At 44.5% G+C, this 288358-nt stretch overlaps 4 protein-coding genes across 5 annotated transcripts; 2 read left to right on the top strand and 2 right to left on the bottom strand.

The window, feature by feature from the left end:
* Positions 1 to 32749: 32749 nt before the first annotated feature.
* On the bottom strand, positions 32750 to 33781 carry LOC136611366 (trace amine-associated receptor 4-like). Its single transcript, XM_066590911.1, has one exon. It carries the CDS (start codon positions 33779 to 33781, stop codon positions 32750 to 32752), a length of 1032 nt encoding a protein of 343 aa, XP_066447008.1.
* Positions 33782 to 86343: 52562 nt separating this feature from the next.
* On the bottom strand, positions 86344 to 87258 carry LOC136578331 (trace amine-associated receptor 3-like). Its single transcript, XM_066578362.1, has one exon. It carries the CDS (start codon positions 87256 to 87258, stop codon positions 86344 to 86346), a length of 915 nt encoding a protein of 304 aa, XP_066434459.1.
* Positions 87259 to 147524: 60266 nt separating this feature from the next.
* On the top strand, positions 147525 to 226552 carry MOXD1 (monooxygenase DBH like 1). Of its 2 annotated transcripts, none has more exons than XM_066605568.1 (12): positions 147525 to 148068; positions 166954 to 167100; positions 169891 to 170054; positions 170858 to 170945; positions 195329 to 195508; positions 196945 to 197047; positions 199461 to 199627; positions 207942 to 208133; positions 210716 to 210775; positions 212953 to 213095; positions 221314 to 221482; positions 226301 to 226552. In XM_066605568.1, exons 1-12 carry the CDS (start codon positions 147811 to 147813, stop codon positions 226454 to 226456), a joined length of 1827 nt encoding a protein of 608 aa, XP_066461665.1. In that variant the 5' UTR covers positions 147525 to 147810; the 3' UTR covers positions 226457 to 226552. The 2 variants fall into 2 exon arrangements, with proteins under 2 accessions (XP_066461665.1, XP_066461666.1); XM_066605569.1 differs by having other exon boundaries at positions 169891 to 170058; positions 170862 to 170945.
* Positions 226553 to 244594: 18042 nt separating this feature from the next.
* On the top strand, positions 244595 to 250916 carry NDUFA6 (NADH:ubiquinone oxidoreductase subunit A6). The gene is made up of 3 exons (XM_066605566.1): positions 244595 to 244796; positions 247305 to 247420; positions 250681 to 250916. Exons 1-3 carry the CDS (start codon positions 244667 to 244669, stop codon positions 250810 to 250812), a joined length of 378 nt encoding a protein of 125 aa, XP_066461663.1. The 5' UTR covers positions 244595 to 244666; the 3' UTR covers positions 250813 to 250916.
* Positions 250917 to 288358: the final 37442 nt, after the last annotated feature.

The raw sequence follows: 288358 nt of genomic DNA, 5'->3' as shown, positions 1-288358 counted from the left end.
GCGTGTTTTGGTGGATACTTAGATGCGTACATACATCCGCACCTAGGTACGAGCAAAAACACGCGTGAACACAGCTGTGTGCTTGTTGTCAATGGAGCCGTGGCTGCTGCCGGCGGCTCCATTGCAAACAATGCTCTACCGGCCCCCTGCATTCTTTTTTCAGGGAAGGGCTTTACATATAAGCCCTTTCCTGAAAAAGAAACATTTTAGTGCAAAACTAAAAAAACTTACCCCTCCGCCACTGCTGTGACCCCCACGGGCATGAAGAACACATCTGCCGCATGCGGCAGATGTCTCCTTCACCCCCGCTAGTTAAAATAATTCCCTGCTGCTACATCTACCACATCTTTGGCAGATGCAGCAAAGGGAATTCTTCAATTCTCCACCGCAGCTGTCACATATGACAGCCGCGATAGAGGATCCTGCTGCCGGCACCCTGTCCATGGCTTTTCAGGGAAGGGCTTCATAAGCCCTTCCCTAAAAAGCCATTTAAAATAGTGCAAAAATTTTTTTAAAAACAATACTCACCTCCCTTCAGCTGCCAGGGCTCAGCCGCGACTTCTGGCGCTGTCCCCGACTCTGTAGTTCTAAACTATCAGCAGCCGGGGATTTAAAATCCCTGCCTGCTGGTAGCTCTGATTGTGGTTGGCTGAAGTGCTTCAGCCAATCACAAGCAGAGCTACCAGCAGGCAGGGATTTTTAAATCCCCAGCTGCTGATAGCTCAGCAGCGCTACAGAGCCGGGGACAGCGGCAGAAGTCCCGCTGAGCCCCGGCAGCTGTCAGTGGCTTTGCAGGGAAGGGCTTCATAAGCCCTTCCCTGAAAAGCCTTTTAAAATAGTAAAAAAAATAAATGCCTGCTGGGGCTCAGCGTTGACTTCTGCCGCTGTCCCCGACTCTGTATCTCTCAGCTATCAGCAGCTGGGGATTTAAAATCCCCGCCTGCTGATAGCTCTAATTGTGATTAGCTGAAGTGCAGGAAGCCTGTATCTGGCGTCCTGTTGCCATGGCAATCGATCAGGCTCTCCACGATTATATCACGAGAGTCTGGTGACGTCACAGAGGGAGCGTTGTGATATGTAGTGTGAAACTGTGATATGTGATCGGTTAGAATCTGCCGCTCGGTATGCCTGCTGATCAGCTGATTGAAGAGCCTGCAACATGCCTGAGAGGACTGTAGCCTCTTCAGTGTTTACATAATGGCGTATTATTTATAGCAGCCTTTCTGAGTACTACACGTTTGTTCCATTGAAATGAACGGCCGCTGTAAATTATAGGGTGTCCTGAGCATGAATGCGATCATACTCATATGTAAACATTGAAGAGGCTTCGGTACTCACAGGAGTGCTGCGGCTGAGTCAATCAGCTGAACAATGAGGATCCCAAGGAATGGAAACCAACTGATTACATAATGTTGATTTATCCTGAGGATATATTGTGCCCATCTATATATATATAAAGCCGAAAGCCCTCACTGACTCACTGACTGACTCACTCACTCACTCACTGACTGACTCGCCAAAAGTTCTCCAACTTCCCGATGTCATAGAAACATGAAATTTGGCAGAAGGATAGATTATCTCCAAAATAGGAAAAGTAATTGGGTCCCAATTATTCAATTCTAGCGCAAAAGAATTGGCGTCGAAATTTAACGTACATAATCTAAATCTCTCTCAATGTCATAGAAACGTGAAATTTGGCACGAGCATTGATTATGTCATAAATAGGAAACGTTAATGGGTCCCAACTCGATCATTCAATTCTATGCGCAAAAGAATTAGCGTCCAAATTTTACATGCGGAATGTATTTTTCTCACTTTCCGGTGTCATAAAAACGTGAAATTTGGCACAAGCATTCATTATGTCATAAATAGGAAAAGCTAATGGGTCCCAACTCGATTGTTCAATTCTATGCGCAAAAGAATTAGCGTCCAAGTTTTACGTACGGAATGTAATTTTCTCACTTTCTGGTGTCATAGAAACGTGAAATTTGGCACAAGCATTGATTATGTCATAAATAGGAATAGCGAATGGGTCCCAATTCCATTATTCAATTCTAGCGCAAAAGAATTAGCGTCCAAATTTTACGTGCGGAATGTAATTTTCTCACTTTCCGGTGTCATAGAAACGTGAAATTTGGCACGAGCATTGACTATGTCATAAATAGGAAAAGCGAATGGGTCCCAACTCCATTATTCAATTCTATGCGCAAAAGAATTAGCGTCCAAATGTTACGTACGGAATGTAATTTTCTCACTTTCCGGTGTCATACAAACGTGAAATTTGGCACGAGTATTGATTATGATATAAGTAGGAAAAGCTAATGGGTCCCAACTCGATTATTCAATTCTAGCGTAAAAGAATTGGCATCGAAATTTTACGTGCGGAATGTAATTTTTTCACTTTCTGGTGTCATAGAAACGGGAAATTTGGCACGAGCATTCATTATGTCATAAATAGGAAAATCTAATGGGTCCCAACTCCATTATTCAATTCTATGCGCAAAAGAATTAGCGTCCAAATGTTACGTGCGGAATGTAATTTCTTCACTTTCCGGTGCCCTAGCAACAGGAAATTTGGCACGAGCATTGATTATGTCATAAATAGTAAAAGCTAATGGGTCCCAACCCCATTATTCAATTCTATGCGCAAAAGAATTAGCGTCCAAATTTACGTACGGAATCTAATTTTCTCACTTTCCGGTGTCATAGAAACTTGAAATTTGGCACGAGCATTGATTATGTCATAAATAGGAAAAGCTAATGGGTCCCAACTCCATTATTCAATTCTATGCGCAGAAGAATTAGCGTCCAAGTTTTACGTGCGGAATGTAATTTTCTCACTTTCCGGTGTCATAGAAATGGGAAATTTGGCACAAGCATTCATTATGTCATAAATAGGAAAAACTAATGGGTCCCAACTCGATTATTCAATTCTATGCGCAAAAGAATTAGCGTCCAAATTTTACGTGCGGAATGTAATTTTCTCACTTTCCGGTGCCATAGAAACGGGAAATTTGGCACGAGCATTGACTATGTCATAAATAGGAAAAGCGAATGGGTCCCAACTCCATTATTCAATTCTATGCGCAAAAGAATTAACGTCAAAATGTTACGTACGGAATGTAATTTTCTCACTTTCCGGTGTCATAGAAACGTGAAATTTGGCACGAGTATTGATTATGTCATAAGTGGGAAAAGCTAATGGGTCCCAACTCGATTATTCAATTCTAGCGCAAAAGAATTGGCATCGAAATTTTACGTGCGGAATGTAATTTTTTCACTTTCTGGTGTCATAGAAACGGGAAATTTGGCACGAGCATTCATTATGTCATAAATAGGGAAATCTAATGGGTCCCAACTCCATTATTTAATTCTATGCGCAAAAGAATTAGCGTCCAAATGTTACATGCGGAATGTAATTTCTTCACTTTCCGGTGTCCTAGCAACAGGAAATTTGGCACGAGCATTGATTATGTCATAAATAGTAAAAGTTAATGGGTCCCAACCCCATTATTCAATTCTATGCGCAAAAGAATTAGCGTCCAAATTTACGTACGGAATCTAATTTTCTCACTTTCCGGTGTCATAGAAATGTGAAATTTGGCACGAGCATTGATTATGTCATAAATAGGAAAAGCTAATGGGTCCCAACTCCATTATTCAATTCTATGCGCAGAAGAATTAGCGTCCAAGTTTTACGTGCGGAATGTAATTTTCTCACTTTCCGGTGTCATAGAAATGGGAAATTTGGCACAAGCATTCATTATGTCATAAATAGGAAAAGCTAATGGGTCCCAACTCGATTATTCAATTCTATGCGCAAAAGAATTAGCGTTCAAATTTACGTACGGAATCTAATTTTCTCACTTTCCGGTGTCATAGAAATGTGAAATTTGGCACGAGCATTGATTATGTCATAAATAGGAAAAGCTAATGGGTCCCAACTCCATTATTCAATTCTATGCGCAGAAGAATTAGCGTCCAAGTTTTACGTGCGGAATGTAATTTTCTCACTTTCCGGTGTCATAGAAATGGGAAATTTGGCACAAGCATTCATTATATCATAAATAGGAAAAGCTAATGGGTCCCAACTCGATTATTCAATTCTATGCGCAAAAGAATTAGCGTCCAAATTTTACGTGCGGAATGTAATTTTCTCACTTTCCGGTGTCATAGAAACGGGAAATTTGGCACGAGCATTGACTATGTCATAAATAGGAAAAGCTAATGGGTCCCAACTCGATTATTCAATTCTATGCGCAAAAGAATTAGCGTCCAAATTTTACGTACATAATCTAAATCTCTCACTTCCCAATGTCATAGAAACATGAAATTTGGCACGAACATTGATTATGTCATAAATTGGAAAAGCTAATGGGTCCCAACTCGATTATTCAATTCTAAGCGCAAAAGAATTAGAGTCCAAATTTTATGTACATAATCTAATTCTCTCACTTCCTGATGTCATTTTATATAAAGGAAACGTCGCATGGTTGCCTCCACGTGGTGTTTCCTGGGTAACGCAGAGAACTATGCAAAATGGTGAACATATTTTTTTCCTCGGTATCTCTAAAGTAACCACGACTTCATAAGATTTTCCGTGTGAACACCAGATAAACACCAGTACCAAATTAACTCGGGCGAAGACGGGTATATCAGCTAGTATTATATATGGCTAAGTCATGTGATGAAGGCATCCAATTAAACTGCTGCCCATATGTAAGATGGAGGGCACACTTGATGACATCAGCCAGGCACCCTGGCTGCTTATCGGCTGAACGCTGACCTCTGCAGCAGGCATTATAGGAAATTAGATTTTCTAGCGATCTTTGCCAAAAAGCTGAAATATTTTATCGCCTGGACGATCAAGATGAGCAACACTATCTATGAGGTCCTAAACCACCGTAAATCCAAATGCCCTTGACCATCTGTCCCTATAGCCATATGCGACCAGTGTAGACCCTCCACTGATGCAAAAAGGTTTTCAATGCATTCTTGTATTCCCTGAGTACACAGAAGAAAGTCTGTACACCAAATTTCTATCGCTCACCACAATATTCCTAATACTCAATACAAACTTTCCCACTGTTTTATACAGTTTTGGCCTAGCTCTTTTGAGGGCTTGCACCTCCACATAACTGTGACCAGGCACACAGTAATATTACCCTTCACTAACCCATTCCACATGCAATATATTTATTGTTCTAAGCTCATGTTAAGCTCAGGAGGGGGTGGCTGTGTGAGAGACACCACAGTGTTTACTGAACACAATCTTGTTCTCCATTCCATTTTGTGACTTACTTGACACATGTATTCAGATATTTTGGCATATCAACAGAACAATCAAGAGTTTACAAAGCCTGAAGTAGAAAAGCTGTGATTGACCTTCACTCACACAAGTGTCTGCTTAGGGGAAGAAGGCTGATTAAAGATGGACTTTGTTTTAGAAATGTATTCTTCTTAGCAAATAGTAAAATACATGATAAAGAATTCTTCATGTGATCTCCTATACATATATTTAACTATATAAGCCTCACCTAAACTAGGAATGCCTATAGATTAACCAATTTATGATCCCAGAAAAAGCAAACAGTGACTAAAGAGTTTTGAGCTTTGCCCAGAGACCAACGTCACTAAATGTGCTAAGTTTTAATAACCAATAATAAATGAATCATAATAAGTTATGCATATGTATAAGTCAGATGTAGAGATGAGCGAGCACCAAAATGCTCGGGTGCTCGTTATTCGAGCCAAGTTTTTTGTAATGTTCAAGAGCTCTGTTTGAGTAACTCTCTCTCTCCCCAGACACTGCTGTAGATGTGCATACGCTTGGCACGTCACAGCGGGAAGGGCCATAAAATTTTCTCGAACACGGCGTGGTGCTCGCTCGAGTAACGAGCACCACCGAGTATACTACTACTCGAATGAGCATCAAGCTCGGACGAGCACGTTCGCTCATCTCTAGTCAGATGCCCTCTAGCCTCATCTTCAATGTATTTGTCTAAAAGGACTATAAATACTTTGGCTCGTTAACAAATAAACGGAATCATTTGTGATTTACACAAATGCTGTGTGACATGTCAGTGATTCTCCTAGCAGCTCGTACTTAACCCTGATTTGAAACACGAGATTATACCTGTATCGCTCCATTGAACTGATAGCTGTGTTTGGGAACATGTAGACAAAAAGTCCATTAAACCGCTGTGCTAAATTTCAGTACCCATAAATTACAAATACATATTTTTTAATTAGTGTAGTCAATACTGTGGTTGATTGGATGGAAGTTAGTTTCATAATAGTTTTTTTTCATATTTGATTTTGAGAATGTTCTCACTAATAACTGTGCTCTTGCGATTCTATTCCCTGTGATCATCAGCTTGAATAGTCTGTGGGCAAATGTTCATATCAAAAGGAGGTGGAAACATTTGTATCTCCCATCATTATATCTCTTGGCATCCCAATCTGTGATATAAAAGGATGACATAGGAGCTCATGCTGTTTATTTTACACAGCTGCATAACATGTCACTGTCAAGTAGATTTACTTTATAACTGCTAGTTGTTTACGTTTTTTATTTCAGTGGATTTATAAGGCAAACCATGCACTAGAGATTGTTTTACACAGTGGGTCTGTGGAGGTTGCGGTTCTGGTTGACAATGTCACCAGTTAAAAAGACAACTTCCCCATCAAAGTCTATTGATCTGTCACCTCGGCTTTGTTTCTGCCTTGATCTATATAATCTGGGCTTCTTTTGATGAAGTGCACAACTATCATTTGATACAAGCAACTTCCTGAATATTTCCAACAGCACCTGATAATGTTAGAAACTATTTCAAATGATTGATTTTTCCACAGATATCTTCAGTCAGCATCTGTTTTGCTCATTCATTTCAAGCAGCAACAGTTGGCAAAAAATGGTCAATCTGTGTTTTTTCAATAAGTGAAAACTCTAGTGTAGAATGTTATTGTTCTCAGTAAGAGAAAGTAAATCTTGTAGACGTGATACACTTCAATGGCTAACAAAAAGAGAAGATGTGAACATTCATTTAATTTTCAGTTTTTCCTCTCTACTTTGAAAAAATCATAGCTCTTTTATTTATCCATCAACATAGAGCTTTATGTGGCACAGAGTGTTAAGGCAGCAGAATTGTAGTCCTAAACTCTCACTCCCAACCTGATAGGTGCAAGTTCAATGCCCAAATGGTTCAGGCGGCTGGCTCAAGTTTGACTCAGTTTTCATCCTTCCGAGGTCAGTAAAATGAGTACCCAGCTTGGTGAGGGATAATAAATTACCTGAAAGCGCTGCGGAATAAGTTGGTGCTATACAAATAACAAGATTTAAATTTTATGTCTGAAGGCTTATTTTGCCGGACAAGTTATATTTTTCAATAGTACTATTTAATGTACTAGATAATGAACTAAAAAAAAACATTTTATAAATGGAGTGAAATGGGAAAAAAATGAAATTCTACCTTCACTGCAGAAAAAAATGACATGATAACTTTACTCTATGTGTCAGTACGATTACTGCAGATTATTATAGTGCGTGGGTGCCGTTCGGGATCCCCAAACTCCAATTTGGGCATTTAAATGCCATGTTAGAATTGACAGTGGGAATTCAAGGGTTATCAGCTGCGATCAGCAGCTGTGCTGATCGGAGCTGTTGCGAGTGGGTGTTGGCTGTAAGAACCAGCTGGAACCTGCATTGTATGGAGTGGGATCAATCTCCTATCTCCATCCATACAAACCCCAAACCTCCATGACGTAACTGTACATCCTGGAGCATTAAGGGGTTAAAACGTATCACACCTAAAAAAATTATTTTGTTTCTCCTACTGAGAGCGTGGACATTCTTTTCCACTGGCTACAGCAGTACCAAACTTTTTTATTTTTAGATAGGCCCAATGTACACAGACGCCGACACAAATTCCGCAGCAATGTCCGTCTATAGCATGCAATGTAAAATGATTCTTCCACACACACGAGCGGAAATCACTTGTGACTTCCACTCAAGGAGGAAGAATCGCTGCATGCTCTTTTTTTGCGCGAGATTCGCATGGAGGGCTTTTTTTATTGCAGTCAATAGAAGCCATTCGTCCCAAGGCGATTCCCAAAGTCAATTTTGAAATTGCCGTGTCATTCTCGGTACTGTGCATGTGCGGCAGTGTGCCAGCCGACACATTCGCAGTGCGTCCGGGGGTCACTGGCTGGCACAGGGTCAGATTTCGCTGTGCGATCTCGCAGCTGGAATCCGACTGACCATATGCATGCGGCCATATAGATGCAAATATTGTGATATTGTGACGTTGTTGTTTAACTGTTTTCTCACTGCATGGGAGATTTTAGAATGAGATTTACCTTCAATGCTATAAAAATTGCGATCTTACAAAATCATAGCACATTGTGCTAATCTATGCTATATTGACAAACGCAGCTCTGCTGTATATGTCTTTACAACTACAATTATCCAAAATTTTAACAAGATCACAACCTCAGGGCCCATTTACATGGCCGTAGGTGTTTTAGGTGTGCCCGTAAGCGCTGTAAAAATGCCTGAACGGCAAAGGGCCCGGCACATATGTCACGTCCCGTTAGAGACACAAACTCTTGCAACACCCATGCATGAGTTACTGCAAGGAATGACTCGCTACCCCTGTGTACGGCTGGAGTTGGGAGGGTGTAGTGCATGGATCTGTCACTTACCAACTCCTGGTCCCGGAGGGAGTTACCGCAGCAGAGGATAGAGCCAGTAGTCCTCAGGATGAGGGGAGTAGTAGTTGTCAAGTTTGTGATACAATCATTCCACTCACCGTAACTCATAAACACTGGACAAGTGTATCATACCCTGGGTCCTCAGGAACAGTTGAGACCCGGTAAAACTTTACTTAGATAAACTTTGCAAAACAGGTAATTACAGCTATCATTCACAGTTACAGGCAGAAGCTCAGAGGTTGGGGAGGAAAAACACACAGGAACAATATGGCCCTATACTCCAGGTTATCTATATGTCACCGGTCCTGGTAATTAGGTATACTCCAGAGGAGATAAGACAGGAATCTCTCCACATACTCTCTGGCAAGCAATTGCTGAAGAAAGGCTTAGCCTAGATGCACTCTCTGCATGGATGTCACAATCATGTACCTCTGTGTGGTGTTCCTGATAGCAGACGGCCACACAGGAAAAATAATACCTGCAATGTGAATGGTTACCCGTTTTAGTGAAATGGGGTTTGTTGCGCTCTATCTGGCTGGGACTCACTTCTCTCACATCTACTCTCCGTGTGATATGGGATGTTGTTCCTCTTCTTCCATCTTCACCAACATGGAAGCTAATGGTGCTTCCATGCGGCTCTGTGTTAATACTCGCAGCAGGCAAGTTGGAACCCTGCTCCAACACAGATTGAAGAACTCTCTCTCGCTCTCAGACACTCACATTTATAACCTTAGTTGTACCACATGACACAGTAGGATAGATACATTTGGCAGCAGAGCTGACAGGCAATGATTTTAAGGGAGTTAACCCTTCAGATGCTGCAGCTGTGCAACACACATGCAGAGAATTAACATGACAGTTTTGCACAGTACACCCACATAAGACAATACATGTATAACAATTACGGAAGGGACCAGGATGCTGCAATGCCCTGGGGAAACATTCCCCCTTCCCCCCACCCCCTCGCTAGCTCACCTCCTCTCTCCTCCCCTCTGGCCGTTGGCAATGGGAGTGGGTGGGACAGGGTAGAGCTAAGCTTTCACCCCCTCCTTGCCCCTTGTCCATAGCCAGCAAGGGGAGTGTGCGGAGCTTAGATCCCCCCATCGTCCCACGCCTTTCCATTGCAAACAGCAGCAAGGGGCAGAGAGGACAAGCAAAGAAATCTATGCAGCTGCTGTCACCGGCGTGAAAGCACCCGGTCAGGCGCTTTTACGCCGCGAAAATACGCCTCTGTGCACTGATGCATTGTAAGCCAATGCTTTAGAGGGGCAGCATACATCGGCCAGGCATGAAAACCTGGCCAATATACGCCCGTGTGAATAAGCCCTTAGGGCTCATGTCCACGGGGAAAAGAAGAATTAAAATCCGCAGCGGATTTTAACTCTTCTCCCGCGCGCGGATCCGCACCCCATAGGGATGCATTGACCACCCGCGGGTAGATAAATACCCGCGGATCGTCAATAAAAGTGATTTAAAAAAAAATGGAGCATGAAAAAATCTGGACCATGCTCCATTTTCATGCGGGTCTCCCGCGGGGACGGCTCCCGCGGGCTTCTATTGAAGCCTATGGAAGCCGTCCGGATCCGCGGGACACAAAAATCACATTTTACTTACCCGCTCCGGTTCTTCTCTTCGGCGCCGCGCCATCCTCTCTCAGCCGCGGCCGGATCATTTTGCTTCGGCCCGGCGCATGCGCGGGGCACGTCACCGACGTCATCGTGCACATCCGCCGAGCCGAAGAATGAAGATCCGGCCGCGACGAGAGAAGATGACGCCGCCGCGAAGAGAAGAAACGGAGCGGATGGGAGGTGAGTTTATTGTCATTTATTTGTATTTTCAGCGCTCATGTCCGCGGGGCAGGAGGGACCCGCTGCAGATTCTACATGTAGAATCCGTAGCGGGCCCGATTTTCCCCGTGGACATGAGGCCTTAGGTCTATCCATATTCACAAAACACATTAATACCTCTTAACTGAAAGTCAAAACTGACTTTCACCTAGATTTGTACACATGGCACATAAATCAAATAATTCATCTTAGTAAAACAGTACACTTTTCTGTGTGCACAGTTACAATGAAAAAATATAATTCTCTCAATTCAGTTAAAATGTAAAGCAAGATTGAAACAGCTATACTATGAATAAACCTGAACAAACGAAAACTTTGATGCCAATAAACTATAATATTAGTTCTTGTACATACGTATTATTATACACAAAATACGCAGTATACATTTACTATGGGCCTATGGCTATCAATTGACTACATTTACTGTCCCTTTTTTCTCTTTACATCAGTAATTGCATATGCGTAACTTTAGGCTTTTGAGTCCCAATACAAAATCTGTAATAGATCATCACTATCTGCTATGTTCCATTTATAATACTGGAGTCTTCTTATGTGGCAGAGAGACCATTGGGCACACTATGTAACCAGGGCTAAGGAGCAACTGGTACCCCTGCAACCCTTACATTCAGACCTAGTTATGTCTAATTAAAGTATAGTAATAATGTATTATTTAACCTATCATCATTTTTATATTAGCTATTCTATGAAAAAGCTTTGCTTTGTATGGCTTTCTCTATTCATGGTTTAGAAAAGCTTTGATGCATAATGTTTGTGGAAGAATTTTAGTTACTCAGTCTCAGACAAATCTGTTTCCTGGTGAGTAGTATAAATGTTCTTGTATTTTAACTTTCAATATGTTGTGTGTTCTGCTTATAGAATAATGGAAAAGTTATTAAAAGTGTGTCCATCAGACATATGCTCAATTTAATGAATTTAACTTTAAAGAGTTCCTAAACTTTTTCAGAGAGGGGATTTGACCTGGATATATGATTGTAAGATTCTCTGTGATATATTTAATAACTAAGTGATATACCAGTGCTTTGCATGGTACTATAAGCGCAGGGATTGCTTATTGAAAATTGTTTTACTGACAAGACTATTAAAATATAACTTTTATTAATATCTATTAAAAAAACATATGTAAGGCATCACCAAAACAAACACCTAACCATTACTCTATAGAGTTAGAATAAAAATTCGTCCCATAGGGGAGAATGGCCACTGGTACCATGGGAAAAAGTGTGATAAGGATAAAGATAATTCCCAATCCCAAAGTTCCCTCAGAGTGGCCAATGAAGCCATGGAAAAATGTGAAAATGACTAATGGTCACTTCCCAATCACATAATTCATTTGGATCATAATATAGTTATTGAAATAATGTTGTTTCAGATAAGTGTCAAACAAAATAATTTGTATCTTTGTAGCCAGAGGCTGGTAAAGTCAGTCACTGTCCAAGGTGTAAAATGGGGCAGGGGAGCTTAGCCAACCTCTAATCACCCCCTCTGAGAAGGTGGTTGAAAAAAGTGGTCCCAATTAGTTCTGGTCCAACGTGTTTCGCTCAAGGCAAGCTCCTGAGGAACCCACAATAAGCCTCTAATTTAGTTTATGTGTTCACTCAGGTACTTTAACCTTTGATTTTGACACCGTATCAGCTATCTCTTCAATGAAGTATAATGACCCAATGCGCGATCAATTCATTGATACAGAGATTCAATCCTCTCTATTTTCCAATAGGTATTGCAGTCATCTGTCTCTTAAGAATGTCCTTGATTTTCTTATTGCAGTTGGATTTCCCTGCTTTCCATATAATCTTCTCATTTTTATTCTACCACTGCCATATTGCAGTAGGATTATTCTGCAGCAAGATGTTTCTGCACTTTCCTGTCTATCTTGTCTTGAATTCTCACTCTATCTAAAAGGAACTAACCTCCTTGTTGTAGCCTTTACTAGCCAATGTTCTATCCTCACTAGTAGTTCATATATTAATCTCTCTATTCTCGAATGTGCCCAATATAGGCTTAACTTGTGCACCAGCAGCCTACCATCCGGGCTGTTGGTTGATAGGTTTATCATTTTTTGTTTCTATCTTTTAACTTTCATTTTGAGAATGAGAGAGACAAGCCTAGGTTAAGCCTATATCTGTATATCTAAGAATAGAGAGAATAGATATTAATAAAAGTTATATTTTAATAGTCTTGTCAGTGAAAGGGTTTGTGGTCATTTGAGACTATTATTATGAATTAGCTTATTGAAAATTGGGCTTTCAAAGTCATTTCCTTCTTTACATAATCACTGATGTGCTGCACACAGAAACATCAAACCTTGAAGTGGATGAGCTATAGCTGCAAAAGTTCACAATGGACGTAATTGATGTCATTTACCAAAATTCTGGAAACCTTTTAATTGCAACCTTTTAAAGTGCATTTTGAGTGTGATGGGTCATAGCACCCAATTTATTTTGTAATAATAACATCAAGTTATATATTATTGGAAAAATAATTTAGTGTAGAATGTAATGTGTTAAGTTTTGTTGAATTATCTGAATTCTATCAAACGTTTTAGCTAAATAACAAGACTAAGGAAGCACAACATCGTCAGCTTGATATGATCTGGCTTTCCTTGACTGGAATATAACCAATAAACATAACTGTTTAGAGAGCTAATCAGGTGTTATTGTCATTTGGCAAGGAGATGATGAGGTCACAGTAGCGGTCAGCTTCCTCGGTCCTGTGCTAGAGTTGACAGCAGAACATCTGCCTTTGCATTGTGCGATTGTTATCAAGTTGGATGCTTTTTTTGTTTTCCTTAGTATAAAGTGCTTGTAGAAAACAAAAAAACACATAAAATAGTGTAAAGGGTTAAATAGCCACCCAGAAAGCAATGTAAAATTGTAATTTTGCATCAACAAGGTTACACTTTAGGTTGAAATTTGAAGAAAAAATGCTGGAAACGTCACCAAAGGAGTTGTTTCAAAACTTTTGGAGAAGTCTCAAAAGACTCAGTCAGGAAAAGGTGCACAGCATCAGGTGGCGATAGAGAAATTAAAAGATTGTCTAAATAATAGAAGAAAATCACCTACAGTCTATAGAAAGTGAACTGTCTCAATGTGATGTGATTGAGTCCAAGGACTGTTCAGTGCAGACTGAAAGAATTTGGTCCAAATACTAGAATTCGGGCAAACAAAAACTGAAAATATTACTGTGGAGTAAACCCTTATTACCTGTATAGAGGAACAAAGGAGCTAACACTGCGGATGGGTTGCAGATTCTGCAGGAAAGCAGGAGTTTTAAAAAAAATGCACATGTGCACCGGCCGGCTCTTCTGCACGCATCCGCAGTACAGGAAAAAAGACAGGTAAGCAGGGTCCTCAGCCATGGGCAGGGTCAGATTCCGCTGCGTGCTCCCACATTTGGAATCTGACCCACTCGTGTTGTAAGGCCATAATTAAAGGGGTTTTGTCATTACAAAAAAAAAAATCAGTACTTACCTATTCCTCTGCAGGCAGTCTTCTTACTGGATCTTCTCCCCGATCTTCTCCAATCCCCCTAGTCACCTCACTGCAAGCCGGCTGGATCCTCTTCTTCATGTTATGGAGCGTCTATTTTCAGCGTTCTTCTTCCTGCCGGGCAATGTAGATTACGTCACTAGTTACCTAGTATTCACTGCCTAGCACGTAATGCCGATCTATTACTGAGACTGCACATGTGCGCTATCTCACCACAAGTGTTCATATATTACTGCAGAGAGACAGCGTGCATGCGCAGTCTCGGCAATAGCTCAGCACTCCCTGTTAGGCTATGAACGCTACGTCACTAGTGACGTAGTGTACATTGCCCTGCAGGAAAAAAAATACCTGTGAATGGACGATTCATCACCAGAAGAAGAAGAATCGGCTGGCTTTAGGTGAGGTGCCCTGGGGGTCTGCAGGAGACAGGAGAAGATCAGCGGGGAGAAGATGCAGTAAGAAGACTGACGGAGGAGGAATAGGTAAGTATAGATTTTTTTTTCTAATGAAAAATCCCTTTTATGTTTTTGAAAGGTTTCCTCAATTTTGGCCACTACTGTAGAACAGGAACCTGATGCTACAGTGGGGAAAGTTGAATGTAGTTAGAACATCTGCTTCTAAATCTCAATATCTACTAAACCATTCAAATGGTAGAACCAGAATTTGATGTGAAGCGCATTCCTACATGTATTCTGCCTTGTAGGAGAGGTACAGGATGCTGTTGGTGGCTTAATGCTGTAAGGAATATTTTCTTGGAACACACTGCTCTTTCCATATTAAAATAGTAAGTTCCTGGAGGATTATGCACCATGTCACAAATCACGTAATTTCAAACTGGTCTCACTAACATGAGGGTGAGTTCAGTTTAGTCCAATCTCCTGCACAGTTGCTGTGGTAAAGAGGGAAATTTCAAGAAAGAATGTGCACTAAGCAAAGCTGTTTGATAGTGTCCATCAACATGGACCAGGATTATTGTTAATGCTTCCAGGACTTTGTTGACTCCATAATACATAGTAAAGAGATTTTCCCACAACTTAAATTTACTTCACAGCCACTCTGTCCTTCCAGGTTGTGGTTGACCAGGAGCTGTGACTGCTGCAGCTAATCCCTGGATATACGGTAGAACGTCACTGCTGCAATTAGGAAGGACAGGGTGGTCGAGAAGCAATTTATACTAGTGGAAAACCCCTTAAAAGACTTTGGTTTTACAGTATGCAAATAAAGCCACTTTTAAGGGGATTTCCAGCCATTTAATTTTTTTTAAACCACTCAGAATGCTTTAAATAACAAAATAAGTAATATTTCCTTATTGATCCCCCATTGCTCTCATTTTGACTGCACGGGTTCACCACTGGTCTTTCTACCCTACGTCCTGGTCCCTGTGACAGGCAGCAGTGACCCAACTGGGAACAGCACAGCTAGTGAATGGCTGCAACAGTCACATGTCCACTTTAACCCCTTCATGACGCGGCTTTTTTTTTTTTCATTTTCGTTTTTTTCCTCCCCCCCTTAAAAAAATCATAACTCCTTTATTTATCCAACGACATTGCTGTATGAGGGCTTGTTTTTTGCGGGACGAGTTGTATTTTTCAATGTGCTATTTTGTGTACCATATAATGTACTGAAAAACTTTAAAAAAAAGTGGAGTAAAAGTACCAATTTGGAATACATACGACTTTTTGATCGCTTTTTATTATTTAAGTGGAGTAAAAAACGACATTCCCCCATTTTTCAGTGCGTCTTGTTTCTACGGCGCACAAACTGCAACAAAAACATGATAACTTTATTCAATGGGTCAGTAGGATTGCTTTAATACCAAACTTGTAAAGTTTTTTTTACTATACTACTCTTTTTTTCAAAGACATTTAATTTTTTTCAATTATTTTGATGCGCGCAATAACTTTTTTATTTTTCCGTCGACGTAGTTCAGCGATGGCTCATTTTTTGCAGGATGTCCTGTAGTTTCTGTTAGTACTAATTCGAAATACGTATGACTTTTTGATCGCTTTTTATTGCGTTTTTTCTGGGAGACACGGTGACTGAAAAAGTGCATTTCTGGCGTTCTTTTTTTTTTTTTCGGACGACGTTCACTATGTGGGGTAAATAATGTGCTATTTTGATAGATCGGACTTTCACGGACGTGGCGATACCAAATATGTATTTTTATTATATTATTTAGAATTTTTAATTATAGATATGGCAAAAGCAGGGTGATTTAAACCTTTACTTTTTTTTTTTTACCATTAAAAAAACTTTATTCCTCTTTTTTTACTTTACTTTTAAGTAATACAATATGCAATACTTTGATTGCTCCTGCAGTATGACGTAATGCTACAGCATTATGTCATACTGCATTCTGACAGGCAGCCTATCAAGCCACCCCACGGGGATGGCTTGATAGGCAGTCTCTCAAGGCAGCCCTGGGGCCTTTCAGAAGGCCCCCAGCAGCCATGACACCTGCACAGCTACCCCTATCTCACCGCGGGGGGGCCGTACGGGACCCCCGAACATTGTTAAATGCCGCTGTCAGAATTGTCTATTGCCCGCGGGTGTCAGCTGTAATAAACAGCTGAAGCCCCGCAACCTCTTTGCATACATACCCCAACACTCCAGGACGTAAATGTACGTCCTGGAGTGGGAAGGGGTTAACAGGGACCCATAAGTACAGAGACTGATGGGTTACCCAGGAAGCATTGGGACCTGAGCAGTGGGGATCAGTAAGGTGATTTATTTCAAAGTAGTCTGAATGGTTTTGAAAAAAAATAAGGAGCTAGAAAAACCCTTTAACTAAGTATTAAGTTTGTCATGTTCATTATGTCAAAATTATCTGGTGGCTCCTTAAAGGGGTATTCACATTTCATAAAGTGACAGCATATTGCTAGGATATGGCATTATGTTTAATGCTTGGTGGGTGACCGACCCCTGGGACACGAACCAATCTTAAAGGGGTTGTCTCGCGCCGAAACGTTTTGTTTTTTTTCCATAGGCCCCCCGTTCGGCGCAGGACAACCCCAAAGGATGTGTTAAAAAAAAAAAATGTTTTATTACTTACCCGAATCCATGCTCTGCGACGTCTTCCTTCTTCTTCCTTCACCAAGATGGCCGCCGGGATCTTCACCCACGATGCACCGCGGGTCTTCTCCCATGGTGCACCGTGGGCTCTGTGCGGTCCATTGCCGATTCAAGCCTCCTGATTGGCTGGAATCGGCACACGTGACGGGGCGGAGCTACGAGGACCAGCTCTCCGGCACGAGCGGCCCCATTCACCAGGAAGAAGACCGCACAGCGCAAGCGCGTCTAAAAAAGCAAGAAGACATCAGAATTAGACGGATCCATGGCGACGGGGACGCTAGCAACGTAGCACGTAAGTGAATAACTTCTGTATGGCTCATATTTAATGCACGATGTACATTACAAAGTGCATTAATATGGCCATACAGAAGTGTATAACCCCACTTGCTGCCGCGAGACAACCCCTTTAAGAATACAATATGCAATACTTTGATTGCTCCTGCAGTATGACGTAATGCTACATCATTACGTCATACTGCATTCTGACAGGCAGTCTATCAAGCCACCCCACGGGGATGGCTTGATAGGCAGTCTCTCAAGGCAGCCCTGGGGCCTTTCAGAAGGCCCCCTGCAGCCATGACACCTGCATGGCTCCCCCATTCTCAGCGCAGGGGTGGTACGGGACCCCCGAACATTGTTAAATGTCGCTGTCAGAATTGACAGCAGCATTTAAGGGGTTAATAGCCGCGATCGGCCAAACAGCCAATCGCGTCTATTGCCCGCGGGTGTCAGCTGTAATAAACAGCTGACACCCCGCGTCCTCTTTGCATACATACCCCGACGCTCCAGGACGTAAATGTACGTCCTGGAGCGGGAAGGGGTTAACAGGGAGCCATAAGTACAGAGACTGATGGGTTACCCAGGAAACATTGGGACCTGAGCAGTGGGGATCAGTAAGGTGTTTTACTTCAAAGTAGTCTGAATGGTTTTGAAAAAAATAAGGAGCTAGACAACCCCTTTAACTGAGTATTAAGTTTGTCATGTTCATTATGTCAAAATTATATGGTGGCTCCTTAAAGGGGTATTCACATTTCATAAAGTGACAACATATTGCTAGGATATGGCATTATTTTTAATGCTTGGTGGGTGTCCGACCCCTGGGACACAAAGCAATCTTAAGAATAAAGGGTCTGCAGGCTAATCTTTCACAATTTTTTTTCAGCACATCGATACTCTTGGCCAATCAACTCTTGGCCCCTCCATAATGTTTTTTGTCTGTCACAGGTCAGCATCTTATGTGTAGTATGCATTAGATTTATGTGTATTGCACTTCTGCAGTACTGAATGGGTTAATTTCTGGGTCATGTCCGGAAAATATATTGCTTTGTGAGTCATGTGCTGTTGCTTATTATTTGTGTTTGTAAGAATGCAATGCGGGGGAGTAGAAGTCTGACAGACAGAGGGAGAAGTTGAGTTGGTTAGCGAGTGAGCATCAGAGACTTCAGAGATCAGTCCATTTGTGGAGAATGGAGGAGGCTGAGCAATGATCTAATGCTTAGCCTTGGCCATCCTGCCTTGGAAGCCTCGGTACAATTTATGTGTATTGTCATGTATTATAAAGTTGGAGTTTTCATGTTACTATGATGTTGTTTCATGCCTCAGTGTATGATATTTACTGGTAATGTTCTCCAGCCCCTAGTTAGTATATGTCACCTAGCAACAACCGGAGGAGTGGTTAGCTAGGCTTAGCAAGAGAAGAGGGCCTGTGGTTAGTAGATTTAAATACCCTTTACAGGCTGAGCTAGTTTGGCAGTATAAAAGTGAGGGGTGGGCGGAGCTAACTCACTCTAGCCAGATCAGAGCAGTCTGAAGTAGACTGGGGAGAAGGAGAAAGTCTCTGCCAAGTCATCGCAGAGCCAGCCAGTGTAGTGATAAGGAAACAACATCACAAGTATGAATACTCAAGAGCAAAAACTAAATAGTTGAGACCATCAGAGGGAAAAGGAAAGCAGGAGAAATAAAAACTAAGAAGAAGAAGGAAACTAAGTCAGACAGTCATAGGCGCAGTCAGGGAGAAAAGCTGGAAGGAAAAGCGAAGTGTACATATTTAGTTTCTTGTACCAATTCCCTGAGGAAAATGCAGAAGTGATTAATGCCTGCAAAAGTAACTGTTTCATCTCATGTGAACAGTATGAAGCACGTCACTCTGAACTCTCATCTGCTCTTGGGAAAAATAGTCTTTGGTTTACTTTAAAACTTGACTCCTGGAGTCTCTTTCCACCAACTTAACACCTGCACTGAGGAACCACACTACGTGCTCCAGGGGAATAGAGATTCAACTCCCTGTTATATTTTTGTAATGATTATTTTGTTCAGAACGGGTCCCTACCTGTACATGGACTGGCATCACTGGGGTAGCACTATCTTACCCTGCATAACCCCGCGGGCAGCATGCCATAACAACCGCCAATTTACCACTGTGCATCGCTGAGCCAGGCTACGATTTTCATTGGAGCAGCCATGCCATCATGACTACCACAATTTCATTGCCCTCCTCCTCGGCCTGGCCGGCTGCAGACGTTTTGGCAACATGAACAGGATGAGACTGTATTGCCAGCACCCTATCGCCAGTATTCACACAGGATGCATTTTATCGAACTTTAGAAACAAGGGACAAGATTCTGAGAAACCCTGAGCCTGAATCGAAGACAAGATCCATATCAGCTCTCTGACCATTATAGAGGAAAGGACATGGTTGCAGACCTTCTGAGCTTAAATAGAAGTGCAGTAATGTTTTCCTGGGAGTAAAAATGTGTTTCAGCACCTTAAGAAGTGACTTTAAATTCTTGTTACACGTGAAGAGTTAGTCAGCCATCTTTAAAATCTGGATATAAATGTCTTAGAGAATGAAAGAAAGAAATGTAACTTTATTTAAAGAAAAGACAGTCAAGAGAGTATGTGAAGTGGTGTTCCATACTGTGAGAAAGAAATGTTTAAAATTGTACTGCCGCAATATAAATCTCCAAAATTGGTGGCCAGAAGTTGAAAAAATGTACTGCACCACAGATCTATAAAATGGCGCCAAAGCACGGGGAATTTACTGCTTCATAATCCCCTTACAGAAGCCCACAAAATATACAGCAGAGAGAAAAGCCTGTCAAAACCAGAGTCAAAGTAGGGGGGCAGCCATTCCCTGCAGTGGAAGGCAGAGTGCAGCTAGCTAAGCCCCGCCCCTAGGCGGGACTGTATTTCACTGGAAACAAAATCCCGATTGGCAAGCTCAATCTTGTCCCAGAAAGAGAAGAGAAAAGATCAGTGTTATTTGTTATTCAGCAAAGCAAGGCCAAGATATACCTGAAGCCAATCTGCAGGATGTCTTACAGAGGAGTTCCAGGAGGCTATCCACCCACAAGAACAGGATGGATGTTCGGTGATGAACCAGAGGTTCTCTTACTGCTGCCGGAGAAGCAGGCACCCTTCATGGATCTCAGGAAGCTCTCAGCTAAAGGCCCAGATGGTTCCCTTTCACACTGCGACAGTCTTCTCGCTGAGGCCTGTGGTTCCCTCGCTGCTGGCTGCAATGCTCTTGCTAATAGCAGACTGTCCTTCCAACAGCTGTAGGCACCTTAGCCCCTGAGTAATCCCTGAGCTCCACCTCTGCCACAAACTCTGTTTCCTCTGCCGGCACCACTGTTGCTGCGGAAACCCTAGGACCTGCAGATTTTGCCAGTCCCGTGGATCTCACTAACCTAATAATCCTGCAGGAAGAAGCGCTTATCTCCCCTACTGAGCTAGAGGACTATCCAATGTGCACTCAGGCTTTAGCTGGATGGAGAGCCTCCATCGCGGATTGAAAAGCCGCAAGGACCAAGAGACTTGCTCTTCTAGCAGACAGAGAATTCTTGGTTTTCTTGGAGTTTCCGCTGTGGACTCTAGTCCAGAAAGTTGATTTTTTTGGATGGACCGGCACGTTCACAGTATCCATGGCCCCAAATAATAGTGCACCCCTTTTATGGACTGTACCAAAGGTGCCCAATGTTCCCGTTCAGTAAACCACCACCTAAAGGCAGACTATCCACTCCAGCTGGAGCCGTAGTCCCAGCAGTCTGGGAGTCCCCTTCAATGTCAGAGCCTGCACCAGAATCTTTGCTGTCTTCATTGTGCCATTTGCAGAGAGCCCTGTGCTGTGGCCAATTACCAAGGCAAAGCCCCAAGATGCACAGCAGGCTCTGCAACCCAAAGGTTTCTGCCTGCGCCACCACCTGCACTACATGCCAATTTTTTCCCTTTCACGGTGTGTGGACACTTTATTAACTCCTGTTTTATCTATGCATGCATGAGGTTCTGAGTGCTGTTTCCTTCTGTCTTTGAGGTGTGCAGATTTCGGTGTGAACAAACACTTGTTCAGTGTATGTCTAAAGGTGTGGACTGCACTTGGTCAAACAAGGTCCTTCTCAGTGTGTATATTGTATTTTCCTTCTCTGGTGTTTCTGTCTGTTACCATCTAGAGGGATCCAGACCCCTAGGTTGCAGCATGGGGTCGTTCCTATTAGGACGATCACTCAGCTTGTAGGCAGGGTTCCCTTTTTGTGGTTTTAGTTGTCTTGTTACAGTAGGACTCACAAGACAATGAGGACCCTTGACATGAGTTTGTGAGCTTACTTATTCTGGTCAAAATACAAATCAACCTTCTACTTACTTATAGATATCTCCACCTGTCATTTTGTTAAGTACATTGGTAAGTATTTTGGCATCTGTTGTCTTTGTTTGTTTGTATGTACATCCTAATCCCACTTTATACTTTCCAGCTCTTAGTTAGGTTGCGTTCATGTCAAGTCATTGTTCCCACAGCCTCCATGAACGTAACATGATGTTTGTCATTTGTCCCCTGATAAGACTTCCCCTGGAATTGAGATTAATGAATGATATGATGTCAGGGCAGAATATTGCTATTTATTCCTAATGTCATATGTACACTCATTCCAACAACTAAGAATACCAGATATGAGTGACAAATTATGATGTCGTGCTCCCAAAACCACATCCTTTTAAACCCTGGATGATATTCTTTCATGAACGAAGCAAAATAGAATGACTCCATAACGATTTGTGCAGGATTCAGAATCACTTTGCTGTCTCCATGATCTTTAGGAACACTAGCGCTGTCATAAACTGTTCCAGGAACTCACCATTTCTCAGCAAGATCCTGACAGAGAGGGGCTAAGCTAGCTCTAAGTACAACCTGTCTACTGGGGGTGGTTAGGGGATTAAATCCTGCATCATTTTGTCTTTGTAACAATGCACCCCCTTACAGCCTAATAATAAGGGGGGGGGGGGGGAAAGTTAAGCATGCATTTTGCAATTGCAGTAAAAGTTGCTTGCCCCCGATAGCAGGCATATTTGTAATAGAGACCCACACCTAGAGAAGAGTTGGGGGACAGCATGTCCTCGATTGCTATTTGACTGTGTGTAATAGAAACTATAAGGTCTTTATTTAAAAAATGTCTCTGCTCTCCTTAGGCCTCATGTCCACAGGGAAAATCAGGCCCGCTACGGATTCTCCATGGAGAATCCGTAGCGGGTCCCTCCTGCCCCGCGGACATGAGGCATTAAAATAAGAATTGCGTGAAAAACGCAATTCTTTTAAAATGCCATCCGCGGGTGCAAAAATCAATTTAATGGACCTGCGGATGGCCAATGATTCCCTACAGGCAAAATCCGCTGTGGAATCCGCAATTCCATTTAGCTAGTGGACATGAGGCCTTAAGGATGTAATTTTTCCCTGCAGGCGCGGGTCCCGCGTGCAGGAAAAAATCCGGACATGCTCCGTGAAGAAGGGAAGACCTGCACCGTCAGCAGCAGGTGAGTTTATTCTTATTTTAATGCCTCATGTCCGCTGGACAGGAGGGACCCGCTGCGGGATTCTCCATGGAGAATCCGTAGCGGGCCTGATTTTCCCCGTGGACATGAGGCCTAAGAGCAATCAAAATTTTCCTTAAGCAGTTTGTATTCTGTAAATCAGATATACACTTCAATCAACTTAACCCACAGGAGCAAAAACACATTTTTTTCACTTTTATCTATATTCCCAGCTGAAATGGGAAAACATTTAAAAGGAAAAACAGCTGTCTGATCCATTACCTTATGTTGTAGGGATTAATTATCTTCAGCAAATGGCTGGACAAGTATGTTTAGCTGTGCAGTTACCTTAGTTTGAAAAAAAATAGATTTCTGAAAAATGGCCCATAGGGCAGATATGATTAGGGATGAGTGAACGTGCTCGTTTAGGACAATTACTCGATCGAGCATCGCTTTTTTTGAGTAACTGCCTAATCGGGCGAAAAGATTCAGGGGGCGCCAGGGGTGAGCTGGGGGTTGCGGCCCCCGAATCTTTTCGCCCGAGTAGGCAGTTACTCAAAAAAAGCGATGCTCGATCGAGTAATTGTCCTAAACGAGCATGTTTACTCATCTCTAGATATGATGCTTCTGTATTAAAATGTATGCACTAGAAATAAAATACCCCAGTCGACTGCACACATTTTATTAGCTTTCGTATAATGCAAAGATACAAATATAAATAAGCCCTTTTAGTGATTGTTACTATTTTAGAAGACACTTTAATTTTACACAATTCTCCATTAAGTTGTATGCTACAGTGTTTATGACTGGACAAGCTCTGGACATACTATATATTAAAGTTAAACTTTTCATAATAAAAATATATGCTACTTTTCCAATTTAAGTTGTAATTTAATTCCTCACTATATGACGGGCCTCACGCAACTGGATAGGAATTGCAGATTCCACGAGCGTTTGATCTGCGGTAATATACGCATTGGGTTACACAGTTCCGCTCACATTAGCAGGTCGGAAATGCATAATCCGCTGCTGGAAAATAGAATTCAGCATGTTGTATTTTACTGCAGATATCCGCGACATAGCCCAGTGTCTCTGGATATACCCGCAGTATACCATTACGTATAAGATGCCGGTATCTGCGTCATCACTATGTGACAGTGTGGGAAATATAAACAAGAAAAAAAAAGCTATACTGTGCATGACCGCCTGCGTGACTAAGTGGTCATATGCAGTACATTATGTGGCCGTACGCAGTATTAAGGTTTACCTGTGAGGCCGGCCTATTAAAGATCTCTACCTGTTGTAAAAACTATGTGAACACTGTTGTGTTTTGGGGAAGGCTCTTGAAATTCTTGCTCTAGGTTCTTGGTATTTCTTGAAATACCATTAAATTGCTTCGCTGTCAATCTTTGGCAGCCAATTCTGCTGTAGAAAATCTTCAGCATTTCTGCGATGTGTAAACACATCCTTACACAATTTGTACACAGCTTAGATTTAGTTTCAGGTCATCAGTTTAAGGGCTTCTTCAGATGGCCGTATGCGCAACTACGCTCGCTGTTACGGAGGGTAGTTGCGCATGATTTTTTTTTTCCCCCAGCTGTTCAAACTCCATAGCACAGAAGTTTGAAAAAAAACGTAGGAAGACAGGTCCTGCCCTATCCTTCCCGCACATAGTATTAACTAGTGAAAATGAAACCATTGAAGTGGTATGGTTCTGTGCCGTTTTGGGTCCATGATCTTCATGGCCGCATAATGGGACTCAAACACACTAATCTGTTTAAGCCCAAAGGGCAGGCTTACACAAGCCTATTTTAACAGCCCATTACCTGTGTGATGTACGTGCATATAATGTGTGGTGAATGGATCAATGAAAGCACATTGATTTTGATTGACTGTGTATATAGTTTTCGATTAATACGTGCTTAAAAAAGAACACAGCATGTTCTATTTATCGCATATTACTTGCAATAGAGCCCTATTATTTTCAATGGGCGAGTAATAAAGGCTGCACTTATGCAATTGCATTGCGTATATGTGGCGTTTATGAGCAACATCGCTAAGCGACAGAGCAGGAATTTTTTTTTTTTTAAAAAGAAACAAGTCAGACTGTGTATGACAGCATGCGTGAGATATGCTGTCATGCACAGTCATAAATCGCTGCCATACATGGCTATACCCCAGCTCACACAGGAGTAAAACGCTGTGTCTGGCCTCTTTCACACGGGAAGCTAGGCGCACAAAAATCATGCGTGTAAAAGCACATGGCTATTAGAACCAATGGTTTCTTATGAGTGCATTCAGATGAAGGAATCTGAACGTTCCCATAGGAAACCATTGGTTCTAATAGCCATGTATTTTTTAAGCTCATTCATAGGGGATTGTCTAGACATCTTCAGATGTGGAGCAATTCATGAAAGGATTGAAGACAGTAGCAAGTAAGGGTCAGTTCACACTGGCCATTTTGTTCTCTGTCTGGCTGTTCCATCGTGGGAACAGCAAAATGGAAAGAACACATTTCAGTTTTTCTGCCCATAGAAATACATTACCCTTTCCAATCCAATTTTGGATTCAGGGTTTCCTAAAAGGCTTTCTCTTTTTGCTGTTATACAACGGTGCCATCTGCTGGCTGAAGCTAGTGTATGTGCACCAGAGAGGCTCCGACAGCAGAGGAGCTGGCAATAGACAGTAAGAATACCCTGTCGGACATCTTCTAACATTGGAGCTGTACATTGAATTCAATGGAGCCGGCAATACAGCAGGTTCCACTGAAAGCAATGGGCTGCCGGCGTGCGCGGGATGAATTGTCGGGAAGGGCTTAAATATATAAGCCCTTCCCTGCAATTCATCCAGAAATGTGTTACAATAAAAATATATACCGTATATACCGCCGTATAAGGCGACGGGGCGTATAAGACGACCCCCCAACTGTCACCTTATACGCCAGGAATACAGCGGAGCAAAGAATAAAAATCATTACTTACTTTCCCCGGCGTTCTGCAGCGTTCTGCGGCGCTGCTGCAGGCTGTCGCTCCCTCCTGGTCCCCGGCAGAGCATTGCTTTCTGGACGCAGGGCTTGAAATCCCCGCCTCCAGAAAACACACGTGCCTTCAGCCAATCACAGCCATTCAATGACATCATTGTCATTGGCTGTGATTGGCTGAAGGCACGTGGCTTATATATTTAAGCCCTTCCCGACAATTCATCCTGCGATCGCCGGCAGCCCATTGCTTTCAGTGGAACCTGCTGTATTGCCGGCTCCATTGAATTCAATGGGCAAACATCGTTCTTCTCTGCCACAGCTGTTACAGCTGTGGCAGAGAAGAATGATTTGTCTTCTATATGTTCTCAATGGGGTCGGCGCTGCTGCCGCCGGCCCCATTGAGCGCATATAGAGAAGAGAACAGGAATTGCAGATCGCACATAGGTGCGATCTGCGATTTCTATGGCCTAAGAAGGACCGTTGGGGTTCTTGAAGCCTAAAATCACTCCTAACGCTCTCCCTATAGCAGCTCCGGCATCAACAGCACTTTCCCTGAACTATGTCAGAATGCATCTGTGGCGAGCCGCGGGCGGGCAGATTTTAATACTCGGGTGACACCTAATCTCGCCAGCCACTCACTGCAGGGGGGTGGTATAGGGCTTGAACGTCGCAGGGGGAAGTTGTAATGCCTTCCCTGTCTTTCTATTGGCCAGAAAAGCACGCAAATTTCTCAGGGAAGAAAATGAAAGTGACTCGAACATCGCGTGGTACTCGTCTCGAGTAACGAGCATCTCGAACATCGCGTGGTACTCGTCTCGAGTAACGAGCATCTCGAACACCCTAATACTCGAACGAGTATCAAGCTTGGACGAGTATGCTCGCTCATCTCTAGTCCTAAACAATCTCCAAAATGTCTGCCATGTCTTCCCTACAACTACCTGCAAACTTTATAGCATTCTAACAGGTGGCTGCGAAATTTCCCCATTATTCACGCATGTTCGTGCGTAGATCATACGTATTTGGACACCATCATAGACTCCTATAGGGACACTTGGTGAACAAATGCACACAAAAATAGAGGATGTCGCCTATTTTTTCCCTGACAGAAATGTGCGTGCAAAAACTAGTAATGTTAGTGAACCCATAACAATCAATGGGTTCTATCCTCTGCGGTTTGTGCAAGTGCATTTCCGCACGTAAAAACACGTGCAAATACACCTGTGTGAAGGAGTTCTATGGACGGCTTCATACAAGGCTAAGCGCAAAATGCTCACTGCAGCGCAGCATATTTGTAAGAGGTACATAATCTGTGTGTTGTGCCCGTGTCTGCACGTAGTACTGGACATTTTGTGCAGGCAAGGCTAGTTCATATGTGTGGGTGACACACCTTTTCCTTGGACTTAATGGCTGGACACGCCCTTTCTATGGATTTAATGGCTATTTAAAGCCTAATGAGCTTCAGGTGTGTTCTTTTCCCTAAGTTTTGCCTAATGTCATACCCTTCTCCTTCCATGGGACTTTTGCCGTGCAAAACACAGGAAAATGGTAGCGGATCCTATTTTTTTCTGCTTGTGAGGGCGAAGTCAGTGGGTTCTATTCTCTGTGTTTAGCGTGCACAGATTTTCGTGTGTACATACATGCGCAAACAAGGTTGTGTGAAGAGGCCCTAAAACCGAAGACTTTCAGCTTCAATCTGCTTCTGAATTTTCCATCTTTACTCCATTTTTTACACTGAAGTAAATGCACAGACTGCTCTGCCTTTGTTTCCAGTTCAAGAAACGGAATAAAACTGGATCAATTTTTCTACATGGTAGTCAGTGGGAGACTGAAAAAAACAGACAGCAGTCCGATTTATTCTGTTTTTCCTTTTTGTTTTCATATTACATTTTATTTGCGAGCATGCACAGAGGGCACAAGATCTCTTTCACTCTCCCCCCCCCCCGCCGCCCCCCCCACCCCGCAAATCTGCTGGAACCAGTATGCAGTTACTGCCTTAACCGATCGTGCTCGCTCATCTCTAGTTGGCATCCTTTTTGAGTACACATAATGTATAACTTTTTAAAATTTTGGGTGGGATTGGGAAAGAAAGAAATTACATCATTGTTTTTTATTCCATATTTACAGCATTCAGCATGCAGAATAAATAATGTGATAATTTTATTCTTGGGGTCAACACGATTCTGGAAATACCAAGTTTATACAGTTTTTTTATGTTTTGCTATTTTTGTTCACTAAAAACACTTGTTTTGTGTAGCTGTATTCCAAAAGCCATAACATTTTTATTTTTCTGCGGATCTCTATGAGGGCTTATTTTTTGCAGGATGAGCTCTAGTCTTCACTAATCCCATTTTTGTGAACATATAACATTTTGACCACTTTTTATTCATTTTTTTTCCAGAGACAATATTAAGAAACTCTGCAATTCTGGACAGTTTTTTTAATTTTTACTTTTCAGGGTGTGCGATATAAATAATATGATAAATACATTAGGTGATCAGTATGATTATCCCGATACAAAATTTATATAGTTTTTTAAATATCTTTAAATTTTATTTAGGAATCTAGTTTGGGAGGAATTTGGAGAGTATCTATTCACTAAAGTAATTGGTATGCTGTTTAAAAATAATGAATCTACCCCAAATAACTTCTCAGAGAGATCAAATTTAACCTTGTTACCAAGCGCTATTAGGACTCCAGCCTGTTTTTCTATTTGAGCATGCCAACTAAGGATCTATAAAATTGAGTATTAAGCCTTTTTGAATTCAGAAAAAAGAATTTTAAGTGACATAGTATTTATGTGAGAAAAGACAAGAGTGATAAAACCTTAAAAGTCTGTTAATTAAAAGAAAAAAGTAACATAAAAATATATGAGCAATAGAAAATAATTGAGCCTTGTGTGGCACAAGTGTTAAGGCAGCATAAATGCAGTCCTAAGTTCTCGCTTACGATCTGAAGGTTACAAACTCAATCCCCGCTTGGTTCAGGTAGCTGGCTCAAGGTTGACTCAGCCTTCCTTCCTTCTGAGGTCAGTAAAAGGAGCTTGCTGGGGGGTAATAAATAAATTACCTGAAAGTGCTGCAGAATAAGATTTTTTTTAAGGTCCCCCTGTCTTGGTGGAAGGCAAGCTAGACATAGCTCCCAGGGACACACCAGAAGATGGATAATTGATAAAGGGACATAGGTTCTGTCAGAAAACAACACCTGCATAGTATGAGAGGTTAAAAAAAAAGTTTGTCTGACGGAAAGGGTTCCTCCTTGAAATGTGCAAATATTGGATAATACCTCAATGGGACGAAGTCTTTTGGGAACACTCCTAAGCTAGTTTGGTGGATCTTTTCGCAGAGGAGCTTTGTTGATGTTCAGGTACATGGATGTCCCAGGACTCCAGCAATTTTCGACCAGCTTCAGGCTTCTATAAGACATGAGAGAGTATATCCTTTTGGATTGGGAGCCTGATGGGAAAACTCCATTCATATGAGATTTTAGCTTGTCGTAAGGTAGGGGTGATGTTGATAAAAGGCCCTTGTTGCTTGGATTGTTGCAAGTGAAAGAACAGTGAAGAGATAGATGTTCATGATAGAGCTTGGAAGGGAGATATCTTTGTGGGCAGCAAACATTAAGTCTTCTTTAATCCCTTCCGGCTCCATGACGTATGGGTACGTCATGGAGCGGCGGTGTATGTATGCAGAGAGGTCGCGGGACGACCTCTCTGCATACAGTGCGGGCGTCAGCTGTTTAATACAGCTGACACCCGCGGGCAATAGCCGCGATCGGCCGATCGTGGCTATTAGCCATTTAAATGTCGCTGTCAATTCTGACAGTGGCATTTAAATCCCCCGAACGATGTTCGGGGGTCCAGCACGCCCCCCCCCCCCCCGCAGTGAGATCGGGGGAGCCGTGCAGGTGTCATGGCAGCCGGGGGCCTTCAGAAAGGCCCCAGGGCTGCCTTAGCAGACTGCCTATCAAGCCATCTCTGTGGGGTGGATTGATAGACTGCCTGTCAGAATGCAGTATGACGTAATGCTATAGCATTACGTCATACTGCAGGAGCGATCAAAGCTCCTGCTTGTAGTCCCCCAGGGGAACTTTAAAGTAAAGTTAAAAAAAAAAAAAGTTATAAAAGTTTAAATCACCCCCCTTTTTTGCCATATCTATTATTACAAAATCTAAATCATAAAATCAAAATATGTATTTGGTATCGCCACGTCCGTAAAAGTCTGATCTATCAAAGTAGTGAATTACTTTTCTCGCACGGTGAACGTCGTCCGGAAAAAAAAAAAAAGAACGCCAGAAATGCATTTTTTTAGCTACCCTGTATCCCATAAAAAGCGCAATAAAAAGCGATCAAAAAGTCGTATGTATTCCAAATTGGTACTTTTAGAAACTACAGGACATCGTGCAAAAATGAGCCCTTGCTAAACTACGTTGACAGAAAAATAAAAAAGTTATCGTGCTCACAAAATGACCGCAGAAAATAATTGAAAAAAATTAAATGTCTTTGAAAAAAAAAACAGTAGTATAGTAAAAAAAAAAACATACAAGTTTGGTATCATAGTAATCATACTGACCCATAGAATAAAGTTATCATGTCGCTTTTGTTGCCGTTTTTTGCGCAGTAGAAACAAGACGCACTGAAAGATGGCGGAATCATGTTTTTTTTCATTTTACTCCACTTTTTTTTTTTAAGTTTTTCAGTACATTATATGGTACTTTAAATAGCACCAATGAAAAATACAACTCGTCCCGCAAAAAACAAGCCCTCATACAGCGACGTCGATGGATAAATAAAGGAGTTACAATTTTTTTGAAGGGGGGAGGAAAAAACGAAAATGAAAAAAAGAAAAATGGGCCGTGTCATTAAGCGGTTAATATAAAAAAAACTCCTATCCTTGTGATCCACCATTTTACTTTTGATGAAATCAATATCTTCAACTAATGAATATTGAGCATCAATTAAATCATTCTAGAATTTTGTCAGTTTGTCTATTCTACTTTCAGTATGGCTAATTCTGTCTCCCAACTAATTTATAGAAGAGTTAAAGGTGGTAGATAAGCATGATAAGTCATTTTAAATAGGCCACTCAGCGTCATTAGCATCTCCTTAATAAAAGTTTCTGTAGCAGGCTGGTGACACCTCTTGGTATTGCCAGCCAGAATCAGTCGATGCTGTAGCTCCCACCAACAAGGTGCAAGTGAGGCCCCCAACATTAGGTGTGAATACTATTAAGAACTGGTTAGAAGGTCAGCAGGCCTACTGCCTGGTTAGCAAGGAAGTGAACATTAATCATTTGGACAGTAGTGAGTTAATGGAGGCTAGGACTGTAAATAACATATTGGGACCGGGATCGAGCTTGGACATTTATGGACAATATTAGTAAAGTTTGCACACACTGGTTCCGAAATTCACAAGCACCAGAGGGTTATTTCTGTGTATTAAACAGTGACTTGCTAATCTATCACCCTGTGTTATTATTTAAATTGTGTTTTGGATATGGTATGTTGCCGGCATTGTGATTCTTCTGTACCAGATGTACATTACAAGTCTTTTAAACCCATCCTTTCTTCATTTTTAATCAAGGTATTTAATGCTGTATCACCATCTAGTCCTTTTGCTTCTCGATCTCTGTAAGCTCATTTATCAGTATTACCAAAACCATGAAAGAATCTGACTCTGTGCCCCAACTTTAGACCTATCTTGTTAATTAATTTTGATGTTAAGTTCTATGCTAAAATTATTGCTCAGAGATTGTCTCCAGTGGTCCCCTCTTTGGTAGATGATGATTAAGTGTTTTTTTTTTGAGTAAAAGAGAGGCGAGGGACAACATCATATTTGAGCCCCATAAACTGCATTATGCGTATACTCTTGTCATGGAGCATTTAGCAGTTGCTCCGAGGATGAACTCTGATATTCATGACATAAAACTGGGTGACCGTCTGCACTAGTTGTCTTTTTATGTTGAAGACTTGCTCATATTTGTGACCTCACCTCATATCTCTCTTCCTTTCATAATTTAGGAATTTGAGAGATATGAACTGGTACCGTATATACTCGAGTATTAGCTGACCCAAGTATAAGCCAAGTCCATAAGTATACTCGATTATATACTAGGTAAAGAAAAAATGCAATACTCAACTCCCAGCTGGCATCTGTGTTCCCGGAGCGATGGTATCCCCGGCAGTGTGGCAAGCTGCTTGAGAATTCTCCCCGCTGTCATCTCCCTGCTCGGTTTTGAATTTCCCCGCCGTCAGCGCTGTGTAAGTAAGCGCTGTGATTGGATCGAGTGCCAGCCATTCACAGCTGGTGCTCAATAAACCAATCACAGCCATTCAGTGATGTCATCCAATCACAGCGCTTATCTACACAGCGCTGACAGCGGGGGAATTCAAAGCTGAGCAGGGAGATGACAGTGAGGAAAATTCTCAAGCAGCTTGCTGCACCGTCAGGGAGACCATTGCACTGCGGACACAGACGGCGGCTGGGAGGTGAGTATTGCGGGTTTTTTGTTGTTTTTTTTTTACCTCACTCGAGTATAAGCCAAGGGGGGCTTTTTCAGCATAAGTATATATGGTAAGTAATTTCAAACTAAATTGAGCAGTCATGCTTTCTTGTGTACCTGGAAACCCAGATCTCCACTCAGTTTTCAGAGCTTTTGTCTTTAAAGTATTCTTCCCACTTACAATCTATGTATATGAAATAATCTATGCATATTTATTTAAAATGGCAGCACTTTCATCAAAATTAAGAAGAGAGATAAATTATTAAAGTCGGTTATATTACTTTATGTAATGCACATTTCTATCCTTTTTTATGCTGCTTAAAAGAAAAAGTTACATTACATGTCATTCAGTATATTAGAAGAAGCAGAACCCGATTGCCATATTTTACCAGTAAGTATTAAAACAAAAGATTTTTTAAACCAAGGATAAAATAAGCCATAGATAATAGGATTACATGCAGAATTAAAATATCCAAGCCATAGAACAGTATTGTATATATCATCAGATATTGAAAAATTAAGATATGGATCAGCTACAGTAAGAACAAAAAAGGGCAACCAGCAAAGAATGAACACCCCCATAACCAGACTCAATGTTCTGGCTGCTTTGTTTTCAGCATTTACAAAAACTTTCTTCTTATTGTTTTTTCTCTGATTGGGAATGTTATTAATCAACTTGACTTGTTTCCTTGCAACCGAAAAAATATGTATATAAATTCCAATCATGAGGGTCCCTGGAATAAAGAAACATATCAATGAAGTGATTATACTTGAGATTTTGTTAAACACAAGAGAACAAGACCCAATACAAGGTACAAGTATCTCCTGATCCTCTAGACCTGCTATATTCACATTTGATAAAACAAGACCAAATGCATATAAGCATGGAATAGACCAGCTGACAAATATGTAGACCTCTATGACAGGAATTGTTATTTTCCTGCTGTAATGAAGAGGATGACATATTGCAAAGTAACGGTCAACAGCAATGAAGAATAGATGAAATATTGAGGATGTGCACAATGTCATATCAATGCAGCTGTGTAGTCTACAGAACAGGTCTCCATAAAACCAGCATGCAGTTATGGACCTCACCATACTGTATGGCATAACCGTGAGTCCAAGAAGGAAATCTGCAGTGGCTAGTGACAAAATGAGAAAGTTGGTTGGTGTGTGAAGCTTTCTGAAATGAGAAACTGAGATGATCACCATTATGTTTCCGACAATTGTAAGGAGGATAGCTCCACATATGATAGTATACATAGATATATTAATCAGCATGGGTCTGATAGTTATGGGGCAGGATATATTGAAACCATCAAAACATACTTTTCTAGGTTGTGTACTATGGAAATCAAGATTACTCATGATGTTATTCTATGATTGTTTCATTAAATTACCTGTAAAGAGAAATAAGACAATGATAAGCAATGTTTTGGAACTCTAGTACTTGTAAATTATGTCAGTTGACAACATATGATTATTTTTGCTCTAAAGGACTACTGAACGTTGGCATAAGGAATTGAGAAAATATGCTCGAAACCTCATGAAAAAACACCACTAAACCAAAAAATGCATCAAAAGTAAGGAAAAATGGTAGAGAAAATTTGTAATATTTGTAGCATGTTCTATATTTCAATATTGGCTTTAACCTATTTTTAAAGCATAATTAGTCTACAACTAAAACAAGAATTGCATATATGACAGATAGGAATTGTGTAATTTTGATGTACAGTTTAAGAGGGAAAATACCTGTTGAATTTTACAATCAGCCCCAGTCAGATTGCTTTGGGAACCAGTTAGCTGTTGCCTAGGATCTGGGAGGATGAGTAAGGGTTTATATAGCCAGTCTTTTTCCCATTAGACCACACACTGAGGTCATGAGGGAAATTTTTTTCAGCACTTTAAACTGTTTTGAAAGAAAGATAAATCAAAGCGAGTTGTTATTGAACTAAAAACAATTTCTAAAACATTTTCCCTGTAAATCAGCAATGCCATACAAGGTATTAGATGTCCTAAAGCAGAAGGACAACTCAAAAGTAGCGGGCTCAAGACTCACTTAGGTTACACATTAACAAGTATTCCAGAGGCAATAAACCCTAAAGTGGGACCTTAAAATATATTTTTTATTATTACATACTAAAAGAGATCACACTGCATGCATTTTAAAACTCCATATCGACCACTGTTGATAATATGGATGGTATATGGCAAACATTTGCCTGCACGTGTCCACAAATCAATAAGGACAATTGTAAGGCCTCCTGCACACGGGTGGAAACTCTGCCCCGGGATTTCCCGCAGAATTTCTGCCCGTGGAAGCTGCTATGGGATTGCGTTAGCAAACGCAATCCTAGGTAGACAGCCGCGATTTGTCCGCGCAAAATCTCGCACGGCAAACAAATCGCGGCATGCTCTTTTTCTGTGTGGGGCTCGCCCCCGCACAGAAATCTCACTCCCCGGCCCCCGGCTCCAGTCTGCGCATGCACCTCCGCTATCAACAAGTCTATGTGCGTGGTGAATTCAGGCCCAGTTGTCAGTGCTGTACAGTGGGGTAATTTATTTGGCCCCTACTCTATTCTTAACCCGCCATGATGAGGAGTAGGGATAAGGGTCGAGGACATGGACGTGGACGCGGACGAGGACGCGGACGTCCAAGCGAGGGTGTGGGCACAGGCCGAGTTCCTGGTCTAGGTGATTCATAGTCAGCTGCTGCGAGATTAGGAGAGAGGCAAGTTTCTGGGGTCCCCAGCTTTATATCCCAATTTATGGGTCCGCGTGGTAGACCTTTATTACAAACAGAGCAGTGTGAGCAGGTCCTGTCGTGGATGGCAGAAAATGCATCCAGCAATGTATCGACCACCCAGTCTTCTACGCAGTCCACTACTCCCGGACTAGGGACTTCAACTCTGAATCCTCTGGCTGCTGCTCCTCCTTCCTCGCAGCCTCCTCACTCCATGAAAATGACATATTCTGATGAGCAGGCAGACTCTCAGGAACTGTTCTCGGGTCCCTGCCATGAGTGGGAAAAAATAGTTCCCTGCCACGAATTTGTCATGACCGATGCCCAACCTTTGGAAAGTTCCTGGAGTCCGGGTGATGAGGCTGGGGACATCCAGCAACTGTCTCAAGAGCTTTTTGTGCGTGAGGAGGATGATGATGATGAGACACAGTTGTCTGTCAGTGAGGTAGTAGTAAGGGCACTAAGTCTAAAGGGAGGTGCGCATAGAGGATTCGGAGGAAGAGCTGTTGGACGATGAGGTGACTGACCCCACCTGGTTTGCTAAGCCTACTGAGGACAGGGCTTCAGAGGGGGAGGCAAGTGTAGCTGCAGGACAGGTTGGAAGAGGCAGTGGGGTGGCCAGGGGGAGAGGCAGGGCCAGAGCGAAGAATCCCCCAACTGTTTCCCAAAGCACCACCTCACGGCAAGCCTCCGTGCAGAGGGCTAGGTGTTCAAAGGTGTGGATGTTTTTCAGTGAGAGCGTGGATGAACAACAAACAGTGGTGTGCAACCTGTGTTGCACCAAGATCAGCCGGGGAGCCACCACCACCAGCCTCACCACCACCAGCATGCGCAGGCATATGATGGCCAAGCACCGCACAAGGTGGGACGAAGGCCGTTCACCGCCTCCGGTTTGCACCGCTGCCTCTTCCCCTGTGCCCCCACCTGCCACACAGATCCAATCCCCCTCCCAGGACACAGGCACGAGCGCCTCCCGGCCTGCACCCACACCCTCACCTCCACTGTCTTCCACTCCATCCAGCAATGTCTCTCAGTGCAGCGTTCAGTTGTTGTTAACAGAAGCGTTGGAGCGAAAGCGCAAATATGGTGCCACGCACCCGTATGCACAAGCTTTAAACATGCACATTGCCAAATTAATCAGCCTGGAGATGCTGCCATACAGGCTTGTGGAAACGGAGGCTTTCAATAACATGACGGCTGCGGCGGTCCCGCGCAACTCGGTCCCCAGTCGCCACTATTTTTCCCGGTGTGCCGTCCCAGCCCTACACCAGCACGTCTCCCACAACATAAATCGTGCCCTCACAATAGTTATGTGAGTAACCAGACTATTTATATCTGTATGTATACATTGTTTTATGTAAGCTTGATAAAGACACAACTGTGTGGAAACGCATTGCTGAATCAAGAATAAAAAGAGATTAGTTTCTTCTACGGCGCGGGATCTGTTTTATCCTTCCGTACATCTGCTACAGAAATGTTACTGGGGTCCGTCTATACTTTTACTACAGAAATGTTACTTGGGTCTGCCTATACCTTTGCTACAGAAATGTTACTGGGGTCCACCAATACCTTTGCTACAGAAATGTTACTGGGGTCTGCCTATACTTTTACTACAGGAATGTTACAGGGGTCTGTCTATTCTTCTGCTACAGAAATGTTACTTGGGTTTGCCTATACCTTTGCTACAGAAATGTTACTGAGGTCCGCCTATACCTTTGCTACAGAAATGTTACTGGGGTCCGTCTATACTTTTACTACATGAATGTTACAGGGGTCTGCCTATAATTCTGCTACAGAAATGTTACTGGGGTCCGCCTATATCTTTGCTACAGAAATGTTACTGGGGGCTGCCGATACTATGGGCAACATGTTACTTGGGTCTGCCTATTCTTCTGCTACAGAAATGTTACTGGGGTCTGCCTATACTTTTGCTACAGGAATGTTACTGGGGTCCGTCTATACTTTTATTACAGGAATGTTACAGGGGTCTGTCTATTCTTCTGCTACAGAAAGTTACTTGGGTTTGCCTATACCTTTGCTACAGAAATGTTACTGGGGTCCCCCTATATCTTTGCTACAGAAATGTTACTGGGGTCCATCTATACTTTCACTACATGAATGTTACAGGGATATGCCTATACTTCTGCTCCAGAAATGTTACTGGGGTCCGCCAATACCTTTGCTACAGTAATTGTGTAATACCATCATAGTGCACCGACAGCATTGGCAAGCCCAAGGAACTCAAAGACTTTCCATTGCGGTGTTGAGCTATCTAACACCTACACAGAATGAATTGTGTGCCGACACATGGATTTCCCATTGCTGTGCAACTCGCGGCACCTTGGGTCACACAAGATGGAGCCTGAGACCTCACGTGCTTCCCACACAGAGTATTGCTGCATTGTGGAGATATGTAGAAGTGCTGGCACCTGAGTCCCCTTTATGCCCACGTTTGCGGCTCCTGACAATTTTGCGACGGAGGTGGCACGGGATTGGAATGATGATTGAACGTCAATTAATCGTCAATTCTCAACAGCATTGTGGGCTATCGCCCACACTTTCAAAGAGCCTCGCTGCCTGGCCCTGCCAACCTTCTGCAGTGTGTGCCTCCGGTACCTCCTCATCCAGTACGCACTTATAAATAGACATGAGGGTGGTGTGGCTATGAAGCGAGTGTGTGGCATGAGGGCAGCTGGACGCTGCGCAGGGACACTTTTGTGTGCGCTGTGGACGCAAGGTCGTGCAGGGGGGTTGGACAGCAATGCCAGCATGTAACCCAGGGGAAGAGGCAGCTGTGTCACCCGCAGGCAGTGATTGTCCTTGGTTGCAGGTAGTGTGGTGCTTAGCTAAGGTGTGCCTTGCTAATGAGGGTTTGTCCCAAGTAAAAATTGTTAGGGGGGTGACGCCAGACTCTTGCCCCCATTTTGGCTTAATAGTGGGACCGGGAGCCTCAGATGCAGCCATGCATGCTGCCCCTGCTCTTCCCTATCCGGTTCTGTGGTGTTTCCATGACTTTCTGAGGTTTTCCAGAGTTTCACAAGTCATGAACTATACCGAGCATTGGTCCCATACAAAAATGATTGAGTCGTCCATTGACTTCAATGGGGTTCATTACTCGAAATGAGCTCTCGAGCATCGCGGAAAGTTCGACTGGAGCAACGAGCACCCGAGCATTTTGGTGCTCGCTCATCTCTAGTGCGCACCCCTGTACTCGCAAAAACATGCGTCTATGCAGGTGCACATTGCCTTCAATGGAGCCACGGCTGCTGCCGGAAGTTCCATTGCAGGCAATGGTCTGCCGGCACCCTTTAATTGTTTCTCAGGGAAGAGCTTTAAATATAATCTCTTCCCTGAAAAACAACCATTTTAGTGTAAAAATCACTCTCTCTCTCTCTCTCTCTCTCTCTCTCTCTCTCTCTCTCTCTCTCTCTCTCTCTCTCTCTCTCTCTCTCTCTATATATATATATATATATATATATATATATATGCTGCCGTGTCCTCCGCGAGGATGAAGAGTTCCCTGCTGCACTTGACAGATGCACAGCAAAGGAATTCTTCATCCCTGTGGGGAATAAAGAATTCCCTACTACAGCTGTCACACATGACAGCTGCGGTGGGGGATCCAGCTGCCGACACACCGTAATTGTTTTTCAGGGGAAAAAAAAACAACATACTCACCTTTCTTCAGCTGCTGGGGCTCAGCCGCATCCTCTCTGCACTGTCTCCAGCTCTGCAATGCAGTTCTTTGAGCAGACGGGGATTTAAAATCCCCGCCTGCTGAAAGAGCTGCTTGTGATTGGCTTAGGCGCTTATATTTAAAGCCCTTCCCTGAAAAACAATTACGGGTGCCGGCAACAGGATCCTCTATCGCGGCTGTCATGTGTGACAGCTGGTAAGGAATTCTTCATTCCCTGCAGGGATGAAGAATTCCTTCACTGCATCTGTCACATCTGTGACAGGTGCAGCAGGGAATTCTTTATTCCCCACGGGGATGAAGAAAACACCTGCCACATGCGGCAGATGTGTTCTTCATCACCGTGGGAGACACAGCAGCAGTGGACAGGTAAGTATATATATATATATATATATATATATATATATATATTTATTTATTTATTTATTTTTTTTTTTACACTAAGGCCTCGGTCACACGGGTGTTTTTTCGTGCGATTTGCGGATCGCATGACAGATGCCCATGCGCAAATCGCGTGACCGGGGCCGAAAAATCGCCGGAAAAATCTGCACCTAGCCGCGTTTATCGTCGCAGCAAAACGGCCGTCTGACCTGAGTAAAATCGCAGTGCGCATCAAAATGCGCATGAATCTTAGAATGGCCGGAACTTTTTTTTTTCTGAACTTTGTTGCACCTTTTTCGCCGTACACATCAAAATGCGCATGAATCTTAGAATGGGCGGAACTTTTTCGTACCTTTTTCGCCGTACAAGTAATCATGCTGCAGCCTACTACCAGGTGTTATAAATAGCTGCTAATGAGGCCTGTTCTTCATTCTGCTTCTGGTTCTTCCTGGGTGTGTGACATTACTGGAGTTGGAGAGATGTCGTCGCCAGATGATATTTTCTTTACCTGGTCTATCTAGGCTTTCTGCTGGTCTACCAGAGGATGTGTCTGGCTACCTTGCTAGTGACCAAACTAGGGCTAGCGATAGTCCTGGGCTGGTCAGGAGGAGGAGGAGGACTAGGAGGTACTGGGTGCATCCGCTGGTGGAGCTTCGGGAACGTATTGGGATGTATCACTCCCTGTACGCGGACCTGAGGCAGTACCCGGACAGGTTCAATGCCTTTTGTCGTTTGTCGGTCAGCATGTTCGATGAACTTCTGGAGGTGGTGCGTGCCGGGATTATGCACAGAGATACCAACATGCGTGACACTATCTCTGCTGAGGAATGACTCCTGGTCACTCTGCGATAAGTTCTCATCTGTCTTGAGGTCACATCATCTGTCGTTATCTTTCATCCCTTCCCTGTGTAGCCTTTGTACCTTTGTCTAGACATGTTAGGGCTTATTCTGACGACCGTATATCGCCTCGTGTTTTAACGCCAAGCCGATATACGTTGTCCTTGTCTGCAGGTGGAGGATGATGGAAGAGGGATAGTGGACATCCCTGGAGCACTGAGCTCATGCCCTTTCAACGCCCCTGACCACTATTAGCAATGGAAAGGGCGGCACGGGGGCAGAGCTAAGCAGCGGTACTTTGAGAGCAAATAGTGGGGAGGGGTGGGGAAGGGGCAGGAGCTCAGTTCCTCATCCTGGCTCTTTCATCCTCCTCCCCCTGCAGACAAGGACAACGTATATCGGACGCACACCTTCCTGATCCATTTTTAATTATTGCTGTCCTTTGTTTTTCCACATCTTGCTGCGGTGTGTTTGACAGCACTTGAGTAGTCTGTATCAAGGGAGCGTTGATGCAGCAGAATAATTAGTCTCACCTGTGTTCCACGGTGAGCTTCTCAGAAAGTGATGGTGGATCAATCACCATTCTTCAAATCTTAGTAGTGCTTTGACGGCTTAGAAATAATTGCACGATCTTAAAGGGGTTGTCTCACGCCAAAATGTTTTTTGTTTTTTTTCAATAGGCCCCCCGTTCGGCGCGAGACAAACCCAATGCATGTGTTAAAAAAAAAAAAAAGTTTAGTACTTACCCGAATCCCCGCGCTTCGGCGACTTCTTCCTTCTTCTTCCTTACCTTACTAAGATGGCCGCCGGGATCTTCACCCACGATGCACCGCGGGTCTTCTCCCATGGTACCGTGGGCTCTGTGCGGTCCATTGCCGATTCCAGCCTCCTGATTGGCTGGAATCGGCACACGTGACGGGGCGGAGCTACGAGGACCAGCTCTCCGGCACGAGCGGCCCCATGCAACACGGAGAAGACCGCACAGCGCAAGCGCATCTAAAATCGCCAGAAGAGGCGATTTTAGACGGATCCATGGAGATGGGGACGCTAGCAACGGAACAGGTAAGTGAATAACTTCTGTATGGCTCATAAATTCATAATTAATGCACGATGTACATTACAAAGTGCATTAATATGGCCATACAGAAGTGCTTAACCCCACTTGTTTTCATGAGACAACCCCTTTAAAGCAGTAATACAGGCGTGTATTTTTTCCTTATTTTGGCCTTTTTTTCCCAACCCTTGTTCTGTTGCCTTTTGTTGGGTGTTTGGGGGGGGGGGGGGCAAGGCTCCTTGTGTTGTGTAAATACTTTATGTAGCGCTTATGTTGTTTGGCCCGAGCATGAGCTTACATTTTGCAGATGGTTACTATAGCTAACATGTTTTTTGAACAAGCAAAGAGCTAGACGAAAAGCCAGCGCGCCAATGTACTATCTTTGTTATTGGTCTGAGTATTAGGCCTCCTTCATACGGGCGACACCGCATGGCTGTGAGAAAATAGCAGCAATATTGCATCGCTGCACTGTATGATAGCGCTGTGATTTTCTCGCTGCAATACAGCGATTTTGTAGTGCTACAAAGTCACAAGTGACGCAACAAATTCACGTGACTTTGTAGCATTTGCTACTGTCAAAGCTGCATCGCATGCAAAACACATTTTTGTGCAATGCGATGCCACAGAGGAAGGCTCCATAGAGAAACATGGGCTAACAAACGTAGCGTGTCGCTGGCATATTGCCGGACCTGCGAGGTTTGTGTGTCGTTTTGTAGTATGCTACAAAACATCTCATGTGTGTAGGAACCCATAGGAAACCATGGGCTTCTAATATATGCATTTTGTAGCATCGTAGCAATGCTCCAAAATCACGCCACTTTGTCGCCCGTGTGAAGGAGGCCTTATGTTTGATTTTTTTGGGGGAAAATGATGCTTTTCTATATATAGAAAGTGCATGTCATGTAGCAAAGTTCTAACCTTTTTTTATTTCCTCTTCTCCCACAGATTTCTGGCTACTGGGCATTCCTATGCTTCGCAGCATTCGCAGTTCTTGATTGGCCGCTCTACCATTGGGGGAATCGTCAGGGAGACCTGTGACGTCCTTTGGCAGTGTTTTGTACCTTTGGTGATGGCTCCTCCCTCTCATCAAGATTGGCTGGACGTCGCCGAGGGATTTATGAGCGCTTCCCAGTTCCCAAACTGCATTGGGGCATTGAACGGGAAGCACATTCGTGTCCTGAAGCCACCTAACTCGGGGTCTCAATATTTCAACTATCGGCAGTTCTTTTCGGTGGTCCTCCTTGCTGTTGCTGACAGTAAATATCGATTCCTGCTGGTTGATATTGGGGCCTTTGGAAGTGCTGGTGATGCTCGCATTTTCAGCACGTCCAGAATGGGTAGGCGGATGAGGGAAGAGCAGCTTTCTATTCCTGCGCCTCAGGCCCTTCCTGGCTCATCAGGTACAGCAGCCCCATTTGTCTTTGTGGCGGATGAGGCATTTGGCCTATCTAATAATGTCATGCGGCCCTTTGCTCACAGGAACATTGACACCAGAAGGCAGGTCTTTAATTACCGCCTCACACATGCCCGGCGTTATGTGGAGTGTGCATTTGGTATTCTCGCTAATCGTTGGCGAGTCTTACTAAGTACCATTCAGCTGGCTCCTGAGAACGTGTCAGCGGTAATTAGGGCCTGTGTGGTTCTACATAATTTCTGCCGGCGACATGATACAGATGGGGGCGCTTTTGGGGGCGAAGTTTTGGAGGAGGCTGTGCAGCATGGTAGGCCAGCACAATCTGCTGTCCTCGTCAGGGACCTCTTCACTCAGTATTTCCTATCTCCACAGGGAGCACTTCCGTGGCAGTTGGAACATGCTCGAGGAAGCCGATGAGCTGGTTTCTCAAGATTTTTTTATTTTTTTTTTAAGCTGGCTGTGCCCCATTTTTTTTAGTTAGGTGATTATTGGCACATTCTCTTAGTTAGGGACTCGCAAGTAACGAGGATCCTTGCTGTGGATTGCGAGCTTGGACTAACTTGCCCACCTTCAGCTCCATATAGGAAACGGACTTTCAAAATCAGGCACTCTTTTAAAACGGTTAGCTGAAATAGGGCAATGTAGTAAACTAATACCTCATTTGGGGCCCTTAGCCAAGGGAACCCCTAACCTTTTTTTTTTTCCCTTTGTTGAGGGGGGGGGGGGGCTTAAGGCTGCAAATGTGTTCCTGTACAGATAAGAGACTACAAACACCTAAGGGCTCAGTCACAGGGGTGCATCGGGACCCGCACGCCGGCGCCAATGCGCTCGTGTGACTGAGAAGACTTACCTGAAGATGGACGTCTCTCTCTCCAGCGCTGATGAAACAACACATGACTGGCAATGAAGCCGGTCACAGGTTCTTTCTCTCTGCGCTGCAGAGAGACGTCCGTGTTCAGGTACGGCCGTCTACTAGCTGCAGTAACACAGGCGCCGATGCACCCGTGTGACTGAGCCCGTTAACTGTGTGTTTTCTCAAACTATTGTCGCATGTCCCACTGTGTGAAATGTGTTAGAAATGAGTATTGAGGGTTTAAATGCTGTCCGTGACATGCAAGAAAAACCACTCAATGCAGCCTGTAACCATGGATCTCTGCTGGACCCTTTGTACCGTCCAAAAGAAGTGATAAAAGCTCCCGCAAGAGTTCCAAGTTAGAGCCATGAGTTGCCTACAAGCATACTATGTGTGTTTACTAGTCTTAAGTCTTGATTACCTTGTGCATGTGACAACTAAGATTTATTATTAAAGAAATTAAAACATGTTTGTTTGTATTTTTTTTAAAACAATTTTACTTTGTAAAAACTTTCTGTGAGCCAACATGGCTTAAATTTTTATTAAACTATTGGCACTGAGCCAACATGGCTCAAAAATGTCTGTTCTGGGACATCGCGAAACACGGCTGTTCAGATGATGGACCAGCTGGCACGATGGGCAACCACGGACCCTTCGGCACACCCACAAAGATGTTCAGTTTTGGGAAAGGTCCAAGGGCGATGGTGGGGATTGGGACTGTGGGGAGCTTGCTTGACGGGGGAGCGACCTCATTTCCATTGTCGGGAAGTGATGCACTCCCCACTGATGGAGGTTGGCCAGCCTTTCCCGAACTCCGTCTAAGCCACGCTGCAGAAAATCAATCTGCAGGTGACAGAGACGGATTTCCTGGAAGTACCATGCCACCCTCTCATCAGGCGGGACATCTCTCCACATTGTGACAAAAGAGAAAGACAAGCGATCAGGCATGTGTAAATGTGTTGCTTTGTCTCCTAGTGTGTGTTCAAATTTATGTAGCCTACTCTGGAGAATGTGTGCACTACCAAAAATGTGAGAAAAATGTTATCATGATGTTAGTGTGTGTAGGCCCAAGTGTGTCGTCCTTACCTGTCACAGGGCGGCCAGGGTCCATGCTGGGTCTCTCCACCTCCACCAGTGGCTGTGGCGACATCAGGGAAGGCAGGCTCCATGGGGACCCCTCTGCTGACGTTGTTGCTGATGCAGGGGGGGTCTGGAGCTGACAAGGAAAAAATGGATTGTTAGTAAATTTGGAGGGTACCTCAAAGGGTGACTATCACCGACCTTTTTTTTCATTCACTACCAAAGTACCACAATTTTGTCATCGGCAGGGGTCTATGGGACTTGTAATGTTAAAATGGAGTTAGCGCAAATTTGCAATGTAGCGCGATCTTGAGATTTCGCGCCCTTGCGATTTTAATATGACAAGTCCCATAGCCCCCTGCTGAAAAAAACCTGGTGAATTTAGCAGTTTAAAAAAAAAGGAGTGGGTATTCACCCAAAAGCTTAGTTAGGTCTCCCACACACTTGAGATGTAGTTTTTGATTAACCAGATTGACAATGTGACTTTTCATGTTACAAAAATGGAACGGACGCCACAGTGTTGTTGGTGCATTGCGTTTTTAACATTAGAAAGTCCCATTGACAATCGCGTGAGGGCTTGGTCACACAAGTGTTTTTGTGTCCGATCTGCACACGCGCTTGCGATCTGCAGATCTATACACCCAATGCATCCCAATGGGAGCGGGCACATGTCCGTTTTTTATGCGGATGTGCGATAAATTAGAGGACACAACGATTGGCAGAACGCGGCTATCTGCGTTCTGCAAAGCGTTGTGTTCTATATATGCGCTCAATGGTGCCGGCGGCAGCAGCGCCAACCACATTGAGAACATATACTAATGATCGTTCTCCTCTGCCACAGCTGTAACAGCTGTGGCAGAGAAGAACGATGTTTGGCCATTCAATTCAATGGAGCAGGCAATGAAAGCAATGGGCTGCCGGCAAGCGCTGTATCAATTTTTGGGGAAAGGGTGTAAAATAAAAGCCCTTCCCTGAAAAGCATGCTGCAAATGTGTGGAAATTTGGGAAAAAAGGATACTCTCCTTTTTCATGCAGCCAGAGTTCAGCCGCCAGCCCATTGCTTTCAATGGAGGCGACTCCATTGAATTCAATGGGCGAACGTCGATCTTCTCTGCCACAGCTGTTACAGCTGTGGCAGCGGATAGCGGGAATCTCTCCGTAGATTGGGGGCCTTTTGCTGAAAACACTGCTAGGTGCAGATATCTCAGCAAATCGTCGACCCCTCACGCGATTTGCGGCTACGCATCCGTTATGCGAACCGCAAATCGCATCAAAAAAACCCTAAATGCAATTGCAAGTGTATGGGAGCCCTATTTGGGTTTTCAATTGAGAGCTGCTAAAAGTTGCACAGACTATTTTTTTCACTTACCGACTGCCTCCTCCTGAGTGGCTTCTGGTGGAGGTGTAGCCTCCCGTGCTGGAGAGGGATGTTGTTCCTCTGCCGAATCCACCCTGTGACCTTGTGTTGCATCTGTGGGGACAGTAACACGAACACTTGTTAATGTTGAAAACAAGTTTTTGCAACTCGTATGCAAATAACTACATAACATTTATATCACCTTTAAAGTCGTTCTTGAGCAATAAGCAACGGCTCCTTAACCCCTTTCCTCCCCATGACGTAACGGTACCACATGGAAGCGGGGTACGTCCCGCAACATGACGTACCGCTACGTCATCGGGATAGTGCGAGATCATGACTGAACTAGCGCTATCCCGCATCGGGAGCCGGCTGTCAGTCACAGCCGGCGTCCCACTGCAACAGCGGGGGGGGCATTTGAGATGCGCCCCACCGCTGTGAACCCCTTCCCTGCCGCAATCCTAGTAGATCACGCCAGGGAATGAGTTCACAGGCGTCCTGTACTGCCAGAGCCTATGACCGCTATAGTAAGCGATAAGGCATGGCAAGCCAGTAGCTCTGCCATGCCATATCACAGCGATAATAAGTGCTGTGCTGCAAGTCCCTTTCAGAGGGACACAAGTAGTTTTTTTTTTAAATCAAAAACCTTATTTTAAATATTAGCATCAACAAATGAAAAAAAAATTACTAAAAGCAAATGGTAGTGACGCGTCCGTGACAACGTGCCCCAAAACGTGAAAACACTCTTTTTATTTGGACCGTCTAAAAACGTGAAAAAGACCCATAAACTACTGAGGAACAATGCTAATGTTTAGCATTTTGCCTCCCAACCAAAATAAAAAATAAAGTCATCCAAAAAGCTGTACATTCCACAAAATGGTAAAAATCTAAACTACAGCTCTTGTTGGAAAAAAATAGGCCTCATAGAGCTCTGTACATAGAAAATGCGAAAAGGTATGGCTTTTCAAAAATGGAGATTGAAAAAGACCAAACATTGCTTGCTCCTGTACGCCAAAATAGGCCATTTCATTTCAGCGGTTAAAAACACTGCCAGCAGGTTAAATTGTTGACAAGTTCTGAGCACAACACCACACAGTGTGCTTACCTCCTTCCCGACAACGGAGGCGCCGCCTGATGGCCTCAAGCCGCTCAGGGTCTTTCAACTTCCTCACTGTCCCAAAATCACGCACCATCGCCCTTCGGACCTTGCGCATTATTCGCTGCTGGGGGTGCTGGTAGGGGCCATGGTGCCCATCATAATCTAGCTGGTCCATCATCCGGACCAGCAGCCGTGTCTCAAGACGTCCCAGAGGTGAACTTCTGCCAGACATGTTTCATCCACAAAGTGTGGCCACAAAATGGCGCCACACAGCGAGTGCCGTGTGTAACGCTCAGGCGCGGGGTGGGGCACGCACAGATAACGCCAGACGCACACTTTCGCCCGCCTTGACAATACTCGGGCGATTTTTTGCCAAAAATTCGCACCAACATAATAATGTCGTTTGTTCGTCCTAGAGCGAACAAAAGGGGAACGACAAATTCAAAAACAATTACCCACCCCCACCACACACACACACATATATAACAGGGTATTCGGCCATGGCCAAACATACAGAACTATAAAGTCCAAAAAGCTGGGTGGTAGTGTTCACCTGAGCTATTGGTGTTACATGATTCTGTATGTATTAGTGCAGTTGCTTGTGATGGCCAACTGGTGGAAGGAGTTTATAAATAAACACCTTGTTTGAAGTCGGCCTTCATCACTTCACAGCATTCTGGATGCATCTGCTACCAAATGCACTGATACCTTTTGGAAAGCAAAGTTTGCATAGCGTGGAGTATAGTCTGGAGCTACCAAGCGCTTTCAGAGTGATGTAACATACATTTTCCAGCAGACCTGGTACCTCTTTATTGTACTATGCTTAAACTATGGATATTAACCCCTTAGTGACGAAGCCTGTTTGCGCCTTAGTGACGGAGCCAAATTTTGGAAATCTGACATGCGTCGTTCAACGTAGCATAACTCCATAAAGGCTTTACATATCCAAGTGATTCTGACATTGTTTTTTCGCCACATGTTGTACTTCATTTAGGTTGTAAAAAGAGACCGATATAATGTGTGTATATTTATTAAAAGTACCAATATTGGAAAAATTTTGAAAAAATTGTCATTTTTTCACATTTTCAACCGTAATAGCTCAAATATGTCCAAACATACTGTACAAATTTTTGATAAGATATATATTTCCATCTGTTTACTTTATTCTGAATGCACACTTGAAAAACGTTTGTGTTTTTTTTAACCATTTAGAGGACATACAAATTTAACATTACTTTTCAGCATTTTGAGGAACACTTTGCTTTCCTGCACCAAACCAAGTTTGCAAAGGCTCATAAGTGTCAGAATAATAGATACCCCCTCAAATGACCCCATTTAAAAAACTACACCCCTTAATGTATTCACTGAGGGGTGTCATGAGTATTTTGACCCCACCAGTTTTTTTCAGGAATTAATTCAATTTAGAGGAGAAAAAATAAAATTTCATATTTTTGCAAATATGTCATTTTAAAGACATATTTTTTTCCTATAGAGCCCATGAAAATGAGGATTTACACACCAAAATGGATACCCCCGTTTCTCCCGTGTTCAGAAATATACCCATTGTGGCCCTAATCTTATGTCTGGATGCACAACGGGACCCAAAATGAAAGGAGTAGTCGGTGTCTTTCAGAACATAAATTTTGCTTGAAGGCGTTTTAGGCCCCATAGCACTTTTGTAGAGCTCTTGAGCGGCCAAAACCAAAGAGAACCCCCACCAGTGACCCCATTTTGAAAACTAGACCCCTTAACGAATTTATCTAGGGGTGTACTGCCCATTTTGACCCCACAGTTTTTGAATGAATTCAAGCCAAGCAAAAGGAAAAAATTGTGATTTTCGTTTTTTTGTCAATTCTGTCATTTTAAAAACAGCTTTTTTTGTACAGCACACACATGAATGGAGCCTTGCACCCCAAAATGGATACCCCTGTTTCTCCCGTGTTCAGAGACATACCCATTGTGGCCCTAATCTTATGTCTGGATGCACAACGGGGACCAAAACCAAAGGAGTAGTCGGTGGTTTTCAGAACATAAATTTTCCTTGAAGGCGTTTTAGGCCCCATAGCACATTTGTAGAGCTCTTGAGCGGCCCAAATCAAAGAGAACCCCCACAAGTAACCCCATTTTGAAAACTAGACCCCTTAACGAATTTATCTAGGGGTGTACTGCCCATTTTGACCCTACAGTTTTTGAATGAATTCAAGCAAAAGCAAAAGGAAAAAATTGTGATTTTCGTTTTTTTGTCAATTCTGTCATTTTAAAAACAGTTTTTTTTGTACAGCACACACATGAATGAAGACTTGCACCCCAAAATAGATACCCCAGTTTGTCCCGTGTTCAGAAACATACCTATTGTGGCCCTAATCTTTTGTCTGGATGCACAACGGGGCCCAAAATGAAAGGAGTAATCGGTGGCTTTCAGAACAGAAATTTAGCATGAAGGTGATTTAGGCCCCATTGCCTACTTGTAGAGCCCTTGAGCGGCCAAAACGACAGAGAGCCCCCACAAATGACCCCATTTTGAAAACTAGACCCCCTAACGAATTTATCTAGGGGTGTACTGTGTATTTTTACACTACAATTTTTGAATAAATCTAAGCAAAGCAGTAGGAGAAAAATTACAATTTTCATTATTTCGGCAGTTGTATCAATTTAAAAACAGTTTTTTTTGTACAGCACACATAGGAATGAAGACTTTCACCCCAAAATGGATACCCCCGTTTGTCCCGTGTTCAGAACCATAACCCTTGTAACCCTAATCTACTTAAAGGACACATGGCTAGGCCTATAATGGATGGAGCACCCGTTGGATTTCAGGGTACAACGGTATAAATTACAGGCCCCATTGCCCACTTATAGAGCCATTGAGCGTCCAAAACGATAAAACCTCCCCACAAATGACCCCATTTTAAAAACTAGACCCCTTAATGAATTCATCTAGGGGTGTATTGCGTATTTTGACCCCACAGTATTTGAATAAATCTAAGCAAAGCGGAAGGAAAAAATTACGATTTTCATTTTTTTGGCAATTTTGTCAATTTAAAAACAGTTTTTTTTGTACAGTGTACATAGGAATGAAGACGTTCACCCCAAAATGGATCCCCCCGTTTGTCCCGTGTTCAGAAACCTACCCATTGTGGCCCTAATCTACTTACAGGAAACATGGCAAGGCCTATAATGGAGGGAACACCCGTTGGATTGCAGGGCACAACTGAATACATTCCAGGCCCCATTGCCCACTTGTACGGAATAAAAATTGACACCTTAAAAAAATATCCCCCCCCCCCCACACACACACCCACCCCTACCGCTCCGCCCTTTTCGGCGTTACCCAAATCTTAGATAAAAGTAATAATGTGAACTGTGTAATATTTCCAAAGACAAGGGTAATTACGGAGGCTGGTTGGGATGGGTACATGGGGCTATAAAACTGGGTATGCCCCCTCCTCTCATGCTTTTTGGGGGTATTTTTTGACCTCAGTAGCGGGTATGGGGTGTAAAAAGTGGCGCTCTGTGAGTCTCCGTAAGCTTAATGAGATGCGGCGGTCTCACACAGAAGGCGCTCAACAAGCTGCTCCTGGAACTGCAGGAAGGCGAACGTTCCCGGGGCTTCTTGTAAATTGCGTATTACAGGTAGCGGTCTGAATAACGCTGGGCTCACATGGCTGTAGGTGGAATCTGCTTGCGGAGGCCCGCAGAGGATCCCATCTGTGAGCCCGGCTGTGACCCTGCGTACGGCCGCGTAATGTACTGCGCATAACTGCCTACTCACACAGGCGGTCATACGCAGTATATATATATTTTTTTGTTTGTATTTTCCGCACCGTCGCTTAGCGATGACGCGGGTACCCGCAGCCCGTATACAAGGTAGTTGCGTATGGGCAGCGGGTATATCCGCGACCATGGAGCACAATAGGCTCTATGTTGCAGATATCCGCGGTAAAATAGAACCTGCTGCGTTCTCTTTTCTGCGAGTGGATTACGCAATTCCGACCCACTGTGAGCGGAATTGGGTAATCCAATGCGATTGATCTGCGTATTACCGCGGATCAGACACATGCGGAATCCGTAATTCCTATCCGGTCATGTGAGACCGACCTAAGGTAGATCGCTACCTTTTTTTCACGTGACCGGGGACCGCCCAACGAGGCCACCCGTCACTGCTCCGGCTCTCGGTGACCGTTGGTCGCTGGGAGCAAGGAGATTTTAAATTTCCTGGGCTCCCCGACTCCTACGCATGTGTCCGATGTTTTGCCGGCGGTCGCATGCGCAGAATCCGGGAAAGTTCACGGAAGAAGATTGTGTCGGGGCGCAAATACGGAGGCCTCCGGCAAAAAGTTTCATCTCCTCTCACCGATCGCATCAGTGAGGGGAGATGAACCTTCACCTTTTTTTTACTTTTACGTGATCGCCATTATCCATTGGATAACGGCGAACACGTGATCAGGAACCGCTCACCGCGGCCCCCCGTGAAATCTACAGGCTCTCGGCTAAGTTTTGTAGCCAAGAGCAGGGAGATTTTAAATTACCACGGCTTTTGCGCATGCACCTGCCATATCGGCGACGGGCGCGTGCGCAGAAGCTGGGGTAAGGTCCGCGGATAAATCCGCGGGCCTTAGGTACGTCATTTCATCCTCCCTCACGGATATGATCCGTGGGGAAAGATGAAACGCAAGTTTTTTCAACTTTTTTAAACTTTTTTTATTTAACTTTTTGCACTTTTTTTTTTTACTTTTTACCCCTTTTTTTATTTTTATTTTTTAACTTTTTGCACTTTTTTTTTTACTTTACATGATCACTGTCATCCATTGGATGACAGTGATCATGTCCCCAGTGACATCCCTCTGCTCTTGGCTACACATGGCAGCCAAGAGCAGAGGGATTTTGAATTCCCCGGGGCTCGAGCCCCTCTGTGCACGCGCCCGATGTCAATCATCGGGCGCGCATGCGCAGACCGGGATTTCGGGTCCCGGGACATCGGGACATCGCAGAGGACCGGGGGTGAGTATTTTCACCTCCCCTCATGGATCCGATCCATGAGGGGAGGTGAAACCTTACGTTTTTTTTACTTTTTCAACTTTTTCGCGATCGCCGCTATCTAATCGATAGCGGCGATCGCGGGCCGGTCCCCGGTAACACCTCCTGGCTCCCGGCTACCTTCAGGAGCCGGGAGCCAGGAGATTTTAAATTTGCCGGGGGCTCCCGGGCTTCTGCGCATGCGCGTGACGTCATCGCCTGGCGCGCATGCGCAGAAGGCCGCCGGCGGGTCCGGGAGGACGAGATCTCCGTGGGACACCGCCGACAAGCCGGGTAAGTAATTTCAGCTGCCCTGGTGGAGCCGATCCAGCAGGGCAGCTGAAGAACTAACTTTTTTGACAGTTTTCTTTACTTTTTTGCGATCGGCGCTAGCCATTGGCTAGCGCCGATCGCAATGCCGGGGGGGACTGCCCGCATCCTGGGATGACAGCTCCATGCTGTCGGCTACCTGCGGGCACCGACAGCATGGAGCTGTCACGTCCTCAGGCAAGTGGGCATCAATCCAAAGAGGATGCATAAAATTACGTCCTCTAGGATTAAGGCCCACTTTCTGAGGACGTAGTTTCCCGATGGGGCAGTCGTTAAGGGGTTAATACAAGATGAGCAGACCTGAAGCTTATTTAGAAATGTCAACAATATGAAACCCCACCCAAAAAAGGGACTCACTGAAAACACCCCCGCATTAAATATGACTTAAAGGGGGCGGAGACAGATAAGGACAACAACAGCTCCACACAAATACAGAGCCAAGTTCCGGACTATGGGCAGATGTCAGTTGAAAGATATTTGGCAAAATAAAGGAAATAAGTGTCAGCAGAGGATGATGCAAGTGACCCAACTTCTTTAGTGAAAGGAACATTTGTCTTGTTTCATAGTTACAAAGGCAACGTTTCAAGCTCAATGAGGTCTTTATCAAGCAGCGGAACATGGACAGCACACCTTGTTTGGTCGGTTATTTGGCTTGAGAAAGACCTCATGGAGGTTGAAATGTTGCCTTTGTAACTATGAAACAAGACAAATGTTCCTTTCACTAAAGAAGTTTGGTCACTTGCATCATCCTATGCTGCCACTTATCTCCTTTATTTTCCACCTTAGAAATGCCTACAGAGAGCTTGCGTGACTAGAGAACTGCCGTTTACCATTGAAACACAGGAGTTTGTGCCTCAATTCACTGTTTTAGGGCCTCCTTCACATGGGGGACAAACTCACACGATTTTTTTGCATCGCTACGATGCTACAAATCGCATGTATGAGAAGCCCATGGTTTCCTATGGGTTCCTTCACACATGAGATGTTTTGTAGCATGCAACAAAACGACACACAAACCTCGCATGTCCGGCGATATGCCCGCGACACGCCCGGTCTTGTAGCCCATGTTTCTCTATTGACCTTTCCTCTCTGTGCCATCGCATTGCACGAAAACGTGGTTTGCATGCGATGCGATGCAACTTTGACAGTAGCAGATACAAAAAAGGTTGCCTAATTTTTGGGCATCACATGCGACTTTGTAGCGCTCCTATATCCCAGTATTGCTGCGAGAAAATCGCAGCAAAATCGTACGGTGCAGCGCTGCGGCATCGCTGCGATTTTCTCTCAGCGATGCGTTTTGGCACGTGTGAATCAGGCCTTATTATATTAAAAAAGGAGTGAAAAAACAAAACACAATGTTTTTTTTTTGTTTTTCTAATGTAAAGAAAACCAAAAAAAAAGGTTTTCTTCACCCAAATTATAACATAAACAATGAACGTATTTATAACGGCCTCTCTTCGGCTTGCCTCGGGAGGTTGCCCTCCCAGACCGTGGAGGCCGTCCCCACCACCTGGGGGTCCCGGCAGATGAGACTGTAAGCTCCTCTTCGGAGGGGCAGGCTGTTGGAGTCCTGCTGTGGCTTGGGGGGGGGGGGGGGGGGCAGGTGGCCCGACTTCCTCAGCCGGTGGCCCGAGATCCTCAGCCGGTGGTGGGGACGGAGGTGGCCGGGATGGGCCCTCACCAGGTGAGACATCATCCTCAGGGAGCAAAACAGGCTCTTGTAGGGGCGGAGAACACTGTGGCTGAGAGGCAGGATCAGTGGGTGGGACTTATGGGGGAGGCTGCAAATGTGGCCCTCCCATCCTTGCAGGCGAGCCCTGCTCAGGGGAACTTCCCTCCCTACTGTCTCCAACTGGTGGTGGCGTAAAATAGTCACCTTGCGCTGCCCGCAGAACACGGGACATGCCTCTCGTATGTTGAAGCCGATGCTCAAACACAGCATGTTCTGGGTGCCTCCCCCTACCATGGAGACGCCAGTGGTCCAAAAACCAAAAAACTTCCATATCTGGACTCTCCAAGAGAGTGGCCTCAAACACCGTCTCCATGGCAGCCCTCACCATGCCGGGGAGTCCTGCTTCATCTCCGTGTAAATGTGTTGCTTTGTCTCCTAGTGTGTGTTCAAATTTATGTAGCCTACTCTGGAGAATGTGTGCACTACCAAAAATGTGAGAAAAATGTTATCATGATGTTAGTGTGTGTAGGCCCAAGTGTGTCGTCCTTACCTGTCACAGGGCGGCCAGGGTCCATGCTGGGTCTCTCCACCTCCACCAGTGGCTGTGGCGACATCAGGGAAGGCAGGCTCCATGGGGACCCCTCTGCTGACGTTGTTGCTGATGCAGGGGGGGGGTCTGGAGCTGACAAGGAAAAAATGGATTGTTAGTAAATTTGGAGGGTACCTCAAAGGGTGACTATCACCGACCTTTTTTTTCGTTCACTACCAAAGTACCACAATTAGAGATGAGCGAGCACCAAAATGCTCGGGTGCTCGTTACTCGGGACGAAATTTTCGCAATGCTCGAGGGTTCGTTTCGAGTAACGAACCCCATTGAAGTCAATGGGCGACCCGAGCATTTTTGTATTTCGCCGATGCTCGCTAAGGTTTCCATGTGTGAAAATCTGGGCAATTCAAGAAAGTGATGGGAACGACACAGCAACGGATAGGGCAGGCGAGGGGCTACATGTTAGGCTGCATCTCAAGTTCACAGGTCCCACTATTAAGCCACAATACCGGCAAGAGAGCGGTCCCCCCCCTCCCAACAACTTTTACTTCTGAAAAGCCCTCATTAGCATGGCATACCTTAGCTAAGCACCACACTACCTACAACAAAGCACAATCACTGCCTGCATGACACTCTGCTGCCACTTCTTCTGGGTTACATGCTGCCCAACCCCCTGCACGACGCAGTGTCCACAGCGCACACCAAACTGTCCCTGCGCAGCCTTCAGCTGCCCTCATGCCACACCACCCTCATGTCTATTTATAAGTGCGTCTGCCATGAGGAGGAACTGCAGGCACACACTGCAGAGGGTTGGCACGGCTAGGCAGCGACCCTCTTTAAAAGTGGTGGGGCGATAGCCCACAATGCTGTACAGAAGCAATGAGAAATATAATCCTGTGCCACCGCCATTAGGAGCTGCACACGTGGGCATAGCAATGGGGAACCTATGTGCCACACACTATTCATTCTGTCAAGGTGTCTGCATGCCCCAGTCAGACTGGTAATATGTACCTTAACAGTAACCGCGTTGGTGGTAATGTGGTGGTGACTGCGGACCTAGTAGCGCGGTTGTATTTTGTTGGTTTTCGGAATGTGGCCAGGATTAAGTTGGCCGTGGCGGGGGATGTTTTTGAGGAACTACGTGTCCTCTCCACGTGTCCGTGGTTATATGCACCTTAACAGTAACCGCGTTGGTGGTAATGTGGTGGTGACTGCAGACCTAGTAGCGCGGTTTTATTGTGTTGGTTTTCAGAATGTGGCCAGGATTAAGTGGGCCGTGGCGGGGGGATGGTGGGGGGGCTCTCTTGTTGTGTCGGTAAAGGTGAAATTCTTGGACTGCCACCAGACGAACCAATGCAAAGGCATTTGCCAAGAATGTTTTCATTGTTGGAGGAGGAGGGGGATGTTTTTGAGGCACTACGTGTTCTCTCCACGTGTCCGTGGTTATATGCACCTTAACAGTAACCGCGTTGGTGGGAAATGGCCTCGCCGCTATCATGTCTTTGGGAAGCCTCTGTTTCCACACCCCAGAGACATACCATTAGCAGCGGTATAGGCAGAGCCCATAATTTGTAACATTTCAGCCGTAGCATTAGGACAGGCCCCACTAACATATCACTAGCAGCATTATAGGGGGAGCACAGTATTAGTTCCATTTCAGTAATAGTAGCACTCAAGACAGGCCCCAGTAACAATTCCGAAGCAGCAGTATAGGAGGAGCATAGTCTAAGTTCCATTTAAGTAATAGTAGCAGCCTACACAGGCCCCAGGAACAATTCCGAAGCAGCAGTATAGTGGGAGCGCAGTCTTAGTTCCATTTCAGTAGCTGCAGTATAGCCAAGGCCCAAGTTATATTTATGTAGCTAAAGTGTAGGCCAACCCCACACACCTTTCTGTACCATGAGTGCAGGCGAAGAACATAGAAATTGCTATGATTACACTGTAGGTGAGGGCCCAAAAAAATTGGTGTACCAACAGTACTAATGTACCTCAGTAAAAATTGGCCATGCCCAACCAAGATGGCATGTGAAACCCATTAATCGCTTTGGTTAATGTGGCTTAAGTGGTAACTAGGCCTGGAGGCAGCCCAGTTTAACGAAAAATTGTTTCAAGTTAAAGTTCCAACGCTTTTAAGAGCATTGAAACGTATAAAAAAAATTTAGAAAAATTATATGAGTGAGCCTTGTGGCCCTAAGAAAAATTGCCCGTTCAGCGTGATTACGTGAGGTTTCAGGAGGAGGAGCAGGAGGAGGAGGAGGAATATTATACACAGATTGATGAAGCAGAAATGTCCCCGTTTTGGATGGTGAGAGAGAACGATGCTTCCATCCGCGGGTGCAGCCTACGTATTGCTTAGGTATCGCTGCTGTCCGCTGGTGGAGAAGAGAAGTCTGGGGAAATCCAGGCTTTGTTCATCTTGATGAGTGTTAGCCTGTCGGCACTGTCGGTTGACAGGTGGGTACGCTTATCCGTGATGATTCCCCCAGCCGCACTAAACACCCTCTCCGACAAGACGCTAGCCGCAGGACAAGCAAGCACCTCCAGGGCATACAGCGCTAGTTCAGGCCACGTGTCCAGCTTCGACACCCAGTAGTTGTAGGTGGCAGAGGCGTCACGGAGGACGGTCGTGCGATCGGCTAGGTACTCCCTCACCATCCTTTTACAGTGCTCCCGCCTACTCAGCCTTGACTGGGGAGCGGTGACACAGTCTTGCTGGGGAGCCATAAAGCTGTCCAGGCCCTTAAAGACTGTTGCACTGCCTTGGCTGTACATGCTGCTCGATCTCCGCACCTCCCCTGCTACCTGGCCCTCGGAACTGCGCCTTCTGCCACTAGCGCTGTTGGATGGGAATTTTACCATCAGCTTGTCCACCAGGGTCCTGTGGTATAGCAACACTCTCGAACCCCTTTCCTCTTCGGGAATGAGACTGGGAAGGTTCTCCTTATAGCGTGGGTCGAGCAGTGTGTACACCCAGTAATCCGTAGTGGCCAGAATGCGTGTAACGTGAGGGTCACGAGAAAGGCATCCTAACATGAAGTCAGCCATGTGTGCCAGGGTACCTGTACGCAACACATGGCTGTCCGCACTAGGAAGATCACTTTCAGGATCCTCCTCCTCCTCCTCCTCAGGCCATACACGCTGAAAGGATGACAGGCAAGCAGCATGGGTACCGTCAGCAGTGGGCCAAGTTGTCTCTTCCCCCTCCTCCTCATCCTCCTCATGCTCCTCCTCCTCCTACTGAACGCGCTGAGATATAGACAGGAGGGTGCTCTGACTATCCAGCGACATACTGTCTTCCCCCGGCTCTGTTTCCGAGCGCAAAGCGGCTGCCTTTATGGTTTGCAGGGAACTTCTCAAGATGCATAGCAGAGGAATGGTGACGCTAATGATTGCAGCATCGCCGCTCACCACCTGGGTAGACTGCTCAAAGTTTCGAAGGACCTGGCAGATGTCTGCCAACCAGGCCCACTCTTCTGAAAATAATTGAGGAGGCTGACTCCCACTGCGCCGCCCATGTTGGAGTTGGTATTCCACTATAGCTCTACGCTGCTCATAGAGCCTGGCCAAAATGTGGAGCGTAGAGTTCCACCGTGTGGGCACGTCGCACAGCAGTCGGTGCACTGGCAGATTAAACTGATGTTGCAGTGTCCGCAGGGTGGCAGCGTCCGTGTGGGACTTGCGGAAATGTGCGCAGAGCCGGCGCACCTTTACGAGCAGGTCTGACAAGCGTGGGTAGCTTTTCAGAAAGCGCTGAACCACCAAATTAAAGATGTGGGCCAGGCATGGCACGTGCGTGAGGCTGCCGAGCTGCAGAGCCGCCACCAGGTTACGGCCGTTGTCACACACGACCATGCCCGGTTGGAGGCGCAAGCCAGCGGTCGGTCTGCTCTGTCAGACCCTGCAGCAGTTCGTGGGCCGTGTGCCTCTTCTCTCCTAAGCTGAGTAGTTTCAGCACGGCCTGCTGACGCTTGCCCACCGCTGTGCTGCCACGCCGTGCGACACCGACTGCTGGCGACGTGCTGCTGCTGCTGACACATCTTGATTGCGAGACAGAGGTTGCGGAGGAGGAGGAGGGTGCTTTAGTGGAGGAAGCATACACCGCCGCAGATACCAGCACCGAGCTGGGGCCCGCAATTCTGGGGGTGGGTAGGACGTGAGCGGTCCCAGGCTCTGACTCTGTCCCAGCCTCCACTAAATTCACCCAATGTGCCGTCAGGGAGATGTAGTGGCCCTGGTCGCCTGTGCTTGTCCACGTGTCCGTTGTTAAGTGGACCTTGGCAGTAACCGCATTGGTAAGGGCGCGTACAATGTTGCGGGAGACGTGGTCGTGCAGGGCTGGGACGGCACATCGGGAAAAGTAGTGGCGACTGGGAACTGAGTAGCGCGGGGCCGCCGCCTCCATCATACTTTTGAAAGCCTCCGTTTCCACAACCCTATACGGCAGCATCTCAAGGCTGATAAATTTGGCTATGTGGACGGTTAACGCTTGAGCGTGCGGGTGCGTGGCGGCGTACTTGCGCTTGCGCTCAAACACTTGCGCTAGCGACGGCTGGACGGTGCGGTGCGAGACATTGGTGGATGGGGCCGAGGACAGCGGAGGTGAGGGTGTGGGTGCAGGCCAGGAGACGGTAGTGCCTGTGTCCTCAGAGCGGGGTTGGATCTCAGTGGCAGGTTGGGGCACAGGGGGAGAGGCAGCGGTGCAAACCGGAGGCGGTGAACGGCCTTCGTCCCACCTTGTGGGGTGCTTGGCCATCATATGTCTGCGCATGCTGGTGGTGGTGAGGCTGTCGGTGGTGGCTCCCCGGCTGATATTGGCGCGACAAAGGTTGCACACCACTGTTCGTCGGTCGTCAGGCGTCTCTGTGAAAAACTGCCAGACCTTAGAGCACCTCGGCCTCTGCAGGGTGGCATGGCGCGAGGGTGTGCTTTGGGAAACAGTTGGTGGATTATTTGGTCTGGCCCTGCCTCTACCCCTGGACACCGCACTGCCTCTTGCAACCTGCCCTGCTGCTGCCCTTGCCTCCCCCTCTGAAGACCTGTCCTGTGTAGGCGTTGCACACCAGGTGGGGTCAGTCACCTCATCGTCCTGCTGCTCTTCCTCCGAATCCTCTGTGCGCTCCTCCCTCGGACTTACTGCCCTTACTACTACCTCACTGCAAGACAACTGTGTCTCATCGTCATCGTCCTCCTCACCCACTGAAAGGTCTTGAGACAGTTGCCGGAAGTCCCCAGCCTCATCCCCCGGACCCCGGGAACTTTCCAATGGTTGGGCATCAATGACGATAAACTCCTCTGGTGGGAGAGGAACCACTGCTGCCCAATCTGAGCAGGGGCCCGAGAACAGTTCCTGGGAGTCTGCCCGCTCCTGAGCATGTGTCATTGTAGTGGAGTGAGGAGGCTGGGAGGAAGGAGGAGTAGCAGCCAGAGGATTTGGATTTGCAGCACTGGATGGAGCAGAACTGTGGGTGGATGATAGCTTGCTCGAAGCACTTTCTGCCATCCACGACAGGACCTGCTCACACTGCTCATTTTCTAATAAAGGTCTCCCGCGTGGATCCATTAATTGGGCGATGAATGTGGGGACGCCAGAAACGTGCCTCTCTCCTAATCGCGCAGCAGTCGGCTGTGATACACTTTGATCGGGAGCTCGCCCTGTGCCCACACCCTCACTTGGGCCTACGCGTCCTCGGCCACGTCCACGTCCACGTCCTCTAGGTTTACCCCTACCCCTCAGCATGCTGTATTACCAGTGATTTCCCAGGCAGGAAATAAATTGGCGCAAGCCTGCAGGACAAATAGAATGTTTCCCTTTTTGGGAAACGGAGGGCCCACTGACTATATTCAATCAGATAAGATATGTGTTGCACAGAAATGTAGTTATATGAAGTGCAGCACAGCGGTTACTTTTCCCAGGCAGGAAATAAATTGGCGCAAGACTGCAGGACAAATACAATTTTTCCCTTTTTGGGAAACGGAGGGCCCACTGACTATATTTAATCAATAATATATGTCTTCTGGCCCTGCCTACACAATTCTCTCTCTGTAGTATTACTGCAAGGCGCAATGCTCTGCAGACAGCCGATTTTGAAAAGAAAAAAATATGCAACACTGCTAACAGCAGCCTGCACAGTACTGCACACGGATAGATGTGGCCCTAAGAAGGACCGTTGGGGTTCTTGAAGCCTACACTCACTCCTAACACTCTCCCTACCTAAGCACCACTTCTGTCCCTGTAGTATTACTGCAAGGCGCAATGCTCTGCAGACTGCCGATTTTGAAAAAAAAAAATTTGTGCAACACTGCTAACAGCACCCTCCACAGTACTGCACACGGATAGATGTGGCCCTGAGAAGGACCGTTGGGGTTCTTGAAGCCTACACTCACTACTAACACTCTCCCTACAGCAGCTCCGGCACCAGCAGCACTTTCCCTCAGCTAACTCACAAGACATCTGAGGCGAGCCGCGGGAGGGGCCGACTTTTATACTCGGGTGACATCTGATCGCCCCAGCCACTCACAGCAGGGGGGTGGTATAGGGCTTGAACGTCACAGGGGGAAGTTGTAATGCCTTCCCTGTCTTTCAATTGGCCAGAAAAGCGCGCTAACGTCTCAGAGAGGAAACTGAAAGTAACCGGAACACCGCGTGGTGCTCGTTAAGAGTAACGAGCATCCTGAATACCCTAATATTCGCACGAATATCAAGCTCGGATGAGTACGTTCGCTCATCTCTAACCACAATTTTGTCATCGGCAGGGGTCTATGGGACTTGTAATGTTAAAATGGAGTTAGCGCAAATTTGCAATGTAGCGCGATCTTGAGATTTCGCGCCCTTGCGATTTTAATATGACAAGTCCCATAGCCCCCTGCTGAAAAAAACCTGGTGAATTTATCAGTTTAAAAAAAAAGGAGTGGGTATTCATCCAAAAGCTTAGTTAGGTCTCCCACACACTTGAGATGTAGTTTTTGATTAACCAGATTGACAATGTGACTTTTCATGTTACAAAAATGGAACGGACGCCACAGTGTTGTTGGTGCATTGCGTTTTTAACATTAGAAAGTCCCATTGACAATCGCGTGAGGGTTTGGTCACACAAGTGTTTTTGTGTCCGATCTGCACACGCGCTTGCGATCTGCAGATCTATACACCCAATGCATCCCAATGGGAGCGGGCACATGTCCGTTTTTTATGCGGATGTGCGATAAATTAGAGGACACAACGATTGGCAGAACGCGGCTATCTGCGTTCTGCAAAGCGTTGTGTTCTATATATGCGCTCAATGGTGCCGGCGGCAGCAGCGCCAACCACATTGAGAACATATACTAATGATCGTTCTCCTCTGCCACAGCTGTAACAGCTGTGGCAGAGAAGAATGATGTTCGGCCATTCAATTCAATGGAGCAGGCAATGAAAGCAATGGGCTGCCGGCAAGCGCTGTATCAATTTTCGGGGAAAGGGTGTAAAATAAAAGCCCTTCCCTGAAAAGCATGCTGCAAATGTGTGGAAATTTGGGAAAAAAGGATACTCTCCTTTTTCATGCAGCCAGAGTTCAGCCGCCAGCCCATTGCGGCCAGCTGTTACAGCTGTGGCAGCGGATAGCGGGAATCGCTCTGTAGATTGGGGGCCTTTTGCTGAAAACACTGCTAGGTGCAGATATCTCAGCAAATCGTCGACCCCTCACGCGATTTGCGGCTACGCATCCGTTATGCGAACCGCAAATCACATCAAAAAAACCCTAAATGCAATTGCAAGTGTATGGGAGCCCTATTTGGGTTTTCAATTGAGAGCTGCTAAAAGTTGCACAGACTATTTTTTTCACTTACCGACTGCCTCCTCCTGAGTGGCTTCTGGTGAAGGTGTAGCCTCGTGTGCTGGAGAGGGATGTTGTTCCTCTGCCGAATCCGCCCTGTGACCTTGTGTTGCATCTGTGGGGACAGTAACACGAACACTTGTTAATGTTGAAAACAAGTTTTTGCAACTCGTATGCAAATAACTACATAACATTTATATCACCTTTAAAGTCGTTCTTGAGCAATAAGCAACGGCTCCTTAACCCCTTTCCTCCCCATGACGTAACGGTACCACATGGAAGCGGGGTACGTCCCGCAACATGACGTACCACTACGTCATCGGGATAGTGCGAGATCATGACTGAACTAGCGCTATCCCGCATCGGGAGCCGGCTGTCAGTCACAGCCGGCGTCCCACTGCAACAGCGGGGGGGGGGGGCATTTCAGATGCGCCCCACCGCTGTGAACCCCTTCCCTGCCACAATCCTAGTAGATCACGCCAGGGAAAGAGTTCACAGGCGTCCTGTACTGCCAGAGCCTATGACCGCTATAGTAAGCGATAAGGCATGGCAAGCCAGTAGCTCTGCCATGCCTTATCACAGCGATAATAAGTGCTGTGCTGCAAGTCCCTTTCAGAGGGACACAAGTAGTTTTTTTTTTTAATCAAAAACCTTATTTTAAATATTAGCATCAACAAATGAAAAAAAAATTACTAAAAGCAAATGGTAGTGACGCGTCCGTGACAACGTGCCCCAAAACGTGAAAACACTCTTTTTATTTGGACCGTCTAAAAACGTGAAAAAGACCCATAAACTACTGAGGAACAATGCTAATGTTTAGCATTTTGCCTCCCAACCAAAATAAAAAATAAAGTCATCCAAAAAGCTGTACATTCCACAAAATGGTAAAAATCTAAACTACAGCTCTTGTTGGAAAAAAATAGGCCTCATAGAGCTCTGTACATAGAAAATGCGAAAAGGTATGGCTTTTCAAAAATGGAGATTGAAAAAGACCAAACATTGCTTGCTCCTGTACGCCAAAATAGGCCATTTCATTTCAGGGGTTAAAAACACTGCCAGCAGGTTAAATTGTTGACAAGTTCTGAGCACAACACCACACAGTGTGCTTACCTCCTTCCCGACAACGGAGGCGCCGCCTGATGGCCTCAAGCCGCTCAGGGTCTTTCAACTTCCTCACTGTCCCAAAATCACGCACCATCGCCCTTCGGACCTTGCGCATTATTCGCTGTTTGCGCTGCTGGGGGTGCTGGTAGGGGCCATGGTGCCCATCATAATCTAGCTGGTCCATCATCCGGACCAGCAGCCGTGTCTCACGACGTCCCAGAGGTGAACTTCTGCCAGACATGTTTCATCCAGAAAGTGTGGCCACAAAATGGCGCCACACAGCGAGTGCCGTGCGTAACGCTCAGGCGCGGGGCGGGGCACGCACATATGACGCCAGACGCACACTTTCGCCCGCCTTGACAATACTCGGGCGATTTTTTGCCAAAAATTCGCACCAACATAATAGTGTCGTTTGTTCGTCCTAGAGCGAACAACAGGGGAACGACAAATTCAAAAACAATTACCCACCCCCACCACACACACACACATATATAACAGAGTATTCGGCCATGGCCAAACATACAGAACTATAAAGTCCAAAAAGCTGGGTGGTAGTGTTCACCTGAGCTATTGGTGTTACATGATTCTGTATGTATTAGTGCAGTTGCTTGTGATGGCCAACTGGTGGAAGGAGTTTATAAATAAACACCTTGTTTGAAGTCGGCCTTCATCACTTCACAGCATTCTGGATGCATCTGCTACCAAATGCACTGATACCTTTTGGAAAGCAAAGTTTGCATAGCGTGGAGTATAGTCTGGAGCTACCAAGCGCTTTCAGAGTGATGTAACATACATTTTCCAGCAGACCTGGTACCTCTTTATTGTACTATGCTTAAACTATGGATATTAATACAAGATGAGCAGACCTGAAGCTTATTTAGAAATGTCAACAATATGAAACCCCACCCAAAAAAGGGACTCACTGAAAACACCCCTGCATTAAATATGACTTAAAGGGGGCGGAGACAGATAAGGACAACAACAGCTCCACACAAATACAGAGCCAAGTTCCGGACTATGGGCAGATGCCAGTTGAAAGATATTTGGCAACATAAAGGAAATAAGTGTCAGCAGAGGATGATGCAAGTGACCCAACTTCTTTAGTGAAAGGAACATTTGTCTTGTTTCATAGTTACAAAGGCAACGTTTCAAGCTCAATGAGGTCTTTATCAAGCAGCGGAACATGGACAGCACACCTTGTTTGGTCGGTTATTTGGCTTGAGAAAGACCTCATGGAGGTTGAAATGTTGCCTTTGTAACTATGAAACAAGACAAATGTTCCTTTCACTAAAGAAGTTTGGTCACTTGCATCATCCTATGCTGCCACTTATCTCCTTTATTTTCCACCTTAGAAATGCCTACAGAGAGCTTGCGTGACTAGAGAACTGCCGTTTACCATTGAAACACAGGAGTTTGTGCCTCAATTCACTGTTTTAGGGCCTCCTTCACATGGGGGACAAACTCACACGATTTTGTTGCATCGCTACGATGCTACAAATCGCATGTATGAGAAGCCCATGGTTTCCTATGGGTTCCTTCACACATGAGATGTTTTGTAGCATGCAACAAAACGACACACAAACCTCGCATGTCCGGCAATATGCCCGCGACACGCCCGGTCTTGTAGCCCATGTTTCTCTATTGACCTTTCCTCTCTGTGCCATCGCATTGCACGAAAACGTGGTTTGCATGCGATGCGATGCAACTTTGACAGTAGCAGATACAAAAAAGGTTGCCTAATTTTTGGGCATCACATGCGACTTTGTAGCGCTCCTAGATCCCAGTATTGCTGCGAGAAAATCGCAGCGAAATCGTACGGTGCAGCGCTGCGGTATCGCTGCGATTTTCTCTCAGCGATGCGTTTTGGCACGTGTGAATCAGGCCTTATTATATTAAAAAAGGAATGAAAAAACAAAACACAATGTTTTTTTTTTGTTTTTTTTAATGTAAAGAAAACCAAAAAAAAAGGGTTTCTTCACCCAAATTATAACATAAACAATAAACTTATTTATAACGGCCTCTCTTCGGCCTGCCTCGGGAGGTTGCCCTCCCAGACCGTGGAGGCCGTCCCCACCACCTGGGGGTCCCGGCAGATGAGACTGTAAGCTCCTCTTCGGAGGGGCAGGCTGTTGGAGTCCTGCTGTGGCTTGGGGGGGGGGGGGGGGCAGGTGGCCCGACTTCCTCAGCCGGTGGCCCGAGATCCTCAGCCGGTGGTGGGGACGGAGGTGGCCGGGATGGGCCCTCACCAGGTGAGACATCATCCTCAGGGAGCAAAACAGGCTCTTGTAGGGGCGGAGAACACTGTGGCTGAGAGGCAGGATCAGTGGGTGGGACTTATGGGGGAGGCTGCAAATGTGGCCCTCCCATCCTTGCAGGCGAGCCCTGCTCAGGGGAACTTCCCTCCCTACTGTCTCCAACTGGTGGTGGCGTAAAATAGTCACCTTGCGCTGCCCGCAGAACACGGGACATGCCTCTCGTATGTTGAAGCCGATGCTCAAACACAGCACATTCTGGGTGCCTCCCCCTACCATGGAGATGCCAGTGGTCCAAAAACCAAAAAACTTCCATATCTGGACTCTCCAAGAGAGTGGCCTCAAGCACCGTCTCCATGGCAGCCCTCACCATGCCCTGTAGCCGCGTGGGCACCTGACGCAAGCGCCAGGCGATCGAACGACCAAATGCATCAGCCCCATCCTCATTTGCCCGGGATCTCAAATACTGCAATGCAGCACGCTCAATGTCACCGGGGAGAAAAGGAGGGGGCTGTTGCGATCACCGATGCTCAGGGGTAGCCGGAGGGGGATTCCTTTGGCCCCTTCTAGGGGTCCGCCTAGGGGGATTCTGTCGAGAGCGATGACCAGAATCCCAACGTGGTGACTTAACAGTATTCCGACTTGAAGTTCGGGATTGACGCCTAGGCGGAGCTGTAGGAGGATGGCCAGAGGAATCCCGAGGGGGACTCAAAACAGGAGACCTAAGGGGGGGTCTCCTGTTTGGACTCCTTTGGAGAGGCCGACGGGGCCTGTCAGAGTCATCCCCACGGGGAGGCGAAACAGAAAACCGCCGGGGAGTCCTGCTTCATCTCCGTGGGGGATGCCTCCTGGGGCTCCGTCATGGAGAATCAGATCCAAGATTACCGGGTAGATAGATAGATAGATAGATAGAGAGATAGATATATATGAGATAGACAGATAGATAGATTGATAGGAGATAGATATGAGATAGATAGATAGATATGAGATAGATAGATAGATAGATAGATAGATATGAAATAGATAGATAGATAGAGGAGACAGGAAACAGAGGGCAGCACATGATCACAGTGCCGGCCCATGTGACTTCCTCCCTCCTCCTCCTCCCCTCTGCTCTGCTGGGCTACACTCAGGCTGGCCATTCTGTGTGCAGCATGATTGGAATCATGCTGCACACAGAACAGCCACCCATTAATGCATGTAGGTATGGCGGAGGGCGGCCTCGAGGCCCCCTGAACGCAGGGGCTGGGTCGCCATGGCGACCCCAGCAACCCCTGATGCTACGCCTATGCACCAGGGATATCACCTGCATGCATGGTCTCCTTGTATTAGCGTGGAAAAGAAAAGATTGTGAGACACGGATTCGCATGTGCACAGTATAATTTGCTTCTTATGTTATTTAGTAGATAATTTTAATAAACCAGAAAAAGATCATATAGTCAAAAGAAAATTAATAGAGATGAGCGAACGTACTCGTCCGAGCTTGATATTCGTGCGAATATTAGGGTGTTCGGGATGCTCGTTACTCGTAACGAGTACCACGCGGTGTTCCGGTTACTTTCAGTTTCCTCTCTGAGACGTTAGCGCGCTTTTCTGGCCAATTGAAAGACAGGGAAGGCATTACAACTTCCCCCTGTGACGTTCAAGCCCTATACAACCCCCCTGCTGTGAGTGGCTGGGGCGATCAGATGTCACCCGAGTATAAAAGTCGGCCCCTCCCGCGGCTCGGCTCAGATGCCGTGTGAGTTAGTGAGGGAAAGTGCTGTTCTATTGGAGTTGCTGTAGGGAGAGTGTTTGTAGTGAGTGTAGGCTTCAAGAACCCCAACTTCTTAGGGCCACATCTACGTGTGTGCAGGCTGCTGTTAGCAGTGGAAATTTTTTTTTTTTCTCAAAATCGGCAGTGCAGAGCATTGCACCCGGTATTAGGGACAGAAGTGGTGCCTAGGCAGGGAGAGTGTTAGGAGTGAGTGTAGCCTTCAAGAACCTCAACGGTCCTTTCTAGGGCCAAATTTAACCGTGTGCAGTACTGTGCTGGCTGCTGTTAGCAGTGTTGCATTTATTTATTTTTTCAAAAAATCGTCTGTGCAGAGCATTGCACCCTCCATTGATACTACAGGGACAGAATTGTGTAGGCAGGGCCACAACACAGTTATTGTTCATTGAATATCCGCAGTGGGGCCCTCCCTTTGCAAATTTGCGAAAAAATTATATTTGGCCTGCCTGTGTCTGTCCTAAGGTCTCCGTGTACGTGTGTGCTGCGTGGAGAACGTACAAAAATCAAACGCAACCAGCTACGGTTTACTGCAGGCTTGCGCCATTGTCTTTCCTGACTGGCAAATACCTGCTCTGCCAGAGTTAATAACTCTGCTACACTAAAGTTGTGTGACACTTTTTCAGGGCCACACCACAGTTATTAAACGTATTGTTCATTGAATATCCGCAGTGGGGCCCTCCCTTTGCAAATTTGCGAAAAAATTATATTTGGCCTGCCTGTGTCAGTCCTAAGGTCTCCGTGTACGTGTGTGCTGCGTGGAGAACGTACAAAAATCAAACGCAACCAGCTACGGTTTACTGCAGGCTTGCGCCATTGTCTTTCCTGACTGGCAAATACCTGCTCTGCCAGAGTTAATAACTCTGCTACACTAAAGTTGTGTGACACTTTTTCAGGGCCACACCACAGTTATTAAACGTATTGTTCATTGAATATCCGCAGTGGGGCCCTCCCTTTGCAAATTTGCGAAAAAATTATATTTGGCCTGCCTGTGTCAGTCCTAAGGTCTCCGTGTACGTGTGTGTTGCGTGGAGAACGTACAAAAATCAAACGCAACCAGCTACGGTTTACTGCAGGCTTGCGCCATTGTCTTTCCTGACTGGCAAATACCTGCTCTGCCAGAGTTAATAACTCTGCTACACTAAAGTTGTGTGACACTTTTTCAGGGCCACACCACAGTTATTAAACGTATTGTTCATTGAATATCCGCAGTGGGGCCCTCCCTTTGCAAATTTGCGAAAAAATTATATTTGGCCTGCCTGTGTCAGTCCTAAGGTCTCCGTGTACGTGTGTGCTGCGTGGAGAACGTACAAAAATCAAACGCAACCAGCTACGGTTTACTGCAGGCTTGCCCCATTGTCTTTCCTGACTGGCAAATACCTGCTCTGCCAGAGTTAATAACTCTGCTACACTAAAGTTGTGTGACACTTTTTCAGGGCCACACCACAGTTATTAAACGTATTGTTCATTGAATATCCGCAGTGGGGCCCTCCCTTTGCAAATTTGCGAAAAAATTATATTTGGCCTGCCTGTGTCAGTCCTAAGGTCTCCGTGTACGTGTGTGCTGCGTGGAGAACGTACAAAAATCAAACGCAACCAGCTACGGTTTACTGCAGGCTTGCGCCATTGTCTTTCCTGACTGGCAAATACCTGCTCTGCCAGAGTTAATAACTCTGCTACACTAAAGTTGTGTGACACTTTTTCAGGGCCACACCACAGTTATTAAACGTATTGTTCATTGAATATCCGCAGTGGGGCCTTCCCTTTGCAAAAAAGCGAAAAAATTATATTTGGCCTGCAGGCTTGCGCCAATTTATTTCCTGCCTGGGAAATCAAATCACTGGCAATACAGCATGCTGAGGGGTAGGGGTAGGCCTAGAGGACGTGGACGCGGCCGAGGACGCGGAGGGCCAAGTGAGGGTGTGGGCACAGGCCGAGCTCCTGATCCAGGTGTGTCGCAGCCGACTGCTGCGCGATTAGGAGAGAGGCACGTTTCTGGCGTCCCCACATTCATCGCCCAATTAATGGGTCCACGCGGGAGACCTTTATTAGAAAATGAGCAGTGTGAGCAGGTCCTGTCCTGGATGGCAGAAAGTGCTTCGAGCAAGCTATCATCCACCCAGAGTTCTGCGCCGTCCAGTGCTGCAAATCCGAATCCTCTGTCTGCTGCTCCTCCTTCCTCCCAGCCTCCTCACTCCACTACAATGACACATGCTCAGGAGCGGGAACACTCCCAGGAACTTTTCTCGGGCCCCTGCTCAGATTGGGCAGCAGTGGTTCCTCTACCACCAGAGGAGTTTATCGTCACTGATGCCCAACCATTGGAAAGTTCCCGGGGTCCGGGGGATGAGGCTGGGGACTTCCGGCAACTGTCTCAAGACCTTTCAGTGGGTGAGGAGGACGATGACGATGAGACACAGTTGTCTTGCAGTGAGGTAGTAGTAAGGGCAGTAAGTCCGAGGGAGCAGCGCACAGAGGATTAGGAGGAAGAGCAGCAGGACGATGAGGTGACTGACCCCACCTGGTGTGCAACGCCTACACAGGACAGGTCTTCAGAGGGGGAGGCACGGGCAGCAGCAGGGCAGGTTGCAAGAGGCAGTGCGGTGGCCAGGGGTAGAGGCAGGGCCAGACCGAATAATCCACCAAGTGTTTCCCAAAGCGCCCCCTCGCGCCATGCCACCCTGCAGAGGCCGAGGTGCTCTAAGGTCTGGCAGTTTTTCACAGAGACGCCTGACGACCGACGAACAGTGGTGTGCAACCATCCTCGGTGACGCCTCTGTCCCCTACAACTACTGGGTGTCGAAGCTGGACACGTGGCCTGAACTAGCGCTGTATGCCCTGGAGGTGCTTGCTTGTCCTGCGGCTAGCGTCTTGTCAGAGAGGGTGTTTAGTGCGGCTGGGGGAATCATCACAGATAAGCGTACCCGCCTGTCAACCAACAGTGCCGACAGGCTAACACTCATCAAGATGAACAAAGCCTGGATTTCCCCAGACTTCTCTTCTCCACCAGCGGACAGCAGCGATACGTAAGCAATACGTAGGCTGCACCCGCGGATGGAAGCTACGTTCTCTCTCACCATCCAAAACGGGGACATTTCTGCTACATCAATCTGTGTCTAATATTCCTCCTCCTCCTCCTGCTCCTCCTCCTGAAACCTCACGTAATCACGCTGAACGGGCAATTTTTCTTAGGGCCACAAGGCTCACTCATCTAATTTTTCTAAACCATTTTTATATGTTTCAATGCTCTTAAAAGCGTTGAAACTTTAACTTGAACCAATTTTTCGTTAAACTGGGCTGCCTCCAGGCCTAGTTACCACTTAAGCCACATTAACCAAAGCGATTAATGGGTTTCACCTGCCATCTTGGTTGGGCATGGACAATTTTTACTGAGGTACATTAGTACTGTTGGTACACCAATTTTTTGGGGCCCTCACCTACAGTGTAATCATAGCAATTTGTATGTTCTTCGCCTGCACTCATGGTACAGAAGTGTGTGTGGGGTTGGCCTACACTTTAGCTACATAAATGTAACTTGGGCCTTGGCTATACTGCAGCTACTGAAATGGAACTAAGACTGCGCTCCCACTATACTGCTGCTTCAGAATTGTTACTGGGGCCTGTCTTGAGTGCTACTATTGCTGACATGGAACGAAGACTGCGCTCCCGCTATACTGCTGCTTCGGAATTGTTACTGGGGCCTGTCTTGAGTGCTACTATTGCTGATATGAAACGAAGACTGCGCTCCCGCTATACTGCTGCTTCGGAATTGTTACTGGGGCCTGTCTTGAGTGCTACTATTGCTGACATGGAACGAAGACTGCGCTCCCGCTATAATGCTGCTAGTGATATGTTAGTGGGGCCTGTCCTAATGCTACGGCTGAAATGTTACGAATTCTGGGCTCTGCCTATACCGCTGCTAATGGTATGTCTCTGGGGTGTGGAAACAGAGGCTTCCCAAAGACATGATGGCGACGAGGCCATTTCCCACCAACGCGGTTACTGTTAAGGTGCATATAACCACGGACACGTGGAGAGGACACGTAGTGCCTCAAAAACATCCACCTCCTCCTCCAACAGGGAAAACATTCTTGGCAAATGCCTTTGCATTGGTTCGTCTGGTGGCAGTCCAAGAATTTCACCTTTACCGACACTACAAGAGAGCCCCCCCACCATCCCCCCGCCACGGCCCACTTAATCCTGGCCACATTCCGAAAACCAACAAAATAAAACCGCGCTACTAGGTCCGCAGTCACCACCACATTACCACCAACGCGGTTACTGTTAAGGTGCATATAACCATGGACACGTGGAGAGGACACGTAGTGCCTCAAAAACATCCCCCTCCTCCTCCAACAGGGAAAACATTCTTGGAAAATGCCTTTGCATTGGTTCGTCTGGTGGCAGTCCAAGAATTTCACCTTTACCGACACTACAAGAGAGCCCCCCCACCATCCCCCCGCCACGGCCCACTTAATCCTGGCCACATTCCGAAAACCAACAAAATAAAACCGCGCTACTAGGTCCGCAGTCACCACCACATTACCACCAACTCGGTTACTGTTAAGGTGCATATAACCACGGACACGTGGAGAGGACACGTAGTGCCTCAAAAACACCCCCCCGCCACGGCCCACTTAATCCTGGCCACATTCCGAAAACCAACAAAATAAAACCGCGCTACTAGGTCCGCAGTCACCACCACATTACCACCAACGCGGTTACTGTTAAGGTACATATTACCAGTCTGACTGGGGCATGCAGACACCTTGACAGAATGAATAGTTTGTGGCACATAGGTTCCCCATTGCTATGCCCACGTGTGCAGCTCCTGATGGCGGTGGCACAGGATTGGATTTCTCATTGCTTCTGTACAGCATTGTGGGCTATCGCCCCGCCCCTTTTAAAGAGGGTCGCTGCCTAGCCGTGCCAACCCCTCTGCAGTGTGTGCCTGCGGTTCCTCCTCATGGCAGACGCACTTCTAAATAGACATGAGGGTGGTGTGGCATGAGGGCAGCTGAAGGCTGCGCAGGGACAGTTTGTTGTGCGCTGTGGACACTGCGTCGTGCGGGGGGGGGGGGGTTGGGCAGCATGTAACCCAGGAGAAGTGTCAGTGGAGTGTCATCCAGGCAGTGATTGTGCTTTGTTGTAGGTAGTGTGGTGCTTTGCTAAGGTATGCCATGCTAATGAGGGCTTTTCAGAAGTAAAAGTTTTTGGGAGGGGGGGGGGGCCACTCTTGCCGCTATTGTGGCTTAATAGTGGGACCTGTGAACTTGAGATGCAGCCCAACACGTAGCCCCTCACCTGCCCTATCCGTTGCTGTGTCGTTCCCATCACTTTCTTGAATTGCCCAGATTTTCACACATGAAAACCTTAGCGAGCATCGGCGAAATACAAAAATGCTCGGGTCGCCCATTGACTTCAATGGGGTTCGTTATTCGAAACGAACCCTCGAGCATCGCGAAAAGTTCGTTCCGAGTAACGAGCACCCGAGCATTTTGGTGCTCGCTCATCTCTAAAAATTAACTCTTGCTGTCAGTAGTGGAAAATAAAAATTTGTGAAGTATAACCCCTTAGTGACCAAGCTTGTTTGCATCTTAATGACAGGCCACATTTTGGAAATCTGACGTGTCACTTTAACATGGAATAACTCTATAAAGGTTTTGCATGTCCAAGTGATTCTGACATTGTTTTTTCGCCACATATTGTGCTTCATTTATGTGGTAAAAATAGACCGATAGAATTTGTGTATATTTATTAAAAGCACCAAAATTGGGAATATTTTGAAAAAAATATAATTTTTTCACATTTTTAACTGCAATATCTCAAGAATGTGCAAACATAATATAGGAATTTTTGATCATATATATATTTCCATCTGTTTACTTTATTCTAGGCACACATTAGAAAAACAAGTTTTTTTTTAACCATTTAGGAGACGTACAAATTTAACATTACTTAGTAACTTAGAACACTTTGTTTTCCTACACGAAGCATTTTAAAAAAACACACATCTTCTTCATGTATTCACTGAGAGGTGCCATGAGTATTTTGACCCCACAGTTTCTTTTCAGGAATTAATGCAATTTAGAGGAAAAAAAAATAAAATTTCATATTTTGCAAATATGTCATTTTAAAGGCAAGTTTTTTTTTCTAGCGCGCACATGAATATGAGAATTTACACCCCAAAATGGACACCCGTTTGTCCCATGCTCAGAAACATACCCACTGTGGCACTAATCTTATGACTACATGCACAACAGGGCCCAAACCAAAAGGTGCCACCGGTGGCTTTCAGAACAGAGATTTTGCTTGAAGATGTTTCAGGCCCCATAGCAGCCAAAACTATGAGTATTTTGACCCCACAGTTTGTTTCAGGAGTTAATGCAATTTTGAGTAGAAAAAATAAAATTTTAAAGGCAGTTTTTTTCTTATAGTGCACATGAAAATGAGGATTTACACCCCAAAATGGATAACCCTGTTTCTCTCATGTTCAGTGACATACCAATTATGGCCCTAATATTATGTCAGTAAGCACAAGGGGACCCAAAATGAAAAGAGCAGCCAGTGGCTTTCAGAACAGACATTTTGCTTGAAGGTGATTTAGGCCCCATTGCCCACTTGTAGAGCCCTTGAGCGGCCAAAATGATAGAGACTCCCACAAATGATCCCATTTTGAAAACTAGACCCCTTATCGAATTCATCTAAGGGTGTATTGCGTCTTTTGACCCACAATGTTTGAATGAATCTAAGCAAAGCAGAAGGAAAAAAACTACGATTTTCATTTTTTTTGGCAATTGTGTCATTTCATAAACTGTTTTTTTGTACAACACACATATGAATAAAGACTTGCACCCCAAAATGAATACACCTATTTGTCCTGTTTTCAGAAACATACCCATTGTGGCCCTAATTTTATGTCTGCATGCACAACAGGGCCCAAAATGAAAGGAGCACCCGGTGACTTTCAGAACAGACATTTTGCTTGCAGGTGATTTAGGCCCCATAACATACTTGTAGATCCCGTGAGTGGCCAAAACGATAGAGAACCCCCACAAATGACCCCAACAGTGATCTCCCTGTTTGTCCCGTGTTCATAAACATACCCACTGTGGCCCTAATCTACTTATAGGACACATGGCTAGGCCTATAATGGAGGGAACACCTGTTGGATTTCAGGGCACAACTGAATAAATTCCAGGCCCCATTGCCTATTAAAAAAATTGGCTCCCTGAAAATAATCCCCCCCATCCCCATTTTTGCCATTTGCTAAAAGTAATAAAATAAACTGTGTGGTATGTCCGAATACAGGGGTAATTATGGAGGCTGGTTGGGTTGGGCACATGGGGCAATAAAACTGGTTATCCCTCCTCTTTCTATGCTTTTTGGGGGGTATTTCTTGACCTCATTGGCAGGGATGAGGTGTAAAAAGTGGTGCTCTGTGAGGCTTCGTAAGCTTGCTGAGGTGCGGCAGTCTCAAACAGAAGGTCAGATATTTACATGCACAAAAAAGGGGGACACTTCCTAATCGCCTCATGTGAGCAGTTCATTCCCTTTAAAAATAAAAGAAACTCAGCTAAAAGGAAACCAATGTGGCTCGACAAGACGGTACGAGGGGCAATAAACGAAAAGAAGAAAGCGTTCAAACTACTAAAGCAACAAGGCAGCGAAGAAGCGCTAAAATCATACAGGGAAAAAAACAAAATATGCAAAGATACGATTAAAACTGCCAAGGAGGAAGCAGAAAGACGGATCGCAAAAGAGAGCAGAAACAACCCGAAGCTATTTTTCAACTACATAAACAGCAAAAGGATTTGCAGGGAGAGCGCTGGCCCTTTAAAAAACAATGCAGGAGAAATCATTGATGATGACGAAGGGAAAGCAAATCTAATAAACAGTTTCTTCTCAAGTGTGTTCACCAAAGAAAAGGAAATGCCACACGAGGTGCAGGGGAATAAAACGAACCCCTCACAAAATATCTCATACCTAACGCAGGAGGAGGTGCGGAAGCGTCTAAAGAAAACTAAAATTGATAAATCACCGGGCCCTGATGGATTACACCCAAGGATACTAAAGGAACTAAGTGACGAGATAGCTAGGCCGCTATACCTTATATTTCTAGACACTATCAAGACCGGAGTAGTACCATTGGACTGGCGCATTGCCAACGTGGTTCCAATTTACAAAAAAGGGAGCAAAAGTGAGCCTGGTAACTACAGGCCAGTAAGTCTCACTTCAGTAACGGGAAAAATTTTCGAGGGGATTCTGAGAGACGCCATCAATGAGTACCTCAAGGAGATTAAGGGAATAACTCCTCACCAGCATGGATTCATGAAGGGTCGCTCATGTCAGACAAATCTGATCAGTTTCTACGATGAAGTAAGCTCTAAGCTGGACCAGGGAGAATCTATTGATCTTGTATATCTGGACTTCTCTAAAGCCTTTGACACCGTGCCACATAATAGGCTAATATACAAAATGAGGCAGCTCGGACTGGGCGAAAACGTGTGTAAGTGGGTAAAAAATTGGCTCAACGATAGAAAGCAGAGGGTGGTAATAAATGGTTCGTACTCTGATTGGACCACAGTCGCTAGCGGGGTGCCACAGGGTTCAGTATTAGGCCCCACTCTGTTCAACATATTTATTAATGACCTGATAGAGGGGCTGCACAGCAAAATATCAATATTTGCAGATGACACAAAATTATACAATGTAATTAATGCAACGGAGGACAATGTGCGGCTACAAACGGACCTGGATAAGCTGGGGGCTTGGGCAGAAAAATGGCAAATGAAGTTCAATGTTGAAAAATGTAAGACTATGCACATGGGCAAGAGGAACGGATGTCACAAATATTCACTTAATGGGGTACCACTAGGGAAAAGTGATATGGAAAAGGATCTGGGGGTATTAGTGGATAATAGACTAAACTGGAGTAACCAATGCCAGTCAGCTGCTGCAAAGGCAAATAAAGTCTTGGGGTGCATCAAAAGAGGTATAGGGGCGAAGGACGAGAACATTATCCTTCCATTATATAAGGCACTTGTCAGACCTCACATGGAATACTGCGTACAATTCTGGACACCGGTGCTCAGGAAAGATGTCACAGTGCTTGAGGGGGTTCAAAGAAGAGCGACTAAACTAATACATGGAATGACGGGACTGGAATACCCAGAGAGGCTGTCCAAATTGGGACTATTTACTCTAGAAAAAAGAAGGTTAAGAGGCGACCAAATAACCATGTATAAGTACATGAGGGGACAACACATGGATCTCTCCCGCGATCTGTTTACACCCAGGACCACGACGGTAACAAGAGGACATCCGCTACGATTAGAGGAAAGTAGGTTTCATCACCAACACAGAAAGGGGTTCTTTACTGTAAGAGCAGTTAGACTGTGGAACTCTCTACCGGAGGAAGTGGTGATGGCAAAATCCATAGAGGAGTTTAAAAGGGGACTTGATGTCTTTCTGGAGAAGAAGGATATTACAGGATATAAATATTAGGTTAAGTGTCAATCCTGGTATATAGGCAGGTAGGAACTATTAGGGGTTGATCCAGGGAACAGTCTGATTGCCATTAGGGAGTCGGGAAGGAATTTTTTCCCCAAAAGGGCTAATTGACTTCTGGCCTTGGGGTTTTTTGCCTTCCTCTGGATCAACACAGTAGGATAGACAGGCTGGACTAGATGGACAATGTCTTCATTCGGCCTTACATACTATGTTACTATGTTACTATGTTACTTACTTCTTTAGGAGGTCTCCTCCTGGAGACCCCCCAATCCCGGATAATCAGCCTACAGAGGTATGATTTTTAGGTTGTTTATCAGGTTTTATATCTATTATAGATAAACTGAGATACTGTATATTGATGAATTGATTTTATTCACAGGGAAAAATCATGATAGAGTATTGAATTGCCAACTGTAATGAGATGTTTATTTTTATAGTAATGTTATTGTATATTTTTATTATGTTTTATGAACATTAGCAAGATTGTCCTACTCTTCTTGCTGTTGATGGCCCTTTACCCCTCTGACAGCGAGAGGATATAGATTCTGTTCCTTTGTGGTGTTGAACCGCAACGTTACCTGTTTGGAACGCAAGACACTGACATAGTCATGCTGCGCATCATCGCGTCATGACGTATTGACATCATTTACAGCGGAGGTCACTCTGGCTATTTAAGGAGCGCACTCCACATCAGAAGGGATGCTTAAAAAAGGGTTGCTGGGGCCCTGAAACGTGTTGCACTTTATCCACCTGAAGGTTTTCTATGTTGTTTGTTTATTTGTATGTCTAAATAAAAATATTCACCAGTACCTTAAAGGAGATGTCCCGCGCCGAAACGGGTTTTTTTTTTTTAAAACCCCCCCCCCCCCGTTCGGCGCGAGACAACCCCGATGCAGGGGTTAAAAAAACCACCCGCACAGCGCTTACCTGAATCCCGGCGGTCCGGCGTCTTCATACTCACCTGCTGAAGATGGCCGCCGGGATCCTCTGTCTTCATGGACCGCAGGGCTTCTGTGCGGTCCATTGCCGATTCCAGCCTCCTGATTGGCTGGAATCGGCACGTGACGGGGCGGAGCTACACGGAGCTACACGGAGCCCCATAGAGAAGAGGAGAAGACCCGGACTGCGCAAGCGCGGCTAATTTGGCCATCGGAGGGTGAAAATTAGTCGGCACCATGGAGACGAGGACGCCAGCAACGGAGCAGGTAAGTATAAAACTTTTTATAACTTCTGTATGGCTCATAATTAATGCACAATGTACATTACAAAGTGCATTATTATGGCCATACAGAAGTGTATAGACCCACTTGCTGCCTCGGGACATCTCCTTTAAAAATTCTAGATTCTACTACACCGCTGCAGTGACCTGATAGGCTGATTATTCGGGATTGGGGGGTCTCCGGGGAGGAGAACTCCTAAAGAAGTAAGTGTCCCCCTTTTTGTGGATGTAAATATCTGGTGCTCTATCCTTGTAAGGAGCGCGGGATCCATTGCTTTTTGTCTTCTTCCTATGTATTATTGGGTGTTTGAGATCCTGATGCTCACCAGCGATCCTTTCTGGTTAAAGGGAGTGAGCTTGTATATAGGCGTTTGGAGGGTCGATTCCAGAGGTGCAGCGGCCTGTCTCCTCGCATAGGGGCAGGGAACGCGAACACCAGGTAAGTCCCATCCTTTCTTTATATACATCAAATTTGTTTAAATTTTTTTTTTTACCTTGAGCGCTGTTCCTGATTAAGAAAGTTTCAAACAGAAGGTGCAGGTAGGCGAGCGTTCCCAGGGCTTCTTGTAAATTACGTATTACAGGTAGCAATCTGAATATTGCCAGCCTCACACGGCCGGATGTAGAATCAGCTTGTCTCACACCATTAAATATACCAAGAATGTACAAAACAGCAGTCCTAACACAATCCCAAGTGCAATAAAAATCTTTGTTTTTGTTTTGTTTGTTTTTCTAATTTTTTTTTTCTATTCGTAAGCAGTGATAACTGCACAGGTTACTAACTGCGGGCTACAGGGTAATTGTGTACTTTCTGTGAAAACAATCACTCTGTTTCTTAGTCTTAAAGGGGTTGTCCCGCGCCGAAACGGGTTTTTTTTTTTTTCAACCCCCCCCCCCCCCGTTTGGCGCGAGACAACCCCGATGCAGGGACGTAAAAAAAAAAACGCTCAGCGCTTACCTTAATCCCCGCGCTCCGGTGACTTCTATACTTACCGGTGAAGATGGCCGCCGGGATCCTCTTCCTCCGTGGACCGCAGCTCTTCTGTGCGGTCCATTGCCGATTCCAGCCTCCTGATTGGCTGGAATCGGCACGTGACGGGGCGGAGCTACACGGAGCCGGCATTCTGCACGAGCGGCCCCATTGAAGACAGGAGAAGACCCGGACTGCGCAAGCGCGGCTAATTTGGCCATCGGAGGCCGAAAATTAGTCGGCACCATGGAGACGAGGACGCCAGCAACGGAGCAGGTAAGTATAAAACTTTTGATAACTTCTGTATGGCTCATAATTAATGCACAATGTACATTACAAAGTGCATTAATATGGCCATACAGAAGTGTATAGACCCACTTGCTGCCGCGGGACAACCCCTTTAAGGAATCACTTACATAGTCAGAACATCCATTCACTATTTCAGAGCCAACATAGAAAACCATATCTGCTGCATCATAGTTCTTTTGAGATCGACTAATATTTCAAATCACCCGGATGCGGCGCTGTTCATTCCAGAGAGGGACAGATGACATAGGGGTGAGAATAAAGCTTCTTACCTTGTTGAAGCTCCTTATAATCTGTCCATCTCTAAATAGAAGTACCTCCAAGGTCTGGAAAAGGTAAAAATGGCATCTGGATCCGAGGTTTCTCGCACTTATTTCTGTTAGCACAATCATGCTCTTAAATATAGTGTGGGTGCCATATTAGATGTGGTTAGTACGAGCTCGGAGAGAACAACAAAGGCTACATATCATGACAAGGTGCTACAAGGTGCTACAAGAAGCCCCAGGAATGCTCGCCTTCCTGCAGTTTCGGGGACCAATTTATTGAGTGCCTTCTGTGTGAGACTGCCACACCTCAGCAAACTTACGAAGCCACACAAAGCGCCACCTTTTACACCCTATCCCTGCCGCTAAGGTCAAGAAATACCCCCCCCCCCCCCAAAAAAAAAAAGCATGGGAGGAGGGATACCCGATTTTATTGCCCCATGTGCCCATCCCAACCAGGCCCCGGTACTTACTCCTGTTTTCCGACATATCACATAGTTTACATTATTACTTTTATCTAAGATTTAGGGAATGCCAAAAGAGGCGCGGAAGGTGGGATTATTTTTAGGGATTCATTTTTTTCTGCACAAATGAGCAATGGGGCCTGGAATTTATTCAGTTGTACCCTGAATTCCAACAGGTGTTCCCTTCATTATAGGCCTAGTCATGTGTCCTATAAGCAGATTAGAACCACAACGGGTATGTTTCTGACACGGAAAAAACAGGGGGATCCATTTGGGGGTGAAAGTCTTCATTCCTATGTATGCTGTATAAAAAAAAACACAATTGCCAAAAAAATAAAAATAGTAATTTTTTTCCTTCTGCTTTGCCTACATTCATTCAAAAACTGTTGGGTCAAAATAAATGAATTCATTAAGGGGTCTAGTTTTCAAAATCGGGGCATTAGTGGGGGTTCTCTATCGTTTTAACCAGTCAAGAGCTCTACAAGTGTGCAAAGGGGCCTAAAATGCCTTAAAGCAAAATGTCTGTTCTGAAAGTCACCGGCTGCTCCTTTCGGTTTGCGTGTCCTTGTGTGTTTAGGGCCACAATTGGTATGTTTCTGAACATGGGACAAACAGGGGTATCCATTTTGGGGTGTAAATCCTCATTTTCATGTGCTATATAGAAAAAAACTGCCTTTAAAATGCCATATTTGTAAAAATATCATTTTTTTCCCCACTAAATTGCATTAATTCCTGAGAAAAAAATGTGGGGTAAAAATACTCCTGACCCCCCTCAGTGAATACATTAAGGAGTGTATTTTTTAAAATGGGGTCATTTGCGAGGATATCTGTCATTCTGACACCTATGAGCCTTTGCAATCTTGGCTTGGTGCAGGAAAACAAAAGGTTCCTCAAAATGTTGATAATCAATGTTAAATTTGTACGTCTCCTAAATGGTTAAAAAAATGAAAGATTTTCAAATGTGCATCCAGAAAAAAGTAAACAGATGGAAATGCATATTTTAATGAAAAATGTGTACAGTATGTTTGCACATATCTGAGATATTGCAATTGAAAATTTGAAAAAAATGACATTTTTTTCAAAATTTCCCCAATTTTGGTACTTTTAATAATTATATATCAATTCTATCGGTCTATTTTAACCACCTAGATGAAGTACAATATGTGGTGAAAAAACATTGTCAGAATCACTTGGATATGAGAAACCTTTACGGAGTTATGCTATGTTAGGCCTTAGTCACACGGGCGTTTTTTCACGCGATTTGCGGATCGCATGACGGATGCGCATCTGCAAATCGCGTGACCGGGGCCAAAAAATCGCCTGAAAAATCTGCTCCTAGCTGCGTTTCATTAGAAACGGGCCGGAGCAGTCTAGTGCATTGAATTCAATGGAGCCGGCAATACAGCTGGCTCCATTGAAAGCAATGCGCTGCGAGCGAGCGAGGGATGAATTGTCAGTAAGGGCTTAAATATATAAGCCCTTCCCTGCAATTCATCCAGAAATGTGTAAAAAAAAAAAAAAAATGTATACTCACCTTTCCGCTGCAGCCGGAGTTCAGCGGCGGCCGCCGGCAGTTCTCCTGAACTGTTTCTCTATAGTATTCAGCAGCCGGGGCTTTAAAATCCCCGCCTGCTAAATGAGCTGCCTCTAATTGGTCACAGCCTGACCAATCAGAGGCAGGTCTCACTCACACACCCATTCCTGAATTTATGAATGGGTGAGTGACTGCTGCCTCTCATTGGCTCAGCGGGACCAATCAGATTGGTTCCTGCGCTGCTGCCGCCGGCCCCATTGATCGCATATAGAGAAGAGAACAGGAATCGCAGATAGGTGCGATCTGCGATTTCTGTTCTATAATTTATCGGACGAGCGCATAAAAAGCGCTCATGTGTCCGATACCATTGTAAAGCAATGGTTGTATAAAATCGCTGGACGCATGCGCATATCGCGCGAAAAAATGCCCGTCTGACTAAGGCCTTAAAGTGACACATGTCAGATTTCCAACATTTGGCTCCGTAACTAAGGCGCAAACGGGCTTCGTCACTAAGGGGGTTAAACAAACAAGTCGCGCACAATATTGTAGAAAGAATTCTGTGTTTTATTGGTTTGAGCACAACATTACTATTTCTATGAACAAGTTTACCGGAGACATCTAGCAATCATTATCTTTGGTCATACACTTACTTACAGTGCAGTAATTTTTACTTCTATACAGTATATAATAAAGTTTTCTGTACATACGGCTAGGGGCTCAGTCACACGGGCGCATCGGCGCCCGTGTTACTGCATGTAGCAGACAGCCGTACCTGAAGACGGACGTCTCTCTGCAACGCCGGAGGAAAGAACATGTGACTGGCTTCATTGCTCGTCATGTGTTCTTTCATCAGCTTCTTCCTGCAGTAACGGCATCGGCGCTGGTGTACGGGTGCCGATGCGCCCGTGTGACTGAGCCCTTAGAAAGAGTCTGTAAATAACAATATCCAAATAATTACTAAAACCAACAAGCCTATGGACTACTAACTACTAATATCTGAATCCAAAGGGGCAAATCACCTTTTATGTTAGTTATCTATAGTATTTCAACTGTTGCTATGCCATGAAGTCACCCTCTTTCTAGGTATTATATATTAGTTAGTCCTTTAGTTGGTACTTTTTCATAGCTTTTTTAAAGATTTTTTTTTTGATAATTTAATGCCATGGTCAACTTCCAAATTGATGTTGGATCTGTCATGAAATAACCTAGTGTATATACAGTAGCATGGATATATGCCTCTACTTTGTGGTGTTTCACTGCAATAAATAATGATAAATGTACCCGTGGCCAGTAAGGACTGGGATGTATCAATAAAGTAAAATATTTCAATGCTCAGATGATCTAAAGAATGCGAAATCTGTTAATAAATATTTACAAAATTTAAAATTGTGCCCACCCATGGTTAATCCCACAGCAGGCTACAATCCAGTAGGAAAGAACTGATCCAGAAGAGCTGCATTACAGGAGCAACTCACATACAGTTACTGTCTGTTATATACCAATATATTAATACAAATTGTATAGTGTTGTTCTTCATAATCGCCCGGGGGAAAGACTCCATACAAATGCTGTTCTGGGTTAGATTTAACCCCTTAATGACGCGGCCCTTGTTTTTTCCATTTTCGTTTTTTTCTCCCCCCTTTAAAAAAATCATAACTCTTTTATTTATCCATCAACGTCGCTATATGAAGGCTTGTACTTTTTAATGCACTATTTAAAGTACCATATAATGTACTGAAAAACTTTTAAAAAATTCTAAGTGGAGTAAAATGAAAAAATAAAACAACATTCCGCCTCTTTCAGTGCGTTTTGTTTCTACGGCGCACAAACTGCAACAAAAACGACATGATAACTTTATTCTATGGGTCAGTGTGATTACTACGATACCAAACTTGTATAGTTTTTTTACTATACTACTCTTTTTTTTTTTTTCAAAGACATTACATTTTTTGAATTATTTTCTGCGGTCATCTTCTGCGCGCAATAACTTTTTTATTTTTCCGTCGACGTAGTTCAGCGAGGGCTCGTTTTTTGCGGGATGTCCTGTATTTTCCGTTAGTACTAATACGGAATACATATGACTTTTTGATCGCTTTTTATTGCGTTTTTTTCTGGGAGACAGGGTGACTGAAAAAGTGCATTTCTGGCGTTCTTTTTTTCTTTTTGGACGACGTTTACCATGCGTGGTAAATAATGTGCTACTTTGATAGATCGCACTTTTACAGATGCAGCGATACCAAATATGTATTTTTATTTTATGATTTAGATTTTTTAATTACAGATATCGCAAAAGGGGGTGATTTAAACTTGTATTCCTTTTTACAGTTAAAAAACTTTATTGATGTAGCATTACGTCATATTGCATTCTGACAGTCAGCCTATCACGGGGATGGCTTGATAGGCAGTCTCCCAAGGCAGCACTGGGGCCTTTCAGAAGGCCCCTGGCTGCCATGACTCCTGCACAGCTTCCCTGATCTTACCACGGGGGGCGTACGATGTTCAGGGGGTTTAAATGCCACTGGGAGAATCGACAGCGGCATTTAAAGGGTTAATAGCGGCTATTGCCCACTGGTGTCAGCTGTAGTAAACAGTTGACGCCCATGCTGTATGCACAGAAATCGCACCGCAACCTCTCTGCATTCATACCCTGACACTCCGGAATGCTAAAAGTACATCCTGGAGCAGGAAGGGGATAAACCTAGAACTCCAGCACTGCAAGGCAGCATTGCTAACAACTCAGCCACCACACTTGCTATTTCTTCTCTAAAGGAGGAAAAGGAGAAAAGAATAAACACAAAGAGAACAAAAAACTTTATACAGATGTTGTACTTGGTTAAATTTGAACCTAAAACTATAGTGCTGCAAGGCAGCAGTGTTAACAACTAAGTCTTGCTTCTCCAGAGAAGAATAAACACAAAAACTCCATAAGATATTGCCCTTTGTCAGGTTTGAACATAGAACTCCAGTGTTTCAAGGCAATTCTAGTTTATCGTCTGACTTTGGACAACATTTGCATGGAGTTGGTGTGTTTTCCTAAAGTTTATTCTTATTTTTCTTTTCCTTAGGCTCCCCTTTGAAGAATGAAGTAGAAGTCTGGTGGATCAGTTGTTAGCATTGCTGCCAAGGCCATATCTGTATGAAGTTTTCCTGTTCTCTTTGTCTTTATTTTTATCTTTCTCCTCTGGGGAAATAAGAGCAATTATGGTGGCTCAGCTGTTAGCACTACTGCCTTGCAGTTTGGAGTTCTAGATTCAAATCTCACCAAGGTCAACTACTGTATGGAGTTTTTGCAAATCACCTCCTTGATGAGATTTGACCCAAGGACCCTAGAACTGCAAGGCAAGAGTACTAATCACTTGAATACCGTATTCCTAATCAATTTGGGGGCATCTGGTTGCATCATGCAACTTTTGAAGGCCAAAATAATGAGTGCAATTGCCTTTAATGGGAATTAGGATTGAGTCATCCAGATTCCCAATTTTTTTTTGAAAATCAGTCTGATCACTCCTAACCTGATTATTCCAATAATCACTCATTACTAGTTATTACTTAAAGGGGTTGTCCCGCGCCAAAACGTTTTTTTTTTTTTCAACCCCCCCCCCCCCCCGTTCGGCGCGAGACAACCCCGATGCAGGGACCTAAAGAAAAATCCGCACAGCGCTTACCTGAATCCCCGCGCTCCGGTGACTTCTTACTTACCGGCTGAAGATGGCTGCCGGCATCTTCTCCCTCCGTGGACCGCAGGGCTTCTGTGCGGTCCATTGCCGATTACAGCCTCCTGATTGGCTGGAATCGGCACGTGACGGGGCGGAGCTACACGGAGCTACACGGAGCCCCATTGAGAACAGAAGAAGACCCGGACTGCGCAAGCGCGGCTAATTTGGCCATTAGACGGCGAAAATTAGTCAGCTCCATGGGAACGAGGACGCTAGCAACGGAGCAGGTAAGTGAAAAACTTCTTATAACTTCTGTATGGCTCATAATTAATGCACAATGTACATTACAAAGTGCATTAATATGGCCATACAGAAGTGTATAGACCCACTTGCTGCCGCGGGACAACCCCTTTAATCCATTCTGCATTTGCAGCATATGATCAAACCTGGTATTCATTAGCTCCCCTTCGGTTTCTCTGTTTTGGTTCACTTTAACCTTCTGATTTTTCTGTCTCTGTGTTGCAGTTGAAGTGATATTTTTTACTTTTTTTACGTTTTTTGTAAAATATTAGGTAAATTAATAACATAAGGGCGCCCACCCACTGGCGATTTTTTTTTTCTTTGCGTTTTGCGTTTTTTCTCAAGAGCAATTAGAATTGAATGTACTCCTGTCCACTGGCGTTTTTTTTTGCGTTGCGTTGCGTTTTTTAACATAGGAACTGTCAGCTGCATATGTGTCCTTATTTTTCTCCTAATGCACCCATGAAAGTCAATGGAAATTCATGGAAAAGCCGCGAAAACGCTGCGAAAACGCGGCAAAAAACGCCGTGAAAAACGCGCGGAAAACGCTGCGTTTTCACGCACGAAAATCGCAAACGCCAGTGGGTGGGCGCCCTAAAGGTAAAAGACCCACAAAGTAAACATTGTTTTACCAATATAACACTATTTTAAGATAATTCAGTTATGCAACATTTTTTTCTTATTTTTATTTGCTTAGCTTAATTTTGCTAAACAAGAATCAGTTTCAAATATTTTACCAAAAATAATGTATCTTAATGCTTTTCGAAACCATGGATAGAAGAATCCATATATTAATGGATTACATGTGGAATTAATATATCCAAGCCAGTTGAGGGCATCAAACAACACTTCAGGAGTAGAAAAGTTGAGAAATGGGTCTACCAAAATAGTAATAAAGACAGGTAACCAACAGGCGATGAAGACCCCCATTACAATGCCCAATGTCTTTGCAGCCTTTCGGTCTTTCTGCTTGGAGAGAGTGGAGATTTCCGTCATGTTTTCTGATGTGCGTTTCACAATTTTTGCATGCCTTTGAGATACTATAAATATCTTAATATAAATACCAACCATAACCGAACCAGGAGCAAAAAAACAGGTGAAAAACATAACCAATGACCACAATTTGTTGAATGTAATTGGGCATAAATTAAAACATTCCACTAACATCTCATATCCAGTAATTCCAGATACATGAGAGTTTGTTATGACAACACCAAATGCAAATATAGCTGGTATAGTCCAGCAGATGAATACCATGTACTTTATGACAGAGATTGTCATTTTAATGGGGTAATGGAGAGGATCGCAGACGGCATAAAACCTATCAATGGCAATACAACAGAGATGGAAAATAGAAATTACACTCAGCATTAAATCAAAACTATAATGGATTTTGCAAAATAATTTTCCGAAAAGCCAGCATCTTTCCACAGATCGTACCATACTGTAAGGCATTATTATTAGGCCAAGCGAAAAATCTGTGGCAGCCATTGAAAGAATAAGAAAATTGGTTGGTGAATGAAGTTCCTTAAAATGACTGATGGAAATGATAATACTGAGATTACCAAAGATCGTGATAGTAATTGAAACAACAAGGAAAACGTACATCCCAATACGTACTGTAGCGTGCCTGTCATTGGGGCAAAAAAATGATGTGTTTTCATATTGCAAACACTCAGGGTTAATAATAGATTTATCCATATAATTAATCTTCTGTAAAACTGACCAGGCTCTAAATAGAGAAAATAGAACAATATTACACTTTACTTACATGAAATATTTAGAAAATGTAAAGTATGATTTTAAAAAAGTTCAGGGGCAGACAACAGTGATATTATGTATAAATATACACACTGGGTGAGGCAAAAGACAAACCTGTTTAACTGGTGTAGTAATGAGAAAATTGAAAGTATTAATTGGGAATTTTTTGGTAGAGGAGACATTTTTAGTGCCCATTTTGAACTCTGTCATATTAAATTCAGGTCAGGGAAAAGAATCATGTGATATATCAGTCTTGGTTAGAATTCACTCAGAAACATACTGGAAGTATTAGTTTTACTCTATATTTACCTGATTAGGAGTTGAGTAAGAGCAAAGTTGGTAAATTGTGTCTGACATTGTGATCTTACAGGATATCATATTTCCATCAGTGCTCACTGAGAACAGTGAGTTCCGACTTTACTTTCAACAAGATGGTACATCTCCACACTTTGCTGTGGCTGTATGCAGATGGCTGAATGTGCAGCTCCCTGGTACTAAATTGGGCATAGAGAACCTTTGCACTTTTATCTCTAAGGCCATTTAAAGTTTCTTGTGCAGCTAGAAAAAATATGCAATAGGGTTTAACTAAATCGACGAATCCTACAATGCTGTGAAGAAATATCACCTGTGTTTCTACAGCATGTTCTCAAAGATTGAATTAAATATTTAACCATGTGTATCTGGCAGAATGGTGGACACATCAAACATATCATGTAAAACACTTTGTTAAATTTTGCCCTCACTTAACTGTAAAACAAGTAAAGATAAAGGGAAACTGACACTTCCAGTGTGTTTCTGAGTAAATTCTTGCCAAAACTGAAATATCTAATGATCTCCTTTCCATTTGAAAAGCCTGAGCTGAATTCAATAAGTTAAAGTTCAAAATGGCCACCAAAAAATACAGGATCCCTCCCAATTAATACTTTCACACATTGGAAGTCAATTTTCTCACCAGTTAAACAGTTGTGTCCAGACTTTTGCCTCATCATAAATCTTAAAATGTAATAGATCTATTGAATGGAATTCTTAGTCATTTATTCTATAAACATCATTATAGTAAAAAAGTACTCGTTGATTGTTGAATTAAGCAAAAGTATTCACCAACTTTATAATTTAAATGAAAGTCAAGTTTTGCACTAAGAGTTTCATTCAAATCAGTGAAAAATAATTACAAAAAGCTTGCATACAATTAGAAATGAGTAAAATATAGAAAAAATACATACCTGTTCCAGCAACTCACCGTCCAGCGTTGGACCCTTTCTGTCCACCACTCAGAACCCGGAAGAAGTCTGCTAGCAGTTATGTGCAATTCGTTGTGCATGTAACCTCTCAGCCAATTACAGGCTTCAACAGCCTGGTCCTTCCTCAGATGGAAGACTTGTTAAGATTTTAATCGACTATACATTTTAGGAAGTCTTTTTTTTTCAGATTACCTTTAGAATTAGTCCTGAAATGCATAGCCAATATAGATCTTCTTATCAACAGGACAAGCCTCTTGTTCCTTTTTTGGAGCACTCAAATTCTGCTATTGTTGTATTCATATGTGCATTTGTACTCTTCGTGGATCTAGGAGTTTAAAGAGATAATGCTATGCCTACAGTATTTCAGCAGAAACAAAGAAGGTGAACAAAATACTTTATATTGAAACATTGACTCCTTGTTATCATTTATTAGCATTATTTCATCAGCAGAACTGATGGTTGAAAATCCGGATAAGTAATACAAAGACACCCAAACTGATTCAGCCTACTAAAAAGAACCTAACGCTAAAGCTAAATAGATGATGAAGTGGCATGTTACAGAAACAACAAATCCCCATAACAATCCAGTCATAATCATAATATTATTTTATTGTCTGTGGTCCATTTTGAAATTTATGGACTTTGACTTACTTAAAAGAAGATATAGAACTTTTTTCTATTGTACAATTCCGGGAGAATTGGTTGTGTTGTGTGAATATTTGGCTTTCCCTTATTTTTTAAAATCTTCCCTTTTAAAATCTGAATGAAAAAAGGTAAAAGAAAAACATTTCAATTTATAGTTTTTATAAATGCAGGCATATATCACATACATGCAAACTTAATGAATATGTGGCTAAATACTGACTAATGTAAATTATGCATTATTACTATTTTAATGATGAGTAGAATCTTACCTATAATACTTATTGTGTTACAGCCATGCAATCACTGAATGCATAATGATTAAGACATACTCAACATGATACTTACTGTGCCTTATTCATCAAGATGTTTGGAAGAGCCACATAGGGCATACAAGTGTTGATTAAGCATTACTTTTATTATATCAGGTAGACACCCATGGGAACTCTCCCTTGGGATAATAGCAAATCTCTCAAGACAAATGCCTTTTGTAATGATGTCTCATCGGGATGGTCAGTAGATACTATACATTGAAAAGTAAAATACACGCAAACCTGTTATGGGGTTTTATTGGGGAAGAAAATAATCGATACATACAATGAACAGGGGAACCAAACTAGGATAACTAGTCAAATACACTATTTTTATTTTAACTTGTGAAGTTGAGTTCCCTTGAGTTTATGACCTTAGCAAGATTGGTTGAAAAAATGTCAAGCCAACTGTATGACACTATAATAGTCTTGTGCACTATTATTTAACTAGAAGAGGACTTGATATGAGATACTTTAAGTGTTGTATTGTTGATTTCACAACTCCATGGCCCACCATGCCCCATGTGTCTCTATATACCCAATATTATGTTGAAGAGGAGAACAAAATCGTTCTGAAGACTATGAATACCCCATAGCACCATGGTTTCCATATCAAAAATATTGTATAAGCAATGTGTCACTTAGAAAAAAAAGGTTTTGTAGAGAACTCTGTAAGGGCTCCTTCACACTGGTGATAAAATCATGCGAGATTTGTGTGTTGCAAGACATTCTTTTGAATGAGTTAATTCACATTAGCAATGTATTCCTGCCTAGCACCGCAATGCAATGCTATGCAGAAAACAAATCACACGTTCTTTCTTTCAGCGATATCACCCATTGCTTTCAATGGGAGAACATCGCAAAGGAATCCCCCATAGTGAGGAGATCAGGGCCGGGGCTAGAGGGCTTCCCCGAGAGCAGGGGTGAGGCTAGAGTGGGTTTTCATAGTGATTCCTCTCCAGCCGAGAGGGGGGGGGGCAGAGCTAGGCGGATCCACCCTCTAGCCCCGCTCCCTCTCTTGGCTAGAGAGGAATCACTATAAGTACCCCCTCTAGCCATGCCCCCTCCCCCCCACTCTCAGGGAAGCCCTCTAGCCCTGCCCCTATCTCTCCAAATATGAGAGATCCCCTATAGCCCTCCTCCCTTTCTCCTTACTATGGGGCAATCGTTTAGCCCTGCAAGGATGCAAAGCTATTTCCATGTGAAAACACCTTGCATCCAGGGGTTTTCAGAAGAATTGCGAGGGCGATATCGGGCCATGAATCACAGCCCAATATCGCTCTCGCCAGTGTGCGGGAGCCCTTACACAACTAGTTTATAATGCCATATTACATAACCAAATTTTAAATCATGTAGCATACTCATAATTGACATAAGGCCAATAATATTTATAGCCATCCTGTGCATTGTATGTCTTAAACATGTCACACTTATATTGTTAGTAAACTAATGTGATGTAATGATTATTATTGCAAAATCCAGTATATTATCATTTTAAAAATATACACAATACAAAGTTAGAAATAATAGATTCATCTGTAATTAATTGGGCTTTCTGACTCCAAAACAATTTTGTTAAAGTGCTCATATATTTAAAAATGTTTCCAACAATTGCCCCAAGTAGCCTTCAGTGGATCTGAGCTTACCTCCATGTAGTTCCCAATGCTACTATATTATGCCCTGTTCATTTACCTTCTGAACTTCCAAGTGTATTTTTTTCCACTTCCACTGAAGTTCATTACCCAAGTGTCCTAGCTAGCTTCTCGCCTAGCACTAGGGTCTGCCCTGCACACCTCCCTCGCATTTCTCGAAGAACACACAATATTCCTAAAATTATAAACAGTGCAAAACACAATCAGTAAATGGGGGCCACTCAGTGGACGTTGATGGTAGCAAGATCAAGCTGACATCACAAAAGGCAATTTTTATATATCCCTGAAGAAGGTCTCAATCCAGTGTGAAAGTGTGTTACCTATGTTATGAAATAAAGATCACCATTTGTGACATCAGCTCGATATTGCAAGTGTCAATGCCCACTGAGAAGTCCCAATCTATTGGTTATGTTTTGCACTGCTTATGGTATTAGCTCACTGTGAGTTCCAAGGGAAGCACACCACCCCTGGCAAGACCAGAATAAGGCTTGAAGCTCTACCACTGAGTTTACACCTCCCATTGTAAAGTTATGTTATGTGGTTGTGCTCACTTACAGCACAACTGAATCAGATGAGAGCATTACTCATTTAATGTTTCACCCCCCCCCCCCATATTTTTGATGTGCCTCACTTTCTGTCTTTATCAATATTTATCTGATTACACCTAAAGCTGCCTTATTGAGACACCCGTTGTCTCTGTTACTGTGTGCCTAGTAACATCTGTGATGACACTTCATTTGTAGCTGGAGCCAGAGGTGAAAGTGTCTGAATGGAATGGTTTGTCATCAAACGTAACAAAGTAAAAACAAGGCACAATCACAAGACCAGCCTTAGAATAGGCCAACATCATTTTCCAAAATGGAAGTATATTACAATGTGACTTGCATGGACAGCCTAAGGGCAGTAGTCATTTAAAGTTTATTTAATCTTTGGCTAGCTGTGATCAAGAAGGCAGTGGCTTTCAAAACACGTGTGTAAGGATGATATAGTATCACATAGTACCGATTATTCATATTTTTATGTATTTTTTGTAATTAAAGAAGAATAAAAGAAGTGTTATTAACCCCTTAACGCCACAGGGCGTAATTGTAAGTCCTGGCAAAGGGGTACTTAACACAACAGGGCGTACACTTACGCCCTGTGGATAGCACAAGATCAGAAGAGATCCTGCACTATCCGGCAGTGGAAGCTGACTGTCACCAATAGCCAGCCTCCCACTTCAACAGCGGTGGTGCATTAAGACATTGACCCTCGCTGTTAACCCCTTACACGGCGTTCCCTCTGTGACACCATCAGACCCCCGCAATTTAATTGAGGAGGGCCGCAAGTTGCCATGGCAACAGGATGCTAGTTACAGGCATTACGCTATTACTGGCAATAAGGCATTGCAGGGCAGAAGTCCTGCAATGTTTTATCATAGCGATAATAGGTGTTGTGGTACAAGTCCCCTAAAAAAAAAAAATAATAATTTTGGTATTGTTGTAACCGTACCGACCCGCAGAAAAATGTATTGTGTCATTTATGCTGCATGATAAACGCTGTAAAAAAAACAAAAAAACAATGGCACAATTGATGCATTTTCTCTCCCTGCTATCATAAAAAAATTAATAAAATATAGTCTATGTACCAAAAATGGCATCAATAAAAACTACTTTTCGCCACACAAAAAAACAAGCCCTCATGCGGCTGCGTCAACAGAAAAAGAATAAAGTTTTGGCTTTTGAAAAGTGGAGATGAAAATCCCCCATAAGTCGTTGCTTCCTTAAGCCCAAATTAGGCCATGTCTTTAAGGGGTTAAGGAGCTGGCTTTTCTCCTTTTGTTGTTGCTATTCAAGCCATTTGACTCTAGGTCAGCCTGACCACCTGAAAACCTTCAAACCAAACTGGGGTAAATATTACCTACTAACCAGATGAAGATAATGTGTTATGTGTTGTGGAATCTCTAATCTTTGAGTGTTTTATCTTTAGACATTTTGTGGATTTAAAGGGGAATAAATGAAAAAACCCTCTAAGGTAAACACTAGAGATGAGCGAACGTACTCGTCCGAGCTTGATACTCGTTCGAGTATTAGCGTGTTCGAGATGCTCGTTACTCGAGACGAGTACCACGCGATGTTCGAGTTACTTTCACTTTCATCTCTGAGACGTTAGTGCGCTTTTCTGGCCAATAGAAAGACAGGGAAGGCATTACAACTTCCCCCTGCGACGTTCAAGCCCTATACCACCCCCCTGCAGTGAGTGGCTGGCGAGATCAGGTGTCACCCGAGTATATAAATCGGCCCCTCCCGCGGCTCGCCACAGATGCATTCTGACAGAGATCAGGGACAGTGCTGCTGGTGCCGGAGCTGCTATAGGGAGAGCGTTAGGAGTTATTTTAGGCTTCAAGAACCCCAACGGTCCTTCTTAGGGCCACATCTAACCGTGTGCAGTAGTGTGGAGGCTGCTTTTTGCAGTGTTGCACTTTTTTTTTTTTTATTGTATATCGGCCGTGCAGAGCATTGCGTCCTGCAGTAATTTTACATTGTCCAGGGCCAGTAGTGGTGAGGCAGGGACAGAAGACATATTTAGTGTATATGGGCAGTGGGCCTTTCCAAAAACATTTGGGAAAAAAAATCTATTTGGGCTGCCTGTGACCGTCCTCAGTGTACTGGGTCTCTGCTGGGGGGTAGTTGTCCTAATTCATACGCAGCCAGCTAAGTGTTACAGCAGGCTTGCGCAAAATTCTTTCCTGCCTCTGTGTTGCCTCTTACATCACCGCTGTATTCCTGTCCACAAGTGTACTGAGTCTCTGCTGGGGGTAGTTGTCCTAATTCATACGCAGCCAGCTAAGTGTTACAGCAGGCTTGCGCAAAATTCTTTCCTGCCTCTGTGTTGCCTCTTACATCACCGCTGTATTCCTGTCCACAAGTGTACTGGGTCTCTGCTGGGGGTAGTTGTCCTAATTCATACGCAGCCAGCTAAGTGTTACAGCAGGCTTGCACAAAATTCTTTCCTGCCTCTGTGTTGCCTCTTACATCACCGCTGTATTCCTGTCCACAAGTGTACTGGGTCTCTGCTGGGGGTAGTTGTCCTAATTCATACGCAGCCAGCTAAGTGTTACAGCAGGCTTGCGCAAAATTCTTTCCTGTCTCTGTGTTGCCTCTTACATCACCGCTGTATTCCTGTCCACAAGTGTACTGGGTCTCTGCTGGGGGTAGTTGTCCTAATTCATACGCAGCCAGCTAAGTGTTACAGCAGGCTTGCGCAAACTTCTTTCCTGCCTCTGTGTTGCCTCTTACATCACCGCTGTACTCCTGTCCACAAGTGTACTGGGTTTCTGCTGGGGGTAGCTGTCCTAATTCATACGCAGCCAGCTAAGTGTTACAGCAGGCTTGCGCAAAATTCTTTCCTGCCTCTGTGTTGCCTCTTACATCACCGCTGTATTCCTGTCTACAAGTGTACTGGGTCTCCGCTGGGGGTAGTTGTCTTTCCTGCCTCTGCTGTGCGTTCTGTAAGCGAAGTCAGCCTCCAACCACAGGCCAATAAGCGGCACATTTAATTACAGCGTTCTGTTTCTGCACTACTGGTAATACACCATGCTGAGGGGTAGGGGTAGGACGTGGACGTGGACGCGGGCGAGGACGCGGAGGCCCAAGTCAGGGTGTGGGCACAGGCCGAGCTCCTGATCCAGGTGTATCGCAGCCGACTGCTGCGGGATTAGGAGAGAGGCACGTTTCTGGCGTCCCCACATTCATCTTACAATTAATGGGTCCACGCGGTAGACCTTTATTAGAAAATGAGCAGTGTGAGCAGGTCCTGTCGTGGATGGCAGAAAGTGCATCCAGCAATCTATCGACCACCCAGAGTTCTGCGCCGTCCACTGCTGCAACTCTAAATCCTCTGGCTGCTGCTCCTCCTTCCTCCCAGCCTCCTCACTCCATTACAATGACACATTCTGAGGAGCAGGCAGACTCCCAGGAACTGTTCCCGGGCCCCTGCCCAGAATGGCCAGCAATGGTTCCTCTCCCACCGGAGGAGTTTGTCGTGACCGATGCCCAACCTTTGGAAAGTTCCCGGGGTCCGGGGCATGAGGCTGGGGACTTCCGGCAACTGTCTCAAGAGCTTTCAGTGGATGAGGAGGACGATGACGATGAGACACAGTTGTCTATCACTCAGGTAGTAGTAATTGGAGTAAGTCCGAGGGAGGAGCGCACAGAGGATTCGGAGGAAGAGCAGCAGGACGATGAGGTGACTGACCCCACCTGGTTTGCTACGCCTACTGAGGACAGGTCTTCAGAGGGGGAGGCAAGTGCAGCAGCAGGGCAGGTTGGAAGAGGCAGTGCGGTGGCCAGGGGTAGAGGCAGGGCCAGACCGAATAATCCACCAACTGTTTCCAAAAGCGCCCCCTCGCGCCATGCCACCCTGCAGAGGCCGAGGTGCTCAAAGGTCTGGGAGTTTTTCACTGAGAGTGCAGACGACCGACGGACAGTGGTGTGCAAACTTTGTCGCGCCAAGATCAGCTGGGGAGCCACCACCACCAGACTCACCACCACCAGCATGCGCAGACATATGATGGCCAAGCACCCCACAAGGTGGGACGACGGCCGTTCACCGCCTCCGGTTTGCACCGCTGCCTCTCCCCCTGTGCCCCAACCTGCCACTGAGATCCAACCCCCCTCTGAGGACACAGGCACGACCGTCTCCTGGCCTGCACCCACACCCTCATCTCCGCTGTGCTCGGCCCCATCCACCAATGTCTCTCAGCGCACCGTCCAGCCGTCGCTAGCACAAGTGTTGGAGCGCAAGCGCAAGTACGCCACCACGCACCCGCACGCTCAAGCGTTAAACGTGCACATAGCCAAATTTATCAGCCTGGAGATGCTGCCGTATAGGGTTGTGGAAACGGAGGCTTTCAAAGGTATGATGGCGGCGGCGGCCCCGCGCTACTCAGTTCCCAGTCGCCACTACTTTTCCCGATGTGCTGTCCCAGCCCTGCACGACCACGTCTCCCGCAACATTGTACGCGCCCTCACCAACGCGGTTACTGGCAAGGTCCACTTAACAACGGACACGTGGACAAGCACAGGCGGGCAGGGCCACTATATCTCCCTGACGGCACATTGGGTGAATTTAATGGAGGCTGGGACAGAGTCAGAGCCTGGGACCGCTCACGTCCTACCCACCCCCAGAATTGCGGGCCCCAGCTCGGTGGTGGTATCTGCGGCGGTGGATGCTTCCTCCACTAAACCACCCTCCTCCTCCTCCTCCTACGCAACCTCTGTCTCGCAATCAAGATGTGTCAGCAGCAGCACGTCGCCAGCAGTCGGTGTCACGCGGCATGGCAGCACAGCGGTGGGCAAGCGTCAGCAGGCCGTGCTGAAACTACTCAGCTTAGGAGATAGGAGGCCCACGGCCCACGAACTGCTGCAGGGTCTGACAGAGCAGACCGACCGCTGGCTTGCGCCGCTGAGCCTCCAACCGGGCATGGTCGTGTGTGACAACGGCCGTAACCTGGTGGCGGCTCTGCAGCTCGGCAGCCTCACGCACGTGCCATGCCTGGCCCACGTCTTTAATTTGGTGGTTCAGCGCTTTCTGAAAAGCTACCCACACTTGTCAGACCTGCTTGGAAAGGTGCGCCGGCTCTGCGCACATTTCCGCAAGTCCCACACAGACGCTGCCACCCTGCGCACCCTGCAACATCGGTTTCATCTGCCAGTGCACCGACTGCTGTGCGACGTGCCAACACGGTGGAACTCTACGCTCCACATGTTGGCCAGGCTCTATGAGCAGCGTAGAGCTATAGTGGAATACCAACTCCAACATGGGCGGCGCAGTGGGAGTCAGCCTCCTCAATTCTTTACAGAAGAGTGGGCCTGGTTGGCAGACATCTGCCAGGTCCTTGGAAACTTTGAGGAGTCTACCCAGATGGTGAGCGGCGATGCTGCAATCATTAGCGTCACCATTCCTCTGCTATGCCTCTTGAGAAGTTCCCTGCAAAGCAAAAAGGCAGACGCTTTGCGCTCGGAAACAGAGGCGGGGGAAGACAGTATGTCGCTGGATAGTCAGAGCACCCTCCTGTCTATATCTCAGCGCGTTGAGGAGGAGGAGGAGGAGGAGCATGGGGAGGATGAGGAGGAGGGGGAAGAGACAGTTTGGCCCACTGCTGAGGGTACCCATGCTGCTTGCCTGTCATCCTTTCAGCGTGTATGGCCTGAGGAGGAGGAGGAGGAGGATCCTGAAAGTGATACACAGACAGCTGTTTGGGGGTGTTTGCCCCTCATCAGTGTGCCTTGATAAAGGCTGATGTTTCAGCCGAAACGCGTTGCACCCTGTGAATAAAGAACCTTTATAACGTCATAACTTGGACAAGATTCATTTCTACAAGCTGACCTGGATTTTCAGGAGTGTCATTTGCACTGACACCCCTGCTAAGTAAGTTCCTTCTGCCTTCTCATTTCACCTATCCGATTACTGGATCATGGGTTTTTTTTCTAATTTGTTGTCTACTGCCTTTGCTGCCTCTGGTATACATTCTACCTAGAGTCACCCTGCGATGCTCTCCCCCATTGGGATGTCATTTTGACCAGCGATCAGGATCCCTTGATGACACCATATATCTGACCGTGGATATTATTGCTTTCCAGGATCATTAGACGCACCGTGACCTTACACAGGGTCCAGTACGTCTGGGGTGAGTCCAATTGGATTTCCCTTTCCTCCTCTTTCTACTTCTCTTCACCCTGCCATTTTCTCCACCTCACATTGGAGCGCTAATCTCATTCTTCTACTTATGACCCATGGTGAGACTATGGGCAGAGATGTCAAACGCCAATGAAGGGCAGACTAGTTTATTGTCCTTACATGCTTGAGAGGTGAGGTATACAGCAGGTCATGGAAGGCATTTTTTACAAATTCTTGTAAATAAGGGAGCTGGAACAGTACCTCTACAGCACCACCTATTGGAAGGCAGCATTCCTGCAAGTCAATGTTAGACTCTTTATACAAGGCTTGTAACAATGACTGGGAATTGAAAGCCAAGTCTGAATCCATACACAGACAGCTGTTTGGGGGTGTTTGCCCCTCATCAGTGTGCCGTAGGTTTTCTGCTTTGGCAGGCGAGAGGCCTCTGATCTGGGTCAGGAACTCTATCTTTTCTCCTTAGAGAGAGCATCTAGAAGGTGGGTGAGGAGTCTTATAAGGCCATTCATACTCCTCTGGCTAATACGCAAATAAGGGAGATGGAACAATACCTCTGCAGCGCCAGCTATAGGAAGGCAGCATTCCATTTCAGGTGTTAAATGTAGTCTTCCACTCCAAACTGAACGATCCTGTATGAAAATTAATAAAATTATCTATCTTAATGTTTAAACTGACCTCCCGAGCAAACAAGCAAACTGACATCGTTTGCTCATTTACTCAGGTGACCAATTATCTGTACATGTAGAAGTACCATTAGCCAGGTGGGCAGTGGCGGCATGCCATAACAAAACCACTAAAAGACCAAAAAACTCTTAGTTCCTAACCTGCAAATATAAAATTCTCTTTCTCTTGCAGCCTCAATATGAGATAAATCAACTATTCTTTATCTTACTAACGTGAGGCAATGATTTTAGCATATTGCTTTCAGATGGCTCTAATGCACTGTATAAATATTTTTTAAAGGTTCACTTATATTCTGGCATTATATTATACATTAAGCCTTTGATTGATGCAGGTCACAACAATGTTTTATTTTTCGGCCCGCATATCTATATGAATGCTTGTTTTTTGCAGAACGAGTTGTATTTGTAAATAGTACATTTAACATACCATATACACTAAAAGGGGTACTGCTAGAGAAAAGTAATATGGGAAAGGACCTGGGGGTACTAGAGGACTGTAGATTTAACTGGAGCAACCAATGCCAGTCAGCTGCTGCAAAAGCAAATAAAGTCTTGGGATGCATTAAAAGAGGTATAGGGGCGAAGGATGAGAACATTATCCTCCCACTATATAAGGCACTTGTCAGGCCTCACATGGAATACTGTGTACAGTTCTGGACACCAGTGCTCAGGAAAGATGTTTCACTGCTCGAGGGGGTTCAAAGAAGGGCACCCTAACTAATGAATAGAATGAGAGGACTGGAATACCCAGAGAGGCTATCAAAATTGGGATTATTTACCCTGGAAAAAAAGATGGTTAAGGGGTAGAGTTGAGCGAACATACTCTGCCGAGCTTGATGCTCGTTTGAGTATTAGCGTACTCGATGAGAGAGAGAAACCTAGAAGAAGAAAAAAAAACGTTAGGCACCCGGCGTCCCACATACAAAAATGCTTGTGTTTCTCATTGTAGTCAATGGGGTTCGTTACTCGAGTAGAGCTCTCAAATTTTACGAAAAGCGCGACTCGAATAACGCGGACCTGAGCATTTGGGTGCTCGCTCATCTCTATTAACCCTTTCCAATCCACTGTCTGACGTCTAAAGAGATTCTGATTGAAGGCTGCACAGCTTCCAATGTCGGAAGACATCCGGCAGGGTATTCTTACTGTATATTAATGGCCGCTCTGTTGTCGGGGCCCCTCCAGCATGTCCAATACTGCAGTACTGGCTCTAGCTAGTAGCTGGCGCCATTGTATAATGGGAGAAAGAGAAAAACCCCTAGGAAACCCTGAATCCAAAATTGGATTGCACCGGGTTAAGGGGTGATCAAATAACTATGTATAAATATATTAGGGGACAATATAAAGATCTCTCTCATAATCTATTTATACCCAGGGCTGCGGTAGTAACAAGAGGGCATCCGCTATGTCTAGAAGAAAGCAGGTTTCATCACCAACACAGCAGGGGGCTCTTTACTGTAAGAGCAGTGAGATGGTTGGACGGAGGCAGAGCTAAGCTCCCACCCCCACCCCTGGTCCTGCCCCCTGTCTGCAGCCAGCAATAGGAGGTCGTAGGACAGAGCTTAGCTCTGCCACCATCTCACCCCCTCCCATTGTAAACATCTGGAGGGCAGCAGAGAGACGGTGAGGGAGAGGGAAAGGGAAAGACAGCTCAGATGGTAGCATATATCAGCCAGCTGTGAAAATGGCGGCTGATATACGCTTGTGTAAATAAGACCTTATTCTTTGGGTCAATACGTAGACATTTTGATAGCTTTTTATTCAATTTTTTTTTGCAGGCGTGACCAACAATGTGCAATTCTGCCATTATGTTTTTTTTCTGATAAATGATAAAGTTAATCATGAAAGATTAATAATGTGATATTTTAATAATTTGGACTTTTACAGATGCGGCAATACCAATTTTTAGAGTTTTTTAGAATTATTTTTAGATCCGACAACTGGGAAAAGTTTTTCCTAATTTTAATATCTTTTATTTTCATGATCAATGAAAAAATCTTTATTTTAATTATTTTTACTAGTCCCCATAGGAGACTTGAACTTTTTATTGTTCGATCGCTTATACAGTATAATGCAATACTATGGCATTGTATTATACTGTATTTTAACAGGCTGCCTACTGAAGACATGCCACAGGCACGTCTTTCATAGACAAACAATCATGGCAATCCTGGGGCCTTCAGAAGACCCCAGACTGCCATGAAACCAGGGTGGCACACCCATGATCTTATCATGGCAGGGCCATTCATGACATTTAAATACCAATCGATCGGGACATTTAAATGCCACTGTCAAAACTGACAACGGCATTTAACAGCTGTGATCATAGTTATCTGATTGTGAATGTTATGGGCGGGTGTCAGCTGTGAAAGATATCTGATACTCATCTTCCATATGCTATGGATGGCTATATACATCCTAACTGCATACGGACAGGGTTAAAAGCATAGTATTTCACTCTGATATTTCTGTTTGAATGAAATGTGCAGACCTGTTATATCTACTGAAAAATATAACTGATCGCTGAAAAAGTTCCAAAAAGAATAAAACCAAAGATATTCTTTCTTTTAGCTACATTCTAACCAGTTCACCCCTCATGTTTTTTTTGATTAACATGGGCCTGAACAAAGATGAAATATAGGCATATTACGCTATTATCTGTGGAGAATTTTAATTACACTAATGAGCTGTTTTAGAGAGTAGACACCTTACACCGATGCAGCTATTAACACATCAGTTTAATACGTCCACAACAAGTAGAATTCTAATCTAGTAACCCACAATAATAATCCACAGAGTAAATGTTCACAGTTTATTTCACAGCATCAAATAGTTGATGGTAAATTGACACCTTTGGGTCTCATTACTACTTATGATGCAAGATGAAGACTTGTACATGATGGTTTATATTGTTCTAGTGATAATTAGTTTGATCTCATAATGCTTGCACTCATAAACTGTTAACAAACAGATGCTGATAAGGGATCATGTGCAATTAAACGTGCTTATTTCAGTATGTACTAGAGGTCATTGCCATTCCCACTATATGATCAAACGATATTTTAGTGAACAGCCAGATGCACATGCTTTTTATAATTGTTCCCAATCATGTACCTTTATTTGTCTCTTTACCCTATTATAAAGAAAAAACTAACACGAAGCCTTGAGGTCTGTCTCCCACGTGCGCATGTAAGGCGACGGCGCTTTTATGTTTTCACGCCTGCTATGCATAAGCGGCTGAATGGGCATTTTTCTGCAATCATGGACAGCGTTTTCTCGTCCATTCACACGACCGTGAGCGTAGTTTCTAACGAAAAAATACGCCGCACCCCGGAAAACCTCCGCTCTGCCACAAATCCTCGGGACGCCTTCCAGTGTGTATATAGAGGCACCTGTAGGACACTGCAAAAATGCCTCCCCCTCCCTTCTCTTTCCCTGATCCCATAGGAGTCTATAGGACCCACTGGCGTATATTGGCCAAAACATAGTTCCAGCACTATCTATACTATATATGCCAGACGTATTTCGGTTGCTTATGTTCCATCTTTCACGGTGGTGACGTATTTATGTGCCATATAATTGCCCATGTGAATGACTGCATTGGGAACCAATGCTTCACATGAGTAGCGTATATACGCCCGGGTGTATATGTGCTCGTGGGAATGAAGCTTAAAAGAGTATTCCTATCTCAGCGACAAGGGGTGGAGAGGGGGTGGGGGCTTAGCACACTAGCTCCCGCCCTGTCGCCCCTCATCCCCTTGCAAAAAGACAGCAAGGGGGAGGAAAGGGGGAGACAGGGCCATGTATGTTGAGGCATTGTGGCCAGGGTAATCTGAATGGGCTCACAAACGTTAGATTTGTGCACCCATTCACGTTTTTTAAAGTCGCCAGTGGGCTAACGAAAAACACTGAAGCCCGTGTGAATCCAGCTTCAGTCTTTGAAATGTACTTTTCCTTCTTGTTATGTGAAGGAAGTAAAACCTGGGTATGTCTCAAGGTGGCTAACAGTCTTTTCATCCACACTACTGCAGTAATGCAAAGGCACATTTTAGTCTGTGCCCAAGAATTAAGCCAAAAAAGTGGTGCAGAGAACACTATGAACTCTAACATTACAGTGATTCTTTGGTTTACTGTATTGGGAGAATTAGATGGACTAATGGTCGATCAGTTAGGACTAGTGTTGAGCGAACCAAAAACATTGAACCCTGTTTTGGTTCAAACTTTAATTCCTTAGTGACCAAGCCTGTTTGAGCCTTAATGACCAGGCCAAATTTTGGAAATCTGACATGTGTACTTTAACATAGAATAGCTCCGTAAAGGTTTTGCATATCCAAGTGATTCTGACACTGTTTTTTCGCCACATGTTGTACTTCATTTAGGTGGCGAAAATAGTCCGATATAATTTGTGTATATTTATTAAAAGTGCCAATATTGGGAAAATTTTGAAAAAAAAATATCGTTTTTTCACATTTTCAATTGTAATATATCAAATATGTGCAAACATACTGTACAAATTTTTGCTAAGGTATAGATTTCCATCTATTTACTTTATTCTAAATGCACATTTGAAAAACTTTTATGTTTTTTTAACCATTTAGGAGACATACAAATTTAACATTACTTTTCAGCATTTTGAGGAACACTTTATTTTCCTGCACCAAGCCAAGATAGCAAAGGCTCATAGGTGTCAGAATAATAGATACCCCCACAAATGACCCTATTTTAAAAAATACACCCCTTAATGTATTCACTGAGGGGTGTCATGAGTATTTTGACCCCACAGTTTTTTTTCAGGAATTAATTCAATTTAGAGGAGAAAAATTAAAATTTCATGTTTTTGCAAATATGCCATTTTAAAGACATATTTTTTCCTATAGTTTACATGAAAATGAGGATTTACACCCCAAAATGGATCCTCCCTGTTTGTCCTGTGTTCAAAAATATACCCAATGTGGCCCTAATCTTATATCTGAGTGCACAGCGGGGCCCAAAATGAATGGAGTAATCGGTGGCTTTCAGAACATAGATTTTGCTTGAAGGCGTTTTAGGCCCCATAGCACACATGTAGAGTTCTTGAGCGCCCAAAACCATAGAAAACCCCCAGAAATGACCCAATTTTGAAAACTAGACCCCTTAATGAATTTATCTAGGGGTGTACTGCCCATTTTGACCCCACGGTTTTTGAATGAATTCAAGCAAAGCAAAAGGAAAAAATTGGGATTTTCGTTTTTTTGGCAATTCTGTCATTTTAAAAACAGCTTTTTTTTGTACAGCACACATATAAATGGAGACTTGCACCCCAAAATGGATACCCCTGTTTATGCTGTTTTCAGAAATATACCCATTGTGGCTGTAATCTTATGTCCACATGCACAACAGGTCCCAAAATGAAAGGAGTAATCCATGGCTTTCAGAACATAGATTTTGCTTGAAGTCCTTTTAGGCCCCATAGTACACATGTAGAGTTCTTGAGCGCCCAAAACCATAGAGAACCCCCACAAATGACCCCATTTTGAAAACTAGACCCCTTAACAAATTTATCTAGGGGTGTACTACCCATTTTGACCCCACGGTTTTTGAATGAATTCAAGCAAAGCAAAAGGAAAAAATTGTGATTTTCATTGTTTTTGGCAATTCTGTCATTTTAAAAACAGCTTTTTTTGTACAGCACACATATAAATGAAGACTTGCACCCCAAAATGGATACCCCTGTTTGTGCTGTTTTCAGAAATATACCCATTGTGGCCCTAATCTTATGTCTGGATGCACAACAGGGCCCAAAATGAAAGGAGCAGTCGGTGGCTTCTAGAACATAAATTTTGCTTGAAGGCCTTTTTTGCTCCATATCACACTTGTAGAGTTCTTGAGCACCCAAAACCATAGAGAACCCCCACCAATGACCTCATTTTGAAAACTAGACCCCTTAACGCGTTCATCTAGGGGAGTACTGTGTATTTTAACTGTACAATTTTTGAATAGATCTAAGCAAAGTAGTAGGAAAAAAATACGATTTTCATTTTTTGGGCAATTGCGTCAATTTAAAAACAGCTTTTTTTGTACAGCACATGTATAAATGAAGACTTTCACCCCAAAATGGATACCCCTGTTTGTCCCATGTTCAGAAACATACCCATTGTGGCCCTAATCTACTTACAGGACACATGGCTAGGCCTATAATGAAAGGAACACCTGTTGGATTTCAGGGTACAACTGAATAAATTCCAGGCCCCATCGCCCACTTATAGAGTTATTGGGCTGCCAAAACGATAAGCAACCCCCTCAAATGACCCCATTTTGAAAACTAGAACCCTCAGCGAATTCATCTGGCGGTGTACTGCGTATTTTGACCCCACAGTATTTGAATGAATCTAAGCAGAAGGAAAAAATTACAATTTTCAATTTGTTTGGCAATTTTTTGAATTTAAAAACAGTTTTTTTTGTACAGCATACATAGGAATGAAGACGTGCACCCCAAAATGGATACCCCCATTTTCCCTAGTTCAGAAACATACCCATTGTGGCCCTAATCTAGTTACAGGGCCCATGGCAAGGCCTATAATGGAGGTAACACTCGTTGGATTGCAGGGCACAACTGAATAAATTCAAGGCCCCATTGCTCATTTGTATGGAATAAAAATTGACTCCCTAAAAATATCCCCCCCCATGTGAACTGTGTGGTATTTCCGAAGACAGGGGTAATTACGGAGGCTGGTTGGAATGGGCTCATGGGGCAATAAAACCGGTATCCCGCCTCCTCTCATGCTTTTTGGGGGTCATTTCTTGACCTCAGTGGCGGGTATGGGGTGTAAAAAGTAGCGTTTCGTGAGTCTTCGTAAGCTTGCGGAGGTGCGGCGGTCTCGCACAGAAGGCGCTTAACAAGCTGCTCCTGGAACTGCAGGAAGGCAAGCGTTCCCGGGGCTTCTTGTAAAATACGTATTACAGGTAGCGGTCTGAATAACGCCAGGCTCACGCAGCTGTAGGTGGAATCCACTTGAGGAGGCCCGCAGCAGATCCCATCTGTGAGCCCGGGTGTGACCCTGCGTACGGCCGTGTAATGTACTGCGCATAACTGCCTACTCACACAGGCGGTCATTCGCAGTACAAATTTTTTTTTTTGTTTGTATTTCCCGCACTGTCACTTAGCAATGATGCGGGTACCCGCAGCCCGTACACAACGTAGTTGCGTATGGGCAGTGGGTATATTCACGACCATGGAGCACAATAGGCTCTATGCTACGGATAGCCACGGTAAAATAGAACCTGCTGCGTTCTCTTTTCTGCAAGTGGATTACAGAATTCCAACCCACTAATGTGAGTCGAATCGTGTAATCCAGTGCGATTGATCTGCGTATTACTGCGGATCAGACGCATGCGGAATCCGTAATTCCTATCCGGTCATATGAGACCGGCCAAAGGTAGATCGCTACCTTTTTATCACATGACCGGGGACCGCTCAACGAGGCGACCCGTCACTGCTCCAGGCTCTCGGCGACCGTTGGTTGCTGGGAGCAAGGAGATTTTAAGTTTCCTGGGCACCCCGACTCCTGCGCATGTGTCCGGCATTTTGCCGGCGGTCGCAAGTGCAGAACCCGGGTAAGTTCACGGAGGAGGATCGCGTCGAGGTGCAAATATGGAGGCCTGCGGTAAAAAGTCTCATTTCACCGATCGCATCGGTGAGGGGAGATGAAATTACCTTTTTTTTTAACTTTTACGTGATCGCCATTATCCATTGGATAACGGCGAACACGTGACCAGGAACCGCTCACCGCGGCCCCCCGTTAAATTTCCAGGCTCTTGGCTAAGTTTTGTAGCCAAGAGCAGGGAGATTTTAAATTGCCCTGGCAATCCACGGCTTTTGCGCATGCGTCTGCCGCTTTGGCGACGGCCGCGTGCGCAGAAGCAGTGGTAAGGTCCGCGGATAAATCCGGGGGCCTTAAGTACGTAATTTCATCCTCCCTCACAGATATGATCCGTGAGGGGAGATGAAATGTAAGCTTTTTAAACTTTTTTTTTTTACTTTTTCAACCTTTTTTTTAAACTTTTTTTCACTTTTTTTAAATTACTTTTTTACACTTTTTTTTACTTTAAATGATCACTGTTATCCATTGGATAACATTGATCATCTCTGCAGTGACATCCCTCTGCTCCTGGCTACACATGGCAGCCAGGAGCAGAGGGATTTTAAATTTCCCGGGTCCTGAGCCCCTCTGTGCACCGATGTCAATCATCGGGCGCGCATGCGCAGAAGGGGACTCAGGTCCCAGAAGACCGCGACACTGCTGAGGACTGGGGGTGAGTATTTTCACCTCCCCTCATGGATCCGATCCATGAGGGGAGGTGAAATTAACGTTATTTTCACTTTTTTTAAAACTTTTTTGCGATCGCCGCTATCCACTGGATAGCGGCGATCATGGGCCTGGGGACCGCTCGCCGTGGTCCCCGGGGACATCTTCTGGTTCCCGGCTACCTTCAGGAGCCGGGAACCAGGAGATTTTAAACTCCCGGGGTTCCCAGTCTTCTGCGCATACGCGTGACGTCATTCGTCTGGCGCACATGCGCAGAAGAGCCGTGTCGGGTCCCGGAGGACCCTTTCATCGCGGCAGACATCGGGAAAGCCGGGTGAGTAATTTCAGCTGCCCTGATGGATCCACTTTTTAAACTTTTTTTTCCCCTTTATTGCGATCGGCGCTATCCATTGGATAGCGCCGATCGCAATGCCGGGGGGGACTGCCCGCAACCCAGGATGACAGCTCCATGCTGTCGGCTACCTGGGGGCACCGAAAGCAAGGAGCTGTCACGTCCATAGCCCACGGGGCTTTATTCTCTGTAGGACGCATGTTTTTACGTCCTCAGAGAATAAAGCCCACTTGGGCAGGACGTAAAAAGGCAATGGGCTGGTCGTTAAGGGGTTAATAAAAGTTTGAAGCAAGCCTGAACCTTGGGCAGTTCATCCCACTAAAGCAACTTCTGCTTCTGTTCCTTACTTAATAAATGTATGTGCTATATAAATAAAGGTGACTATTATTATGAAGGAGAAACCCACTCAAACACAGCGAAAACATAATGAACTTCAAGCAGCTATTGTCCATGGTCAGATTTAAACCCAAAATTTCAGCATTGCGAGATAACAGTGCTAACCTCTAAGGAGAAAGCATAGTGGCTCAGTGGTTAGCACTATTGTCCTGGGGTCCCAGGTTCAAATCTGACCAAGGACAATATCTGCATGGAGTTTCTTTGTTCTGTTTGTGTGGGTTTCTTCTTCATTATAATCACTTTTGTTTATATAGCGCATACATTTAGAAAAGTAGGAGCAAAAGAAAAAGAAGAGGTACTTTTATGTCTCATAGACAGTGTTATTCACCATCTTTAGAGGTCTTCATGACACTCTAATTCATTTCAAACTAATTTAGACTTAACCAAACTTTTTGTTAAAATTCGACAAATCTGATGAACTGAACTTTTTAAAAGTTCACCTAGCACTAGTTTGAACCTAAGCACTGGAAGCATGTCCTAACTCACAACCCCCCACAGATAATATTACATTGATTCCTAAAGCAGGTTGTATTCACAAGGTAATCCTAAACTTGCCTGGGAGAGCAAGTTATGTAAGAATGCCTCCTTCAGACTACTAAGGCTCTGGATCGCCAACCAAGCATTAAGATTAGAGATGAGCGAACGTACTCGTCCGAGCTTGATATTCGTGCGAATATTAGGGTGTTCGGGATGCTCGTTACTCGTAACGAGTACCACGCGGTGTTCTGGTTACTTTCAGTTTCCTCTCTGAGACGTTAGCGCGCTTTTCTGGCCAATTGAAAGACAGGGAAGGCATTACAACTTCCCCCTGTGACGTTCAAGCCCTATACCACCCCCCTGCAGTGAGTGGCTGGGAAGATCAGATGTCACCCGAGTATAAAAGTCGGCCCCTCCCGCGGCTCGCCACAGATGTCTTGTGAGTTAGCTGAGGGAAAGTGCTGCTGCTGGTGCTGCTGTAGGGAGAGCGTTAGGAGTCAGTGTAGGCTTCAAGAACCCCAAAGGGACTTCCGCCAACTGTCTCAAGAAGTTTCTGTGGGTGAGGAGGACGATGACGATGAGACACAGTTGTCTTGCAGTGAGGTAGTAGTAAGGGCAGTAAGTCCAAGGGAGCAGCGCACAGAGGATTCGGAGGAAGAGCAGCAGGACGATGAGGTGACTGACCCCACCTGGTGTGCAACTCCTACTCAGGACAGGTCTTCAGAGGGGGAGGCAAGGGCATCAGCAGGGCAGGTTGCAAGAGGCAGTGCGGTGGCCAGGGGTAGAGGCAGGGCCAGACCGAATAATCCACCAAGTGTTTCCCAAAGCACACCCTCGCGCCATGCCACCCTGCAGAGGCCGAGGTGCTCTAAGGTCTGGCAGTTTTTCACAGAGACGCCTGACGACCGACGAACAGTGGTGTGCAACCTTTGTCGCGCCAAGATCAGCCGGGGAGCCACCACCAACAGCCTCACCACCACCAGCATGCGCAGACATATGATGGCCAAGCACCCCACAAGGTGGGACGAAGGCCGTTCACCGCCTCCGGTTTGCACCGCTGCCTCTCCCCCTGTGCCCCAACCTGCCACTGAGATCCAACCCCCCTCTGAGGACACAGGCACGACCGTCTCATGGCCTGCACCCACACCCTCACCTCCGCTGTCCTCGGCCCCATCCAGCAATGTCTCGCACCGCACAGTCCAGCCGTCGCTAGCGCAAGTGTTGGAGCGCAAGCGCAAGTACGCCGCCACGCACCCGCACGCTCAATCGTTAACCGTCCACATAGCCAAATTTATCAGCCTTGAGATGCTGCCGTATAGGGTTGTGGAAACGGAGTCCTTCAAAGCTATGATGGCGGCGGCGGCCCCGCGCTACTCAGTTCCCAGTCACCACTACTTTTCCCGATGTGCCGTCCCAGCCCTGCACGACCACGTCTCCCGCAACATTGTACGCGCCCTCACCAATGCGGTTAGTGGCAAGGTCCACTTAACTACGGACACGTGGACAAGCACAGGCGGGCAGGGCCACTACATCTCCCTGACGGCACATTGGGTGAATTTAGTGGAGGCTGGGACAGAGTCAGAGCCTGGGACCGCTCACGTCCTACCCACCCCCAGAATTGCGGGCCCCAGCTCGGTGGTGGTATGTTCGGCGGTGTATGCTTCCTCCACTAAAGCACCCTCCTCCTCCTCCTCAACCTCTGTCTCGCAATCTAGATGTGTCAGCAGCAGCAGGACGTCGCCAGCAGTCGGTGTCGCGCGGCGTGGCAGCACAGCGGTGGGCAAGCGTCAGCAAGCCGTGCTGAAACTACTCAGCTTAGGAGATAGGAGGCACACGGCCCACGAACTGCTGCAGGGTCTGACAGAGCAGACCGACTGCTGGCTTGCACCGCTGAGCCTCCAACCGGGCATGGTCGTGTGTGACAACGGCCGTAACCTGGTGGCGGCTCTGCAGCTCGGCAGCCTCACGCACGTGCCATGCCTGGCCCACGTCTTTAATTTGGTGGTTCAGCGCTTTCTAAAAAGCTACCCACGCTTGTCAGACCTGCTCGTAAAGGTGCGCCGGCTCTGCGCACATTTCCGCAAGTCTCACACGGACGCTGCCACCCTGCGCACCCTGCAACATCGCTTTAATCTGCCAGTGCACCGACTGCTGTGCGACGTGCCCACACGGTGGAACTCTACGCTCCACATGTTGGCTAGGCTCTATGAGCAGCGTAGAGCTATAGTGGAATACCAACTCCAACATGGGCGGCGCAGTGGGAGTCAGCCTCCTCAATTCTTTTCAGAAGAGTGGGCCTGGTTGGCAGACATCTGCCAGGTCCTTCGAAACTTTGATCAGTCTACCCAGGTGGTGAGCGGCGATGCTGCAATCATTAACGTCACCATTCCTGTGCTATGCATCTTGAGAAGTTCCCTGCAAAGCATAAAGGCAGACGCTTTGCGCTCGGAAACAGAGCCGGGGGAAGACAGTATGTCGCTGGATAGTCAGAGCACCCTCCTGTCTATATCTCAGCGCGTTCAGGAGGAGGAGGAGGAGGAGGATGAGGAGGATGAGGAGGAGGGGGAAGAGACAGCTTGGCCCACTGCTGACGGTACCCATGCTGCTTGACTGTCATCATTTCAGCGTGTATGGCCTGAGGAGGAGGAGGAGGATCCTGAAAGTGATCTTCCTAGTGCGGACAGCCATGTGTTGCGTACAGGTACCCTGGCACACATGGCTGACTTCATGTTAGAATGCCTTTCTCGTGACCCTCGCATTCAACGCATTCTGGCCACTACGGATTACTGGGTGTACACACTGCTCAACCCACGCTATAAGGAGAACCTTCCCAGTCTCATTCCCGAAGAGGAAAGGGGTTCGAGAGTGTTGCTATACCACAGGACCCTGGCGGACAAGCTGATGGTAAAATTCCCATCCGACAGCGCTAGTGGCAGAAGGCGCAGTTCCGAGGGCCAGGTAGCAGGGGAGGTGCGTAGATCGAGCAGCATGTACAGCCCAGACAGTGCAACAGTCTTTAAGGGCCTGGCCAGCTTTATGGCTCCCCAGCAAGACTGTGTCACCGCTCCCCAGTCAAGGCTGAGTCGGCGGGAGCACTGTAAAAGGATGGTGAGGGAGTACGTAGCCGATCGCACGACCATCCTCGGTGACGCCTCTGCCCCCTACAACTACTGGGTGCCGAAGCTGGACACGTGGCCTGAACTCGCGCTGTATGCCCTGGAGGTGCTTGCTTGTCCTGCGGCTAGCGTCTTGTCGGAGAGGGTGTTTAGTGCGGCTGGGGGAATCATCACAGATAAGCGTACCCACCTGTCAAACGACAGTGCCGACAGGCTAACACTCATCAAGATGAACAAAGCCTGGATTTCCCCAGACTTCTCTTCTCCACCAGCGGACAGCAGCGATACCTAAGCAATACGTAGGCTGCACCCGCGGATGGAAGCTACGTTCTCTCTCACCATCCAAAACGGGGACATTTCTGCTTCATCAATCTGTGTATAATATTCCTCCTCCTCCTCCTGCTCCTCCTCCTGAAACCTCACGTAATCACGCTGAACGGGCAATTTTTCTTAGGGCCACAAGGCTCACTCATATAATTTTTCTAAACAATTTTTATACGTTTCAATGCTCTTAAAAGCGTTGAATGTTTAACTTGAACCAATTTTTCATTAAACTGGGCTGCCTCCAGGCCTAGTTACCACTTAAGCCACATTAACCAAAGCGATTAATGGGTTTCACCTGCCATCTTGGTTGGGCATGGCCAATTTTTACTGAGGTACATTAGTACTGTTGGTACACCAATTTTTTGGGGCCCTCACCTACAGTGTAATCATAGCAATTTGTATGTTCTTCGCCTGCACTCATGGTACAGAAGTGTGTGTGGGGTTGGCCTACACTTTAGCTACATAAATGTAACTTGGGCCTTGGCTATACTGCAGCTACTGAAATGGAACTAAGACTGCGCTCCCACTATACTGCTGCTTCGGAATTGTTACTGGGGCCTGTCTTGAGTGCTACTATTGCTGACATGGAACGAAGACTGCGCTCCCACTATACTGCTGCTTCGGAATTGTTACTGGGGCCTGTCTTGAGTGCTACTATTGCTGACATGGAACGAAGACTGCGCTCCCGCTATACTGCTGCTTCGGAATTGTTACTGGGGCCTGTCTTGAGTGCTACTATTGCTGACATGGAACGAAGACTGCGCTCCCGCTATACTGCTGCTTCGGAATTGTTACTGGGGCCTGTCTTGAGTGCTACTATTGCTGACATGGAACGAAGACTGCGCTCCCGCTATAATGCTGCTTCGGAATTGTTACTGGGGCCTGTCTTGAGTGCTACTATTGCTGACATGGAACGAAGACTGCGCTCCCACTATAATGCTGCTAGTGATATGTTAGTGGGGCCTGTCCTAATGCTACGGCTGAAATGTTACGAATTCTGGGCTCTGCCTATACCGCTGCTAATGGTATGTCTCTGGGGTGTGGAAACAGAGGCTTCCCAAAGACATGATGGCGGCGAGGCCATTTCCCACCAACGCGGTTACTGTTAAGGTGCATATAACCACGGACACGTGGAGAGGACACGTAGTGCCTCAAAAACATCCCCCTCCTCCTCCAACAGGGAAAACATTCTTGGCAAATGCCTTTGCATTGGTTCGTCTGGTGGCAGTCCAAGAATTTCACCTTTACCGACACTACAAGAGAGCCCCCCCACCATCCCCCCGCCACGGCCCACTTAATCCTGGCCACATTCCGAAAACCAACAAAATAAAACCGCGCTACTAGGTCCGCAGTCACCACCACATTACCACCAACGCGGTTACTGTTAAGGTACATATTACCAGTCTGACTGGGGCATGCAGAGACACCTTGACAGAATGAATAGTGTGTGGCACATAGGTTCCCCATTGCTATGCCCACGTGTGCAGCTCCTGATGGCGGTGGCACAGGATTCTATTTCTCATTGCTTCTGTACAGCATTGTGGGCTATTGCCCCACCACTTTTAAAGAGGGTCGCTGCCTAGCCGTGCCAACCCCTCTGCAGTGTGTGCCTGCGGTTCCTCCTCATGGCAGACGCACTTCTAAATAGACATGAGGGTGGTGTGGCATGAGGGCAGCTGAAGACTGCGCAGGGACACTTTGGTGTGCGCTGTGGGGGGGAGGGGGGGCGGTTGGTCAGCATGTAACCCAGGAGAAGTGGCAGTGGAGTGTCATGCAGGCAGTGATTGTGCTTTGTTGGAGGTAGTGTGGTGCTTAGCTAAGGTATGCCATGCTAATGAGGGCTTTTCAGAAGTAAAAGTTGTTGGGAGGGGGGGGGGCACTCTTGCCGCTATTGTGGCTTAATAGTGGGACCTGTGAACTTGAGATGCAGCCCAACACGTAGCCCCTCGCCTGCCCTATCCGTTGCTGTGTCGTTCCCATCACTTTCTTGAATTGCCCAGATTTTCACACATGAAAACCTTAGCGAGCATCGGCGAAATACAAAAATGCTCGGGTCGCCCATTGACTTCAATGGGGTTCGTTATTCGAAACGAACCCTCGAGCATCGCGAAAAGTTCGTTCCGAGTAACGAGTACCCGAGCATTTTGGTGCTCGCTCATCTCTAATTAAGATGTGCAACTGTTTTGATTGAACCAGAACTGCAAAGAGAAAATATATCTATAGTCAAAACCTTGTGCACTGTGCAGGCTAGACAGGTGCTATTGGGATGGTGAATGTCCCAAGGAATGGTGTGACTCTTCCCACCAGGAGCTCATGGCAGAACTGTTTCCTATCATAAAAAGACTAACTTGTAAAAGAATCATAGATTGAGCTGCAGATCACATGCACTGTTACTCAAAAGGTGTACCAAGTCAGTTCTAGGGCAATAAGGGAAATATCTCCTGAAGCTAAAGGAGGTCAAAAGTTTCTGATGGCGAACTTAGTGAGGTGGCTGAACTCCTAGGAGCACATCTTTATGCTTTCTCTCAAAGTGAGATAGAGTTTGGGTTGACCAAGACCCTAGAACACAACATTCCAACTGGGGATGCTAAGTGTCATTCCCACTAGGGATTTATTAAGAGGCCAAGGCACAATTGAAATTAATCCTATACAGCCATGTCATCAGGCAAAGCAAGAGTCCCTGAGCATCCCTCATTGTGTTGATAAAGAAGAAGAATAAGAGCTTACAGTTCTATGTAGATTATATATTATAGGTGCGTGAATGTATACATGGTATGGAATGCTTACCCGCACTCCCATGAATAAAGAACTCATCTGCAGCCCTGAGACATGCAAAGTACCTGTGTACTCTGGACTTAGCCAGAGGATACTGACAGGTACTCCTTGCTGAAAAATACAGAAAGAAGATTTGGACAAATAAAATCAAGTGCAAGTATAAAACTAAGCTGCCACTCCCTCCTATATATGATAGGTGTGTGATTGGGTTGTTCTTCAGTATCTTGTGCTTTTGCGATGCTCCTCCGTGTAGCAATCTGCCTCTCTGCATTCTGTTTGGAAGTGCTGTTTGTACCTATCTTCGTGTATCTTTGTATAAGTATATAGGTACATGTGGCCACTTGCAGTTATAGTTGAGTTGATTTTTACCTTTGCAGTGATATGTTTGTAAATATTAGTGTAGGAACTCACAAGGTAATGAGAACACTTTTTGTGGCATGCAAGCTAACATATTTTGGCCAAAATATTAACTAAGTCCTCATATTTTTCGATATTTATTGTTGTTTTTGCAGTAAGCAGTCTAGCTTAAATGTTGGGGGAGCCCAGTATATCGATCCATTGCAGTTGTCTTTGTGGTGGAGGACAACCTACCAGGCTGAATTGTATGTGGCATCATTCATAGGTTGTAAGCCTGCATGGTGCACTACACATATCAGTGGGTAATCACTGGGTCGGACCCCTTAAAATATAACTTTTATTATAGATTTAATTAAAATTCTATTATTGAATTAACATAAAAGGACCAAGAAACCAACAAAAAAAAAAAACGGTGACAATAGAGGTAGATTTTGACAAAATGTCAAAAAGTGCAAGAAAGAATAAAACAGAGGAGGAAGGATGGGAGCCCTGTCAATATTGCTGGGACCCTAATCTCTATTCACTAATACTCTGACTATAAGTGGCAAAGAGCTAATTAACATAAACAATAGTTCCCCATATGCAGCACATCAGTGGAATGATAAACAGCCACTGCATGTCCATAGGACAAAAGCAATCAGGTGAGTTATGCAGCTCTCTTGCTTATTGAATTTAGGTTCATATATCGTCTAGCTATTGCTATGTTTGTTTTTGTCCAACAGTAGCTTCCTGAAAAATACACACGGCTGTGGAATGATAAATATCCACTGCCTGTAGTTGAGGCGGAAGCAATAGCTCTCTTACATGTCATTCTCATTTCGTGTATATATAGTTCTGTTTAGTATATCGTTCAGTTCTCTTTATTAGGTTGTTCAACATGTTTCGTCACGAGGACTCATCAGGAACCATAAATGGTGTTTGGATACAGAACTAAACGTATGAAACCGGTGTTAGCATGATGTAGATATAAGAAGCCAAGATGGATATAGGACCCCTATATGTGGCTTCTTCAATTATTAGATGCCAAATAGCATATGTGATAGATTGCCTATGCTGCTCTGTCCTATCTTCAATAGTCTCGGCTGGGTTAGATCTAGCTGCATAAGCTAACTATGATGCATATAGCGCCTCACAGTGTAGCTAAATACTTTTCAGTGGGAATTTACACTATTCGTATGCCTTATCTATGTGCAAGTATAATACTAAGCAGCCACTCTCTCCGATATATGGTAGGTGTGTGAATGGGTTGTAAATATGGCTGCTGGCAGTGATATTTGAGTTTGTTTCTCCCTATGCAGTAATATGTTCCCATGCTCTTAGAATCAAGAGCTACCCTGACAAGTAGGAGACTGAGTGATAGTGCAGTTGAAATTGGAACCCCCTATGAAATTGTACGGCATCCCAATTCTCATGTACCAGGTGAAGCCTGAAGGCACCTAAGGACCTTTGTGAACAATACACAGAAAAATGCTGAGACCTTGTTCATGGTTCATGTTACTTCTCCATTAGAGATGAGCGAGCACCAAAATGCTCGGGTGCTCGTTACTCGGGACGAAATTATCGCGATGCTCGAGGGTTCGTTTCGAGTAACGAACCCCATTGAAGTCAATGGGCGACCCGAGCATTTTTGTATATCGCCGATGCTCGCTAAGGTTTTCATTTGTGAAAATCGGGGCAACTCAAGAAAGTGATGGGAACGACACAGCAACGGATAGGGCAGGCGAGGGGCTACATGTTGGGCTGCATCTCAAGTTCCCAGGTCCCACTATTAAGCCACAATACCGGCAAGAGTGCCCCCCCCCCAACAACTTTTACTTCTGAAAAGCCCTCATTAGCAATGCATACCTTAGCTAAGCACTACACTACCTCCAACAAAGCACAATCACTGCCTGCATGACACTCCTCCTGGGTTACATGCTGCCCAACCCCCCCCCCCCCCCCCCGCACGACCCAGTGTCCACAGCGCACACCAAACTGTCCCTGCGCAGCCTTCAGCTGCCCTCATGCCACACCACCCTCATGTCTATTTATGAGTGCGTCTGCCATGAGGAGGAACCGCAGGCACACACTGCAGAGGGTTGGCATGGCTAGGCAGCGACCCTCTTTAAAAGGGGCGGGGCGATAGCCCACAATGCTGTACAGAAGCAATGAGAAATCCAATCCTGTGCCACCTCCATCTTGAGCTGCACACGTGGGCATAGCAATGGGAAACCTATGTGCCACACACTACTCATTCTGTCAAGGTGTCTGCATGCCCCAGTCAGACCGCGGTTTTTTATAAATAGTCACAGGCAGGTACAACTCCGCAATGGGAATTCCGTGTGCACCCACAGCATGGGTGGCTCCCTGGAACCCACCGGCTGTACATAAATGTATCCCATTGCAGTACCCATCACAGCTGAGGTAACGTCCGATTAAATGCAGGTGGGCTTCGGCCCACACTGCATGCCCCAGTCAGACTGGGGTTCTTTAGAAGTGGACACATGCAGTTACAACTCCGTGTGGGCCGACAGCATGGGTGGGTGCCAGGAAGCCATCGGCGGTACATAAATATATCCCATTGCATTGCCCATCACAGCTGAGGTAATGTCGTGCTTAATGCAGGTGGGCTTCGGCCCACACTGCATGCCCCAGTCAGACTGGGGTTCTTTAGAAGTGGACACATGCAGTTACAACTCCGTGTGGACCCACGGCATGGGTGGCTCCCCGGAACCCACCGGCGGTACATAAATATATCCCATTGCAGTGCCCAACACAGCTGATATAACGTCAGCTGTAATGCAGGTGGGCTAAAAATTAATTGGATTACACTGTAGGCGAGGGCCCCAAAAAATTGGTGTACCAACAGTACTAATGTACCTCAGAAAAATTGCCTATGCCCAACCAAGAGGGCAGGTGAAACCCATTAATCGCTTTGGTTAATGTGGCTTAATTGGTAACTAGGCCTGGAGGCAGCCCAGTTAAAATAAAAATTGGTTGAGGTGAAAGTTTCAACGCTTTAATGAGCATTGAAACTTATAAAAATTGTTTAGAAAAATTATATGACTGAGCCTTGTCGGCCTAAGAAAAATTGCCCGTTCGGCGTGATTATGTGAGGTTTCAGGAGGAGGAGCAGGAGGAGGAGGAGGAATATTATACACAGATTGATGAAGCAAAAAGGTCCCCGTTTTTGATGGTGATAGAGAACGATGCTTCCATCCGTGGGTGCAGCCTACGTATTGCTTAGGTATCGCTGCTGTCCGCTCGTGAAGAAGAGAAGTCTGGGGAAATCCAGGCTTTGTTCATCTTGATGGGTGTAAGCCTGTCGGCACTGTCGGTTGACAGGTGGGTACGCTTATCCGTGATGATTCCCCCAGCCGCACTAAACACCCTCTCTGACAAGACGCTAGCCGCAGGACAAGCAAGCACCTCCAGGGCATACAGCGCGAGTTCAGGCCACGTGTCCAGCTTCGACACCCAGTAGTTGTAGGGGGCAGAGGCGTCACCGAGGACGGTCGTGCGATCGGCTACGTACTCCCTCACCATCCTTTTACAGTGCTCCCGCCAACTCAGCCTTGACTAGGGACCGGTGACACAGTCTTGCTGGGGAGCCAGAAAGCTGGCAAAGGCCTTGGATAATGGTCCCCTGCCTGTGCTGTACATGCTGCCTGATCTCTGCGCCTCCCCAGCTACCTGGCCCTCAGAACTGCGCCTTCGGCCACTAGCACTGTCGGATGGGAAGTTTACTATCAGTTTGTCCACCAGCGCCCTGTGGTATAACATCATTCTGGAACCCCTTTCCTCTTCGGGAATAAGAGTGGAAAGGTTCTCCTTATACCGTGGGTCGAGCAGTGTGTACACCCAGTAATCCGTAGTGGCCAGAATGCGTGAAACGCGAGGGTCACGAGAAAGGCATCCTAACATGAAGTCAGCCATGTGTGCCAAGGTACCTGTACGCAACACATGGCTGTCCTCACTAGGAAGATCACTTTCAGGATCCTCCTCCTCCTCCTCCTCCTCCTCCTCCTCCTCCTCTGGCCATACACGCTGAAAGGATGACAGGCAAGCAGCATGTGTACCCTCAGCAGTGGGCCAAGCTGTCTCTTCCCCCTCCTCCTCATGCTCCTCCCCCTCCTCCTCCTCCTCAACGCGCTGAGATATAGACATGACGGTGCTCTGACTATCCAGCGACATACTCTCTTCCCCCGCCTCCGTTTCCGAGTGCAAAGCGTCTGCCTTTATGCTTTGCAGGGAACTTCTCAAGAGGCATAGCAGAGGAATGGCGACGCTAATGATTGCAGCATCGCCGCTCAGCATCTGGGTAGACTCCTCAAAGTTTCCAAGGACCTGGCAGATGTCTGCCAACCAGGCCCACTCTTCTGTAAAGAATTGAGGAGGCTGACTCCCACTACGCCGCCCATGTTGGAGTTGGTATTCCACAATAGCTCTACGCTGCTCATAGAGCCTGGCCAACATGTGGAGCGTAGAGTTCCACCGTGTGGGCACGTCACACGGCAATCGGTGCACTGGCAGATTAAACCGATGTTGCAGGGTCCGCAGGGTGGCAGCGTCCGTCTTGGAGTTGCGGAAATGTGCGCTGACCCGGCGCACCTTTCCGAGCAGGTATGACAAGTGTGGGTAGCTTTTCAGAAAGCGCTGAACCACCAAATTAAAGACATGGGCCAGGCATGGCACGTGCGTGAGGCTGCCGAGCTGCAGAGCCTCCACCAGATTACGGCCGTTGTCACACACGACCATGCCCGGTTGGAGGCTCAGCGGCGCAAGCCAGCGGTCGGTCTGCTCTGTCAGACCCTGCAGCAGTTCGTGGGCCGTCTGCCTCTTCTCTCCTAAGCTGAGTAGTTTCAGTACGGCCTGCTGACGCTTGCCCACCGCTGTGCTGCCGTGCCGCGCGACACCGACTGCTGGCGACGTGCTGCTGCTGACACATCTTGATTGCGAGACAGAGGTTGCGTAGGAGGAGGAGGGTGGTTTAGTGGAGGAAGCATACACCGCCGCAGATACCACCACCGAGCTGGGGCACGCAATTCGGGGGGTGGGTAGGACGTGAGCGGTCCCAGGCTCTGACTCTGTCCCAGCCTCCACTAAATTCACCCAATGTGCCGTCAGGGAGATATAGTGGCCCTGCCCGCCTGTGCTTGTCCACGTGTCTGTTGTTAAGTGGACCTTGGCAGTAACCGCGTTGGTGAGGGCGCGTACAATGTTGCGGGAGACGTGGTCGTGCAGGGCTGGGACGGCACATCGGGAAAAGTAGTGGCAACTGGGAACCGAGTAGCGCGGGGCCACCGCCGCCATCATGCTTTTGAAAGCCTCCGTTTCCACAAGCCTATACGGCAGCATCTCCAGGCTGATTAATTTGGCAATGTGCACGTTTAACGCTTGAGTGTGCGGGTGCGTGGCGGCGTACTTGCGCTTGCGCTCAAACAGTGGGTCTAGCGACGTCTGGACGCTGCGCTGAGAGACATTGCTGGATGGGGCCGAGGACAGCGGAGGTGAGGGTGTGGGTGCAGGCCAGGAGACGGTAGTGCCTGTGTCCTCAGAGGGGGGTGGGATCTCAGTGGCAGGTTGGGGCACAGGGGGAGAGGCAGTGGTGCAAACTGGAGGCGGTGAACGGCCTTCGTCCCACCTTGTGGGGTGCTTGGCCATCATATGCCTGCGCATGCTGGTGGTGGTGGCTCCCCAGCTGATCTTGGCGCGACTAAGGTTGCACACCACTGTTCGTCGGTCGTCAGGCGTCTCTGTGAAAAACTGCCAGACCTTTGAGCACCTTGACCTCTGCAGGGTGGCATGGCGCGAGAGGGCGCTTTGGGAAACAGTTGGTGGATTATTCTGTCTGGCCCTGCCTCTACCCCTGGCCACCGCACTGGCTCGGCCTGTGCCCACACCCTGACTTGGGCCTCCGCGTTTTCGCCCGCGTCCACGTCCTATAGGCCTACCCCTACCTTTCAGCATGGTGTATTACCAGTAGTGCAGAAACAGAACGCTGTAATTAAATGTGCCGCTTATTGGCCTGTGGTTGGAGGCTGACTTCGCTTACGGAACGCCAGGAAATAATTTTGCGCAAGCCTGCTGTAACACTTAGCTGGCTGCGTATGAATTAGGAGGACAACTACACCCAGCGCAGACCCAATACACTGAGGACAGTCACAGGCAGCCCAAATAGATTTTTTTCCCCAAATGTTTTTGGAAAGGCCCACTGCCTATATACGCTGTATATGTCTTCTCTCTCTGCGTCACCACTACTGGCCCTGGAGTATGTCAAATAACTGCAGACTGTTGCACTGTGGACTGGAATACAGCGGTGATTTAACAGCCAACACAGAGCCAGGAAATAATTTTGCGCAAGCCTGCTGTAACACTTAGCTGGCTGCGTATGAATTAGGAGGACAACTACACCCAGCACAGACCCAGAACACTGAGGACAATCACAGGCAGCCCAAATAGATTTTTTTCCCCAAATGTTTTTGCTAAGGCCCACTGCCTATATTCAATAAATATGTCTTCTGTCCCTGCCTCACAATATATGTCTTCTGTCCCTGCCTCACAATATATGTCTTCTGTCCCTGCCTAACCACCACTTTTGGCCCTGGAGTATGAATAATTACTGCAGGGCGCAATGCTCTGCACGGCCGATATACAAAAAAAAAAAAATGTGCAACACTGCAAAAAGCAGCCTCCACAGTACTGCACACGGTTAGATGTGGCCCTAAGAAGGACCGTTGGGGTTCTTGAAGCCTAAAATACTCCTAACACTCTCCCTATAGCAGCTCCGGCACCAACAGCACTTTCCCTCCTCTATGTCAGAACGCATCTGTGGCGAGCCGCGGGAGGGGCCGATTTTTATACTCGGGTGACACCTGATCTCGCCAGCCACTCACTGCAGGGGGGTGGTATAGGGCTTGAACGTCGCAGGGGGATGTTGTAATGCCTTCCCTGTCTTTCTATTGGCCAGAAAAGCGCGCTAACGTCTCAGAGATGAAAGTGAAAGTAACTCGAACATCACGTGGTACTCGTCACGAGTAACGAGCATCTCGAACACGCTAATACTCGAACGAGTATCAAGCTCGGACGAGTACGTTCGCTCATCTCTATTCTCCATAGTAGTATAAAACCGCCAGCTTTATTAAACATGTATTACAAGAAATACATTCTAAAAAGTCCATGTAGTAGTTCTTACACATATTGGACATATTTGTCTTAAATGCGTAGGTCTTTGAACACCCTGACATCAGTCAAACATCAGGTATCAGTGCAGTGCTCAGGGCCATAGTGAGGTCTGAAGCATAGTGCTGGCTGCATTGTAGATTGGCCTAAAGCAGTCACCCATACAGAAAAGAGTATCTGCTATTCGGGAAGCATAATACAAAGTGAGGTGAAAGGAACAGCACCCCAAATTATTATTATGAACCCTTTTGGACCATTCAGATATTATCTTTACTTTAATTGATAGCGACAGTTCTATTACATAGATAGACTACCTCAAGCATTACAGTATCTTGGTTGTCATTGTTGCTAGGCATATTGCACATATATATCCAAAGGGAATAAACAAGAGAGAAATGTAAATCAAATCAATATTTTGTGTAAGCACTCTTTGCCTTCAAAACAGCATCAGTTATTCTAGGTACACTTGCACAAAATCTGGGATTTTTGTAGGATTATAGTAAGGTGTATGATTAAGCAGTTATACCAAACAGGGGTTAATGATCATCATTTTCATATGTAGGTTGAAATACAGTCATTAACTGAAAAAGAAAAAGCTGCGTTGGAGACTTAAAAATGGGTGAGGAACAGCTAAATTCTGCAACAAAGGTGAGGTTGTGAGAGACAGTTTCATGTCACAGGTCATATACTGTGGCAAGACTGAACACAGCAACAAGGTAGTTATACCTTGGGGGTCTTTACAGTAAGAGCAGTGAGACTGTGGAACTATCTGCTTGAGGACGTGGTGATGGCAAAATCCATAGAGGAGTTTAAGAGGGGACTAGACGTCTTTCTAGAGCGCTATAATATTACAGGATATAGACATTAGGTGACCATCAGGTTGTTGATCTCGAATGTTGATCCAGGGATTACTCTAGCTGCCATTATGGAGTCAGGAAATAATTTTTTTCCCTCCAAATGAGCTAAATTAGCTCATTGTTTTTTTCCCCTTCCTCTGGACCAACAAGGGCTGGGGGGAAGGGTTTAAACAGGCTGAACTAGATGGACAGTGTCTTCATTCAGCCTAACATACTATGTAAACTATGTATACTTCATCAGCAAGGACTTTCCCAGGCAAAGATTTCAAAGCAGGCTGAAGTTTCCAGAAATGCTGTTCAAGCTCTTTTGAAGAAGCCAAAGAAACGGGTTAAGTTGAGGACTGTAGACACAGTGTTTAGCCAAGGAGACTTAATGTAGCAAATGAAAGACACATTATGCTTACTTCGCTTTGAAATCGGAAGAAGCCCAGCAGTGCCATCTGCTGAGAACTGGCATTAATGAGTGAGACCCAGGTACACCCATTTACTGTTCAGAGACGTCTGGCCAGAAGTGTTCATACACAGAAAATCTGTAGATTGTTCTCCAAAATGGTTGGAGCAATCTCCCTGCTGAGTTCCTTCAAAAACAGTGTGCAAGTCTTGAAGGCAGAGGGTGGTAGCACCAAATATTGATTTGATTTAGAGTTCTCTTCTGTTTAGTAGATGCATGTTTTTGAAGCAGTGGTTCCCAAACTTTTTCAGCCATGGAGCCCTTTTTGAAGCAAAAGTTTCTCTTGGAGCCCCAAGCGGGACAGCGGGTGTGGGCAGGGGAGGGGCTAGGGGCGTGGTTTATTACAACAAGATTTTTATCACCATCCTTATAAAAAGGACAGGGCTGTATAAAAAAAACAGAGGGGAATGTTGGAGCACTGGATAGGCTATTGATATACATTGTATTTTAAATTAACATGCTCCGGAACTAAATCCCGCAGCACATGTCAATATCCACATGGGTCTTATGCAGATTTTCTCCACAATGTGTGGATGAGATTTTCAAAATCTCATCCACTTGCTGCTACTGCTACTGTAAATTCTGCAGCAAATCTGCCCTGTGTAGAAATAATGACCTATATTGGTGGCCCCAGTAGTAGTAGCATCCCCTATATTGGCTACGCATAGTAATAGCGACCCCTATTGTGGCCCCAGTAGTAATATTAACTCCACAATAGCCACAGTAATAATATTAACCCCTTCAGTAATATTACTCCACAGTAGCCCCATTAGTAATAATAACCCCACAGTGACCCCAGTAATAATATTAACCCCTCACTAATATTAATCCCACAGTAGGTAGCCCCAGTACTATTAACCCCACAGTAGCTATCCCCAGTAATATTAACCCCACAGCAGCCTCAGGAATATTAACCTTACAGTAGGTAACCCCGGTAATATTAACCCCACAGTAGCTCCAGTATTATTAACCCCACAGTAGATAGCCCAAGTAATATTAACCCCACAGTAGCCTCAGTAATATTAACCCCACAGTAGGTAGCCCTAGTAATATTAACCCCAGTAGCCTCAGTAATATTAACCCCATAGTAGGTAGCCTCAGTAACATTAACCACACAGTAGCTAGCCCCAGTAATCTTAACCCCACAGTAGCCACAGTGGTCATAATACCCCACAGTAGCTCCAGCAATATTATTAACCCCCTCAGTAATATTAACCCCACAGTAGGTATCCCCAGTAATATTAATCCACAATAGCCACAGTAATATTAACCCTACAGTAGGTATCCCCAGTGCTATTAACCACAGGATAGCCCCAGTAATATTAACCCCACAGTAGCTTGCCCTAGTAATATTAACCCCACAGTAGCCTCAGTAATATTAACCCCACAGTAGGTAGCCCTAGTAATATTAACCCCACAGTAGCCTCAGTAATATTAACCCCATAGTAGGTAGCCTCAGTAACATTAACCACACAGTAGCTAGCCCCAGTAATCTTAACCCCACAGTAGCCACAGTGGTCATAATACCCCACAGTAGCTCCAGCAATATTATTAACCCCCTCAGTAATATTAACCCCACAGTAGGTATCCCCAGTAATATTAATCCACAATAGCCACAGTAATATTAACCCCACAGTAGGTATCCTGAGTAATATTAACCCACAATAGCCACAGTAATATTAACCCCACAGTAGCCCAGTAGTAATAGCCCCCCAACCCATATACTTACCTGCTCCTTCATTGTTCTGTGGAGTCTTCTAAAGGCCCATTTAGATGGGACGAATGCTGGGCAAACAATGCCCAACACTCATCCCCGCACATACTTGCTCTCGTGCTGCTGCACAGGAGCTAGTATCGCTGGCTCACAGCGGGTTGGCTAAAGGAGATTTCTCTTACCCCCCACCGCCCCTTTCCATTCACTTAACATAGCGGGCGTTGAGTGCTGCTATTTACACTGAACACTCATCATTCAGTTCATCATCCAGTGTTTAGGCTGCATAAAATTCTTAATGCTGATCGCTCAGTGTAAATAGCAGCTGTTCAGTACTGAACGGCTGCTGTGTTAAGTTAATGGAGTGGGGCAGGGAAGAGCAAGGAGAGAAATCTCCTCCAGTCGCCCCATTTCCCTGCTGGCTGCTCTGTGAGCGAGCCAGTGATACTAGCTCCCTAGCACGGGAGCAAGTGTATGCGGGGACGAGTGTCGGGCATCATTTGCCTGGTGCCCGTTAGAGGAGTATATTTGAGCCTGGAGGGGTATAGTCTGGCCTAGGCTATTTTACACCGCCGGGTATAGTTTGGCCTAGGCTATATTATACCCGGGGTATAATCTAGCCTAGGCCCATTTAACCCCGGATATATTCAGAACAGGGGTTAAATTGTCCTATTACACCAGAATCAGTGCCGAGAAGAGGAGAAGTGGCGCTGACTTGTCCTCTCCTTGCCCTCTCCTGTGGAACTAAGGAGGAGAGGACTCAGGGGAGGAGGATCTCGGGTGCACACTGATGTCAAAGTGTGCACCGGGATCAGTGTTGCTGCATGGTTACTGGCCCAGGGAACTGCAGCACCCTAGCCAGTAATCACTACCATGATGAGCAGCCATTGGCACATGTTCTAGCAGAGAGGGCTCTGTGTGCCCCCTCTGGCACGGGTGCCAAAGGTTCGCCACCATGGCTTGGTCGGAGCCTTTGACTGTCGGGCATGGAGCCCCAAGGCTCTGTTGTTTTAAAGTATTTCTCCTCTAATTCTCTTTTCCCCACTAGCAGTTCATAAAAGAAACACCTCCCTAGCTTAAAGGGAGGGGGTTTAAATAGGAAGTTGTAGAGATATACAGGGAGCAAGAGTCACAGTGGATAATGTTTTTTACTTTGGAGGTAGTTCAAGAAATTCAGCCCTGGTAGAGAGTATTTTTCTCTTAATGTTTCTAGTGAAATTAGCTTAGTATCTGCCATTATATCTGCAACCCTTTTCAACCCTTCTTCCCTTCCATTTGTCTACTTTTAATTTGGGGATAAAGAAGCCCAGGGTTTCAATAAGTAGGGGAAATCCCTTTCTAGGTGAGTGCAACCTGGAGAATTGTATGAGGTACAACCATACTTTTGCTGTAGCCTCTATGGAGGGGTACTTTGGAATAACTAGTCAATGGTCGCAGGAAATAGCCAACAGATAGGGATGAGGGTTTTGCTATCTCAGCAGCTGACCTTCTTTGGTGAAACCCCAGGGGTTTCACATACACAGAACATCGGTTTGCCGCAGAATGCAGTTACATGCATTCTGCAAACTGGTGTCCTATAATTTTCACTGCATGCATTTGTGCGCATGTAAAATTCACACATGTGCCCGTTCCCATTGAAAAGCATTGGTTCTATTTAGATGCGGCCGGCAAACGCAACTGACAGACGCACGTACAAACGCCTGTGTGACTGAACCCTTACAGTGATCAAAAGAGCCGTATGTACCCCAAAATTCTAACAATAAAAACTACAGCTTATCACATAAAAAGCAAGCTCTCACAGATCTCTGTCTATGGAAAGTTATGTAAAAAAATACGAATTTCCAAAAAAAGGATTTCTATTGTGCAAAATTTGAAAAACCTAAAATAATAATAATTTTGGTATCATCATAATCATATCAGCCCACAGAAAAAATGTATCATGACATTTACGCTGCATGATTAACACTAAAAAAAACAAAACAAAAAAAACAATGGCATGACTGATGTTTTTCCTACCTGCCCTCCCAAAAAATGTATAAAATATTTCAGTTAGAGATGAGTGAACGTACTCATCCGAGCTTGATCCTCATTCGAGTATTAGGGTACTCGAGATGCTCATTACTCGAGGTGAGCACCACGAGGTGTTCGAGTCAATTTCATTTTCTTCCCTGAATTTTTTGCGCCATTTTCTGGCCAATAGACATGCAGGGAAGGCATTACAACTTCCTCCTGTGACATTCCAGCCCTATCCCACTCCCCTGCAGTGAGTGGCTGGCGAGATCAAGTGACCCCCGGGTATTTAAAGTGGGGCCGCCCACGGCTCGCCTCAGACACACACTAGGAGAGATCAGGGAGAGTGCTGCTGCTTATTTAGGGATAGTGTCAATGTAGGATCCTGTGTACAAGAACCCCAACGGTCCTTCTTAGGGCCACATCTGACCGTGTGCATTACTGTTGTGGCTGCTGGTAGCAGTTTTGCACAATTTTGTTTTTTTTTTATATCGGGCTCTGCAGGCCATTACAGCTATAGCGTTCTCAGGCTGCAGTCTGTACTACATAGTATAAGGAAAGTGCTGCTGAGATAGGGACAGTGTTAGTGTAATGCAGGATCCACATCTGACCAGTTGTAGTGCATCACTATTGCACAGCTAGGCTTGTTTGCAGCCTTCCGTATAATTTTTTTCTCCCTGGAATTTGGTTTACAATACCGCTCTCAGCAACAAAGTGTACGCAAACAATTCCATAATTATTTACACCGGGCTGCGTCTGCAGTGAATTTGACGCACAGCGTACGGCCACAGTGAGTGATAGAGGGGAAGTGATATACACACTATATAGCCTGTATTCTTTTACCAAAAAAAACAAAAAGCTCCTTCTTAGGGCTACCGCTGACCGTTTAAATTTTACTGGGTGTCTGGTGGGAGTTTTAGTCAATCACTATTGCACTTAGGCCTGTTTGCGACCTTCCTGACTATTTTTTTCTGCCTGGAGTTTGCCTTACTATACCGCTCTCAGCGACAAAGTCTACACACATAATTCCAAGATTATTTACACCGGCCTGTGTCTGCAGTGAATTTGACGCTCAGCGTACGGCCAACACAGGTACTTATAGAGGGAAAGTGATATACACAGTATATAGCCTGTGTTCTTTTTTTAAAAAAAAAAAAAAAAAGCTCCTTCGTTTGGCTACCTCTGACCGTCTGCATTTTACTGGGTGCCTGGTGGGAGTTTTGGTGCATCACTATTGCATTGCTAGGCCTGTTTGTGGCCTTCCTTCCATTTTTTTCTGCGTGGAGTTAGCGTTACAATTCCGCTCTCTGAGTGAAAGTATACGCATATAATTCCATAATTATTTACAGCGGTCTGCATCTGCTCTATTCGTAATCCACCATGCTGAGGGGTAAGGGGAGGGGTCGAGGACGTGGACCCGGGCGAGGATGCGGAGTTCCAAGTGAGGGTGTGGGCACAGGCCGAGTTTCTGGTCCAGGTGAATCCCAGCCAGCTGCTGCGGGATTAGGAGAGAGGCAAGTTTCTGGGGTCCCCAGCTTCATATCACAATTTATGGCTCCACGTGGTAGACCTTTATTGCAAACAGAGCAGTGTGAACATGTCCTGTCGTGGATGGCAGAAAATGCATCCAGCAATGCATCAGGCACCCAGTCTTCTACGCAGTCCACTGCTGAAACTCTGAATCCTCTGGCTGCTGCTGCTCCTTCCTCACAGCCTATACTGCTGCTACAAAAATGGTACTGGGGTCTGCATATGCTTCTGCTACATAAATGTTACAGGGGTCTGCTGATACTGCTGCTACAGAAATGTTACAGGGGTCTGCGTATACTGCTGCTAGAGAAATGTTACTGGGATCTGCCTATACTTCCACTACAGAAATGTTACAGGGGTCTGCCTATATTGCTGCTACAGAAATGGTACTGGGGGTCTGACTATACTTCCACTACAGAAATGGTACTGGGGTCTGCCTATACTGCTGCTACAAAAATGGTACTGGGTCGGTCTATACTATTGCTTCATAAATGTTACAGGAGTCTGCCTATACTGCTGCTAGAGAAATGTTACTGGGGTCTGCGTATATTGCTGCTAGAGAAATGTTACTGGGGTCTGCCAATACCTCTACTACAGAAATGGTACTGGGGTTTGCCTATACTGCAGCTGCAAAAATGTTACAGGGGTCTGCCTATACTGCTGCTACAAAAATGTTCCTGGGGTCTGTTTATACCTTTGCTACAGGAATGTTACAGGGTTCTGTCTATACAATGGGTGCACTAAGTCTTCCCATCGTGGTGTTTTACTTATGTGGCACAAATAATACAGTGACTGACTAGGCCAGAATTGCTGGACGAGGCCAAGTTGCTTGGTAGGGCGAAACTCTCCCATGGTTGGGCACTCCGATTTCTTCCTGTGTAATACCATCTTTGTGCACTTACAGCATAGGCTAGGCCAAGGAACTCAAAGACTGCTCCTTCCAGTGTTGAGCTATCTATGTTGCGACACATGGATTTCCCATTGCTATGTAACTCAGGGCACCTTGGGTCACAAAGGTGGAGGCTTGGAACTGAGCCTGACCCTGGGCCCGCTAACGTGCTTCCCACACAGACTATAGCGGGTCCTGGTCATGGTGTCTTGGGCTTGTAATGCCACGTCCTCCTCCTGCTTGGGGTCAGGGGATCAGCACTGGGCATCATGTATTTTCTCCCGTGTTACCACAGTTATCTGAGACACTGGTTTGGGCCAAAGAAGAGGAGAGTTATTGCATTGATGAGACCTTCACAGCTGTACTAGCATCGGAGTCTGCTCTATGCCCACGATTGCTGAGGATGTATGCAGAGGCCTATGTCCTCGGCACAGTGAAAGTCTGGCATGTTTGGGCACTATCAATTCTTCATGTTTATTACTGTCTTTGGGTTCCTTCGACTCGCCTATGCTGTGGGTGCACACAGACTTCCCATAGCGGTGATTTCCCTGTCCGGCACAAAGTGACTGACTGACTTGGGTAGGGTGCATAGTGCAGATGCCTTTCCCCTTGCGGTGTCGCTAGAGCTATCCGACACCTAAACAGAATGAATACTGTGTGGGCAAATGGACTGCCCATTGCTATGTCAGTCGCAGGTCTCACAAGGTATCTGTTGGGACCAAGCCTGGCCAAGGGCCCGCTCACATCCTTTTAACACAGGCTACAGCGGGTCCTGGTCATGGTTTCTTGGCCTTGTAAAGCCACCTCCTCCTCCTGCTTGGGGTCAGGGGATCAGCAATGTGCATCATGTATTTTCTCTCGTGTTACCACAGTTATCTGAGAAACTTGTTTGGGCCAAAGGAGAGGAGCGTAACTGCATTAATGTTACAGGGGTCTGCCTATACTTCAGCTGCAGAAATGTTACAGGGGTCTGCCTATACTGCTGCTACATAAATGTTACTGGGGTCTGCCTATACTGTTACTACAGAAATGTTACTAGGGTCTGCCTATACTGTTACTACAGAAATGTTACTGGGGTCTGCCTATACTGTTACTACAGAAATGTTACTAATACTGGGCTCTGCCTATACTGCTGCTACTGAAATGTTACAGGGGTCTGCCTATACTGCTGCTACACAAATGTTACAGGGGTCTGCCTATAGTGCTGCTACACAAATGTTACTGGGGTCTGCCTATACTGTTACTACAGAAATGTTACTGGGGTCTGCCTATACTGTTACTACAGAAATGTTACTAATACTGGGCTCTGCCTATACTGCTGCTACTGAAATGTTACAGGGGTCTGCCTATACTGCTGCTACACAAATGTTACAGGGGTCTGCCTATAGTGCTGCTACACAAATGTTACTGGGGTCTGCCTATACTGTTACTACAGAAATGTTACTGGGGTCTGCCTATACTGTTACTACAGAAATGTTACTAATACTGGGCTCTGCCTATACTGCTGCTACTGAAATGTTACAGGGGTCTGCCTATACTGCTGCTACACAAATGTTACAGGGGTCTGCCTATAGTGCTGCTACACAAATGTTACTGGGGTCTGCCTATACTGTTACTACAGAAATGTTACTGGGGTCTGCCTATACTGTTACTACAGAAATGTTACTAATACTGGGCTCTGCCTATACTGCTGCTACTGACATGTTACAGGGGTCTGCCTATACTGCTGCTACTGAAATGTTACAGGGGTCTGCCTATACTGTTGCTACACAAATGTTACAGGGGTCTGCCTATACTGCTGCTACACAAATGTTACTGGGGTCTGCTTATACTGTTACTACAGAAATGTTACTGGGGTCTGTCTATACTGTTACTACTGAAATGTTACTGGGGTCTCCCTAGACTTCTGCAACATAACTGTTACTGGGGTCAGATTATACCTTTGCTACAGGAAGATTACAGGGGTCTGTGCATACTATGGATGCACTATGTTTTTCCATCGCGGTGTTCTACCTATCTGCTCCCCCCAAAAAAACCCAGACTGACTAGAGCATGGAGTATGGGCCAAAGCCAACATGTATTTTCTCTCACGTTACCACAGCTATCCGGGGCACTGCAATGGGATTTCTTTATGCACCTTCTCTGGGTTCCTGGGACCCACCCCTGCTGTGGGTAAACACAGACTTCCCATAGCTGAGTTGTACCTGCCTGGCACTTTAAAAAAAACCCAGACTGACTAGGGCATGGAGTGTGGGCCGAAGCCAACATGTATTTTCTCTCACATTACCACAGCTATCCGGGGCACTGCAATGGGATTTCTTTATGTGGCGTCTGTGGGTTCCTGGGACCCACCCATGCTGTGGGTGCACACAGACTTCCTATAGCGGTGTACCTGCCTGGCACTATAAAAAAACCCAGACTGACTAGGGCATGGAGTGTGGGCCAAAGCTAACATGTATTTTCTCTCACATTACCACAGCTGTCCAGGGCACTGCAATGAGATTTCTTTATGTGGCGTCTGTGGGTTCCTGGGACCCACCCATGCTGTGGGTGCACACATACTTCCCATAGTGGTGTTGTACCTGCCTGGCACTATGAAAAAAACCCAGACTGACTAGGGCATGGAGTGTGGGCCGAAGCCAACATGTATTTTCTCTCATGTTACCCCAGCTATCCGGGGCACTGCAATGGGATTTCTTTATTTACCATCTGTGGGTTCCTGGGACCCACCCATGTTGTGGGTGCACACAGACTTCCCATAGCGGAGTCGTACCTGCCTGCAATGCAGGAGAAGAGGCAGCGGTGTGTCCCGCAGGCAGTGATTGTGCTTTGTTGGAGGTAGTGTGGTGCTTAGCTAAGGTGTGCCTTGCTAATGAGGGTTTGTCCGAAGTAAAAATTGTTAGGGGGGGGGGCACACTCTTGCCGCTATTGTGGCTTAATAGTGAGACCTGGGAGCCTGAGATGCAGCCCTGCTTGTTGCCCCTCGCCTGCCCTATCCGTTTCTGTGTCGTTTCCATCACTTTCATAGGTTTTCCAGATTTTCACAAATGAAAGCCTTAGCGGAGCATGGGTCATATACAAAAATGCTCAAATTGCCCATTGACTTCAATGGGGTTCGTTACTCGAAACAAATTCTCGAGCATCGCGGAAAGTTCGACTCGAGCAACGAGCACCCGAGCATTTTGGTGCTCGCTCATCTCTAATTTCTGTACATTATATGTACCTAAAAATGGTAGCAATAAAACTACAGTTTGTCACCTAAAAAAACGAGACCTCTTATGGCTATGTCAATGGATTTTGAAAAGTAGAGATGAAAATGCCACAAAAATCATTCTGTCCTTTATGCCAAAATAGCCCGTGTCCTTAATGGGTCAAAAGTGATCAAAACGTTGATTACTCTAGATCTGTAGCAACAACTTATCCTATAGGAAAACTAGACCTCGTACAACTCTGTTGTTGGATAAATAAAAATTTTATGGTTCTTGGAATACAGCAATAAAAATACAAGAAGAATTACGTTGCTATTATGTAATGGGGTACATGAAGTAACGTAGCACCGCTGTGTGCTGTTAATAATTATATGTTAGTCAATAATCTGTGTAATGGTTCATCACATGGTAGTAGGGCAACCTCTGCTGGTCATTTTCTCCTATTACAGTTGTTATATTTTAATGCTGCTTTCAAAGCAGTGATTGCCATTGGCTGCAGGGAGATGCATGGGGTGTCAGGATGCTTTGGACACATGTACATGACATAAAAGGTCACGTCTGCATGACCACCACGTCTTCCATCTTGGGAAGAGCTTTCTTTATGCACGGCTTCCTGACAGGTGCTGTATCAGACCTGCAAGTTTGGTCTGAAGTATTGCAGCCTACGGCTCAGGCACTTCTATCTTCCATAAGACATCAGTGCTATTGGGGTATCCCTACAAACCTATCAGTTGACAGTTACTCAAAAGCCCCGGACTCTTTATATGCCTCCCTCTTCCACTGGGACGAATCTACCAATGGCGATACTCCGCTGTCTACTGTGACCAGCCTCCCAGATGTGTGATTATTTGAAAACGGACTACTTTATATGAAGCCTTTTATGGAGTGCTGCATTGTCAGTTGCAGTTAGGTCACTCCTATTATTGATATCAGGCTTATTCCTGACACCCCTTAGGATGATGGAACGAGAGAAAACTGTCTACGGACTTTCTTTCCATTGCTAATATTGTCATCTAGTTGAGGGTGAGACATTGCCATATAATGGCTTTGTTGTTTAATTCCGCAAAGATTGTGTCAAGAACCAAACTTTCAAAACCTTGGATGACAGTTTGTTTCATTATTGATTGACCCCTTAATGATCACCCCATAATGTTTTTATGTCCTGCCTAAGTGAGCTTTATTCCCTGAGGATGTATAAACATACTTCTTCTGGGGGTTAAAGCCCTGTGGGCTCTGGACATAACCGCTGCAGGCTGCCGGCTCCTGGAGGTAGTTGACAACCTGGAGCTGACATGGGGAACTGCAGGAAGCCCCCAAGGTCACGCGATCGCCGGTATCCAATGGATAACAGCGATCATGTAGAAGTTTAAAAAAGTGTAAAGAAAAAAAGTTTGTTTCATCTCACCTCATGTATCATATCCGTGAGGGGAGATGAAATTACGTCCCTAAGGCCCCCCGGATTTATCCGCAGACCTTACCCTAGCTTCTGTGCATGCACCCGTCGCCAAAATGGCAGACGCATGCGCAAAATCCATGGATTGCCGAGATAATATAAAAACTCCCCGCTCTTGACTACCAAATTTAGCCGAGAGCCTGGAGATTTCACAGGGGACTGTGGTACGCAGTTCTTGGTCAGGTGATCACCGCTTTCCAATGGATAACCTAAAAGTAAAAAAAAAGCTACACTTTCATCTGCCATCATAGACCCGATCCATGAGGGGAGGTGAAATTACTTACCTAAGTCTTACGACGATGTCCCGCGACAGGATCTTTATCCGCGGACCTTTATCCATCTTTGCCGCATGCACCCATCACCAAAATGGCGGACGCAAGCACAGAAGCTGGGAAGGGCCCGAGAAATTTAAAATCGCCTTGATCCTGACTACTAAAGGTAGCCAAGAGCCTGGAGCAGTGACCGAGGGCCGTGGTGAGCGGTCCCCGGTCACGTGATCGCTGTTAACTAGAGATGAGCGAACACCAAAATGTTCGGGTGTTCGTTATTCGTAACGAACTTCCCGTGATGCTCGAGGGTTCGTTTCGAACAACGAACCCCATTGAAGTCAATGGGCGACCGGAACATTTTTGTATTTCGCCGATGCTCGCTAAGGTTTTCATGTGTGAAAATCTGGGCAATTCAGGAAAGTGATGGGAATGACACAGTGACGGATAGGGCAGGCGAGGGGCTACATGGTGGGCTGCATCTCAAGTTCACAGGTCCCACTATTAAGCCACAATAGCGGCAAGAGTGCCCCCCCCCCCCCCCCACTGTCAGCATAAAGATCGTCCTCCTCTGGCACAGCTGTAACAGCTGTAGCAGAGAAGAACGATGTTTGCCCATTGAATTCAATGGAACCGGCAATACAGCCGACTCCACTGAATGCAATGGGCTGCCGGCGATCGCAGGATGAATGGTCGGAAAGGGGTTAAATATATAACCCCTTTCCTGCAATTCATCCAGAAATGTGTTACACTAAAAATATATACCGGCGTATAAGGCGACCGGGCGTATAAGACGACCCCCCAACTGTCACCTTATACGCCGGCAATACAGTGGAGCAAAGAATAAAAAGCATTACTTACGTTTTTAGATGATCTGCGGCGCTCCTGCAGGCTGTCACTCCCTCCTGGTCCACGGCAGACAAGCTTTCTCCACGAAAGACTTTAAATCCCTGCCTCCAGAAGCACATGTGCCTTCAGCCAATCACAGCCAATGACAATGATGTCATTGAATGGCTGTGATTGGCTGTGTTTCTGGAGGCGGGGATTTCAAGCCTTGAAATCCCCGCCTCCAGAAACACAGCCAATCACAGCCATTCAATGACATCATTGTCATTGGCTGTGATTGGCTGAAGGCACATGTGCTTCTGGAGGCAGGGATTTAAAGTCTTTCGTGGAGAAAGCTTGTCTGCCGTGGACCAGGAGGGAGTGACAGCCTGCAGGAGCGCCGCAGATCATCTAAAAACGTAAGTAATGCTTTTTATTCTTTGCTCCACTGTATTACCGGCGTATAAGGTGACAGTTGGGGGGTCGTCTTATACGCCCGGTCGCCTTATACGCCGGTATATATTTTTAGTGTAACACATTTCTGGATGAATTGCAGGAAAGGGGTTATATATTTAACCCCTTTCCGACCATTCATCCTGCGATCGCCGGCAGCCCATTGCATTCAGTGGAGTCGGCTGTATTGCCGGTTCCATTGAATTCAATGGGCAAACATCGTTCTTCTCTGCTACAGCTGTTACAGCTGTGCCAGAGAAGAAGGATTTGTCTTCTATATGTTCTCAATGGGGTCAGCGCTGCTGCCGCTGGCCCCATTGAGCGCATATAGAATGCATCCATAGCGAGCAGCGGGAGGGGCAGACTTTCATATCAGGCGGACACCTTATCTCCCCAGCCACTCACAGCAGGGGGGTGGTATAGGGCTTAAACGTTGCAGGGGGAAGTTGTAATGCCTTCCCTGTCTTTATATTGGCCAAAAAAAAGCGCTAACGTCTCAGGGAAGAAAGTTTAATTTACCAGAACACCGCATGGTGTTCGTTACGAATAACGAACATCCCGAACACCCTAATATTCGCACGAATAGCAAGCTCGGACGAACGCGTTCGCTCATCTCTACTGTTAACCAATAAATAAAGGCAATCACGTAAAATTTAAAAGACAGTTGAAGTTTGAGGCTCCATTCGGTTTGGGCCCTGTTGTGTATACAGACATAATAGTAGAGCCACAATGGGTATATTTCTAAACACAGGACAAACAGGGGGATCCATTTTGGGGTGAAAGTCTGCATTCAGATGTGTGCTGTACAAAAAAATTGTTTTTAAAATGACATACTTGCCAAAAAAACGAAAATCGTAATTCTTTCCTTCTGCTTTGCTTCTGCTTTACATTCATAAAAAAAACCTGCGTGGTCAAAATACGCAGTGTACCCCTAGATGAATTCCTTTAGGGGTCTAGTTTTCAAAATGGGTTCATTTGTGGGGGTTCCCTTTTATTTTGGATGCTCAAGGGCTCTATAAGTGGGCAATGGGGCCTAAAACATCTTCAAGCAATAGGACTGTTCTGAAAGTCACCAGCTGCTCCTTTCGGTTTGGGCCCTGTTGTACATATGTACATAATATTACGGCCACAATGGGTATGTTTCTGAACACAGGACAAACAGGGGTATCCATTGTGGAGTGAAAATCCTAATTTTCATGTGCACTTTAGAAAAAAAATGTCTTTGAAATGACATATTTTTAAAAATATGAAATTTTATTTTTCTACTCTAAATTGCATTAATTCCTGAAAAGAAACTGTGGGGTCAAAATACTCCTGACCCCCCTCAGTGAATATATTAAGGGTTTTAGTTTCTAAAATGGTGTCATTTGTGGGGGTATCTATTATTCTGACACCTGTGATTCTTTACAATCTTGGCTAGGTGCAGGAAAACAAAATGTTCCTCAAAATGTTAAGATTTAATGTTAAATTTGTACGTCTCCTAAATGATTAAAAAAATGAAAGTTTTTCCAATGTGCATCCAGAATAAAGTAAACAGATGGAAATATATATCTTATAAAAAATTTGCATAGTATGTTTCCACATACCGTATTTTTCGCTTTATAAGATGCACTTTTCTTCCCCCCAAAGTGGGGTAGAAAAGTCAGTGCCTCTTATAGAGCAAACGTGCCGCTTGTTCGCGCGATCGCGAGTTTATCACACGATTGCGAAAAGACGCGCGATCGCGAACATTCGGCCAAAGAAACTCAAAATCAGTTCTCTCTCCTTTGCACTGCTGCCTGCTGATTGGTGGTGAGTGCCGGCGGGAACAACTGTTGCTCCCCTTCCTCCACCAATCAGCTTGACCCCTTCCTCCTATGAGGAAGTGCTTACAGTTCTTTCATTATTGCATGACAAAGCTACCTTAGTCTCCTGCTGCATCCATCCAATTTTAGAAAGATGTCAAAGCAGAAACGACTAGCATATAAAATCCCTTATAAACTGGAGGTAGTGAAATACGCCAAAGAACATGGGAACAGAGCAGCTGAGAGAAATTTTGGTCCGCCTCCAACAGAAAAAATGATACGTGAATGGAAGAAACTGGAGGGGGAGCTGCAAAAAGCAGATAAAAGTAAGCACACTTTTCGTAGGCGTACTGCAAAATGGCCACAGATAGACGTGGAAATGAAGGAGTGGATAATACGTCACAGGAACAACGGATTTTCAGTCTCTACAAAAATGATCATCTTTGAAGCAAAGCGTCTTGCTGCAGAGAAAGGCATTGAGGACTTCACTGGATCTGCATCGTGGTGCTACAGGTTCATGAGGAGATGTGGCCTTGCTATGCTCACCAAAACTAGGATTGCGCAAAAAATGCCTAAAGAATATGAAGCCAAGATTGTGTCTTTTCATAAATTTGTAATTGATGCAAGAAAGAAAAATGGCTTTGAAATAGGCCAGATTGGGAATATGGATGAAGTCCCGTTAACTTTTGATGTTCCATTAAACAGGACTGTTGATTTGAAAGGTGCAAAATCCATAACTGTGAAAACCTCAGGACATGAGAAAACGCATTACACGGTTGTGTTGTCCTGCTGTGCAGATGGCACCCAACTTCCATCAATGCTAATCTTCAAAAGAAAAAGCATGCCAAAAGAGGCAATCCCACGAGGGGTTATTGTCCATTTTCATGAGAAAGGATGGATGGATGAAGGTGAAATGAAAAGATGGATCGAAAAAGTGTGGTCCAGACGCCCTGGAGGGCTTCTGAAGAAACCTGCCCTGCTAGTACTTGACCAGTTTAGGGCACATATCAGTGAAAACACACAAAAAATATTTAAATAAGCAAAGACCCATCTAGCTGTAATTCCTGGGGGGCTTACCAGCCAGTTGCAGCCTCTGGATGTTTCTATTAACAAGCCATTTAAAGTTTTCATGTGAGAGGAGTGGAACAAGTGGATGGCTGCTGGAAATCATGACCTGACACCCACTAGATGCATGAAAAGGCCCACTATCACTCAGGTTTGTGAGTGGGTGAAAACATCGTGGCTGGCTGTGACGGAGGAAATTGTTGTAGGATCCTTCAAAAAATGTGGCATCAGTAATGCCTTGGACGGTTCTGAGGATGGAAACCTTTATGAAGATGCTGACACCAGTGATAGTGAGTTACTGAGCTTGATAAGTTCGGACAGCAGTGAGGAATTTTGGGGGTTTCCTGATGACTAGAGGTGTATTGTTCTAAAATAAAAATCTCTGCTCATCTGTTCATTACAGTAATAATAGTTCTTAATGCGGCTGCTGACTGACTGCTGTTCATGTTTACATATTCTGTTATTTTATTAAATACTAGCGTACCCGTCGCGCGTTGCTGCGAAGACAGACATACATACATACTTCGTTTTTATATATCTAGATGACGGCAGCAGCGACCACTGAGGTTTTGTAGGCCGCTGCTTCCCCCTTGCAGGCTGAATAAAATAGCCGTTGTGTGGAACATCCAATTTATCCGGCTGCTGTGGCTTCTTGGGAAGATAGCCTAGTACATGTTTGCCCACTTCCAACTCCAATGGAGACTGACTGTAAATGGCTGGCGTGCTCTAGTATTTATGGTTCCAAGCTGTACGTGTCATTGCATACAGTCTGTCTATCTATCTATCTATCTATCTATCTATCTATCTATCTATCTATCTATCTATCTATCTATCTATCTGGGTTATTGCATACAGTCTATCTATCTATCTATCTATCTATCTATCTATCTATCTATCTATCTATCTATGACATCAGGAAATGAGAGAATTAGATTCCGTACGTAAAATTTGAACGCTAATTCTTTGGCGCTTTGAATTGAATAATCGAGTTGGGACCCATTAACTTTTCCTATTTATGACATAATCAATGCTCGAGCCAAATTTCAAGTTTCTATGACATTGGGAAAAGAGAGAATTAAATTCCGTACATAAAATTTGGAGGCTAATTCTTTTGCGCTTAGAATTGAATAATCGAGTTGGGATGAGACATAAGGCCTTGCCCATAAGCATTCCCCAACCTCCAAGAACTGAACCTACCTACCTGAATGAGATTTTGTAGGCCGCTGCTTCCCCCTTGCGGGCTAAATAAAATAGCCGTTGGGTGGAACATACAATTTATCCGGCTGCTGTGGCTTCTTAGGAAGATATCCTAGTACTTGTTTACCCACTTCCAACTCCAATGGTAATTGGCTGGCGTGCTCTAGTGGTTCCAAGCTGTACGTGTCATAATAGAGCCTTAATGACATCACAATGCAGCTTATGAGAACATGTTGGGGCATGTTCGCGCGTTGCTGCGAAGACAGACATACATACATACTACGTTTTTATATATCTAGATGACGGCAGCAGCGACCACTGAGGTTTACCGCTGGGGTATGTCACTCTTATTACTAATGGGGGGAGTGTCACTATTATTACTGCTGTGGGATGTCACTATTATCGCTGGGGTGAAGGTGTCACTATTACCGCTGGGGTATGTGTACATGTGGCAGAAATGGGCAGGGCTCTTTCAGAATAGACCGGGTGCAGATTTTGACTGCTTTTTAGATGCGGAAATGCTGCAGAATTTTCCACAGAAATCTCCGCTGAGCACATTCTGCAGTATTTCCGCGTCCAAAAAGCAGTCAGAATCTGCACCCGGTCTATTCTGAAACAGCCTTGTCCTTTTTAGAACGACGGGGGTAAAATCATACGTTGTGATAAGCCCCGCCCCCTGACGTGTTGGCACTTTGCGATACATAAGTGGGTTTTGGGTTGTAGTTTGGGCACTCGGTCCCTAAAAGGTTCGCCATCACTGGCCTAGTACATGTTTGCCCACTTCCAACTTCAATGGAGACTGACTGTAAATGGCTGGCGTGCTCTAGTATTTATGGTTTCAAGCTGTACGTGTCATTGCATACAGTCTATCTATCTATCTATCTATCTATCTGGGTTATTGCATACAGTCTATCTATCTATCTATGACATCAGGAAATGAGAGAATTAGATTTTGTAGGCCGCTGCTTCCCCCTTGCGGGCTGAATAAAATAGCCGTTGGGTGGAACATACAATTTATCCGGCTGCTGTGGCTTCTTAGGAAGATATCCTAGTACTTGTTTACCCACTTCCAACTCCAATGGTAATTGGCTGGCGTGCTCTAGTGGTTCCAAGCTGTACGTGTCATAATACAGCCTTAATGACATCACAATGCAGCTTTATAGAACATGTTGGGGCATGTTCAAGGGCGTCCGATGTTGATGACATCAGTGATGACATCACAATAGCAGGTGGCTTACTTATTCGATCTACGTGGGGGGGGGGCGTAACTTTCGACGACGCTCGCGCGCCATTTATCGTAGGATATTTGTACTATGCCTATAATCTTCCCAGGAGTGTACTTAACAACTTCCCAAAGTTTCATGGCGATCGGATGAATGGTGTAGTAGCGCATAAAGGACAAACACGCACGCACGCACGCACGCACGCAGACAGACATACATTCAATTTTATATATATATAGATTTAAGCCCACTTTTTGGTTCAAAATGTTTTTTTCCTACTTTCCTCTCTCTAAAACCTAGGTGCGTCTTATCATCAGGTGCGTCTTATAAAGCGAAAAATACGGTATTTGAGATATTGCAATTGAAAATGTGAAAAAATGACAAAATTTTCCTAATTTTGGCGCTTTTAATAAATAAACACAAATTTTATCAGTCTATTTTTACCACCTAAATGAAGTACAATATGTGGCGAAAAAACAATATCAGAATCACTTGGATGTGCAAAAGCTTAACTGAGTTATTCTATGTTAAAATGACCGTCAGATTTTCAAAATTTGGCCTGGTCATTAAAGGGGTTGTCCCGCGGCGAAATCCAAATTTTTTTTTAAACTTACCCCCGCACTTACCTGCATCCCCATTTGCGCAGCATCTTCTTTTCTTCTTTTAAAGATGGCCGCCGGTCCTTTCCCATGGTGCACCGCAGTTTTCTCCCATGGTGCACCGCGGGTCTTCTCCCATGGTGCACCATGGATTGTCTTCTCCTTCCTTGCTTTCCACTGCCGATTACAGCCACCTAATTGGCTGATCGGCACCACGTGACGGGGTGGAGCTACGATGACGGCGCGCAGACCAGCTCTCCGGCGCGAGCACACAGCAGAAGACCGGACTGCGCAAGCGCGTCTAAAGAAGCAAGAAGACACCGAAATTAGACGGCTCCATGGAGACGGGGACGCCAGCAACGGAGTGGGTAAGTGAATAACTTCTGTATGGCTCATATTTAATGCACGATGTATATTACAAAGTGCATTAATATGGCCATACAGAAGTGCATAACCCCACTTGCTTTCGCGGGACAACCCCTTTAAGGCACAAACAGGCTTGGTCACTAAGGGGTTAATAAAACCTTTTAGTGCAGCATTAAAGATGACATTAGTATGTTCAGATACAAGACCCTCTTCGCTGTGATGCAAGTGTCCCACACCGGATTCCGGGTCGCGCCATTTGTTTGTCACCGAGGTCCAAATTGAAGTCCAAATTGCTGCAAAGGAATAAAGGCCCATATGTCTATCAGGTGCACCTATCACCTACAATAAGTGTACGCGGACACATAGATTGTGGTGAAGAAAGTAGACTGAGAGCCCCAGCGGTACTGACAACCTGCTTGCGGTCAGTCTAATCTGAGCTCTGTTTATTGAACATTTCCAATACATTCTTAGAGCATATAGAAAAGACAGAGTCACTTATACATCAGATATTTTGCTGTTTATATTGCTTTCAACTTTAAACAGTTTCATTTGTAACATCTGCTGAATAAGATAACCTTTTCCATAGAAGTAGGTATTTTCCAGTTTTAAGCAAGTCCTTGTAACTTTGTGGTTAGTGCATTATAGTAATGAGCTTCACTATAAATTTCCAATCCTACTTAAACATCTGCAGACTATCTGTAGTATATTACTCTAAGCTAAGTACACATCGTACAGATACATATGGATAATATGGTTTATCAATACATTGATTATTATTCCACTGTACAGCGCTTACTTCTAGGCTGATGGCCCTATCGCAGAGCTACGTGTTAAGATTCCAGACCTGACTCCATGGGATGAAGATGCAGTCATTATCCCACTGGCAGCATCCACCAGGGTCTGACTGAGGTCAATCCCCTATCATGGAGAAGATCTGGGAGTATCAAAAGAATGTGTATATGTGTTTCATCGACTACAGCAAAGCATTTGATTGTGTTGAACTTGACAAGCTTTGGAAGTGTCTGAAGCAAATGGGCATCCCAGAACATATTGAACAGCTTATAAGGTCGCTTTACAACAAGCAAGAAGCAACAGTCAGGACAGCTTATGGAAACACGGATTGGTGCGGAATCGAGAAAGACATACGGCAAGGCTGCATTCTATCACCAGTCCTTTTCAATCTGTACGCAGAAAGAATCATGAGGTGATGCAATCTGGATGAATCAGAAATCGAAGTCAGAATAGGTGGCAGGAATGTCAACAGCCTTCGATATGCAGATGACACCACCCTGCTTGCAGAAAGTGAAAGGGACCTGAAATACCTTATCCAATAAGTAAAAAAGGAAGCAAATGCATGGGACTGTATCTCAACTGCAAGAAAACGAAAGTCATGACCCAGGTAGGCAACGGTACAGTGAACATAAAAATTAATAACAAAGAAGTCGAGAAGGACCAAGATTTCATATTTCTTGGATCCAAAATCAATTGCAGCAGGCAATGTAGACCTGAGATCAAGAGGCAGATTACACTTGGTAGGATTGCAAAGCAAGGAATAGAAATGTTCTGGAAAAGCAAGGGCATTAGCATTGCAAAAAAAACCTGACTAGTCATTGCAATCGTCTTTCCTATTATGACGCATGGTTGCGAAAGTTGGAGGCTCAGGAAAACATACAGAAGAAGAATTGATGCGCTCAAACTATGGTGCTCAAGGAGTATGCTACAGATACCTTGGACTACCATGACACCGAACAAGGCAGTGTTAGATCATGCCAAACCAAAGATATCACCATTCTGACCAGACTGTTAGGAGGTGTTGGGGGCAGTGGATGCATTAGGGCATATACACACAAGGCAAGTGGGTTCAGGTTGCCCTCGACAGACAACCAATAGAGGAGTCATCTGATTGTCCTACTTTGCTGAAAGACATTTGGTCTCATGGTGCCTATTATGTGTACTGCCTTTGACACAGCTATTGTTGCCTCTGTTTGCAGTGGTGGCGTGAATGACAAAAATGGACTGGAACAGGGTGGAACCGAGTTGTCTTCAGCAAAGAATCCAGGTTTAGTTTGGGCACTGAAGATTGCTGAGTTCATTTCTGGAGACCTAAGAGTGGGCACCTCAATTCTCCCTTTGCTTTGAAGTGGCACACTGCTCCCACTGTTGGTGTGATGGCCTGGGGGGCATTGCATATGACAGTCAGTCACTCTTAGTAGTGGTTCGAGGGACAATGACAGTTCAGCAATATATTCAGGACACCCTGCAGCCACATGTGTTGCCTCTCAGGGCAGGGCTTCCAGGAGGCATTCTTCAGCAGAATAATGTTCGGCCACACACAGCGACAGTTGCACAGGAATGCCTTTACAACATTGACACACTTTCGTGGCCTGTCTGGTCTCCAGATGTAGCGTCTTACCGACACTGGGTATGACCCTTGGGTGTAGTGAGAAAGACGGAGGGCATCAGCAGGTAGTGATGTTTGCAGTACAAATGGAAAAGGGAGAAAGTGTAGTCAGATGAAAAGCCTGGAGTCATTATCAGAAAGTTTCAGTTGCAGTACAAATGGATGAGGCAAAAAGCGTAGTGGGGAGGAGAGCCAGGAGTCATCAGCAGGTAGTCACAGTTTACAGGAGAGGAGCAGGTTTGGAGATGCAGCTTGATAAAGGCAATGGAGCACATTAATCAGGCGCTGGTGCCGTGGCAGGGTCAGGCTTTGATAATGAGCCTAATCTGGAAATAGAGGCAAGGTCAGGACCAGGAGGCAGAGACTAGATTCCTGGGATTGGGGAAAAAGGCTGAGAGTTATAAAAGTTAACCGTCTACAGGGCAGATGGCTCAATAAGAAGGGCTATTGCTTGGAGTGCAGGAGGTTCTCAGTTTAAGTCCTGACACCAGATTTATCATTAATAGAACATGTATAGGACTATTTGGGATGCCAACTTCAATAGCCTACAGATTTGCATGACCTAAAGGAAAAAAACAGGGCTCATTAGGCTTGTCTCGCAGATAGCCTCTTGGCAGTATGGAGAAATTCTTATGGTTAGTAAGGACCGTTACAGAATGATGGGCTCCTTCCAAGAGGTGCCTCGATTTGCTGAACCCTACCTTAATGGCTGGAGGTTCCTTGTTCCCAACATCATAGTATTTTTCCATGGGTAAAAAGGTGTAGGACAGAAATTCACATAGATGTAATTGCATATTATCTCCGACTCATTGTGATAGGATAGTTCCCACAGTGGAGTCAGAGGCATCCACCTGCATGACAAAAGGCAATTCTGGTCTTGGGTAGATTAGCACGGTTGCTGAAGTAAACAAAGTCTTTAGTTTCTCTAAAGCAACTTGTGCCTCCGGGAACCAGGAAATCGTGTGTGTTTTCTTTGTTAGAAACATGCCTGTGATGTTCCCTGAAATTGTCAGAGATGAGGATGTCATTGACATATGCCACTACGAATTGATCCAGAAGGTCTTGAAATACATCATTGATATAATGCTATAGGGGGAGCATTGCAGAAACCAAATGGCATCACTAGAGATTCAAAGTGTCCATATATAGTTCTGAAAGCCGTCTTCCATTTATCTCCAGGGCGGATGCATACCAGACTATATGCCCTTCTGATGTCCAGTTTAGTAAAGACTTTGGCTGCCCAAAGACTCTCTAAGAGTTCTGGGATTAACAGGAGAAGATAATGATTCTTAATAGTAATCTTGTTTAGTTCCTGGTACAATGCACGGTTGCAGAGTAGAATTCTTCTTTTCAACAAAGAAAACAGGTGCTTCTGCCAGTGCGAAAGAAGGCCGGATGAAACCCTTTTTTAGATTTTCATCCAAATGTTCCCAAAGGTTATTTAACTCTGGTTCTGAGTGTTTGCTGGCATCCCCTTGTTTCATGATGGCTGGATTGCTCTTGGTAGGAGGCTCAAAATTCCTGGAGCTCTGTAACTTGCTTCTGCATGGGGTCCCTGTTTGGGGATGATTATTTTGAAGCATTTTACCAGCACTAGGTAGGACCTGCAGGTATAGTAGCCATGCAAAACTGGAGAGTAGACAGAAGGAAGCCGAAGATTGTCAGCAAACGGTACAAATGGATAAGGCGGAAAGCACAGTCAGATAGAAAGCCAGGAGTCATTATCGGGAAGTCTTGCCTGCAGTGCAAATAGATGAGGCAAAAAGCATAGTCGGGAGGAAAGCCAGGAGTCGTTAGCAGGTAGTCACAGTTCACAGGAGAGGAGCAGGTTAGGACATGCAGCTTGATAAAGGCAATGGAGCACAATAATCATGCAGTGGTGCAGTGGCAGTGGCAAGCTTTTACAGAGCAAACAGAGGTAGTGTCAGGATCAAGAGGCAGAGACTAGATTACTGGGATCAGGGAAAAATGCTGAAAATCATGCAAGGGAACTGTCCACAGGGCTGATGGCTCAATAAGAAGGGCTACTGCTTGGAGGAGGTTTTCGGTTCCAGTTCTGACACCAGATTTATCACTAGTAGAACATTTAGGGGACTATTGGGATGCCAACTTTGACAGCCTACAGATTTGCATGATCTAGAGGCTCAGTTACAGTAAATGTAGACCGATAAGCTGCAGGGTACCATACGGAACCTGTATGCCTGTCAATATCACATTACGAATTCAAGCTAGAGTTGGCCCAACAGGGTACTAGAGCCTCCCTTCAAGTGTTCAGTTTTCTGGAATAAATGATCCTTTTGCTCTGATATTATAATTACTTACTTAAAGCAACATTACAATCACACAGAAAGTTTCATTCAATTCTGACAACTCCTTCTAGGTGCTTGATTTTTTTGACAATAGATGTATTTTAGTAATATTTGTTTAGTAGAGGTGAGCGAGCGTACTCGCTAAGGCCAATTACTTGAGCGAGTATTGCCATTTTCGAGTACATGCCTGCTCGTCTCAAAAGATTCGGCGGCTGGCGGGGGAGAGCGGTGAGTTGCTGGAGTGAGCATGGGGGAGCGCGGGGAGGTGGGGGGGGAGAGATAGAGAGAGATCCCCCGTTCCTCCCCGCCGCCCCCTGCCCCCCAGCGGCCCCCGAATCTTTTGAGACGAGCAGGCATGTACTCGAAAATGGCAATACTCGCTCGAGTAATTTGCCTTAGTGAGTATGCTTGCTCATCTCTATTGTTTAGTATAGAAAAACATACTCTATAGTCATTTATTATATTATCTAGTTTTACAAATCTTAGCAGGATTATTGTAAAAGTTATTTGGCTGCTGTGGATCCACATGCTCTACAACTATTTTCGCCAGCCTTACCTTGGGCTTCGAATGAGCTTGTTCAAATACTTCACTTTAATCATGGCAAGTACACTAAGCAAGACCTAACTGTGCTCATAGCTCTGTAAAATATTTTTTATGTCTTTATTTCACAAGTTCCCCCTTCTGGAAGACAGTAAATGCAGACTAATTGCAACCTTTTTAGAGAAGACGAGAAAGAAAAGACTTTTGAATGAAATCTGTCCATTGTAGAAACGCATTAGCCCAGTTTTTCTAGCATTTTGTTGAGTTTTTTGTATGAAAGCATGGTTTTAATATTATTATTTTAGTGATTTATGTTTATTTTCTCAAGCAGAAGATGGGGAATACTTAGAAAAATAAAAGCTATTATCACAGTGAAATCCCTCTTACAGACCTTCACCACGAGAGGGGGTTAAAAGTAGAATGCACACACATAAAAAGAACCTGATGTTTGTGCATTTGCAGTGGTCTGAGCACTTTATTTTTGGCACACAGGATTAATACAAAAGGAAACATCCCTTACACACAAAGACAAGTACCCACTTGTATCGGCATGCCCACTTCACTGTACATCAAGGCAGTCTTGCCTAAGGCTAGTGTGAAGCCTAGTTAACTAAGTCTGAAGCCATGCTTTTTGCTTCCTGAAAGGGACAAGCAGCACAAGCCCACTGCATCATCCCCCTCCTCCGATCACCAGAGTACACACGCTCTAAGGCTACAGCAATCAGTCTTAAGTAGTTTGTTGAATAGGAAAGAGCTGAATTAAAGTATATTTCAACTATTTTACTTAACTGTACACTGGAAAGGATAACGTAGATGAAGATGCTGGTATACATGTTTCTGCTACCTCTTTTTACGGCGTCAGCAAACTTGGATCTGCAGAGTTATCACAATGCTGTTCTGGATTCTCAAGGAAAATATAAACTGTACTGGATGCACAAGGAAAACAAAATCACATTTGTTGTACAGGTGGAGACCCTGGGCTATGTCGGATTGGGTTTTTCTCCAAATGGAGCCATGGCATCTTCTGATATAGTTATTGGAGGCGTTGAAAAGGGCAAGCCTTATCTCCAGGTGTGTATAATGGCTATAAAACATTAATCAAAATAAGATAATATGTTAGATTGTATACTTACCCCTGAAAAAGACCATTTTAGAGGTGCTAAATTGTGCCGGTTGCAATTTGTTTAGTTATTTGTAATTCTGAAAAGTTTAATAGAGTTAAATTAGTTAGTTTTAAATTGGTTGCATGGTTTTAGTAAGTAAGGCTGATTACATAAAACATACATAGTGCTGTGATTGATGTAAATGTTGTTTTAGAATTAGGAGACCTTGGGGACAAGTACTTGTAGACAACATATATCTGCCTACATATATTTCATGGATCACTGTAAATCACATCATACATTGATTGATTGTGCCATAAGCCCACATTATTAAAACAATCAAAGCTATTTACGTAGCAAGCAAATGATGAAATGATATGTTTGCATGTACTTCCCAAAGATAATGGATAGTCATTTACGTTAAAGATGGATAATGAAGTACCTTAAGAACAGATGCTTATCAAACCACACTGGGTGTCAAGTAGAAATGGAAAGTGGTGGAAAAGGCCCATAAATATGTCATACATGGCACAACTCTGAAGGCTCACTTGAACACATAAATATGGACTAAAGAAAACTGCAGTAGATACTGTACATTTACTGCCCTAGATTTGTACCATAATTTTGAAAATCGTGAAATGATATAAAATTTCCCATCTGTGGGAAAAATTATGTTTTCCCCCTAAAATAAGGATTATTGGTTCTACTTCATGTTTGTTTTGCCTTTCTCTGGATTAACACTGTAGGATAATAGGCTGAACCTTATAGACATACAAAAGGGTTCTTCTTTAATCTTTTGTGTGCTGCTGTTTACTTGGCATACTGCGCTTTATGCTATTTGCATAGCCCATTGTAGTCTATTGACAGGTGGGGATAGGTATGGTACAATAGGGTTGGGACATCGACACAAAAATATCAATAGTATCGACTATCGCTGAACAAACTATCGATTATTGTAAAATATTGGGGGTAAACTATCGATATTTCAATATGACTTTTTAAAATCTATATATATATAAAATTGAATGTATGTCTGTCTGTGTGTGTGTCTGTCTGCGTGCGTGTCTGTCTGTTTGTCCTTTATGCGCTACTACACCATTCATCCGATCGCTATCAGGAGGCTGGAATCGGCACACTAATGGGGCGGAGCTACGCGATGACGCGTAGAAGGGGGCAGAGCCAGAACGCCTCTACTGCCGGGCAGACCCGAAGGCAGAAGACTCTTCTGCGCAAGCGCGTCTAATCGGGCGATTAGACGCTGAAGTTAGACGGAACCATGGAGACGGGGACGCCAGCGCAGGGAAGGTAAGTGAATAACTTCTGTATGGCTCATATTTAATGCACGATGTACATTACAAAGTGCATTAATATGGCCATACAGAAGTGCTGAACCCCACTTGCTTTCGCGAGACAACCCCTTTAATGGGTCCCAAGTCGATTATTCAATTCTAAGCACAAAACAATTAGCGTCCAAATTTTACGTACGTAATCTAATTCTCTCACTTCCTGATATATATAAATGAATGTCTGTCTGTCTGTCTGTCCTTTATGCATTACTACACCATTCATCCAATTGCCATGAGACTTTGGGAAGTTGCTGAGTACACTCCTGGGAAGATTACTGGCATAGTACATCTATCCTATGATAGGTGGCGCGCGTGCGAGCATCGTCGACAGTTATGCCCCCCAGACAAAGATCGTTTGATTTCCATCTCAAGCACGAAAGCAAAAGGCATTACGACCAACGGGATGCGTGTTCAACCAGAAAATGATGCATCCGCCGAACGTTTCGCAAGACAATTGCTGGATATTGAGAATGCTGAGGTAAAATGAAAGCTGTGCTGTGATTGGTTGCTATTTCTTATACTGCTGAGGTAACATGAAAGCTGTGCTGTGATTGGTGGCTACTTCTTATACTACTGAGGTTGCATGAAAGCTGTGCTGCGATTCGTTGTTATATATTATACCACTGAGGTAACATGAAAGCTGCGCTGTGATTGGTTGCTATTTTTTATATTGCTGAGGCAGAATAAAAGTTGCGCTGTGATTGGTTGTTATTTCTCTTACTGCTGAGGTAACATGAAAGCTGCGCTGTGATTGGTTGTTATATTTTATACTGCTAAGGTAACATGAAAGCTGCGCTGTGATTGGTTGTTATATACTATACCACTGAGGTAACATGAAAGCTGCGCTGTGATTGGTTGTTATCTAGATATATAAAAACGAATGAATGTATGTCTGTCTGTCTTCGCAGCAACGCGCGACGGGTAAGCTAGTACTGTATAAAAATAAAGCAGGTCTAGGGTTAATAAAGCAACACATTCAACAAAAAAAATTGTAGTTTTCTTTTAAAACTTTAAACTGTTGAATTTATTATTAACTTCTAACTATTAATAACATGAAAATATATTAAAGTTACAAATGAAAATAAACAATTACAGATGAACAGAGAATTAAAATGAGGTATGTGAGAAGTTTTTGATCATTGGCCCCAATAATCGTTATCTAATGAGCCAAGAAATATTAGTTTGCTTGCATGCTCTCCCTTCACAATGCTCCTTCGAGCAGACAGAATTTCACCAGCTTTTGAAAACATTCTTTCTGCAGGAACCGAAGTAGCAACTACAGAAAGATATTTTCTACCAAGCTGGTGCAAATTGGAGTAGGGTTGACATATTTTCCTCCATATTTTAAAAGGATTGTCTCCTAAACGACCTGGGGGTGGCATTTTTAAGTACAAAGAAAGTCCTGACAGGATGTGAGGATGATCTGTGTGTGTGTGTGTTTTTCAAGTTGCCACTGAGGAACCAACGGTCTCCATGGAAACTTGTAAACAATGCAGGGCCTAGTAATGCAAACGCCCCGAACGCAATTGTAATTGCATTAGATGGGTCTCCTATCTTTTCTATGGCCACTGCGTTCATGTTAGACGCTAAACGCATGACATGTTGCGTCTCCTTTTCTGGACGCGACCTTCGTGCGTTCAGCGCAGCCCTCCATCTGCATGTGGAAATGCTTTCATTTAGAAAGCATTGCCCACAGCCATCACGTTAGACACAAGCATTCAGAGCCTGCGTCTAACGCGATGAGCGTGCGGAAAAGGGGCCTAAGACCCCACTTCTTCTGAGAGTCGTGGAGCAAACCTTATTGGTGACAAAGAGTCGCCTCACACTTTCCAAAAGTTTCTAGAACTTGTTTATAAGTTCATTAGTGCCTAGAGCAAAACTACATCCTGTACAACACAAAGGAAAGGGCGGAATGTAAAGAAAGAAGATCTGGTCACTAGACCGCAGGACGCGTTTCTTCTTTACAAAAATCAATATTATATCGCCTTAAACTATTGATGTTATCGGCATATCAGACAAAACAATATCGATGAAAAGTATCACCAAAGCATTAGCGATATGTCGATATTTCGATATATCACTTTTCGATGTCCCAACCTCATGGTACAATAACGGTATAGTACGCTGCGCCACTCAATTTAACTGTAAATACATCAGTGCTTATTTTTTCAGCCTTTCATACTATGTTACTATTTACTGTGAAAGATCTCATGTTTGATAGTTGGATGAAAATTTCAAACATAGCAGGTTTCTTCTGATGCGATGACAGTCTGTCATCAGTCAGCTAAAATGATTGTTCATTGTTATATTTTACCTAATAAATGATTGTTTTGGTGGAAATCTTTCAATAAAATCAACTTTAGTCTAATGTGTATGGGGACCTTTAGGGACCTTAGCCACACCACTTCAGAAAATATTAATGCTTATCCCTGTGTCATCAACAATTGTAGTGCAATTGAACGTCAAAGCATAATACTTTATCATATGTATATCAGTATCCTTATAAGATTTCGCCCATTTGAAATAGGATTTTTATACCCCATTGTATAGTCTATGCTCTTTTGTGATACATTTTCCAATTTACTTGACATGTACTTTACTTTTTCTGATTGTATGTTTTTTTTCTGTTTATTCATGTATTGATTCTTATTAATGTATTTCCCTTTTAGAGAACTTCTTAAAACTGTTTTTCTATGTGTAATTGATATTATAAGGGCCTGTATACATCACTTTTTTTTGTTTGCATTTAGTATGTACAATGGCAAAGCTAGTGACATACACATTAAATGTATCCATAAGGTTCCATTGGTTAGAAGTGTCCTCTTGGCCTCCATTTATATACCAAAAATAAAGGTATGGAATAGCATGGTAAACTACACTATTCCATCCCTTGGAGTCCTGCATACGTTTTTAACATAATAGCCTGTGGCTGACAAATGTCAATGTATGGTATCCTTCACAGGTATCCATAAACATATATGTCATGAGCTTTTTAATAGCTTTTCTTGATATGTGTGATGCCGATACAGCCTACGAGTGATGGGTATGTTAAGCAAATGCCCTACAGTGACATCCATCACCCATAGGCTATATTGGCATCTATTTAATTGATACTGAAAAGCTATTGAGAAGCTCTAGATGTATATGTTGCATGATGTATCATCATTTTCCCATCTACATAGCCCCCATTGGACAAACTACCAGCAGAATTGGCATTCAATGCTGTCTCTATACTAATGACATAGTTCCTGTAAGAACTATGTCATTAGCACTACAGCACTACTGCAAAACACAAGTGATTGTTTCTAGCATCATGTCTTTGTTGTAGGTGAGTGGGCAGGGAAGATGTGAACGTTCCAGCACCTCAGAGAGTGGGAACCAGAGTGTCTTGGCATTCCATCCCACAGCCTCATTCTTGTTTGAACAAAATAATTTCTATTAAGGGATCCTGTCCACGGACGGATTTGCATTGTGGATTATGAAGTAGGATTCCGCCTCCAGACTCCGCAAGCAAATCCAGTCAATGGTTTTCAATGTAAAAACACGATTTCCTACCCACGAGCGGAAATTGATTGTGATTTTCTCCTCGCGGTAAAGAAATCCCAGCTTGCTGCAATTTTGTGCGGGCTATCTATGGCCGGCCTCCATTGAAGTCAATGGAAACCGTCCATCCCACAGCCATTTTGCAATCATCATTGCAGAATCACCGCGGGGGCCGCGTCATCACCATAGTGACGGCGCGGTGTCCTCTGTACTGCGCATGCATACTGGAGCGCAGGCCGGCACATCCGCAGTACAGAGAAGACACTGGACAGGTATGCAGGGGTCACAGGCTGGGCAGCAGGACGAACTCTGCTGCGGGATTCTGCATGCGGGGTCCGTCCCGCCCCTGGACAAGCGGCTTAACAGAGAAACTTATAGTCTTTTGACTGCAGCAAACCATAAGGCAAGAGGAGATTCAGACTGGAAGCAATAGGCTGGTCGCGGGATCACAAATGGGCTGCCCGGAGAACCGATCTGTCTACTACAGAGTTGGAGACAACAACACTGGCCCATAGGGCTTCTTTAGTACGATCCCAGGACATACTCCAAAGTACTTTGCTTTAGTTCCTGTGAAAGGAATCACAGAAGGCAGAAAAATTCCTAATAACCTCAAAAATGTCTTCACAGATAGGATTAAAAAATATCCTTTATTGACTTGGATTGAAACCAGAGCAATTCGGCAATTATTGCCAGATAAAGATACAACATTGACAAGAGGGGAGTGCAGGTATGGACTCGTCCCTCCGATATCTCCTTATAAGAGGGATTCTTAGTTACTGTAAAACACCTAAAGAGTTTGCAGATTTTGTAAATGCTGTTTTGAAAACTTTGTAAGGAGTAATTTATGGGAGTTTCTGATATATGTAGGCCTCTCAATGTCACTTCAGAACTTAATTGATGCCTTAAAAAATAGATGTGTAATTTTTTCTTCTAAATTAGTAAAAGTGCCCTCATACTTACACACTTTCTCATGTCCAAAGTAAATAAAAGGACGTTTTGAAAATGGTACCAACACACAATGCACATGGTAAATGTTATTTATTAGTCATTTGCATAGTGTCTTTTATATGCAGGAAAATTCTAAGTTTAAAAACGACAAATTTTTTAACATTTTCTGTAAATTTAGGTTTTTTTAAAATAAATAAATGCAAAACTTATCAATCAAAATTTACCACTTACATAAAGAACAATGTGTCATTAAAAAAAACAGTCTCAGGATCACATATATATGGTCTGCCGCTGCATCATTCTGTGTAAACAGGTCGTCGTTCATCCTTCTCTAGCCCGCTTTGCCTCCAGTCAATGAGCAATGGGGCTTAACCCTGGAATTTCTAAGGTTTTTGACTCACATGGACACCCAACATGAGTCTGTTGGACTCACCGTTTAATTCCAAATTGGTGTACTCAACAATTTTTTTCAATAATATCACTCGTAATTAGAGATGAGCGAGCGTACTCGGCCACGCCCCTTTTTCGCCCGAGCGCCGCGATTTTCGAGTATTTCCGTACTCGGGCGAAAAGATTCGGGGGGCGCCATGGGTGAGTGGGGGGTTGCAGCGGGGAGTGGGGGGGAGAAGTAGAGAGAGAGGGCTCCTCCCTGTTCCCTGCTGCTACCCCCCGCTCCGCCACACCTCCCCCTGCCCCCCGGCACCCCCCGAATCTTTTCGCCCGAATACGGAAGTACTCGAAACGAGTAGGTTCGCTCATCTCTACTCGTAATGTACAAATCAAAAGCACCCACTGGGCTCTCCAATATATTCAAAGTGGCAGCTTTACCACATTTGTTCGTGACTTGATAATATTGTATCTTCTCACTCTGCATGGCGTCAGTGCATTTGTCCTCCACAGAAAGCCATCTTTCCCTACATACAGGGATTTTTGCAGCCAGCGCTGCAGTGCTGTTACCTTCCAAATCGTAATCAATATTTTCAGCACTTTGCACATCTGGGACATCAATGACAACACTCACGTTATCCTCTTCATTGTCATGTGGCTTGGGATCTAATTTATTGTCGCTGAACTGTATGTCACTATTGTCATCTTCCGTAAGCAAACAAATTATTTTCGCGTCACTCAGTTTTAAACACTAGCAGCAGGAGAAAAATTATGAACATTATGAATTTGGTCTCCGAATACTATTACCTGATGACTGCTGCTCAACATATCTCTCACAACTGCGGTGGGATCAAAACCACTGCGATACATTATCTGCTGTCAACTGCAAGGCACGAAAGTGGGAAGAACAAGTGACCCGGAAAATAGCTCATGAGTCTATCAGACTCATGTTAAGTGTCTACGTAACAAATGTATTTGGTTCATACATAATGTTAAAAGAAAGTGCAAAATCATGTTATACATGGAAAAACATGATGGCAGAATAGTGAAGGAAATGTTACATAAAGCTAAAAGGAAATACCGTACATTCTCAAAAACATTATGAGTCCAAAAGACTCACCCTAGGTGTCCCAGGGTTAACAGTCAAGCTGCCCACTGCCCTTTCTCATCTGATTTGAGATTTTGTAATACATACCTGACCTAGCCGAAAAATAATCTCTTCAAAAAATAGAGATTGGATATATATTAGATTTAATTCCACATCCATGCCTTAGTAACTCAACCAACCCAGGCATATTTTTAACACTGGTAAGACATGGGATAATTTGACTATAGTGCTTCCCAATAATTTGAATCAATACCTGCGGCAACACTTACAAAATATTTATATAACAAAGGGTAATTTGTCAAAATAAGACCAGAGAGGTGGCTGAGGACTATTTATTCTATTTTTTGATAGAGATTTTGAGCACATCGACCAAAATAGAGAGTACATATACATACATAGACGCTCTCATTCTAGCCTCCCCTTGCTCACTGCTCAGGTATACAAAGTAGGTAACATAAGGCCCCTGCTTTATCATTGGTTTAGGTCTGATTACTGGGATATGCCATAAATATTAATAATAGGAAACATTTCAGTTTCTTTCCCTACCTGTATTGACTGACAGTGTACTAGAGATGAAGCTGGACATGCTATGTGCTACTTCTACAGAGCTTTGGTAAAATATATAAGGGATTACAATAAAAATGTTTAAAGATGACAGGTTCTCTTTAAAATATATACTAGTAATTATTAGGAAACTATAGTACCAGTGTTTCTGGTGGCACAATGCGCCACACAGCTCTGCTACATGCATGTCACACACAAAAAGCACTGCTACGTGTACATCACACACAGCTCTGCTACATATATTCCACATCCCATACAACAGGGATTACAAGCAGCACAGCACTCAGGATGAAGGACCTGTGATGACGTCACTATCATGTTCCATCCCTGATCAGGTCCTTCATCCAGAATGAATGAGTTACATGCTCCGCCCCTGATCATATGATGGTGATGTTATCACAGGATCTTCATCCCTGTGCTGATTACGGGTGAACTGCATCCCCTACAAACCCCATGCAGCCTCAGTTGCTATGGAATACTAACAACCACCTAGCCTGACAGCAGCAGTGTGCTTACAAAACCTGTGATGACACCACAGTCATGTGATCAGGGGTGGAGCATGTAACTAACTCAGTCAGGATTAAAGACCTGCGATGACATCACCATCACGTAACTCACTCATGGACAGACAGGTGGTCATTAGTATTTTGACTAGCTACGTACATATGTCGTTTGCTTTATTAGCAGCAATGTAAGTTCAGTTCTTATTCAATAAAAATGATCAAATTGTCTAGTGGAGAACTTTTCTCCAAATTTCCCAAATTCTCATTATATTACTGTCATAGTGCATGATTTAATAGTTTTACATGACACCCAAATAGAAAAGTTCATATTGTGTCCATAATGTGTCCATAATTCATAATGTACACACACCGGTCCCAGGTAATTAGATTCATAGGGTTTCCAGGTGCAACAAATCATCCAGCTGAATTGTGCCCTGGTAATAGAATGAGTGGAGCAGCAACCATAACGTTCTCGTGGACCCCTTGTCTCCATGTATTTTATATAAAAGGTTTTAGTCAGCTGATTAATTCTCTTGATATATGATGCTCTTATCTCTACCTTAATTTTCATTCAGCACAACATCATTACAGTATTCACTTCTTCCTCAACTCACTACATCAAAAAGTACTAGGTATGCTACGATCACTAGCTGGACTTTTGGGACATTCTCCTTTACGGCCTATTGCTAGTCAATTATCATCACTGTTGTTCCACTTAGAGGTGTAACTTGAAACTCCTATCACAATGCAAAATATATGGTAGATAATAGAGATGAGCGAGCATACTCGTCCGAGCTTGATACTCGTTCGAGTATTAGGGTGTTGGAGATGCTCGTTACTCGTAACGAGTACCACGCGGTGTTCGGGTTACTTTCATTTTCTTCCCTGTGAAATTTGCGCGCTTTTCTGGCCAATAGAAAGACAGGGAAGGCATTACAACTTCCCCCTGCAACGTTCAAGCCCTATACCACCCCCCTGCAGTGAGTGGCTGGCGAGATTAGGTGTCACCCGAGTATTAAAATCTGCCCCTCCCGCGGCTCGCCACAGATGCATTCTGACATTAGTTCAGGGAAAGTGGTATCTTGGTGGAGCTGCTATAGGGAGAGTGTTAGGAGTATTTTAGGTTTCAAGAACCCCAACGGTCCTTCTTAAGGCCATAGAAATCGCAGATCGCACCTATGTGCGATCTGCGATTTCTGTTCTCTTCTCTATATGCGCTCAATGGGGCCGGCGGCAGCAGCGCCGACCCCATTGAGAACATATAGAAGACACATCATTTTTCTCTGCCACAGCTGTAACAGCTGTGGAAGAGAAGAACGATGTTCGCCCATTGAATTCAATGGAGCCAGCAATACAGCAGGTTCCACTGAAAGCAATGGGCTGCCGGCGTGCGCGGGGATGAATTGTTGGGAAGGGCTTAAATATATAAGCCCTTCCCTGCCATTCATCCAGAAATGTGTTACAATAAAAATATATACCGGCGTATAAGGCGACGGGGCGTATAAGGCGACCCCCCAACTGTCACCTTATACGCCGGCAATACAGTGGAGCAAAGAATAAAAATCATTACTCACTTCTTCTGACGTTCTGCGGTGCTGCTGCAGGCTGTCGCTCCCTCCTGGTTCCCGGCAGAGCATTGCTTTCTCTACGAAGGGCTTTAAATCCCCGCCTCCAGAAACACACGTGCCTTCAGCCAATCACAGCCAATGACAATGATGTCATTGAATGGCTGTGATTGGCTGTGTTTCTGGAGGCGGGGATTTCAGGCCCTGCGTCCAGAAAGCAATGCTCTGCCGTGGACCAGGAGGGAGCGACAGCCTGCAGGAGCACCGCAGAACGTCAGAAGAAGTGAGTAATGATTTTTATTCTTTGCTCCACTGTATTGCCAGCGTATAAGGTGACAGTTGGGGGGTCGCCTTATACGCCCCGTCGCCTTATACGCCGGTATATATTTTTATTGTAACACATTTCTGGATGAATTGCAGGGAAGGGCTTATATATTTAAGCCCTTCCCGACAATTCATCCTGCGATCGCCGGCAGCCCATTGCTTTCAGTGGAACCTGCTGTATTGCTGGCTCCATTGAATTCAATGGGCAAACACCGTTCTTCTCTGCCACAGCTGTTACAGCTATGGCAGAGGAGAACGATCATTACGCTGACAGTGCGGGGGGGGGGGGTCACTCTTGCCGCTATTGTGGCTTAATAGTGGGACCTGGGAACTTGAGATGCAGCCCAACATGTAGCCCCTCGCCTGCCCTATCCGTTGCTGTGTCGTTCCCATCACTTTCTTGAATTGCCCAGATTTTCACAAACGAAAACCTTAGCGAGCATCGGCGATATACAAAAATGCTCGGGTCGCCCATTGACTTCAATGGGGTTCGTTACTCGAAACGAACCCTCGAGCATTGCGAAAATTTCGTCCCGAGTAACGAGCACCCGAGCATTTTGGTGCTCGCTCATCTCTAGTAGATAACTTAGGATCCACCGTTTGCAATCAGTGAAGGTCAGTACTCATCTCCTTGCCTGCTCCACATGTCACAGAGTATGCCTAGAAAACTCTTCCACAGAAGTCAATGGATCCTCCCCTGTCTATTCTGTCTATGCTCCATATGGCTACTATACACAACAGGTAGTGGTCAGCCTATTATTAGGCTTAGGGATCAGAGTAAATAGATTTTTTTTTAAATATACAGTGACATGAAAAACTAAAAAAAATGACCAAGAATAAAAAATATGTTTAATATAAAACTTGATTTACATAGTAGGACATTTTTTGATGACACATCCCCTTTAAACTCTAGGAATGCAATTGACCACACGTTTCCAATTCTTTTCCTATTGACAGTGGACTCCGCTAGGGATAGTTAAGTTGAGTCCAATGGCAGAAAAGATCTCTATGATGTCCTAATAGGCTAAAAGATTGATTCTTATTTATATTTACACTGTACAGTGGCCAGATGCACGTCACAATTTATAATACCATGTAGCACTATTTAGCATGATTGTACTACAGTATCCAACTTCATATCAGTGCAGAACTAGAACAATTCATTGGCAAACAATTCTCAAACTGTTAAAACATTTCTAAAATAAGTAAAGTATTGTGTATATAGTGTAAATGTAAAAGAAGGCAAATATAAAACATGCTGATATAGTAAATAAAATATACATCAGTGAAGCAAAAGGAATGGAATGTTGGGGTTTTCAGACAGAAATTTTGTAATTTTTTTAAAGTTGATTTGTAAAGCAAATCTTTAAGAAAACACAGGCATTCAATTATCTCTGATCAGACCACGGTGCTCTACATTAATGAAAGGCACAGACAGAGTGCTTGACTCCCATGTAAGAAAATAATTGGAAATGTAATGCCTGAAGGATCAGTGTTTAATTAGAAAACAAAAGATACATACATGGTCTATGGGATGAAAGACTTTGCAAATTCAAAAGAAGTTTGAAAGCCAAGAGCGATTGAAGTTACTGAGATGTCAATTGAACCTTTTATCATTTTACAAAAATTGAAATTATGGAGTGCCTGAGCATTTATTTTCTATTCTCGACTGGTCAATAGAAAATCATAAAGCAGATAAAATTTAGGAAGGGAGACAATGGGTTGAGATAAAAGGAGAACTGGATAATGTATTCTTTGTTATTTTATCCAATAAGTGCAAAGCAATAGATCTAATACTGGAGATCTAATCTTAATGCCTGTGCCAAGAAAAACTTGATCCAAGTCTCTTATCCAAAAATAGTTCATTGATATTTCGTTATGTTAAACATCCACCTTATGGCGTTGACTTTGTGGAATTGCTGCAGATTTGTGGGCTGGATTCCACATCACAAATATGCAGCTGTTTGCAGTATAATGCATGTAGTATGGGTTTTGAAAATCCTATTCTCACCTAGCAGAAATAAGCTATGCAGAAATATGACTATAGTGAGAATTTTCAAATCTGCATCATGTTCGGTCTTTTGTAGAAATCCTATGGATTTCACGCTTTTTAATGTACAATGTTAAATATTTAGCAGCGCAACCACACTCCATTTCCCTTTTCATTTATTTTTCTATTTTCCATAGTCTCACTGCTCTTACAGTAAAGAACCCCCTTCTATGTCGGTGTAGACGTAGAGGATGCCTCTTTGTTACAGTCACAGTTCTGGGTATAAATAGATGATGGGAGAGATCTCTGTATTGTCCCCTGATATATTTATACATAGTTATTAGGTCACCCCTTAACGTAATTTTGCTGTTAATTTAAATTGTAGGCACAGTGACAGGATCTCACAGCTAACATAAGAAAGCAGGTGGAGGAGATGTAAATAGTAAGTTTTTTGTGCTTCGGGGTATTGTAGTACCTGGTCAGAAGTGTTAGGATATTCCTACCCAACTGTTCCTTTGTGGCTATCCCAGATGGGCAAGAAAGAGTGACCCTGCTGCAACCAGAACAGATACTGGATAGAACTCTGGGACCCTGTTGTGCTGTGCAGTTATGCTGCGTCAAGCACACATGGTGACCCATTACTTGGGAGATATCCACGACTCTGTGCTGCGCCACCCACCTGGATATGGCCAAAATGCAGTAATAACACGACATAGTAACATAGTATGTAAGGCCGAATGAAGAAAATGTCCATATAGTTCAGCCTATTAATCCTTCCATGTTGTTGATCCAGAGGAAGGCAATAATAAGACTAAGTTTAGTTCCATGGCAAAGTGTCTTTGCTGATTATGTGGCCTCACCCAATTTGCCCCATGATGACTCCCCTGCTTGTGCTCTAGTTGGTGGGGGAGAACCAATATGCCCCCGGCCAAGCTTAGCAGCAACTGTGAATGCATCCAGTTCCAGGGGTGAGCTGCCACTATGTCTGCTGTCTCTATCATCACCTACTCACTGTCAGGCAATTGCCCACCAACCTTCAAATACGCAGTTAAATCCACAGTAAAATCTGCTTTAAAATCCGTATGCAACATTTGCAAATTTTTCTGCATGAAATTGCTGTGGATTAGAGCCAAAATCCACAGCAGAAAAATGTTTGCCATATGTATATTTAATCTGAGGTCTGAATATCGATACTTTTTTAGGGCTAGTGCACATAACCACTCATGAAGGTTTAGGTTGGGATTTTGAGACAATATTGTGACCTTGCGATGTATTTGAAATAGTAAGGTATTGTGTGAAGTTATATGGTGATATAATGCTATAAATGTATTATTAATATCTACTAGGGTAAAATGTAAAATTCTAGGGCTACATGACTATGGACATTGAGGCTAAATTGTTATGATGCCGTTTAGGATTTTGATTCACTATATGATTAAACTTTGGAGTTATGTGCCTGAATATGTATAAGTTATATATGATATATTAGCATGAATATGACGACGAAGTTAGTGTAAAAATAAATGTTAGATTGAATAGGACATATTAATGGTTCTGGTAGAGTAACATTAGCAATTATAGTACAGCACAGATTGTTGCCCATGCATCTCTATATACAGTATCACGTGGAAATTTTGAAGTACAAACTTTTCCTGAACATTCTTGTATTCCTGGGAACAAAACCATCAAAATGATTTCTTCTCTGTAGAAAAACAGAGCAACAGGAGTTTAGACTGGGATGACAAATAACATTATTTGTTCCATTGAAACTTTCCCTAAGATCTTTTTAGATAAAAGAAAACATGCAGTAACTTGAAAGAAAATTCATATGAAGCGAGAGATTTTTAGTGTGAGAGTGTTAGGACAGCTGTTTCACGAAAGGAAGGAAATTGCCCCATGGGGAGCAAGTTAATTGAACGTGAAATTCTAGGGCACATTTGAATCTTTAGGAGACAGAAAAGGTTTCTTTTTTAGTACTGATAAGTATATTTTGGAAAATAGCAATATATACTGTGGAAGATTAACATCAAGGGAGGTAAGCACTAGTGTTCCTCATCTTAATCAGTAGGGCAATAAAACCATCCCAATTTTTGCAAAATCAAATCGGGTTAGTCCAAACTGATTTTTGGTGAAAGTTGCAGGAAAATCAAATTTCCCATAATGCCTGACGCAAAGGTCAGCATTCAGCCAATCAGCTGCCAGGGTGCCTTGCTTGCATTACCAAATGTGTCCTCCGTCTTGCATATAGACAACAGTTTCATTAGACCCCTGCATCATTTAACGTAGCCATATATAACATAGGTACAGTGTAACCAGCTGCCATTTTACAGTTGAGCACAGGACAGAGAAGCTATATCATGTTTGTATACCTATATAACATGTGATTTGTTGTTAGGGCCAGATATTCTGCAGAAGATATATTGCTGTTGTTGTGATGCTTGTATACCAGCAGAGAACTTAAACTGAGTTCTATTAGAGGGAGCAAGGAAAGTTCCTGCAACACGTTTAGAGGGTATATTTCTGCTGCTGTCAATGGATATAGCAGCAAAGCAGACAAACTAAATATACTTTGTCGTGTGAAATATTACAGTTGTCTGCGGTCTCAGATGTCGTTCAATGCCAAGCCTCTACAAATTATTTGCGGACCATACGCAGATAGCAGTGAGGGAAATTCAATTACGTTGTGTCAAACAGAGACAGCCCACAAAGATACAAGTTATACATTGTAGCCTTACATTCTCCTATATCTTGCGTCTTATTTAGTTGGCGGTGTATTTTTTGTTACTATAAAAAAAAAAAGCAAGTACAAAGCAAATACACAGTGTGTTTCAGCAGCCTCAAACATTGTTCAAAGTCGTCAATCTGACCACTACGAAGGCCTTACGCAGCTAGCAGTGTTTTTTTGCAAACTGCAAAGTTACCGAATAAGTTACATAAAACTACACTAAAAAATGAACAGAAAATAAAATAAAAAGGAAGCATGAAGAAAGCAAGGAGTAATGTAAAAGTTGTTGTTGGTGGAGGTGGTAGAGGATGGGCCAATTTGGCGCGTTAAGCAACACTCCACCTTCTGCAGGGGGTGAGACAAGCCCACTGCCATTACTTTAAAATAGTTCTGCCCATGCATTACTTCTGTAGCATGCAAAACAGATCATAACCCCAGCTATTCTATGTGGATGTGGAGGACAATCTTAGGCCTGAGCCCGAGGAATGTGGGCTATCATCCTTTGCCAGTTTGAGGCATATGAGTATTTTTATGCTGCACTGCTTACAGAAGGACGTTTGCATTTCCCTATTGCTGTGGCATGCATCCGCAATTGATGGCAGCTCTGTGACACATGGCAGACGAGCAGGAAGCCACAGCAGCAGCACCACTACCAGTGGTAGGGGAAGTCTAAGAGAAGTGTAGCAGAGTTTTTTTTAGCCCATCACAGTCTGCAGAAACAGCACAGGGTATGACTGACAGTCCCAGGCAGTGCTTATCCATCATGGTCCAAGAGTATGTCAACTTCTGTGTGGATGTCCTAAGACATGGTATTGACCCCTTTGACTTCTGGGTGTCACAACATGCTTTAGAGATGCTTCCCTGCCCATATTAGTGATGAGCAATTAGTGGAATAAACGATTTGTGTCTGTATTGGGATGATTTCCCAAAAATTACCATAAATTTAGTGGGCCCCTGATTTTCCCTCCAGAAGGTCCCTGATGCAGCCAAAGCCATCCTCCTCCCCATATTGCATCGGTATACAGCCATACATCTGGCAAACACTCTGCTCCTCCCACAAATTAGTAAAAAATATTGTGTGGTGGTGTAGGGGTCAATCATAGCACTGGGGTGACGCTGAAAATAAAAGAAGGCCCACATAAGGTCTCCCAAACATTGCACCAAGGAAGGCAGCAGGTGAGCTGTTTTTTTTTAAAGCAATATTATAAAGTTTGCAAAAGACAAATTCTACCTGGTGAACTGAACAGCCAAGCACGGGCCTTCTCCAAGGAAAAGTTGTAGAGGTACAACTGTTTCTTCTGCTTTAGAAAATTTTCATTTTGGGAGAAGGAGGAAAAAACACAGAGGAAGGAGGAGAAAGAGAACAGCAGCAGTTCCACTAACACCAACAACAACAGCACCTTGAGGCCAGAGTGTGCTTTTCATAGAAACATGAAAGCTGTAGCTCCATATTTCCATATTGACATATTTTTAATTTGGGAGAGAGTAGGAGGAGGAAACATGGCGGAAGCAGGAGAAAGATAGCAGCTGCACTTTGAGGGCACAGTGTGGTTTTTGATATAAATCTAGGCTCAGTCATATGTGATTAAAAATTGCCAGTATGCATTGCTAACTAATCAGTGGACTTTGCCGTGGGGTGTAGAAGTCAGGAGAACACCTTGCCTGGGTCCTTTTTATTAAACGTCAGGCATTCCACATTGCTTGTGGACAGGTGGACACCTCCAGCTGAACACCCTTTCTGATAGCACACTGACATCTGGCACAGTAGATGCAGAACAGATAGAGGCCGAGCCACAATGCATACAGTTTTAAAACAGGGCTTACTGTCCAGAAACAATTAATAGCATTTGATACTTAGGGCAAAACTAAAACAAATCCTGCTGATATGAGTTATGTTTATTCAAAATAATGGTCCCACCTATACCAGGGTCATCCTAAATAGCACTAGGCACACAACCTCATTCTACTTAATATCTTACTTATTTTACCCTTCACTTTAATGGTAGCTGTGCCTACAATACCATGATGGGCCACTGAACAATGTACGGAGTTATCCGTTTTTTGCTGTATGCACTGTGACAATGACCTAGCAAACAGCTGATGGTTCTGCAGCCATCAAGCTTACGGTGATACTCTATGTGTTTACAATTGTCAAGCTTTCTATGCCTTGTTGTGAAGAAGTAAAGACTACTGTTGTTCACTACATCTTTAACAATTCTTCAAAGGAAACTCTATAACAACCTCTTACAGTTCTCTGGCTAGTTGAGAATGGCTACTGGTATTTCCATCCTGTGTGTCCTTTAAAAAGGTTTATTATGGTCTCAAATAATATATGAGTATCAATTGCATAACCATAGGAGTTGTAGAGGTTATAGCCACACTGGGACCATGGCGTTTGAGAAAACCAGTAGTAAAAATGACACATAATAATTGGTGGGCCATGTTACATATTTTTCATTTGAACCCAGAAGTATAAAGTTAGGGTTCTTATGGATATGTTGACATATACTTGTGGAATCCATAGCTTGGGTCTACCTCTAGTGCTCCAATGAAATTACAGTTTTTAAAGGGGTGGGGTAAAGCTTGAGAATTTTGTGTTTAGTGGTAGGACGAGCTCTGGGGTTTCCCCTTCTGATTCTCATGTAGCCAATAACGCATGGCTGATGTGGTGTTTCTGATGTGGTTGGACACATGGAGCAACACCCTAGGATTCTGGTGACCTATAGTACAAAAATCTTTACTCTATCTGATTTGGGGTCTGGAATGACTTTTTTTTGCTTAAGATGAATAAAATTGGCTTTTACTTCATAGGGGGTTTTGCCTTCCTCGGAATCAACATTGCAGGATATTACTTTGGATGAACTTATGTCTTTCTTCGTGTTACAAACTGATCTATTTGCAAATTACTTCTAAGCTGAACATGGTTTGGACAGATATCACATAGCTGATGACAGATGACTTATTATAATGCCATTTGTTATCTCAGTTGTTTGATTATTACAAGCTAGCTGCCAAACGTGTTTTCACATGCCTTATCAGTCCATGTCCTGCAATATTATAGTAGATTACTTTATGGAAGAATGGTAAGCTAATTGATTACTTTGGGATGCTGCATGTTAACACTTTGCAAATAAACAGGCATGCCATGGATTTATTTATCAATTCCCTTCTTACACTGTAGTTACACAAGCGAGAGTGTAGTATTAACTACGTGCGGAAAGACAGGGCAAGTCCTATCTTTTTTTAGGCGCACTATTAATGGACAAAAATACCGCTATTGAAAACGAAACCATTCAAATCAATGGCTTTGTTTCGTCCTGTTATGTGGCCATGATTATCACGGCCACATAATGGGTCAAAATCATCCTCATGTGAAGAAGCCCTCATGAAGATAATGTGAACAGGATTTAAACAAGCAGAGTTCTCGAAAATGGAGAGGATTTGAAACATACAATATATTAGAAATTTGCATGGCTTTTAATTGTATAATAAATAAGCTAATATAAGCGTATAATCCCTTAAAAGAAAATTAGTCACATGATAAAAATGAAAGTGTTGTGTATATCTGTGCAGTTTGTGTAATTTATAGCTAACCATATAATAGTTTATGCTGGTTCTCATATTTTCACGTTTTTCTCCAGTACTCCAAAAACACATTGATTGGTGTCATTGGTTTCCTCTGAAATTGGTCCGTGTGTGCTTCTGAAATTAGATTGTCAGCCCTTATAGCAATATTGATTGATGTGAATGATGATAAGATCTGTACAGTGCTATGGAATACATTGGCACTATATAGTCAGGAAATAATTTTTTTTGTATCAATATATTTACCTGGTTTTTTTTGGAATAGGATTACTTTACCGATGAGACCAGAGGCCTTCACAGAGACCCTCAACAAAACTATAAGCTTGAATATGCAATGGAAAATGAAACACATACGATACTTAAATTTAGCAGACCTCTCCAAACATGTGACCCACATGATAAAAATATAACGGTAAGTTATGTCAACACCAAACTATAACTTCATTGTCCAAAAGATACTTCATTGCTCAATTCTGCGATATAATGTCACAGTATAAGCTGCCACTGATAGAAGTAATCCTTGGATTACTTGGAGAAAGATGAATGGAAGCCGGTCCAAACTGTACAGTTCTGCATCCAACCTCTGTGTGGGAGTTGATGAAATAAGCAAATAAGGAAAATGGAACGATACCTCTGCAGCGCCACCAATTGGATAGCAGCATTCCTTCAAATCAATGCTTGACCCATTGTACAGGTCTGTAGAGCAATGATTGGGAATTAAAAACCAAGCCAGAATCCATACACAGACAGCTGTTTCGGGGTTTTTTGCTCCTCATCAGTGTGCAGTAATATACTGGCTTGGCTAGTGAGAGGCCTATGACATGGGTCAGGAAGGGTAACGTCTCTCCTTAGGGAGAGTACCTAGAAGGTGAGTGAGGAGACTTATAAAGCCATGCATATTCCTCTAGGTAATATGCAAATAAGAAAGATGGAACAATACCTCTGCAACGTCACCTATTGGATGACAGCATTCCTTCAAATCAATGCTTGACTCTTTATAGAGGTCTTTTCAACAATGAATGGGAATTGGAAACCGAGCCAGAATCCATACACAGACAGCTGTTTCGGGGTGTTTGCCCCTCATCAGTGTGTAGTAGGATCCTGGCTTGGTTAGTGAGAGGCCTATGACGTGGGTCAGGAGGGGTAACATCTCTCCTTAGGGAGAGCATCAAGAAGGTGAGTGAGGAGACTTATAAGACCATTCATGCGCCTCTGGGTGATATGCAAATAAGGAAGATGGAACAATACCTTAATGAAATAAAGCACCCAAATGTCTCCACTTGTACTGACACTACAGGTAGAGATGAGCGAACGTGTTCTTAACGAACACTTACGCACCCGAACACCGGCTTTTCCGAGGACTTCCGTGTTCGCGCGTAAGTATTCGGGGGGCGCCGGGGGGCGGGGAGAGGCGCGGTGGCGCGGTGGCGCGGGCGGCAGCAGCGGGGAACAGGGGGGAGCCCTCTCTCTCTTCCTCTCCCCCCCACTCCCCGCCGCAACCCCCCGCGCTGCCACGGCGACCCCCGAACTTTTTTCGCCCGAACACGGAATTCCTCGCGAAGTTCGGTGTCCGGGCGAAAAGGGGCGGAGCCGAACACGTTCGCTCATCTCTAACTACAGGACATCAATGCCACAAAAATGTTGCAACCTGTTTTTAGTAAAGGTAGAACAAAAGTCTACCTTTAACAAAAATGGACTGAGCAATTTTTGTGGCATAGATCTCTTGCAGTGTCAGTACAAGTGGAGATATTTGGGTGCTTTATTTCATCAAATCCCACACAGAGGGTGGATGCAATACTGTGCAGTGTGAATACACTTCTATTCATCATCCTCATCTTCACAGGAGATTGGAGGATTACTTCTGTCAGTATTGACTTATACTCTGAAGTTACATCACAGCATTGAGTAGTGAAGTATCTTTTGGACATTGTTTCTTATATGGACTGTGGTGGACTGCTGCCACACCTTGTGAGCTCTGCTGTGTCTGTTCTTCTCCTATGCTGCACTATCTATATACAGAGATATTTCAGGCAACACTTACAGTTGACACCAGAGGGCATAAAGTGATGCTAGGGTTTTTAATGTTTTTTATTGTTTAATACCTTAGTGTGCTACATACAATTAATCAATATAAAAAGTTGGGTACTTATCTTGTACTAATCCTGGGTTACTGTATTCAGGGCCATATTTAGAGTTTATGGTGCCATAGGCACTATTAGTGCTAATACCCTCTTGCACAGAATCACACATGGCATCAACACTAGGGTAGAAAAGTAAATTAGGGAAGCTGTACAGTACATTTGAAGCAAAAAGCGGGTACGGTGACCATCATCAGTTCTGTCTACTTCTGCTCCCATTTTGACAAATACGAAAAATTATTTCAAATTTGAAGGTGGAAGGGAGGCAGTGGCACTTTAAGTCAACTAGCATTTTATCTAGTTGTGAGATTGACATATTGCAGATTTTTAGTTGTTATTTTTCGGCCACTCACACAGGCATCTTTTACAGTGTTTAGCGAGGGTTTGAAACACTCCCGCTAAAAACGTTGAGCTGAGCCTCCATTGATGTCAATGGGGCTTCTCAGACGAGCATTTTAACGCAGTGTTTCTAACATGCACTAAATCGAACACTGTATGTTTTATTTTAGTGCGTTGCAGCGCTTTTTAACCACCACATCACCTATTATAATGATAGGGTGTGTTAAAAACGCTGTTGAAAGCGTTTAAAAATGGTGTTCTAAAATGCGGTAAAACGTCATCTTTTAAAACGTGGCGTTTTTACAAACACTTGTATGAGCCTGACCTTAAGTGCATCAGAGGGGCATGACTAAAGAAATCTCAGTAGTTGAGGCATATTCTAATGCCATACATTACGTTATACCATCCCTGATTGGTGGAGGTCTAATTATCGGAACCCCCCACCAATCTTTAGAATGAAAAGCATGCAGTGCTTGGTGCTCCTTCACTTTATATTGTCACATAAGAACACTCCCTGTCACGTTTTGTGCATTTTCTTCAATGGAACTGAGTAGAAATTGGCAAGCCCAGCACAGAAACCAGAAAAGTTGAAAAGGTTTTGCCCAAGCGGGGTTTGCACCAAAATTTGTGACTGTTCTACAACAGATTTTTAGCTTAAATGTCGCCCAAAGTGCCATATTTGTAAAGTGAATTAGAAAATTAATTTCACATTTCTGCTGTTACAGGAAAGCACAGTACGAGTAATTTGGGCATACCATGCTAATGACATTGAAGGTACTGGTCCAGTTTACCATGGATTAAATCGTGGTCAGAAGAGTTTGCGATTGTTAAATCCAGAAATTAAAAATGATATTCCTGATGAAACTCCATCTTTCAATTTCACAAATCAGTACGTAAGTTTTAGTGAACAATCCAATAATATATTTTACATAATTCCTTACTTCGACAATGATCTCCCTTTTTGGTTTTTATTAGCTAATGTTATTGCTCTTTTAAAAATGCCTCTACTTACAGATTTATTAGGGTGTTAGATTCACTTAATGCTATATGCACATGGTAGAATTCACAGAGCATCTGCAGAGCCACATGGAGTCTCGGTAACTCCATCCTTTTCATACTATGAAGTCTTGGCAAGCTAAAAGCAATCCATGTGCTTCCAGGGGAGAATAGTTCCAGAGTTAGGTGTCTGATAAATCATAGCATTCTTTTTTTTCTGTCTGATTCATATAGAATGCTACAGAAAGAAGGTTTCATGTGCCACGGTATGAACAGAAAGGCATGAGAAGGTACAATGCCTCCATGCAACTCAGACTTTATTCATAAGGCCAGGTCACACTGATACTTTTGATGCAGGGTTTTTTTTTATTTGCTTTGGGGTTTTTCTAAAGCAAGATCTAGGATGATTCTGTGAAAATTGTTTCTGGTTGTAGTTTAATAAGGAGAAATACAACTCCTCACAAAAAGCAATTTTTGATGCTTTTTCACCCAGGTGAAAACCAGATTGGAACAGAGAAGTAGAAGTCTTCCATTACTACTTTTTCTCTCTTTAGGATCTACTTCATGTTTTTGCTGCTAATTTTTTTTTCAAATTTCACCAAATTGTATCTGTACAAAAAAAAATGTTTTCATACTTTCTCTGACAGCCTTGTAACTTGTAAAGGAAACAAATTTGAAGCTATCTATATTTTTAAGACAGGTTCCTATTCCAGATAAAGACACAACATACTGGTGCCAGATGTTTAAGATGCCAATACTGACCAAGAAGCATCACATTATTAAGGTACTGTATTGGCTTCTTCCTGTACATTTTTACTATTGCGATTTGTTCACACAGTGTAACTGAATAAATTTCTATTTAGTTTTTCACTTTCTTCTTTAAAAGTTTTTTAAAACAGGAATTGGATCCTAAAAAGCAGGATATTATAAATCTTCTGATGTATAAAATTTATAGAATTTCAGTCATCCATTCTTTTTCTCCTGTTAATAAGACCTAATTATATCTTGACATAGATATATCTTTCTTATTTATTTTGTTTTCTTAATGTGTAACTGTGAATAATACTATTTCTTATGAGTTAGCCTATACGTCTTTAGAACTAAACCATTTAAGGGGTGTCCACCCCTAAATTATTGATGGCCAATCCTCAGGATATGTTATCTATAGTTGATCAGCAGGGGGTCATTGCTTCAGACTCCAGATGATCAGCTGTTGTCCTGGACGCTAAAGGTGTGTACGGAGCAAGAAACAGCTCTGTACAGATTGTAACAGGCATAGGTCCAATAGAGTTTAATTTACCCAATTTATATTCCACTTCCTATTCTATCAGCAGATCTTTTACTCTACAAAACTTTGAATTTAATTAAAAATTCTTAATAAGCATTGTCAGCATCGAAAATTAGAACCATTTAATAGTCAGACCATGCTCCAATCTCCCTATAATTCTCCATATATATATGAAAAGTTTCTAAAAAATAACTTTACCCTGTGAGCAAGTGCTTTTATTATAGCACATGCTGATCATGCCAAAACAATTAAAATTGCCATAAAAAAATATTTCAAAATTAACGTTGCTCCTGAGATTAATACATTCACTTTATGGAATGCACATAAAGCATTTATGAGGTGAGTTTATCAAACTTGGTAATAAAATTAAAAATAGATTGTAATGCACAGATACACAAAACCATGGCCAGAATACATGATTTGGAAACCCCAAATAAAAAGCATACTTTTTTTGCCATAACAACATAACTTAGGGGAAACACAAAATTTACTATCAATCAAGTGCTTCTTCATTTACTAAAAGAAAATATTCCTACGAGCACAATATGGGGCCCTGAATATTGCCCCCTTATCGCGCTTCATACCATGTGAAAGCTCCGTGGATGGGAGGCATTTTTATGTGAAAACAGTCTTGCATCACAGCAGAGATTAAGAAAATTGCCTGCAGTGGCTGTCACGGCCACAGCAGAGGATCACAGAGTTCGCTCATTGCTTTCAATGGGGCCGGAGCTGCTGCCATCGAGTCTGTTGAAAACAATGGGGCTGTGATGTGAGATTTCGCAGCTAGATAGGACACACTGTGATTTGTTTTCTTCACAGCATTGTGGTACAGTGCCATGCAGGAAAACATCACTAATGTGCATGAACCCATTGAAAAGATCTCATGCCAGTGTGAAGGCACACTGAACCTAGCCTAAGCATCGGGAGAGAAAATGGAATAACTTCATTTTATGACTTACTGAATCCAGAAGGAACTTTACCTTACCTTATACAAAAATACCATATTCTCCATCAAGGCTTCTTTGAATTCTTGAAAATCCATACTTTTTATGGCAGACAAACCTCAAAGACATTAATATAAACACATCTTATTCTACTTGGATCAAGCTATTCCTAAAAGTAAAAGTATCTCTGCCTTCTACAATGGCTTGACCTCTAAAACTCCCCCATCTCACTATTTCCCCATGCTGAAAGACTTAAGTGGGAAAATAAACCTATGACAATGTATCTCCCTAACCAAATGGCATGCCTCATTCACATTTATATATAATCATTTCAGTGTTCTAATCATCAAGAGGCAATGGTCAAAATTTGAGATGATATTACACACCAAGCCAACTACATCAGATCTTTGAAACATGTCCAGCAACTTGCAGAGAAACTGCGACGAAACAAGAATCCTACTCCATATTTTATGGTACTAGAGCCTTATTCAACCACTATGTTAAGAAACCAACTCCATCATACATAATATCATCAAATAATACTAATGCTGTAAGCAAGCCTAGCTCTACTTTTCAATAAACTAGATACTTTGCCTTTGAGATATAGAATGGTGTTGGTATCCCACCTTCTACTTTCAACTTAAATATCAGAACAACTGCATGTTAATGAAGTAAAATCTCCAGTCAATAATACTTGCATATACAAAAAGAATGTTGGCTATATGACAACACTCTACAGTACCTGGGAGATTTGGATCGACAGTCCATACTACTCCACCTAAGTATATGTATTAATGTTAGACCATTACAGTCACTTCTTAACCCTCTTCATCTCCCTCTTCCTTATCTTTTCATTATGCAACCCGAGTACTTAACTGTAATATAAAAATTGTACTGTCCAGAGATGTCCTCTATAAAAACTACATTTGATTTAACTCTGTGTTCCATTGATTACCTGGACTCAGTGCACACTATTCAATTTACATACCTGTGCTTCTATGTTACCCTCTATTAAAAAAATAATGTAAAAAAATTGAATTATAAAAGAATTATAAAAGTCATATATGTGTTTGTTTAAGCCGCTACTGTCCGAATGGGATGTATGGCTCTTTGATGAAGATAATGGCCATATTTGAGGCCCATCACTGGTCTGGACTTCCCAATTTATTCCTAGCTCTAATGTACAATTAATGTTGTGTCATTGTCTGGCTATGCAAAGCAATGGTAAAACCGGAAATATGTAGTATCCTAGGGAGATACTGAGTATTAGTAAAGAATGTATCAGTATTTCACAAGACAAATAGGCCACAGTCTCAGAGAATTATTGGTACAAGAGACAGCATTTGACCTTCAGCACCTAAAAAAGGTCAATAGTTGACAGGAAACAATGTATGCTTTTATCCTATGTCATTGACTGGCTCATTTATTCTGAGCTAATTGCATCAAATGCAAGGCAGCAGATAAAAGACCATGTGTCACTACATATCTATGAACATAATGGAATAATTTGATGCATCCAAACATTACTTTCCATCTTCCTATCATTATAATTTGTGTTTTATATTGATATACGAGAATTATTTTCTATCTTCCAGATGTCATTTATTATTGCATATTTGTCACAGTGAATGGTTTCTAAAACTTAAAGAAAAATATTAGAGAAAGGGGACCCAAATAAGTGTATAAGACAGTTTTTATATTATTTATCCAAATCCCGTGTCAACCACATGTTTCTCCTAATTTATTATCAGTCTTTCACAGCATTGGTGAATAATTTTTGGCCCTACTTATTTTAGCTAGGTTTTCATACATCAACTGCTTAGATTTTTATACAAAACGTATTTTCTTTCCTCAGCGGCATGGACTTTACATTTTACTTGGTTTTACAGTTTAGATCAGTCAGAAGTATAGGTACAAGCACCACTCTTTTTAAGCTTCCATAAAGCGCGACTGGATTTACTATGCATGCCACAAGAAAGGGAATTTGGATAAAGAAAATCCAAATAATCCCAGAAAGAAAAGTTCGTGGCAGCATGCAAGGATGTAATAAAATATATCCTTTATTCTTCCTCCATTGTAAAAGCTGCAACGTTTCAATCTTATACAAAAGATCTTTGTCAAGCATAATGAGACACTCACTACACCTCCCATATATAGCAGCAACAATAAAATCAAACAAACAGCTGTATACAAACATGTAAACGAACATACCATTGGTTCAGTCCTACCGTGACCTCACTCTCCATTACATCAATGCGGTGTCCTCAATAGCGAACAGCGCATGCGCAGAGATCTTACATCTCGCGAGATCATAATGGTGTAACTACCAGGCCATAGACGTCCTTAATAGCGAACCGCGTATACGCGAGAATCTAACATCGCGCGAGAACATGATGACGCGGCTGCCAAATCCCAGACATCGCCGCCCTCCAATTACGCGTGCGCAGGAATTCCACACATCGCGAGACATAGCTACCAGGTGACTCAAGTACAGACACAGTCACCCTCCATTTTATTAATGCAGCGCATGCGCAGGAATCTAACATCAAGCGGGATTAAATTGACGTGACTACCGAGTCCAAAACGCCATTGGTTTTCAGTCAGCTGCGCATGCACGGAAATCTCATATAAACAATATCATTCTCAATTATATCAAAGCGACTCCCATATTGACGATCTGCGCATGCGTAATAATCCACATCACACAGAGCAAAATCACAAGTCCCAACTGCGCATCTGCAGATGAATAAGGGGAGCTACACGTATATAAAAGCTTATAGAGCTAGCAGGGGAATATAAAGGGATAGCTAAAATAATACATCATGCATGTATAGAAATACTGCTTTATTCACAGAGTTTAGATCAGTGGTGGCGAACCAATGGCACGTGTGCCAGAGGCGGCACACAGAGCCCTCCCTACTGGCACGCGCCGCCATCGGCCGCTCACCACTAGTGAACACCGGCAGGGGCCGTGGCTCCCCTGGCAGCGTTCACTCAGCTGTGCTGCTAGCAACGCCAATCCCGGCGCACACTGTGATGTCAGTGTGCGGTCAGGATCCTCCTCCCCCTCCCCCGACGTCTCCTCTTAGGTTCTGCGAGAGCATATATCTATATTCCACAACACTTCTGCTCGATTCACAACCTGATTGGTTGTTTGGGTTGGCTGATTCACAGTGATTGGTTGTTTAGGTTGGCTGATTCACAGTGATTGGTTGTTTGGGTTGAATTGAGCAGAAGTGTTGTGGAATATAAATATATGCTTAGGGGGAGGAGGAGTCCGGCAGCACACTGACATCACAGTGTGTTCCAGGATCATCGCCGAGCAGAAGAGAAGCTGAGCTTGTAGGAGGAGGAGGAAGAGGAGGGGGTAAGTATGTGGGTCTCGGGGGAGGGGGCTGATGTGGGGTGTCACTACTGCACTGGGGGCCGCTGTGGGGTGTCACTACTGCACTGGGGGCCGCTGTGGGGTGTTACTACTGCACTGCGGCCGCTGTGGGGTGTCACTATTATACCGGGGTGGTGTCACTATTATCACTGGGGCTGCTGGAGGGGGGGGCACTATTACCGTCTGGGGGGTCACTATTACCGCTGGAGCCGCTGTGGGGTGGGGGTCACTATTATCGCTTGGGCTGCTGGGGGGGTCACTATTATCACTGGGGCTGCTGGGGGGTCACCATTACTGCTGGGGCTGCTGGGGGGGTCACTATTACCGCTGGGATATGTTTACATGTGGCAGAAATGGGCAGGGCTGTTTCAAAATAGACCAGGTGCAGATTTTGACAGCTTTTTGGATGCGGAAATGCTGCACAATTTGCCACATAAATTTCCACTGAGGACCTTCTGCAGCATTTCCGCATCCAAAAAGCAGTCAAAATCTGCACGCTGTCTATTTTGAAGCGGCCCTGTCCTTTTAGAACGATGGGGGTAAAATCATACGTCGTGATAAGCCCTGCGGCCTGACATGTTGGCACTTTGCGATAAATAAGTGGGTTTTGGTTTGTAGTTTGAGCACTCGGTCTCTAAAAGGTTCGCCATCACTGGTTTAGATCCTCATTTACACATAGTCCATCAACCCTTCAGATGTAACAAGCCCCATTCCTTATGCACGTCGACTGGCACTTGTTTCATTTTTTTTTACACAAGTAGAGAATCGGCTAATGCAATAGTTTGTCCCCAGAGAACAGTTGTACATCTTCCTGTTCACATGAGAAGTACTAGCAATCAGCTAGCATTTGTATGCTTGCATAAATGAGGGAATCAGCTGAGGAATGAGTGTTTGCTCATTTGTTGGCTGATAATTTATCACTTTATATGGCCTGATTTGGGGGCAATCAAGCATTTGAAGAACGTTTGAGCCCAATAATTGACCTGAGCACAAAGACCATAACTTATGAAGTATTGTGTGTTTTTTGTTCTTCTCTATTGGATTTTCATGTGACTGTGTTTGACTACTGAGCACTGAGCATCACTCAGGGAATCTGTCATCACCTCGAGCACCATAAACTAAGTATGGTGCTCATAGGTCAGATCCTGAAGAGTTTGGACATGTGCTTTGCATACCTACCTGACTTTCAGTTTCTGCACTGTCACCCATGAAAGCCAGTGTGCAGACTTCTCTACAGGCTGTGGTTGCACAGACCTATGGAGAACAGTGTGTGTGCAGACTGACTGCTGAGATAATTCTGCTGCATTGTGCATGCGCCAACTTCCATGGGTGACAGCGCGAGAGCAGTGAGTTGGGTAAGTATACAAAGCACATCCTTGGTCTCCTTGTCTTATGAGTACCATAGCTTAGTTTCTGGTGCTCATAGCTAATGACAGGTTCCCTTTAAAACCAAATACAAAGAGACCTGGGTGAGATTTAAATCTCCTAAGATATCTGGTGTGTTATTTGGCAATGCTAGCCCATTTCTACTATTGTATTGCAGCTCAAGGATAATGTCAAGAGAAGTTTTCAGTTCTTTGGTTGGTCAGTGTCTTGGATTTGGTCGAAGCCTTTACTTAGTGGAATCATGCCTGATCCTAAAGTTGAATGCTATTGGCACTACTGCATCACATTTCCGTGCTTCAAGTCATAAAGTTGTGAACTTATGAGTCAATTAGTAACCATAAGATATTGCCCAATTCTCGAAACTTAGCATTATTAGCTACTTCTATGTGCTTTGGCAACTGTCTAGGTCATATGATGACCAATTGGGGGTCAGGCAGTCACAGAAGCATTTTATGGATCTGACATGAAGAAGGAGGAAATACAAAGGACACTTCCACTCCCATTCATATCCCAAGCATATACTTTTCCTAATTTCCAGCTGAGAACAGGGATTTAGGATCCTTTATTCTTAACAACAGTGGTGAAAACATTAATGTAATGCCAACCTAATTTAAAGCCCTTTTACATGGAACGATTATTCTTCAAAAAATGGTTCAAACAAGCGAAAGTGAATTTATCATTCAGTCTAAACGCAGCCAGCGTTCGAACGACAAGCGATAATTTGTTCAGTTTTTGTTTGTCATTCATTTTATGCAGGCATAAAAATCATCACTGGCTCATTCACTTATCATTTAATTTAAATAGCGCTCGTTCAGTCGTTCTCATTCAGTGCATATGAATGCCTGAACATTTTCTTGTTTAAAGGAGCCAACGATGTATCTGCCTGTATAAACAGGCTGCCGAAGCAAACGAGCTAACTCTGACATCATTCACTAATTCAAATGATATATTGTTTAGTATAAACAGAGCCTTACTTTAACAACTATCTGTAGTATTAGATTTAGAGCAGAAAACAAAAAAAGGATGTATTCAAGTACCGTATATACCGGCGTATAAGGCGACGGGGCGTATAAGACGACCCCCCAACTGTCACCTTATACGCCGGTATACAGTGGAGAAAAATAAATAAATTTATTACTCACCTCCCACGGCGTTCTGTCGCGCTCCGGCAGGATGTCGCTCGCTCCGGCAGGCTGTCGCTCGCTCCTCGTCCCCGGCGCAGCATAGCTTTCTGAATGCGGGGCTTGAAATCCCCGCTTCCAGAAAGCTAATACACACGCCGGCAGCCATGACATCATTGAATGGCTGTGATTGGCTAAAGCACACGTGGCTTCAGCCAATCACACTATTCAATGACATCATTGAATGGGTGTGATTGCTAACACGTGCGCCTTCAGCCAATCACAGCCATTCAATGATGTCATGGCTGCCGGCGTGTGTATTAGCTTTCTGGAAGCGGGGATTTCAAGCCCCGCATTCAGAAAGCTATGCTGCGTCGGGGACGAGGAGCGAGCGACAGCCTGCCGGGGCGAGCGACATCCTGCCGGAGCACCGCAGAACGCCGTGGGAGGTGAGTAATAAATTTTTTTTTTTTACACTTTTTTTTTTTTTTGTATTACCGGCGCATAAGACGACCCCCGACTGCAGAGCAGATTTTTCGGGGTTCAAAAGTCGTCTTATACGCCGGTATATACGGTATATTTTTTGTTTTATGTAGAAATACTCTAAGTTGAAACAGATATTTAACTCAGAACATCATGCATTGCAAATTGTCCACATATTTCCGTGTCTAAATGCAGGATGTTATTATGAAGTACAAGTCTCATCATGAGCTTCTGCATGGCTTTTTCCAAGGTGGGGCAAACATAGATTCTTGTATTATTTTGCAAGCAACTTGGAAATCGAAGCTCTTGTCCCTTTTAGCCTAAACTCTCCAGGCTCAAGGTGGTGCATTAGCATATTGGGCATGCTGGATATAGAGTAGGATTTTGACTTAATGTTACTTGCATCTTTTAAAGGTACAAATATGTTTGTAACATTGTTCAGATGTTGTGGTAACAGATACTAGTTTCCTGGTGACAGGTTCCCTTTAAAATCACTTATGGGAAATGGAGCTGTCCATGTCATGTACTGAAATCAATCATAGGCAAGAAAACAGATGTTGATTGACTGAGTGAAGTAAAGGACAGGAGGAAAACATTATGTTAAACTCAAAAGATAAATAATAGAATGACTCAACAACCCATGCATCTTCTGTTTTATATCGTAATGAATACACAGCTATTAAAAAGAAGGGCCTGACTCCTAGGCTGTGGTCACATGGGGGCAGAAATCCCACTGAAATCTCAGGGAATGCGGCGTGGGTTTCAAAGCAGCCTGTCTGCCTGTATTCCACTGTGGCCATCTCTCCCCATAGAGAGGAGAGAGCCTGCAGCAGAAACGGTGATACAATTGACATGTCGCGGCTTTGAATTCTGTGTGGCATGTCAGTTTCATCACGGCTTGGCCGCAACAAACTGTTCACAGTGTGTGAATGTGATTTTTGCAAATCTTGTCCACTTTGCTGCAATTCCGCTCCATGTGAACCCAGCCTTAGGGTGCTATTACATGAGCACTAGTGACTGCTACTAACTCATGTTTTCCCAATAAATGCTGGGCAGCACCTGTAAGCTCAGGTGCTGCCTGGCAATTAACAGTATTAACAAGCTGTAATAGCACTAATTGCTGTAGTTGCCAATAGCACCATGTTCCTGGTTGCTTTTAGTGACAGCCTGCACTCTTTTCTCTTCCCTTATTTCTCTCAAGGTAGCACAGTGTTAGAAATACCAGAAGGAAGGGAAGGAAGTTATATAGATCAAGCTGAATCAGGGTATAGACAGGGAGGACAGCACCCAAGACAGAGTAAAGGGGAGTGAAATTAGAGAGAGAAAGAGAAGCTGCAGTAGAATCTGCAAGGGGAGGTATCAGGCATATCTAGTGTCAATGTACAGTGGGTCTGGGGGGGGGGGGGGGGGGGGTCTTCAGACACTTTCACTTTTTTACATTTTGTTGTGGCCTTGTGAAAATGAAAAGAAAATTTAAAGTTTTTCCCCATCATTCTGCACTCAACACCCCATAATGACAAAGTGAAAACAGAATGTTAGAAATCTTTGTACTTTTTTAAAAATTAAAAAATAACATTTTGCATTGACATAAGTATTCACACCCTGTACGTTGTAGTTTGTTGAAGCACCTTTGGCAGTGATTACAGCCTCCAGTCTTCTTGGATATGATGCCACTAGGATTGCACACCTGGATTTGGGGAGTGTCTGCCATTCCTTTCTGCAGATCTTCTCAAGCTCTGCCAGGTTGGATGGGGACTGTCTAGGGACACCCATTTCCAGGTCTCTCCAGAGATTTTTGATTGGTTCAAGTCAGAACTCTGGCTGGGCAACTCAAGGACACGCACAGAGATGTCCCTAATCCACTCCTGTGTTGTCTTGGATGTGTGTTTAGGGTCTTGTCTTGTTGGAAGATGAAGCTCCTGCCCAGTCTGAGGTCCCTTGCACTCTGGATGAGATCTTCATTAAGAATATATCTGTACAGTTCCGGTACTTCTTAACAAGATGTTTCTGTTCGCATCCTCTTTTGGAGGTGTGGATTACAACCGTGCACTACTTCTCACATCTGGTGGAGTTGTCCACTGATACAATCATTTTGGCAGGCTATCTTTAGACTTCATAACCGAGTCTCAGGTAGAGTGGTTGATCATGGCCTTGCCACAATTTGCATTACTGTCTGCCATTCCAGGTCTAACAGTGGTGGCAAAAACGGCATTTAAAACATTTTTTGAGTGTAGCTCGCTCAGTCATTCCTAGATATTGGAAGACTTTGCAGACCGCTCTGACATGTGACTTGGTTTCTGAGCTCAACTACTTGATGTTAATGGAAGAGATGGTAGAGGAAGACCACAACAGGAATGATCAGTTTTATTAACGCCTGGGCATCAGGGCTAGCCTTTGGTGCTAATGTAGTGTTGGACCCATACCTTGTTTAATTCAGCTCTCTATAAATCCTGACCAGTCTTGCCCTAGATGCTGAAAAACACAGCATGATGCTGCCACTTCGCTGCTTTATAGTAGGGATGGTATTGGGCAGGTGATGAGCAGTGACTGTTTACTCCAGACATTACGCTTAGAACTGAAGCCAAAAGGTTAAATTTTGGTTTCATCAGACTGGAGAATCTTGTTTTTCACAGTCTGAAAGTTCTTTAGGTGCTTTTTTGCAAACTCCAGGCAGGCTTTCATGTGTGTTTTACTGAGGAGAGGCTTATTTCTGGGCATTCTGTTATAAAGCCCAGATTGGTGCAGTGCTGCAGTGATAGTTGACCTTCAGGAAGTTTTTCCCATCTGCACACAGGATCTTTGGAGCCCAGCCAGACTGACCATTGGGTTCTTGGTCATCTTTCTTACCCTTACCAAGGTACTTGCCCCCCCCCCCCCCTCCATTAGTCAGTTTGGTGGGTCAGCCAGCTCTAGGAAGGGTCCTTGTTGCTTCACATTTCTACCATTTAAGAATTAAGGAGGTTACTGTGCTCTTGGGAACTTTCTGCACAATAGAATTTTTTGTAGCTGTCTTCAGCTCTTTGCCTCTAGACAATCCTGTCTCTGAGCTCTACAGTCTACACGCAATTCTTTCCTTCTCATAGCTAGGTTTTGGCTCTGATATGCATTGTAAACTGTAAGATTATATATAGACACTTAATAAAATTAACTGAATTTACCATAGGTAGACTTCAAACACGGTGTGGAAACATCTCAAATATGATCAAGAGAAATGGGAGGCCCCCAGAGCTAAATTTAAAGCCTCATTCCAAAGGGTCTGAATACATATGCCAATGTAAAATGTTAGTTTTACCATGAAAAAAAAATTGAAAAGATTTCGAACATTGTGTTTTCACTTTGTCAATATGGGGTATTGAGTGCAGAATGATAGAGAAAACTTGCATTTTTCTTTTAATTTGCACAAGGCCACAACATCACAAAATGAAAAAAAAGTGAAAGGGTCTGAAGACTTTCCATACCCACTGTATGCACAGGGGAGTGAAAATCACACATGGACTGTATTATGTTGGTAAAGCAGTGCAGGAATAAAGTTCATGAAAGCTGATGAAGACAGCAGGGTTCTGGATCCACATAACTAACATCCAGCATCTATTGGGAGGCATGAGTCCATGTGAGCCAAGTCTGAAAGTAGGAGCAGACTGCAAACTGAATATGAAGGCGTCTGAAAATGAATTATGGAATGGAGATTGCAGCCTGAAATGCAGTGCAATATTTTTTTTTTTAATTTTAACTCAAAATAACCATTATATTTTCTAAAAAATCAGTGTTTGCCATAGCCCTTAGATGTTGTGAACAAAATCAGAATAATAAGGTCCTGATTAAACTGTATGCTTCGTTAAACCTTCATGCTTAGTTTATGTCCTGTTAGTCCCATTTTTTAATGCAGGGTATTTAAAGGGGTTGTTCCATAAATAAATATTAATTTACTCAAACAAAACACATCTTTTCATTTGGAAACATTTACAAAAAATGTTCCCACACCTAGATATTGCTGTTACGTAGTTTTTAATAGCCCCCGCAGTGTGTTTTTTTATTCCCTCTTACAAGATCCACATAATGTGTCCCATACAGGTGGTTACACATGCTGCTTAGCAATACAGTCAGATCATCCTCTTGTACATAGGCAGTGGAATGAGTCTCGCTGTGAGAGTATTTTTATTAGAAGTAAATTCTTCTCAGCCCTATTTCTCCCCTTTTTTTTTCACCACAGCAGCTACTTTATTGACTTAAATTACAAATATTTTTAGAAAAAACCTGTCGCCCAATCGAGGTCCCAATCTTCATTCCATAAAAGCAATATATCTAAACATTCCCACTCTGATTTACGGCTACAAGCTCCAAAGACCTCCGAGTCTCCAAGGAATGTCTTCAACGTTCAAGGAAAGAACAATGGAAAAGTAATTGGAGAATTCCACCTTCTCCACCATCGGGGCAGTAAAGCTGCAGGTCCATCTATCCTAAATCTGCATTGCTCTTTAATATATGTGAACCCCTGGATGGCCTTACATGAATATTTTCTCCAGGCATGCCTCCATAATTATAGTATTCAGTGCTATGCTAGCATAGGCCAATAGGTATTTGGCAGATGCCCAGCCTTGTGGTCTTCACACGACTGTATATATGCAGCTATCTAGCAGCGTTTACAAATCGGGCAAAAATCGCCACCATCTGAACCACTGGATTCCAATGTATTCATTCAGATGAGCGATTTTTAGCCATGTAAAAAAATTGCGCCAGCAAAAATAGAACATCAGTGGCTGATTTTATACGCTGCGTCCATAGATAGATCTTGCCCAATCTTAGGCTGAGATACACTGGCAGCACCCATAGACTCCTATTGGAGGTGAAAAAAAAGGTAGGGGGAAGGAATTTTCCTGCGTCCAACACAGGGAAAAGAAGACAGCTGGCTTTATTTAAGCATTAGCAGTCATTCAGAGGATTTCTGCCGATCGAGGATTTCTGTGCTGCAGCGTATTTTTTTGCCAATACGCTGCGCTGCCAGTGTGAACGGCAGAAAATACGCAGCTAATGATCGGGTCTTGATCGCGACTATTCTTCATTCATGCGATTTTTCAGCACCAATGGCCAAACATAGAAACACATACTATCATATGAAAGAGGCCTAAATCTTCATAGAAAGGTGTTACTGGTCTCAGGGGATTGAGGACTATACACATTTAACCCTATACACTGCCTTTTCATAAAAATGTCTGAGGGTCCTTTTAGGTAGGGCAATTGTTCAGTAATTAAATGGCCAGCAGTCATCCCAGAAAATAGCACTCCTGTACTTTCATGTAGGAGCAATAATAATTCATTGAATAGAGGTGAAAAGACTGGTGATTATTTTAGTAGCCCACCTCCATTCACAATAAGCAGGCAGCTCATAGATGAAGGACTGGTGTTTACACAGACTAATCGTTGTTTGTTTTTTATGCCTAAACTAAATGACTAATAAGAAGCTAACTAATTTATCATTCACGTTCAATTGTTTATACTGAATGATTCTTTTAGATTCAAATGATCCAGCAGTAAGCTGAATGATAATCATTCCTTGTAAAAGGGACTTAAGATATTTGCCACAAAATCTGGCAGGTGTATCTCTTGCAAAAAATAAAATATCAGCTTCAACACTACCGAAAAATCATAAAGGTCATAAAGCTAGCTGTAACTGGCTTGATGTTACTGTGGTTTCCTGAAAATAAGACTTGGGCCGCCTGCACACGAGCGTTCCGGATTCCGCTAGCGGATTTTCACGCGCGTATGGTACCTAAATGTGCTTGCGGATAGGTGCGGATGCGTGAAAAATCACGCGCGGATATACGCGGATGTGTTGCGGAAAAAAACGTGCAGAAAAACCAGCAGACACCCCTTATTGTAAACCCAACCCCTAGAGAACTGCCCATTCCTTGGAAAACAGCTTAAAAACCAACACCCAGACTCCGTTTTGTCCCTCTTGCTTGTGCGAGCACCGTTAAATTATTCTGGCAACATGCTTTCACCCAGTGAGCAGATGTCTTTGGCCGCCTGCACACGGGCGGAAATCCCGCGGCAGTTTTTCCTGCGGGATTTCCGCCACTGAAAGTTTGCATAGGAGTGCATTACAATACGCACTCCTATGCAGACGGCCGCGGTTTGGCCGCGCGAAATCTCGCGCGGCAAACAAACCGTGGCATGTCCTATTTTTGTGCGGGGCTCGCACTCACCCGGCCGCCGGCTCCGGTCTGCGCATGCGCCGGCTGCGCGGCAGCCGGCACATGAAAGAGCCGGGGCCGCCAGGCGCGGGTGAGTACGCGCTCGTCTCTGCAGGCTCTCGGGTCGGGTCCCGCGGCGAGAATTCTCGCTGCCGGATCCGACCCGCTCGTCTGCAGGTGGCCTTTGTGGGCATGGTTGATCCATGTAACTTTTTTCAGGCGCTTCTCCAGCGTGACTTTATTTCAGTCACTGCAAAAAAATTCACAAGAGGAATTCGTTACTACAGATTTTGCATTCTTACATCCTGCAGTGGCAAGAAATACTACCTATCTCCCTCTACAAATTTGCCTGTGAAGCTCTGCTGTGTGTTGGGACGCCTCCTACCATGCCTACTTCCTGAAGTCATAGCAACCAGTGACTCCATCTGCAGCTGCACTGCGGATGTACTGCGTGAAAAAACGCACCCATTCACTTGTATTGGAGGCTTCACGCGCAGAATCCGACCCAAATTAGAACAGGTCGCAGATTTTTTCACGCGCGTGAAAAAACGCGATACAAATCCGTCCGTCTGGGGACAACTGCGGATCCTCATAGGAGTATATTGGCTGCGGTCTGGGGCAGATAATGTGCCTAAAATAACGCGCTGGAAATTCCGTTCGTGTGCAGGCACCCTTAGGCCGCCTGCACACGAGCGTTCCGGATTCCACTAGCGGATTTTCACGCGCGTATGGTACCTAAATGTGCTTGCGGATAGGTGCGGATGCGTGAAAAATCACGCGCGGATATACGCGGATGTGTTGCGGAAAAAAACGCGCAGAAAAATCCGGAAGACACCCTTATTGTAAACCCAACCCCTAGAGAACTGCCCATTCCCTGGAAAACAGCTTAAAAACCAACACCCAGACTCCGTTTTGTCCCTCTTGCTTGTGCGAGCACCGTTAAATTATTCTGGCAACATGCTTTCACCCGGTGAGCAGATGTCTTTGTGGGCATGGTTGATCCATGTAACTTTTTTCGGACGTACTATAAAAATACTATATAAGTGTGGTAACGTAGTAATCGTACTGACCCATAGAATAAAAATATCGGGTCGTTTTTGTTGCACTTTGCGCGCTGCAGAAACAGGACGCACCGAAAGATGGTGGAAAGTCTTTTTTTTTCTCTCCGATTACAATTTTTAAAGGTTTTTCAGTAAATTATATGGTACAATAAATAGTGCCATTGCAAAATACAACTCGTCCTGCAAAAAAATAACAAGCCCTTATACAGCGACGTCGATGGATAAATAAAGGAACTACGATTTTTTAGGGAGTAGGGGGAAAAAAAGGAAAAAAGCAAAAAAGCTCCGTCACTAAGGGGTTAAAAGTGGGGATGGAAAAAAGCACAATAAAAACAAAAGTAAAACCTGTGCGGACAGTAGACGCCAGGATTGTTCCTTTCTGTTCTTGTCGAGGTATTCTGGGGAGTTACTGTCCCATAGGCTGGGGAAGTCCTGCATGATTGCCACAAGTTTCCCCATGTCGATCATTATGGCTTGTGGCAGGCTGGTGTCTGCTGGCTGCTCTCTGGTAGATGAGGGGACTGAAAGGACAGATCTGCAGTTGAAATGTGCCTGTGAAGCTCTGTGCTGTGTGTTAGGACGCCTCCTACCATGCCTACTTCCTGTAGTCATAGCAACCAGTGACTCCATCCGCAGCTGCACTGCGGATGTACTGCGTGAAAAAACGCACCCATTCACTTGTATTGGAGGCTTCACGCGCATGATCCGACCAAAATTAGAACAGGTCGCAGATTTTTTCACGCGCGTGAAAAAACGCGATACACATCCGTCCGTCTGGGGACAACTGCGGATCCTCATAGGAGTATATTGGCTGCGGTCTGGGGCGGATTATGTGCCTAAAATCACGCGCTTGAAATTCTGCTCGTGTGCAGGCACCCTTACCGTGATAATAAGCCCTACCATGATTTTTAGGGGGCTTGAAATATAAGCCCTACCCCTAAAATAAGCCCTAGCTACACTACAAGGGGAAGAAAAGCAATACTCACCTAGCAGGCACCGTCCGGGTCCCTCCCGCTGGCCAACGGCGCTCTGGCAGGCTTCTGCATAGTCCTCAGCGCTGACAGAACAACTCTTGCTCTGATTGGTTTGTGAGCGCCGCCTCAGCCAATCAGAGCCGGCGCTCGTAAAACCAAGTAGAGCAATCTCTTGCTGGAAGCAAGGTATTCAAGCCTCATTACCAGCAAGAGTTGTTCTGTCTGCGCTGAGGACTACATGGAAGCCTGCCAGTGCACTGGAGACCAGTGGGAGCGACCTGGACGGCACCTGCTAGGTGAGTATAGGACACCCTCTGAAAATAAGACCCTGTGTCTTTTTTGGGGCAAAAATTAATATAAGGCAGGGTCTTATTTTTGGGGAAACACGGTAACAACATTAAAGGGATTGACCTATTGCTAATTGTTTTGCTGCAGGAAGCAGACAGCTTCGTATATTGGGCAGTGGCCCAGATTGGAACTGCAAGCTGAGTCCTTTTGAAGTCATCTTCATGATCAAGGGTGATGGCTTTTTCTTGCTTATCCCTCCCTCCTCATCAGCAGATGCACCTAGTTTTTTGGATGCCATAGTATCCATTTCCTTCCATGATCCATCTACATCAGCCAGACTCTGATACACTTTGCTCCACAGACTCAGTCTTCTCAGATTCCATAGACTGTGCGTCCCAGTCTAATGGATCACTATAGACTCGTTTAGCATGTACAATGAGAGCTATCCCAAAGTACACACTAAACATAAGCAAAAAATGTAATGTGAATGGGACCTAACCTACTTCGATGACTCTTTTTTGTTGACAACATATTTGTAGATATACTATATAGTCTTTTTATAATTATAATAATTTGTAATAAATGACTTTTTATAGTCTTTAGTGTGGTACTCCACAAGAATGTGAATTTTTCCAAGTAAATGTGATTCATTCGGTATTTGCACATGTTATTTGTTTGTGAATACTAACATATGATTGTGTTTAAATTGTTTCTAGATCTAGCTTATTTTCATTGATGGATCTTTATGGTGACTAAATTTTCTCTATAGAAAAAATTACTTATTTTCCTTCTATTACATTAGAATATAGAAAGCTGGAAATCAAAATGTTAGTCTGAAATTGTTCTTATTAATCCCCTCAGCGGTTATAGTGCAAAATTACCATTTAAGATTAATCTGATTCATTTATCATCTATCTGATAAAACATCTGGGCTATTAGAGATAACACAGATATTTCTGCTTTTACATATTCTTTAGCATGACACACAGGATGCACACAGCTAAGACATATGTTCTCTGCTAAATAGAATGGGGTGGGAAAAACAGTTTTACATGCATTTGAGTATAGTCTAGCAAAGCTGTTGAATAGTTTTTTCTCCAGTGTATTCACTCAGGAAAATCAAATGTCTGGTGAAATGTAGAGTGGAAAAGTAAACTCTCCATTAAATGTCACCAGTCTAACACAGAAAAAAGTGCAGAGCCGCTTTGAAAAGATTAAATTAAGCAAATCACCTGGCATTGAAATCCAGGTTCTAAGGGAATCATATAATGTGATAGGTAAACAATTGTTTCTTATATTTAAGGAACAGGGTCTATTCCATTGGATTTGTGCATAGCAAATATGGTGCCAATATTCAAAAAGGGGTCAAAAAGTGAATCTGCAAACTACAAGCCAGTAAGCCTTACTTCTATTGTGGGTTTGAGGGGTTTCTAAGAGAAAAATACAATCGTAGAGTACCTCAATTAAATTAGCTTAATAGCTTTATATCAGCATGGATTTATGAGAGCTCACTGCTGTCAAACCAATCTGATCAGCTTCTATGAGGAAGTTTGTTCTAATCTGGACCAAGAAGAGTCATTGGGTCTTGCATATCTTGATTTTTCCAAAGCGTTTGATACTGTGCCGCATAAGAGGTTGTTATATAAAATGGGAATGCTTGGTCTGGGTGACAATGTGTGTAAGTGGGTAAGTAACTGGCTCAGTGATAGAAAGCAGAGGGGGGTTAAATGGTACATACTCTGATTGGATCACTGTTACTAATGGGATACCACAGGGGGCAGTACTGGGCCCTATTCTTTTTATTATATTTATTAATGACATTATGGAGATATTTTACAGTAAAATATCACCATCTGCAGATGATACAAAACCATGTAAGGGTTCCTTCACACTGGCGAGGACAATATCGGGCCGTGATTCATAGCCCGGTATTGCCCTCGCTATTCTTTTGAAAACCCCTGGATGTGAGGAGTTTTCACATGGAAACAGCCTTGCATCCCTGCGGGGGTTCCCTTCACCCCCACACAGCTGTCACAGCCACGGCAGGAGATCGCAATGATGTCCTCTCACTATTTTCAGCCGAGCTGGCGCTGCTGCCGCCGGCCCCATTGAAAACATGTGGAAACCCCTGGATACAACAGCCTCGCATCACTGCAGGGCTGAAGGTATCCTGCACCACAGCTGTCACAGCTGTGACAGGGGATTGTGATGTTCTCCCATTGTTTTCAATGAGGCTGGTGCTGCTGCGGCTAGCACCATTAACAACAATGGGCGATATCGCAAAAAGAAAGGACATACTGCAATATGTTTTCCACATAGCATTGCATCACGGTGCCATGCAGCAAAACATCAGAAATGTGAATGAACCCATTCAAAAGAAAAGGGTTCATATTTATGCAAGATTTATGCGTCTCGCTACCCACAAATCTCGCACGATTTTCTCGCCAGTGTGAAGGCGCTGTAAAGGAGGAAAATGAGCAGGTTATTCCCCTCCAAGATGTCCATATGATTTAATTAGCCATAGGCACAGGGTTTGTAATCATAAGGTAGTGCTTTTAACAAGTCACTACTGCAACTGACAAATCATACTATACACTTATTATCAGACATAACATTAAAACCACAGAATTCTGTGCCCTCTCATGACTCCAAATCAGCTTTGACCCTTCCAGGCATGGACTCCATGTCTGAAAATGCCCTGTGATATTTCAACCCAGATGATAGCAGCAGATATTTTAAAGGGGTTTTCCACTACTAAAAAAAAACATTTTAGAGACAGGGAATACTGTAAAATAGAGAATTAAGGTATACTCATCTCCCTCAGTGCCCCTTCCATCAGCCTTCCAGAGCAGAAGCCACAGTCCCTGCTGCTCCGATCTTGGAAGAAGCTTCAGAGGTCATATGCCATTCATGGCAGAGTCACCACTGAAGCCTATGATTGGCTGAGTAATCACGCGCACAATGTATAACACTTGACTCTGTGAGCAAAGTCCTGCCCGGTTTTATCCATTTTTTAATCTTATTAGAAAAACATTTCTCATCAGAAAATAAACAGTTGTGCTAAATATTTTTAATAATACTTGAGGCTTCACAGATAAACATTATACTATTTGTCATAGCAGAACATGCAAAAAATAGCTCAAAACTATTTTTGGTATTTGATCTGACTGCTTTCCAATGTAAAAAGTTCATTCAGTACTATTTCACATATGCAAAGAAAGGGTTAAAGTGCAGAAAGAAAAGTGAAATACTTTGTTAGAACATCAATTGACTAGCTGAGATCTGGAAGACTTGGGAAAAGGACATCAATAGATTTCAAACAAAGATATGTCTGTTTTGGGCAGCTGATTGTTGTTGCAAGCACCAGTATTAAAGGATTTAGATTTTAACTTTGGCAGTGTCCTACTGATTTCGAAAAGATGTCTTTGGATAAATATGTACAGTTCACAAAGAGGGCATAGTTTAGTGTAGAAGCACTTCAAATACTGTAACTCTTTAAGAACATTTTTTTTCATACGCCAGGTAACATTTGCTAGAGGAAGCCGTAGTAGTGACATTCTAAGTGAATTTGAATAGCGTCATGCAGAACCCCGTAGTGGGTCCCTTCTTTCCTGCGGACATGAGACTAAAAAGAAGATTAAACTTACCTGTCCGGACGCTGCGGATCTTCCCTCTGTCGCGGCCAGATCTTCTTTCTTCGGGCCGGCGGATGTGCTCGGCACGTCAGCAGCATACCGCGCGCATGCGTCGGGCACTCCATTTTTTTTTTTGAACTCCTGCTCCCCCGTGCTCCCGTGCCGGAGAGCAGGAATTCAGGTGTGGGTGTGCCGCGGATCCGGACGGCTTCCATAGGCTTCAATAGAAGCCTGCGGGAGCCGTCCCAGTGGGAGACTCGCACTAAAAATGGAGCATTCCGCGGGTGTTTTCCCGTACACGCAATCCGCACCTCAGGGGAAAATGACATCCGCAGGTATTTAACTACCTGCGGGTGTCCAATGCATCCCTATGGGGCGCAGATCATGCTGCGGATTCTTAATTTTATTTTAGCAGTGGACATGAGGCCTTAGGCTAAATTCAAGAAATGCAGCCTGATATCATGCTTGTCAAAGCGCGTTTTACCTGCGGATGCGAGGCGTTTTTCATTCAAAACACCTCGTATCACTTCTGTGAAATTTCAATTCCCTCTTGTGTATTTCATGCGCAATAGAGGATCACAAGTATTTCCCATTGATTTCAATGGGAAACATTGCATCGCACTTGTGGTTTATGGCACAGCATGCAATGTGTTTGACTGTCCCATTAAAAACAATGGGCGATGTGTTCTGAAGCAAGCGAAAAAATAGGACATGCAGCGATTTTTTTACCTTGCAGCATCGCTGTGAGGGAAAAGATCACTAATGTGTATGACTCCATACAAAAGAATGGAGTTCATATTCGTACCTTCTCACAACGCAAAAAAATCAAGCTAGTTTTGCCCCCGTGAACATGAAGCCTTAGGCTGTTTTCACACCTGTGTTATGGTTGAGTTCAGGTTCTCTTAGCTCTATTTTTGGAGGACAGAAACTGAAATAATTGAAAAAAAGGAACCATTTTTTTCCCTGTTGATTTCAATGGAGTTTCAAAAAACATGGAAAGCAAACGGAAGGCTTTTTTAAGACTGAAAAATAACACTGCAGACTGAGCTATTTTCCCATCCAAAAAAAAAACTGGAAACCTAACTGAACCGAAGCAACCTGAAGGCATTCAGCTTTTCTTTTTTTCTTTTTTTGAAACCCCATTAAAATCAATAGGGAAAAAAATGACCCATTTTTATCTGTTTTTTTTCCAGTATCTCCCCCGTAAATGGAGCAGAGAGACGGAAGCCCTGAGCTGACCCTAACACAGCTGTGAAAGCAGCCTTAACACTTTAAATTCTCACACTCAGCATTATAAATGTACAGTGGTACCTTGGTTTACGAGTGATTCAGCTTGCAAGCTTCTTGACTTGCGAGCAGGCTCTCTTCCGAATTTTTGCTCTGATTTAAGAGCAAAGAATCGGGTTACGAGCCTGTTCACAAGTCAAGTGGGGTAGTGTCTAATACTCACCTACCATCGGCGTTCTGGTCCTCGCGATGGTCTTCGGCTGATTGGTTAAACCAGCACCAGCTTTCATTGGCTGATGCGGCACTAGATTAACCAATCAGAGCATTAGCTAGCTGAAGGCGGGGTATTCAAGCAATGCTCTGTCAGCGTGAAGAAGAGACTCGGCAGGCTGCAGCAGCGATGGAGACCCACGTGAGGACCAGGACGCCAGCAGTAGGTGAGTATCGATGCTTGGTTTTTTCTACATGTAATGTACAATTTTCCCCATTGAAATGAACTGGAACGCATTAATGGCATTTCAGTTCATTTCAATGGGGAAAATTGATTTGACTTACGAGTGTTTTGGGTTAAGAGATTCGTTACGGAACAAATTAAACTCTTAACCCAAGGCACCACTATATTTAGAGATTTATTGTAAAAATGTGTCCACTCTGAGCCACTGCAACTGTGTTGAAGTAACAATTGGATCATTCCATTTCATGAATTCCTGCTGTATTTTTTCTTTTTTTGGTTTATTTGTTGTTATTGAAAACCTCCCACTTCTAAAGGAAACATTTGGATTAAAGTCATTGTACCAGAATCATACATTATCCCGCATCTACAGTATAGGGAATAACTTGTTAATCAGAGGAGGTTCGACTGCTGAGACCCCATTGATCCTGAGAAAAGGGGTTCCATGTTCCCCATCCTCCACACTGTAGGCTTACAGCACTCCCCACAGTGAAGAGGAGACTGAATGGAGAGCTGGTCATGGTACTCCATTCATTTTCATTGGGACTGCAGGAGATAGCCGAATCTCAAGTGCTGGGTTATTTCCGTCGCTGCCATTGAAATGAATGAAGCAGCGGCTGTGCATGCTCAACCAGCACTCCATGTATTCTCACATCACTGTACATGTGGGACATGGGGGCACATGGAACCCCCCTTCTCTGGATTGGTAGGGGATCAGCAGTAAGACCGCCACCAATCAGAAAGTTGTCCCCTATCCTGTGCATAGGAGATAATTTATGATTCTGGTACAACCCCTATAATATTATATGATTAAACTGCATTTCATGTCATTTCCTAATATGTACAGATGTGTCCTTCCTTACCTTTCGTCTTGGCTCAGCATATCCTGAGAGGAGTAGTGAGATGACCAACTTTGGATAAAAGCATGATTGTGTGTTACTGTGACGGGAGGTGTATATGCTGTATATTTCTATATGTGACCACTAGGTCTTTGTGATGTTAATTGCAGTCTGTAAAAAGTCTTCTTAGCATGATAATATATTGAGAAGTTGGAGTCCTTAATAATATTCATGCACACATCTGTAAATTCTTTCATAAACTTCTAAAGATAGAGCTTGACTTTCATTCTACATTACAACAGACTTGGATACGGTTATGCATATTTTAAGAAGAATCTGCCCTATTTAAGAACAGCATATTTCAGAGACAGATGTACTGTGCTGTTAGTCCAAAGAGCACTAAAATGTTGGTCTGTTTGACTAATGAAGCTACTCACAGAATAATAAACACTACGAATCAATTAGCCAAATGGCACCATTTTTTGTGCCGTTTGGACTAATAGTACAACAGACCTATGCCTGAAATATGTTGTCCTTAAATAGGGTAGCATATTCAGATGACAGATCCACTTCAATTATAAATATACTATTTGGAATGGCAAGAGACAAAGGTGTATTCTGTGCCTATAGGAAAGCAATTTGTATTTGCCTACAGTATGTGATATACTGTGTAATCATTATTTTGTGCGTCATTGGGTCTTTTACAGAAAAACCTGTTCACTTACAATTTTAGTGGTGTCTTCTTTGTAATTACTGAAAGTAAGCCAAAAATGATTCATCTTTCTCAATAGGCGAGGCTAAAAAAGAACATTACCAGAATTATATGCTGATTGCAGAATACAAGCAGAGCAGGCAGTCTCTGAAATGAAGCTCCAACAAAAGGCAGCAGAATGCTGATTGATATCACAAGCGCTGTTTTGGCAATTTCTGCCAGTAAAAGGCCGGGTCCACATGACCATTAGTGCCGGCGTGCTGTGCAGAAATGTTTTGCGTGCCAGCACACGACAAGTAAGCATAGACATGCATATTTGCTGCATGCCACCAATCCCTGTGCACTTACTCGGCATGTGTGTGTGCGTAATATGCGCCAAGATAGTGCATGCTGCAATTTTTTCACACGGTAATATGCTGTGAGTGGCCAGATATAAGTCAATGGGCTATTTTAAATGGGTGTCCTACACGGGAAAAATGCACGTGCGATGCGCAATGACAATGCGCCCATGTGAGAGTGCCCATGGGCAGCAGTAGTTCTTATTGCCAGTGATGTCAAAGACCTAAAAGTGTACATAGCATTTTGGAAAATTGTATTTGGGGACCAAAGTGAAAGAATGAACTGCCTTGATATGTCACATATGAGATCTGTTTTTCTAATTATGAAAATGTGCCTGGAATTTCACTTTAGTGAAAAAACATAATTATTACACCATCGTGATCGATGCCTTATTCATTCAACACTCTTAAGTAGATTCATTCATTTATACTATGGGCAGGTGGAGTCAATCATTCATTCTTCTTTACATACACACAGTTTTGCAGTTTACTTAACGCAACCTTTGCTGTTTTGTTTAGGATGTCTGCAAATAGTAATCTTCATTTCATTACTGGTTTTCATTTTTCCCATCTGCTTCTCTTTGGACAAAGTCAATGCGGATTTCATTTCTATAATGATGTGCCAAAAACTCATTTATTCCAGTTAGCGCATTTCAAATTGCAAACAACCAAATGCAACTATAATGAAAAGTCCCATGTCAACATTGCACTTGATTAAAGTCAGTCTGTTGTTACAAGTTAAGCTTTTCATCTTGATCCATGGTGTGTGCTGTTTGAAAATAACGTAAATGAAAATGAATGCTGCTGTATGTTCACCCATTCACACTCAATGTGCCTTTTCTAGGTTGAACCACTAATACAGAAAGGTCATGAGGGCTTTGTACATCATATATTGCTGTATCAATGTGAAAGGGAAGCTGGTGACACAGTACTTGAATATGGACATGAATGCTATCATCCCAATATGCCTGATGTTTTCCTTACATGTGAAACAGTCCTTTTTGCTTGGGCAATAGGTGGTGAGGTGAGTGCCACAGTTACATATTTAATATTTCTATTCTTTTTTCTGTTTGTTCCCCATAACAGCCACCTTAACGGGGTAATAGGCAAATTGTTCATAATGTTTGTACAACCGAATATAAGTATAGGAGCCACATGCACTATATTTTCAAACTCAGGGGCGTAACTAAAGGCTCAGGGGCCCTGATGCCAAACGTGAGTTGCCCCCCCCCCCCCCTCTGTTTGTATCTGTACCCATACCCATACCTAAACCATGCTGCACAGAGACATAACTTGAAGCTTCTGGGCCCCAATGCAAAACCTGTAACAGGGCCCCCAACTATAATGCTTTATTCATAGTACTGGGTTCCCTATATGGTGAAGAGAGGCCTTATGGGCCCCCTAAGGCTCCTGGGCCCGGGTGCAACCGCATCCCCTGCACCCTCTATAGTTACGTCCCTGTTCAACCTTATTACTATGGTGAGACCCTTGACAATCTTTGATGACTCATAGGAAAGTACTACTCCCATTCTTATGGCAATGGAATCTGGAATAGAGGCTTGTGGAGTAGTCTGTAATTCTTGGCTAGCACTATACTCTGGCTTTGATGTACTCGTTGTTTTGCCAATCATCTGTGAGCAAGCTTAAATCAATTTGCCATTTTTAGTGTAAAAGTTCAAGGAACCTGTTAGGTCTGGCAGACGTGGGCATCATTCTCTGAATCTGTGATTGCCTTTTTTCCAGAACTGCCATTGTTAAATTGGTTCTGCCCATTCCACCCATCTGCAAATTTTTGGTCATTTCTTCACCACTATATAGAGGCCTCAGGCCTCACAGCCCCTGCTGCAGTGTTGATGTATGAGACTTCATATATGCACGTGTCGCAGCTGCTCCTGTTTTTTCCTGTATTTCCAGTTTATGCTTGGTCTACTGTTTGCTCCAGTACTTCCAGCTTGGTCCTAAACTTGTTCCCTCCTTGGTTCTGCAAACGGCGTTGTCTTATCCAACTTACTGATAATCAGTCCTGACAGGCTTAATCAGCGCCTAGGTTCCTGTGCAGGGCCGCCCTTGTCAGGGTGAATTCTCTGTTGTTGATAGTCAGGGACTTTCCATCTCCTGCTTCCAGCATAGGGTTAGATCCCCCTGGTCACCTTGCATTCCAAGTCACACCGTCCAGCAGTGAGCATCCAGGTTTCCAGAGTCGGCTGTCTGCCCTGCCGGTCTGTTTCATCTACTGGATGGGTGACACAGTGGATTCACATCAAATCCTAACTGAACCCTGGTTGGAAAAACTGCACTGCACAACCCCTTTACCTTTTGGTATATCATTAGTTAGATATATGCCTATGTCTTGTAGTTCAGTTTGATTTAAATTATTCTTCATTAATGATGACAATTATTCTTTCACAGCTAAGTACTACTTTTAGTTTTTTTAATTACCTTGTTTTCACTTCTTCACAGGGATTTACATATCCACCTCATGCTGGCCTATCCATTGGAACTTCAACAGATCCAACATATGTTCTTATGGAAGTCCATTATGACAATCCACTCCAACAGGAAGGTAACACAAAATATTAAACAGATATTGCAATTTATTATTTCCCAATCATTCATTTTTTCATCATTTATATATTTGAGATCTGAACTACAATACAGGGAATGGAAATGGGCAAGAGGGCAAATGAAATTTCATTAGTAAAAAAGTGTTTTATGTTTTGAGATGGAGGTAAATAATTTTTCATAAACTTTGCAAATAAGTCTCATTTTTGGCTACACTAAAGAGAAGCCTCTCATTAGAAAGAAGAAAATGTTTACCATTTACAAACTCTTTCACTCTTGAGAAGAATCCAGACTGCTTGCGATATTTTAGAATCGTATGATGTTTTGTGTTCCATTGGGTGAGAGTTTACTTTGACCACTGATTCCTGTAGATGGAATTCTATTATGACCACTGATTCCTTTGTTCTATTATAATAATTTCCCAACTACCAATATATGTTTTACTTATCTACAAATGTATTTTCTGCTTTCATGCCATGGGCCCCTACAAACTAAGTTTTTCTTAGTTTACAAATAATGTAGCCAAAGCAAGTCATAAAAGACAAGAAATTCATGTGGCTCTGTGGTCCTGAAGAAAAATCAAACTCTTTTAGGGTATGTTAACATGTAGCAGATATGCTGTGGACTTTCTATGTAGATTTGAGGTCAGAGAATTAATAACCGATATTTTCTTTATATGTGTAGATGTCCCTTTACAGTACGTTAAAATTTTCTTTGTTGTAAACTACCAGAAAAACAAGGGGTAACTGAAATATCATTGAATATCCATTGTTTTCAATGAATGTTTTGCTATCTACCAAAGTGGGGGATCCTTAGCTATATAACTTTATGGAGCCTGAAAACAGGTTGACTAAAGCAGTCAACCCTTTAACCCTTTAAGGACCAAGCACTGTACATGGCTTGGGGCGCTAGGTCCCAGGTTTAAAGCCCAGCGGTATGTAAAATTATGGCGAGGATTAAAGCTTCCTGCTTCTGCAATCAATCAGAGACTGGATGGGTTGTCAGCTGTCAGTCACAGCTGATAACCCAGAGGAGGAGGGAGAAGTGGGTTTTAATCTGCTGCAGAATGTAACCTTTCAAGGGTTGAAATCTGCAGCATAAATAGGCATGCAAATTTGTGTAAGAATTTTGTGCTCCATCAGCAGGAGATGTTAAAAATCTCCACATGGCTTGTACTGTAAACGCTGTGAATTTCTACAGCAAAATTGCTGCAGAAATTGCTCATTATTTACGTTGTGTGTGAACCTGCTCTATAAGCCCATTCATACATCTCTTGCCTGAAATGATGCTCCAACACAGTTTTACCTGGTTACCATATGATGGGGGGTGGTCTCCAAAAAAATGTGCACAAGGTGCCATCTAATGCAGGGTCGGCACTGCTAAAAGCAATAAATTTCTACCGTATGAAATAGTGAAGAACATGGTATGAAGTGAAAATGCATGTATTGCTATAAAAAAAACATCCATGTAAACAAATCCTACACTTAGGGTGCCTGCACACGGACAGATTTGCATTGCAGAATCCGGAGTGGGTGTCTGCCTCCGCATTCCGCAGCAAATGCCACCCACAGCATCCTATGGCAAAATGCGATTTCCTGCTCATGAGTGGAAATCGATTGCAATTTTCCACTCGCGAAGAAAAAATCGTAGCATTCTGTGATTCTGTGCAGACAACTTTCATTGAAGTCAATGGAAGCTGTTTGCCCCTGCGACCCGTTTGCAATCATCATAGTGGAACGGTTGCAGGATCCGTACCACTGCCTAGCGACAGCGCAGCATAATCTGTACTGCGCATGTGCGCCGTCCGGCACATTCGCAGCACAGATATGAAGACGGCGGACAGGTACGCTGGTGTCACAGGCTGGGCACAGGGTTGGATTCTGCTGCGGGATCCCGCATGCAGAATCCGACCCAGCCATGTGCAGGCAGCCTTACTCTAGGTCCTCTTATGGGAAAATATTTGATGTTAAGAAATAATGCACTAACAATGCTGATTACAGATCGCGTATAAAACTTTCAGGTGTTCACACCAAAGTTTTGCAATTATTCCTTTGTCGAATGCCTACAGTACTTTTGAAACTGTTATTCTGTCTGCCATTACTAGTCCCCATTGATTCAATTTGTTGAGTAGGTTGCAGTAATGCTTCATCTATAGTGATTGACACAGTCACATAACATATAAGATCACCATAGCCTAAAAAACTCATGGGTCTAGCTATTGGGATTGCCTATTTATATGGTGATGAAAACTTCCTCTATATAATCCAATAGTTCTATAGCATTTACCCTGTCTGTATTTCATTTTATTGGTATATGAAAACTATATATATATTCGTGGTTTATTACTTTAGGATGCTGTATATGACCTACCAGTGGATTTGCATTGCTCAAACATGTATTTCTATTCGTTGTAGGGTTAATAGACAATTCAGGAATTAAGCTATATTACACCCCACAGACAAGAAAATATGATGCTGGTGTTTTAGAGGCAGGCATTTGGGTCAGCCTATATCACATGATCCCACCAGGTATGCCTGCATTCAGCTCCGAAGGACACTGCACTATGGAATGTTTGAAAGAGGTGTGTGTAGTGATTGGCATTTTATTCCTCACAGCATGCCAGGAAGTCTGCAAAACATGATGCATTCTATGTGTTGCATAAATAACTTGATATCTGGTTTTGACCTGTCAAATTTACTTAAATAGGATTTCCTACAAAAGACATTTATCCACAATCTACAGGATTTAGGATAAATGTCTAATAGCTGAAAGTGTGACTGCTGGGACCATCAGCGATCCCAAGAACTGTGTACTCCGAATATACATTGTGAATAGCGTAGAGGTGCACATGCTCACGTTATTCATTTCAATGTAATGAAGGCCGATCAATGAGTTCAGCTACCTCCTTCTGTCCCATAGAAGTGAAAGGAGTGGTGGTTACGCATGTGCACCACTGCTTCATTCACATGGGGCATTTGGGATGAGCCATTCTTGAGATTCGTGTGGGTCCCAGGGGTTGGACGCCAGTATGTAGACTTTTATTCCCTATTCTGTGGCTAGGGATTCAATGTCTTTATTGGAATACCCCTTTAGTGGACTAGTATGAGAGGTAGAGCATATACAAATGGTAAAATACCAGATGATGTCCGCAAAACTGACATAAAAACATAACTATTCCATTACCAATAAACGTGTTGGTAGACCAAAAGCCAAGCCTTGCTCTACTGTATTTCTCACATGAAGATTGGCTGTATTCCAAAGGGCATTTTGTAATTAGCACAGTGCTGTACAAAGAAGGGAAGGAGCCTTATAACAAAGAATAAAACATGCTATGTTCCACAGAATATGAGATATCGAGTTAGTAATAGAATGCCGGACCCCTGCTGCAAATCTGGCACTCAGACATGCGTTCAACACCAAACCCAACTGAACAAAATATCTTAACAGACTCAGCACTAAAGAGAATGATGCAGACAAGATGATAATAGCCTGAACTATCGACATTATCGCAACTAAAATGTATCATCCTGCCTGGTTATTTTCCAAGCTAGTTTACCATCAAATGCATAGTCTACATTGCCCAATGTCAATCAAATTAAAATTAATCCATTGACTTGGGGTGGTGTAGACTGCCCACTTGAAATTAGACTAGTTCAGGCTTGGAAGGTAACTAAAGACTATGGGAGAGCAGGGTGGGGGATATTTAAAAAATAAAACCACCGGAGGAATCTGCAGTAAAGGTGTGCAGCCTAGCCCGGTGGTCAGAAGATGTGGTAGGTCCTCTTTAATATCACTGTATATGCTACATTTACTTTGGCAATACCAGTCAAATAACAAACAAAGGTTATTAATGAAATATATAATCAAAGGAAGCATTGTATAGTGTTGTATATAATAGTCCTCACCACAACATCCTCAGTTTATTCACTGTAGGGAATTTCAAACAATGAAATGAAAAGGACTTTTTTGTGGACTAACGAGGAAGTCTTCCTCAAGTAGACCAGATGTGAGATCAATGAGTTGAAAGTATTTCTTCTTAATAATAGGGCATGTGTTCTTTCAATGATAAATACCAGTTAAATATTTGGAGAATCTGTCATTATAAAACTTTACTCAAAAGTGTCCACTCCAATCTTTGTATTGACTGCCTTTAATGTAGAAAAATGTAAATATAGAGAAATACAATAAATATATCTAATAATAATTAGAGATGAGCGAACACCAAAATGTTCGGGTGTTCGTTATTCGGAACGAACTTCCCGCGATGCTCGAGGGTTCGTTTCGAACAACGAACCCCATTGAAGTCAATGGGCGACCAGAGCATTTTTGTATTTCGCCGATGCTCGCTAAGGTTTTCATGTGTGAAAATCTGGGCAATTCAAGAAAGTGATGGGAATGAAACAGAAACGGATAGGGCAGGCGAGGGGCTACATGTTGGGCTGCATCTCAAGTTCACAGGTCCCACTATTAAGCCACAATACCGGCAAGAGTGGGCCTCCCCCCCCTCCCAACAACTTTTACTTCTGAAAAGCCCTCATTAGCATGGCATACCTTTGCTAAGCACCACACTAGCTACAACAAAGCACAATCACTGCCTGGATGACACTCCGCTGCCACTTCTCCTGGGTTACATGCTGACCAACCGCCCCCCCTCCCCCCCCACAGCACACACCAAAGTGTCCCTGCGCAGCCTTCAGCTGCCCTCATGCCACACCACCCTCATGTCTATTTAGAAGTGCGTCTGCCATGAGGAGGAACCGCAGGCACACACTGCAGAGGGTTGGCACGGCTAGGCAGCGACCCTCTTTAAAAGTGGCGGGGCGATAGCCCACAATGCTGTACAGAAGCAATGAGAAATAGAATCCTGTGCCACCGCCATCAGGAGCTGCACACGTAGGCATAGCAATGGGGAACCTATGTGCCACACACTATTCATTCTGTCAAGGTGTCTGCATGCCCCAGTTAGACCGGGCTTTTTAATTCATAGACACAGGCAGGTACAACTCCCTATTGTGAAGTCCCTGTGGACCGACAGCATGGGTGGGTGCCAGGAAGCCACCGGCGGTACATAGAAATATCCCATTGCATTGCCCAACACAGCTGAGGTAGTAATGTCGTGCGTAATACAGGTGGGCTTCGGCCCACACTGCATGCCCCAGTCAGACTGGGGTTCTTTACAAGTGTACAGATGTGTTAAAAACTCCGTGTGCACCTACAGCATGGGTGGCTCCCTGGAACCCACCGGCGGTACATAAAAATATCCCATTGCATTGCCCAACACAGCTGAGGTAACGTCAGCTGTAATGCAGGTGGGCTAAAAATTAATTTGATTACACTGTAGGCGAGGGCCCACAAAAATTGCTGTATCAACAGTACTAATGTACATCCCAAAAATTGGCCATGGCCAGCCAAGAGGGCAGGTGAAACCCATTAATCGCTTTGGTTAATGTGGCTTAAGTGGTAACTAGGCCTGGAGGCAGCCCAGTGTAACGAAAAATTGGTTCAAGTTAAAGTTCCAACGCTTTTAAGCGCATTGAAACTTATAAAAATTGTTCAGAAAAATTATTTGAGTGAGCCTTGTGGCCCTAAGAAAAATTGCCCGTTCAGCGTGATTACGTGAGGTTTCAGGAGGAGGAGCAGGAGGAGGAGGAGGAATATTAGACACAGATTTATGAAGCAGAAATGTCCCCGTTTTGGATGGTGAGAGAGAACGTAGCTTCCATCCGCGGGTGCAGCCTACGTATTGCTTACGTATCGCTGCTGTCCGCTGGTGGAGAACAGAAGTCTGGCGAAATCCAGCCTTTGTTCATCTTGATGAGTGTTAGCCTGTCGGCACTGTCGGTTGACAAGCGGCTACGCTTATCTGTGATGATTCCCCCAGCCGCACTAAACACCCTCTCCGACAAGACGCTAGCCGCAGGACAAGCAAGCACCTCCAGGGCATACAGCGCTAGTTCAGGCCACGTGTCCAGCTTCGACACCCAGTAGTTGTAGGGGGCAGAGGCGTCACCAAGGATGGTCGTGCGATCCGCTACGTACTCCCTCACCATCCTTTTACAGTGCTCCCGCCGACTCAGCCGTGACTGGGGAGCGGTGACACAGTCTTGGTGGGGAGCCATAAAGCTGGCCAGGCCCTTAAAGACTGTTGCACTGCCTGGGATGTACATGCTGCTCGATCTACGCACATCCCCTGCTACCTTGCCCTCGGTACTGCGCCTTCTGCCACTAGCGCTGTCAGCTGGGAATTTTACCATCAGCTTGTCCGCAAGGGTCCTGTGGTATAGCAACACTCTCGAACCCCTTTCCTCTTCGGGAATCAGAGTGGGCAGGTTCTCCTTATACCGTGGATCGAGCAGTGTGTACACCCAGTAATCCGTCGTGGCCAGAATGCGTGTAACGCGAGGGTCACAAGAAAGGCATCCTAACATGAAGTCAGCCATGTGTGCCAGGGTACCTGTACGCAACACATGGCTGTCTTCACTAGGAAGATCACTTTCAGGATCCTCCTCCTCCTCCTCCTCAGGCCATACACGCTGAAAGGATGACAGGCAATCAGCCGGTGTACCGTCAGCAGCGGCCCAAGCTGTCTCTTCCCCCTCCTCCTCATCCTCCTCATGCTCCTCCTCCTCCTCCTGTACGCGCTGAGAAATAGACAGGAGGGTGCCCTGACTATCCAGCGGCATACTGTCTTCCCCCGCCCCCGTTTCCGAGCGCAAAGCAGCTGCCTTTATGGTTTGCAGGGAATTTCTCAAGATGCATAGCAGAGGAATGGTGACGCTAATGATTGTAGCATCGCCGCTCACCACCTGGGTAGACTCCTCAAAATTACCAAGGACATGGCAGATGTCTGCCAACCAGGCCCACTCTTCTGAAAGGAATTGAGGAGGCTGACTCCCACTGCGCCGCCCATGTTGGAGTTGGTATTCGACTATAGCTCTACGTTGTTCATAGAGCCTGGCCAACATGTGGAGCGTAGAGTTCCACCGTGTGGGCACGTCGCACAGCAGTCGGTGCACTGGCAGCTTAAAGTGATGTTGCAGGGTGCGCAGGGTGGCAGCGTCCGTGTGGGACTTGCGAAAATGTGCGCAGAGCCGGCGCGCCTTTACGAGCAGGTCTGACAAGCGTGGGTAGCTTTTCAGAAACCGCTGAACCACCAAATTAAAGACGTGGGCCAGGCATGGCACGTGCGTGAGGCTGCCGAGCTGCAGAGCCACCACCAGGTTTCGGCCGTTGTCACACACGACCATGCCCGGTTGGAGGCTCAGCGGCGCAAGCCAGCGGTCGGTCTGCTGTGTCAGACCCTGCAGCAGTTCGTGGGCCGTGTGCCTCTTATCGCCTAAGCTGAGTAGTTTCAGCACGGCCTGCTGACGCTTGCCCACCGCTGTGCTGCCACACCGTGCGACACCGACTGCTGGCGACATGCTGCTGCTAACACATCTTGATTGCGAGACAGAGGAGGAGGAGGAGGAGGAGGAGGGTGCTTTAGTGGAGGAAGCATACACCTCCGCAGATACCACCACCGAGCTGGGGCCCGCAATTCTGGGGGTGGGTAGGACATGAGCGGTCCCAGGCTCTGACTCTGTCCCAGCCTCCACTAAATTCACCCAATGTGCCGTCAGGGAGATGTAGTGGCCCTGCCCGCCTGTGCTTGTCCACGTGTCCGTAGTTAAGTGGACCGTGGCAGTAACCGCGTTGGTGAGGGCGCGTACAATGTTGCGGGAGACGTGGTCGTGCAGGGCTGGGACGGCACATCGGGAAAAGTAGTGGCGACTGGGAACTGAGTAGCGCGGGGCCGCCGCCTCCATGATACTTTTGAAGGACTCCGTTTCCACAACCCTATACGGCAGCATCTCAAGGCTGATGAATTTTGCTATGCGGACGGTTAACGTTTGAGCGTGCGGGTGCGTGGCGGCGTACTTGCGCTTGCGCTCCAACAGTTGCGCAAGCGACGGCTGGACGGTGCGCTGAACTACACTGCTGGATGGGGCCGAGGACAGCGGAGGTGAGGGTGTGGGTGCAGGCCAGGAGACGGTAGTGCCTGTGTCCTGAGAGGGGGGTTGCATCTCAGTGGCAGGTTGGGGCACAGGGGGAGAGGCAGGGGTGCAAACCGGAGGCGCTGAACGGCCTTCGTCCCACCTTGCGGGGTGCTTGGCCATCATATGTCTGCGCATGGTGGTGGTGGTGAGGCTGTTGGTGTTGGCTCCCCGGCTGAGCTTTGCGCGACAAAGGTTGCACACCACTGTTCGTCGGGCGTCAGGCGTCTCTGTGAAAAACTGCCAGACCTTAGAGCACCTCGGCCTCTGCAGGGTGGCATGGCGCGAGGGGGCGCTTTGGGAAACACTTGGTGGATTATTCGGTCTGGCCCTGCCTCTACCCCTGGCCACCGCACTGCCTCTTGCAACCTGCCCTGCTGATGCCCTTGACTCCCCCTCTGAAGACCTGTCCTCCTGAGTAAGCGTTGCACACCAGGTGGGGTCAGTCACCTCATCGTCCTGCTGCTCTTCCTCCGAATCCTCTGTGCGCTGCTCCCTCGGACTTACTGCCCTTACTACTACCTCACTGCAAGACAACTGTGTCTGATCGTCATCGTCCTCCTCACCCACAGAAAGTTGTTGAGACAGTTGGCGGAAGTCCCCAGCCTCTTCCCCCGGACCCCGGGAACTTTCGAATGGTTGGGCATCAGTGACGATAAACTCCTCTGGTGGGAGAGGAACCGCTGCTGCCCAATCTAAGCAGGGGCCCGAGAACAGTTCCTGGGAGTGTTCCCGCTCCTGAGCAGGTGTTATTGTAGTGGAGTGAGGAGGCTGGGAGGAAGGAGGAGCAGCAGACAGAGGATTCGGATTGGCAGCAGTGGACGGCGCAGAACTGCGGGTAGACGATAGGTTGCTCGAAGCACTTTCTGCCATCCAGGACAGGACCTGCTCACACTGCTCATTTTCTAATAACCGTCTCCCGCGTGGACCCATTAATTGGGCGATGAATGTGGGGACACCAGAAACGTGCCTCTCTCCTAATCGCGCAGCAGTCGGCTGCGACACACCTGGATCAGGAGCTTGGCCTGTGCCCACACCCTGACTTGGCCCTCCGCGTCCTCGGCCGCGTCCACGTCCTCTAGGCCTACCCCTACCCCTCAGCATGCTGTATTACCAGTGATTTGATTTCACAGGCAGCTAATAAATTGGCGCAAGACTGCAGGCCAAATATAATTTTTTCCCTTTTTTGAAAACGAAAGGCCCCACTGCCTCTAGTGAATGAATAATCTAAGTTTAATAACTGTGCTGTTTTCCTGCTAATGTGTCACAGAACGTGAGGGTAGCAGAGTTATTAACTGTGGCAGAGCAGGTATTTTTTTTCCCAATTAAGGAAAGCAAATGGCGAAGCCAGGAGTAAAACGTAGCTGGGTGCGTATGATTTTTACAGGTTGCACACGCAGCCAACACGTGTCCACCGGCGTTAGTACGGACAGAGGCAGGACAAATAGAATTATTTTCCGTTTTTTTGCACCAAAAGGCAGCACTGCGTATATTCTATGAACATGAGAAGTTTAATAACTGTGCTGTTTTCCTGCTAATGTGTCACAGAACGTGAGGGTAGCAGAGTTATTAACTGTGGCAGAGCAGGTATTTTTTTTCCCAATTAAGGAAAGCAAATGGCGAAGCCAGGAGTAAAACGTAGCTGGGTGCGTATGATTTTTACAGGTTGCACACGCAGCCGACACGTGTCCACCGGCGTTAGTACGGACAGAGGCAGGACAAATAGAATTATTTTCCGTTTTTTTGCACCAAAAGGCAGCACTGCGTATATTCTATGAACATGAGAAGTTTAATAACTGTGCTGTTTTCCTGCTAATGTGTCACAGAACGTGAGGGTAGCAGAGTTATTAACTGTGGCAGAGCAGGTATTTTTTTTCCCAATTAAGGAAAGCAAATGGCGAAGCCAGGAGTAAAACGTAGCTGGGTGCGTATGATTTTTACAGGTTGCACACGCAGCCGACACGTGTCCACCGGCGTTAGGACGGACAGAGGCAGGACAAATAGAATTATTTTCACTTGTTTTACAAGCAAAAGGCAGCACTGCGTATATTCAATGAATAATAACTGTGTTGTGGCCCTGCCTATACAATTCTTTCCCTGCAGTATCAATGGAGGGTGGAATGCTCTGCAGAGGCGATTTTGAGAAGCAAAAAAAAATGCAGCACAGCTAACAGCAGCCTGGACAGTACTGCACACGGATAAATATGGCCCTAGAAAGGACCGTTGAGGTTCTTGAAGGCTACACTCACTCCTAACACTCTCCCTGCCTATGCAGCACTTCTGTCCCTAATGCCGGGTGCAACGCTCTGCAGAGCCGATTTTGAGAAAAAAAAAAATGGCACTGCTAACAGCAGCCAACACACAGCTATCAGTGGCCCTAATAAGGACCTTTGGGGGGTCTTGAAGCCTACACTAACTACCAATTCTTTCCCTACAGCAGCTCCGGTACAAACAGCACTGTCCCTCATCTAACTCACACGGCATCTGAGGCGAACCGCGGGAGGGGCCGACTTTTATGTTCGGGTGACACCTGATCTTCCCAGCCACTCCCAGCAGGGGGGTGGTATAGGGCTTGAACGTCACAGGGGGAAGTTGTAATGCCTTCCCTGTCTTTCAATTGGCCAAAAAAAGCGCGCTAACGTCTCAGGGAAGGAAGTGAAAGTAACCAGAACACCGCATGGTGTTCGTTACGAATAACGAACATCCCGAACACCCTAATATTCGCACGAATATCAAGCTCGGAAGAACACGTTCGCTCATCTCTAATAATAATCTTTATTTATGCCAGCATGTTCTGCAGCACTCTACAAGTCATATTCCACATGACATAATAATGCAGTATAATATATCTTTAATTATCAGGCTCTGAATCATGAACAACCAGATGGAATCCATGTATTTGCTGTTCTTCTTCATGCCCATCAAGCTGGCCAAGTTCTCCGTGCACGTCATTTTAGGAATGGAGAAGAGCAGAAGTTACTTGCTTATGACAATGAGTTTGACTTTAATTTCCAGGAGTTCCAGTATTTAGAAGAAGAACGAATTATTCTACCTGTAAGCTTGTTATCTGTTAGTCTGCACATACTGTGGCCATTAAGTTCTTAGACCACTTACGGAAAGCCAAGCTACTGGCACACTTTACTGGCTGTGTAAATAGAGCCTAAAAGACACGTAAAGCCTAAGTACCATGTATAAATGCAAAGCAGACAAAAAATGTTTGTTTGCAACCAGACTCCAGATTTCAGGTGTATTCTGGTGATAAATGATCACCTACCCTTTGGATAGGTGATAACTTCTAGATCAATGGGGGTCCGACTTTTGAGACCCCCACCAATCACTAGAGTGAGAGGGAACGGATCTTCTATTTGATTAAAAAGCAGTCGTCCAGTATGCGTGCTGCTGCATTTAGGGTGGGTTCAGACGAGCGTGTTTTGGTGCGTACCTAGGTGCATACATACATCCGCACCTAGGTACAAGCAAAAATACACGTGAACACAGCTGCGTGCTTGTTGTCAATGGAGCCGTGGCTGCTGCTGGTGGCTCCATTGAAAACAATGCTCTGCCGGCCCCCTGCATTCTTTTTCAGGGAAGGGCTTTACATATAAGCCCTTCCCTGAAAAAGAAACATTTTAGTGCAAAACAAAAAAAAACAAAAGAAGGGCTTCATGAGCCCTTCCCTGAAAATTAAAAGTAGTGTAAAAAAAAAAATTTACTTACCTGTCTGCCGCTGCTGTGTCCCCCGCAGAGGAATTCTTCAATTTTCTACTGCATCTGTCACACGTGTCAGCTGCGGTAGAGGATTCTGCTGCCAGCAATTGATTTCAGGGAAGGGATTTGAATATAAGCCCTTCCCTGAAAATCAAGTAAAAGTGGTTTAAAAAGAATAGATACTCACCTCCCTTCAGCTGCTGGGGCACAGCCGCGTCTTCTCCTGCTGTCCCCTGCACTGTGGTGCTGATCTATCAGCAGTCGGGGATTTAAAATCCCCGCCTGCTGAAAGAGCTGAATGTGATTGTCTGAGGTGCTCAGCCAATCACAGGCAGCTCTCACCTGTCAGTCATTCGGGGAGAGCTGCCTGTGATTGGCTAAGCACCTCAGCCAATCACATTCAGCTCTTTCAGCAGGCGGGGATTTTAAATCCCTGCCTGCTGATAGATCAGCACCACAGTGCAGGGGACAGCAGGAGAAGACATGGCTGAGCCCCAGCAGCTGAAGGGAGGTGAGTATCTATTTTTTTTGTTTCTTAAATCACTTTTACTTGATTTTCAGGGAAGGGCTTATATGTAAAGCTCTTCCCTGAAAAACAATTCAGGTGTGCCAGCAGACCATTGTCTTCAATGGAGCCGCCGGCAGCAACAGCGGCTCCATTGAAGAGAATGCCTGCAAATTTTTTTTTTACACTAAAATCTTTCTTTTTCAGGGAAGGGCTTATATGTAAAGCCCTTCCCTGTAAAAGAATGCAGGGATCTGGCAGACCATTGTTTTCAATGGAGCCGCCGGCAGCAGCTGCGGCTCCATTGAAAGCAATGCGTGCATTCCCTATGGTGCACACATGCTATCTTTGCAGGCACACACCTGTAAAACACGGACATGTGCACACACCATAGGGAATGCAGTGTTGTAACTACAAGCGTGTTTTTGTGCGTGCGTATGCGAACCCACCCTTAGGCCTCATGTCCACGGGGAAAATCAGATCCGCTGCAGATTCTACATGTAGAATCTGCAGCGGGTCCCTCCTGCCCCGCGGACATGAGCGCCGAAAATAAGAATTTAAAAGTATTTACCATCCGGCGCGGGCGGAGAAGATCAGCTGTTCCTCACGGCCGGATCTTCATTTTCGGCCGGCGGATGAATTCCTGACGCCGGCGGCACGTCGCCGTCACGTCGCCGACGTGCCGCGCGCATGCGCCGGGCACATCCGCCGAGCCGAAGCAAGGAAGATGCGGCCGTGAGGAACAGCTGATCTTCTCCGCCCGCGCCGGATGGTAAATACTTTAAATTCCTATTTTAGGTCTCCCGCGGATCCGGACGGCTTCCATAGGCTTCAATAGAAGCCCGCGGGAGCCGTCCCCGCGGGAGACCCGCACGAAAATGGAGCATGGTCCGGATTTTTCCATGCTCCATTTTTTTTAAAATCCCTTTTATTGACGATCCGCGGGTATTTATCTACCCGCGGGTGGTCAATGCATCCCTATGGGATGCGGATCCGCATGCGGGAGATCCGCTGCGGATCCTAAATCCTATTTTGCCCGTGGACATGAGCCCTTAATGCTTATAGCATAGAGTAACGTTGCTGAGCATTTTACTCTGCTATCTCAGTCCTTAAGACTATGAATGAAGTGGCAGCTTGCCAATCAACAGGGACCCCCATTCTGGCAACTGGACCCCCACCTATTATCTGCTGATGGATTCTGAGTCTGGGGAGTGTGCAGTTCTCCACACTGTACCATTTATTTTATTATCAGAAAAATCCTACTGTTGAGATTGAGACACTAACACTAGATTAGGGAAAAAAATTAAAAAATATATAACATTTTGCAGCATGTCCAGAAACTGAATGGAATGACCAGTAATTATATTGGTATGGGGATGACACTTTGACATGACTATAACAAATATTTTCTATGTTTATCCAGGGTGATCATTTAATTACTGAATGTCAATACAACACAAAAAGCCGATCTACTATGACATGGGTAAGAAAATGCAATATACTTTCATTCTCTCCGTCTCGTGTCTACGTTTGCGTGTATTTTCTTCCACACTTCAAAAACACGACACAATTCCCTTTTTTTTACCCTCTTAGGCTGGTTCCACACGAGCGATCACGATTTTACTGCAAGAAAATCGCAGCAAAATCACATCTTAGTACCCAAAATTTTTGAGCATTTATTTTTAGAATGATCTCACATCGCATAGCTGCTGCCCGTGTTAAAATTGCATGAGGAAATCACGCTTTTTGGTAACGCGAATAGGACTTTCTAATGTTAAAATTGCATCGCAAGGCAAGTTTGGTGCATTGTGATAAAAATGAGACTTCATAGGGAAACATGGGAGATAAAACAAATTGCACATCATAGAAATTTGGGCGCCTTCACACTGGCGTATTTCTCACATGTTTCTTTTCACACAATTCTGCTGTGTTTTTTTTTACGCGTAAGTCAATGGGACATTCTAATCTTAAAAAAGCATTGTGATTTTTGTGCGATGCAATGCGTTTTTAACATTAGGAAAAATCAGGATATACAATACTTTGATAGGGATATTTTATTTCAATTGACCTACGAAATAGAATGGGTCCAAGTGCAACAGGCTGCTCTAATAACATCAATACCCAGATCATATAATGCTTGCAAATGTACAGTGAAATCTTCCTCACATAAATCAATCAAAAATGATATCATATAGCTTGAATCACATTGACATAGTATAGTGTCTTCCACAGGCATGGTAATAGCAGGAGTAGTGCGGCAGACAGCAAGGGCTAATGTCTCGTGCATGTGAAAGCCTTGCAGTGTATGGATGCTTGACTAGAGAGGAGAGATGTGAACTAGGAAGTCAGTGAGCGGGGACAAAATAATAAAAAACGGTCTGGCCAGTAGCGTACTCTTACGTCCAAGCACCACGTAGGCTACCTGATGACATCACCCAGCATCTACAAAAGCAGCCAGTAGCCAAAAATCCTATGCGTTTTGGAATAAACGCACTCCCAGGTAGTGAATTCTCAATACACTGCAAGGCTTTCACATGCACAAGACATTAGCGCATGCAATCTGCCACACTACTCCCGCTATTACCTTGCCTGTGGAAGACCCTACAAAAAGTTAGTGTGATTCAAGTTATATGATATCATTTTTGATTGATTATTTGATTTGGATATTGATGTTATTGGGGCAGACTGTTGCTCTTGGACCCATTCCGTTTCATAGGTCTGTTTTTGGTGTACATCAGGGGTTCATTGCTCACTCTAGCGATATGTATGCACAATGTAATTGTACTAAATGCTGGACCACCAATACATTACAGTACGTACAATCTAGCAAGAACTGGTCATGTTGTCCCTACAACACATCTCTCTAGTTTAATAGGGAATTGTTCGTACTACCTGCCATATACCATACTCAAAGGCATTCCATCCACATAGTGTGAAAAATCAAATTTGATACAAAAAGTTGTTTCTTGTGCAATGCTGCATTAAAGGCCAGAGTGACCATTATAGTGACTATATAACTCTTTATTTTCCTTATCACTTTCTGCACAAAAGATTAGCTATAAATGGATTATTGAGATTATATTATTCTTAATCTATGTCCAATAATTCCACATCTGTAAAGGCCATAATGTACTTCTAACTCCCAGAGCCCCTGGACACAGTTCTAACCCTAAACTGATCCACATGAGGATGAGATGCTCATAATTTAATATCCACTATCATAATTTTAACCACAAACAAATTAAATTCTGTCAATCAAATATGAAAGAGCTAACCACATCCTAAGTATTACAGTATTAATATAATCAACCAGATCTACAGTGGAATCCACTGTCAAAACATCATTTACAGTATATATTACAATTTTTGAAGACTTGGCTTTTTTTTTTAAAGCAAACAGTTAGACTAGTACCGTAATCGCGAATATTTGATAACCTGAGATCTATCGGGTCCTATTGGTGGCATTTTTAAAGAATTCTTTTGCAGTCTTGTAAAATAGCAGTGCGTATCCAGTTTAATTTCATTAGAATTACTGTAAAATGGCAGATTTAGAAGATTTATACTAGCTAAATATACGCAGTATTATTACTTTCTTTACTTTGCTATTTGTTATTTTTATATGATTAATTTATATTATTATACTTGTCAAATACATTTTAGGGTGGCCTGAGTACAAGAGATGAAATGTGTCTTTCCTATTTAATTTATTATCCAAAGATTAATCTTGCCCGATGTGAAAGTATCCCAGAAATAAAGGAGCAGCTTCAGTTCATTGGAGTGAAGGAAATATACAAACCTGTCACGTAAGTAAAAATGCAGATGGATAATAAGAGTTCAAATTTATAACAAAATCACAATTAACAATATTTAACCCCTTGAGTTACAGGTTTCTTACGACCCTGTCGGACCCACCAGGGCAGGTTTCCAGTCGTGTTCCAAGAGCCATAACTTTTTCATTCGTTCATTGACACAGCCATATGAGGGCTTGTTTTTTGCGGGACAAGTTGTACTTTTTCATGGCATCATATTTGGGTATATATAATGTATTGCATAACTTTTATTAAAAAAAACTTTGTAGGGAGATTGGGAGAAAAAAAAGAAATCCTGCCATTGGTTTTTTCGATTTCATTTTTAGAATTGATGATAAATTGACGTACGATCATAATTCCAATCCTGTGCCACCTCCATCACAAAATTGTCAGGAGCCGCAAACGTGGGAATAGGGGGAACTCAGGTGCCAGTACTTCTGCACATCTCCACAATGCAGCAGCGCATACTAACACCAAAGATTGGTTTGAAGCAGGAGGTGTCGTAAAAGTAGCCACCACAGGTATACAGTGACCCTGTGAAAGTCTCATTAAATCACCAATGCTTCCTGTGAATGCTCCAATCCAGTATCTTGGATAACTGTGATAATTTGTAGCATGAGAGATAATACATGTCGACCAGCGCAGATCCCCAGACCCCAAGCAGGAGGAGGAAGTGGCATAATAAGCCTGAGAAACCATGAGTGAGGTAGGACTCGCAATACTCTGTGTGGAAGCACGTGAGCGGGCCCAGGGTCAGGATCGGTCCCAGCCTCCACCTTGTGTGACCCAAGGTGCCGTGAATTACATAGCTATAGGAAATCCATGTGTCCCCGCATAATTCATTCAGTGTATGTGTCAGATAGCTGAACAATGCGATGGAAAAGCCGTCTGCACCCTACCCAAGTCATTCAGTGTATTTGTGCCAAACAGCTGAGCACCGCTATGGGAAACCTTTGTGCACCTACAGTATAGGCGGACCCCTGAAACATTTCAGTAGCAAGAGTATAGGCGAACCCTTCAAACCTTTCAGTAGCAAGAGTATGGGTGGACCCCTCAAACCTTTAGGTAGCATGTGTATAGGCGAAACCCTCAAACCTTTCAGTAGCTAGTGTAAAGGCGGACCCCTGAAACATTTCTGTAAAAAGAGTATAGGCGAACCCCTGAAACTTTTCTGTAGCAAGAGTATAGAGTAACCCCTCAAACCTTTTAGTAGCAAGACTATGGGCGGACCCTGGAAACTTTTCTGTAGCAAGAGTATAGGTGAACCCCTCAAACCTTCCTGTAGCAAGAGTATGGGTTGCCCCCTCAAATCTTTAAGCAGTAAGTGTATAGGCGAACCCCTCAAACCGTTCAGTACAAAGTATATAGGCGGACGCCTGAAACATTTCTGTAGCAAGAGTATAGGCGAACCCCTCAAACCTTTCAGTAGCAAGACGATGGGCGAACCCTGGAAACATTTCTGTAGCAAGAGTATAGGCGAACCCCTCAAATCTTCCTGCAGCAAGAGTATAGGCGAACCCCGGAAACATTTCTGCAGCAAGAGTATAGGCGAACCCCAGTAACTTTTCTGTAGCAAGAGTATAGGTGAACCCCTCAAACCTTCCTGTAGCAAGAGTATAGGCGAACCCTTCAAACCTTTCAGTAACAAGAGTATGGGCAGACCCCTCAAACCTTTAAGTAGCAAGTGTATAGGTGAACCCCTCAAACCTTTCAGTAGCAAGTGTATAGGTGGACCCCTGAAACAATTCTGTAGCAAGAGTATAGGCGAACCCCTCAAAACTTTAAGTAGCAAGTGTATAGGCGAACTCCTCAAACCTTTTAGTAGCAAGTGTAAAGGCGGACCCCTGAAACATTTCTGTAGCAAGAGTATAGGCGAACCCCTGAAACTTTTCTGTAGCAAGAGTATAGGCGAACCCCTCAAACCTTTCAGTAGCAAGAGTATAGGCGGACCTCTGAAACATTTCTGTAGCAAGAGTATAGGCGAACCCTTGAAACCTTTCAGTAACAAGAGTAGGGGCGGACCCCTCAAACCTTTAAGTAGCAAGTGTATAGGTGAACCCCTCAAACCTTTCTGTAGCAAGTGTATAGGTGGACCCCTGAAACATTTCTGTAGCAAGAGCATAGGTGAACCCTTGAAACTTTTCTGTAGCAAGAGTATAGGCGAATCCCGGAAACATTTCTGTAGAAAGAGTATGGGCGGACCCCTGAAACATTTCTGTAGCAAGAGTATAGGCGACCCCTTAAACATTTCTGTAGCAAGAGCATAGGCGAACCCCTCAAACATTGATGTACTAAAAGTAAAGGCTAACACCTGAAAAAATTTGCTTACCAGGAGTATAGGCGAAGCCCGGAAAAATTTGTTGGCTAAGAGGGTCTGAAAAATTGCTGCACCCCTTTTTTGGGGTGATAGAGGATGCATATTTCTCCTGTTGCAGCTAAAAGAATCTTTAGGATCCACTGCTTTCTACCAGTGGAGAAGAGAAGTCTGGAGAAATCCTGCTTTTGTTCCTCTTTATGAGTGTAAGCATGTCAGCGCTGGCAGTTGACAGGCGGGTACGCTTATCCGTGATGATCCCCCCAGCTGCACTAAACACCCTCTCTGACAAGACACTAGCGGCAGGGCAGGCCTGTACCTCCAGGGCGTGCAGCGCAAGTTTGTGCCACGTGTCCAGCTTTGACACCCAATAGTTGTATGGAGCAGAGGGATCACAGAGGATAGTGGTACGATCGACTATGTACTCCCTCACCATCTTTTTACAATGCTTCCTCCGACTCAGTCTTGACTGGGGAGTGGTGACACAGTCTTTCTTGGGAGCCATAAAACTGGCAAAGGCCTTGGAGAGTGTTCCTCTGCCTGCGTTGGACATGCTGACTGATCCCCGCGCCTCCCCTGCAACCTAGCCCTCTGAACTGTGTCTTTTGCCGCTAGCACTGTCAGATGGGAACTTTAGCATCATTTTTTCCACCAGGGCACTGTGGTATTGCATCACTCTCGTACCCCTTTCCTCTTTGTGAATGAGAGTGGAAAGGTTCTCCTTATAACGTGGGTCTAGAAGGGTGTACACTCAGTAATCTGTGTTGGCCAGAATGCCTCTAACGCGAGGGTCACAGGAAAGGCAGCCTAAAAGAAAGTCAGCCATGTGTGCCAGGGTCCCAGTACGCAACACATCGCTGTCCTCACTAGGAGGATGACTTTCAGGATCCTCCTCCTCCTCAGCTCATACACACTGAACAGATGAGAGGCAAACAGCATGGGCACTCTTTGCAGTGTGGCGAGCAGTCTCTTCCCCCTCCTCCAAAACACACTGAGATATAGACGTGAGGGTGGTTTAGCTATAAAGAGACATACTGTCATCCCCTGCATGCTGTTCTAACTGCAAAGCATCGTCCTTTATGCTTTGCAGCGAACTTCTTAGCAGGCAAAGCAGCGGGATGGTAACGCTAATGATGGCCGCATCGCCGCTCACCATTTGGGTAGACTCCTCAAAGTTTTGGAGGACCTGGCAGATGTCTGCCATCCATGCCCACTCCTCTGTAAAAAACTGCGGAGGCTGACTACCACTCCGCCGCCCATGTTGCAGCTGGTATTCCACTATTGCTCTAAGCTACTCGTACAGCCTGGCCAACATGTGCAGCGTAGAATTCCAGCATATCGGCACGTCGCACAGCAGTCGGTGCTCTGGCAGCTGAAACCGACATTGCAGTGTCCTGAGGGTGGCAGCATCCGTGGTGGACTTGCGGAAATGTGCGCGGATGCGGTGCACCTTGCCGAGCAGGTCAGACAAGTGGGGGTAGTTTTTCAGAAACTGCTGAACATGGGCCAGGCATGGCACGTGTGTGAGGCTGCCAAGCTGCAGAGTCGCCACCAAGTTATGGCCATTGTCACACCTGACCATGCCTGGTTGGAGGATCAGCGGCGAAAGCTAGAGGTCGATCTGCTCTGTCAGACCCTGTAACAGCTCGGGGGCCATGTGCCTCTTGTCATCTAAGCTGATTAGTTTCAGCACATCTTGCTGACACTTGCCCACTGCAGTGCTAAAGACTGCTAGCGATGTGCTCACACTTCTTGATTGAGAGGTGAAGGTGGTGGAGGAGGAAGAGGGGGGGCTTTGGAGGAGTTTGCATAATACGCCGCAGATACCAGCACTGAGGTAGGACCTACTATTCTTGGTGTCGGTAGCACGTGAGCGGTCCCAGGCTTTGACTCGGTCCCAGCCTCCACCAAGTTCACCTAATATGCCGTCAGGGAGATATAGTGGCCCTCCCAGACAGTACTTGTCCACGTGTTTGTCGTTAAGTGGACCTTCCCAGTAACTGTGTTGGTGAGGGCATGGTTAAATTTGCGGGAGACATGCTGGTGTAGGGCGGGGATGGCACACCGGGAAAAATAGTGGCGACCGAGTACCAGTAGCGCTGGACCACCGCCACCATCATGTTTTTGAAAGCCTCCATTTCCACAAGCCTGTACGGCAGTATCTCCAGGCTGATTAATTTGACAATGTGCACGTCTAAAGCTTGTGCATGCAGGTGGCGGCATATTTCCGCTTTCGCACCAACGCTTGTGTTAGCGATAGCTGAACGCTGCACTGAGAGACATTGCTGGATGGAGGGGAGGATCGTGGAGGTGAGGGTGTGGGTGCCGGCCGGGAGGCACTCGTGCCTGCATCCTGGGAGGGGGATTGGATCTGTGTGGCAGGTTGTGGCACAGGCGACGAGGCAGTGGTGCAACCTGGAGGCAGTGAATGGCCTTTGTCCCACCTTGTGGGGTGCTTGGCCATCATATGCCTGCGCATGCTGGTGGTGGTGAGGCTGGTGGTGGTGGCTCCGCGGCTGATATTGGTGCGGCACAGGTTGCACACCACAGTTTGTTGGTCATCCGCGCTCTCACTAAAAAAACATCCACACCTTTGAACACACAGCCCTCTGCATGGAGGCTTGGCGCAAGGGCGTGCTTTGGGAAACAGTTGGGGGATTCTTTGCTCTGGCCCTGCCTCTCCCCCTGGCCACCCCACCACCTTTTCCAACCTGTCCTGCTGCTGCACTTCCCTCCCCCCTCAGTCACCTCATCGTCCAGCAGCTCTTCCTCCGAATCTTCTTTGCGCTCCTCCCTCGGACTTACTGCCCTTACTACTACCTCACTGACAGACAACTGTGTCTCATCATCCTCATCCACAAAAAGCTCTTGAGACAGTTTCTGGAAGTCCCCAGCCTCATCACCCGGACTCCGGGAACTTTCCAAATGCTGGGCATCGGTCACGACAAACTCCTCAGGTGAGAGCAACACTTTTTTCCCACTCAGGGTAGGGACCCGAGAACAGTTCCTGGGAGTCTGCCTGCTCAGAACCTGTCATTTTCATGGAGTGAGGAGGCTAGAAGGAAGGAAGAGCAGCCAGAGGCTTCACAGGTGCAGTCCCTAGGCCGGGAGTAGTGGACTGCATAGAAGACTGGGGGTCGATACATTACTGGACGCGTTATTTGCCATCCACAACAGGATCTGCTCGCACTGCTCTACTTGTAATAAAGGTCTACCACGCGGACCCGCAAATTGTGATATGAAGCTGGGGAGCGTAGGGACTTGGCACTCTCCTAATCCCTTAGCAGCCGGCTGTGATTCACCCCTCCCAGGACCTCGGCCTGTGCCCACACCCTCACTTGGGCGCCCGCGTCCGCATCCACATCCTCGACCCTTACCCCTACTCCTCATCATGTTGGATTAAGGATAGAGCAGGGCCCAAATAAATTACCCCACTGTACAGCACTGAGAACTGGGGCTAATTCACCGCACACAGACACTTGTAGATAGCGAAGGCTCTGTGCTGTGACCGGAAAAAATTAAACCGCTGTCTTGTGCTGATACCTATTGGTCATTTACCGCTCACAGAGACTTGTAGATAAAAGAGGCTGTATGGAGTGGCAGAAAACTATTAACCTAGTGGATAGTGTTGATAACTGTGGCTACTTCAACCCCCCCAAGGAAAGGATATTGTGAAACGCTCTGCACAGTGGCAGAAAGCTATAAAGCCAGTAGATAGTGCTGCTAACTGCAGCTACTTCACTGCACCCAAGAAAAGAGTATTGTGAGACGCTCTGCACAGTGGCAGAAAACTATAAAGCCAGTAGATAGTGCTGATAACTGCGGCTACCTTACCGCACCCAAGGAAAGAGTATTGTGAGATGCTCTGCACAGGGGCAGAAAGCTATAAAGCCAGTGGATAGTGCGAATAACTGCGGCTACTTCACCGCACCCAAGCAAAGGGTATTGTGAGATGCTCTGCACAGGGGCAGAAAGCTATACAGCCAGTGGACAGTGCCAATAACTGCGGCTACTTCACCCGACACAGAGAATGGTACCTGTGAAATGCTGTTCTGCAGTGGCCCAGGAAATATTTGCGTACTATTTAGCGATGAGACCTCTGCCTAATGCACTGCACACATGGAACGGTAAAACATAAATGCTGTTCTGCAGTGGCCAAGGAAATATTTGCATTCTATTTAGCGATGAGACCTCTGCCTGATGCACTGCACACATAGAACAGAAAAGCTGAAATGATCTGCAGTAGCCCAGGAAATATTTGCATACTATTTAGTGATGAGATCTCTGCCTAATGCACTGCACACATGGATGGGAATATCAGAAATGCTGTTCTGCAGTAGTCCAGGAAATATGTGCGTTCTGTTTAGCAATGAGACCTCTGCCTAATGCCACAGCTTATGGCATTGTGCTCTGCAGGTCCCATAGTGAAGCATAGCCCAGAAATCTTCCAGGCTATATTGCTATGCGCAGTGGAGCTCCTCCCGGAAAATTTCTGGGCGTGCCACTCAAGGGGTTAAACCACGCACAATAAAAATCCTTAAAACTAGACAAAACTAATTACACAAAATGAACATTACATACAATAATTCAAGTGTTACTCAAAAATGTTAGGAGAACATTTAATCTTGGAGTTTTTTAAAGAGATATTCCTATCTCAGCCAATCATTACTGAGACAGGAACAACTTTCTGAATATGGGGGCCAGAGATAGCCAGGATTACGAGCACAGTTGAACTGTCTACACTGTTTCTGTAACTTGCATAGATGTGAATGGGAGCTAGTTAAACAGCACAGAACAACGAGCTAGGCTGTATCTGTAACCTCTGAGATATGGAAACAGTGTACCCTGCTGTACTATGCTCTTTATATGACTCTTATTCATTTCTATTGCAGTTACGGAAATGGTGTAGGACAACCAGTTTGGCTGTTTTCATAATCCTAGCCTTTACTGGATTGTAATAGATATGGAAAGGGTCTGGGGATGCCTATCTTTGAGACAATTTGGGCCCCAGAGGTGGGACATGCACCAGTTGGAAATGGGAAAATCCCTTTTAGGCCTCCTTCACACGAACGGATTTCCGCCGCGTAATTCGCGGCGAAAATCCGCTGCGTTGCCCGCAGCTATTAGGTTCTATTGAACCTAATAGCACAATGCTCACGATGCGTAATTCCACCGCGGAATTACGCACCGCGATTTCTCCCGTCCTCACCCGCAGCATGCTCTATTTTCTGCGGGTGAGGACGGGCTGTACGCACTGACGGCTTCCATTGCAGGCAATGGAAGCCGTCCGTTCACGCTATCTCCCGCTGTAACCAGCGGGAGATAGCGTGAAAAAACGCTTTCCCGCCCACCGCCGCGCGTCATATGACGCCATATGACGCGGCCGGCCACGTCACGTGACACGCTCGGTGACGCGGCGGCGGTGGGCGGTGACGGGCGGTGACGCGGCGGCGGTGGGCGGGGAAGCGATTTCACGCTATCTCCCGCAGGTAAGTATAGGGGCTCTGGGGGGCGCCGTGACGGGCTTCACAGCGTAATATTACGCGGCGGAGCCCGTCACGCTCGTGGGAAGGAGGCCTTAGGGTACACTTGCACATAGTGAAAAATGGTGTGGATTTTCCACAGTGGAAAATTTGTATGAAAACCACGACACAAAAACATCAAAATACGTTCCACTTGTTTGGATTTTCACACTGTTTTTGATGCAGCTCTGCAGTAAATGAAGGGGTGAAATCCACTGCAGGTCAGCATCAAAATTCATGTCAAAATTTGCAGCAATGACAAGGATTTTGACATCCTTTTTTGTTGTAGTTTTGATGTGGATTGGAAGTATTCTAAACCCAAACTCTTCTGACCAGTGATAAGAAAAATCATAATGTGTTTCACTTTGCATTGCAGATCATGGCCTTTTATAATCAAGAGCCCAAAACGATACAACAACCTAACTTTTACTGAGGCCATGAACACATATCAATGGTCTAAAAAGAAAGGAAATTCCTTTAATGAACGTGTAAAAGAAATACCAATCAACATCAGATGTTCCAAACATGAAAGCGGAGAATGGAATGTAAGTAAATGTAATTTTTGTATCAGGCATAAATCAGTCAGTTAAATGGAAAGAGGAAAACGTGCTGCTATTGCTAAAAAGTGATGCAAATAATGTTTGGTATGAACAGATGTGTACAACTAAATAAACAGGAGCTGTAGATATTGCAATTACAGAATTACAGCCAAGACGCAACAGAATAAGAGATCTTGGCTGCAAACTTCCATTTTCATTGCCAGTAACTGGGCTCATTGCCTCTACCTAACTGGTTGGGAAGCGACAATGCTTTTCTTTTCATGGGAATCTGTGTGAAAGATCTAGGCAGCTGTGGGCATCTGTTAGCTCTAGAAAGTAGTAATATGAATGTCTCAGAAAGCTGTGACTATTAGAACTATAACTCTGTGAGACATGGAGTATCTTACATCCAGCTCCTACAGAAACTCTGCATATGCAGAAATTCTGGGGAATGAACTCTAAGATGGACTTGGGAATCTAACACTGCGTTAGTCCACTAATACTGCAGTTTACATTCATACAAAAAAAGCTAACACATTTCGATCTGCACTAGCTCTAAACCATAACATTGGTATCAACAAACAATAATTAAAGTAGTCCATGCAATTAAACAGCAAAACGACGGAAATCATATAACAATCATACTATTGAATCGTTGGACAGGATGAAGAGGGTTAACAACATATGGGTATATCATATTTGTATTGCAACCATAAGCTGTTAACCCGTGCCCACCTATAAATGAGGTCATCTATGGCTACCATCCCATTGCCAAATTAGCTGTAACATTACAATTATCTTTCTGTAAGTTGAGCTGTTGTGACATCAGATTTTAGTCATTTTAGACAGCAGGTTTTAGTCAGGAAAGTTGCTGTGACATCACAGGTAGAGTTTAGTTAGATAAGCTACTGTTTGCGTCATCAAAATAGTTTTTTCATAGAGTAACTGCTCCTATATCACAACTGTTTAAATCAAAGATGCTATTTTGACATCACAAGGACATTTTAATGAGTTATACAGTAGTCAGCTTCTGTGACATCACAAGTGGATTAAAGTAAGGTAAACCCCTGTGACATCACAAGTAGATTAAAGTTAGGTAAACCCCAGTGACATCACAAGTGGATTAAAGTTAGGTAAACCCCTGTGACATCACAAGTGGATTAAAGTAAATGTCAAATAAATATAAAAAAAACAAGGCTTTACGCCGATACGCGTTCTTGTACTTGTAAAACCATGTACCTGTGAAACCATGTACCTGACTATGCAAGCCAGATATGGAAATAAAGGAAAGGAAAAATTTTATCCATGTGTCCGGATTCCCACAACTTTTTTTGCTCAAATAAATATAAGCTCTTGAATAAAAACTTATCAAAATTTGTTTGGAGGAGCAGGAACATGTTGAGCATGTAAGAGAGACGGAAACCCTCCAAAGTATTCTGTAGCAATATAACTAATATATTTCCTGTCTTCCCTACTACTAAATAGAAAATGTTCAAAACAAGTGGATTAAAGTTAGGTAAACTCCTGTAACATCACACGTAGAGATGAGCGAGCATACTCGCTAAGGGCAATTACTCGAGCGAGCATTGCCCTTAGCGAGTACCTGCTCGCTCCGAAGAAAAGGTTCAGCTGCCGGCGGCGGGCGGGGAGCGGCGGGGGAGAGCGGGGAGGAATGGAGGGGAGATCTCTCTCTCCCTCTCTCCCCCCCCCCCCCCCCCCCCGCTCTCCTCTGCTCACTGCGGCAACTCAACTCTCACCCGTGACGGCAGCCAAAGCTTTTCTTCTGAGCGGGCAGGTACTCGCTAAGGACAATGCTCAATCGAGTAATTGTCATTAGCGAGTATGTTTGCTCATCTCTAATCACACGTTGATTTCAGCCAAGTAAATCTAAATAATATAAGCTGTTGTGGCATCACAAGTGATTTTAGTCAGGAAAGCTGACAATAAATTAATCACAATGATTTTCAGTCAGTTAAGCCCAGAGATGGACATACTGTACCAACCTGTATGTACCATTAAATCAATTACTGACTGTTCTTGTAAAATGATCCTCTGTTATTGGTGTCTGCACGTGTGTGATGCCTTAGAAGCACTTTGTCTGAAAATGTAAGCTTTTCACATTGAGCTGGTGAATTAGATGAGCATCTCACATTATGTGACATCACTCTGAAGGAAAAGTGACAACATTTATGCCAGCCTAAGGCACTGATCACATTTAAAAATCTGTTTTAATGAACTAATCTTTACACATTGTTTTTTAGGTTTACATACAATCCTCAGGGGCATAGCTAGGTTGGGCAGATATGGCATATGTGCTGGGTGCAATTAGGAGAAACGTCAGGGGGCACCAACTGCGTACAGACTGGAGAACTTTCTTACCATTACTGCCATCATGCCATGTGTCTGCCACCTGAGACTGCACTAATCATAGACAGCAATTACCTCTGACTAATTAAAAGAGCTTTTTATTGATCCTGCAGGCAGCCCCCAAGCCCATCTCAGTCACCCAGAAGAGCAGAGATGAGTTATTGCCTCATACAGCTGATTGCTGCTCCTGACCTGCAGTTGCCCAAGCCTGACACAAAGCACCTCTGATAGTGATATAAAGTTTCTCTGTGTAACAAACTTGAGTGGCTTCAAGTCAGGAGCAACAATCAGCTATTTAGAGTGGGAGGTTGCGGTGCAGTGTCGCTCTTCTTGGTGACTGAGTCCGGCTTGTGTATTCCCTGCATGATCAGCAATCAGCTGTGTTCTTTTTGACTGTAAAGGACAGGAGGAGCAGCAATCAGTTGTTATGAAGGGGTGCTAGTTTCCTCAATCACGCTCTAACTATACTGGCACTGCAGCTGCTCAGGTCTTGGGAGGCTGGCAGTGCTGGGGCTAGACAGACTGGTCACTTATTGGCTTTTAATTTAGTAAGAGAATGTGTAGAAGAGGTCCTGATTCCGCCTTCCACATCTTCCTGGAGCAGTCACGTGACATGAGGTCAACCATGTTTTCTTTGCCGGCCCACCAGCTTGGCTCTGCAGCTATTGCCTTCTGCTCATTGTGTTTCCCTGAATGGGCTGGACCTTATCTAATTCAGGGCTATAGGACACTCATCCTTTGGACCCATTGCCTTGCTGTATTGTACCACTGGCCTGTATAAAGTCGTTGACTGTGTATAAGACAGAACTACCAATATAGATTTATACATGGCTTTAATTATATGAAAATTAAAGTAAAAGAAACCCACAACATTTAAAGAGATATTTCCAGACATCCTGTCCACAGTATAAGTAATAAATGTCAGATCGTTGAGTGATCCCACCACTTGTAAGGGGTGCAGTGAGGAGAAGAGGGGGACAGGGCAGATGTTTTTGCAATTGGTGGATTGCCCAGTGTTCAGACATTTATCACTTATCTTATTTACAGGTGATAAATGTCAATTCTGGGAACACCTCTGTGCCATTGCTATATTGCTCAACTGAGGTACTGCTATAGCATTAATTTTACACATAAGATTACATTTGTTAAGAGGGTTCTGCAGGCATATTTTCCTCCTGAATCTGACATCCAACATAACTGCACACTAGCTGGGACAGTTGTAGACATAACCATCCTACACACGTTGGTCCCATTAATTATAGGACCCATGGGCAATACTTACTGGGCTTTACAATTGCATCCCATACAACAGAATAAAATGTGATCAAAAAGTAATATGTTGCCCAAAATGGTACAAATGAAAACATCAGCTCATCCAGACAAAAAATTAGTTCTTATACAGCTTTGTTAATGGAGAAAGAAAAAAGTTGTGGGTCTCAGAATATATCACAGAAAACAATTACTAAAATATATTTTTAATGTTTTCATTGAGCAAAAGTAGTAAGATATAAAAAGAATACATATAAATTTGGTACCTGTGTAATCATAACAACCCAGAGAAAAAAGTTTCATTAAAGGGGTTGTCCCGCGCCGAACCGTTTTTTTTTTTTTTGTAACACCCCCCCCCCCCCCCCCCCGTTCGGCGCGAGACAACCCCGATGCAGGGGTTAAAAAAACAACCCGCACAGCGCTTACCTGAATCCCGGCGGTCCGGCGTCTTCATACTTACCTGCTGAAGATGGCCGCCGGGATCCTCTGTCTCCGTGGACCGCAGGGCTTCTGTGCGGTCCATTGCCGATTCCAGCCTCCTGATTGGCTGGAATCGGCACGTGACGGGGCGGAGCTACACGGAGCCGGCATTCTACACGAGCGGCCCCATAGAAGACTGCAGAAGACCCGGACTGCGCAAGCGCGGCTAATTTGGCCATCGGAGGGCGAAAATTAGTCGGCTCCATGGAGACGAGGACGCCAGCAACGGAGCAGGTAAGTATAAAACTTTTTATAACTTCTGTATGGCTCATAATTAATGCACAATGTACATTACAAAGTGCATTATTATGGCCGTACAGAAGTGTATAGACCCATTTGCTGCCGCGGGACAACCCCTTTAAGTGTCATTTATACCGTATAGTCAACACCATAAAAATGAAATTTAAAACATTCCCAGAGTTGCCGTTCTTTTCGATCCCCCCTCTCCAGAAAAATGTAACACTTTTTGCAGTACATTATATCTGCCCCCCAATTTTTTGTTAATTAAAAACATAACTCCCACAAAAACAAGGTCTCATATGGCTGTATAAATGCAAAGAATGCTAACCTTATGCTTCCAAGATAAGTCATGCAAAATGTACAAAAATGTAAACTTTGCCTTGGGTGTAGGAAAACCTAGTTACAACCTTTGCTGTACAATTCATTCCATTTCATTTTAAATACTGCAATTTTTATGACAATTTACAGGTTCAGGGAATGCTGCTGTCACCACCTGAAGTGAGGACGTACGCTTCAGAAGCACCAGAATGTGCCTCGTTTTCTTCAGTATCATCCTCAGCAATCTCTACAACAGTTACATATCTGCTAATCGTACTGAGCATAGTAATATACTATACATTATAAATGCAGACATAGTGCATTTGGACCAATCAATATATTGAAATGCACATATAATTGCACTATTGGAAATATGTTTTTTACACAAAATAAAATATTTTTTTTCTGAAAATAATTCATTTTTGTCATTTTTTGTGGAAATGTTTTGAGTTATTCTCTGTCATGATTTGTACACGTGGTGGTAGGATTGAGGGGTAAAGCACTGTAGCAGTACTCATCATTGCTCTTTGAGCTTCATTTTGCTAATACAATAGGGAACCCTAGTCTAGCCACACCATTAAGTGTCTCCATAGCCCTTCTTTGTGGAGCAAAATCCCTCCTCTGAGAACATAATAGGGACATAAAGATGTATGATGTAGAGATACACCAATGTAGAGTTCTTATGTGGCGAGCTCTTGGGCTTCAATCAGAAGGGGCATTGACTTAGGGGGTTCCGGAAGACAAGTAATGCCACACAGACTCTAGTCAATAGGGGGCAATGTTGCATGGTAAAGAAGGGGGCAATGAGAAACACGGACATACTAAACACTATGGTTTCATTAGAGCTGTGGGGAGGAATTGCATCTTTTTATGATTCTATTTTGTGCCCAAGGAGCTTATAGAGTGGACTTGGGAGCCAAGCTCACTCCATGATCAGCATCTATCATCTGTTTCATGCAATTGACAACTTGCCTTTAATGGCCATGATAGTAGCTTGGGCAATTTCAAGTGGCAGCATCACAGAAGTGTTTGGGAGTACAAATTTATGGCCATGTTTAATACTCTCAAGAATGGAATGAACCTAAGCCTGGGATTCTTGCATAAGTGGAAAATATGCAAGGTCTGAAGGAGGTCAAGAGGGATGTCCTCTTCCCAATAATTGTTTTTCTTTTTTCTTTCTTTAAAACTTCATAAAAATTTAGAACTTGACTTGTAATAATGTTGCCATCCAATAGGTGGTGCTGCATCTCCTTACATGTGCAGGTTGAAGGAGAAATAAGACACATCATAAAACTATCCTGTGTTCGATGGACTGATTTACGATTTAGGTCTCAGCTCAGTTCGTTGTTTTGAGTGCAAAAAAGTCTCAAAATTCTGTGTGTGAACATTTCTATTTCAATCAAGAGGGGTGTCCTTTCTACATTTGTGTATTAAATATGTGCCCCATCCAAACCAGTTCCATTCTAGCCTGAGGAAGGATCGATAGTCGATCCGAAAGCTTGCTGTAACATTATGTATTTTTGTTAGCCATTAAAATGTGTCATATCTACAAGATTACTTGGTTTCTCTCACTGAGAACAATCACAGAGCAGCTAGTTCCAAACACAGTTGTTTAATTACTTAAATGTTGTGGTTAATGCTGACCTTGGCATTTAACCAGCTAGTTGCAGGGGGTAGCCCCCCTGGCGCCTCATTAGCTTCCATCTGCGATGCAATCACATGGCAGCCTGGGCCTAGTGAAAGTCTTAATAGGCTGACAGAAGCAAAATATACTGCAATACAGTTTTTAAAATATTAAAAGGTTTGGGATCTTTCTTAGCATCACATGTACCTGCTAAAAAAGGTTTCAGAGCTGCATCAGAGCCCAATGCAGGGGATGAATGCGGCACGAGAGAGAGCAGCATCAGTAAATGTTAAAGGGCTAACAGTGCTACAGTGGCAGTGGCCTCTGTACAGTGAGTGACATGAGCAGTGCTGTCCCCAAGAGTGCCCAATAACTGGAGTCCACACACAGACTGTGAGAAGAATGACTGGTGGACAAATACAGACTGTAAAGTGTTTGACCAGGAAGTGAAGACAGAATAGCATCAAAGAGCCCTGATGACCAGAGGTTGCCAGACAACACATGAAATGAAGGACTATTTTTTATCCACACATTGTGTGATTTCTGCTAGGCGATATTTCCATTTAACTATGCTAAAGCATTGCCTTAGGGCTCATGTCCACGGACGGGTTTGAATTCCGGGATCCGCGAGGGACACCCGCACGGATGATGCAGAGTTCAAGCCACCTATAGACAATCATGGGCGCCCGCAGTTTAATTAAAGCATGTGGGTTTGTTTTTCGGACCCTCCGGTCCAGAAAACAAATCGCAGCATGCTCCGTCTTGCCACGGATTCTGCAGGGACGGCTTCTATTGAAGTCAATGGAAGCCGTTTGATCTGTGGCACACCTGGAACTGCCACTCTGGGTGTGCTGCGGGTCCCGCGGGAAAGCAGAGGATATAAAAAAAATCTCCACTGTGCATATGCAGGGGGCGTGCCGGCCAGCGGGCCCGCCCACATGCACGGAAGAGATGACGGACGACCCACGCATCCGGACTGGTAATTATGCGGACTTGTGTATGTAAGGGCACAACAAACTACCTGAGGCTATAAGTGTAATAAGTAAATGTGAAGTAGCCAGTGTGGCGTCTATGATGTCATGTGTCTTTTGAGGAAAGACGCACATCCAATGGGGTACTATAGGTCTAGGCCACAGATAGCAGATTCAGTAATGGACAACGATCCATGAAGCAAATTAGGTGACTTGTTGTAGCCCGGTTCAGGACAAAATGTAGAAGTAATGTACATGTAAAGGTTTGCACCCAAACTTCAATTACCAAATGCCCTCTTATGGAGTGAAAACTTAATTTTCATTTAGCGCACTAAGGTTTGGTTTATGCCAAAAAGTGCTGCCTCTGAGTGCCACTACACAGCACCTACCTGCTTCAAAACTAGCCTCATGTTAAAATGTTTTATAAGAAAATCAAGCAGTTTTGATTATAGTAATCTTTAGGGCTCCCACGAACGGATATTTAGAGATCCACAGCAAATAGCGCTCATAGCATGCAATCGGAAATTGATTCTTACTGCACACTTGTGGAAACCAATTAAAGTCAATGGAAGCCGTCCGATCCACGGCCCTTCTGCAATGACACTGCCGAAAGGTTGCAGATTCCAAGTCTTCGCAAGGTGATGACGCGGGAAAAGCCGTAGTTTAAAAAAAAACTGCACTGTGCACGTCCGACGGCGAGCCGTGTGGACCATCCGGTGTACAGATGAAGAAAAGAGAAAGCAGGTACACACAGATGCCGTTATTGCCAGAAGCGGATTCCACTCCGGGATTCCATATGCGGAATCCGATCCGCCCGTGTGCAGGTTACCTTATTCTGTACTTTCTTTTTTGTCTTATCTACACATAGTAAGCGCTTGCTATTAATCTGTAATTCATGTGATAGATTTGGCTCAGGATATACTGAAGACTGTTAGTAGCTGTATAGGAATGTGCAGCAATCATAGAACAGAAAATAAAAGATATGCTGTTAAAACATCTGCATTAAATAAACCAAGGTGATTGTGAACACTTAGGCCTTATGCAAACGGCCATGATTGTCTCCGCAAGCAGAATACCACAGTGGAGTCCGTCACGGCGCCCCCCCCAAAGACCCCATACTTACCTCTGGATCCACTGCGCAAAGTGCCGCATGACGCTCCAGCGCGCATGCGCAGTACAGAGCATGATGCGCCGGCAGTGTCATATTACGCGCCGGCGGTGTCACATGACCCGCCGGCAGTGTCATATCACGCGCTGGGCGGGTCACTTATTCACGCTATACTTCCGCTGTGCTACAGCGGAAGTATAGCGTGACGAGCGGCTTCCATTGACTACAATGTAAGCCGTCTGTGCATATACCCGCGGCAAATAGGACATGTTGCGGGTAATTTCCTGCTGCATAATTCCGCAGCATGTACATTGAGCTATTAGTTTCAATAGAACCTAATAGCTGCAGTGAAACGCCGCGAATATGAGGACATGGCAGGTGAAAGAGGGAGGGAATGCGAAGGAGAATGGAACCAGAGGAAAAAACTGAAGTTAGGGCTCCTACCCACTTGCTTTTTCTTGCGCGCTTTTTTAACGCGATTTCACTGCGTTTTTTTCACGCAATGTCAATGGAACTTTCTAATGTTAAAGATGCATCGCACAGAAATTGCAAAGCACAAACTTGCAATGCGTTTTTAACATTAGAAAGTCCAATTGACAACAGCGTTAAAAAAACGCAAGTGGGTGACAGCCCCTAGGGAGAGAGAAAAGGAGATTGTTGGCATGCATGAAACTCCACTAATCATGTGCAATCAGATCCAAACAAATCAGTAGTTTCCCTTTCACCTACAAGCTAAACTGAGAAGAGCTACAGAACGTTGTCCAAGGTAAGTAAATAAGGTGGAAAGAATAGACATCCAGATTTTCCCAATGGTCCAAGACCACTATTTCTTTTTCACATATGATATGATTTAACGATTCAATCCATTGGCCTCTAGTCGGTCCTGCAGTGGATCTCAGTGGACTGCAGTGAGTCTGGGAATGATTCGCATCATCGCCATCACAAAATACTTTAACAAGCCCTTTTGAATAGAATAGGTGAATGCTTACCTTTAATGAGGCTAGACAGATTCACCAGGGAATTTCATAAATGGCAACACTAATACAGCATATTTTATTATAATTGCTTTCTTTCCAAGGAGCATTTCTAGTTTAACCCCTTAAGGACCAGGCTGTTTTGTACCTTAATGACCAGAAACTTTTTAGGCTAATTTTTAAAAATATGTTTCACAGATTTGTTCCCCATTTTTTAGTTTTATTGGGGGTAGAATGCTAAAAGAAGGATTATTTTTAACATTTACAGTTATATTTTTTTAATTAGTATATTTATGCTAAAATAAAGTATGGAAATGGGGTCTTCATTTTGTTTCTGATGTTTTGATATATAATACGTATGGTTTTGGATTATAGGGCGCATACGGCTAACCACTTTTCCCTCCTTCTCCGGGTTATCAGCTGTGACTTACGGCTGGCAACCCAAACTGCTTCTAATTGATTGCAGAAGCACAGGCTTTAATCCTGTGCCGTGTTTTTATTATGAACTGGGACAAAAGCCCAGGACCAAGCACCGTAGATTTACAGTGCTTGTTCCTTAATGGGTTAATATATTGCTACAAATTTACAAAGTAATACAGTTGTATACCCATGGAAAAATATTTTTCAGTAAATAAAAAGTACAGTGGTCCCTCAAGTTACAATGGTCTCAAGATCTAATATCTGCAGCATGATACTTTTAAAGCCATTGTAACTTGAGAACAGATTCAGCATACAATGTCACAAACAGTACAGACCTGCAGCACATGGACTTTTCTGGAAACTCCAGTCAATTAGCAAAGGCGTTTCACTGGTACAACCCCTGTATTACTGAGCTACATACACTGATTGGCTGTTTAGTTTTGCGCCTCTACAGTACAAGGTAGTACTACATGTTTGGTGCTGCCAAAAGCAGCACCCTTTGGCGATCAGGTGAAGGCAACATAATTGTATTCTTCTGGTAAGGACATGCTTACACTTTATTTAACTTACTAGTAATTATTAGTAAATTATAGCACCAGTGTTTCTGGTGGCGCAATGTGCCATACAGCTCTGCTACATGCATGTCACACACACAGCTCTGGTATATGCACGTCACCCACACAAACAGCTGTGCTGCATGCACATCACACAAACACAGCTCTGCAACATGCATGTCACATGCACACAGCTCTGGTACATGCATGTCACACACACAGCTCTGCTACATACATTTTCCATCTTATACAATAGATCAAAACTAGCACAGCAGAGTCCTGCATACACTGAGCACCCCCTGGTCATGTGACCCCAGACTCCTCCCATACAGGTTACTGATCACATGACAGTGACATCGTTACAGGTGCTGTAAGCACATGGCTGCTGTCCGGCTCTGCAGGTTTTTTAATAAAGTGAAGGACCTGTGATGACATCACCATCATGTGATCAGGGGTGGAGCTCAGAGCCCCGCTGACTGATTCCATGATGATGGCATCTTAATATGTGACTCACACAGTCACTCATTTACAGACAGACAGGTGGTTGTTAGTATTCCACACCAACTGAGGCTGCTGGGGGTTGTAGGGGATGTAGTCCGCCCGTAATCTGCACACGGTTGCTGTCTATTAAGACCTGTGATTACGTTGTTGTCATGTAATAAGGGGTGGAGCATGTAACTTGCTCACGGACCAGTGGTCATTAGTATTTTGATTTGACTTTTTTTTTTGTTCACATAAGGGGCTTGAACTTCTGATCATTTGATTGCCTATACAATACTCTGCGATAGTTTAGTACTGCAGTATATTCTATTTAATGCAGGCATTATATTAAACCATGATGAACAGCCATCTACAATCTCATTGTGGGCGAGTGGTGCAGGAAACAGTGGGAGCCTCCTCCCTCTATTGGGATACTTAAATGCCACTGCCACTGGCAGCAGCATCATAATAGTTAACTGCTGGGATGGGAGTTATATCCAATCCCATTTAGTTTAAGTTCTGTATTTCAAATGGAACAAATAGCAGCTGCACTGTTTGGAAACAAAAATGAAATGGAATTGAATTTAAAGGAAATAAATGGAAATATTTCCATTTAAAAAAGAAACAAAACATACTTATCAATAGTAAAAACAATGGAAACATTTAATTCTTTTTTTATTTCCATTTCTCTGCTCCTCTGGACCAGAAAAATAGAAATCATTAACTGAGGCTAGTGCCAGTGTGAATGAGCCCTTACATGCACGGGTTAAAATAACAGTCAGAAAAAAAGAGACTGTATAATGAACCAGAGATCACATGATACTACAAAGTCAAAGGGGTTTACCAGGATTAAAAAAAAACTTGTCAGCTTTTTTTTTTTACCCAGAAACACGGCTACTTCTGTCCAAGGGTTATGTCTGGTAATACAACTGATCTCTATTCAAGTGAATGCAATTCAAGCTGCAATACCAAATACAACTCATGGCAGCCATATCAGACGGTAAGAATTTTAGTAGCCATTGTGTCAAATTTTTGGGGATTCTCATCTGCACTCAAAAGCCATAACTTTTTTAATTTTTCCATCGACATGGCTCTACGAGGGCTTGTTTTTTTGCATAACAACTATAGTTTTTATTGGTACCATTAATAATAGTTTCTATAGTTTTGTGCTTTACCCTCAATTTCAAGGACAGTCTCTCTTTGGAGTGAGCCAACAGTCGTTTGGTCAACCAGTAATCACAGTCTTTGGCAAATCAAGATGATTCTCACACTTTTTGTCCAGTCTAGTGGCAACTGTAGTTTATTGAATAGTTTTCAAAGTCTTTAAATTAGTATAAGATGATGCAGTTCCACGCCACCCGCAGCGGTGGGGCATGCGGTAGCTAAAGGCATCATAGATACCAAATCTGTCGATCTTAACAATATGTGGATTCTCCAGAAGTCAGAAGTTCTTTGCAGCAAACTTCTTGGCTTTTCTCTTCAGGCCGGATATCAATCAACTGAAGGCCGTGCCAGAGGGTCTGAGACAGAACCCAACTGGCAGTCACAGCTCACTTACAGCCCATGCTGGTGTGGAATGCTCCTATGGTAGAAGCTAAATCAAACAATATGCAAAGGAACATTATTAGCTGTGACTACTTGCACTTGCATAACAAATCATATGACAGGTGCTCAGATAATACAAACTTGGTAAGACATGCCTTAGAGCTCGTTTCTGGACAAACTCAAAATAAACATGGAATGCACATACACCCCTTACACTAATCTTAATGCAGGAGTAAAATACTAACATAATTTCATACAATCAGGTCATATGAAGTCCGACCAACAGAAACAACAAAAGCCGTCATCCGCAGGTCACTTCTTAGTTGTGCTCTGCTCCTCTGCTCCCAAGAATACTTAAAGGGGTTGTCTCGCGCCGAAACAGGGTTTTTTTTTTCCATAGGCCGCCCGTTCGGCGCAGGACAACCACAAGGGATGTGTTAAAAAAAAACAAACATATTACTTACCCGAATCCCCGCTCTGCGACATCTTCCTTCTTCTTCCTTCACCAAGATGGCCGGCGGGATCTTCACCCACGATGCACCGCGGGTCCTTTCCCCTGGTGCACTGTGGGCTCTGTGCGGTCCATTGCCGATTCCAGCCTCCTGATTGGCTGGAATCGGCACACGTGATGGGGCGGAGCTACGCGATGACGCGTAGAAGGGGGCGGAGCCAGAACGCCGCTCGTGCCTGGACCGAGCAGAAGGGGAGAAGACCGCACAGCGCAAGCGCGTCTAAAAAAGCAAGAAGACATCAGAATTAGACGGATCCATGGAGACGGGGATGCCAGCAACGGAGCAGGTAAGTGAATAACTTCTGTATGGCTCATATTTAATGCACGATGTACATTACAAAGTGCATTAATATGGCCATACAGAAGTGTATAACCCCACTTGCTGCCGCGAGACAACCCCTTTAATATAAATCCTATAGCATTGGGGGCAAAAGTTTCAGACTTGATCTTCAGATCTTCTTTTGCCATTCTTCTTTCCCCAATTAAAAAAAAATGTGTCCAGTATCAAAATCTTGCTTATCTCTCAAATATTTGTCCAATTTGCGTTCCTTTACTTCAGCCTGTATAGGAACTAATCACTTCTCCAATTTCTTCTGGAAGGAGCAGTATTGGTTTTCTGTCAGCCTTGAGCATAATTCCAATTTGGCTTTACTTAATTTGGTTAACACATTCGTATACTCTTATTCGGTGCATTTTAGCACTAAATGTATTAAGTTTAAAGACAATTTCAGATGACTTTTCCTCCAATCCTCCATGAACACCTCATCCTCCTGCTACTGGGAAGCTTCCCTAAATGCTCTAAGTCCACAAGGAACTCTATTGTATTTCTAATAGGAGTGTAATGAGTTAAATGTCCAGAACGAACTCAAATAATTCACAAAGTTCATCCGGTTTCACATGGCCAGCAACCTTGCGCGAGATTTGTGCGTCGCGAAAGGCACAAGTCCCGCGAAAACATGAACCCCATGCGCATAAGCAGTTTTTGCCCGCATCGCAGGAAAAGAACGAGACATGTCCTATCTTTGGGCGTACCCTCGTATCGCATCACCCATTGTTTACAACTTGCGAGTGTAATATGAGGTATCCCATTGAAAACAATGGAGACACTCCGCGATCCTCCACTGCGCTGTCAGACACACCTGGAGGACAGCTACTTCCCAAAAGTGATGCAAGATGTTTTTGATACAAAAACACCTTGCATCCATTGGGAAACAGCACATTGTCATTGGCTTGTTTTATGGTCCGATATCGCACTCGCCAGTGTGAAATTAGCCTTAATGTACTCTGCACTTTTTCTAGCTTGATTAAGAAAAAAATGAATGGACTCCATTCCTCACTGCTGGGGTATATGGGTATGCAAGCTTTTGACATCAACTGATAAAAGCTTGAATTCTGGCTGCTACTGTACATCATCCAAAATCCTCAAAAATCCTTTATGAATGCGGTTACATTCTTCAATAAGGGTGCCTTCACACTTGCGATATCGCTGCGTTTTTTAACTCGTATGTCAAGAGGACTTTCTAATGTTAAAAACGCATTGTACAAAAATCAAAAAGCACAAATTTGCGATTTTTGTGAGATGTGTTTTTAACATTAGAAAATCCTATTGACATTTGAGATCCCACGATGCAGGGAACAGCTGTGCAAGGGCCCCATGTTGAGCTTTTGCATCCGGGCCATGAGCCTTTAGCTATGCCTATTGGCACAGCCATGGGACGTACGACGGGAGCTTACTTGTGCCAACTTGCTTCTGGGCTGGTGGGAGGACATTACCATTTCCGGTGAACCCCTGAGTTATCAACAGAACATCATTTACCGGGGCCACTATATTGATAACATTATGGTCATCTGGTCTGGCTTGAAACTATACTTTTAGTCATTCATGGAGGATATGAATAAGAATGATTTGAAATTGCTTTTACCTATAAGGTACAGACAAGAGAACTAGCATCTGTTGGCATACCAAGGAGGGTCAGTTAATCTTTTCACCAGCAGATGTAGAAAACCAACGGCTGGTCACAGCTTCCTCCTCTGGGCAAGTCATCATCTGCTCTCCTTAAAACACAGCATTCGTAAAAGACAAAACCTTAGAATGAAACGCAATTGATCCTACCTTTATAATTTTAAACAGGACGCAGATGATTTAAAAGAAAAAAAAAAATTAAGGAAGAGTTACCCCAATAAGGTGCTCACAGGGGCTTATAGGTTTGCATTAAAGGGGTTCTGTCATTAGCAAACAAAAATTCAATACTTACCTATTCCTCCTCCGTCAGTCTTCTTACCACATTTTCTCCCCGCTGATCTTCTTCTGTCTCCTGCAGTCCCCCTCTAGGTTTACCTCACCGCAAGCCGGACGATCTTTCTTCCGGTGACAAAGCGTCCATTGCTGACATTCTCCTTCCTGCAGGGCAATGTACGCTACCTCACTAGTGACATAGTGTTCACAACCTAGCAGGGAGTGCCGAGCTATTGCCGAGACTGCGCATGCACGCTGCCTCTCTGTACAGTATATGAACACTTGCAGTGAGACAGCTCACATGCGCAGTCTAAGCAATAGATTGGCATTCCTTCCTAGGCAGTGAACTCTGTCGCAGTAATGTAACATTTCACTGACCTGCTGGAAGAAGCATGTGACGAATGCAGGCTCCATAACAAGAAGCAAAAGATCCGGCCGGCTTGGGCTGAGGTGATCCAGGGACTGGGGAAGATCGTCAAGGAGAAAATGCGGTAAGAAGGCTGCCTGGGGAGGAATAGGTAAGTACTGATTTTTTCTTTCTATGACAGAACCTCTTTAAATCAGATCAGGCAGGATCTATTGAAACCATGGGTTCTATTCATTGCGTATTGCATGTGTAATACACAGCGCAAATGTGCTTGTGTGAATAAGCCCTAACAGAGTCTACTGTGCCACATCCCAACAAAATGCACCAAGAGCCGCTTTACTCACAGCTTCAGTCAAGCTTGTCGCAGGAGCAAACAGAGACAATGTTTTGGACACTGTCTGTTTTTTTAAAGCACACTTCAGATTTTCCAGTGACTAGCCACCGTCGCCTCTAATACCTGGAGTGGCTAAATGGAGAAGGCGTGTTCGTACAGTGTCCCTGCTGTGTCTCTTTTCAGACTTCGCGGGGATACAGCGCAGGCATGGAGCACCCGGTGAGTATAAAGCACAGCTCTCCAGACTCCTTATTACCTTATCTTTGAGACCTATAAACTATTTTATGGGACTCAAAGGTGATTAGAGGTTCCCTTTAATTCATAGTATGTATAAAAGGAGCATTTTCTTTACTAATGATCAATTTTGCAGTGCTGTCATGGTGCCATCTAGTGGTCAGTTTGTAGTAAACTTAAATAAATTCTGGTGTGAATTAGTTTTTTAGCAGGATGATTCAGGAGATACAATTCAGTAAGCCGTGCATCATTGCATCACCATTTGTTCCTGACACTGAGATATAAAAAGCCAGCATCCGGAGCAAAGTGCGTCGACAGTCCAACAGTGGGGCTATGAGAAGAGGCAGCTATTGTGAGGAACACTAGTGACTTGAGGGAGCAGGAAAAAGAGAAAGCTTAAGAGCCGATGGGAGTGATTGCCAAGAAAAAGAAAGAGAGTCGCAGTGAACTGGGGTTAGCACTGCTTCCCATTTATCCCCCCAGCATACTCTGGCAATGTCCCGAACCATAAAGCCCCTCGGATCACAGTTATGATATACTTTAAAGTGCCTAGGGATAAATAAGATCATAGCCATAAAGCCATAATTGCATCCCCTCCCATTGCAAACAATGGCGAGGGGCAGAGAGGGGGCAGGATCTCAGTGCACTGCTCCGTCCAGTCCCGCCTCCTCCCACTGCAGAGAGGGACAGCGTATATCGGCTGAGCGTGAAAACCCGACCGATATACGCACATCTGAATAAGTGCGGAAACTGAAGGTTTTTGAAGCCCACTGCACTAAATGGGCTTTAAAATGGGTCCGTCTATTTCTGATTTCGGAATTGAAAACAGAAATGTAAAAGGTAAAATGATGGAGACTTACAAATACATACGTAGAATCCAGACCAAAATACTTCTGTGTGAATGAGGCCTAAAGGTGATTGGTCTCCTCTCTGAACTTTTTTTCCTTGTTTGCGTAGCAGTTTTTGCCACGCAACCAAAGTTATGTGTCATTTTACTGCAAATTAACATGTTTTGACAGTATCTTGTGGTTCATCACATAAAAACCATGTGCGTCTTCTGTTTTTGCCATGCAGTCGAATACTGTGGTGTGAACTCAATTGCAATTCAAATTTGACATGATTCTCAAACTGCTACATATATAGGTAGTAGAGATGAGCGAGCATACTCGGTAAGGCGATATACTCGAGAAAGCATAGCCTTTTTCGAGTACCTCCTGGCTCGTCCCTAAAGATTCAGGGGGGCCGCAAGGGTCGGGGGCGGCGCGGGGGGGCGGGGAGGAGAGTGAGATCCCTTTCTCTCTCTCACTTCGGATCCCCTCTGCAACACCCCCCCCCCCCCCGCTCACCCCCGCGCCCCCCCCCCCCCCCCCCCAGAATCTTCAGGGACGAGCCAGCAGGTACTCGAAAAAGGCAATGCTCTCTCGAGCATATCGCCTTACCGAGTATGCTCGCTCATCTCTAATAGGTAGGCACCCTTATTAAAATCTTTATAAACCATACTGCTAAGTTTTATATATTTGAAGAAATCAGAACAGTGAAGATTTGACACTGGAAAAGGAGATCATTTCTGGTGACACGTCTTTTAATAATTTTGTTCTTAAAGCATATCAAGATACAAGTGTAAAACCAAAAGACAGTATTCACATGGTTGAGAGTGAGTTGTGCCTGAGATTCTTGGGGGCAACTCACATCGAACAGAGCATGGACACCCTGTCTGTGTGCGGTGTTATGTGCGAGAATCGGACAAGAATATGTAGCAATCTTACCAAACTGTATTATCAGTCCAAGGGAAAAATCGCTCTTGTGAATGAACCCACTCAAATGAATAGGTTCTTTTTCTGTGCGAATTCTGTCCATCTCAGACTTTTGATAGAACTCACATGTGAATACAGCCTAAGGTCTTATTCACACGACCGTATGCATTTTTACACAATCGGCTGATCGCTACTAAAACTCATTTGTAAGAAAAATAAGCGCAAACAAGTTCCGAATTAATTTAACGTTTTCTCATCCATGCACGCAGGCGGCTACGGCAGAAAAATATGCTGCAGCGCGGAAATCTCTCGATCAGTAGAAATCCTCAGAATGAGGGTGGCTTCAGACGAACGTGTTTTTGTGCTTCTATTAGAGCCAATGCATTCCCTATGGTGTCTTCACATTTTAAATCCCCACCTGCTGAAAGAACTGCTTTGAAGAGCCGGGGACAGCGCAGAGAGGACATGGCTGAGCCCCGGCAGCTGAAGGAAGGTATGATTTTTTTTAATTTTTATCACTTTTCCTTGTTTTTCAGGGAAAGGCTTATATTTAAAGCCCTTCCCTTAAAAACAATTACAGGATTGTGGCAGCTGGATCACCTACCGCAGCTGTCATCTGCGATAGCTGCGGTAGGAAATTCTTTATTCCTCGCAGGGATGAAGGATTCCTTTGCTGCATCTGTCACAGATGTGGCAGCTGCAGCAGGGAATTATTTTTCCTTGCAGGAATAAAGAAAACATCTGCTGCATGCGGCAGATGTGCTTTTCATCCCCGTTAGGACACGGCAGCGGCGGACAGGTAAGTATTTCTTTTACACTAAACTTCTTGTTTTTCAGGGAAGAGCTTATATGTAAAGCCCTTCCCTGAAAAACTATTTTGGGATGTCGGCAGACTATAATATTTTTCCCCTATGTGCAGCTTGTAATGAACATGTCTATAGGCATCCATTATCAGATGGAGGCCAAATAGTGTCGTTTTAGCCTGTCTGGCAAATATGCGTCAGTATACTGCTACGGTTGGTTTCACCTTATTTCCATTGTTCGGCTGAGTTACAGGAGTCAAACAAAGAAAATAATAATAATGCCAGACCCGTCACTTGACAAGAGATTCTGTGATGCTGCCTGGCCTTTTATTGGACACAATAGCCCAACATATTGTGCCATTTTGCCCAGGATTTTGTGACACCTCCGACATAGTTGTGAACAGAGACTATTTTTAAGGCTTCACATTTAACTTTTGGCCTCACTTTAATGTATACGCTGGGAAAAGCTCCCGCAGTATTCATTGAAAGGATGCTGTGACTGCTGCCCAAACAATGGCAACTATTACCCATAAACTAATATTGGATCTATTTAATTGGATACATTGTGAGCTTTTTCATGACTGATCTGTTAACTGGATGCAATTATAGTCGATGGATAACAAATGCCTGTGTTTGGAATCCGTTTAATGGACCCATTAGGCATAGACTATTGTGGTATTTATTTAATGGTGCCGTCATAAAAAAGCTCATGACATATCAGCTCTGTCCCATCCACTCCCATTGCTGGCTATGGACAAGAGGCGATAGCTTAGCTCCACCCCAATTGCAAACCACTCAGAGGGGAGGACAGGGAGCCGGTGAGTGGGAGATAAGGGGGAACTGCTTAGATCAGGGGTCCCCAACTCCAGTCCTCAGGGACCACCAACAGGTCATGTTTTCAGGATATCCTATGGTAAGAACACCTGTGGCAATGTCTGAGGCGCCAACAATAATTACATGATCTGTGCAATACTGAGGAAATCCTGAAAACATGACCTGTTGGTGGTCCCTGAGGACTGGAGTTGGGGAACACTGGCTTAGATGGAAGCGTATGTCCGCCGGCCGTGAAAACGCTGGCTGATATACGTTCGTATAATCAGTGTGCACCCTTTCTTTTGGTCCAAGACATTCATCTGAATCATCAAGAAATGCATGCACATGGAACCCTAAACAGAACCATAGGCTTTTATTAGTCAAAATAGTTGACATGGTTTATGCTTATTTAGAAAACTCAGAAAAGTGTAATCGACTATGTTTTTGTGTCCTCCAAACCAAAATAGATACAAAATAAAAGGAAACCATGTCAAACGGAGACTGTAACTGTGTCACTAGTGAAAGCCTATGGTTCCATTCAGGGTTCTGCCCAATTGTAATTTTTAATATCTTTTAAGAGGACTACAGTGGATGGAATAAAAAAGGCCTCTATGCTAAGTCATCGTTTTGCTTTAGGCCTCTTTTATATGGGCTACAAAATCGCGATCTCACCCCCTAGGTGTCTCCACACACTTTATAGTTGCTCTCCTTAAGGAGACACAACACCTCTCCTGACCCACATCCCATGCCTCACAAGCTAAGCCAGAAACCTACTGCACACTGATGAGGGGCAAACACCCTAAAACAGCTATATGTGCATGGTTCTTTGGCTTTGTTTCCTATTCCCAATCATTGTTAAGACTTGTATAAAGAGGTAAATATTGATTTGCAGGAATGCTGCCATCCAATAGGTGGCGCTGCATTGGTATTTTTCCATCTCCTTTATTTGCATACATTGCTACTAGAGATGAGCGAGCGTACTCGTTTCGGGTGTTTTTGCACTCGAGCACCGCTTTATCCGAGTAACTGACTACTTGGACGAAAAGATTCGGGGGGTGCAGAGGGGAGTGGGGGGGGGGGGGGGAGCCTCCCCCTGGTCCCCACTGCTACCCCCCGCTCCACCACGCCGACCCCGGATCTTTTTGTCCGAGTAGTCAGTTACTCGAAAAAAGCGGTGCTCGAGTGCAAAAACACCCGAACCGAGTACGCTCGCTCATCTCTAATTGCTACAGAATGCATGTATGTGTAGCCCATGGTTTCCAACGGGTTCTTTTACATGAGAGATGTTTTGAAGCCTGAAAGAACCCATTGGAAACCCTGGGCTTCACATACATGCGTTTTGTAGCAATCATTTTGTAGCAAGATTTTGTAGCCCGCGTGAAAGCGGCCTTAGGCCTCCTTCACATGAGCAACACGCTATAACCGCAAGAAAATCGTAGCAATATTGCATCGGTAGTCCATGAAATATCGCTGCACTTTCTCACTGTGATTTTGTGGCGCTACAAAGTCGCTCAACTTTGTAGGACCACATGCAAGGATTTTCGGGGGGAAGGGCTTAAAATATATGCCCGCCCCCAAAAATAAGCCCAAGCTGCAGATAAAAATGTTTAAAAAAAACATCACCTAGTCACTGTCATCTCCGGTGCGGGTCTCCTCTTCACCTTCACACTTGTCTTCAGTCTTCTGCCAGCCACTGCCGGCACTTGATAAAACATTCGTTAAATGGCTGCAATTGGTTTAACGAGTACTGGCTCCGATTGGCTGAGCCACGGAGCTTGTGAACCAATCAAAGCCAGCCCTTCCTGGAGGCGGGGATTTTTATCCTCCAATCCAGGAAGGGTTGGCAGAAGACTTCAGGCAAGTGCCAGGAAGCTTCAGGGGAGACCCGTGCCAGAGATAACAGCGCTCTTAGGTGATGTATTATTTATTTATTCTCCTGCAGCTAGGGCTTAGTTTAGGGATAATTGTTAGATGAAGACAGCACATTCCCCCGGTTCTATCAACATGACTGCGCACCTCCTCAAGGCAGAGTTTTCAGTGGCGAACTCTGCTTAAAAAATGCTACTAAATCTGCAGTTTTCTCTGGGGTTTTTAGTGAAAGTCCACATTGAGAATTTGCCCGTTCAGTGGGCGGCATCCGTCTGCAGATTTCCAACATGGAAAATCACTCTTCCACCTCAAAAAGTGACATCACTTCTTGATGCGGAAACGTGATTTTCAACATTGGCATTCTGCATGTGCATTTCGCTCATCAGCAGGACAAATTCCACGTGCAAATCTGCGACAAAAACTGAGTCAAAAAGCTACAGATTTTAACACATTTGAGGCAGAATTCTCAGCAGAAGATTCCACTGCAAATTTGTCCGTGTGCCATACTCTTATAGAACAGCGGTACGCGAATGCTTACACCACCAGGTCCACAAGATTCGAAAGGTCTACGAGGATCCATTGACTGGTTCCCCCAAATCACCAGACCTCACACCACTGGAATGGCTCATCAATGCAAAATCCATGCCAGATACCCCTCAGAGCTTAGAATCCTCGAAGCCCGCTCACACATCACCCAACGTACCCAGCCATGTGCAAGGGGATGGGAAAATATGTTTATGACTTTTTGTAGTTCGCAGTGGATATTTTAGGCATGGGGGTCCTACATCGCACTCGCCCATCTAAAAGTTAGCCTTAGGATGAATGCCCACGGTCGGAGTGGCATTGCATTTCCTGCAGCTGACATCCGCACGTGAATTCCACAGTGGCAATATTCTATTGAAGCTAATAGCTTTCTGCCAGCCTTGGCACACATGCACATTTGTACCGCGGATTTCTGCAAGTGTGAAAAAAAATCGTGGTACGTTTTATTTTACTGCAGATTCGCAGCAGGAGTGCTCCATTGATATCAAAGAAGCAAAACCGCAGAAATCTGTGTGGGAAAAGGCAATCACGCAATGGCACTCTTTTGTTTTGATTCACAATACTTATTCTGTATCGCCCGTGGGCATGTACCCTGAAACATGTTTGTTTAATAACAAAATAAAAAATAACATGGTTCTAATAGCAAATCACATGATATGCAAGTGTGAGAGATAATAAATATATATATTATATATATACACATACACACACAGTATATAGTTTTTTTTGTTTTTTACACTCATATAGAAAATAATGGGCGATTCTTGATGTAGCGACTTTTCAAACTCAGACTATTGATTCTCGAGAAAAATCGTTCCGTTGAATTAACCCATTCATACTGGGTTCTTTTCCAGAGTGACTTCTGTCCATCTCACAATCAGACAGAACTTGTACAGGAAAAAATAAAATAAAAATATAATTAAAAGTCCCCCATGTGCAACATCCATACACTTTTGTAAAAAAACAACCACTCTCCCCCCATTCATGTCTTTTCCTTCCTTCAGCCCCTTCAACATTCAGTCCTATGTAAAAATAACAGTCCCCTTACATTCTGCATCCTCCTGCATACATTGTATGCTTTCAGTCGCTCCCAAGCACAGTCCCATGTAAAACCTATCCCACTCGTCACTGCGCTCCTCCTTCCACCCCTGGAGATGAGCTCTGCACTAACGACCCTTCTAGCCAGAGGCTCCGCCCATTCTGTGACATCACACCTACCAGGGCCCACCCCTCCTCCTCAGTAATAACACCCAGCAGCAGTGTCCTTTCTCTCCATAGAACTGTATGAGGAATTAGCTCCTCCCTTTCCTGTCATGAGACCCCTACGTCATCAGACCTCCTAGGAGCCAACATATTCTAGCAGTCACGGAGGAAAAATGGCTGCGACGAAAAGTGCAAGTCGTATAGTTGGCTATGCTAAACCGATTCTCAGCCGAGATGTGAGCGATGCGAAACGAAGAGTGCGAGAGTTGTACAGAGCCTGGTACCGGGAGGTGCCCAATGCTGGTGAGGCGCTTTATGATGACGTCACTGACCTTCAGAACCCCAGCACTACAACCGAGGATACAAAAGTCTGTTCCAGTTATTGAACACTCGGCAGCAGATCCATTGTGTGTGCTTGTTTAATGTAAAGAAACGGCAGCTATAAATCTGATTTCCATCTGCTGGGGCTCATGCAGTGTACATGACATGCAGTGTACATGACATTCAGTGTACATATTCTGCGTGTTATGCGTTGTGATGGAGCCATTGATCTCAATGCGTTCATTCGCAGCAGTGTGTCATTCATGTGACCGTAATATTTGTTAATGGGTGTGCGTAGACGCACTAGAAATACCCCGGAAGCCTGCGTATTTGCTGCATATTTTTGCACAAGATCAATGGGTTTTTGTGCGCTTTTCAATGCATATACGTGCACCGTGTATTAAAAAGAAACCGCTAACAGGCAGAAGCCTGCTACATAGTGTATTAGGGCCAGTGAGAATGCTGCATGTTCATGGGCCAAAACACACAGACGTGACCGCACCCTCGGGGCTCCTGCACACGGACAGACATTTGCTGCCAAATCCGTAGCAGGTGTTCACCCTGCAGATCCGCAGCAAATACCGCCCGTAGCATGCTATGGGAAATTGATTCTTCCTCCACAATTGGAAACTAACTACGGTTTTCGCTCACGGATGAAAAATTACAGCATGATCCATTTTTCCGTGCGGACGGCTTCTATTGAGGTCAATGGAAGCCGTCCGATCCGCGGCTTTTCTCCAATGTAATTGCTGAAAGGTCACGGATTCTGCTGGAAAAGCAAGAGTTTAAAAAAAGAATCTGTACTGCACGTGTCCGATGGCGATTCGCGCGGACCATCCGCAGTACAGGTAAAACTGCCAGCCAGCAGGTACGTGCGGACGCCGCTGCTGCCAGAGCCTTACGAATATCTTCCTATCTGTTGGGAAATAAATGTTGAGGGAAAGCAATGATGACGTTTATCGAATCCTATGCACTCCAGGATTTGGGGAACATTCTCACTAATGTATAGTTCTAAATAAATGGAAGCTGTTACGTCCCCACACCGTGCATTTCCAACGGCGGCTCACCGCGACCATCCGCAGGACAGAGAAGATAAATGACAAGTATGCGTCGCCGGCCGGACACGGGGTCAGATACCGCTGCGGGCTGCCGCATGCAGAATCTTACCCGTTCATGTGCAGGCCGCCTTATAAAGGATCCGCCTGTAGACTATGCTGCCCTCTCTTAGGACACACGTTACACACACACAAGTTCATTCTCCCAATAGCCAAAATAGAAACATAGAAGATTAACGGCAAAAAGACCATATTGTCCATCTTGTTGCCCTTTAGGGCTCATGTCCACGGGGAAAATAGGATTTAGGATCCGCAGCGGATTTCCTGCATGCGGATCCGCACCCCATAGGGATGCATTGACCACCCGCGGGTACATAAATACCCGCGGATCGTCAATAAAAGTGATTTAAAAAAAAATGGAGCATGAAAAAATCTGGACCATGCTCCATTTTCATGCGGGTCTCCCGCGGGGACGGCTCCCGCGGGCTTCTATTGAAGCCTATGGAAGCCGTCCGGATCCGCGGGACACAAAAATCATATTTTACTTACCCGCTCCGTTTCTTCTCTTCGGCGCCGCGCCATCTTCTCTCAGCCGCGGCCGGATAATTTTGCTTCGGACCGGCGCATGCGCGGGGCACGTCACCGACGTCATCGTGCACATCCGCCGGGCCGAAGAATGAAGATCCGGCCGCGACGAGAGAAGATGACGCCGCCGCGAAGAGCAGAAACGGAGCGGATCGGAGGTAAGTTTATTCTCATTTATTCTCCTTTTCGGCGCTCATGTCCGCGGGGCAGGAGGGACCCGCTGCAGATTCTCCATGGAGAATCCGTAGCGGGCCCGATTTTCCCCGTGGACATGAGGCCTTATAGATTTCCTTTTTAGTTCTTCATTTGAATAGACCCATGCTTATCCCAGACATGCTTGAATTCACTTATTGTTCGTTTTCCAACCTCGTTTGCTAGAAGCTTGTTCCAAGAACCAAATACCTTTTTAGTTAAAAAATGAATAAATTGAAATAAAAAAATACAAATTTGTAACATGGCAAAAACAAGTGCTGTTTGAATAATGAGCAATGAATGAATACTGCCACATGGATGAGAGTTTTCCCAGACTTGTAACTGTTCTATAACGTCTACTTCTAGGACAATGGCCGTGTATCTGTAATATGCAGTTGGGCAGCTTGTCCAAATGATGATTGTGTTAATGTGTGTCCTGCACTGTATTCCTAAGGGCTTGTTCACATCTGCATTAAGACTTTCCGTTTCTTCCATTTTTGGAGCAGAGAAAATGAACTTACACACTTTTCAGTTGGAATTACTTTTCCCTGTTCCAGAAATGAAACGCAGAAATGGAAAGCCCTAAAACGCAAATCTGAGCGAGCCCTGACTTGACATACTGATCACTGCTCTCACTGCTATCTCTGTTACTTTGCAGTGCATCTGTATCAGCTGGATATCACTGTGAAGCAAGGAAGGGACAAGGTGAGAGAGAAGTTTCAAAGTAATGCTGATGTAGCGGATCCAAGAGTCATCGATCTTCTTGTAATCAAGGTAAAGCCTTTCCTTATCTTTGTAAATCTACAGTTGTCCCTGTTCTGTTAAGGTCTGTTTACACATACAGTCATTAGAAGAAAATAAGTTAAGGCCCATTTAGACACAACAATTATCACTCAAAATTCGCTCAAAAGCAGTCTTTTGAGCGATAACACTGCTCAGCAGCATTTTTGCATCTGGTGTGCGATATATCAATTCTTATTGATTTTTGTGAAACTTGTCACCGAAAGGACCAAAAATAATAAAACTTAGCTTTTATTGATTTTTAAATAATAAAAAGGCGTCCTTATATTTTCTCATATGTGCTAAAAGTCACACAATAATTAATAATTAATTATTGTGTGACTTTTAGCACATATGAGAAAATATAAGGACGCCTTTTTATTATTTAAAAATCAATAAAAGCTAAGTTTTTTTTATTATTTTTGGTCCTTTCGGTGACAAGTTTCATTAAAGTTGAAAAAGGATTTCATTGCTACGGTGACAACCTTATTGATTTTTGGGTGTAGAATCTGAATTTACCTTTATAAATGATATATCACGTAAGGTTTTTATGTAATTTAGATTTTTCAATTTTTTTAAAAAGGTTTTTGTGTTTGTGCTCATTTTCTGGTGAATTTTTTTATATAAAATTAACTCAGTGGCATTTGAATGTAATACACAGTGGATGAAGTTCTAAAAATCGTCACTAGATGGCAGAACAATGTAGTTGAGCAGGAAGGTTACCAACATGAGCCTAACGGTACTGCTGTGTAGTGTTTCTTGTAATCTGCATGAAGCACTTCTCTTCATTCTTACCTCAGCATATCGGTATTTTTTGAGTTTCATTCACAAATACATTACCAGATTAAGAATATTGAGTTCTGAGTGTTATTTTTTTTTGCATTTCAAATAGAGATGAGCGAGTATACTCGCTAAGGCACCTTACTCGAGCGAGTAGTGCCTTAGCTGAGTATTTCCCCGCTCGTCTCTAAAGATTTGGGGGCCGGCGGGGTGACAGGTGAGCTGTGGTGGGAACGCGAGGGGGAGAGAGAGATCTCCCCTCCGTTCCTCCTCACCCCTGGCCGGCCCCCGAATCTTTAGAGACGAGCGGTGAGATACTCGGCTAAGGCACTACTCGCTCGAGTAATGTGCCTTACCGAGTATACTCGCTCATCTCTAATTTCAAAGCATGACAATATTTGGCAATACCGTATTATTGTCTATGTAATAGTGCTATGTATCTCAGAAATGTGACGTGATAAATAGAATCTGATTTAACTAAATTCAGCACCTCAAAATTAGTTAAATCAAGCTGTTTCCAAACCAGATACAGAATTTTTTTTTTTATTTGTTGACCAGTGTAAACGTTGTCTAATTGCACTGACAGGTAGTTCATTAAACTGTCACTCATCATTGTCTTTCAGCATGCTGAGCCTTATCAGGGATTCACAGCAGGATACAGCTGATACTATTGTTTCAGCTGTATCCTGCTCCCTGATGACAGGCAGGGTATGAAGAACACAACTGTCCATCTCTGTTCTCCATACCCCGCTTGCAGTGTTCTGCTATATAACAGCCGGGCGCTCCAAGTGGGGAACAGCTGGATGCGGCAGACAAGCGGGAACACACCGCTTGTCTTCTACATCCTCCAGTTGCAGCGCTCGGCTGTATAACAGCTGGCGTTCCGAGCAGTGAACAGCTGGATGCAGAAGACAAGCGGGGACACCCCACTTGTCTTCTGCATCCTCTGCTCAAATTGCAAGGTGATCGCTCAACGTTTGAGCAATCATCTTGCGCTTTAAATGGCACAAGGATTATCACTCAAAAGACATCTTTTGAGGTCTGTCTTTCCTGGCCGACGTAAAAGTGCCCGACTGGAATGGGCACTGGTCGCTCTATCTTGGCTGGCCGGGCTCTTTTACGCCACGAGAATATGCCCATCTGAACTGATGCATTGTAAACCAATGCATCAGATGGACAGTGTATATCAGCCGGGTGTGAAAGCATAAAAACAATCACAGAAAACAGCCATATACTTACTGACTAAGGAGTGCATATAGCTGCATCCTCTCACCATCAGACTAGCAATTGAGGGAGCTAATTGCACCTGTGAGGGACACCGAGGAGACAGCCACTCACACAGCCTCTTAATATAGAGGGGGGCGGCTGCTTGGTGTGAAAGCGTGGCCGATATACGCTCGTGTGAATGAAGCCGTAGTATGTGGAAAATTAAGTTCACCTCATAAATCAAAATCACAGCCGCAATAAGTACCTACATTAAAATACAACTTTTATTATAAAAATATTTAAAAAGTGCCTAGGTTCAGCTATCAAAACAAATATACAGCAAATCCTAGAGTGCAAATCCTCGCACATAAATCATCACCACTAGGTCATTCGGTTACTTACAGTGAGTATTTCTCCTCAGTATGCTTTCCATAAGGATAGACCTGGGTCATAGGTGTAGAAGCATGGAACTCAAGCATTAAAGAGGTTTACCAGTGGAAAAATATTGATGACCTGTCTTGAGGATAGGTCATCAATAGTTGATCGGCCGGGGTCTGCCACTCAGGACCCTCGCCGATCAGCTGAGCGGGCGCATGGTATCAGCACCGCAAATACACAGAGTTCGGGGTGAAATCCTCCGCACTAACCTCCTTATGGTGATTTCAATGAGAGCCATGCCGGCCATTACACGGAGGTCGGTGCGGAGGCTTCCGCATCCGACCTCTGTGTTATTGCAGTACTGACAGCATGGACCCTGAGTGATCAACTATTGATGTCCTATTCTGATGATGGGTCATCAATAGTATTTCCCTGGAAAATCCCTTAAATGCATTGATAGTTTTACTTGCTACCTGATAATGGAGTAACCGGCCTAAGGACAGCCCCACTTCTCTCATAGGCTGCAGTAGTGATCAGTGAAGGGACAGCCACTGAGCGCATTATTGGCATCAGTCACCATGCATAAGCTACTGATGCATTTCCCTGCCAATACATGCATCACAGAAGGGGAAATAAAAAATTAAAAACAATCACAGAAAATGGCCGTTACTTACTGAGTGAGGAGTGCATATAGATGCATCCTCCTCTCACCATGCAGGTAGCTGTCTAAATGGGCCTTTAGAGAGAGGAGTATAAGCTGGTTTGTTATGCAAGCAAGCCTCCCATGTGTTAAAATAACTTTTGAAACCGATCATGAAGTTATGCAACCTAGAACTAGTAGTTCTAAAATAGAATAAATGTCCTAAACTTGTGTTGTGTGTTTTTCTTAGGGGAAGATGGATTTAGAAGAAACCATAAAGGTTTGGAAGCAAAGGACACATATTATGCGATATTTCCATGAAACGGAGAGTCCGCAAAGTTCTGATTTTCTTTCTAAATTCTATGATGGCCAGGACAACTGAATACTATCGAAGATTGTTTTACTCGTGCAGGACTATATGGTGACACACAATTACTGTGCAAATGGGAAAAAAAATAAATAAAAATGCATATTTAACTATCTAAAGATGCTAAGTATTTTTCATGCCATGAATGGTGGTAATCTGTGTGTGTATATACTGAGGCTTATTTCATAGCGCTGCTAACCACTAAGGAGCTGTTCATACGATATAAATACCTAATATATTAACCAAAGAATAGAACAGGGCAAGTAAAATAAATATAAGCCTACTAAGTGACATACCGGTAACATACAGAAGAGGGCCACAAGGTGTAGACAAAAAATTGTCACTTTGGTAACTGCAACTTTTTTCTTTGCTATGGACATACTCTCAGTACTGAAGTCTATTTGCGCCTTAATGACCAACCACTTCTTCAGCTTTTTTTCGGCACATTCCTAGAGCAAGAACCTTTTTGAATTTTCCCATTATATTGTTGGATTTTGAATGTAACAATAAAATGTCATATATTCCCATTAAAAATATAAGACAAGCGTTTACCCCACACAAAAAAAAAAAACACCATAGAGCTCCATTAATGGAAAAACAAAAATGCTATGGCTCTTGGAATACGGCAAAACAAAGACAAATCTTAAAAAAGAAAATTTAATACATATTTTTTTTGTGCAAAAAGGGCAAAACATAAAAAAAACTTTAAAAACCTGGTGTTGCCGGTATCGTGCCGACCCAGAGAATATTATCACATTATTTTACACACTGAACATCGTAAAAATGAAATCCTGAAAAACAAATGACAAATTTTTTTTTTTCCCCAGTCGCCCTAAATAAATTTAAGTTATGTATACCCCAAATTGATGCCATTAGAAAATACAATTTGTCCTGCAAAAAGCAAGTCCTCATATGGCCATGTCGACAAAAAAATTACAAAGTTATGGCTCCTGGAATGTGATTATGGGGGAAAAAAATGTAACAATTTAGTTGGTCATTAAGATGTGAATGGGCTTCGTTACTAAGGCGTTAACAAAATCATTATGGCTTTTTTTTTTTTTTTTTTTAAATGCATGCAGCATAAATTAACCCCTTCCCGCTCCAAAGCGTAAGTTTTCGTCCTGGCAGCGGGGTACTTCCTGCAACAGGGCGTAAACTTACGTCCTAGGGATAGCGCAAGATCACTTATGATCTCGCGCTATCCCACAGCGGGAGCCGGTTGTCAGTCATAGCCGGCCTCCCGCTGCAACAGCGGGGGTGCATCAGAGATGCGACCCCTCGCTGTTAACCCCTTCCCTGCCGCGATCTATGTAGATAGCGGCATGGGAGGGGTTCACAGAGGGAGCGCGCTGCTATTACCACCTATGTATTTTAAAAGCACTGACCAGAGGTACTTATGGGTAACGCTGCCTGATTCAAGGACCGCATGAACCCCTTCAGGGGGTTAGAATTTGATGCATTCTTCAACCTAGCTACATAATGACTCCTGACAAGCATTTTACCAAGATCGCAGCTTCATTGTACCATCATCAGTGATCTATCAGAAAGTGCACTGGACAATACCAAGTCAGACTTCAATATTTAGTAAAATATAGCACATCATACCCCATTTGTTATTAACCCCTTAATGACGCGGCCCCCCTTTTTTCCATTTTCGTCCCCCCCCCCCCCTCAAAAAAATCGTAACTCCTTTACCTATTCATCGACGTCGCTGTATGAGGGCTTGTTTTTTGCGGGATGAGTTGTATTTTTAAATGGTGCTATTTAATGTACTGAAAAATTTCTTAAAAATTCTAAGTGAAGTAAAATGAAAAAAAAAAAAACACTCCACCATTTTTCGGTGCGTCTTGTTTCTACAGCACACAAACTGCAACAAAAACGACATGATAACTTTATTCTACGGGTCTGTGCGAGTACAACGATACCAAACTTGTATAGGTTTTTTTTTTCTACTGTACTACACTTTTTTTTTTTTTTTTTTTTCAAAGTTTAAAAATTTAAAAAAAATATATTCTGCCGCCATCTTCTGCGCGCAATAACTTTTTTATTTTTCTGTCGACGTAGTTTGCGAGGGCTCATTTTTTGCGGGATGTCCTGTAGTTTACATTAGTACCAATTCGGAATACATACGACTTTTTGATCGCTTTTTTATTGTGTTTTTTTTTTGGGAGACAGGGTACCTGAAAAAGTGCATTACAGCATTTCGTCATACTGGTTTTTGACAGGCAGTCTATCAAGCCACCGCACGGAGCCCCTGAACATCTTTTGGGGCAATTGAAGGGTTAATAGCCGCAATCGGCTGCACAGCCTATTGCAGCTATTGCCCGTGGGTGTCAGCTGTAATCAGCAGCTGATGCACGCGCTGTATGAAGAGAGGTCGGCCTGCGACCTCTCTTCATACATACTCCGATGCTCCAGGATGTAAATATACGTCCTGGAACGGGAAGGAGTTAAAAGTATCTGATTTCTTTGACTGTTTATTAGATTGTATGAACTCTAACCTAGGAGTCCTTTTAGCACGTCCATATCCCTATGTATAGATCTCCAACTACATCCTCATTCCAAAAATCATCAAGGTCGGATGTCTGCTGTTTCAACTTAGCTTCTGAAGAGCACATCAGCCTCACCCTGATGAATTGACTAACTAGGACAGCTTTAATTGTGGAGGGAGAGTCAGAAGAAGAAGAAGCCTATAGTAATGAATTAACCAAAGTCTGCATCCAACCATCAATCTCCAACATGTTGTTGTCAGAATCTTTTTCAATGGCTGATATGTCATAACAAATATGATATGGGCATAGATAACAAATCAATGTAACACAACCAACATCCATGAGCCGCAGCTTGTGTGCTCTCGCCATGGAAAATCTCCCTCTCCCAAAAGCTCAAAAAGAGATTGGCATATGAGGCTGCACAAGCTGCCCCCATGGCAGTCCTCTGCTTCTGAACAAAAAAATATCCTAAAAGGTAAATTAATTTGGTGTTAAAATGAACCTCAAAAGCTGTAAAATAAAAACACATGACTGTCCCAGATGGTAGTTCCCAGGAACACATGGACTGCCTCCAGTCCATCCTGTTGAGTGGTATTAATTGTGTAGTGACATAATGTCAGCTGACACAAAAAACATATCCCGCTCCATACAGATCTCATCCAGTCTCACCAAGATATCCATAGTGTCTTCAACAGAGGAGAACAAATTGATGACCGGTTGTTTCAAATAATACATTTGCGGATTAGTTTACATGTAACCTCCCACATCGGTCGCTATCAGATGTCCCGCAGACTCGACTGCATTTTTGTGTTCTTTTTGGTAACATATAGGGTAGGGGTCTAAGAAACCTGTAAGGCAAACATCATGTATATAATCCCTTCCTCCAGTGCTGCATCCATCAGATGAGAAAGTTCCGCTGCTTAAAGCACTGAAGGGTTGAATGACAATTTTTCATTTCACAGGTATTCCTGTTACTTAATTGTCGAAATGCTTCCTTTTCATGTAAATTGGCAAGCCAAAGGACCACATTTTTCCCCTGGTCAGCCGGTCTAATGGCAACATCCTGAAGCTGTCTCAACTCAATCAGTCTAACGCTGTTTTTGTGTTGATATTCATTTAAATAAAACCTATCTATTCTCTAGACCTACTGCTACTTCAGGTTTCAAGGGGTTCACTTTTAATTGGAGTGTGCTGAATGTGGACATCAACCGGGGGATCCTCACTAACTAGAACATGTAAAGTGATACTATCATACGCCAGCCTCTCTGTCACACCTCCCCTATCACAGGGCCTCGTACCATTATTAAAGTTCCGCCAAAGACTATCAGCCGACTTGTAAAAAGAAAAGGCTTAATCCTTTCGCTATTAGTCTGTGAGCCATAAGTATTTAGGAGTCAAAAGTTCTGGACCCCTCATAAGGACGTCCAAGACCAAACACCTTGCCATTTTGATAATGTATGCATGCTATCTATGCAATTTTAAACAGGTCTGCCATTCTACTATACGGCTCGGCCACAAGAGACTATTAAGAAGGCCGTGCTTCCAGTCCGTCTTAGCTTTATATATTGTGGCTAAATGATTTGGCCTGGTCTCTTGCAAAAATAAAATAAGCTTAAACCTGGTTGAAAAAAACAAACAAAAAGGCCACAAATCGGGCCATATCTGTCTTAATGCTAGCAACATTAATGGTTTCTAGCTCCAGGGGGAAGAGTAGTACCATCAGGGGTAATCAAGTTAGGCAGCCCTCTTCTTCTCACTACCTCTTTCCTCTTCAGAATCCGGTGGATATAAATTACTTGAGGATCCCCCTCTTCAAGAGGAGCCTCGTTGCCTTTGTCTTTTTAGTATTATACACACCAGAGCAGGGGAAGTGATGCCCTTTACAGGTTCACCTCTGTTCCCCATCCCCCTCTTCCTCACATGAAGGTTTAGGGTCACTTCCCAGAGTTATGTGGGAGTGAGTTATGTGGGAGTTAAAATGATTTAAAAGGGTGACCAGATTTGAGCTGGTTTGACCTTCCTTCAACATCTGGCCTAGGCAGGGAAAGATTTTCAATCCCCTCTGTTTTTTCTTCCGTGCACCCTTCTTGCACTTATTCTGTAACCACATCCTATTATCCTCATCCATACATTTTTCTGGATGAGAACTAGACAAGGATGTGGTGGTCTCCTCTTCCCTCTACAGTCTCCTGACCTCCTCTTATTCACTGTCTCTTTGATTATCAGTAACAGGTTGCTCCTCATAACCAGGGGCAGGGGCCATCCTATCTGACTCCCCTCCTTACCTTGCTTTTTTTTTAGGACACTAGGTGTATCAGCTTTGCCTCAGACTCACTTTTAGTGTTTACTATTCCTTAACCCTCAGTCCCCATTCTGCCACTAGTACCCTACCCAGTGTGGTTAGAGACTATGTTAGCATGAGACCGAGGACCACGACTTAAAGGGTGTCCAAGGACACCATATAGGTGATAGCGAATGTTCCCACAAGATGCAGCAATATGTTCCTCCCCTATATATGCAAACCTGCTTATTGCAGGCTGCACTAAAGCGTATGGGGTCACATCTGTGGCAAACCTTTGGCTTCCCCAGGTAGAAGATCAAGATCCTATCCCTCCCCAGAAATGTTGAGGAGGGAATGGGTGACCATATTCCCTGACCTCCTTAAAGTGGCTCTCTGTGCCTGGAGAAACAAAGATGGTGACACCAGCTTCTTTGATTACCTGCTGCACTCTATGCATTAGTATGCATTATTATTCTAAGATACTGCAGCTGCTTTCCTTAATCGGTGCTGTATATATGAGCAGGACTGACCAGCCAAATCAGCATGTAGTGTCTTAAACTACCAATGCATGCTATGCACAATGTGTATCAGGTAGTTAGAAAAGTGGTTCGGCCATCTTTCACTTTCCATGTCTGGATCTCCACTTTAACTTTATCAATAAGGTCCCAGGCCATAGCCCAGATACCATACTAATCATGGTTTTTCATGGGGGCATTCTGCACGTCCCCATACCTACATAACCAGGTCATGATGTCCACATAAGACAACAATTAATTGCAGGTAAGAACATTCACTGTCTTAGTATCAGTTTAGCGGGATATTAGAAAAACCTCAAAATCCCACCAGTCAGGCATCATCTTCACCAGCTCATAGTTCAACTATAGTTTGACCAGAAAAGGTCTTGACGCTCCGGCCAAACAAAGCTAATGTCAGATTCAGGGGTTCCATAGAGATGAATCAGGGCAAAGATGGCATGTGCCCTAAGGCCAATATACAGTAACAGCTCAACCACCTTTGATCCTGCTGGACATGTATTGCTGCTATTCCACCAAAGATGGACTACAGGTGCCTCTGGGTCCTCTTGTTGGAAGGGACAAAATAAATTTTGTCAAAGGCTGCTACCCATTGTGCTTGATCCAAAACACCAAATCAACCAGTTTACCCTCTATGATGGCTGTCCTCCAGCAGACCCCACTGCAATGTCTCATCCACAGCACCACAAGACAAAGGGCCTCCATTAGTCCCAGTGACCACACTTGCATAGCTTCTGGAGCCAGCGGCCACTGGGAGAACACATGGACCAGCCATAACTAATGCCATACTTTCTTCCACCACTAAATCACTTCCAGTTCCACCCGATGTTATCAAGTTATCAGAAAGAACTCCACCTGCACCAAAATTAGGTCTGGTAGACGTCCCTTCCAACGTTTCTGCATTTGAGGTGAACAGTTGCTTGTATTACCTTGTTCCCCATGCTGTCACGTCACAACTTTAGCATGGCATTCAAAGGTGATGGGTGAGGATAATCATGGACTCTTTGGAAGGGTCTGCAAAGTCTCAACTGCAACAATTACTCTTGTGTCTCAGGTGCAGTATGTGGCCTTCTTCCGCACCCGTCATCACCAGAAGGCACATTATCTTTATTATCCTTTTGCACTCCATGGCAGACACCTGCCTTTTGCACCACCCCTACCACCCCCCCCCCCCCCTACTCAGTCACCAATATTGCAGCAGCTGCATAAACCACTGGATTTTTCCCAACAACCACAGCTATTCCCACACTCTGCACGTTCTGCAGGGATGCCTGTGGTTTTACCTTACTTTTATTACACTATTATTTGCCTGTCCAGATACTGATATCATACTATTCTGAATCGCAGGGCCACTGACCAATACCACCATCTTCCCCGCTTTCATTCTCTCACCATGCGCATTAGCATGCAGTTTTCTGCCGCTGCAACCACAGCCAAGATCTACAATGCTATGCTCCTCCTTCTCAGAGCCCGACACCACTTCAGCTAATGGACCAGTCTGAACAGCGAGGATACCAATATTAAATCAAACCTATTGAGGCCTATTTACTATTCCAAATACGACAGTTTTACAAACTGTCTTACGTGCATGCGCCACATTCATCATATGTTTTTAGACACTTTTGGACAGTTTTTTCCAACTTGTCTGAAAAAGGGGAGTGACCTAAATTGCTCCAAATTGCCGTAAACGGCACAATTTTTGGCATAAACTAGCGCAACTAATATGTGGTCTGAATTTAGACTTAGTTTAATTTAGTTTTAACCCTTTCCAATCCACTGTCTGCCGTTTAAAGACATTCTGATTGAAGGCTATACAGCTCCGGTATTCTTACTGTATATTACTGGCCACTCTGTTGTTGGGGGCCTCTCCAGCATGTCCCATACTGCAGTACTGGCTCTAGCCAGCAGATGGCGCCATTGTATAATGGCATAAAGAGAAAGCCCCCTAGGAAACCCTGAATCTAAAATTGGTCTGCAAACGGTTAAAATTCAACAGATTTATTATTCAGTGATAAATATGTTGCATTTTAAGGGCTAATTCCCACGGGCGGATTTCCGCCGCGTATCACGCAGCGGAAATCCGCGGCGTTGCGCCGCAGCTATTAGGTTCTATTGAACCTAATAGCGCAATGCTCACAGTTCGGAGTTACACCGTGGAATTCCGCCCCGTGAATTCTTCCGTACTCACCCGTGGCATGTTCTATTGGCCGCAGGCGTACGCACGAACGGCTTCCATTGCACCCAATGGAAGCCTTACGTCACGCTATCTTCGGCTGTGTATCATACCGGAAGATAGCGTGAAAACGCTTCCCCGCCTACCGCTGGCCACGTCATGCGGGACGTCGGGCGGCCGATCCGGAGGTGAGTATGGGGTCTCTGGGGGGCGTCATGACGGGCTCTGCTGCGGTATTCCACTTGCGGAGCCAATCACGGCTGTGGGCATTAGGCCTAAGACTGTCTAGAGGGTAGTCGATGTTACTCTATTTAGGGATGTGGTAGCTATCATTGTATTTGGGGGCACTATGATACACATACTAATGTAGCCATATCTAAAGGGAGCGTGTCGGCTTAAAAATGGTGCAATTGTTTTTATTTGCCATTTTACCCCACTTAAAATTGTTAAAAACTTTTCCAATACAGTGTTCCAAAAACACAACTCATATCCCTTATACGGCTATGTTGATGGAAAGCGCTCGCGCAGTCATTCACTCGACTGTCATCCCGTCTAAATGAGACATACACACAAGCATATGTGTTTCGCCCGAGAAGCATGGTGCGACATGATCTGCATGCAAGTCCTATTCTCGTCCATAAAACAGATGAGATCCGTACATGCAGCGATTTCCTTATGGACATATAAATAGCTTCATGGGCTTTTATGGGCCTGTGTGCTATTCATGAAATACATGGCTAGCACACTGCCCAATCATACGCCAGTGAGAATAAGCCCTAGTGCATTGAGGATCAGGTTAAACCTGGCTAAATTAGTCATTCCTGCAAATCACTACAGAGGTAAAGTTGAGTATAGACATAATATCAGTTGTTTACATGAAGTTCTGTCCTATTTCTGGCAAAAATTATTAGATACAGTTTACAACTCCTGTGGAACTACAAGTATCCAAAGTATGCTCTAGAACAGAGGTCCCCAACTCCAGTCCTCAGGGACCACCAACAGGTCATGTTTTCAGGATATCCTATGGTAAGAACACCTGTGGCAATGTCTGAGGCACCAACAATAATTATATCACCTGTGCAACACTGAGGAAATCCTGAAAACATGACCTGTTGGTGGTCCTTGAGGACTGGAGTTGGGGAACACTGCTCTAGAATAACATGCAATCAGCCGTCAATGGGTTATTTATAAATTTCAACTCAAATTTGTGTTCAGCAAATATTCCACTAGAGGGCAGTACATGACTGAAATAATTGCATACAGTTTACATATATACAAGTTCATTTCCCTGCTAGGTATATAGACTACTGGCAGGCAAACCTGCATAGATGCTGAGACTCACTGATCCAGGAGGGGTGCACTCCACGTAGTGACTAGAGATGGGTCACACAGGGACCCGGGTGGCTGGGTACGGCACAACAGTTCGGAACACCTGATTTTAATTTGAAGCATGTTAAATAAAAAAAACAGTCCATACTCCCCTCCTGTATCACTCCTCGGAAGCTGTCATGGGCACTCTGTTCCATGCTCACTTCCATGTTGTGCGGCCATGTCACAAGCACATGATCGCTGAGACCAGGGGCTGATTAAAGCAATTGTTTGTCACATGACTGCACAACACGGAAGTGAGCATGGGACAGCGCACCCATTACAGCCACCAGGGAGTGATACAGAAGGGGAGTATGGACTGTTTTTTTTATTACATACATGTAGACATTAGGGGCAGTATTACTGAAATGGGGGCACTGTTACAAAGAGGATACATTATTGCAAAAAAGGGACATTATTACTAAAAGTGGGACATTTCTGTAAGTGGGCATTATTTCTAAAAAATGGCAAATGGGTGCATTGTTTCTGACACAGGTGGCATTATTGCTATTTTATGTATTATAGAAGGGGGGATTGTGTAAAGTTGTAGATAAAGTAGGGAGGGCGATTGAAAAGCAAGGAGTCAAAAATATCTGTGTTATAAATTCCACAAAGACGAGTTGTGGCTGGGAGAAGTCATTATAGCGGCCTGGGTCGGATTTGGAAGAAGAGGGGAACTGAACAATCAGAGAACAAAAACAGTACTATAATCACATATCTGCACTGCTTGAGAATTAACACCACATGTGCATTACACACTGCAATGGGGCCTAATGAGAATCTATCGCCCTATAGCACACATAAACCTGGAGTTGGCCCTGATCCCCGGTAAGCCTGTATTGTGTGGCAGTATGTACAACCAGGCTCTTGTAGAATCAATAAATGCACACAAATTATTTTCCAATTAAAATATCTTGTTGCTAAGGCCTCGTTTCTACAATGCTACAATCGCATGTATGTGAAGCCTCTGGTTTCCTACGGGTTAATTCACATTGTGTGATGTTTTGTAGCATGCAACATCCCGACACAAAAACCTTACGGGTCCCGCAATATGCATACGACTCGTGAGGTCTTGTAGCCCATGTTTCCCTATGGAGCCTTCCTCTCTGTTGCATTGCATGAAAACGCAATTTTTGTGCGGTGCAATGCAACTTTGACAGTAGGAAATGCTACTGTCAAAGCCATAACCTAAGCCCTAGCTGCAGAAAAAAAAAGTATACATCACCTTAGAAGCGCTGTCATCTCCGGCGTGTCTTCTCCCTGACACTATTCTCCTTCATCTATTCAGTCCGGGAATTGAAAAATCTCCGCTTCCTGGAAGCATTGCCTTTGATTGGCTGTCGCTTAGCCAATTACAGCCAATCACAGCCATTCATTGAGCGCTGGCTCTAATTGGCAAAGCGTCAGCTAATCACAGCCAGCACGTCCAAGAGGTGGGGATTTTTCAATCCCCAGCCAAAAGAGATGAAAAACAGTGAGGGGACTGGAGAGCAGATGCAGAGGAGCCCCGGACTGCGCTTCTAAGGTGGTGTATACTTTTTTTTTTTAAATCATTTCTGCAGCTAGGGCTTTTTTGGGGGACAGGGCTTATATTTCAAGCCCCTCCCCCCACCCCTTCCCAAAAATCCATGCATTTGGTACTATAGAGTCGCGGTACCACCGCAAAAAAAACGCAGCTATATAGCATGGACCAGCGATTCAATATCGCTGCTATTTTCTTGAGGCAATGCTGTGTCATCCGTATGAATGAGATCTAAAGGGGATTTAACCCCTTAGTGACCAGCCTGTAGTGTTTTTACATCCTGCCCAAGTGGGCCTTAATCCCGGAGGACGTAAAAACATGTGTCATGCAGGGATTGATGCCCGCAGGTACCTGACAGCCTGGAGCTGTCATCCCAGGCTGCGGGGGGGGGGGGCCCTCTCCCCCCCCCCCCCCCCCCGGCAATGTGGTCAGCGCTATCCTTTGGATAAAAGTGCAAAAAAGTTTTTATAAAGTTCAAGATTCAGCTGCCCTCATGGATTGGATCCATGGGGGCAGCTGAGAATACTCACCCCATCCGCCGCACTGTTCCCTGCTGTTCTGGTCCTCCGGGGCCCGAAGCCGGCCTTCTGCGCATGCGCGACAGGTGGGAAATTTAAAATCTCCTGGCTTCTGAGGGTAGCCGGGAGGCAGGAGATATCACCGGAGACCGCGGTGAGCGGTTCCTAGTACCATGACCGCCGTTATCCATTGGATAACGGTGATCACGGAAAAGTGAAAAAAAGTTTTTAAAAAGTCAAAGTTTCACCTCCTCTCATGCATCGGATCCATGAGGGAAGGTGAAAATACTCACCTCCATGTCCTCCCACCGCTCTTGGGACTGGCTGCCAAAGGTATCCAAGAGCCTGGAGATGTCACAGGGGGCCGCGGTATGTGGTTACTGGTCACGTGATTGCCGTGGGCATAATGGCGATCACGTAAAGGTTTTTTAAAAAGTGGAAGCCTCTGAGAAGATGAAACATCTTCTCGGAGGCTTCCGCATCTGAAACCATATGTGATCATCCTCTATGGACCCTTCCGGTTTCTGCGCATGCGCCCGCCGGCAAAATGCCGGACACATTCGCAGGAGCCTGGGAGCCCTGCTTGGAGCAATGACCGGTGGCCTTGTTGAGAGGTTCCCGGTCACGTGATAAAAAAGTAGCGATCTAACATTAGGCCGGTCTCATATGACCGAATAGGAATTACGGATTCTGCATGCGTTTGATCAGCGGTAATCCACTGATCAATCATATGCATTGCATTACACAATTCCCCCCCCAATTAGTGGGTTGGATTTGCGTAATCCACTCGCAGAAAACAGAACAGCGTCTTATATTTTACAGCGGATATCCGCGACCTAGACCCATTGTGCTCTATGACCGCCGCTATGCCCGCAGCCCATATGGAAATAAATTGTGTACTGGCTGCAGGTACCCGGGTCATCTCTAAGTGATGGCGCGGGAAATACAAACAAAAGACTGTGTACTGTGTGAGTGCGCAGTTATGCGCAATACATTACATGGCTGTTCGCAGCGCCACGGCCGGCTCACAGCTGGGATCCGCTGCGGGCCTGTGCAAGGTGATTCCACATACGGCCGTGTGAGCCCGGCGTTATTCAGAGCGCTACCTGTAATACGTAATTTACAAGAAGCTCGGGAACGCTCGAGTTCCTGCAGTTCCAGAAGCAGCTTGTTGAGCGCCTTCTGTGTGAGACCGCCGCACCTCATCAAACTTACGAAGACTCACAGAGCGCCACCTTTTACACCGCATCCCCGCTGCTGTGGTCATGAAATACCTCCCAAAAAGCATAGGAGGAGGGAGATACGTGGTTTTCTTGCCCCATGTGCCCATCCCAACCAGCCTCCATAATTACCCCCGTCTTCGGACATAAAACACAGTTTACATTATTACTTTTATCTAAGATTGAGGGAATGCCAAAAAATAGGGATGGCATGGAGAGGGGGGGGGGATTATTTTTAGGAAGTCAAGCACACAGATTGATAACATAGTAACATACATAACATAGTATGTAAGGCCGAATGAAGACATTGTCCATCTAGTCCAGCCTGTCTATCCTACTGTGTTGATCCAGAGGAAGGCAAAAAACCCCAAGGCCAGAAGCCAATTAGCCCTTTTGGGGGAAAAATTCCTTCCCGACTCCCTAATGGCAATCAGACTGTTCCCTGGATCAATCCCTAATAGTTCCTACCTGCCTATATACCAGGATTGACACTTAACCTAATATTTATATCCTGTAATGTCCTTCTTCTCCAGAAAGACATCAAGTCCCCTTTTAAACTCCTCTATGGATTTTGCCATCACCACTTCCTCCGGTAGAGAGTTCCACAGTCTAACTGCTCTTACAGTAAAGAACCCCTTTCTGTGTTGGTGATGAAACCTACTTTCCTCTAATCGTAGCGGATGTCCTCTTGTTACCGTCGTGGTCCTGGGTGTAAACAGATCGTGGGAGAGATCCATGTGTTGTCCCCTCATGTACTTATACATGGTTATTTGGTCGCCTCTTAACCTTCTTTTTTCTAGAGTAAATAGTCCCAAATTGGATAGCCTCTCTGGATATTCCAGTCCCGTCATTCCATGTATTAGTTTAGTTGCCCTTCTTTGAACCCCCTCAAGCACTGTGACATCTTTCCTGAGCACCGGTGTCCAGAATTGTACGCAGTATTCCATGTGAGGCCTGACAAGTGCCTTATATAATGGAAGGATAATGTTCTCGTCCTTCGCCCCTATACCTCTTTTAATGCACCCCAAGACTTTATTTGCCTTTGCAGCAGCTGACTGGCATTGGTTACTCCAGTTTAGTCTATTATCCACTAATACCCCCAGATCCTTTTCCATATCACTTTTCCCTAGTGGTACCCCATTAAGTGAATATTTGTGACATCCGTTTCTCCTGCCCATGTGCATAGTCTTACATTTTTCAACATTGAACTTCATTTGCCATTTTTCCGCCCAACCCCCCAGCTTATCCAGGTCCGTTTGTAGCCGTACATTGTCCTCCGTTGCATTAATTATATTGTATAATTTTGTGTCATCTGCAAATATTGATATTTTGCTGTGCAGCCCCTCTATCAGGTCATTGATAAATATGTTGAACAGAGTGGGGCCTAGTACTGAACCCTGTGGCACCCCTCTAGCGACTGTGGTCCAATCAGAGTATGAGCCATTTATTACCTGTGACAGGGTTGATACATGGCTCGTCCACCTTTTACTATGTTGGCTCAACAAAGAAGCATCTTAACTGATGTAGTGAATTTTATACCACTCAATGCTGCTCAAACTTAATTTATCTTCATTATATGGAACTTCGAACCTAGGAGTCGGGCTCTTAAGGTCCTGGACGCCAAGCACTTCCGTGTGAAGAAGCCACCACACTAAGGGTCCCAATATTACAATTAAAGCAGTACTTTTTGGTAGCTTTGTTGGCTCTGGTTGATAGTAACTATTGGTTTATAATTGTTGATATCGGATCCTATAATTGTTGATATCGGATGCTTGCACTTTCAGGGCTTCCAAAATGGGTCAACGGCCTCTTTCCAACCCACATTCCGTGCCCCTTATCATGCACAGAGTTGGACACAAGGAGACGGGTTTTTAATTATCATCTCACACAGGTTCGTCATTTTGTCGAATGTGCCTTTGGGATTCCTACCAGTAAGTGGCAAGTTTTTCTGGGCACTATTCAGATGGAACCCAAGAATGTATGTGCGGTAATTCAAGCCACCAAGATTCTGCACAATTTTCATCAAGCTAACGCAGGTTAGACTGTGGTCGATGGTCCAGTTGCACCAATCTCGCAAGTTGTTGCAGTTGATCAGACCTCACAAAGTAGTTTTGCATCATCTGGACTTCTAGTCGTTTTTCTGAAGAGTGGAGGCAGACTTCTGCTGGTCACCATACATCTGGGCTGCCAGGTCATCCCATGTGCTGTATTTGACATTTCTCTCCTAATAATCAGGATACTTAGTGTTCCAAATCACAGCAAAGTCCAGCATCAGAGCAATGAGTTTTCCCATATCAAAGGTAGGCATTTTGGGCTTTAGAATATCCCCAAAGAAAAGCTTGAATGGGTGTGGTGGTCCCTATACGCTGGCCTGCACTGTCTGCCTACAACTTCCTGCTTTATTTTTTAACTTCCTTCAAATGTCTCTTAGCAACTTGCGTAAAAAGCGCCCCAAGTATGTTGTCACTGTTTTGCATTGGCTCAGTCTGTAGGTCTGTATATCTGCTTATCATAAGTCAGTTCAGCTATCTAAAGTGTATGGCTGTAGCAGCTTTAACCTGACTCACTAATAGGGGGCATGAGCACTAAAATTGCCTAGGGCAACATGAACTCTAAATATAGCCCTGCCTCAATGTACATACCTACAGCTGTCATGGTAGGTAATACAGAATTCAGTATAAACCCCTGTTACAGGTCCACCAGTAACAAGGGTCCACCTTGTTATATGAGGTGGACCAGTAACAATGTCAGATACCTGTTACTAATTGCACCTCCGTGTTATTGCACTATACCAAATTATGCTCCGGTAGGTGGCACAGATTTCAGGATATGCGGTTACAAATTTATTTGGCAGGGAAATATTTCCTTGGATGCCTATGTGCCTATCTTTTTGCAGACCTGCACATCAGGTGTGGTGACAGTCTGCCATTCATTTAATACCAATTATTTTTACCTATTGTCATTTGCACAATTTAAACAAGGATAGTACACCGTTGGTAAATGTTGTACTAAATGTTGTTATTTGTGTAGTGCCTACTTATTCCGCAGTGCTTTTCAAGCTGGGTACTTATTTTATTAACCTTGGAAGAATGGGAGGCTGAGTCAACCTTGAGCCGGCTACCTGAACCATGGGGGTATTGAACCCACAACCTTCAGATCATGAGCGAGAGCTAAGGACTGCATTTCTGCTGCCTTAACACAAGACTATTGTACTATGTTTAATGATTCGTGCTACAGTGCTGACTAATGGCAACAAACTATCACAAAACTTAGTATGCACGTTAAACAATTTACAGTTAATGAACACAATTATTGTATCTTGTCACCACCGGAAGCTAGGGGTTTGACAGGGCTTCCATTGAGGAACGCCCCTGTCATACCCCCAGCTCCCGATCGTCTGACTTCTGTAAGGTCGTAGCAGCTGCGTCTGTATTTACTTTTGCCGTGCCCTGGACAGTTAGGGTTAAGGGTTAGTTTTACGGTTAGGCTTAGATTATTACCTGTAAATACCTCCATGTTACAGGGGTAACATGGAAGCATTTACAGTTAAAAACCTAAGCCTAACCATAAAACTAACCCCTAACCCTAACCGTCCAGGGCACGGTAATACTCTATACACAGGCTGCTGCTAGGAGCTTACTTCCCCAGAGCAGCCATCCCCGGTCTAACCATTAGCTGGCACCTCCGCTGAATGTGTGATGGTGCCAGCGCTGGAGGTATCCGTCCACTGTCAGTCAGGGACTCTGGTCCCTCACTGCTCTGTGTGTCGTGCCACCACTGCTCTGTCCCTTCCTGCTGTAGTAGCCGGATTCAACAGGGCTGTGCCTCTCCTGCTGCCGCTGCTGGTGGCACCGCTCGCAAACTTGCTGCAGTCGTCCCCTGCCGTCGCTGCCTCTGGATCCTCAGCATCTGGGGAAGCCACCGCTCGCACACTTGGCCCTGTTGTCTCCTGGCCGCGTTGGCTATGGATCCTCTGCCACCGTGTCGGAGAAACGTAGTGGGCTGCCAGGACCTGCAGGGCAGGCAACTCTCCAGCCAATCAGGTACAGGGGGTGTCACCTCCCTGTCAATCTTGTCTCAACCACTAGTTCAGGTGGTGACAAGATACAATAATACCTTACGTTCTCCATACAAGGAGCTCTGTCACGTTTCTGCATCAAGTACTAACTTGAAGGTAGTGGTTTGCTGCACACAGTCCTTATCTGACAAAGAAATCATCTAAGGAGTTTGTGCGCAGAAGGCAAACCAATACATGTTTGGCCTCTTCCTTCAGGCTGCTGCACCAAGTCCTCTACTGCTCTCTCCACCACACACCTCACACAGATCACTTTCCACTTCCTGTTTCCTCTCCCAGCAACAGATGACCTTGTCTGCCAATCAGTGAACTAATCAACCAAAGCTGGATTTTTCCTGTCATTTCCCTTACGGACCACAAGGTGGCACCAACAGATCACATTTATATGAACCATGTACCTGTTATATTGCTTCATTCAGCTTCATTAGTGTATGAACCAATTTCCCATGGATTTAATAAAGCGGGGATAACCACAGAATGCTCAGAGCAGTCCACTGCCTCTCTACACACCCATGACAACATGAATTAAGTACTGAAAAACTTACAATTACACATTATTTAAATGAGTCAAACCTTAGAGAATTCGTAGATAATGTGATTAATAAGAAAACAGAATGAGCAGCACACCAGAAAGAGCCTTCTTCCTTCTAGTATCCTTTGCTGTAAAATATCAAGCAGAAAAAGGAATTTTGCTACTTTCCAGAATCATTTAAAACAACATTTTTTCTTAATTCAGGAATGTTGGCTCCTGGGCTACATTTTATTCTTTGAGCCTATTATTTTCCACTGTTTATGCTAGTAACCCACTAATGTTGAGACTCATGGGAAAAGTCTGCTGGAAAGCTTTCTGTTTCAACATTGTGATAAGTTATAATAAAAACACTGACACAGTAAATCTGAGATGAAGGAATTAGGGCATTACCTGGTTCCATCTGATAGGGAGCAAATAAAGCTGGGCTTAGAGTCAGAAAAATTCACAGTGCCCACATTCCACTGCGGAGAGCACATTTCACAAGGGATATGAAATAATGACAAGATACAAAGGGGATAAAACATAAAGATTTAAACAGAATTCAAATTCTGGAATTTAGTTTAAGCAATTATGGGAAAACATGAGAGTTGGATAACAGTCACGTCTCATTTCCAGTAACTATTTCTAATGCGTAAAATATCAACAAAGCCGTAACTGGATTGCACAGCTGAAGAATAGTGGGAAAATGCAGCCTAACGACTTAAGATCACAAGCTTTGTTCACAACATGTTTTTTTTAACACTTTTAAGGCTGATTTCATATAAGTGCATTTTATCACTTATTTAGGGGGGGGGGGGGAGGGATAATACAAACCTAATATAACTCTACTGGGTTATTCTTATTGCCGTATTTTTTAACTGCCATTTTTTTTTAAATGCAGCATGATGTATTTTGTTCTATAGAAATGGAAATATCTCCCTGTTGGCCATAAAGGGGTTGTCCGGGTGTTATAGAATTTTAAAAAAAGGCATCCAAATCTTTTAAAAGAATAAAAAAGGAATACAATAAGTGAATTGTGCAAATGACAATAGGTTAAAATAATTGGTAATAAATGAATGGTTAAGGCAACTTCCATCCTTATGGAAGACTGTCACCACACCTGAAGTGCAGGTCTGCAAGAAGATACGCATCTTGTGCACATAGGCATTCAAGGATAATAGCCGCAGGCATCCAAAAATGGCAGTTTTTGGTCAAAGCAACAAGAGAGAGTAGAAAAAATGCTGCGCTCAGCAAGAAACGTATTTAAATAGGATTCGACCGAAACAACCGTAGTTGTATATAAAGATATATATATATTTAATATGTTACAGAAAAAATACAATTTACATAAAAATAATACAAGATACTGAATGCATTGGGTTTCGGCGATACTATGTCGCCTTTCTGCGATTTATGCTTGATAATGCTATTTAAATATGTTTCTTGCTGAGCACGGGATTTTTTTCTACTCTCTCTCTCGTTTAAAAGAATAAAAGCGTGGTACTCACCCATCCCCTCCATGCGGTTCTCTTGGCTTCACTGCTCAGATGTTGAAAGCCATGATGTCAGGAGAGTGGCACCTGACTGCTGCTGCCTCTGATTGGCTGCAGTAGTCAGTTGGTTGCCATTCCAAACAAAAACGGGGAGGACCACGAGGCTGCTGGAGCGCCTGGAAAGAGGACAGTTAAGTACTAGAGATGAGCGAACACCAAAATGCTCGGGTGCTCGTTACTCGGCACGAAATTTTCGCAATGCTCGAGGGTTCGTTTCGAGTAACGAACCCCATTGAAGTCAATGGGCGACCGGAGCATTTTTGTATTTCGCCGATGCTCGCTAAGGTTTTCATGTGTGAAAATCTGGGCAATTCAAGAAAGTGATGGGAACGACACTGCAACGGATAGGGCAGGCGAGGGGCTACATGTTGGGCTGCATCTCAAGTTCACAGGTCCCACTATTAAGCCACAATAGCGGCAAGAGTGGGCCCCCCCCCCCCCCCGCACTGTCAGCGTAAAGATCGTTCTCCTCTGGCACAGCTGTAACAGCTGTAGCAGAGAAGAACGGTGTTTGCCCATTGAATTCAATGGAACCAGCAATACAGCAGGTTCCACTGAATGCAATGGGCTGCCGGCGATCGCAGGATGAATGGTCGGGAAGGGGTTAAATATATAACCCCTTCCCTGCAATTCATCCAGAAATGTGATACACTAAAAATATATACCGGCGTATAAGGCGACGGGGCGTATAAGACGACCCCCCAACTGTCACCTTATACGCCGGCAATACAGTGGAGCAAAGAATAAAAAGCATTACTTACTTCTTCAGACGATCTGCGCCGCTCCTGCAGACTGTCACTCCTTCCTGGTCCACGGACTAAAGCTTTCTCTATGAAAGGCTTGAAATCCCCGCCTCCAGAAACACAGCCAATCACAGCAATTCAATGACATCACTGTCATTGGCTGTGATTGGCTGAAGGCACGTGTGTTTCTGGAGGCGTGGATTTAAAGCCTTTTGTAGAGAAAGCAATGCTCTGCCGGGAACCAGGAGGGAGCGACAGCCTGCAGGAGCACCGCAGAACACCAGGAAGGAGTGACAGTCTACAGGAGCGGCGCAGATCGTCTGAAGAAGTGAGTAATGCTTTTTATTCTTTGCTCCACTGTATTGCCGGCGTATAAGGTGACAGTTGGGGGGTCGTCTTATACGCCCCGTCGCCTTATACGCCGGTATATATTTTTAGTGTATCACATTTCTGGATGAATTGCAGGGAAGGGGTTATATATTTAACCCCTTCCCGACCATTCATCCTGCGATCGCCGGCAGCCCATTGCATTCAGTGGAACCTGCTGTATTACTGGTTCCATTGAATTCAATGGGCAAACATCGTTCTTCTCTGCTACAGCTGTTACAGCTGTGGCAGAAAAGAAGGATTTGTCTTCTATATGTTCTCAATGGGGTCGGCGCTGCTGCCGCCGGCCCCACTGAGCGCATATAGAGACGATTTATGGTCTTTAGAAGGACCGTTGGGGTTCTTGAAGCCTACAATACACCTAACACTCTCCCTATAGCAGCTCCAACACGGTACCACTTTCCCTGAACTAATGTCAGAATACATCCGTAGCGAGCCGCGGGAAGGGCAGATTTCAATACTCGGGTGACACCTTATCTCCCCAGCCACTCACAGCAGGGGGGTGGTATAGGGCTTAAACGTTGCAGGGGGAAGTTGTAATGCCTTCCCTGTCTTTCAATTGGCCAGAAAAGCGCGCTAACGTCTCACAGAGGAAAGTGAAAGTAACCCGGACACCGCATGGTGCTCGTTACGAGTAACGAGCATCCCGAACACCCTAATATTCGCACGAATATCAAGCTCGGACGAGTACGTTCGCTCATCTCTATTAAGTACCACTGAATTCATCTAGGGATGTACCGCCCGTTTTGACCCCACAGTTTTTGATTGAATTTAAGAAAAGCAGAAGGAAAAAATTATGAGTTTTGTTTTGTTGGTAAATCTGTCATTTTAAAAACAGCTTTTTTTGTACAGCACAAATATGAATGAAGACTTGCACCCCAAAATTGATACCCCTGTTTCTCGCGTGTTCAGAGACATACCCATTGTGGCCCTAATCTTATGTCTGGATGCACAAAGGGTCCCAAAATGAAAGGAGCAGCCTGTGGCTTTCAGAACAGAAATTTTGCTTGAAGGTGATTTAGGCCCCATAGCACACATGTAGAGCCCTTGAGTGGCCAAAACCATAGAGAACCCCAACAAATTACCCCATTTTGAAAACTAGACCCCTTAATGAATTTATCTAGGGGTGTACTGTGTATTTTGACCCCACAGTTTTTGAATGAATTTAAGCAAAGCAGAAGGAAAAAATTATGAGTTTTGTTTTGTAGGCAATTCTGTCATTTTAAAAACAGCTTTTTTGTACAGCTCAAATATGAATGAAGACTTGCACCCCAAAATGGATACCCCTGTTTGTGCCGTGTTCAGAGATATACCCATTGTGGCCCTAATCTTATGTGTGGATGCACAACGGGGCCCAAAATGAAAGGAGCAGTCGGTGGCTTTCAGAACAGAAATTTTGCTTGAAGGTGATTTAGGCCCCATAGCACACTTGTAGAGCTCTTGAGTGGCCAAAACCATAGAGAACCCCTGAGAAATTACCCCATTTTGAAAACTAGACCCCTTAACGAATTTATCTAGGGGTGTACTGTGTATTTTGACCCCACAGTTTTTGAATGAATTTAAGAAAAGCAAAAGAAAAAAATTATAAGTTCCGTTTTTTTTGGCAATTCTGTCATTTTAAAAACAGTTTTTTTTGTACAACACACACATGACTGAAGACTTGCACCCCAAAATGCATACCCCTGTTTCTCCCGTTTTCAGAGACATACCCATTATGGCCCTAATCTTATGTCTGGATGCACAACAGGGCCCAAAATGAAAGGAGCAGCCTGTGGCTTTCAGAACAGAAATTTTGCATGAAGGTGATTTAGGCCCCATTGCCCACTTGTAGAGCCCTTGAGCGGCCAAAACGTTAAAGAAGCCCCACAAGTGAACCTATTTTAAAAACTAGACCCCTTAACAAATTCATCTAGGGGTCTACTGAGAATTTTTACCCTACAATTTTTGAATGAATTTAAGCAAAGCAGTAGGAAACAATTACGATTTTCATTTTTTCGGCAATTGTGTCAATTTAAAAAGTTTTTTTTGTACAGAACACATATGAATGAAGACTTTCACCCCAAAATGGATACCACTGTTTGTGCCGTATTCAAAAAACATACCTATTGTGGCCTCAATCTGCTTACAGGACACATGGCTAGGCCTCTATTGGAAGGAACACCCGTTAGATTTTAGGGTACAACTGAATTAATTCCAGGCCCCATTGCCCACTTGTAGAGCCATTGAGCGGCCAAAGGATTAAAAAAAAACACAAATCACCCCACTTTGAAAACTAGACCCCTTACCGAATTCATCTAGTTGTGTACTACATATTTTGACCTAACAGAATTTGAATGATTCAAATTCATGGATTGTACAGTAAATATCAATATTTGCAGATAATACAAAATTATGTACAGAAAGGATAATGGTTGCAAATGGATCTGTATAAGTTGGGGGCTTGGAAAGAACAGTGGAACATAAGTTTTACAACTGATAAATGTAAGGTTACGCACATGAATTGGGAAAATACATGTCACTATTACGCACTAAATGGGAAAACACTGGGCAAAACTGACATGGAAAAGGACTCGGCACTTTGGACTTTAGTTAACTGTAAACTTAACTGGAGCAATCAGTGTCAGGCAGCTGCTGCCAAGGCAAATCGGATCATGGGGTGCATTGAAAAAGGTTTTTTGAATGTGACAATATTTAATGTTATAGTCACTGATTACGCAGAAGGGTTGTTGATCGAGGAATTATTCTGACTTCCAGATTGGAGTCTGGAGTAAATTGTTCCCGTAAAATGAAGAAAATTGGCTTCTACCTCATGGGATTTATGCCTTCCTCTGGATCAACATTGCAGGATAATATGCTGAACTAGATGGACATATGTCTTTTTTTTAGCCTTTCATACTGTGTTGTTACATATCAGTGCATACTAATATAATACACTTTTTTTTCTTATGCTGTAAAGTCCACTAGTTTTGAAACCATTTTCCGTAATGCTTAGAGTAGATGCAAGGATTTAGATCTATCTGGCTTTGTTAGAGCTTCCCAGCTTATCATTATGCTGGAATCGTGTCATAATATCATGAATAATGCGATTGAGAATTTTCCACTGTTAATCATTTAGAGAAATAATTCCTATTTGCCCTACACTTTGTGCTTTATAGTGCCAAATCCAATGCAGTTGCATTGGCACGTATATTCCCAATCTATCATTTATTCCTTTACATAATATTGCCAATGTTCTAATTCCACTTTTGATCCCATATGATCAAACTCCAACATCCCTATTGTAAAAATCTCTTTCATGGGAATGAAATAAGAATGTCATAACTTATGCATCATTATTTCCTTCACTGCAGAAGCAAGAGATTTGTACAATCAAGAATCCTGTAGGCCCATTCTCTTGTATTGCCCTATAGTTTTCGACGATGTCTAGTTTTTGGTCATAGTTTTTAATATTTTCTATTGTCAAATAAAAACAAATATTTGATTGGTTTCCTCATCTGCTATCCCATCATCTTTTAAAATATATTTTTTGGCTAAGATATTGTAACCTGAGCCAAGCATATGTAGCAGATGTTTACCAAATGCCAGTAAACCTCGTCTACTAAAAGGATATTTGGGAGACATTCATTATTGTTAAAGAGAATGGCAGCGATTCCGGTTCTTATCTCTGAGCCAAGTCATGACAAATTTCTTCTTTGATGCAAAACTACAGTACAGTTCAAAACCTTTTATGTGGAGCACAGTAAATAGCATTAAGCATTCTACATAAGAAAGTTGTAAACACATGATTCATGATGTCATTTCTTATTCAAAGAGGCTTACATTTGTATCAAATCCTCTAATGATCTTAACAAACAAATCCGATTGTTGTCATTACAATCTTCTGTGTACAGAAAGTCATTATGAAGTACGTACATGCATTGACAAACATTCTAGCTGTTAAATGAAAACTTTATTTTAACTTTATATCACTTTATGGTGATATTAGTATTAAATTATATACATGTGTTGGGTTGGCTTATAAATGTAGGAATAAAAACAGATTAAAACCCAGTTGTAGTAATGAACAGCAGCAAAGGTCCATTTACACAGGACGAATGTCGGGCAAATGATGCCCGACACTAGCCCCTGTATTCCCGCACTGTCACATGGGAGCTAGCAGAGCTGGTTCGCAAACGGAGCGGCCAGCAGGGGGGTGGGGCAACGCAGGAGATTTCTCTCCTCTCACTACGCCGGCCCTCTCTATTGAGATAACACATCGGCCATTCACTACTGAACGGCCGCTGTTTAAACTGAACGATGAGCAATGAGCTCATCGCTGATCCTTTATGCTGCATAAATGATGGACAATCAGCTCATCCTTCAGTTTAAACAGCGGCTGTTCAGTAGTGAACAGCCGTTGCGTTATCTCAATGGAGAGAGGCAGAGGAGCGAGAAGAGAGAAATCTCCTGCACTGCCCCGCCCCCCTGCTGGCTGCTCCATGTGCGAGACAGCTTTGCTAGCTCCCATGCAGGAGCATGGGAGCGCAGAGATACAGGGACGAGTGTAGGGCATCGTTTGCCCGACATTCGTCCTGTGTATAAGGACCTAAAGGGCCTTGGGTCACTGCTTGAGTTTTAGGATTGCTGACGAGGTCTCAGTATTAGTGAAGTACAGGGTTCTGAGGTCTGGTATCTTTGGACCATGCATAAAGGCATAACGGTCTATGTCTTTCAGCTTTCATAAAGTAGATTTTCTCTACCCATGTGGTATTCCAAGATTAACAAAACATAGTTGCTGATGCATCATTTTTGCTGTTTCCACAGTAAGAAAGGGGTGAATTCTGGACATGGTTTATGTGTGCAAATCATTGAAGTATAAGAAAGGATTAGAGTCAAATATGACTGAAATACAGCGGGCATGTTGCCTAGAAGTCATGGTAGCACCGCATAGTGAAATGGAAATATCAAGATCAGGTGGATTAATAGATGGTGAGAACACAAGAAGTTCAGTTTTTGAAATATTCAGTTTCAGCTAGAGAGAACATGATTCCAGACTCAGCCTGGACATAACGGTTCTCCACTAACCTCCCAATATTGAGCGCTCGCTGGCAGCACCAAAAATGCCACCACTACGGAGTGCTGCCATCTTTCCCATGGTGACAGGCAACTCACTTCTGTATCACCTAACTGCAGCGGTGGCACCAATCAGTATCGGTTGCCAAGTAATGATGTGCCCTGTGCTCTCGGTGCTGGAAGGGAGCGCTCAGTATTGGGGGGTGAGAGGAGCACTGTTGCATGCACACTGAAATTAGCTTTGGATCCGCAGCTGAATCAGTCAAAATCTGCACCAATATGTCCTCCCTATTGCATATTGGAAACAATGGTGACATTTTGGTGTAACCTTTTCTGTTTGTAAAACCTATCGAAAAAGTACTAAAGTTCTATCTGGAAAAATGGGCCCTAATTAGAGATGAGCGAACGTACTCGGATAAGCACTACTCGTCCGAGTAATGTGCTTTATCCGAGTACCTCTCTGCTCGTCTTGAAAGATTCGGGACGCGCTGCGGAGCGGGGAGCTGCAGGGGAGAGCGGGGAGGAACGGAGGGGAGATCTTTCTCTCCTTCTCTCCCGCCCGCTCTGCCCCGCTCCCCGCTGCGACTCACCTGTCAGCAGCGGAGCGCCCCGAATCTTTCAGGACGAGCGGAGAGATACTCGGATAAAGCACATTACTCGGACGAGTAGTGCTTATCCGAGTACGTTCGCTCATCTCTAGCCCTAATGTTTGCCTGGCTAACTTGTGAATTCTCCAGGTATCTGTCTGATGTTTCGAGATAAGACAACACAGACATATATTAACCCCTTAGTGACCAAGCCTGTTTGCGCCTTAATGACCAGGCCAAATTTTGCAAATCTGACACGTGTCAATTTAGCACGGAAAAACACCAGAAAGGTTTTGCATATCCAAGTGATTCTGACATTGTTTTTTCGCCACATGTTTTACTTCATTTAGGCGGAAAAAAAGACCGATAGAATTTGTGTTTATTTATTAAAAGCGCCAAAATTGGGAAAATTTTGAAAAAATCGTCATTTTTTCACATTTCCAACTGCAATATCTCAAATATGTGCAAACATAATATAGAAATTTTTGCTAAGATATATATTTCCATCCGTTTACTTTATTTTGGGCGCACATTGGAAAAACTTTGTTTTTTTTTTAACCATTTAGGAGACGTACAAATGTAACATTACTTTTCAGCATTTTGAGGAACACTTTGTTTTCCTACACCAAGCCAAGATTGGAAAGGTTTATAGGAGTGAAAATGATAGATACCCCCACAAATGACCCCATTTTAAAAACTACACCCCTTAACATATTCACTGAGGGGTGTCATGAGTGTTTTAACCCCACAGTTTTTTTTAGGAGTCAATGCAATTTAGAAGAGAAAAACCAAAATTTCATATTTTTGCAAATATGTCATTTTAAAGACAGGAATTTTTTCTATAGTACACATGAAAATGAGGATTTGCACCCCAGAATGGATAAGCCTGTTTGTCCCGTGCTCAGAAACATACCCATTGTGGCCCTAGTATTACGTCTGTATGCACAATGGGGCCCAAAATGAAAGAAGCAACCGGTGGCTTTCGGAACAGAAATTTTGCTTGAAGGAGATTTAGGCCCTATTGCACACTTGTAGAGCCATTGAGTGACCAAAACGATGGAGAACGCCCACAAGTGACCCCATTTTGAAAAGCAGACCCCTTAACGAATTTATCCAGGAGTACGATGACTTTTTTGACTTCACAGTTTTTAAATAAATCTAAGCCAGGCCGAAGGAAAAAAATTACGATTTTCATTTTTTTGGTAATTCTGTCATTTTAAAAGCAGTTTATTTTGTACAGCACATATATGAATGAAGACTTTCACCCCAAAATGGATACCCCTGTTTGTCCTGTGCTCAGAAACATACCCATTGTGTCTCTAATCGTATGTCTGGATGCACAATGGGGCCCAAAATGAAAGGAGCAACCGGTGGCTTTCAGAACAGAAATTTTGCTAGAAGGAGATTTAGGCCCTATTGCACACTTGTAGAGCCATTGAGTGACCAAAACGATGGAGAACCCCCACAAGTGACCCCATTATGAAAAGTAGACCCCTTAACGAATTTATCTAGGGGTACAATTACTTTTTTGACTTCACAGTTTTTGAATGAATCTAAGCCAAGCCGAAGGGAAAACAATTACGATTTTCATTTTTTTGGCAATTCTGTCTTTTTAAAAGCAGTTTTATACAGCAGAGCATATATATAAATGAAGACTTGCACCCCAAAATGGGTACCCGTGTTTGTTCTGTGCTCGGAAACATACCCATTGTGGTCCTAGTATTACGTCTGTATGCACAATGTGGCCCAAAATGAAAGGAGCAACCGGTGGCTTTCGGAACAGAAATTTTGCTTGAAGGAGATTTAGTCCCCATTGCCCACTTGTAGAGCCATTGAGTGACCAAAACGATGGAGAACCCCCACAAGTGACCCCATTTTGAAAAGTAGACCCCTTAACGAATTTATCTAGGGGTACGATGACTTTTTTGACTTCACAGTTTTTGTATGAATCTAAGCCAAGCAGAAGGAAAAAATTAGGATTTTCATTTTTTTGGCAATTGTGTCAATTTAAAAACAGGTTTTTTTGTACAGTGTACATAGGAATGAAGACGTTTACCCCAAAATGGATACCCCCATTTGTCCTGTGTTCAGAAACATACCCATTGTGGCCCTAATCTACTTAAAGAAAACATGGCTAGGCCTATAATGGAGGGAATGCCCGCTGGATTTCAGGGCAGAACTGAATAAATTCCAGGCCCCATTGCCCACTTATACGGAAAAAATATTGACTTCCTAAAAATAATCCCCCCCACCCCCCATTTTTTGGCATTCCCTAAATACTAGATAAATGTAATAATATAAATTGCGTTTTATGTCCGAAGACGGGTAATTACGGAGGCTGGTTGGGTTGGGCACATGGGGCAAGAAAACCGTGTATCCCCCCTCCTCTCATGCTTTTTGAGGGTATTTTGTGACCTCAGCGGCAGGGATGGGGTGTAAAAAGTGGCGCTGTGAGGCTTTGTAATCTTGCTGCGGTGCAGCGGTCTCGCACAGAAGGCGCTCAACAAGGTGCTCCTGGAACTGCATGAAGGCGAGCGTTCCAGGGGCTTCTTGTAAATTACGGATTACAGGTAGCGGTCTGAATAACGCCGGGCTCACACGGCCCTAGGTGGAATCCGCTTGTGGAGGCCCGCAGCGGATTCCAGCTGTGAGCCCGGCTGTGACCCTGCGTGCGGCCACGTAATGTACTGCGCATAACTGTCTACTCACACAGGCGATCATGCGCAGTACACCAATGTTTGCTTTTATTTTCCGCGCCGTCGCTTAGAGATGACCCGGGTACCTGCAGCCCGTTCACAATGTGTTTGCACATGGGCTGCAGGTATATCCACGGTCATAGAGCACAATGGGCTCTAGGTCGCGGATATCCGCGGTAAAATATAGCATGCCGTGTTCTGTTTCTGCGAGTGGATTACATAATTCGGACCCACTAATTGGGGGGAATTGTGTAATCCAATGCATGCGATTGATCCGTGGATTACCGCTGATCAAGCGCATGCAGAACCCGTAATTCATCTCCGGTCATGTGTGACCGGCCTAATGTTAGATCGCTACTTTATCACGTGACCGGGGACCGCTCAACGAGGCCACCAGTCACTGCTCCAAGCACTCAGCGACCGTTGGTCGCTGGGAGCAAGGAGATTTAAAATTTCCTGGGCTTCCCGGCTCCTGCGAATTTTGCCGGCGGGCACATGCGCAGTAGCCGGAAGGGTCCATGGAGGATAATCGCATCTGGATTCAAATGCGGAAGCCTCCGAGAAGATGTTTCATCTCCCCTCACCGATCGCATCGGTGAGGGGAGATGAAACTTCCACTTTTTAAAGAACTTTTACGTGATCGCCATTATGCATTGGATAACGGCGATCACGTGACCAGTAACCGAATACTGCGGCTCCCCATGACATCTCCAGGCTCTTGGCTACCTTTGGTAGCCAGGAGCAGGGAGATTTTAAATATCTTGGGCAATATTTCACTTTTGCGCATGCGTCCGCCATCATGCTGACGGGCGCATGTCCCGAAGCTGGAGTAAGGTCCGCGGATGAACATTCCATCAGGGAACAAATCCGGGGACCTTGGGTACGTAATTTCATCCCCCCTTACGAATATGATCCGTAAGGGGAGATGAAACTTTAACTTTATAAACGTTTAACTTTTTTTTTTTATTTTACTTTTTAACTTTATATGATTACCGTTATCCGATGGATAACGGTGATCATATGACTGGAAACCGCATACAGTGGTCCCCAGTCATATCTCCCTGCACTCGGCTATCTGTGACAGCCGGGTGCAGGGAGATTTTGAATTTGCCGGGCTCGCCGGCCTTCTGCGCATGCGCGCCACATCGGCACATCGCAGAAGCCAGCGGGGGGTCCGGAGACCGGCCGGAGGACATGGAGGAAGGGGGGTGAGTATTTTCACCTCCCCTCATGGATCCGATCCATGAGGGGAGGTGAAGCTTTTCTTTTTTTTAATTTTTTTTCACTTTTCTGCGATCGCCGTTATCCATTGTATAACGGCGATCGCGGTATCGGGGACCGCTCACCGCGGTCCCCGCAGACATCTCCTGCCTCCCGGCTACCTACAGGAGCTGGGAGCCAGGAGATTTTAAATTTCCCGCGCCGCCGGGCCTTCTGCGCATGTGGCTGACGTAATGCCGCCTGGCGCGCATGCGCAGAAGGATGGCTACGGGGCCCAGAGCATCGGGAGAGCGGGGAGCAGTGTGCTGGACCCGGGTGAGTAATTTCAGCTGCTCCGATGGATCCGATCCATCAGGGCAGCTGAATATGTAACTTTTTTTGCACTTTTATTTACTTTTTTGCGATCGGCGCTATCCATTGGATAGCGCCGATCGCAATGCCGGGGGGGGGGGGGGTCCGAACAGCCCGGGATGACAGCTCCATGCTGTCTGCTACCTGCGGACACCGACAGCATGGAGCTGTCACGTCCAGAGCCCGAGGGGCTTTATTCTCTGCAGGACACATGTTTTTACGTCCTCAGAGAATAAAGCCCACTTCGGGAGGACGTAAAAACACTATGGGCTGGTCGGTAAGGGGTTAAGACGAGTCAGCACAAATGAACAATAGAATGTCTATATGCACATACTGTGTTTTCCCAAAAATAAGGCACTGTCTTATATTAATTTTTGCCTCAAAAGAGGCACAGTGTCTTATTTTCAGGGTGTGTCTTATACTTACCTAGCCACCGGCGTCTATCTCCCTCGCGCTGGTCCCCATGCTGCTGCAGTCCTCAGTGCTGACAGGATTCTCTTCTCCTGGTAATGTGGATTTGAATACCCCGCCTCCGGGGTATTCAAGAGCCGGCGCTGTGATTGGTTCAATGAGCGCCGCTCTGATTGGCTGGCGATCAATCCAATCACAGAGCTTATACGAGGCGGCGTATTCAAAGCCCAATTACCAGGAGAAGAGAATCCTGTCAGCACTGAGAACTGCAGCCTGAAGCAGCGCTAGGACCAGCACCAGGGACACAGACTGTGGCGTCTAGGTGAGCCATTTAGTGATGTCATTCATGATCGAGCGCCAGCTCTGGTTGGCTGGCGCTCGATCCAATCACCGCGTTTTCTTACCAGAGGCGGGGTATTCAAAGCCCCGTCACTAGAAGAGAATTCTGTCAGCGCGGAGGACTGCAGCCTGACACAGCCCCCCGTCCAAAAATAAGGGTAGGGCTTATTATCAGGGCAGTGCTTATTTGGGGGGAAACAGGGTAAGTACATAGACGCTTTTGGAAATAGTATACAAGATGAGCTTGAGCTCGGCTATCAAACTGAGATTGTGCCTCTGACCTTTACCCTGATGTATACATGACTCCTGTCTTGACAGAGATCAAAAGCTTCCCCTGTCTGATGTGCTGGCTAGGATGTAGAGAAGATTGTGTCAAAGCAGTTATGTATTTTATTATGCTTTACTAAGTCTGTATTCATTGCACTATTCCAACAGCATCCTTTCTGTATGTATCCTTTCTTGGTGAAACAGTACCCTAAATGGATTTTGCCATTACTTAAAATTGCTTCACAACCTACTTTGTACTTTCTGGTGGTTGCTGACCAGGACCTGTGATTGCTACATCCAATCACTAGCCACAGCAGTAACCTTTTTATAGCAGTGACTGGATGCAGGAGTCATATATCCTGGTCAGCAGCAACTAGGAAGTACAGAGTGGTTGTGAAGCAATTTTAAGCAATGGGAAAACCCCTTTAACTCCTACTTGCCCCAGGGCATACATTTACTCCTTGGTAAAAAAGGGTTCTCGTGTATTGGTATATAGTTACATCCTATGGATGGTGCAGACTCAGAAGCTGGGTCCGCGCCATCCATAGAGGGAGTTGGCTGTAGTTGACAACCAGTTTACCACTGCATTGATGTTCTTACCGCTGTTAACTCCTTACATGCTGCAATCAATGTTGATCATGGTATGTAAAAGGTTCACAGAGGGAGGGCACTCCTTCTCTGACATCATTGGTGTAACGTCCTGTGAGGGACGCCAAAAATTTGTAACGAACAGTCAAATATATATATCCTGTGAGTGACTGCCAAACGTTGTTATGTTCCCAGAGGGAAGGATATGGTTCTCTATCCAAGCATATGGCTGGAGTTTGGTGGGTGTAGTGCATGGACCTTTCACGGTGGCCCTTAACAACTCCTTGTCCCGGAAGGAGTCACCGCAGCAAAGGATAGGGTCAGTAGCCCTCAGGATGAGGGGGGTAGTAGTTGTCAGTTCGTGACGCCACCATTCCACACTCCGGCATTCATACACAGCGAATAAAACAACACTGGACAAGTGTATAGTACCTCTGGTCCTCCGGAATGGTAGAGGCCCGGTAAAACTTTACTAGTGACTTTTTAACATGGTACAAACAACTTCAGTAGGCAGACTTTACAGTGCAGGCAGATTAGCATTATTCAAAAAACTTGACATGAAAGTAAATAGCCACAGAATGGCAGTAATTATCACCCCACTCTCATAGACTTCAGGATGCGTGGGTGTCACAGTTAAAAGTGTACCTCTATATGGTGATCTGAGCTTCAGATGACCGCATAGGAATTGTTAACAGACTTAGGATTATTTTCAGAGGTTTGGTAGACTTCTGCACTGGCCTTGCTTGAGAAAAAGCATAGTCAATAGAAGAAGTAGCTACTTACAAAGGCTCTCTGGCAATAGGACTTTTGGGGAAAAACACTCAGGCTTGCTCACTAACCTATGCGCTTCACATACGGTTAGACTGTCTCTCCGACTCCTCCATATTAGACGCAAGGAAATAGAGATGTCTCCCTGAGCCCCTGCGGTTTCTCCAGCTGATCAGGGAAGAGGGAAGATCCTCAGCTCCTACTAGGGAACCTCTCCTCCTTCTCCATTTTCAATACAGGGAAGCTGAAGGTTCTTTCCTGCATCACTGTGGGTCCTCCAACAGCATGGGTAGATGGAAGAGCATCAACAACCTTCTAGAACCTAATCACTCATATTTATAGATTCATCCACACCTTGCCACATGAAACTGTAAGACAGATACATTCAACATGCAGCAGAGCTCACAAGCAATGATTTTAAGGGAGTTAACCCTTTAGATGCTGCAGCTCTGCAACACACATACAGAAAATAGACATGACAGTTTTGCACAGTGCATCCACATAAGACAGACATATATGACAATTATGGAGGGGACCAGGATGTTGTTCTGGGACACTACATTGGCCCTCCACTATGTAATCATGGAGGGTTGATAGGTTGCTATGGCCTGTGATCACTATGATAAGCGATAATGTAATTGCAGAGGACCATTAAGTTACCATGTTCTGTGATCACTATGATAAGCGAAAATCCATTGCAGTATAGAGGTGCTGCAGTGTAATATCTGAGCGATCATAACATTGCAGGTTCAAGTGCCCTTGGGGACATAAAAAATGTAATAAAAATAGTTTTTTTTAATAAAACCTTTATCATGCACTTTCTCCTGTTTTGTCATGTAACCTAAATAATAAGTTAGTGTAGTGGCCCAGAGTTAATGAGGTCCCCTCCAGAATGTTCTTTGTCTGTCTCGTGTCACTGTTTTGTCAGTGTCTTGCTTGTGGAATGCATTTGGTTTATGTGTATTGCTGTTTGCAGGCATGATGGGTAAATGCCTGGGTCATATCTGGAAAATGTATCGTTTTGTCTGGTGTTGTATAAAAGGATAGTCATGTGATGTGTGCTAGTGGTTCCCATTCTGCCAAGTGTGTTGGTCTGCTGGGGCTGTTGCTGTTTTCTGGGCCAGAGAGAGAGAGTCGGTGTGGGAGTCAGTCGGCCTAGGTGAGAGAATTGGAGGACTAAGAAAAAGAGTTGCTATCCCTGTCAAATTTATATTCACGTACATCTCACAGCACTACAACTAAGAGGCTAATTACTTATCCTGATACAAACACTGAAACTCGGGATGCCACCTTTGTCACGAAAAAATACCGGCCATGGTTAAAAAGGGGCGTGGCTTATTATGGCATATTATTTGACCTCTGGGCGCCCGGAGGCCTCTAGAGATCGCAGCCATAGCTTGACATAGTGGCCCCGTTGAAATGGCGATCCCCACAGTTTCCACAGTAGAAATAGCAACCCCCCACAGTGGCCCCAGTAGAAATAGCGACCCCCACAGTAATATTAACCCCACAATAATATTAACCCTCCCCTCAGTAATATTATTAACCCCCTTCAGTAATAATATTAACCTCTCTCAGTAATACTATTAACCCCACAATAATAGTAACCCCTCTCAGTAATATTAACCCCACCTCAGCAATATTAACCCCCCTCAGCAATAGTAGTAACCCCCTCATTAGTAATAGTTCCCCCAACCCATTTACCGTAGGACACACCCCCTACTTCCCACCCAAAGTTCTGTAAAAAAATGTACACAAAAATAACCCCTAACTACACTACACTACACCACACCTAAAAAACAAACACCAATACTCACCTACCGCCGGTCTTCTGGTGCGCTTGCGGGTCCCCATCACTCCTGCAGGCTGCCCCAATGTCCTCCGTGCTGCCAGAGCTTTTTTTTTCTGGAAGCAGGGCTTGAATTCCCCGCCTCTAGCAAAGATAATGCTCTGATTGGCTAGCCAGCACCGGCATCAGCCAATGAAAGCCGGCGCTGGGTTAACCAATCATAGCCATTCAATGACGTCATTGAATGGCTATGATTGGTTAACCCAGCGCTAACTTCTAATTGGCTGACACCGGCGCTGGCTGGCCAATCAGAGCATTATCTTTGCTGGAGGCGGGGAATTCGAGACCTGCTTCCATAAAGCAATGCTCTGCCGGCACGAATGACATTGTGGCAGCCTGCAGGAGTGACGGGGATCCGCAAGTGCACCGGAACGCTGGCGGTAGGTGAGTATTAGACCCGCCAAGTGTGATTACCAGCAGGGAGCTGTGGCACCCCGGTTGGGAATCACTGAGAATACCAGCCTCGGTGTCAGATGGCCGGTCGGAGCTAGTATTCAAAAATACCGGCCTGTAATATCGCCGGTAAAAAAAAATACCAGCACCGGCCTGGCAAGTGGCAACCGTAACTGAAACCAAGGTTGTATGGTGTCCTACAGATGGAATCTTTAATTAATCGAATTGAACTGGAATTAACTAGAGCCCCCTGACCCTACAAGCAGGATGTCTAGCCCCTCCCACCTTGTTTGTTTTCTGTCCTGTGTGGACTAGGACAGGTGGTTTGTTCAGCTGCTAGCATACTGCTACTTTTCTATTGTAAATTTACTATGCTGGTCTTTCTAGATTGTTCTGAGATGCACAAGGGTGCCGCATTAACCCTATTCTGAGTTTTCAGCAGATTAAGCTGTTGCTTGCAGCCTGCTATTGTGTGTTTAGCTTGTTTGCTTTAAAACACTTTTATTTTTACTCTCTGTAGGTAGTCCATCTTAATGTCCTTCAGGATGCCATATGGAGGCAGACATCATACGCCCGTGGTTTCAGTGTTTGTATCAAGATAAGTATTTTCCTTAGGAAATCAGAGTTGCAAGAGAAAGATTCCTCTCTTGGTTTTGTGTGCAACCTTAAAAGAAACTTTAGTCTGGGAAGGAGTTTTCCTTGTGTGACTATGCTGTAGGTGAAGCTTCACCTCTTTGGCTCCAGTTCACACTATTAAACTGGGCATAGTGCTGCCTCTGTGAGTGCCGCCTGCACTTGGTTGCATACTTATTTATTCTGGAGTACCTAACAGTATTTGTACTGATGTGATTCAAGTTATGTAGAAATCCCTAATTGATGTCTTTTTTGTTGGATGTTTTCAGCTGGTTCTGGCCACACAGATTTTGGGCAAGGAATGCAACCTCCAAATAAATACACTTCACTACAAGGACTGTAATATCCACTTGCCTCGTACCTATGTACTGTATTCTATGTGCAAGACTGTCACCCTTGTCACCTTGTTTGTGAATAGAGATGAGCGAGCACCAAAATGCTCGGGTGCTCGTTACTCGGGACGAAATTATCGCGATGCTCGAGGGTTCGTTTCGAGTAACGAACCCCATTGAAGTCAATGGGCGACCCGAGCATTTTTGTATTTCGCCGATGCTCGCTAAGGTTTTCATGTGTGAAAATCTGGGCAATTCAAGAAAGTGATGGGAACGACACAGCAACGGATAGGGCAGGCGAGGGGCTACATGTTGGGCTGCATCTCAAGTTCACAGGTCCCACTATTAAGCCACAATACCGGCAAGAGTGGGCCCCCCCCCTCCCAACAACTTTTACTTCTGAAAAGCCCTCATTAGCAATGCATACCTTAGCTAAGCACCACACTACCTCCAACAAAGCACAATCACAGCCTGCATGACACTCCGCTGCCACTTCTCCTCTGTTACATGCTGCCCAACCCCCCCGCACGACCCAGTGTCCACAGCGCACACCAAATTGTCCCTGCGCAGCCTTCAGCTGCCCTCATGCCACGCCGCACTCATGTCTATTTATAAGTGCGTCTGCCATGAGGAGGAACCGCAGGCACACACTGCAGAGGGTTGGCACGGCTAGGCAGCGACCCTCTTTAAAAGGGGCGGGGCGATAGCCCACAATGCTGTACAGAAGCAATGAGAAATAGAATCCTGTGCCACCGCCATCAGGAGCTGCACACGTGGGCATAGCAATGGGGAACCTATGTGCCACACACTATTCATTCTGTCAAGGTGTCTGCATGCCCCAGTCAGACCGGGCTTTTTAATTCATAGACACAGGCAGGTACAACTCCCTATTGTGAAGTCCCTGTGGACCGACAGCATGGGTGGCTCCCTGGAACCCACCGGCGGTACATAAAAATATCCCATTGCAGTGCCCATCACAGCTGAGGTAGTAATGTCATGTTTAATGCAGGTGGGCTTCGGCCCACACTGCATGCCCCAGTCAGACTGGGGTTCTTTAGAAGTGGACAGATGTAGGTTAAACTCCGTGTGCACCTACAGCATGGGTGGCTCCCTGGAACCCACCGGCGGTACATAAAAATATCCCATTGCATTGCCCAACACAGCTGAGGTAGTAATGTCGTGCTTAATACAGGTGGGCTTCGGCCCACACTGCATGCCCCAGTCTGACTGGGGTTCTTTAGAAGTGGAAACAGATGCATTTATAATTCCCTGTGGACCCACAGCATGGGTGGGTGCCAGGAAGCCACCGGCGGTACATAATAATATCCCATTGCATTGCTCAACACAGCAGAGGTAGTAATGTCGTGCTTAATACAGGTGGGCTTCGGCCCACACTGCATGCCCCAGTCAGACTGGGGTTCTTTACAAGTGGACAGATGTAGGTTAAACTCCGTGTGCACCTACAGCATGGGTGGCTCCCTGGAACCCACCGGCGATACACAAAAATATCCCATTGCATTGCCCAACACAGCGGATGTAACGTTAGCTGTAATGCAGGTGGGCTAAAAATTCATTTGATTACACTGTAGGCGAGGGCCCACAAAAATTGCTGTATCAACAGTACTAATGTACATCCAAAAAATTGGCCATGGCCAACCAAGAGGGCAGGTGAAACCCATTAATCGCTTTGGTTAATGTGGCTTAAGTGGTAACTAGGCCTGGAGGCAGCCCAGTGTAACGAAAAATTGGTTCAAGTTAAAGTTTCAACGCTTTTAAGAGCATTGAAACATATAAAAATTGTTTAGAAAAATTATATGAGTGAGCCTTGTGGCCCTAAGAAAAATTGCCCGTTCAGCGTGATTACGTGAGGTTTCAGGAGGAGGAGCAGGAGGAGGAGGAGGAGGAATATTAGACACAGATTGATGAAGCAGAAATGTCCCCGTTTTGGATGGTGAGAGAGAACGATGCTTCCATCCGCGGGTGCAGCCTACGTATTGCTTAGGTATCGCTGCTGTCCGCTGGTGGAGAAGAGAAGTCTGGGGAAATCCAGGCTTTATTCATCTTGATGAGTGTAAGCCTGTCGGCACTGTCGGTTGACAGGTGGGTACGCTTATCCGTGATGATTCCCCCAGCCACACTAAACACACTCTATGACAAGACGCTAGCCGCAGGACAAGCAAGCACCTCCAGGGCATACAGCGCGAGTTCAGGCCACGTGTCCAGCTTCGACACCCAGTAGTTGTAGGGGGCAGAGGCGTCACGGAGGACGGTCGTGCGATCGGCTACGTACTCCCTCACCATCCTTTTACAGTGCTCCCGCCGACTCAGCCGTGACTGGGGAGCGGTGACACAGTCTTGCTGGGGAGCCATAAAGCTGGCAAAGGCCTTGGAGAATGTTCCCCTGCCTGCGCTGTACATGCTGCCTGATCTCTGCGCCTCCCCTGCTACCTGGCCCTCGGAACTGCGCCTTCTGCCACTAGCGCTGTCGGATGGGAAGTTTACCATCAGTTTGTCCACCAGCGCCCTGTGGTATAGCATCATTCTCGAACCCCTTTCCTCTTCGGGAATGAGAGTGCAAAGGCTCTCCTTATACCGTGGGTCGAGCAGTGTGTACACCCAGTAATCCGTAGTGGCCAGAATGCGTGTAACGCGAGGGTCACGAGAAAGGCATCCTAACATGAAGTCAGCCATGTGTGCC

Source organism: Eleutherodactylus coqui, chromosome 1, assembly GCF_035609145.1.
Source record: "Eleutherodactylus coqui strain aEleCoq1 chromosome 1, aEleCoq1.hap1, whole genome shotgun sequence".
NCBI lineage: Eukaryota > Metazoa > Chordata > Amphibia > Anura > Eleutherodactylidae > Eleutherodactylus > Eleutherodactylus coqui.
The sequence above is the reverse complement of the archived record's forward strand: the minus strand, read 5'-3'. Positions and strand labels throughout refer to the sequence as shown.

Excerpts from the sequence above, each read along its gene's own strand:
- NDUFA6 (XM_066605566.1), top strand. The coding sequence starts at position 244,667 with ATGGCTGCGACGAAAAGTGCAAGTCGTATAGTTGGCTATGCTAAACCG. Across the intron at positions 244,797-247,304 it reads CCGGGAGGTGCCCAATGCTG|TGCATCTGTATCAGCTGGAT; the intron begins GTGAGGCGCTTT and ends GTTACTTTGCAG. Across the intron at positions 247,421-250,680 it reads TCGATCTTCTTGTAATCAAG|GGGAAGATGGATTTAGAAGA; the intron begins GTAAAGCCTTTC and ends TGTTTTTCTTAG.
- LOC136611366 (XM_066590911.1), bottom strand. The coding sequence starts at position 33,781 with ATGAGTAATCTTGATTTCCATAGTACACAACCTAGAAAAGTATGTTTT.
- LOC136578331 (XM_066578362.1), bottom strand. The coding sequence starts at position 87,258 with ATGTACGTTTTCCTTGTTGTTTCAATTACTATCACGATCTTTGGTAAT.
- MOXD1 (XM_066605568.1), top strand. The coding sequence starts at position 147,811 with ATGAAGATGCTGGTATACATGTTTCTGCTACCTCTTTTTACGGCGTCA. Across the intron at positions 148,069-166,953 it reads AGGGCAAGCCTTATCTCCAG|GATTACTTTACCGATGAGAC; the intron begins GTGTGTATAATG and ends TTTTTGGAATAG. Across the intron at positions 221,483-226,300 it reads ATGAAAGCGGAGAATGGAAT|GTTCAGGGAATGCTGCTGTC; the intron begins GTAAGTAAATGT and ends GACAATTTACAG.